General features: G+C 39.0%; 3 protein-coding genes and 2 long non-coding RNA genes across 10 annotated transcripts; 2 read left to right on the top strand and 3 right to left on the bottom strand.

Annotated features, from left to right (window-relative positions):
• Positions 1–59,477: 59,477 nt before the first annotated feature.
• On the top strand, positions 59,478–187,880 carry apbb1 (amyloid beta (A4) precursor protein-binding, family B, member 1 (Fe65)). Of its 3 annotated transcripts, none has more exons than XM_082157389.1 (14): positions 59,479–59,816; positions 78,252–79,128; positions 88,983–89,173; positions 89,266–89,322; positions 89,405–89,481; positions 89,818–89,878; positions 89,961–90,107; positions 134,244–134,371; positions 170,274–170,388; positions 176,366–176,438; positions 176,591–176,671; positions 179,827–179,939; positions 183,378–183,554; positions 185,666–187,880. In XM_082157389.1, exons 2-14 carry the CDS (start codon positions 78,261–78,263, stop codon positions 185,825–185,827), a joined length of 2,250 nt encoding a protein of 749 aa, XP_082013515.1. In that variant the 5' UTR covers positions 59,479–59,816; positions 78,252–78,260; the 3' UTR covers positions 185,828–187,880. The 3 variants fall into 3 exon arrangements, with proteins under 3 accessions (XP_082013516.1, XP_082013515.1, XP_082013517.1); XM_082157391.1 differs by having other exon boundaries at positions 59,482–59,816; positions 78,252–79,029; XM_082157390.1 differs by lacking the exon at positions 89,266–89,322 and having other exon boundaries at positions 59,478–59,816.
• Positions 83,749–86,336, bottom strand: LOC309488965. The gene is made up of 2 exons (XR_014202311.1): positions 86,237–86,336; positions 83,749–84,984 (listed from the first exon to the last, which is right to left on the bottom strand). It is a non-coding gene; the product is annotated as an uncharacterized lncRNA (long non-coding RNA).
• Positions 90,116–99,662, bottom strand: LOC309488945 (E3 SUMO-protein ligase ZBED1-like). 2 transcript variants are annotated; one of them, XM_082157393.1, is made up of 3 exons: positions 93,238–99,662; positions 92,893–93,103; positions 90,116–92,784 (listed from the first exon to the last, which is right to left on the bottom strand). In XM_082157393.1, the coding sequence occupies exons 2-3, from the start codon at positions 93,031–93,033 to the stop codon at positions 91,081–91,083; spliced, it is 1,845 nt and encodes a 614-aa protein (XP_082013519.1). In that variant the 5' UTR covers positions 93,034–93,103; positions 93,238–99,662; the 3' UTR covers positions 90,116–91,080. The 2 variants fall into 2 exon arrangements, with proteins under 2 accessions (XP_082013519.1, XP_082013518.1); XM_082157392.1 differs by having other exon boundaries at positions 92,893–99,662.
• A 20,863-nt stretch (positions 187,881–208,743) lies between the features above and the next one.
• On the top strand, positions 208,744–212,969 carry LOC309489731 (zinc finger MYM-type protein 1-like). The gene is made up of 2 exons (XM_082158589.1): positions 208,744–209,112; positions 210,828–212,969. Exons 1-2 carry the CDS (start codon positions 208,992–208,994, stop codon positions 211,898–211,900), a joined length of 1,194 nt encoding a protein of 397 aa, XP_082014715.1. The 5' UTR covers positions 208,744–208,991; the 3' UTR covers positions 211,901–212,969.
• A 602-nt stretch (positions 212,970–213,571) lies between these two features.
• On the bottom strand, positions 213,572–216,324 carry LOC309488901. Of its 3 annotated transcripts, XR_014202289.1 has the most exons (7): positions 216,215–216,324; positions 215,800–215,836; positions 215,548–215,618; positions 215,221–215,276; positions 214,903–214,979; positions 214,364–214,474; positions 213,572–213,801 (listed from the first exon to the last, which is right to left on the bottom strand). It is a non-coding gene; the product is annotated as an uncharacterized lncRNA (long non-coding RNA). The 3 variants fall into 3 exon arrangements; XR_014202290.1 differs by lacking the exon at positions 216,215–216,324 and having other exon boundaries at positions 215,800–216,208; XR_014202291.1 differs by lacking the exon at positions 216,215–216,324 and having other exon boundaries at positions 214,903–214,943; positions 215,800–216,208.
• Positions 216,325–255,500: the final 39,176 nt, after the last annotated feature.

The raw sequence follows: 255,500 nt of genomic DNA, 5'->3' as shown, positions 1-255,500 counted from the left end.
CAGAAGGAGTCCATAAGTTTATAATAGTAAAAAACCATTTCGAGGACTCTTTGGCCAAAAATGTGTTCAATTGGTCAAATATTGACTACTACATGCCTGATTTAACATCACGAGAAGTCAGTATGTATGTATAGTAAGTTAAGTTTCATGGTCTCTTGGCAGAAATATGTTTAGTAAGTCAAAGATTTACTTTTTTCTATGGGTGATGTAACATCAGAAGGAGTCTATAAGTTTATATACCAGTTTGCATACCCTTTGACCAGAAATAAGTTCAATAGCTCAAGAAATGTGGCTTATGAAGCATCAGAACGAGTCTATGAGTTAGTTCTGGTGTGCAAGTTATGAGTTAGTTTAAGTGCTTAATGTTATTCTTCAGTGCACAACGTTAGATCATTTGTGCAATGCAATGCAACGCAACAACACACGTTATCTCTTTAATGAACGACAGTTCTGGTGTGCAATGCAATGCAAAAAGTGCATAACCTATATGTTATTCTTCAGTGCACAACGTTAGATCGTTAGTGCAATGCAATGCAAAGCAATGCAGTGCAATGCAATGCAATGCAATGCAATGCAATGCAATGCAATGCAATGCAATGCAATGCAATGCAATGCAACAACACACGTTATGTCTTTAATCAACATGGGAATGATTTAGTTCTGGTGTGCAATGCAATGCAAAGCAAAAAGTGCATAACCTAAGTCATAACGTTGTGCACTGAAGAATAACATATGCACTTTTTTTGCATTGCATTGCATTGCACACAGAAGTCATTCCCATGGTCATTAATAGATAACGTGTGTTGTTGCATTGCATTGCATTGCATTACATTGCATTTGCATTTGCATTTGCATTTGCATTTGCATTTGCATTTGCATTTGCATTTGCATTGGCATTTGCATTTGCATTTGCATTTGTTCATGCAATGCAATGCAACAACACACGTTATTTAATGACCATGGGAATGACTTCTGTGTGCAATGCAATGCAATGCAAACAGTGCCTAACCTATATGTTATTCTTCAGTGCACAACGTTAGATCATTAGTGCAATGCAATGCAAATGCAAATGCAAATGCAAATGCAAATGCAATGCAATGCAATGCAACAACACACTATTTAATGACCATGGGAATGACTTCTGTGCAGGGCCGGAGTGGGGCCACTTTTCAGCCCGGGAGTTTCAGGCCCTCTCTTTTTCCATGGTGGAATTCCAAATTAGCACTTTTTCCAAATTGGATAAATGAAGCAACAGTTCTTACTATTGTGTAGTTTTTTATTAATAACATGGTTCAACAAATAATGTAAAGGTTAAATAATAATTCACTTAAGCTGAGAAGTTAACAAAAAATGTTCCACTATTCCACATGGGTAGGTTGATAAATTAACAAAAGCAGAAAGAAAGAAAGAAAGAAAGAAAGAAAGAAAGAAAGAAAGAAAGAAAGAAAGAAAGAAAGAAAGAAAGAAAGAAAGAAAGAAAGAAAGAAAGCATTTGAAATGTATCCCACTCTTCAAAGAGGCATATTGAACTAATGTTAACAGATTTATTTGTATTTAAAAATATTCAAAAATAATGCTTTTTTAATCAAAAAACGTGATACCTAATGACATTTGAGGTTATTAAAACAGTAAGTCCCGCCCATCGACTGCCAAAAATAAAAGTGTTCGAGCGAGCAAAAGCAGGAGATCAAGCGCGAGAGCGTGGGGAATGATCATGCGCGCGCGAGGGCAGAGGAGATGTCATACGCGCGCGCGTGGGTTTGAATGAGCTCGCGAGTTCCCGCTTCCTCGCGTGTAGATCTGTTATCCTCTCGCGAATGTCATTTACTGCGCGCGCCAGCATCAGTTGTGCGCTCCGTTTATTTTGTCATTGATTTGCCGCCATAGGGCCGGCCCAGCTATCGGTAGGCACCGGCGGTGCCGCGGTAGCCTACCTGAGAAAACGTTTTAGAAAACACGGGCGATGGACCCAACCAACTCTATGGAGGGGAGGAGAGAACTCCCTCTCATGGTACAACCCATGCAGAGGCTGCGCGCTGCGGTGTCAGAATGCGGAAAGTGTGTAGCCTAATGTAACTAACGTGACAAATATAAAAAAATTAAAAATCCTCGACCGGCCCAAAAGTGAAGCGGCCCACCGGGAATTCTCCCGATTCTCCCGATTACCCACCCCGGGCCTGCTTCTGTGTGCAATGCAATGCAATGCGAAAAGTGCATATGTTATTCTTCAGTGCACAACGTTAGATCGTTAGTGCAATGCAATGCAATGCAATGCAATGCAATGCAACAACACACCGTATGTCTTTAATCAACATGGGATCCTTAGTTAGTTCTGGTGTGCAATGCAATGCAATGTGAAAAGTGCCTAACCTATATGTTATTCTTCAGTGCACAACGTTAGATCATTAGTGCAATGCAATGCAATGCAAATGCAAATGCAATGCAATGCAAATACAATGCAATGCAATGCAATGCAACAACACACGTTATCTATTTAATGACCATGGGAATGACTTCTGTGTGCAATGCAATGCAATGCGACAAGTGCATATGTTATTCTTCAGTGCACAACGTTAGATCGTTAGTGCAATGCAATGCAATGCAATGCAATGCAATGCAATGCAACAACACACCGTATGTCTTTAATCAACATGGGATCCTTAGTTAGTTCTGGTGTGCAATGCAATGCAATGTGAAAAGTGGATATGTTATTCTTCATTTCACAACGTTATCTTTAGTGCAATGCAATGCAGTGCAAAGGAAAGCAATGCAATGCAATGCAATGCAATGCAATGCAACAACACACCGTATGTCTTTAATGCAATGCAACAACACACCGTATGTCTTTAATCAACATGGGAATGAGTTAGTTCTGGTGTGCAATGCAATGCAATGTGAAAAGTGGATATGTTATTCTTCATTTCACAACGTTATCGTTAGTGCAATGCAATGCAGCGAAAAGTGCATATGTTATTCTTCAGTGCACAACGTTAGATCGTTAGTGCAATGCAATGCAATGCAATGCAATGCAATGCAACAACACACGTTATGTCTTTTATCAAAATGGGAACGAGTTAGTTGTGGTGAGTTTCAATGCAATGTGAAAAGTGGATATGTTATTCTTCATTTCACAACGTTAGATCGTTAGTGCAATGCAATGCAATGCAATGCAACAACACACCGTATGTCTTTAATCATGTGTGCAATGCAATTCAATGTGAAAAGTGGATATGTTATTCTTCATTTCACAACGTTATCGTTAGTGCAATGCAATGCAATGCAGTGCAATGCATAGCAATGCATAGCAATGCAATGCAATGCAATGCAACAACACACCGTATGTCTTTAATCAACATGGGAATGAGTTAGTTCTGGTGTGCAATGCAATGTAAAAAGTGCATCATTTATATGTTATACGTTAGATCGTTAGTGCAATGCAATGCAAACGCAACAACACACCTTTATCTCTTTATTGAACATAGGCATGATTTAGTTCGGGTCTGCAATGCAAAAATTGCATAACCTATATGTTATTCTTCAGTGCACAACGTTAGTGCATGCAATGCAATGCAGATCAAAGCAATGCAATGCAATACAATGCAATGCAATGCGGTGCAATGCAACAACACACGTTATCTCTTTAATGAACATGAGAATGACTTAGTTCTGGTGTGCAATGCAATGCAAGAGGTGCACGTTATATGCACGTGCAAGAGGCACGTTAGATCGTGTGTGCAATGCAATGCAATGTGAAAAGTGGATATGTTATTCTTCATTTCACAACGTTATCGTTAGTGCAATGCAATGCAGCGAAAAGTGCATATGTTATTCTTCAGTGCACAACGTTAGATCGTTAGTGCAATGCAATGCAATGCAATGCAATGCAAAGGCTATGTTTCTTTAATGATGCTCAACGTTGGATCATTTGTGCAAAGCACATAATGTTATAACAATGAGCTATACATAGGTACGCTTTTGACCTACTGAACATATTTCTGGCCAAAGAGTCCTTAAAGATGTTATTTCATCCTGACAAAAGTCCATTTTTGACATACTGAATTTTTTTCTGGCCAAGGAGTACTCGAAACTTGACCTTTCTATATATACTAGTGGACTCTTTCTTATGTTACGTCAGCCATACAGAAGTCCATATTTGAACCAAGAAATATTATTTATGGCCATACAGTTCTCGATCTTGACCAACATGAACACTCATAGACTACTTCTAATGCTACATAAGCCATATAGACATCCATATCTGACCATTTGAACTTATTTCTGGTCAAATGGTCCTCAAAAGTTTTTAAACTATAGAAAGTTATAGACTCTTTCTGATGATATATCAGCTATTCAGATTGAGGTCCCATTTTGACCTACTGAACATATTTCTTGCCAAAGACTCCTAAAAGATTAACGCTATACATTCAGACTGATATCTTCGGATGTTATATCATCCTGACAAAAGTCCATATTTGACCTACCGAATTTTTTTTTGGCCAAGGAGTGAGTACTCGAAACTTGACCTTTCCATATATGCTCATTGACTCTTTCTGATGTTACGTCAGCCATACAGAAGTCCATATTTGACCCAAGGAACATATTTTTGGCCAAAGAGTTCTCGATCTTGGACTTTCTATAGATACTCATAGACTCCTTCTAATGCTACTTAAGCCATATAGATATCCATATCTGACCTTTTGAACTTATTTCTGGTCAAAGGGTCATCAAAAGTTTTTAAACTATAGACTCTTTCTGATGATAAATCAGCTATTCAGAGGTCCCCTTTTGACCCACTGAACATATTTCTGGCCAAAGAGTCCTAAATGATTAACACTATACATTCAGATTGATATATTCGGATTTTATATCATCCTGACATTTTTGTCCATTTTTGACATACTGATTTTTATTCTGGCAAGGAGTACTCGAAACTTGACCTTTCCATATATACTCGTTGACTCTTTCTTTTGTTACGTCAGCCATACAGAAGTCCATATTTGACCCAAGGAACATATTTTTGGCCAAAGAGTCCTCGATCTTGGGCTTTCTATACATACTCCTCTATGGCTTATAAGCCATAGAGATGTCCATATCTGACCTTTTGAACTTATTTCTGGTCAAAGTGTCCTCAATATTTTTCTAACTATATAAAGTTATAGATGACTTCTGATGATAAATCAGCTATACAGAGGTCCCCTTTTGACCTTCTGAACATATTTCTGGCCAAAGAGTTCTTGAACATTGTCTTGCTATACTACAGATTGACTTCTTGTGATGTTATATTAACCATCCAGTAGTCAATTTTTGACCTACTGAAAATATTTCTGGCCAGAGTCCGTGAACATTAACTCACTATACAATATAGACTGACTTCTTGTAATGTTAAACCAGGCCGGCAGTAGTCCATATTTGACCGATTGAAAAAAATTTGACCAAAGAGTTCTCAAAAGGATTTTGTCTATCACTGTAGACTCCTTCTGATGTTAAATCAGTCATACAGAAGTCCATATTTGACCTACCGAAAATATCACTGGCCAAAGAGTCCTTAAACATTAACACTATACATTCTGATTGATGTCTTCGGATGTTATATCATCATGACAAAAGTCCATATTTGACATACTGAAATTTTTTTCTGGTCAAAGAGTCTAAACTTGACCTTTCTATATATACTCGTTGACTCTTTCTGATTCTTCATAAGCTATATAGATGTCCATATCTGGTGAATTGAAAATATTTTTGGCCAAAAAGGTCCTCACAAGTTAACTTACTAAATACTCATAGACTTCTTCTGATGATACATCACTTTAACAGGTGCCCATATGTGACCCTCTGAATACATTTTAGGCCAAAGAATCATTGAACACTAACTCTATACATATTGACTCAAGAGTCGAAATTTGACCTCTTTTGGTATAATTTAGCATCACATGGAGTCTATAATTTTACATAGTTTAAAAACTTTTGAGGAACCTTTGACCAGAAATAATAATAGAATTATTAAGATAATAATAGTAATAATAATAATAATAGAATCAGAAGGAGACTATGAGTATGTATAGAAAGTTCAAGATTGGCCACAAATATGTCCCTTGGGTCAATTATGGACTTCTTTATGGCTGATCAGATGGAGTAAACGAGTATTTATAGAAAGAAAGAGCATAAGGAGTCAATGAGAATGTATAGAAAGTTCAAGATCAAGGATTCTTTTACTAGAAATATATTGACTATTGTCTGCTTGATGAAACATCGGAAGGAGTCAATGAGCATGTATAGAAAGTTCAAGTTCACAGACTCGTTGGCCAGAAATGTGTTCAATAGTCAATATCTACAATTGTCTGGCCGATGTACTATCTGAAAGAGTCTATAAGTATGAATAGAAAGTTCAAGATCGAGGACTCTTCGGTCAGAAATATGTTCATTATGTCAAATCAGAACTACTGCATGGCTGATGAAACACCAGAAAGAGTCTATGAGTATGTTTAAAAGGTTCAAGATCGAGGACTCTTTTGCCAGAAATATGTTTAGTGGGTCAAATATGGCTTGCTGTCTGGCTGATGAAACATCAGAAGTCAACGATTATGAATAGAAAGTTCAAGTTCAAAGACTCTTCAGGTAGAAATATGTTCAGGGGGTCAATTATCTATATGGAGTCACTGAGAATCTATAGAAAGTTCAAGACAGAGGACTCTTTTACTAGAAATATGTTCACAGGACTATTGTCTGCTTGTGATATCAGAAGTAAATTATTATGTATAGAAAGTTCAAGTTCATAGACTTGTAAAAATGTTCAGTAGGTCAGTTGTGGACAATTATTTGGCTGATAAAACATCAGAAGGAGTATGTTTAGAAAGAATAAGATCAAGGTCTCTTTGGCCAGAAATATGTTCATTTGGTCAAATTTTGAAATACTATATTGCTCTTGTAAAATCAGGAGTCATTGAGTATGTATTGAAAAATCATAGACTCTTTGGTCAGAAATAGGTTTAATAGGTCATATTGATACAATACAGTTTTGCTATTGTAACATCACAAGGAGTCAATTAATATGTATAGAGAAATCAAGATTATAACCCCATCTCTCAGAAATGAGTTTAGTAGTCAATTATGGATAATTTTTTGGCTGAAGTACTATCTGAAAGCATCTATGAGTATGTATAGAAAGATCAAGGACGCTTCCAGACAGAAATATGTTCAATGGTCAAATATGCATAATAGCCTGGCTGATGAAAAATCAGAAGGAGATAGTAATTATGTATAGATAATTAAAGTTCTAGGTCTCTTTGGCCAGATATATGTTCAATGGTCAAATTTGGACTAACAATATGGTTGATTTAACATCAAAAGTAGTCGATGAGAATGTATATAAACATACCCTTTGACGACTCTTTGGCCAGAAATATGTTCCCTTGGTCAAATATGGACTACTGTATGGTGGATGTAAATTCAAAAATAGTCTAGGAGAAGGAACAGTAAGTTAAACTTTGATGATTCTTTTGCCAGAAATATGTTCAGTAGGTCAATAATGGACTTCTGTCTCAATGATGAAACATCAGAACAAGCCTATGATTATGTATAGAACGATCAAGTTCGAGGACACTTTGGTTATAGAAATATTCAATAGGTCAAATTTGAACTATACTGTACGGCTGATGAAACATCAGAAGGATTGTAAGAGCAATTAGTCTAGAAATTTAAAGTTCAAGGTCTCATGTCTAGAAATATGTTCAAAATATAAAATGTGAACTACTATTCAAATACATTGGATAGCAGATAGGATAGAAGATACATAAATTAACCAGTCTACAAGTATGTTTAGAAAGTTCAAGATCGAGGACTCTATGGTCAGAAATATATTCAATGTGTCAAGTATGGACATCTCTTTCAGGCTGATGAAACATCGGAAGCTGTCAATGAGCATGTACAGAAAGGTCAAGATCAGGGACTCTTTGACCAGAAATATGTTCAGTAGGTCAAATATGGACTTTTGTATGGCTAATGTATTATTAAGAGAAGTCAATAAGCAGAGAAAGTTAATGTTCAAAGACTCTTTGGTCAAAAATGTGTTCAGTAGTTCAAATAGGAACCTCTGAATGGCTGAATTAACATAATAAGAAACCATTTGAGGACCCTTTGACCAGAAATAAGTTCAATAGGTCAAATAAGGGATTATATATGTTGCTTATGAACCATTAGAAGGAGTCTAGGAGTGAGAATGCAAAGTTCAAGATTGAGGACTCTTTTTCAGAAATATGGTCCTTGGGTCACATATATGACTACTTCATGGCTGACGTAACATCAGAAGGAGTCAACAAGTATGTATAGAAAGTTCAAGTTTGAGTACTCTTTGGCCCGAATTAGGTTAGTAGTTAAAAAAGGGACCTCTGTATGGCTGATTTAACATCCGTATTAGTCTATAAGATTATATAGCTTAAGTATTATATATTATATAAGATTATATATATTTAAAACATTTTAAGTACCCATTGACCAGAAATAAGTTTAACAGGTCAGATATGGACTTCTAAATGGCTTATGAAGCATCAGAAGATGTCTAGAGTATGTATACAAAGTTCAAAATCGAGAACTGTTTTTTTTTTTTTTTTTCAGTAGTTGAAATATGGACTTCTATATGGCTGATTTAACATCAGAAGGAGTCTATAAGTTTATAATAGTAAAAAAACATTTCGAGGACTCTTTGGCCAAAAATGTGTTCAATCGGTCAGATATCGACTACTCCATGCCTGATTTAACATCACGAGAAGTCAGTATGTAAGTTGTTTCATGGTCTCTTGGCAGAAATACACTGTAAAAAATGTGGCTGCGATTAGTTATAACAACTTAAAATTTGTTGAGATAACTTAAATATCCAACTTAACTAAAGTTAACTAAACTTAATATTTTAAGTCAAGCATGAACACATACTTTTTAAAGTTGAAACAATGTTGGATTTTAAGTTGTGATAAATAATCGCAGCAATTTTTTTTTACAGTGTATGTTTAGTAGGTCAAAGATTTACTTTTTTTTTATGGGTGATGTAACATCAGAAGGAGTCTAAGTTTATATAGTTTAAAAACCTTTGAGGACCCTTTGACCAGAAATAAGTTCAATAGGTCAGAAATGGACTTCTAAATGGCTTATGAAGCATCAGAAGGAGTCTATGAGTTAGTTCTGGTGTGCAAGTTATGAGTTAGTTCAAAGTGCTTATGTTATTCTTCAATGCACAACGTTAGATCGTTAGTGCAATGCAATGCAATGCAACAACACACGTTATCTCTTTATTAAACATGGGAATGATTTATATGGAAGAAAAATAATGTCAAATGTTTTTGAAATAAAAAGCCTGTTGAATTGCACTACTTGAAAAAAAATAGGCATTACATTAACCATGCTTGCATTTTAATGCATTGTATTTTTAGGGCTTGCCTTTTTATGGGCTGAAATTCAACATGGTTGAATATTTAAGCTATTTCAATTAAAAACATTTCAAACACATTTTCATTATTAAAAAATTCAATAATCCATATTCACCTTTAATATTTCACTTCCAAAATATTCAAACTGTTTAGAAATACAACCTATAATATTCAACAGGCATTTTTCGGTCCATTTTATTTCGCTTTGCAAATTCGCTTCCACAAATTCAGTGGTTCAAATTCGACAGTAAATTCAACATAGACATCCAGGAACTGCAGGAAAAGCAGTAGATTGCCGAGCACACTCTCCATCTGCTGTTAGTCTACCTCACCAGCAGGTGGTGCAAAAGCGCGTGTTGTTGACGAAGACCAGTAACAGTTAGAAGAACAAGCCATTCATTCATAAAATGAAAATGATTATCTGTGTCAGTATATATGCGGAAAAGATGATAAAGACACAAAAGGTGTGTTTATGTTTCATTCAATAACTTCATTGTTACTTTCCCTGTGTAGCCTACATGTCATCAGCTTTCTCTACAATGAACAGGATTACAATCGGTTTCCCTCAATACCTCAAGTTACATATTTCAAGGGTGCTGAGTCCAAAAAAACTGGTTCCCAAGTGAAATTTTGAGTTTTTGACCTTCTAATTTGCATATCAAAATGGCCGCCAAATTGCCTATCTTGCTCAGTCGTTGGACCATTTTCCCCTATTTTTTTTGTAAGTAGGCAATCAAGATGAGGAAATTAAGTTTCTAGATCGATAGTCAAGGGTCAGAGCAAAGATATAATGGAGGCTCACTGCCTTTTTTATGTATATATATGCAAAATACCAACTTTTAAGGTGAAATTAAGCATTATTTGTGTCATTTTTTAAGGCCGACATACATATTCAATCAATATCACTCTTAAATGTTCCCAGTGTATATATGATATGTGATGTATTCCATATTACATAATAACTAAGAAAAACACCATTGCAAGTTGTCTGATATTTTATTTTTTTTATGCAAATTAAGCATTTGTTCTCTAAATTCTAAGACGGGAAAAACCCAGGTGAATAGGGAAAAATATTCAAAAAGAGACCACCATGAAACTTCCCAAGTTGAATATTTAGATCAGGACATAGCATGGTCAGTCCCATCTCTGAGGACCCTTTGCCTGAGGTGAATGTAACAGCAAAGAGGATCATAACAGTTTCATACGCTTTGGTAAATTTCCTGTTTTTTTTATTTTTTTTAGACAAACAATGTCAATATTCCTTAGTTATTGATTGAACTTCTTACCCTATTTATCCAAAATGATACTTTTTCAACCATAGTGGGTCAAAATTTAGGGCCATATGATTTCCGCGATCACGGAATCGCGGACGGAATTGCGGAGGCGGAATCTAGTTTTAACATGGAATTTCGCAGAATTGTACATATTTGTAATGGAGTACCGGTACTCACTAACGTTTATAGGCTCGGCTGCTCTCAGACGCACGCTTCCATGTCTCTGAATGGCAACTGCAGCAGCCTACTAGTGAGCCCTGCGTGACGTCACGCCCAATGAGGGCGCGCCCTCCATGCGCCTCAGCCCACCAGAATGGGTGTGGCTAGCGTGTATAAAAGAGGCTGAAAGGCTGAAATTCTGGTTTTCATAGACTGAAGCGAATAAGCTCATGGCGCGACACGGCAGGTTACGCAATACTCGTTCCCTCTTCTAGAGAGAACTGAGGCCACGTTAGGTAACCGAGTACGTTCTCTTACGAGAGGTTCTCTCGTATTGCGTAAGTTGCTTACGCTACGGGAACCCCTTGTCAATGCCGTGCGCGCCGAGCATCCACTGCATGAGTCCCAGTGGAGCCCGGGGAACACAACATGCGGGAACAGGCGGCCAGCAACGCGGGCCAGCACATGTCATAAGCACTTCATAGGAATACAGAGCGGCTCTGCCGGTCTATGTATAAGCATGGAGAATGTGGCCAGCAGCGCGGGCCGGCACAGTACATAAGCACATCATAGGGAGAATATAGAGCGGCTTCACCTGGTCTATGTATAGAGAGTATAACCCCTAGCGCAGCTGAGTGGAGAATAGGCGGCCAGCAACACAGGCCAGCACCAGTGCACAAGCGCGTGATGGGGAAAATACAGAGTGGCTCCACCGGTCTGTATATAGAGAATCTCATTCCTTAGTGCAGCTCACCAGAAAAGCTAGTAGTACACGAAAGTAGTCTGCACATGAACGACTGGGCAGAACATACATATCACTTAAACTGATATCAGTTTAGCCTGCAAGGCGGGAACTTCCAGGTTATAAAATCTCACGAATGTAGAGGGGGAGGCCCAGCCTGCCACCATACAAATGTTGTGAATAGAAATCCCGCTGGACCAAGCCCACGATGAGGCTATGCCTCTAGTGGAATGGGCTCTGATGCCCAAAGGGCACTGCAGGTGTTTGGACGCATAAGCTGCTGCAATAGCGTCCACTATCCATCTGGACAGGCTCTGTTTCGAGGTGGCGAGACCCCTGGTGCACCCACCAAACGAAACAAAGAGCTGGAGCTGCTCAGATTGCCTAAAGGCGGCGGAGCGTGTGATGTAAACTCTCAGCGCCCTGACGGGGCATAAGAGGTTATCACTGTCCTCACTATCGGATGCTGGCAGTGCTGACAGGGAGATGATCTGCGCCCTAAAGGGAGTGCCAATCGCTTTGGGGACGTACCCGTGTCTCGGTTTGAGGATGACTTTGGAGTCATTTGGTCCGAATTCGAGACATGCGGGGCTAACAGACAGTGCATGTAGATCCCCCACGCGTTTTACTGACGACAGACCTGTCAGAAAACGGTTTTGAGCGAAAGGTATTTCAGATCCACAGATTCTAGCGGTTCAAAGGGAAACGCTTTCAGGGCCTCTAGGACCAGAGAAAGATCCCAAATAGGAACTGAGGGGGACCGCGGGGGGTTCACCATCCTGGCTCCTCTAAGGAAGCGAATGATAAGCTCGCTCCTTCCTATTGCGCGAACGCTGCAATAGCCGCCACATACACTTTGAGCGTGGAGGGGGACCCGCACTTTTTCAACAGCTCTTGTAGGAAGGAGAGCACCCATGAAACCCCACGTGTGTGTGGATCCAGGCTCTTAGTAGCGCACCATTCGGAGAACACTGACCATTTAGACGCATAGAGCCTTCACGTGGAAGGAGCTCTAGACTGCGTGATCGTGTTTACGACCCCTTCTGGCAAATCAACGGGTATCCGTTAATTATCCAGGCATGCATGCTTGATAGAGAAGATCTTTCCTCACTGGGATCGGCCATGGGGCTGAGTGCGACAGCCTAACTAGCTCTGGGTACCAGATTTGGTTCTCCCATCACGGGGCTATGAGGAGCACTGAGTGGCCCGTTTCCCTGATCCTCTTGATTACCTGTGGTAACAGCGAGATCGGAGGGAAAGCATACAGCGGGCGGCTGGGCCAGGTTTGGGCCAGCACGTCCTCGCTCTTTGAGAAAAACGTTGGGCAGTGAGCGTTGTCTTTTGACCCAAAAAGGTTGACTTCCGCCCTGCCAAACAGGTGCCACAGTAGCTGGACTGTCTGGGGGTGCAGGAACCATTCTCCCGGGGGAATGTTGTCTCTGGACAGTCTGTCTGGACCGACATTCAGGTGGCCTGGCACGTGCACGGCTCCCAGATTCCTGGATCTGACACCACCCTGTCGGTTCACGTAGGACACCATGGACATGTTGTCTGAGCGGACTAGCACATGGTGGTCCTGTATATGTGGGAGGAAGCGCTTGAGCGCGTTCTCGATCACTATTATCTCCAAACAGTTTATGTGGAGGCATTTCTCCTGGTCTGACCACAGACCAAAGACCGGTTTGCCCTCGAAAAGAGCGCCCCAACCTAAGTTGGATGCTTCCGTCGAGATAATTTTTCGGTGCGAGACGGCTCCCATTGTCACTCCCCGCTGCAGTCGAATGCCGCCGGACGCCCAGGCTCGGTGAGGCACTCGAGCATTCAACCAGCGTTGTAGTGGGCGCACACGCAGTAGACCCAGCTTAAGCACTGCTGCAGCTGATGCCATACAACCCAGCATCCTCTGAAATGTTTTTAGAGGTGCGGCGCTGCCCAACTGGAAAGACGCGGCCAGGCGTCGGATAGTGTCGACAGCCGGGCCGTCATTGCCACAGAGTCCAGTTCCAAACCCAGAAAAGAGGTTGACTGACTGGGCAGTAATGAGCTTTTGGTCCAGTTGACCGTGAGACCCAGGCTTTCCAGGTGGCTGAGAAGCACTGTTCTGTGAGAGATAAGTTCTTCCTCTGACTGTGCTAGAATCAGCCAATCGTCCAAATAGTTCAAAATCCGCATGCCCTGACCTCTCAGGGGAGCGAAAGCCGTGTCCATGCACTTCGTGAATGTACAGGGTGCTAAAGACAGGCCGAACGGCAGAACGGTGTACTGATATACCTGACCGTTGAAGGCGAATCTCAAGAATGGCCTGTGACAGGGTATTATCTGAATCTGAAAGTAAGCGTCTTTCAGATCGAGGGGAAATAAACCAGTCCCTCGGGCGAATCTGCGCGAGGATCTGTCTGGTTGTGAGCATTTTGAACGGTCTTTTCATAAGAGCTTTGTTCAAATATCTCAGATCTAAAATCGTTCTGAGAGCTCCGTCCTTCTTGGGCACGAGGAAGTAACCGCTGTAAAAGCCTGACTCACTCAGAGAAGGGTGTACCGGTTCTATGGCCCCTTTGCACAGAAGTTTCGCTATTCCTGCACAAAGTAGGTGTGCTACTTCCCCATTCACTCTCGTCTCGGTTCGCGTTCGAAAGCGCGGGGGACGGCGAGCGAACTGCAATGAATAGCCCTCTCTTACTGTGCTCAGCACCCATTCTGACGCACCTGGAATAGCTTCCCACACTTTCGCATGTACGGCTAGGGGCAGAATGGCCTCCGGGCTCCGATTGCCGCATTCTGCGGGCTCGAGAACCTGATTCGGAGGCGCGGGCGCAGTGTGTGCACTCTCGGTGCTTGAATACGGCGGCTCGCAGACAGCGATGGTTGGCTGTTTTACGCACGATGTCCCGGAGGAAGTTACAAGGTGTTTTTTTCCCCTATTCACCTGGGTTTTTCCCCGTCTTAGAATTTAGAGGACAAATGCTTAATTTGCATAAAAAAAATAAATCTCAGACAACTTGCAATGGTGTTTTTCATAGTTATTATGTAATATGGAATACATCACATATCATATATACACTGGGAACATTTAAGAGTGATATTGATTGAATATGTATGTCGGCCTTAAAAAATGACACAAATAATGCTTAATTTCACCTTAAAAGTTGGTATTTTGCATATATATATACATAAAAAAGGCAGTGAGCCTCCATTATATCTTTGCTCTGACCCTTGACTATCGATCTAGAAACTTAATTTCCTCATCTTGATTGCCTACTTACAAAAAAAAATAGGGGAAAATGGTCCAACGACTGAGCAAGATAGGCAATTTGGCGGCCATTTTGATATGCAAATTAGAAGGTCAAAAACTCACAATTTCGCTTGGGAACCAGTTTTTTTGGACTCAGCACCCTTGAAATATGTAAAGTAGGCCGGTTCCCGACTTGTACCCATAAATGCTCCTCACTTTCACTTTTTGGGTACATCCCATCTAGACTATTATTGGAGATGTAGGCTGTAGGCTACAGGCAAGAAGATGGACTCAGAATATGAACTTAACGCGCAAAGTTTCATGCAGAGCGTTTTGTGATATACTGGCATAAAATCAACACTTGATCAGTTAATACTAACACTTTATTTTATCCTCTCTCTCTCTCTCTCTCTCTCTCTCTCTCTCTCTCTCTCTCTCTCTATATATATATATATATATATATATATATATATATATATATATAGTATGGTAGGCTATAGTATATAGTAAGCTATGCCTACGTTTATTGCATTAGTTTAAAATAAGAAGGGTCATAGCACTTGCATATTGTTGTCCTCCTATTGTTAGTTGAACTGTAAATCGCTTTGGATAAAAGCGTCTGCTAAATGACTAAATGTAGCCTAATAAATGTAAAATTGGCTTGACATTGGACATTCGCACATTTAGGGACCGTCTCCAAAGTTGCATCCAACATTATACACGTTTCTAACTTCAATAGCAAACTTTAATTTATTTGAATAAAAAATCCAAAGGGTGCGCATTATGCCTGACACTACATGAAACACTTTACAGTTGGTTTTATGACTGTAAGTCGTTCTATTCAAATGCTGTCGAAGTTAGAAACGTGTATACCAAAGTCGTATACACTTTAGAGACGGTCCCTAAATGTGCTAATGTCCAACGTCAAGCCAACTTTTTGCCAGTCTATCACTGGGAAACGCTCAGCATTAAGCTTTGCGCGTTAGTCTGAGTCCGGAGCTGGACTTGCGTTTGGTTTTTAATATCACTGTATTAGTTATATTAGCTACGTTAAGAGTTTTGTATGTCCAGCAGGGGAATCCTTAAGTATTGAGGGAAACCCTAATAGCCTATGCAGCACATTGCCACAATATAAAGTTAAGGCAACTAAAAAACCAAGAGAAATATGTCAACCTCAAAAATGTAACATTGGATCTGTACATCCGCATCGGGGAATAACATTATAATCTCGTTCACGGTAGAGAAAGATGCATGTAGGCTACACAGGAAAAGTAACCGTGAAGACACTGAATTTAACATAAAACCGCCTTCATAATAATCACAAATACACTTACATTGCTGTAAATGAGTTTTATGAATGAATGGCTTGCTCTAACTGTTGCTGGTCTTCGTCAACAACACACGCAGGGGGTGCTACCTCAAAAGCACCCACTGCTGGTGAGGTAGACTAACAGCAGATGGAGAGTATGCTCGGCAATCTACTGCTTTTCCTGCAGTTCCTGGACGTCTATGTTGAATTTACTGTCGAATTTGAACCACTGATTTTGTGGAAGCGAATTTGCAAAGCGAAATAAAATGGACCGAAAAATGTCTGTTGAATATTATAGGTTGTATTTTTAAACAGTTTGAATATTTTGGAAGTGAAATATTAAAGGTGAATATGGATTATTGAATTTTTTAATAATTAAAAGGTGTTTGAAATGTATCACTGGTGATCCCGGATTATTGTTGTTCAAAATTCATTTCTCGTCAAAACATCACACTCTTACTTGATCTGGACAAACTCAGCATTATAAGACTCCAGCTTCGATATTTGACCACTGTTTATGATTAAACTGGTTTGCAGTGACATTCATTTCTTAATTTATGCCAGGAGTGCAAAATAATTAATCTGTAACGATCGTTATTTTGAATAGAAATAATCACTCACACAACATTCATTCTCGTTTTCTCCGGTTTATTTGTGCTCAAATACATGCAATATACAGCATCTAGGGATGGCTGACGCGAAACAGTCGTTCCGAAGCTTTGCGAGATCCCGAAGCGCAGATGTTTCGAAACACTGATCCGAAACGTGATTCAAAACACCCATGTCACGTGACTATGGCCAAACGAAGCCTCGAAGTGTTTCACAAAAGGTGTGTTCGACATCGGCTGCGGCTGGATGTAACCGATCGGCGAGAGTAGCCGCGTGCAGGCGGGGAGGAGCTGCAAACGGAGACGTGAAGTCGGACACTTTCTGGTTCCCGTAGTGACCGCTCACGTGGTGTTTGCATACTTTACCACAGCTGCAGTGAAATAAATGCAATATTTGCCAAATAATACACAGATGTTTCATTTCATGAGACATGTTCATTCAATACTTTATGTACTGCTTCATACAGCGTCTGTTTGAACAAGAATAAAGTTCAACATAAGCAACTATCAATGAAGTGGAGTCTACGTTTTTTAAGCAGTTTTAATTTGATAAACATGACACAATATAACATGACAACGACATGAAAAGAGTGTTCACTGTTATAATAAACTGATTTGAGAGCATTAGAGGAACTAAAGGTGTTCGAATAAACACGAAACACACGTGATCGTTGTCATGCGGTGAATCCGGCCAATCGTGGAACAGCTGTGTCGTCATCAGCCCTCCTGCAGCCCAGTGCAGCCGCTCTTGAGAAGCTGCGCTGGCTGAGTTCTCCGGCTACTCTCGAAACGCTCTCGCGGTACTTTGATGCCATACGTCACAGTCACGTGGCGTCGGCGCTGTATCAAGTCGGACAAAATTTCTAACCGGCATGCACTGCTTCAAGTCAGCCGCCGATCGTTCTGAGCAGAGCTGCATGAAGTCGAACAAGCCCTAAGTGTTTCATCAGGTGTGGTCCGCCGAATCAGCGTTTGATTGACACGGTCGGAAACAGACCACACAATCGCGCATCTGTATAAAAGTGAAATCAACGCATATTGACCTCGTGGGTTTTTGTGAGAGGAGTTTGATTTTGAGATAGCGGATTTTTGGTGATATAGTGACATAGTGCGATCTGATTAGTTATAGGCTATTTAGGCTTACATTTAAATTTACACAACACATTGACTGATAGGCTAGAGACAGACAGAGTATATATGAAGAGTTCAGATGCAAAAGCCTCTAAATGCCATCTGAAATTTTCTTATAGAATGATCATTTTTATCAAGCTTGTATATTTAAATTCAATAATTTCCCTTAAATGGCAATGAAGATTACCTATTAATTGTATTATAAGTGAAATTACTGAACTTAAATACACAAGCTTGATAAAAATGATCATTATATAAGAAAATTTCAGATGGCATTTAGAGGCTTTTGCATCTGAACTCTTCATATATAGTGACACATTAATAGATGCATAGATATAAATATATATACACAGCTAGATTAATAGATAGACACATATAGATAGATTATATACATATATAAATACATGGATAGATTATAGATACATATATAGATACATAGATAGATTATATCTAGATACATAGATTGATTATAGATATATATCTAGATACATAGATTAATATAGATAGATACATAGATAGATAGATTTGGATAGATAGATAGATAAAATGGAGGCTCCCCAGAAGAGATGCCGAACATCTGTGGTGTGGGAGCATTTCCGTTTAGAAACCCTAAATAAAGTGAGATGTGTGTATTGTGATCGGCAGCTGGCCTACTGCAACAATACATCATCCATGATGCGCCATTTGAGGAGAATTTGAAATTTGCGTATTTGCCCAGAACTCATGATCCACTAACTTACTGGAAAGAGAGAGCAGTAATCTTTCCTCATTTTCTATGTCCTAGCTAAAAAATATCTTTGCATGCCAGCAACAAGTGTCCCTTGTGAGAGGATTTTTTCAAAGGCTGGAGACATTTTCTGTAAAAAAAGAAGTAGGCTAAGTCCTTCCACAGCAGAGAAATTAATATTTTTTAATAAAAATCTCTAAAAAAGTGAGACATTGTGGCTTGAATTCTTTTATTAATATTCATTTTGCAGGACCAAAATAACATTATGCACAGTGAGGAGCCTATAGGAGGATCTTTGTTGACATCTTTGTACGCATGCGCGAGTGGTTGTGTGGCAACAAAACAAACAGTATTGCGGGCAGTAAAGACGCGACGAGCACTTTCAAGAGAGTTAGCGGGCGAAATCCACAATATATAAGCACTTTAACATCTGAAGACCGGAGGAGGTTTGGAGAGAAGCTCAAAATTTGTATTGGTGACAAAATCGAAGTTATTCAAAGCCCATATGAGATCTGGGATGACAAAAAACGTTGGTCCGACTTGCCCGTGTCTTGGCCACCAATCTGCTGGGGAGACATTTATTCTTATTTAATAGAAACCCCTGGACCCTTCACTCATGAAAGATTAAAGGCTTTCAAAAGTCTGGAGGCCTATGATTATTTTGTTTTTTCAAAAAGTTGGGCCGATCTTTTCTGCCAAACAGAAAGCAGTGATCGTGCTAAAAGCAGAGGTTAGAACAGCCTTTTCTTTTGCTTTTAAGTTTTGCGATCCAGAATAGCCCATTTTGATGTGAGGAACATAGTCTGGGTGCTGTGGATCGCGGTTTGGGACACCTGAATCAGAACGCGAAAACATATGACTCGGTTGATTTGACTCAGTTTTATTATTTTTTTTATTCAATCTTCTATAAATACATAGTCACTAAGACTTAGGCCTACCATGAACAAAATGAGCCTCACAAACTCGATCAGTAACGTTAGCTGCAGGAATCCAGGCTTTCTTCGGAGCGTCCAGGTTCAATCGCCTAATTGCACGCAACCATTTCTTTCGTTTTTCGCGATCCTTTTCGGAGGGAATTCGAAAAAACTTTTTATCAGGCCCCCAACGAGCCGTACAATCGACCACACAGCAAGAGTGAACCATCCTCTTCTCTAAATCCTCCTCCAAACGTGCAAAACAATCAAATTAGAGGTATCTAGCGGTGTTTCCTGCCACACGATTCCCATGATGCAACGCGACAAACATAAACAATGACGTCACAAAAGATCCGCCCAGGAGGATCTTTGTTGACATCTTTGTACGCATGCGCGAGTGGTTGTGTGGCAACAAAACAAACAGTATTGCGGGCAGTAACGCGACGAGCACTTTCAAGAGAGTTAGCGGGCGAAATCCACAATATATAAGCACTTTAACATCTGAAGACCGGAGGAGGTTTGGAGAGAAGCTCAAAATTTGTATTGGTGACAAAATCGAAGTTATTCAAAGCCCATATGAGATCTGGGATGACAAAAAACGTTGGTCCGACTTGCCCGTGTCTTGGCCACCAATCTGCTGGGGAGACATTTATTCTTATTTAATAGAAACCCCTGGACCCTTCACTCATGAAAGATTAAAGGCTTTCAAAAGTCTGGAGGCCTATGATTATTTTGTTTTTTCAAAAAGTTGGGCCGATCTTTTCTGCCAAACAGAAAGCAGTGATCGTGCTAAAAGCAGAGGTTAGAACAGCCTTTTCTTTTGCTTTTAAGTTTTGCGATCCAGAATAGCCCATTTTGATGTGAGGAACATAGTCTGGGTGCTGTGGATCGCGGTTTGGGACACCTGAATCAGAACGCGAAAACATATGACTCGGTTGATTTGACTCAGTTTTATTATTTTTTTTATTCAATCTTCTATAAATACATAGTCACTAAGACTTAGGCCTACCATGAACAAAATGAGCCTCACAAACTCGATCAGTAACGTTAGCTGCAGGAATCCAGGCTTTCTTCGGAGCGTCCAGGTTCAATCGCCTAATTGCACGCAACCATTTCTTTCGTTTTTCGCGATCCTTTTCGGAGGGAATTCGAAAAAACTTTTTATCAGGCCCCCAACGAGCCGTACAATCGACCACACAGCAAGAGTGAACCATCCTCTTCTCTAAATCCTCCTCCAAACGTGCAAAACAATCAAATTAGAGGTATCTAGCGGTGTTTCCTGCCACACGATTCCCATGATGCAACGCGACAAACATAAACAATGACGTCACAAAAGATCCGCCTATAGCCTGAGGGCGCTATATGCACAATAATACTCCATATATGGAACATGAAGAAGAGCCATAATCATGTGACCTTCAAGGACGTCACTGATAGCAGCTACACACAAAGCTAACACAGAGATCGCTGTAATATGCAGATATAGACGTTTTGAAGACAATAAACATGATTGCAAATGATATTTGATATTTGAGTGTTCTTCAAGCAATGCCAGGTATTTTTATAATAATAGATTATATTTATAATGTAATGCTAATCGATATAGACTTTATCATCGTGCATACTATAAATAATATATTTTCTTTCTGATTTTATTTTTATCTGAAGCCAAATTAGATCACAGAAGATTATTTAAAACACTCGACTTGAGTTATAAAATAAGTTTGAAGCACAAACATAGTTTTAATCTCATAAATGGTCGTGTATTGATGGTGTGCTAAGCTAACATGCTAGCTAGCTCAGGTGCACCTGTCACCTAGAAGTTATTCTTTTATGGGTTTTTTTTCTAAATAGTAATGCTTTTCTGAAATGTTTTAGTGCATTTGATACAGTTTCAAATGTAAGTGAGAACTTTGATAAAATAAATTAGGGATTGAAACCCTATGAATAGCCTGTGAATAGCCAGTCGTTAGTAACTATAATGCAGACAAAAGATATGCATATTTAGAGCCATAACTGTAATGTTATCTATTCACATGTGATGATTTGCATACTGAATGTTGATTGGTTTTTAGCTCTCTGTATGTGGGGCAGTTGATATCCAGTAAAGACTGAAGCTAGACGCAAATGTGTGTGCTCTTGATTATTTCTTGGTAAGACACTATTTTGAGTGACTGCACAAGAACGATACATGGTGTCAGAAGTTATTTTACTGTGGCATGATGGATTCGTCGGGGGTTCCTACGCCGAAAATGGATTGGGACTCCGTAAACTTGCCGGATGCATGGCGGAGATTTCGTCAGCATGTTCAGCTCATGTTCGCCGGGCCGCTGCGCGACAAGGCAGAGGAGACTATGTGTAGCTATCTGCTCCTTTGGGTAGGTGAAAAGGGGCGAGATGTTTATAATACATGGACATTATCAGCCGATGAATCCAAAAAACTGCAGTCTTATTATGATAAGTTTGAAGAGTGTCATGCCAAAAGCAAACCCGATTTTTGCGAGGTACAAGTTTCATGAAAAAATACAAGGAGAGCACGAGACATTCGAACACTTCGTTACAGAGCTTAAACTTCTTGTGAAAGACTGTGGATATACGAACAGTGACGAAATGGTACGGGACCGTATTGTTTTTGCAACTAACTCCCCAAAAGTCAGAGAAAAACTGCTAAATCAAAGTGCAGATTTAACACTTGAAAAAGCGATTGATATAGCACGGTCGCACGAGGTTGCGCAAGACCAGCTCAGGATGATAAACTCACGTGCAACCGCAGCACAGAGCCGTGCAGCACACGCGGTGATAAGCAAAAAGTCAACAGCAGAAAGACAGAAACACGGAGCAACCGCGAAGGAAACGGACAGAGTTACCGACAAAAACAGGTCATGTGGCAGATGTGCACTGCAACACAACCAGAGGGACGCGTGCCCTGCAAAAGGCCGTCGGTGCAAAATATGCAATAAACTCAACCACTTTGCCAAAGTATGTAAATCAAAACAACCTGTTACACATAGAGCTGTACACACAGTGGGAAATACAGACATCTTAGAGGAGGATGAGTTGTTCATTGATGCAATTAATAAAGAGCATGAAAGCACAGAATGTGAACAGGCTTTTGCAGAACTGGAATTAGGATATCAAGCAAGCAAAGTTAGCTTCAAATTGGATACTGGGGCCCAGGTGAACATTATTCCAGCCGGTAGATTTGAAAAGCTTTTCAGCACAACAGAACTGAAGTCCACAATGCGCCGTCTTACAGGCTATGGCGGAGAGTCACTGGATGTAAAAGGAACACGTCAGCTTAACTGTAGATACAAAGACACAGAAGCTGTGCTGGAATTTTACATTGTGAGTACACATGCACCTCCCGTGCTTGGTTTGAGAGCATGCCTGGACCTGGGGTTGATAAAGCTTGTCTTTTCAGTTGATGCAGATACAAGCAAGCCCTGTGATATCATGCAAGAGTTCCAGGATGTTTTTCACGGGATCGGTGAGTTTCCAGGAGAATGTACTATACACATAGATCCTACAGCTGTCCCTGTCGTGTATCCGCCCAGGAGGATTCCGTTCATGCTACGCAGTCGACTCAAGGAGGAGCTAGACAGCATGGAAAAATCAGGCGTTATTGTTAAAGTGACGGAACCCACAGACTGGGTTAATGCCCTGGTGGTCGTTGAAAAGCCCCGCACTGGAAAACTCAGGGTATGTTTAGACCCCAGAGACTTGAATAAAGCGATCAAAAGGCCACATTACCCCCTGCCGACACTGGACGACATAACCCCGAAACTCGCTGGAGCACAATTCTTCAGTGTGCTTGATGCAAAATCTGGGTATTGGGCAATCAAGCTGTCAGAGTCATCGTCAAAATTGACAACATTCAATACTGTTGTGGGAAGGTACCGATTTCTACGTCTACCTTTTGGATTGATCTCTGCTCAAGACGAGTTTCAGAGAAAGATAGATGAGACTTATGAAGGGCTCGACGGAGTTGCAGCCATTGTAGACGACATACTCGTCTTTGGGAAAACAAAAGAGGAACATGATGCAAACTTGCGCGCTGTGCTAATGAGGACCCGTGAAAAAGGAGTACGCCTCAACCCAGACAAGAGTGTGATATGTGTCCCTGAGGTCAGTTATTTCGGGCACAAGTTAACACAAGAAGGCATTAAACCTGACCCAGAAAAAATCAGTGCGATAAGAGACATGAGCCCTCCAAAAAATAAGTCAGAACTGGAGACCATTTTAGGTATGGTCAACTATTTGTCCAGATTTGCGCCAAATCTGTCTGAAATAAATGCACCCATGAGGCAGCTCCTGAAACAGAGTAGTCAGTTTGTGTGGGACGCTACTCAGATGAAAGCATTTGAGAAGATGAAAGAGCTGATCACACGAGAGCCTGGCCCTGTCCTGTCTTACTATGACCCTGGAAAAGAGCTCCACTTGCAGGTCGATGCGTCAAAAAGTGGCCTAGGCGCCGTACTGCTTCAGGACCAAAAGCCAATTGCATATGCTTCAAAATCCCTCACACCAACAGAAGAAAACTATGCACAGATCGAAAAGGAGTTGTACACTGTGGTGTTTGGATGCAAACGTTTTCACGCATATGTCTATGGCAGAAAGGTTATTGTCGAGTCTGATCATAAACCTTTAGAACCCATCCTGAGAAAGCCTCTTGCAGCTGCGCCTCCGCGCCTCCAGAGAATGATCTTGCAACTACAGAGGTACGATATTGAAATTGTGCACCGTCCAGGAAAAGACATTCCAATAGCGGACACACTGTCCAGAAAGTCCATCTCGTACCAACTCGAGTCACTGAATGAGGATATGGATGCACAAATTCACACAGTTGTAGATAGTCTACCTGTAAGCGACAGGAAGCTAACGAGCATCCGAAAAGCAACGGAGCAAGATCCACAGCTTTCTTCCCTGAGAAGTGTCATAAAATCTGGATGGCCTGATGTGAGGAAGAAGTGCCCCTACAGCCTTGCTGAGTACTGGAATCACAGGGATGAGATCTCAGAGATCGATGGGCTTCTGTTTAAGGGTGAGAAAATCATCATTCCACATGAGCTTAGGGCAGAAATGTTAGAGCGCATACACACTGGACACATGGGAATTGAGAGGAGTAAGCAAAGGGCCAGAGATATTTTATTTTGGCCAGGCATGAACAAGCAAATTGAAGAAATGGTGGAAAGATGCACCACATGCTTAGAGCGTCGCAAATCTAATCCAAAAGAACCCATGATATCTCACCAGATACCAGAACGTCCCTGGCAGGTCGTTGCAACAGACTTGTTCATGTGGAACGGAGATGACTATATAATAGCCGTAGATTACTACAGCAGATTCTTCGAGCTGGAGAGACTCCACTCGACCACATCATCAACAGTCATCCGTAAGCTGAAGGCCATCTTCGCCAGGCACGGTGTACCTGAAAAAATTATTTCAGATAATGGCCCACAGTTCAGCTCGCACGACTTCAAAAACTTTGCAATTCACTGGGACTTTGCGCACGTAACATCTAGCCCACACTATCCGCAAAGCAATGGTCTCGCCGAAAAGACCGTACAAACAGCAAAGGCCATGCTGAGCAAAGCACAGGCTGAGAAGAAGGACCCTTACCTCAGTTTACTTGAACACAGGAACACCCCTGTTGATGGGTTTAAGTCTCCCTCACAGTTGCTGATGAGTAGACGTCTTCGCTCCATCCTCCCCACGTCAGAAAAACAGCTACAGCCTCAGGTCGTGGATCAAAAACTGGTGAATGCGAAAAGAAAGCTAAAGCAAGCAACACAGAGGCAGTACTATGATCGCACAGCACAGCCACTGTCAGCATTGGCACAAGGGGATAATGTTCGATTTCAACAAACCAATGGTCGATGGATGCCCGCCACTGTTTTGCAACCTGCGGACGCACACCGTTCATACATTATCCGTACTCATGATGATCAAGTGTTGCGCCGTAATCGTCGACACTTAATGGAAACCAAGGAAATGGCGTCAGAAATAAATGAGCCAGCACCTGAGAGCATGCACATTCCTGCACCTGCGGATACAGGAGGATTGAAAGAAAACAATGGTAGCATGCAGCAACAAGCAGCAACCCCTCAGTTTACACGCTCTGGTCGCATGGTGAAACCTAGAGACATTCTTGACTTGTAACCTCTGACATTTGGTAAAATATAATAAAACAAATGTGGCAGTAGCATGGATGCTACACACAAGAGAGTATTTCTGAATGCAAGTTCTGCATTTCATTGGTTATGAAACATTAGTTAATTTGTTCTATAAATGCAATGTTAAGTATTGTCCTGATGGGAACCGATATGTTCAAGGGAAGTTTAATTTTGCCATATTAGACTTATATGGTAACATAGTACTTCATAAAGAGGGGGATGTAATGTTATCTATTCACATGTGATGATTTGCATACTGAATGTTGATTGGTTGTTAGCTCTCTGTATGAGGGGCAGTTGATATCCAGTAAAGACTGAAGCTAGACGCAAATGTGTGTGCTCTTGATTATTTCTTGGTAAGACACTATTTTGAGTGACTGCACAAGAACGATACAATAACCAGGCTGGAGAGGTGTGTGAATGTGTACTGGGGAGACTGAGACTGAATGGGGCTCGTTTGCACCACAAAACAATAGAGACAATAGACTGAATAGATGACTTAGATGATGACTAAACATCAGTAGCATTTTTAGAGTCTAATCAAAATAAAGTCATTTGACATGATCTTGAAAAACATTTAACTAAATACAGAGTTTTAGACTTATCATTTTCAGATTTTAAATATAACATGGTCACACATATGGCTTTAGCTGCAGTGCATTTCTAGATTGCTACAGTGCCCACTTCAATTTTATTTTCATGAAGATGTTTCATAAAAATAAATTTCTAATAACTTTACAAAACTTTGAAGCTATTTAAAAAAAATATTTTCATTATGACAATAATTAATTCTACATTTACAATAAACTACCAGGTGTCAGCTTTCAAATGAGATCATACTTGTGCTTTTAGTGCAAAGGGTTCATGAACTGTATCTGTTTCAGTTTGGGTATGTCATTTCTGGGGATTTTTCAAAAGTGGCGTTGCAGCTTAACAGGTTAATGTATTTTCATCATGTTGAAAAAGTTTGGTGGGAATAAAATAAACCACTTAAGAGGAGTGGGTAAAAATTCAGAGGCTGATTTTGCAAAGAAATCCACATTCAAACCAAAATATCTGACTTCCTGTTGCTTGGAGCTAATGACTTTAAATTAGAAAGTTGTCCGGCTCGATGAGACCAATATACGTACTGATTTTTGTAACTCTTTGTAAAACTAACCCCCCCCCCCCCCCCCCACACACACTTTTGTCAAAAGCATTTTGAAAGTGACACACTTCCTGCTGCCAGTTGGTGGCGCTATAACTCACAATAGTTTCATACAAGTGATCGGCCTCTTACCACAAATACACTGCTAAAGTTTCATCAAGATCAGTTAATGTATGCAGAAGTTATAACACTTCGTTTTTATCTTTTCTCGCCATAAATTTGTTTCCTCGTTCAACGGTTTGTTCGAGATATTAAAAATCCGTCCGCAATTTAGCATCCTCAATGTCTTTACTTCATGCTGACCGCGTTTGGTGGCAATTGAAAGAATTGCCTAGGAGGAGTATTTCACATTCCACAGCAAGCGTTCTCCAAACAACCCATAATAGCCGACTTCCTGTTGGGCTGGCGTAAAACTTGACCGAGGGAAAGTTGTTCGGCCCGATGAGATCTATACGTGTGCCGAGTTTCATATTAATTCATGCAAGCATGTTTGATCTATGGACCAAGTTTTCAGACCCCGTTCAAGGGTGAAAAATCCCCCCCACCCCTCACACACACAGAGACAGAGAGAGAGAGAGAAAAGTCTCCAGAAAAATCCAGATTCAAACCAAAATATCTGACTTCCTGTTGGTCGGAGCTAATGACAGAAAATTAGAAAGTTGTCCGGCTTGATGAGAACAATATACATACCAAGTTTTGTTGCTATAGATGAATCTAACCCCCCACTTTGGTCAAAAGGTGGCGCTACTGAGCCCCTCACCACGCCCGTTTCTAAAACTTTGCACATGTCTACTGGCTAATAAATGTGATGTGTCTGTCGAGTTTCATCCAATTTCAAGCATGCTAAGAGTCTCAAAAGCATCAAAAAAGAATATTAAAGTTCGATGCGTTGCCATGGCAACAGTATCTAAGATATCAATAATCCTTTCACAGGTCTACATCTGCCGTGTGTCTACATTATACACATAAAGTTTGAAGCAAATCGGGTAAAAATAAGAGAGTGATTTCAAAGCATTTTGAAAGTGACAAACTTCCTGCTGCCAGTTGGTGGCGCTATAACTTTGACTCACAATAGTCACATCCATGTGATCGGCCTCTTACAACGAACACACTGCTGAAGTTTCATCAAGATCAGTTAATGTATGCTGAAGTTATAATACACTTCCTGTGTCCCATTATTCGCCACAAATTTGTTTCCTCGCCACGGCCAAACCGTTCAAGATATCAAAAATCCGTTCGCAAGAATTCATCCTCAATGTCTTGACTTCATTCACACCGAGTTTGGTGGCGATCGGATGAATTCCCTAGGAGGAGTATTTCACATTCCATTGTATGCGTTTTCCAAACAATGTATAATAACCGACTTAATAATAAATAATAATCCTACCGAAAATTCGCCCTTTCAGGGCTTGGGCCCTAATAATGTGGGCTAACACTTGAGAAACACACTGATTGCTTAAAGCGTGTGTGAAATATCTGAATCAAAGGAATCAATCTCTCTCCAAAAACAGCATTACGCCCGTTTCACACATACTCCGTGTGCAGTGCGTATGCGGTGCGTATTTTTTTCCGTACCCATGTTAACAGGTTAGAGCTTTCACACTGCACGCGGTTGCAGTCCGTCGATCCGTTCCAGTTGCGGTGCGTATACAGCAGTGCAGAGATCGTTTCCGCACCGAGTCTATTTTTGCTGTGCTGCAAACGCTGAATTAAAGTGACAGCGCATGTTTCGTGGTCAAAATGAATACAGATTGACCTGAAAATGTTGTAATTTCACCATAAATGCGATTAATTAAATAAAATGTAGTACAACTCACCATAAATGTATTTAAATATAGGCTACTACGTTTTTGGTAAAGCAAGGAAAGCTACTATTTACCTCAACAAGGCGACATAATGAACAACACTTGTCACATTCGTGGAGGTGGAAAAACAAGTTGTGACATGCAAGATTTATTGTATTAATTTAAATGAAAAAGAAAAGGCATGAGAATCGGCTGTTTTGTCAATTTTAAGTTGCGATTTAATATAAGTACATGGTTAAATATTTGACCACTTGCTTGAGCAACTTAAGTAGAAGTAATGCATTGAATATGCTGACGTTGTTTAAATTGTGTTTAAACGTGCATACGTCTATTAAAGAGTGTATATGTGTACAAATATAACCGCAATGCTGAGACGTTAAGACCGCGGGTAAATCAAGGGAAAATACAATTTACTTCAACAAGGCATAATGAACACACTCGTCTCATTCGTGGAGGTGGAAAAACAAGTTCTTTGTGACATGCAAGGTTTATTGTATAAAGATTTAAATGATGCAAAAGAAAGGGTATGAGTCTGCTGTTTTTGTCAATTTTAAGTTTTAATTTAAAATGTAGGCTATGCGATTTTAATATTTGTACATGGTAAAATATTTTACCACTTGCTTGAGCAACTTAATATATAATTAGAAATAACGCATTTAATAATATGTTGTTTAAATTGTGTTTAAACGTGAATACGTTTATTAAAGAGTGTATGTGTACAAAGAGAATTGCAATGCTGACAAAAAACTTTTTTTAAAAATAAAAGTTGCTGATAACTTCTGGATTTGAAATACAAATAGTGAGTATGTATTTGTGTTATAGCCTGCAGCAGCGGATCAGTTACGCACTGCAAACGCAGCATATGTGAAAGCACTATTGCATGTGCTGCTCCTGCACTGCATACGCACTGCAACACGCACCGCATACGCACTGCACACGGAGTATGTGTGAAACGGGCGTTAGTCTGCACATCAGTGCCTCTGTTACTAGCTCTAAAATCATGTTTTAACAGAGGCTTGGGATGAGATGCATTAGAAAGTAGTCCTACACACACCGTTTTAAGGACAAAACATCTGACAAATGTCTTGAAATAAAACATCTGAACAATGTTTTGGGGTGTGGTAACCGATTCCTTACTTATATTTTGTGTTGGTTATGTATGTACATCCAGCCGGTTGTTATCTCAGAATAAACCCTGACAGGGTGATCAGGATCAGGTCTTCATCAGCCTGAAGGGGGTTTATTCTGAGATAACATTATCCCGCTTATTATACTTGCCACATAACATTTACATTTACATTTACATTTAGTCATTTAGCAGACGCCTTTATCCAAAGCGACTTACAAATTAGGACTAAATTCAGCGAGTCATCATAAAGAGGCAAAAGCAACAACAACGCAAGAAGTGCTCAAAATACGAAGTTCAGGTATTATTCAGAGTAGCATAAGCCTGATAAGTGATGTTTCAAAGGGAAAGGAAACATTTTTTTTTTTTTTTTTTTTTTCTATAAGGTTAAGTGCTCACGGAAGAGATTGGTTTTCAGCTGTCTTTTGAATGTTGTCAGGGATTCTGCATTCCGGATGAGGGTGGGGTAAGTAACATGAGTACATAAGTAAATAATTAGACACATTTAACACATAGACACAAATAATTAGAAGTATTGATCTGAGTTGGGTCTTTAAACGCATAGCTTCCTCGGAGAGAGCAGTTTCAGCGGCAAGTTCAAACTAGATGGACATTTAAGAGATACGGTATAGTCATACCACTTATTTCACAGCATTTCACAACATAATGTACGTCACTGCACCTAATTATGGAGATAAGAGATATTGATTTCAGAATAAACTGGTTTAAAATCGTACCGGTTTGTCTCTTATAATCCAAAAGTGTACAAAACAATAATCTGCGTTTGTATGAAACAAGAGAGAGCGAGTCCATGATACCGGATGGCATAATTAAATAACTGTACACAAAATATTGATTTGACTGAGTTTTAATATTTTATTAGCTCCCCAAATGCAAAAAATAGTGCGTACTGCTCTTAATGAACATTTCTGTTGTTTAAACGCAGCTTTTAATTGTATATTTACTGAAATCAATGTTTACCAAGATATTTGTGAGATTCTGCAGTGTTCCTCAAGCCGTGTTGTGTTGAGTGTGGCAGGAGCCGTCGCAGCCGCTGACGCAGCTGACCTGGTGAAGGATCTGCAGTCCTACAGCGACGTGTGTGAGGCGTTGTCCACCGTCCAGCTGGCCCTGGGCTTCCTCGCCATGACCGGCGCCGACCCGCACATGCAGTTGAGCTCCTATCTCAAAGAGGTGCTGCAGATGACGGACCACATGGGCTCGCACATCTACAAGGTGGGTCATAAGCACAGTATTTACCCATAACTTCATTTAGCCCCTGGTTCCTTCGCTCGAAACACACTGAGTACCAGCTGATCTTGGCTTTACCTACTGTGTGTGTGTGTGTGTGTGTGTGTGTGCAGGCATTGGGCAGGTGCAGTCTGAAACACTGTGTGCCGCTGTGGCAGATGCTCAGCTCTCTGAAATCTGAGACCATGCTTCGTCTGAAGAGGGTGAGACACTCAACACACTAAACCGTGTTCTGCCGTATTCAGTGTGTGTGTGTGAAAATGACTGTGTTCATCTGCACTTGGACCCGTTTGTGGGAATCAGCAAAGAGTACAAGCGTCCCCTGCAGGAGGAACACAAGACTCTGCTCACGAGCTTCTTCACCAAGTCCAGCGCCGACGCCTTCCTGCTGGAGATGCACGAGTTCCTGGTCCTGGTCCTGAAGAACCCCAAAGCCACGGACACCTTCAAGCCCTACTGGGGGTGAGCCGTCATGATGGTTGAATAGTAGCTCTGCGCCAACTTTTAGACCAATTTCTGCTTTTCTTCTGATGTACTTGAGTTTTTTGGAGGGGGTTCAGTTTTGCCTCAGGTCATAATTTACATATAATTCCTAAATTACAGGTGTATAGATGCATATAAATGTCAAAACTTGAGAGATCTGAGCGAATCTTTCAAGTGTTCTGAAAAAGTGGAGATTTTTTCCACTTCATGATCAAGTGTAATCTGTCTGAACTCCTGTAAACCTGTCATAACTCAGTGATCTGTGTGTGTCTGCAGCCTGAAAGACACGGTTGTGTCCTACATGGAGCGTAAAGACCTGGACGTTCCTCCCGAGGTGGACGAGTTCTTCCCTGAAGAGATCCTGCTCGCGCAATACACCGACACGTGGAAGTTCTCGGTCCACGTCAGACAAGAACGAAACCAAAGATGAAGAGCTTCTGTTGTCTTGCCCAATCACTTGTATCAGGGAAAGATTCGCTGTCATTTACAAATGCCATAACTCATTACAGACTGTGCCTTTTATGCACCTGAGGTTCTGTGTTCTGCGGTATATTTACTCGTTCATAAACGGCTCTGTCATATGATGGTTCATAAACTGTCATATTATGGTCCGGACTGGCAAAGCAATCGTTGATCTTTTGGTTTTGATTGTAATAAGTTGTGATGCACTTGCTTCAAATCTTTTCAAAGTTCAAAACAATCATGAATCCATTGCTAAACCTGTGCTGTGACTTTTTTTTTTTTTTTTTTTTTCGGGAAGTTGCTAACAATTGTATTACCATTCCTTCTGTGTTTGTTTACTTGAGAATACGTATAGACTGGTAAGGATGTAAACTGGTTTGAAATATAAACTGCACACCATGAGCCCAGAACCGGACGCTCTTCTGTCCTTACCAACCTCATGTTTTTTTGCACTTTATCTTGTTCTCTGCTAAAAACTATGTTTCTGTGTACCAACACATATGCTGGAACTATGCTATGTGCAAAACTATGTGTTTGTTTGTCTTTTTCTATGATAAACATGGGTTTGAATAAAGTTGTTATATAGTATTTGGGTCAGATCATCGTCACATGTTCTGCTGTCTCGTCCTGATGGTTTAATATTAAAAGCTGCATGTCTGAAGATCATGGTTTCTTCTCTTCTGTTACCCTACCTTTCTTGTAATGTCCTCAAACCCATTGCCATTGTTTTTAGCATCTTCTCCTCATTTATGTTGAATTATAATCTCCATCCATCTATTCTCCAAACCTCACTTGTCATTTGTAGGGTTGTGGGGATTCTGGAAACTCTCCTTATAAGTGTAGAAACACTTTGGATGGTTGGCTGTTTATTTGAGCCTTTCTATATATTCATATTTTTTTATGTTTCCTGAGGTAGACTTATGATGTTAGTAAGGTTTTTACATCAAAAACTCTCATAATTTAGAAATGCAGTATTCCCAGATTTTAGCCCAGTGATACCAAGAAACTCAGCCGTGGATCCATCGACAGGCACACATTCATATAATTCACACATCTTAGGTGCGAGGGTAAAGACGTTCTGGCTCAGCTGGGCCTCGAACCAGAACCTTCTCGCTGTGAGGCGACAGTGTTTTCCACTGAGCCACTGTCCAGGTTAACCTGTTTAATATCAGATATAAGAGACTGATACTTGTTCAAAGCAAAACCCCCAGTGTTAAATCACTCTCTGATTATATATTTACAGACTTTGGAAAACTGTGCCTTTTCTGCACCTGAGGTTCAGTGTTCTGTAGTATATTAACTCGTTCATAAACAGCTCTGTGTATGGTCATATGATGGTTCATATACAGCTCTTATGATGGATCATATACAGCTCTGTGTACTGTCATATGGTTCATATACAGCTCTTATGATGGTTCATATACAGCTCTGTGTACTGTCATATGATGGTTCATATACAGCTCTTATGATGGTTCATAAACAGCTCTGTGTACTGTCATATGATGGTTCATATACAGCTCTGTGTACTGTCATATGATGGTTCATATACAGCTCTTATGATGGTTCATAAACAGCTCTGTGTACTGTCATATGATGGTTCATATACAGCTCTGTGTACTGTCATATGATGGTTCATATACAGCTCTTATGATGGTTCATAAACAGCTCTGTGTACTGTCATATGATGGTTCATATACAGCTCTGTGTACTGTCATATGATGGTTCATAAACAGCTCTTATGATGGTTAATATACAGCTCTGTGTACGGTCATATGATGGTTCATATACAGCTCTTATGATGGTTCATATATAGTTCTGTGTACTGTAATATGATGGTTCATAAACAGCTCTGTGTACTGTCATATGATGGTTCATAAACAGCTCTGTGAATTGTCATATGATGGTTCATATATAGTTCTGTGAACTGTCATATGATGGTTCATATACAGCTCTTATGATGGTTCATATACAGCTCTGTGTACTGTCATATGATGGTTCATAAACAGCTCTTATGATGGTTAATATACAGCTCTGTGTACTGTCATATGATGGTTCATATACAGCTCTTATGATGGTTCATAAACAGCTCTGTGTACTGTCATATGATGGTTCATATACAGCTCTTATGATGGTTCATATACAGCTCTGTGTACTGTCATATGATGGTTCATATACAGCTCTGTGTACTGTCATATGATGGTTCATATACAGCTCTGTGTACTGTCATATGATGGTTCATATATAGTTCTGTGTACTGTAATATGATGGTTCATAAACAGCTCTGTGTACTGTCATATGATGGTTCATATACAGCTCTTATGATGGTTCATATACAGCTCTGTGCACTGTCATATGATGGTTCATATACAGCTCTGTGTACTGTCATATGATGGTTCATATACAGCTCTGTGTACTGTCATATGATGGTTCATATATAGTTCTGTGTACTGTAATATGATGGTTCATAAACAGCTCTGTGTACTGTCATATGATGGTTCATAAACAGCTCTGTGTACTGTCATATGATGGTTCATATACAGCTCTTATGATGGTTCATATACAGCTCTGTGTACTGTCATATGATGGTTCATATACAGCTCTGTGTACTGTCATATGATGGTTCATATACAGCTCTTATGATGGTTCATATACAGCTCTGTGTACTGTCATATGATGGTTCATATACAGCTCTGTGTACTGTCATATGATGGTTCATATACAGCTCTTATGATGGTTCATAAACAGCTCTGTGTACTGTCATATGATGGTTCATAAACAGCTCTGTGAACTGTCATATGATGGTTCATATACAGCTCTTATGATGGTTCATATACAGCTCTGTGTACTGTCATATGATGGTTCATATACAGCTCTGTGTACTGTCATATGATGGTTCATATACAGCTCTGTGTACTGTCATATGATGGTTCATATATAGTTCTGTGTACTGTAATATGATGGTTCATAAAGAGCTCTGTGTACTGTCATATGATGGTTCATATACAGCTCTGTGAACTGTCATATGATGGTTCATATACAGCTCTGTGTACTGTCATATGATGGTTCATATATAGTTCTGTGTACTGTAATATGATGGTTCATAAACAGCTCTGTGTACTGTCATATGATGGTTCATATACAGCTCTTATGATGGTTCATATACAGCTCTGTGTACTGTCATATGATGGTTCATATACAGCTCTGTGTACTGTCATATGATGGTTCATATATAGTTCTGTGTACTGTAATATGATGGTTCATAAACAGCTCTGTGTACTGTCATATGATGGTTCATAAACAGCTCTGTGTACTGTCATATGATGGTTCATATACAGCTCTTATGATGGTTCATATACAGCTCTGTGTACTGTCATATGATGGTTCATATACAGCTCTGTGTACTGTCATATGATGGTTCATATACAGCTCTTATGATGGTTCATAAACAGCTCTGTGTACTGTCATATGATGGTTCATAAACAGCTCTGTGAACTGTCATATGATGGTTCATATACAGCTCTTATGATGGTTCATATACAGCTCTGTGTACTGTCATATGATGGTTCATATACAGCTCTGTGTACTGTCATATGATGGTTCATATACAGCTCTTATGATGGTTCATAAACAGCTCTGTGTACTGTCATATGATGGTTCATAAACAGCTCTTATGATGGTTCATAAACAGCTCTGTGTACTGTCATATGATGGTTCATATACAGCTCTTATGATGGTTCATAAACAGCTCTGTGTACTGTCATATGATGGTTCATATACAGCTCTTATGATGGTTCATAAACAGCTCTGTGTACTGTCATATGATGGTTCATAAACAGCTCTTATGATGGTTCATAAACAGCTCTGTGTACTGTCATATGATGGTTCATATACAGCTCTTATGATGGTTCATAAACAGCTCTGTGTACTGTCATATGATGGTTCATATACAGCTCTTATGATGGTTCATAAACAGCTCTGTGTACTGTCATATGATGGTTCATAAACAGCTCTTATGATGGTTCATAAACAGCTCTGTGTACTGTCATATGATGGTTCATATACAGCTCTGTGTACTGTCATATGATGGTTCATAAACAGCTCTTATGATGGTTCATATACAGCTCTGTGTACTGTCATATGATGGTTCATATACAGCTCTGTGTACTGTCATATGATGGTTCATATACAGCTCTGTGTACGGTCATATGATGGTTCATATACAGCTCTTATGATGGTTCATAAACAGCTCTGTGTACTGTCATATGATGGTTCATATACAGCTCTGTGTACTGTCATATGATGGTTCATATACAGCTCTTATGATGGTTCATATACAGCTCTGTGTACTGTCATATGATGGTTCATATACAGCTCTTATGATGGTTCATAAACAGCTCTGTGTACTGTCATATGATGGTTCATAAACAGCTCTTATGATGGTTAATATACAGCTCTGTGTACGGTCATATGATGGTTCATATACAGCTCTTATGATGGTTCATATACAGCTCTGTGTACTGTCATATGATGGTTCATAAACAGCTCTTATGATGGTTAATATACAGCTCTGTGTACGGTCATATGATGGTTCATATACAGCTCTTATGATGGTTCATATACAGCTCTGTGTACTGTCATATGATGGTTCATAAACAGCTCTTATGATGGTTAATATACAGCTCTGTGTACGGTCATATGATGGTTCATAAACAGCTCTTATGATGGTTCATATACAGCTCTGTGTACTGTCATATGATGGTTCATATACAGCTCTGTGTACTGTCATATGATGGTTCATAAACAGTTCTGTGTACGGTCATATGATGGTTCATATATAAGGGGGTGGTAGTGGCGCAATGGATAAGACACATGCCTTTGGTGTGAGAGACCCGGGTTCGAATCCACTGTGAGACACCAATGTGTCCCTGAGCAAGACACTTAACCCCTAGTTGCTCCAGAGGCGTGCGACCTCTGACATATATAGCAATTGTAAGTCGCTTTGTATAAAAGCGTCAGCTAAATGAATAAATGTAAAATGTATATACAGCTCTTATGATGGTTCATATACAGCTCTGTGTACTGTCATATGATGGTTCATATACAGCTCTGTGTACTGTCATATGATGGTTCATATACAGCTCTGTGTACTGTCATATGATGGTTCATAAACAGCTCTGTGTACTGTTCATTGAATTGCATTGCATTGCACTAACGATCTAACGTTGTGCACTGAAGAATAACATATAGGTTATGCACTTTCTGCATTGCATTGCACACCAGAACTAACTCATTCCCATGTTGATTAAAGACATAACGTGTGTTATTGCATTGCACTGCATTGCACTAACGATCTAACGTTGTGCACTGAAGAATAACAATATGCACTGCATTGCACACCAGAAATATAACTCATTTCCATGTTCATTAAAGAGATAACCTGTGTTGTTGCATTGCATTGCACAAACGATCTAACGTTGTGCACTGAAGAATAACATATAGGTTATGCACTTTTTGCATTGCATTGCACACCAGAACTAAATCTATTGAAGAAAAATTATGTCAAATGTTTTTGAAATAAAAAGCCTGTTGAATTGCACTACTTGAAAAAAAATAGGCATTACTAATGCAAGCCCTAAAAATACAATGCATTAATGCAAGCATGTAACCATGCTTGCATTAATGCATTGTATTTTTAGGGCTTGCATTAGTATGGGCTGAAATTCAACATGGTTGAATATTTAAGCTGTGAATATTTCAATTAACCCCTTCCTCAACACCCCCAAGTTTGGCGAGTGATGCATACATGACATACCCAAAATAAAAAGGTTGCTGCTCACAAGTCATTCTGAATAGACACATAACCAACATATATTTAGAAAGCCAACCCTTGAGAGTTTACAGTTCAAGACTCAAAATTAACCAGACTGTTATTAATATTGAGATATATAAGCTCAAACATTAAAACAAAAACAACAAATATTAAGACAATATTTATAAAATGTATAAAAATATTATGTGAATTTAGGATAGCAACTTATAACCACAACTAAAGTGTAGCCACAATTGTGGTCATGCTTCATTTCAATTTTGAGGATGATATCTCTAAAATTATGCATTTTATGAAGCCTATTGTGAGACCATGTCAGGAGAAAGCTCCTGCAGCAGGCGCATTAGCACAACAGGTAGCCTCGAGCTACATGACACAATTTAATTTATTAATATTATACTTTTATTTAAAGCTCAATTTAAAACACCATCGCGTATTTGTATCATATTCCGGTCGCGGTTTACAATGCTTTCAAGTCATAAAAAGATTTTGAAATATGTTATATTTAGCATTTTATATGAAGCTATGCGCTATGCTTACCTATATAGACCTTTATTCTTTATGCATATAAAAATACCCCAAATCGCACAAAAATCACCCACAAAACACAAATACTTAATTCGTGCATTTATTAACTTCTTGTTTCAGGTGTAGAGATGTTACTTTCGCTTTGTTATCACGGATGTCCAGAATCAGGAAGTGTACACATGACGCGTCATGCAGAAGAGGTCACGTTGAATCACGTGGATGATTGACAGCTGCACAAGCAAATCAAATTTGTTTGAGGTCACATCTGACGCAAATCAGGAAGAGGAGATACACACCTAGCTCCGTTAGCTGTTTGAGCTCTTCAGATGGCATAATTCAGTGGAAAATTAATAGAAATGGTTATTCTGTATGACAAAATGTTTTACTAGCATGTGATAATTAATAATTATTTCTCCAAATATGCGCACTATTGGACTAAGAGCCCTGGTGGATGCTGTTAGTGGTGGGCAGATCGAGGCTTCGTGAAGCAATGAAACAGTTGAAGCAAATGGTCCATATTGTTTCGAGGCTTCGAATCAATCAGACACCCGTCTCAACGGTGACACCTAGTGGTCACTTGCAGGTGTTGATCTGAAACAACCTTGACGAGCCATTAAACAAATTTGTTGTTTTTTTATTATTGTATTTTTCTAATATGTGAAGCTTGTAACCTATAGGCGGATCTTTTGTGACGTCATTGTTTATGTTTGTCGCGTTGCATCATGGGAATCGTGTGGCAGGAAACACCGCTAGATACCTCTAATTTGATTGTTTTGCACGTTTGGAGGAGGATTTAGAGAAGAGGATGGTTCACTCTTGCTGTGTGGTCGATTGTACGGCTCGTTGGGGGCCTGATAAAAAGTTTTTTCGAATTCCCTCCGAAAAGGATCGCGAAAAACGAAAGAAATGGTTGCGTGCAATTAGGCGATTGAACCTGGACGCTCCGAAGAAAGCCTGGATTCCTGCAGCTAACGTTACTGATCGAGTTTGTGAGGCTCATTTTGTTCATGGTAGGCCTAAGTCTTAGTGACTATGTATTTATAGAAGATTGAATAAAAAAAATAATAAAACTGAGTCAAATCAACCGAGTCATATGTTTTCGCGTTCTGATTCAGGTGTCCCAAACCGCGATCCACAGCACCCAGACTATGTTCCTCACATCAAAATGGGCTATTCTGGATCGCAAAACTTAAAAGCAAAAGAAAAGGCTGTTCTAACCTCTGCTTTTAGCACGATCACTGCTTTCTGTTTGGCAGAAAAGATCGGCCCAACTTTTTGAAAAAACAAAATAATCATAGGCCTCCAGACTTTTGAAAGCCTTTAATCTTTCATGAGTGAAGGGTCCAGGGGTTTCTGAAGTTCTTATTAAATAAGAATAAATGTCTCCCCAGCAGATTGGTGGCCAAGACACGGGCAAGTCGGACCAACGTTTTTTGTCATCCCAGATCTCATATGGGCTTTGAATAACTTCGATTTTGTCACCAATACAAATTTTGAGCTTCTCTCCAAACCTCCTCCGGTCTTCAGATGTTAAAGTGCTTATATATTGTGGATTTCGCCCGCTAACTCTCTTGAAAGTGCTCGTCGCGTTACTGCCCGCAATACTGTTTGTTTTGTTGCCACACAACCACTCGCGCATGCGTACAAAGATGTCAACAAAGATCCTCCTATTGGTATAAATTGAAAACACAGCACATCTCAGTAAGAAGCGCTCATTATGATTACATCGACGCATTTGGGTATAAATTCAATAAATATTATTCCTGTCTATAGAAATATGATGTGAATCTATGAGAATATATCAATATTTCTCCAAGTCTGCACATTTTTGAGCTAAAAGCCCTGAGGGACGTTGTTTTGTGAATCGCTGTCATGACAACAGCACGGAGTTTTTTTTTCCTGAATGGACCAGCTGATTCATAATTCATATTAAAGGTATCAACGCAATTTTTTCATTTCATAACTCCTGACACAAATTAAGACATAACTGTCACTATAAGTTTCTCAGAATACAATAGTTGTCAAATACTGAAACTTGAGTCTTATATCTTTTTAATGATGTATAGTTTGTCAAGGTAAAACATTTAATCTGATAGTAACTTTGAACTAAATAAATAAAAAAACGCTTCAGTGCGCCGACGCACTGGTGAAGCTTAACAGGTTTTAAAGATGCTAAATTGTGAACGGATAATAAATATCTCAAACAGTTTTGCTATGGCGAGGGATTAAAGTAATGTCAAAAAAGGAAACACTAAAAGCCTAATTTCTTCTACATTTACATTTATGCATTTGGCAGACGCTTTTATCCAAAGCGACTTACATTGCGTTACCCTATACATTTCATACATAGGTACGTGCAATCCCCTGGGATCGAACCCACAACCTTGCGTTGTTAACGCAATGCTCTTACCACTGAGCTACAAAATTCTTCTAAAAATTTAATCATACACCATTTATTTCTATATAAAATTAGACAAATATCACAACTAAACCCATTTTATTCTTATTTTTAAAAGAATTTTATTCAAAAAAAATTTCTAAGTTTAAAAACAATAATAGTAAAAAACAAATCAAGTCATACATAGGGCAATACTGCCCTCGTGTGTTCAAAATCAGGTAGGCCTATTGTATCTATATAAAAATATACTAGGTATGTGACAGTGAGAATATTTTACCACCGGTTAATCAACGTGTGACACCGCTACTGGGGGCTTTTGAATCGCTAACTTAAAAAGAAAGTAAAATATGTTTGTCCGCACGGACATTGATAATGGTGCAGAGCAGAGCAAGCGTTTTCAATGAACTCCTATGGAAGTAGGAATAAACAAAAAAACGTTCACTCTGTTCTGCTCGTTCCTCACCGTGGACGCGCACCGTTATGAATGCCTGTGAAGCCGTGAGCATTTTAGTTTCATTTTCGGGGGTGGGATTGCTTGAATGTTTTTTTTTACAAAAGCACAATGTTGTATTTTATTGCGAGTGTACACAAATATAAGTAAACACATTGCAGTTTAAATTATGTCCTGTATGAACAAAATGACGGAGTAGCCTATGTTTTGATGTTTCCACTGTTCGATCGCGCCCGCGCCACACACACAACAAGGTTATAATCGTTAACGAAAATGAACGAAAAAACGAAAACTAGGTGCGAAAAAACATTGTCGTTAACTGAAATAAAAATAAAAACGAGGCATTACAAAAAAAACGATAACTAACTAAAACTGTAATGTGTGTTTGGCAAAACTAACTAAAATAAAATAAAATTATAGAGTAAATGTCCTTAGTTTTCGTCTTTGTCAAGGTCTTTAATTTTTTAACGCTATTTAAAACACGCAGCGTATTCCCTGCTCTCCCTCCGTCTCTCTGTCACTCATGCGTCTCTCACATGCGCGCGCGCACGCACGCACGCACGCACACACACACACACACACACACACACAGCCCCTCCCCTCCGTGCACACCGCGTCTCCATGAGAACGAGTGTTCGTTCGACGTTGAAAGCAAGTTCGCGAAAGGTTGGTATCTCTATCTCGTGAACACCTTTACACAATCACACATTAAAAAGTGGTATAAAAATATTTTAAATTCTGAATATAATTTTGTCAGTGTGTTAATGTCGACCCGAGAAGCGATTGCGCCCTCTTTAGAAAGTTTTAGAAAGTCGCAAGTTTGAGGTAAAATGCACTTTTTGATTGTGGTTGTCGATGTCAAAACACTAATAGGCTATAAGCTGTGATTCAAATATTAAATAATGTTTGCTGCTTCAATCCAGATTAGTAGGCTATTGACTGTATAGGGTAAATTTAGTATAGGGTGTGAAAATTGGACAGCTGTGGTATTTGTATAGGGTGTAAATTCTGTATAGAAGATGTGTAGATTTTTGGAACGGCGTGTGGTTTTTGTAAGAGGTAAAGGAATTTCAATGAGGTGTGAATTTTTTTCTAAAATTGTATGACGTTTTTGTTGAGTTATTATTACACAATATTTTTTCTGAACTTTTTGAATCTTGCCCCTGACAAATAACCCAAATTACCAAAAAAAAAGACTAAAACTAATAAAAACTAAACTAAAACTAAGCATTTTCAAAAAAATAAAAAATAAACTAAACTAGCAAACCCACTTTAAAAACTAATAAAAAATAAACTGAATTTGAAAACAAAAAGTCAAAACGAAATAAAAATAAAAACTAATGAAAAATGCAAAACTATAATAACCCTGACACACACACACACACACACACACACACACACACACACACACACACACACACACACACACACACACACACACACACACATAGTTCGAATTACAGGGGGTACTGGGGGGTACTATACTGGTACCCCCCCAAAGGGACAAAAAATTATTCTGAGTGTTTTCAAACAGTGATGTAATGAAACATTGACAATTTAAGCTTGAAGGGAGTAAAGCCTCTGTTTAGGCTATTAAGGAAATGTAATTTTGCCAAAAGAAGAACTTTTATTTTAAATAAATGTTCATTTTAAATCACCCTACTTCAGTGTGATATGTTGCCATATTATCATGCTTAACACTAAGAATTTGAATAATTGTAATGTGATGATCAGATGCAGATATCTAAATATAGGCAGTTTGCGGGTGGATTATTTATTTTTAATAGTGGATTCGGGTGACTCAAAGTGCACCGGATTAATGAATTTATCTTTAAAATGTACAAAATTTTCTTCCGGAGGGGCATGCCCCCGGACCCCCCTAGAGATACCAAGCTCCACCAACAAAAAAATGTGGGAAACACATTAGGCTATATGATGATCTACAAAAAAATACACATTTAATTATCTTATTATTAAAATACATTATTATGATTTACCACCTCCGCCTCATTTTGAGCCAGGAAGAACCCTGAAATAGGCAATAGGCTTCTTGTAAAGGTATTACTTTTACTAGTAATTAGAATGGTGTTTCAGTGCACTTAACTTCTAACTTTTGGGAGTTGATCAAAACAGTTCTCTTTTGGATATATAATAACAATGAGATATTCTGTAGCCTACTGATCATCAGTTTGTCGCATGTTTAGACCTTGTATGTGTGTTGCACAACACATGTTGCACTTGGCGATCACGGTGGGGATTGATATGGTAGTGGACCATGATGGTCATAGAAGAAGTGAAGGAGCAGTTCCCCCCAATTATGGTGGGGTAATTCGCACTCTGCACACACACACACACACACACGCACGCACGCACGCACGCACGCACGCACGCACGCACGCACGCACGCACGCACGCACACACACACACACACACACACACACACACACACACACACACACACACACACTGTGCATTCTAGCATTGCAATCTTGACATCGCAGCCGGTTCATTATAGCCGTAATAAAATATAATAATAAAATAGTCAACCTATTTGCAGCAAATTATAGTAGATTTCAGATCAATATATTTGTTTTCCTTACAATTTTAATTAACACTAACTTTATTCTCATCTCAATTATAAATAATTTATTTATGTATAAAATAATACTACCGACTGAATATATAGTATTTCCAAAAGAGGGCAGTATTGGATTATTTTTAAACAGGGTTGGATGAATCCTTGAGAACAGTGTTTTACTATAAAGAAAAGCAGAGCGAAGTGAAGCAGAGCGAGCGTTTTCAATTAATTCCTATGGAAGTAGGAATGAACTAAAGAACTAAAAAAGAATCACTCTGTTCTGCTCGCTCCTCGCTGTTGCGCGCTCCTCGCCGTGGACATTGTTATGAATGCCCGTGGGCAGCAATATACCCTTGTTGCTTCATTATTAACACTCCCTGTGATATATTATCCCCGCATCAGTTTTGGCACTCTGCCAGCTAGATGCATGAGTGTTTCAACCAGGTCCTGTACCCGGACTGCGGGGGCTTTAGCTCTTTGTTGTGTTAATCTGCTACGGCGTGTGAAACATTTTTCAGTCAACTCTGCATATATCGATATTAAATGAAAATAAATGCCTTAAGTCTTGTGTTTTTTTATATATATATTTTTAATATTTTATTTATATTTAGAATTTTTTACAAAACACACACACACACAAAAAAAGAAAACAACGAAATAAACAACAAAAACCCTCTCTCCACAAGGCAAGATATTAAATAATCATAAAAATATAAATAAACAGTAATAAACATAGATTTACATCTAGTCTGTGGTCATGTCAAGTTGGGTCAGGATGTTCAAAAAAGGATTCCAAATCAGTTCAAAGTCATCTAGTTTTCCTCGGATAGAATGTAGAATTTTTTGTAGAGTTCATTAGCCCAGTGTTTTTGGCTGGGGGGGGATGACACTCTTCCAATCCTTCAGGATACACTTCTTGGCAGCCGTTGCTGCTAGTAACACAAAATGCTTCATATTTGAGTTCACCTTCAGTAAGGTTACATCCCCCAGTAACCAAATCCTAGGGTCGGCGTCCAGAGCCTGTCCACAAACCCGAGAGGTTACTGCGATGATGTGAGTCCAGTATGGCTTCAAACGGGTACAACTCCATCGCATGTGCACAAGAGTTCCGACAGAGATGGTGGATCTTTGACATTGATCAGAGATGTCATTTCCTAATTTACTTAACCTATATGGCGTAAAATATGTTCTATGGTAAATATTGAATTGAATTTATCTGTGTTTAGAGGACACCAATTTTGTTTGTGCCAATTCCAATAATCTGTTCCAATTCTCCTCTGTGTAAGTACACCCAAGATCAGACTCCCACCTTGTTTTGTTTGTATATCTGGCATAAGCTGGTAAGTTGTCATTTATGGTTTTATACACTGTAGATATTAAACCTTTAATTCTATTGCATTTGGAGTTGAAAATGCATTTTTCAAGTAAAGATTCCTCGGGTCTGTGTGGAAAATTATCTTTAGTTTGACTCTTGATCCAGCTTCTGATTTGTAAATATTTGAAAAAGTTACGTTTATCTATATCATAACCCACTAAACATCAGACGTCTATTGGACAGGCAGATCATGTCTATATTGCGTCAGTCGGTCCAAGACCAATTTTTGACCTTTATGCAACGTGCAATCTAGGTCTGCTATTTGGACATCTAACCATAACCCCACCTGGACGTCAATATAATGTTCAATATTTGAACGCCGGAATAGGTAATTTTCTGGATGTTATGTGGACGTCTAAGACAGGTGGAGGAAATTGACATGATCTAGGTTTGCAAAGTTACCTCCAAATGAGGTCTTTTCTACGTCATGTTTGGAAGTCAGATTTTGGTTTCCTGAAGGTGCAGACTGTGACGCCATGTGGACGTCTAAGACAGGTGCAGGAAATTGACATGATCTAGGTTTGCAAAGTTACCTCCAAATGAGGTCATTTCTACGTCATATTTGGAAGTCAGATTTTGGTTCCCTGAAAGTGCAGACTGTGACGCCATGTGGACGTCTAAGACAGGTGAAGGAAATTGACATGAACAATGAATGTAGGGAAATGTTTGATTGACTGAGGCATTAATCATTGACATGCTTAGCTTCGTGAATGCAAACCCTCATGTTTAAAAGGTTGAGGAACACGTCAGTACCATCCCTTTTCGACTTCTCCATCAGTTGCTTGGCACTTTGCACTGCTCTTTCAGCCAAGCCATTGCACTGTGGGAACTCAGGACTGCTGGTTACATGCTTGAAGTCCCACTGTGTAGCAAAATCTCTGAATTTCTGGCTAGTGTACTGTCTGGCATTATCTGAGATGAGAAGATGTGGGGAGCCATGCACAGAAAAGTGTCTTTTCAGTTTTCTGAGGACTGTTGTAGAAGTGATGTCCTTGAGAAGGTTAATCTCATACCAGCCAGAGTATTGAGTCTACAAGCACCTGAAAATGCTTGCCATCCCATTCGAAGATGTCAGTTGCTACTGTAGACCATGGTAGGTCCGGAACTGGGTGTGACTGTAGTGGTTCTCTCTGCTGATGGGGCTTCTGACTGTTGCAAACAGAGCATGAGAGTACTGCTCTGTCAATGTCACTGCTCATAGTGGGCCAGAACACTATGTCCCGGGCTCTGCGTTTGGTGGACTCCGCTCCTGGATGTCCTCTGTGCACGATGTCTGTGTACGCTTTCTGCAGTGACTGGGGAACGACAAGTCTGTGACCTTTCATGACGACGCCCTCCTCGATGGTGAGCTCATCTCTGAATGGGAAAAAAGAACTGATGGATGGTGGAGCGTTGTGCTGTTTGACGGGCCATCCGTGTTTGATGACAGATGAGAGGGTTTGCAGTAGTTCGTCTTCTGCTGCGTGCCTCTTTAGTTCATCTAAGCGGCTGGATGAGACTCGGATGACTGACATGACCTCAAAGTCGTTCAGCTCGTTTACATGTTGAAGTGTGGACACTCTAGGTGCGCGTGACAGGGTATCGGCCAGGTACATGTGTTTACCTTTTTTGTAGACCAGGTCGATGTTGTATTTTTGGAGCTGCAGCATCATGCGTTGCAGTCGTGCAGGCGCTGAGAAGATGGGCTTTCTGATGATGGTGATCAGAGGTTGATGGTCGGTCTCTATGGTGACAGGCTTCCCGTAGATATAGTCATTGAAACGCGAACACGCAAACAGAACTGCCAGGAGTTCTTTCTCGATTTGGGCATAGCGTGTTTCGGTCTCAGTCATTGTCCTTGATGCGTAGGCTATTGGTCTGCCCCCTTGTAAACATGCTGCTCCCAGTCCGTGTTGGGAAGCGTCACACGTGAGTGGGACTGGTTGGTCAACATCGTAGTATGACAGGACAGGCGGACTGGAGATGCATCTTCTCAATGTGTCGTATGCCTCTTGGTGTTGCTTCAACCAGCACCACGCTGTGTCTTTGCGTGTCAGCCAGGGTGGGAATTATGTAATTTTAGGGGCAAGGCCATTTGGCCTCCACCTTTTCTTTTTTTTTAGGGGCACCAAGGCCATATGACAGGGCACAAAGGCCATTGAGTACAATTCGATGGTTTTCCCATTCAGATTGATACCATAACATCCTAATTTGGAATAAGACATGGATTATGACTTTTTTAATAAAAAAAAACATTTTTTAATGAGAGAGAGAGAGAGAGAGAGAGAGAGAGAGAGAGAGAGAGAGAGAGAGAGAGAGCACCATTACATCCAGAAGGTATACACCCTCACACAACAATAGAAACACCACAAATGCCAATAAAAGCATTCAGAAACAACACAAATGCCAATAAAAGCATTCAAAATATTCATTCAGTCCTCTATATCATGTGAGTGTGAGAGAGAGAACCATTTCATCCAGAAGGTATACACCCTCACAACAATAGAAACAACATAAATGCCAATAAAAGCATTCAAAATATTCATTCAGTTAATTATGATTATCAAGGTTTACATTCAATATAGGCTATAAACAAATTGTGTGTAAACATGTTATAATTTGCCTATACATACATACATATACTATACATATATATAACATATTGTAAGAATATGACTAATAGTAAAGACTAGTACTAATAAATAAACATTAGGCCTATGCTAAAGTTATTAAATAGCAGTCCCAAACTAGTTTTTGTTAAGACAATTTTGGTATGAGCCACTACAGTCATTAAAAAATATAAAAAATAACACAAAGAAAAAATAGTGGCATTTTGGGGTTAATATGGAAAGGACAGTTACCATGGTGAATACACAATATTAACAATAACTGTTAATGAAACATGGAAACTGCTCCTGGTGAATAGAATAGAATGAAAATCATACCTGCATTACTTTTATTTCGTGTAATTTACAACGTAACGGCGTTGCATGCTCGTAGTTTCTTTTGCACTTGATCAGTGAGGCGATACAGCGCGCGCGCCGTCGCATTTGCGCTGCAATTGAAGAGTGTGCGCTACGAGTACAGGATAACGGCTGACAGGACAAGAAAGTCCGTTTTTCTGAGGTGAAAAACTTTATCTCAGAGTACACTTATGTCACTGCCTGGGTTTGTGCTGGGTTTTCTGAAGTAGTCATGATTCGCCTCTCATAACATAACATGCTCTAAACACGCACGCAGAGTGGAAAAGGAGGCGCGGGGAGCAAGGATCACAGCGCAAATTTGAACTATATCGATATGCGATATGGTCTAATTCCATATCGCATTTAAAAAATATATCGATATATTTTTTATATCGATATATCGCCCAGCCCTACACTGCACCTGCGCGAATCCACGAACTAATTGAAGTTCAGAGACTACTTGGGTGGCTCGCTGTAATTCAAAGCAAGCCCACTATGCCGCACTGGCGCTTTATACATGGAACTTGGACAGGGCCAGGGCACACAGGCCACTGTGGCCGTACGATGATTTTTGTTTCACGGGGCATGAAGGCCAAAGTGTAGGGCAACGGCGGCCATGGCCGCGTGGCCGCGGTATAATTCCCACCCTGGTGTCAGCTGATTGAGAGGGGCAGTTAACTCACTCAGGTTTGGTACGAACTTTCCCAGGTAATTTACCATGCCTAAAAATCGTTGTAGAGCTGTCACATCTCCGGAAAAAGGCATTTCAGTGATTGCAGTGGTCTTGTCGGGATCTACTTTCAGGCCTTCGCTGGTGAACACATGACCGACATAAGTTACCTCTGTCAGCCGGAGCTTGCACTTGAGGGGGTTGAGTCTCAGATTGACTTGGCGCGCACGGTCAAGCACTCTCTTTAGGTTTGCATCGTGCTCCGCTTCTGTGCGGACTCCGACGATTATGTCGTCGACGATGATGGCACGGGTACCCCGCGAATATCTGTTCCATTGCGCGCTGGAATACTTCGCTGGCTGAGTTTATTCCGAACGGCATTCTTAGGAATCTGTAGCGTCCAAAAGGTGTGCTAAATGTGGTCAACAGAGATGACTTACTGTCCAGGGATATCTGCCAAAATGAACTTTTGGCGTCTAGAACTGAAAACAGTGTTGCATTGGCCATCTGTGATGCAACCTCTTCAACAGTGCGCATCGGATGATGAGGGCGCTTTAAGGCTGTGTTTAGATCTTTGGGGTCAATGCAGATCCTTATGTCCTTTGTTTGCTTCTTGTTTGTTGCTACCATGGATGACACCCATTCAGTTGGCTCTGACACTGGAGTGATGACACCCAGGTCTGCCATTCTCTCTAGCTCCGCTATCACTCTGTCCTGCATAGCTACAGGGATGCGGCGTGTTGGGCGGACGACGGGCTGCACGTCAGGGTCTATTTTCATAGAATATGTCACCGGTAGCTTGCCAAGTTCATCCTTGAATAGATCTGCATACTCTATGAAGATCTTGTGTGGCAGGTTGATATCTGTGTTGTAAAGACATTAGCTCAAAGGGGAAATATTAATAATAATCCATAATTACTAATTATGATTAATTATTAATATTTGGGTCAGTTAATTAGATTAACTTTGAGGTAAGCCAATTAATATTACAATCAATTAATCAGTTCCAACGAACTCTTCGATTATTCGTTTATTCTAAGAAAAGTGTATCTTTCATGGTCATTGAAAGATAATTATTCCTTAGCATGTACAGCAATTAGAGCATACTGTAACAAGATCAAAATCGTAAAAGGGACTTTGTATGCAGACAGAGGATCAGAAATCAAATTCATAATTGTGCAAAAGTTTTATTAAATAAATCACAAACATAACTGAACTAAACAAACAAACATACATACATACTTTCATTCATTCATCCATACATACATGTATAGGTAAAGTGGTGAGTGTTATGGAACCGGAAGCAGGCAATAGAATTCTGGAGCAAGATCTATTTTAGTATGGAAAGAACCTTTTAGTATGGAAAACCATCAGAACCTGATTATTTTCAGAACACCTCATTAAATTGATATACTGTACTTGCATGGTCAGTTCTTGAAGTGGTTGAAGATTGAATTCGTCGTGGGGACCTTGAGTGTCAAGTCATGGTGCAAGTTGCTATCGTTTCTTCTCCGTTGGGTGAAGAAGATAGGATGAACTGGTATTGTAGTTGTTCTCACAGCATTATTTTTCTTAGATTATCATCAGTTATGCCACATCCGTCTGTCACGGATGAGCTCGTCTTGCAGTGTTCCGAAGTTACAGCTCTTTGCTTTTATCCTTAGATCTGTGACATGTGATTTGAATAGCTCACCTTGGGTTTGGAACCGTGTATTGAACTTGTGTCTCTCCACTATAATGTTTATTCGGGGACTGCAGATCGCCCGGAATTTCCTCTTCAAACATTCGGGGTTCTCTTTTGATTCAGCCGGAGTGATGATGGGTCCCGGTGCGTCGTCAACGTCTGGTCCCTCTCACCGCGGGCGCGTAGACGAACGACCTCTCCCTTTCAATCCTACAAGATTGAGGAGAATGTATAGGCTTGTGTGCGGGCCGGCTTGTCAAAGTGTGCCGCCGCGATAAAAATGTCATATTCCTGTTCGAACACTCGCCAATTCTCCGCGATGTTCTCATCAAAGGCGAGGGGGTCCGGTCTGTGAAATCCGTCCGACATGACGCTAGGGATGGCTGACGTGAAACAGTCGTTCCGAAGCTTTGCGAGATCCCGAAGCGCAGATGTTTCGAAACACTGATCCGAAGCGTGATTCAAAACACCTATGTCACGTGACTATGGCCAAACGAAGCCTCGAAGTGTTTCACTAAGTGTTTCATCAGGTGTGGTCCGCCGAATCAGCGTTTAATTGACACGGTCGGGAACAGACCACACAATCACACATCTGTATAAAAGTGAAATCAACGCATATTGACCTCGTGGGTTTTTGTGAGAGCTGGAGTTTGATTTTGAGATTTTTGGTGATATAGTGACATAGTGCGATTTGATTAGTTATAGGCTATTTAGGCTTACATTTAAATTTACACAACACATTGACTGATAGGCTAGAGACAGACAGAGTATACATATAGTGACACATTAGACATTAATAGATAGATACAGGGCCTGAAATTAACACCCGACCACGCGCCAAATGCGGGTGAATTTTGCAATTGGCGGGTAAAACTGTCAATCTACCTGCCACATTGGCGGGTAGCCAATGAGAATTGAGTGATTCATTAGTTGTTGGGTTTTTTTGCGTCTGTTTTTTAATTTATTTATTTTTTAAGTCCGCGACGTAAAATACGATGTTTTGGATGTGCGAGTAACAGTATTAAACTGTTGGTGAGATGGGATGAGATGAGATAAAGCAAAGCTGACGTTGGTTATGGTACAATGACAGTTACACAGATGTGTGTGCGTGTGTATGTTGAGTTGGGAACCAGTGAGAAAATGTCCGGTACCCGGTAACTTTACCAGTAATATTAATATTAATTTAGTTCTGCTTAACGGTTCAACTGACTTTGATTAATATGCGCGAGTGAGAGAGCGCAAAACAGCGCTCGACGTGTTGTTTGAAGACGAGTGCGCGCGCGCGGCCGGGGCTCTCTCTGCTCGTTATCGCCCTGTCAGGCGCAGCAGTCACTTACCGATCAAATAAGGCTTTGGCGGGACAAAAATCGAGACGGCTTTGGCGGGACAAAAATCGAGACGGCTTTGGCGGGACAAAAATCGAGACGGCTTTGGCGGGACAAAAATCGAGACGGCTTTGGCGGGACAAAAATCTTCGGCCGCCCCAAAAATTTAAATGCAGGAAAACTCCTGACAATGCTCGTAAGCGTTTGCTGCGCTGTTTCTTACCTTGATTTACGTTGACTTTACTAGTTCCAGCTTCACCGTCACCGCTTTTTTTTTTTTTTTATATATTTGTTTAGAAAACCTATATTTTCTTCTTCTCTTTTCTTTCCTCTTCTGAGCACCGGACTTGTGCTGACCGGACATTTTGAGCGTACTGAACTTCAAATTAAATGACAACATCAAATTTTGATCAGTGGCCAAACCATTTTTGTCTTGGGTGCGGGGGGCCCCAGTTCTGGTGGGGGTGGGGACATGTCAAAAAGTGGTAGGGACATGTCAAGGAGACCAGACCTCATGAAGATGCAGCAGCAGTGGAGGAAGAGGAGTGCATCTGCTCCTTTTTTGTGGACTCAGATTAGCAGCAGTCAGTAAGAATATGTCATATGACTATGTCTGTGACACAACAAATCAATGAATAAAAAGATGCAGCACCTAAATGTGTATTCTTACAAGTTAAAGAACAATGTTTGTGTGATTTCTATTTTTCACCTTTATGAGGCAAAAAAAAAAAAAAAAAAAAAAAACTGGCGAGTAAAAAGTTACTGTGGCAGGTGGATTTTTAAATCCACCTGCCACAGTGGCTGGTGGTCAAAAAAGTTAACTTCAGGCCCTGGATAGATACATATATAGATATATTAGATACATATATAAATACATAGATAGATTATAGATAGATACATATATACATAGATAGATTATATCTAGATACATATCTACATATCTAGACACATAGATAGATTCATATATATAGATACATAGATAGATAGATAAAATGGATCGAGGCTCCCCAGAAGAGATGCCGTATGGCTACATCTGTGGTGAGGGAGCATTTCCGTTTAGAAATCCCAAATAAAGGGAGATGTGTGTATTGTGATCGGCAGCTAGCCTACTGCAACAATACATCATCCATGATGTGCCATTTGAGGAGAATTTGAAATTTGCCCAGAACTCATGATCCACTAACTTACTGGAAAGAGAGAGCAGTAATCTTTCCTCATTTGTATGTCCTAGCTAAAAAATATCTTTGCATGCCAGCAACAAGTGTCCCTTGTGAGAGGATTTTTTCAAAGACTGGAGAAATTATCTGTAAAGAAAGAAGTAGGCTAAGTCCTTCCACAGCAGAGAAATTAATATTTTTGAATAAAAATCTCTAAAAAAGTGAGACATTGTGGCTTGATTTCTTTTATTAATATTCATTTTCCAGGACCAAAATAACATTATGCACAGTGAGGATCCTATAGGTTACAAGCTTCACATATTAGAAAAATACAATAATAAAACAATTTTTTTTTAATGGCTCCTCAAGGTTGTTTCAGATCAACACCTGCAAGTGACCACTAGGTGTCACCGTTGAGACGGGTGTCGGATTGATTCGAAGCCTCGAAACAATATGGCCCATTTGGTTCAACTGTTTCATTGCTTCACGAAGCCTCGATCTGCCCACCACTACATGACGCACTGTATGTCCGTTGGCAGGATAGCCGGTAGCAACGTTAGAAGCTGGTTACTGTCCTTATTCGACCGGCAAGTAGTCGTGCGCTCCGTGATGAATGAACTGCACGATCAAAAGTGTCCGTGTTCACTTCTGACACCATGTAGAAAGACCATGCAGAGGGAATACTTTATAAACCGAACTCCGTTTATTAGCCTCCTCGTACAGCTCTCTGTAACAGGTAGCCTAGCATGGTATCGACCACCAGCCGGTTTTGCACAGGCGCAGTATGGTAACAAGTACGGTGGCTACAGAGGCACATTAAACTGCAAGCGAGCATTGGGTGAATGCTCTACAAGAATAATCGGTTAAACAAAAAAACTAAACAAACAAAAAAAACTGTACGAATGCGGATTAGAACCCAAAACCTCTGACACGCTTGACTTAAGATAAAGTTCAGCTGCCAGTGTTGTGGTGGACATGGAAGTCTAGTATTTTAATGCCAACTGCAAATCTTGCATTTCAAGTATTAAGTATATCAAGTATATTTATATGAGGCTATACTGTGTGTGTTAAATATTTCTGCTCAGTGTCAGATATTTCTCTGTTTTAAAGTAAAAGTCATAATATGAGAAGACAAAATTTTGATTGTTTTAGGCTACATCAGTAGCCTATTAAACGGCGCAATTTTTCATTTAATCAGAAATCAGAAAATCTTTAAAGATTTAAGGTAATATTGTGTCCAGTTTGGACACACACACACACACACACACACACACACACACACACACACACACACACACACACACACACACACACACACACACACACACACACACACACACACACACACACACACACACACACACACACACACACAGACAGGTATTATTTTTTTTATAAAGTGTGTGTGCTTTCGTTTTCTTAAGTACCGGTTCAAGAACCGTTTAAGCACCGGAACCGTTTAAAAAATACCGAGTAGGTACTGGTATCGGATAAAACCCACCCAATACCCAATCCTAATTATTTCAAATAAATAGATTGAGATTCACAAACAAATGTAAAGAGATTCACAAACATTTATCAAATTCACAAATAAATAAAGATCCACAAATAAATGTAAAGAGTTTCACAAAAAAATTATAAAACTCACAAATAAATAAAATGAGATTTGCAAAATAAAATAAATAATTTTACAAATGTGTTTTATGTCACAAACACAACTCTGCCAGGCATTTATTTGTGATCCGCTTTCTGTGCATTTGTAAATCGTTTCCTGTGCATTTGTAAATCCCCTCACGCATTTGTGGATTTTGAAACACTTCTAGCGTCGACGTGCAGAAAAATCCACAAATAAGTGGACTCCACCCACCGTTTACTCAAGCCAATCAGATAACGGCCACACTGAGCTGACCAATCGTAGCACGTTCTCGCTACAACCAATCACGCTAGACTTCACACTCCGGGCGGAAGTCTAAAACACCCTGTTTCCAAAAGATTATTGGGGGTTCTTTACATTTCCATCAGGATAAACTCAGGATTACACACAAATTATGATCATCATAGATCCCGAGCATCATAACACCCTCTCTGCACTGGACGCAAGCGGCACGACAGTGCGTCAAAAGCAAATAGCCCATTATCTTCCCTGCTGCCGTAGCAGTTTCAAATAATGTAAAACTAACATGTTTGCAATGTTAACACATTTTTCACATGACGTGTTTTCTTATCTGCAGATATAAAGTGCCTACATAATCTTCCTTATTGACTATAGTGCTGGTTATGAAAATGTATAATCCGTGATACTGTCTACACTGGACACGATGATGATTCACTGACAGTAAACGGATGCCCATTCTACTTCCGAAGTAGGCGAATGATTTGCACATTCGCTCTGTTTGTATAGACACTAGACAGGCTTGCACGGGGTAGAAGCGATGCAAGAAATGGCTAAACAGATGATTTTGTCTTTTAAAGCACAATCGTGGTGACAAATAGCGATAGGACATAAATATTATGTTGAATACCAAATATGAGCCCAAATGACCATCAGTAATGATGTAACAGTACGAGCAACAGCGTGTTCTATCTTGAATAACATGACGCTTCCATAACGCGTCGTTCCCATAACAGAGATGTAAGCGCTGTTTCTCTGGCATTTTCAAAAGCTCATAAAAATGTGTCTTGAGTGACTTGATACACAGTCTTGGTCTAACTCTAACGAAATCCAAACTATAAACCTATTTTACTGTAGCAATTTTATGGGCCTTAGCCTTACACTTTCTATCTGAGCTATGAACAAGCAAAGTTATTTCAGGGCAAGACGCCCCTGATTGTAAAACCAAACTTGATTGGTGTTAGCGAGAACGTGCTACGATTGGTCAGCACAATGTGTCCGTTATCTGATTGGCTTGAGTAAATGGTGGGTGGAGTCCACTTATTTGTGGATTTTTCTGCACGTCGACGCTAGAAGTGTTTCAAAATCCACAAATGCGTGAGGGGATTTACAAATGCACAGGAAACGATTTACAAATTTTTATTATGCTGATTTTAGGTTGCCTTTATAAAAACTGGCCAGGGACAACAGATGAAAATTAGCCTGTTGAGCTAACTCTGGCTCATTTACAGTTATTTTACTGTTAATCAATGAGCACTGTCCCTGTAAAATAAACAAATAAATGAAAATGAAATTAAAATGTGTGCAGCGATTTACAAATGCACAGAAAGCAGTTCACAAATAAATGTCAGACAAAGTCGTGTTTGTGACATAAAACACATTTGTAAATATATATATTTTATTTGCAAATCTCATTTTATTTATTTGTGAGTTTTATAATTTTTTGTGAAACTCTTTACATTTATTTGTGGATCTTAATCTATTTATTTGTGAATTTGATCATTTTTTGTGAATCTCTTTACATTTGTTTGTGAATCTCAATCTATTTATTTGGAATAATGCAACAATCCTACCCCCATAAGCTTGACCTGTTGGTGTTTTTGTAAGGTTTATAAATTTTTCAACATTATGAATTTCATCTCATGGTTTAGCAAGTTTGGTAGCCTGTTAGCCATCTCGAGTAGCGGTTAAACTAACATTACATTTAAACTTACCTTCATGTGTAAGATGTGTATGTGTCAAGCAGGGCACGGCTGAGAGCTGTGGGAAATGAGCGAGTGATGATGAGTGTCTCGCCGGAGGAGTGACGACAGTGAAGGATGAGAGAGGACCAGGCCTGGACTTGGACTTTTGTGTTTTGTTTATGTGGCAGTCGTCCGTTTTGATGTTTGTTAATCTTATGATTAAAGTGTGTGAAATGCCTCCTCCTTCCCTGAACATTTAACTGTGTTACAATGTAGTTTTCATAGAAGAATTTATTACCCTTCTCAAGTTTATCTTTGTTTGATAATGATTTTTGACAAGGGAGATTGCGAAGCGATGTAGTAAACCTTTGTTTGTTCATTGCTGCTGCCGAGCGGAAATTCCTTTACGCTACTAATCCCATTAGGATGTGACGACATGCGGATAAATGTGAAAAGGCCTATTCCTGCATTATAATATTGAGTATAGTTTTTAAAGTAATGTTTGTCTGTTCTTTTATTTGTCTTTGACACTTTAACTAATTTATTCATTCGTTTCTTTGCCCAAAATGATGAAAGTTTGTAAGTAATCGTGCTTAACGCTAGGTTAATTTGCCTAGCTCGAGGTGTTTTGCTTCATCCAGGAACAAACTTTTGTTTTTGTTTTTTAGAATAAATAATAATTTCTTTTTTTATATATTTTTTTAAATATTTTTTTGTAGAAATAGTAGACAATTTACCAAAGTAATTAATTAATTGACTTGTAGCAAACAATTTGCGACCACTTACAATTTTCTTACCCTAGGTTTATAGTTTTTCAGTTTTGAAACGACTGAAGACACTTTGCAATACATGAGTAATTTCTATAAAAACTGCTATAATTGTTAATAGATAATGTGAATTACAAATATTGGGTATGTTTGAGTAAAATCCAACTAATGCTGTTTATTGACTTGCATGTTATCCTCATTAACAAACTTTATACTTGGAATTATCCAACCAAAATGTCCATTATCTCTTTCTTGTGCCAGCCCAAATGCATGTGACTCTTTTTTTCTGAAAAATATGCCTATTTTTAGTTTTGTTTTTTTGGACTCTCAATGTGACGGTAGCCATGGACTTGCATTATAATGATTATATGAATCACCAAGGACCACGGTTTCAGTAAAAAATCTTGTTTACATTTCTACTGAAGAAAAAAGACAGCTACATCATAGATAGCCTGAGGGTGAATAAAAATTCACAGCAAATTTTCATTTTGCGTGAACTATCCCTTTAACACTAAGCTGTTATAAACACTTTCCATGATCTGTTTGATATTATTTACATTTACATTACATTTAGTCATTTAGCAGACACTTTTATCCAAAGCGACTTACAAATTAGGACTAAAATAAGCAAGTTATTGTGAAGAGGCAAAAACAATGCAAGAAGTGCTCAAAATTCAAAGTGCAGGCATTGCTCAGAGTAGCATAAGCCAGACAAGGGAGGATTAAGGGAAAAGGAAAGGATTTATTTTTTTTTTTTTTTTAAGAGGTTGAGTGCTCACGGAAGAGATGGGTTTTCAGCTGTCTTTTGAATGTTGTCAGGGATTCTGCGTTCCGAATGAGGGTAGGGAGAGCATTCCACCAGCAAGGAACCATGAATGAGAATGTTCTGGAAAGTGATTTTGTGGCTCTCGCTCTGTGATGGAACCACGAGACGTCGCTCGTTGACCGATCGTAGGCTTCTGGTAGGGATGTAGACTCGTAGAAGTGAGTGAAAGTAGTAGGGAGCTGAGCATGTGATAGATCTGTAAGCAAGTGTCAATGCCTTGAACTTGATGCGAGCGGCGAAAGGTTAGCCAGTGCAGAGAGATGAACAGAGGAGTGACGTGGGCCCTCTTGGGCTCGTTGAAGACAAGACGAGCTGCAGCGTTCTGAATCATCTGTAGAGGTTTAGTTGCACATGATGGAAGTCCAGACAGAAGAGCATTGCAGTAGTCAAGCCTAGAGATGACCAGGGCCTGGACGAGAAGTTGTGTTGCATGCTCGGTTAGGAAAGGCCTGATCTTCCTGATGTTGTGCAGTGCAAACCTGCATGATCGAGCTGTCTTTGAAATGTGATCTGTGAAGAATGATTGTCTCTGCACGTCTTATAATACGTTTATTATGGTTCTATTTTAAGAATATATTAATTGTTTTTATGTGGCTCATTTTAGGGCATAACCACTAAACTGTTATAAAGCATTAGCCATACGTTTTCTATAAAAAAATTTCTTATTTCTTTTTTTATAAATATATTAGTGGCTCAGTTTGGGGCGTAAAGTGTTCAGTGCAGTACAAAGTACTTTGCAAAGAGGCAGTTTGTATGTTAATAGAATGGATCTTTTAAAGTTTCAGTAAATTAAATTACATTAGAAACTTTGTTATTTTTGTTTTGCAAATTATTTCTCAAAACTACATTTTTGGAATGAGGAAAATACTGTCAGTATATAAACTGGATGAATGTTAATAAATATTTCTAAAGCAAGTGGAACTCCTTTTGAACTCAATTTGAATCAGAAATCCTCCCATGAAAGCCTTTCTTTTTGCAGTTTTAATTTCTTGCAACTTCCCTTTCCTTCTGATGCTCTACATTGTATCTTGAGTTATTAATCTTTAGAAAATTGCCACTGTGCATCAGACCACCATATACATCTTTTAATTCTTTCTTTCCATTGTCATTAAAGAAATCTATATTGCTGCAAAAAAAAAAAAAAATCCTTCTAATATTTTATTATATTTTACTTCAACACTTCCTTCCAAATTTATATTATTGACTTTTTCTTCACACAACATATAAAATCACATTTTGCACACCAATTAACGTATTATTATTTTATTTTATTTATTTGACACAAGTTATGTTATAGACCATAGACCGTAGAATAGTCATAGACAGTATAGAGAATAGTATTATTATGAGAACCCGAAACAGCAAACAGGACTTGCCGTCATCTTGGAAGTGACGTCAAATTACGCGCCTCGCTGTGGTCGGGGTTGATCGATCTGTCCCGAGTTAATAAAAAAAAAAAAAAAAAAAAAAAAAAAAAAAATTCTGTCCCGAGTTCGCATGTTGGATGTCCGAATTCTAGCGCCGTTCCAGACGTTATTCCCAAGTAGGATATGGGAAACATCCAGATTCCCAGTTGTCTGCAGTATTAGCTGCATCGCTCTACCTACGTCATCGTCACGTCTCGGGTGTTGCGTGGGCTAGCGTTAGCTTTAGCTTTAGCAGCGTTAGCTGTATAACGGTGATGGCGGAGAGTGAGGATTTCTGAAACATCAACGGAGATCGACGTTCATGAGAGGCGTTTATTAATAGTGAGGTGAGTGAATGTTATCTTATGTACAATGAGTGTGTTGTGTTGATCGCTTATGGTGTGAATGATGAATGTGTGAATGCGATTGAGTGAACGACAGATAAACACATCAGCAGGAGAGACAGACAGATCATATCCACGATGCTCTTAGTCCTGCGGTAATCTTTATGTATGTATGTATGTATGTATGTATATATATATATATATATATATATATATATATGTATATATGTATATGTATATATGTATATATATATATATGTATATATATATATATATGTATATATATATATATATGTATATATATATATATATGTATATATATATATATATGTATATATATATATATATGTATATATATATATATGTATGTATGTATGTATGTATGTATGTATGTATGTGTATATTCATGACATCTGCCTCTGAACGAACACACACACACACACACACACACACACACATATAAATATGATATGTGTGTCAGGCTTTGATATTGTCATCATGCCGTTTGATCAAATATGCATGAAATGTATGATCTTTAAAAGTGCATTTTATATATATTTCTATCATTTTTACTATTATAAGAGCATTTTTCTAATCTTATTAAATGTATGCATCATCTTTTGTCAATTTCTTAAATTAAAATAGAAAATTTGTTTTCAAATGTGAATTTTAACAATAAATTCAGTTCGAACAATAAGACAATCAATCAGACTGTTACCAATCAAATGAAACCAGCATCAATAAATCCATCTTTACACTGCAGAAGAGGCACAGAAGCGCCACCTGAAGTGGTATTTACACTCTTCATTAAATCGTTCTAAACGCAGATTCATTCAAGAATCACCATTGCTTGGAGATGTGCAACAGTTCTTGTGTGACTTTGTTTAAAACTATTGTTACAAAATAGAGCAAAAACAGACAGCACTGTGGCTAAAATATTAAGTCACCTTATATCAACTTGTTCATTGGACAAATTTGCAATCATGCCAATGATTGACAAGACGATAGCGGAAGATTTGGTATTAAAGCGAAATGTAAAAGCACCTGCGAGTTTATCATTGCACTAGGGATGTCATGATACCAAAAATCTAGTACCGATACCACCAAAAGTACACAATACTCAATACCAAAGTCAATACCATGGTAATAAAAAAGCAACAAAACAATAATATTTAAACATAACCTCATAAAAACACAATGTATTTGTGTTTTTATGATGTGGTGTTGGTCAATAATAAAACAAGAATGAATAAACACATTAGAAGCAGTAGCATAAATAATTACAATAGAATAAAGATACAAATTAAACAACGCAGTATATTTTTTCAGGTAATTCTAACAGTAGTATTCAAGTAAAAATACCACAGAAATTGAATAATCAAATAGAAAACAACCATATAGATTAATCCTCATTAAATTAGACCTACCTGAAAAAATATACAGCATTGTTTAATTTGTATCTTAATAATACAGTAGCTGGTTTTAAAGGCCCCCTGAAATAATTTAGCTTTTAGTATGAATATGTTAGGCTGAAGGTTTTGAATAAGCTGGTGTGTTCCAAACCAATGACAAAATTCACATTTAGATTCACATTCAAAACTTACTGTCCCTCATTTCCGCTAAAATGGATCACGGATATTTATCAGTTAGTGTTTCCGGTGGCTGGAATTTTGTCAGTCAAAAGTAGTCGATCTCCGAATGCAATGTAATGAACTGAGCTTTCCATCTTTACTCTCCTCATGTTACGTTGCATTCGGAGATCGACTACTTTTGACTGACAAAATTCCAGCCACCGGAAACACTAACTGATAGAGTCGTACAATACCTTTCTTTTTAGTAAACTTTGTATACACAAACCCTGTTCTCAATGCTGGAGTTCATGTATAGAGCCCCTGGTGATACTTCCAGCACAGTTTCATGTTGTGTCGAGCCTTCTTAGTGTTTTAAAAACAGCGATTTTGATGCTATCATTGCAGTGCCCCTAGCGATCCCATTCAAAAGGCATTTTGACCGAAAATGAAAATATGGTCAATCTTAAAAGTGGTGTTTCCATTCTAATTATGCTTTACACGAACGTTTGACTCGGGTAGATTAACAAAAATAGCATAGGTTGCAGTTTGGCGAGAGTTACCCTTTAAGAATAATTCAAGAAGAATCATTGCCGCCTCCGCAGTGCTGCTAATTCGAAACGGTGCTTGTTTTTTATAATTTTTTTTGCCATTTTTGGTGCCATTTTTGCCCCAAGCCTCCATTAATTTCCGACCTTGCTTACAGGGATGGAAATTAGCACCCGCCACCAGCCAAATGCGGGTGATTTTGTGTTGTGGCGGGTAAACTCGCTTCACCTACCGGCCACCGTGGCGGGTAAATAAAAATATACTGTTTCACACAGACGGCGGACACTTTTAGAGGACATAAGTGTACGCTGAAATAAAGTCTTTCACCTCAGAAAAACGGACTTTCTTGTCCTGTCACGTCAGCCGTTATCCTGTGCTCGGAGCGCACACTCTTCAATTGCACGCGCAAATGCGGCGGCGCGCGCTGTGTATCGCCTCACTGCATATAAAGTGCACAAGAAACTACGAGCATGCAACGCCGTTACGTTGTAAATTACACAAAATAAAAGTAATGCAGGTATGATTTTCATTCTGTTCACCAGGAGCAGTTTCCATGGTTCATTAACAGTTATTGTTAATATTGTGTATTCACCATGGCAACTGTCGTTTCCATATTAACCCCAAAAATGCCACTTTATTTTTCTTTGTGTTATTTTTTATATTTTTAAATGACTCTAGTGGCTCATACCAACATTGTATTAACAAAAACTAGTTTGGGACTGCTATTTAATAGCTTTAGCATAGGCCTAATGTTTATTTATTAGTACTAGTCTTTACTATTAGTCATATTCTTACAATTTATGTTAAGTAAAGGGGGACAGTACTTGTGTGTGTGGAAATAGCCGGTTTCAATAAAACTACTTGTGACATGTCATATTTGGCTTTGACTTTGACTGAACATTTGCTCTCACTTTGCGGAAAAAATATCGGGATATATATCGTATATCGATATTCAGCCTAAATAATCGGGATATGACTTTTGGTCCATATCGCCCAGCCCTAGTTTCATTGTTGGGACTAAAAACCTAAAACTGGAAGCCATAAAAGACCACGAATCATTCAAATGCCACATCCAGGTAAAAAAGAGAAATATATATAAGAGAGAAAGAGAAAATGTCAGTATTTCATTGAGACTTGAGATTAAATAAACTGCTTAAGTATTGTAGATCTTGTAGTATTAATTTTCACATGCAGTTACACATTGTCGGTTAAAAACAAGAAAGTGGCTGGTAAAAACATTGAGTGGCTGGTAGATTTTGAAATCCACCAGCCACAGTGGCCGGTGGACAAAAAAGTTAATTTCCATCCCTGCTTGCTTATGATAATCCAAATGTAGTATTTCCAGTTAATTTGGCTGCACAGAAACATCAGCAGCATGAGACGGTCTGGTAGTTGAATAGAAATGTTTGTAGTGTAGAGCCCTGAGGTCACAATGCAAAACGGACATGCAAAGTGTTTAAAAGTGAACAAATTAAATAGTGATCGACCGATATTGATTTTTTATAACCGATACCGATACCGATTATTTGCATGTTTATGTGCCGATTACCGATATGCAGAACCGATATTTATTCACTGTTATACTTCTGTTTTTGACACAATTATTACAACACAAATGAACTGAACAAACAATTTTATTTATAACAATCACTCCCTCCTTGCATACATAAAAAACTTTATATTTATACACAAATAAATAGAGGGGTCTGAGTCCAAAAAATAAAGTGCATTGTTACTAAGTGTCTTTGTTTAAAAATAAAAGCTTTGATGAGGTAAAAAATAAAGCACAAAAATTATTCTAACATATATTCAAAGATAGTTGAGTGATGTATCTTTAAGTGGTTCCACATGTTGGAGGTATTTTTTGTATTGTATTTTGTATTGAAATGTAATTCATTTTAAACAGTTTTAGAAGGTTTATATGTGCCATTTAATAGGTTTAAAGAGTGAGGAATAATTCACTGGGTAATATTAATTCACTGAATAATATTAGCTGGAATATAACATTATCAGGAAAGTAACAAACAAAACAGCATATTTGCATTTTCCAACTAGTATGTTATTAATTATTAATAATGTTTTTGTCGGTCTAGATCATGAAATCCTTTCTGACAAAGTGCTGTTTATCTAGGCCTATGCGTTTACACAGAACTATATAACTTACTCAACCGCGATCGCGCGTGGAGATAATAAATAATTAATTTCCACAGAGCGGTATTTATTTAGATTTGTATTAGCGAAATAATGGTTATGCAGTAAATGATAATATAATTTAGGTTGTTTAAACGAGATAATCTTGTCAAAAGTTTCATGCAGTAGCCGTGCTTGAGCATTCCTGGTCATCAACCCAGTGAGTGCGCAGCAATATGAACAAACTTTTTTTTTTCGAGACTATATAAACAGCACTTTGTCAGTTGACATTTCATGATCTATTCTAGATTGAATCTAGATCATGAAATGCCAACTGACAAAGTGCTGTTTATCTATGCATTTATTTTACACAGAACTCAACCGCGATCGCGCGTGGAGATAATAAATAATTAATTTCCACAAAGCGGTATATTTAGATGTGTAACGTTATTAGCGAAATAATTGCTATGTAGTAAATAATATAATCTAGGATGTTTAAACAAGATAATCTTGTCAAAAGTTTCATTCAGTGGCCGTGAGCATCCTGATCATCAACCCAGTGAGTGCTCAGCAATATGAACGAACTTTTTTCTCGAGACTAATGGTGAGCAAATACAACTGATAGAGAATTAAATTCAGTGCTTTTATTTTCAACATGCACTCATTCATGTCTGTTTTATTTAATTCATGTAAAGTTACGTCTTTATTGGGGCAGGACATGACGGATTACGCTACGTGACTCCATGAGTTCGTCTCAATTTTTTAGAACCAAGCTGCATAAATAAACTAGGCTATATCAGGCATTCATGTCTCAAATCTCATTTCTGCATGTCTGTTATGTTAAATAAAGTTGAAAAATTAAAGCAAAGCAAGCAGAACATATGTTTTACCTGTGCACAGAGTTGTTGTTGACTGATCTCCTCAGACGCGGGCTGCAATGGCGGAATTCTCAAAACGGCCACAAGATGGCGCCGTTTATCGGCGAATCCGATATTACAAAACCGATACCCGATTATGGGAAAATGCTTAAATATCGGTAAAAATATCGGTAAACCGATACATCGGTCGATCACTAAAATTAAAGGCTGTGGTTGTGGGTTGTGGGATAAATACTCCAGCTTCGATATTTGACCAATGGGTTGCAGTGATATTAATTTCTTAATTTAATGTCAGGAGTGCAAAATAATCAAACTGTATAAACACGAAAATAATTTCTCTCTCGTTTTCTCCGGTTTATTTGTGTTCACATACATGCACTACACAGCGTCCGTTAGGGCTTTTAGTCCAACGGTGCGCATATTTGGAGAAATATTGATTTATTCTCACGTTTGCAAAATATTTTGTCATACATAATTCCATTTCTATTTATTTCTCGCTGAATTATGCGATCTGAAAGGGTTAGTTCACCCAAAAATGAAAATTCTGTCAGTAATTACTCAGTGGCGGTTCTAGACCATTTCAACTGGGGGGGCCAAGCTGGGGCCAGTTGTACTGTTAGAGGGGCCAGTTACATTTAGACCTTATTGTTGTCATATCATTTTCTGCACTGTACTATAGGCATTAACAGGCAAAATACCATGTTAACAATCATTCAACAATGTATTTGCATTTCCATTATTTAGATTTGCATTACATATTCAGAATCAGTCACATTAACTGTATTCTACGATTTTTGTGTTTTTTTGCAAAAAGATCAGCAAATTCATCTAGATTTAAGGCCTTTGCCCTCCTTGACTCAATACTTAGAACACCTAAATTGCTTAATCTGTCATCTGACATTGTGGACCTGAGATAGGTTTTCACCAGCTTTAGTGCATACAGTATAATATACAATTAAATTATGCTTATTTTAAATGTATTGTGCAGGCTAGGTATAAAAAATATGGGAAAAACCATGATAATATGAAACGCTTCAAAACAGAGCGCACAAAGCGCGTATGCGCATCGCGGGTGCAGAATGATGTGCTCAAAGCAACATGGAGTCACAGTGTTCAGCGCTGCACAAGTGCGCATTTAAAAGTTCACGGCACAAAGCAAAGAAATGTCGCGCGCACAAATCCTAGTGTAAGTTAGCCTATATCTGTCCAACAGTTTATTGATAATTTGTTTCTTCACATAGTGAAGTTTAAAATTCCAGTTATTGTGCGTTTGATGCCGATTCATAGTCCTTGAGGTGTGAACAGGCACACGGTAGCGAGTCGTTTTAAAACAGCAACAAACATAAAATACAAATACACAAAATAAAGTCATTTTATGCAAATCCACAGCCTTTTATCTACAGATCAAGCATTATAATGTGAATATATCATATTGGAGAGAGTTTTACCGTGCATCCTGCTGTAACCGGACGAGGCGCGCGCGCTGTTTGAATACTGAATGGAGAATGATTGACAGATGAGGGAAAACGAGTTTCCATAAACTTTAATTTAATGATGTAAATAGACTTCTGTCCCTCACATTAAGCTATGGAATGGCTTCAGATGACTTTGTGAAATTATAATCAGACCCTCTCAGACCCAAGTCACCCAAACTGACGTGAAAAAGAGGCGCAGAAAAGCGCGCTGTTTACATCCCTGTTTAAGTAAAAATACTCAGCACCATGAGTTTGTTGATCATAATTTGATCCTTTTTCAAACTGCCACAAACTAACAAACGGCCAGGTTAAGATTAGCTGATCTAACGTTACACTTCTGTAATGCATTTAATACAAAATACAACATATTAACAACTTTACTCACCTCTATATTTCCTTCTTTGCTTTAACTATAATATTCACGCAAAACGTCCACCAACTTTTGAATAGAAAAAAACCTGCAGATCCAATTTAAGCAGTCCCTCTAGGGTTACATTTGTGTTCCGTGTTGCCACTGTCTAATAACGGATCATGTGAAAAACAACGATAGCAAAAAACAGTTTTGTAAAAATTATTTCACACTCGACATTTAGGGGGGCCACAAGGGGGTCCAAGCTTGTTGTCACAGGGGCACTGGCCCCCCCTGGCCCCCCTCTAGAACCGCCACTGTAATTACTCTCCCTCATGTTGTTCAACCCCGTAAGACTCTCATTCATCTTCAGAACACACATTAAGATATTTTTGATTAAATCTGAGAGCTGTCTCACTCCTCCATAGGCTTCACTGTTATTGAAACTTGCCGGCCCAGAAAGTTAGTAAAGACAATGTTTAAAATAGTCCAAGTGACTACAGTGGCTCAACCATAAGGTTATCAAGCGACGAGAATACTTTTTGTGCGCAAAACTAAAATTACGACTTTATTCAACTCTTCATTTTCTTCTCTGTGGGCCTCTGACGTGAGTTCATGTAGTGTAACAGCGCATCACACGCATCACACACATGACCAGCCGGCCAATAGTGAGCCTACGTTCTGACGTACAACCCAGAAGCGCTGCGCTGTTACACTACGTCAACTCACTCAGAGGCCCATTTTATTTTAATGTGCTTTTTAAAATGCTTTAAAATATAAATGTAACAAAGTTCAAAACGTAGGGATGAAGGGGGAACCAGTGAACGGTAAACAGAAGTCTTAAAATAAATAAAACGAAAGTAAACGGCACACTCTAAAAAACACTGGGTTAAAAACAACCCAATCTGGGCTGTTTTCGAACCGAAGGGCTGGGTAAATTAGCCTGACTACGTCAGACTTCGTACTTCCGCTCAATTTCATTTCGCTTCTGTACTCAGTCTGAGACAGCGTCATAGCTTTCCGTTTTCCTCCGGCCTGAAAACAGCCGGCCAATCAACGAACAGAGGGCGGGCTGAGAGCCGTGACGTAGACGCTGATTGTACCGTGGATGCGTAGATTTACTTCACATAATCTGCAAAAGTCGTTCACAGCCATGTTCACTCCGGTATTTCGCTCGATGGTTTTGTTTTCGCATCATACATGTGTTTACAGTGGAAGTTAGATGCGGCTGAGCCTGCGCATAACACACGCCATAACCAAACGTTGTGTGATTGGCTTACGGGTAACCAATGATTTTAAACTTCAGACAAGCAAATAATGTTTACGGATTCACTTGAATCTTCTAAACTAAACCTCCACACTAAAACTCCACACAACCACTGGTTTGTTTGATAATTTGCTTGATATTTTACGGTATAGAATATTTAATATACTTTTGAATTAGGGATGTCAACGATTAATCGACGATCGATTAATTGTCGATAATACATTTAATCGATACTACTTATCGATCATCGATTAAGCAGGTCTTCATGCGTGTGCGCGCTGCTCAACCGCGAAACATGTAAAGCGAGCGCCCCGGAGTTATGTTTGGGACCATTTTACACCTTCATCATGACTATAAGTTTGCGTGTGCATTCGCAGCCTTTTGTTTTGTGCAAATGTAAGTTGTAATACTGTTTATTTTGTGTATGCCTATCCATATCTGATTTATCTCATATTGGATGCATTTGGTTAAGAATGAACTCTGTAGTAAAGCGTCAGCTTCAGCGCGCGCAGCTCAAACGGCAGTGCACGACTAATAATGACTATTGGGACTGTAATATTACATAACATTATAAAGAGAACAATATTGTAATAAAGCATTGTGAATTATTTGGGTTTAGTTGCCGTGTCGCGTTGCTCCAGGAAGAGCGCGTCCACAGGGTTTCCGCGGGGTTGTAAAAGGTAGTAAAAGGTAGTAAATTAAATTATGCCAAATTAAGGCCAGTAAAAAGTAGTAAAAAGTAGTAAACGTCATCTGACGAGGTAGTAAATTTTCCAGTTAGATTTTCCGTTTGGCGAGTAAATCTCAAAAGGCTATCCGCCACACTGGCGGGTGAATGTTCATCATACCAAAATAGTAATAAAAAAATATTACAATTGCCTTTTGTAATGTTATGATGCCTGGAAATTAGTTAAAATCTCCTGCGAATCTAGAGCGAGCGAGCGAGCAAAAGCGCGCATGCAAACCGTAGCGAGCGCACGGCAGAGAGGAAGAGACCTTGTGTGTGTGTGTGTGTGTGTGTGTGTGTGTCTCTCTCTCTCTCTCTCTCTCTCTCTCTCTCTCTCTCTCTCTCTCTCTCATGCAGTGGTGACGCGTTCATATAAACGGCACCTAAACGCTGTAAAAAAATATATTATGACATTTTAATTGTTTATTAATAAACAAGTGTTTCTGTGTCAGCTGCAAAGATGAAGTTGACACTGACCCGCGATCTTCGCAGTAGTGAACGCGCCGGAGAAAAATGCATTTCTTACGGATTAGCCTATAGCCTACTTTTATTTAGTTTTGAATGGTTCTGTTTAAAAGTAGAAATTTCAAGCTTTCTGTAGATAATAGATATAGGATATTTCTAATTTGTTTAGGTCTGTGAGGCGAGTAGCCTAGGCTACCTATACGCTGAGTTTCGGTTCATGTCTGAACGTGTTGTGATTATACAAAATAATGAAACATGGATTAAAATTAAGATAAAATTAATACAAAACGAAATTCGTTTCAAAGAGAGGCTTTGTGTTTTCTGTTTGATGTCTTAAGTTTTAAGTTTTAAAAGCATCCTTAATGGAGAACGAACGGTTAGGCTACATAACATGTTTTTTTCCTCAAATGCAAACACGAAATAAAAGACAAAATACTTTTTAACAAGACAATTTTTGGGGAAAAAATATGTATTTATAGCTTTTGAAAAAAAATCTGGATGGATTAATAGCGTTTTGGAAAAAAATCTGGATGGATTTATAGCGTTTTGGAAAAAAATCTGGATGGATTTATAGCGTTTTGAAAAAAATCTGGATGGATTAATAGCGTTTTGAAAAAATAAATCTGGATGGATTAATAGCGTTTTGGAAAAAAATCTGGATGGATTTATAGCGTTTTGGAAAAAAATATGGATGGATTTATAGCGTTTTGAAAAAATAAATCTGGATGGATTAATAGCGTTTTGGAAAAAAATCTGGATGGATTTATAGCGTTTTGGAAAAAAATATGGATGGATTTATAGCATTTTGGAAAAAAATATGGATGGATTTATAGCGTTTTGAAAAAAATCTGGATGGATTAATAGCGTTTTGAAAAAAAATATGGATTGATTTATAGCGTTTTGGAAAAAAATATGGATGGATTTATAGCGTTTTGGGAAAAAATATGGATGGATTTATAGCGTTTTATAGCCAGGTTGTAAAAATACAGTATTGTGTCAATATGTCACCTCTAGTGTGTGGCCCGGCCCTTTGTTTATTTTTCTGTATTTGGCCCTCACTAAAAAAAGTTGTGAGTTGGACAGTGCTCGGCTTGTGTCTAGTGTTGAAGTTATTTGTTTATTAATGAAATACTGTTATTATAGTGTACAATTGCACTTTATTATTACACATTGTGTAGCTGTTCATTCTAAAGGTCCAGTCTGTCTTCTAATTTTTATGTAATTGTTACTCTTTGACATATTGAGTAAATCCTATGGACCAAGGCCTGTTGTGATATCTTGATTAATCCAAGTCCTATGGTAGAGTTCCCTCTTACTTGAATGTAGCTCACTCACTTGCCCTAACACACATGCACACTCACATACACCTACAGAACCTCTCCTGACTTTCTCTTTCTCGCTCTCTCTGGTTCTCTATCTTTCCCTCCCAGTGTTGAAATTAAGTTATAATTGCCTCATTAAATTGTGATTAAATATGTTATTAATTCATTTTGGAAAGATATTTCATGTCTTTACTTGTCACTTTACTTAACACTTAACACTGCTACAGTTGAAGTTTGAAGCCGTGTTGGTAGTAAAAATATTGTGATGGTAGTAAAATAGGTAGTAAAAAGGTAGTAAATTCAATTTAAGAATCTCTGTATAAACCCTGGTCCACAACATGAGTAGTTCTGAATGAATGGCACATAACTTAGTTCAAGTTCACTTGTGCATGAATTTGCGTCATTTTGTGCAGATATAATTTGTAATATTATGTTTATTTTGAATATATCTGATTAATCTCATATAGGATGCGTTTCTTTTAGATAAATAACGTGCTAGCAAAGTGCTCCAGTTTAACGGTAGCAGATTCATTCAGCGCGTCCACAACAGTCACACATTCTAAGCGCATATGAGGCGGCGTTGGTGACACGTTGTATTAGTAGTTATATTTGATTATTAAATAATTAATTTAATTATCAATCACATCGAAACATTTTACAATCCTACAAGCCCTTTATTTATATTAAAACCATTCTCATTGATTTGGTGAGGAACATAGCGTTTTGAGCAGCATTTGCAGACCCTGTCATGCTGTTGGCCATAGCCACTGCAGACGCATATCGCCGTATTAAGGCTAACGATTAATCGATTAATTGATCGTTAATTTAAAGGACGATCGATCATGGGAATTTGTGAAAATTGACATCCCTATTTTGAATACATTTTGCCAACATTTTAGCTCATTTATCAAATATTGTAAGTAATAATGAACATTTATAAGTAGCCTAATTCAAGTGTAATGGCCCAGTCTCTGTTGTCCCGTTTCCACTGTAAAGGTGCTGGATCTCGTGCCGGAGCCCATGTCAAACTTCAGACCGCAGCCTTGCTTTTCACTCGTAGCCCAAATATTATTTATGTACGTAGGGGTGTTTGTGTTTATTTGACATAAAAGGTGATGCATACCTAATAAGTTTAGAAAAACTGTCCATATATAGGTAAAAATGACCCTGGAAATCAATTTAAAGGAGAAGTTCACTTTTAAAAAAACTTTTGCTGATTATTTACTCACCCCCATGTCATCCAAGATGTCCATGTCTTTCTTTCTTCAGTCGAAAAGAAATTAAGGTTTTTGATGAAAACATTCCAGGATTTTTTCACATATTATGGATTCCATTGGGACCCAAACGGTTCAAGGTCCAAATGACAGTTTCATTGCAGCTTCAAAGGGCTTTAAACGATACCAGACGATGAATAAGGGTCTTATCTAGCGAAACGATCGGTCATTTCAAAAATAAAATAAAAAGTTTACGTTTTATAAGCACAAATGTTCGCCTTGCTCTGTTCTGTGATGCGCGTTCGTGACGTCAAGTAATACGCAATTACGTTGAAAAGGTCACGCTTGAAAAATTGAAGAAAATGTTCTTTTTGGCTTTTTAATATTAAAACACTCAGGATGCGCACACGAAATGGGCATTTTAAACGATAAACTGACACAAATACATTTGAAAATGTTTATATGGTCCTCCTTCCGCACATTTGTAAACACATCAAACTTGACCTTTTCAACGTAATTGCGTATTACGTGACGTCACGAACGCGCATCACAGAACAGAGCAAGGCGAACATTTGTGCTTATAAAACTTAAACTTTTTTATTTATTTTTGAAATGACCGATCGTTTCGCTAGATAAGACCCTTATTCATCGTCTGGTATCGTTTAAAGCCCTTTGAAGCGGCAATGAAACTGTCATTTGGACCTTGAACCGTTTGGGTCCCAATGGAATCCATAATATGTGGAAAAATCCTGGAATGTTTTCATCAAAAACCTTAATTTCTTTTCGACTGAAGAAAGAAAGACATGGACATCTTGGATGACATGGGGGTGAGTAAATTATCAGCAAAAGTTTTTTCAAAAGTGAACTTCTCCTTTAATGTGGCAAATATTGCCCCTTCATAAAAATGTTCATTTCTGTCACTGCTGTGAACTGACCACTGCGTAGAATATGAAAAATAGGAATATATTCGTGAGTCAGCTGTCAACAACAGGCCTAAACCAGCCATGGCACCAGTACAGAAACACCATCAGTAAAATATCTAATTATTATCAACAAAACTTAAGAGATAGATTTTTGTCAACATTGCACACCCCTAATGTACGGTATTAATTTAGATTTCTTCAGGTCTTAAAAAGCCTTAAATTTGACTTTAAAAAGTGTGCAACCCTGGTACAGTTCTGAGAACATATTTTAACATCCTATGTATAAATACTGTATATTCTTTTTGAATAAAATCATCAAATGTGACCCTGGACCACAAAACCAGTCACATGGGGCAATTTTTTTTTACATTTTTGATTTATACATCATCTGAAAGCTGAATAAATAAACTTTCCAATGTACAGTTTGTTAGGATAGAACAATATTTGGCCGAGATGCAACTACTTGAACATCTGGAGTCTGAGTGTGCAAAAAAATTTAAACATTGAGAAAATCTCCTTTTAAAGTTTTCATTTTATGTTGGCGATTGTGCTGCATTCACTCTCACAAATACATGATACATGTTTTATATATTTACGGAAGGACATTACCAAAAAATCTTCATGGAACATGATCTTTACTTAATATCCTAATTAGGGATGGGCATTCGATAAAATTTTCTTAGTCGATCGTCGGGAGAATTAACGATCGACTATCGATTAATCATTAATATTTATGTTGGTGATTGTGCTGCATTCACTCTCACAAATACATGATACATGTTTTATATATTTACGGAAGGACATTACCAAAAAATCTTCATGGAACATGATCTTTACTTAATATCCTAATTAGGGATGGGCATTCGATTAAATTTTCTTAGTCGATCGTCGGGAGAATTAACGATCGACTATCGATTAATCATTAATATTTTTATATTGAAATTCATTATTTCTTTAACTTTTTATAAATTAAAAATGCAATGAAAATACAAAAATACAGTTTGTTTGTCCTCGATGAGATCTTTATTACAAGAAGATCAACTTGTGGCAGTGAAACTGGACGTTCGGTAGACTTGAAGATTCCTGCGGTGCTCTAAACCACTGGAACCTGCAGCTGCGACGAGCCGGCGTTCTTAAACAGAGACCCATGGCCACTTCATCCGTTTTCTGTGATCAGATAGCTATCCGGTCTTGAAAAGACCAAATCTAAATGTCCTCCGAAACGCATTCGAGACGGATTTAAATCCAATCGCTCAAACTACTTCAGGAGGAGATCTGAGACGCATTCCAGACGAAACTGGACAAGATGCATCTGGTTGTTGAAACCACATATGTAAATTTGACTTATCCCAAAAATGATAAGAAATAAACGTGTGAGAGCGTGTTATAGGCTATATGTCATGTTATATCCAGATATGACGACGCTACTTCAACACGCATCACCACAGATGAGCATCTATTCATCAAGCCAACGTGCAAACTATCGCAAATCAAAGTCATTCATCAACACACAATCATCTTCATTAAAAGTAAAGAACCGAAATGATCTTACCAGGGCTGTTGCCGCAATATCTTGTTGCGGTCTTTGATTTAGAAATTTTCGCTGATGATCAATAAAATGCAGCTCATATCAGTTGCTTTCGATGACGTGCAACAATTTAAATATGCATATAGCGCGGGAATTCAAGATCGGATTTATATCCGTTTTGCAAAAACACATTTATGTGACCAGGTGTAAATGGAATCGTTTTGATAAATCAGATAGCTATCCGATCTGAGAAAACGCATGAAGTTCCCATAGAACTTCTGCACCAGTCTACTGATTTCTGTTGAGAAAGATAAGCATGTTGACATGATCTGGGATCAGACGCGACCGCAACCTGGTGACAGCCGAAAACACCCGCTCTGATACCCCTTTTCCACCAACAAGAACCGGGTGCTGGTTCAGAGCTAGAGCTATTGCCAGTTCGGAGTTGGTTCGACTGACGAGCTTACTAAGAACCGGTTTGCGTTTCCACCGGCCAGAGAGCCACAACAGAGCTATATCTTACGTCACTGCATACGTATCATGTTGCCCAGCAACGCTAGTCCGGCAGCGCCAAACACAAACACACCAGACTTGTTCGAGATGCATCGGCTTCTCGCAGAACGATCAGCACATGAAATCAAAGCACTGCGAAAGCGATCAAAAAGCACAAGGAGTCGTATGATCTCCAAACACTCCCGCAGCTCTGATCGGTCCACGCTGCTCCGATGCATCTCGAACAAGGCATCAACAATAATAGACGTTGCGTTACTATGGATGCTCATGGGTTTGCGAAAATAAATCGGCATCCAAACACGGCGAATCCAACGCGTTCGTGCAGCTCGCCGTAACTTACATAGACGGATATTATAATCGAGCTGCTATTAGCTCGACTAGCTGCTATTTAAAAATGGCGGTCACAAGTTTCTCTTCAGTCTTGTTGGCCACGGTAACCCCGCCCCCAGCCTCTGACGCAAGCGGTTCTTTCTTGGCTCCGTTCTAGACCCTGCAATGATTTGGTGCTACTTAAGAACCAGTTTTTCTGGTTCGGAGCTGGTGCTTTGGCGGTGGAAAAACAAAGAACCGATTTGAAACTAGGCTCTGGCTCCGAACCAGCACCAGCTCTGCCTTGGTGGAAAAGGGGTATGAGGGGACTGACGTTGCCGGGATGCACAGGTACCTCCGCGCTAAAATTAATTCCATTGCTTCAAGACTCACACGCAACGCAACGCAACCTGCATTAGTTTAATCGATAACAAATAAACGTGATCAACGAAATTCTTAGCGATCAATTATCGATCGTCGATTAATCATGCCCATCCCTAATCCTAATGATTTTGGGGCATTTTGGCTAGGGATGTCCCGATACCACTTTTTCACTTCCGATACGATACCGATGTCGCAGCTTTGGCTATTTGCCGATACCGATATCAATCCGATATTTTTATTTTATTCTTGAACTAATACTACTAATAATAAAATATATGGAAGCACTTTGCTCAATTAGCCACATAAAAACATCTCACTCAAATGAAGAACAAATACTTCTCCAGTATATAGTCCACAACAGCAGCTGATAATGAAAGACTGCCACACTTTATTCAAAAGACCTTGAGATATGTTTGGTAACCTGAATGAATTTAAAATTAATTTGCCATATTTCAGATCAATTTATTTGTTTCCTTAAAATTTTAATTAACTTTAACTTTATTCTCATCTGAATTATAAATAATTTATTTCTGTATAAAATAATACTACTTTTAAAAACACATTTGATTTTCTTTTTTAATCAATGTAGAATGTGTAAATTAAAAAATTAACAGATTAGTCTGTTTTAGGACAATAAATGAAAACCAATGCAATATGATGAATGTCCAAAAGATTAGATCATTTTTGCTTTTAAACAGCGTGTGTGTGTGTGTGTGTGTGTGTGTGATTTTGGTTGGGTGACAGTTACAGTTTGACAAGAGTTTACAGTTTGACAAAAGCACAATGTTGTGTTTTACACAAATATAAGTAGGCTAAACACTTTTTGCAGTTTTAATGATGTCCTGTATGAAAATGACGGAGTATGTTTTTCGATCGCGCCCGTGCCTCTCTCTCTCTGACACACACACACACACACACACACACACACACACACACACACACACACACACACACACACACACACACACACACACACACACACACACACACACACACATATACACACACACACACACACACACACACACACACATTCAAGCATTGCAATCTTGACATCGTTCATTTTGCTGCATTCACACCAAACGCGAATAGAGCGTCAAATTCGCGTCTAGTTCGACGATTGAACAGTTTGAATCCATTCGCGCGTACCCCTAATGTACGGTAAAGCGAATAGGACGCGCCGCGCGTATAATGATAAAGCGAGCATAAGCATTTGAAGCGATATAGACGCGCGTTCAGAGCTAAGGCGGGGCTACAGATTAGGTGTCCGTCCCTAAAGATCCTGCATATCTATGCTCGTATCTAACAGCATCGTTAGTTCCGTATTACATTAAATAATGTGCACGCGAGTTTTAGTTATTTTTATACCGTGTATTCTCTGTGTAAATCCATGCACCGAACATACGTTCAGTACGAATACATGTACTGTTCCACCCCTAATAGGTATCGTATCGGATCATTTTTTTCTCCCCTCCGATATCCGATCTAGCGTTTTGGGCCAGTATCGGCACGATACCGATGCCGTGGATCGGATCGGGACATCCCTAATTTTGGCAAAAGAAAAATCGATCATTTTGCATACAGTGTATTGTTGGCTACTGCCACAAATATACCTGTGCGACTTGTGACTGGTTTTGTGATCCAGGGTCACAATTGTTATGCAAGGCATCAGGGATTTCCATCATGCGAAAAGACCGACGCTAATGAAGGTGACTCACATCGCGCCCCTGTATGTTGCTTTGCATAAAATTAAACAATATGCAGAACAATATATAACTTTTATAGATCAAATAAAATGTACACAAACCTGTATTTTACCAAAGACATGCAACAATTTGACGGAGCTGCACTGCTCTCTTCTGAAGAGGGCACAAAAAGCCTGCGATAAATAACTCGCCCACTGGGTTGTTACGTCTGATCCAGGATCTGGGTTACACAAAAACCACCCAAACACTGACAAAATAACCCAAAAAAACCTACCCAAAAGCTCAACCCAGGATTTGGGTAGAAAAAATAACCCAAGATTTTTCAATTTGTTTATTATTGAAAATAAAAGTCATTTATCTGTGCGCGTCAGAAATCAATAGGCACAGTAGGACAAATCGCCAAAACTATTTCTAAATGTCAAATAATGTTCATTGTCTATATTATTTTATATAGATTCTATATAATATTAATATAATATATATAATAATTGTAATTATTTTATTTACACCTTTTATGTCTTTCAAGAAACAAAGAAACTAGACAGTATATGGAAATCGGATAAATTCAGGAGAGATGTCACGCCTGTAACATTTGATTTTTTTCCCATTGATTTTTGGAAACAAAAATTTAAATAAAATGGATATTTACATTCACTTAAGGCATAAACGGCTGTGTTTACGTGAGCGCTCGCCAATCTCTGCATTTTTTTATTTTTGCGTGTTTTACCGTTAAAGTGCGCACATGTGGCAAAATAATCGTTTACCTCGATTATCTTGTTTTCTTAATCGTTGGAAGTAAAAAATCAATAAAAATAAAATGTAATCGCACAGCCCTACACTGTCTTTTATTGTGCTTTTATAAAAGCTTTTTGTCCTTTTAGTAACAAACATTGTTAACACACAGTATCGGATTTGGATTGATTCCATCTGAGCGATACCCAATCCAACAAAAAGGTTTTTTGTCAGTGCTGAGACAGATAAAAAATTGTAAATAGTAAAATTGAAATGTAAAATGATTAACTCCAATTTTAGTGCCCAGGATTTAGCATGTTTTTCACAGTGAGTTTGTGTGTGAAATGTTCATGTCTTTGATGGCGTTACAGTAAAGGTGTTTGTGTGTTGTTGTTTCAGCTCTGTGTCATGTCTGTGAAGAACCCCTCTGACCTGCTCAATGAAAACACGTACATCCCACCTTCACTGACCCTTGACCTCTGCTTATCTTATGAAAGAAAGTTGGGCCTGAAAGATACTCCAGGTTCAACCTCTTTCTCTCCAAAGAGTCGACATAACTACACCAGCACAACCTCCATCCAGCTCCTCAAAGGCATTATGGGAGGACTAGAGAACGATGATGCGTCCCTCCAGCACCAGGAAGATGAATGGAGCAGAAATCAGGAAAATGAACATAGTCTTCCAGTCTCTGAGAGCAACACCAAGTGGATGAAGGAAGATCAGAACCAAATATGCAAGTTAGCAGAGCAGCAGCAGCAAGACCAGAATCTCAACCTGGTTGAAAACAAGAACGAATCTACAGATAGAAACCCAAACCAGAACTCACAGCGGCGAAATGAAGAGAAGAACAAGACCCTGAAAGCGCTGTGCTCTGACCTGCAAGACTGGGCAGCTGATGAACCTCTTCTCATTTACTCTTCTGCCGCTATGATGGAAAACAATCAGGAAAACCAACAGCAGACGAGAGACAAGGAAGCTGAAAGAGAGGAAGAGGAAAGCTTGAATCCCGGTGTATGCGTGAACACAGACCCTGAGCTGCAGAAGAGAGCCGGCGAGGGTGGCGGCAGAAACGCTGGTCTGCTGTTGGGTCGGACCGGCGTGACCAGTGACGAGGACTCCAGCTGCATGTCTCTGTCCCAGGGCAGCACTGCGAGCAGCACCCCCGACGGAGAGCCAGGTACAGCACACACACCAGCAGATGATCCCAGAGAAACACCCTACACCATAGTGGGATCCAGCTCCGCTGATCAGACATCCTCTCAAACCACATCCAGAGGTAGTTCCAGACATTTAACATTTGTAGTGAATACAATCTGACACATTATCTGACACATCCCAATAACACTGGGTTTAAAATATTTGCCAGTAATGAGGGGCTTTAAAATGACATATTTGGAAAGCTTCAAACTACTGTTCGCATTTGTGTATTACGCACATTCAAATCGACCCAACCCTTAATTCCTCTGGTTGTGCTATTGGATGAAGCAAAATAATATATCAAATTTTGTTTTGTATTTTAACTAAAAATGAAAATAAAAATGAAGAAATAAAGTGTAGTCAGCTTAAAGGAACACTCCATCCATTTGCATTAAGCTTTGCATTGTTAGAAACCCAGTCATACTATGGAATGGTCGTGCAACACTCTCTCATTTTCCCCTGAGACGGGAGAAATCCGTATTTACCTCTTAAAGGGATACTCCACCGAAAAATGAAAATTCTGTCATTATATACTCACCCTCATGTTGTTTCAAACCTGTATGAATTTCTTTCTTCTGCTGAACAGAAAGGAAGAAATCTAGAAGAATGTGAGTAACCAGACAGTTTTAGATACCATTGACTTCCATAGTAGGAAAAAATATATACTATGGAAGTCAATGGTATCTAAAACTGTCTGGTTACTGACATTCTTCTAGATATCTTCCTTTCTGTTCAGCAAAAGAAAGAAATTCATACAGGTTTGAAACAACATGAGGGTGAGTATATAATGACAGAATTTTCATTTTTCGGTGGAGTACCCCTTTAACACTTCCTCCCACAATGACGCAAAAATCGTCATTTTGCGTCATTGTCCGAGGAAGTTTAAAGGGGGGGATTTCTGTTGAGACTACAAGCACTAGTTTCCACCCTTTCAAACCCGCCCATAGGGGGTTGGACCTAATGCGCTAACAGACCTATCACAGATCAGTGCCAGTGCGTTTGATTTCCAATGCCATCCTCTTTTTCCCGGACATGTCCAGCCGTCGAGAAAGTCCAAAATGTCCGGGATTCGGCTTTTGCTTTCTGCGGTCGCCATTCATTGTTTACATGCACACCTTTTGTTTCAATCTAGCTGAATTCATTTCGATTGGTGAATCTGAATGTAGTGTTTACATGAACGCTAAACAAGTGATCGGTTGATGTGCGTTTTAACATTGCTAAGAAAATTCCCGCTCCTCCGTGAGAGATACGAGACCGGTGCGTCTCAGTAATCACGCCACCGGCCTCGTGCCGTTCTCCCGCGCCGTTCTCCCTTAGTCTCGTCCTGCTCACCACAGTAAACATGATGAATGACGACTGTAGAACGCAAAAGCCGAATCCCGGACATTTTGGGCGATCTCGAAATCCAGGGCAAACTCATCACGGAGACTCGCTAGTAGCTTAGCTTTGTTGTTGTCAACTGCCCTCTCTTACCGGTAGGCGTGGCTTGGGAGTGGCCTCCTAGGGCAGCGAAGCAAGTGCATTCTGGGAGTTGTTGTCTTTCATCCACATAAGCCCAAAATAAATTTTCAGGCTTTTCTTAGTCTAGAAAGCTCCAAATTCAAAAATAATTTAACATTTCTTCTACATAAATGACCTATTTTAAATACACATTCATCTTTCCAGAGGTAAAGTGTCCCTTTAAACTATGTGTTGTTCACTAAAACACCAAACAGATTTTTGGGAATCAAGCGTTTGGTTGGTCAGATAACGGTCTTGGATTAGATTGATACTTTGATCCAGATCACTCATATCCTGCTGAGGTTTGCACTGTTGTTGCTATGCTATGCTGCCCGTGACTTACAGTGATTTTAATGATGGCGATAAAGAATATCTAGCTCTCAACTATAGGGTTGGGTACCAAAACCTGGTACCGATATGAAACCGGTATGTAACCGGACCGAATCACCATGCAGGTTTCGGTGCCACATGCCTCAGCTGTCGGTTGAAATATTTGCCCCCTGGTTCTCCGAAACGAATGCAAGCATCATCACCGCATGTGATCGCTAGTTAACCCTTTGAAGCGTATTGATCGTTCACACCAGTGTGATTAGAACGTTCAGATCGAGTGATCATCAGCTTCTAAATTCAAATCTGCGTTTGCGCGTTACCTCAGCGCTGTTATATAGCCTATCACAAGTATTCTGGGTTTTCAACCACATAAGGTTTATTTTAGGTTTCAGACATTCAAATACACATAATTATTAGCAAAACAACATTTATAGTTTGTAAAATACACACTGATGGCTATGGAAGCGGCAATAACAATCCTTTCAATCATAAATTGATGACGTGTTTATGGTAACTATATAATTTACTCTGTTCTTCTCACACTTCACTGGCCACTTACTTTCATGTATTTCTGGAGAAGTGGATGAATTGACGTGTTGTAAATCTGACAGATACAATTCTCTGAACTGTGGTGCCGGTGCGTACTATGGCACCCATTGTGCTTTATAGATCAACTAACATGAATCATGATCATTATAAAGGTTTCTTAAATGACAAACCACATTTACTTACATGTTTTAAGAATAAAAATATCAGCCAAAGACTGACTGACAAGTAACGCAACCAATCACAGTTCGTTTTGGTCCGCGTCATGTTTAGTGTGAAAATGTGAAGTCTACGTCCCTACAATAACAGACCGGCGTACATCTAATAAATGAATCATTAAAGAACGTTGTGCAAGTTTACTGCAACAATAGAGCCGCGAACTTCACATACTTTTGAAAATCTAGCCTTCAGCTGACCCTAATGATGTAAACTCATTGTCTCAGTTGTAAACATGACGGCGTTCTTCTTACATGAGGGGTTTCGCGTCAAGGCCTTTAAGGTGACGCGTTCTAAAATAATGCTCACCTTGTGCAGGACATGCAGTAAGTCAGGAGAGGTGTTGTATTTTGCCAGAGAAGGCAAAAAACGTGAAAAGAATTGCAGAAATGTAAAGCTGGTTTGTAGCATACCAAGAGTACAGACTACTTTGCTGTTATTAGGGGCCAAGCCCCGAAGGGGATAGCCCCTATTGTATCTGTTAGTTAGGGGCCAAGCATCGAAGGTGCGTAGGCACCTATTGTATCTGTCCCGTTCCTATTAGGGGCCAAGCACCGAAGGCGCGTAGGCACCTATTGTATCTGTTCCCGTTCCTATTATTATTATTCTTCCTTCTTCCGACTGGGTGTCTATGGCAGCCCATAGAACCGATTGCGGGAAAGTTATAATGGTTTGACATTCTGATAGACGACAGTCCCAACATTAAATACACCAATTTTGGTGTGTCTAAGTCATTCCCTCTAGCGCCACCACCTGTCCAAAGTTTCACTCATATTTTGCTAATAACTTTTGAACCGTAAGGCCAATCCACAAAATTCTTTTTCCCTCTGATTCCTGAGCTCATGACGATTCGATTGCACCCTATGGCCGCCATTTTGAATTTTCCAAAAATGCTACTTTTTCGAACTCCTCCTAGGCCGTTGCTCCGATTTTCACGAAAATTGAACCAGATCATCTCCAGACCATGCCGACAAAAAGTAATGGAATTTTAATATCATTCAGCATCGTTTTGAGGCTCTTTTTAAAAAAGTATCGGTTTAGGCACCGGTACCATTTTAAAAGTATCGATTCGGCACTGGTATCGAAAAAACAAAAAAAAAACGATACCCAACCCTACTCAACTGTTTGTTATAGGAACTGTTGCTATCAGTTAACCCTCTGGGGTCTAAGGTGTTTTTGGGGTCCTTGAGATGTTCTGACATGCCCTGACATTTGTGCTTTTTTCAGTTCCTTATATAGGCATGAAAACTCCTCACCTTTCGGCGAAATTCGCCGTTTTAAAACCAAAATGGGTCACCTACGTGATTTGTGCAGATCCGATGAGAAAATATTTATGGGATGGGAGGGGGGGTCGTGGCCAGCATTTACCCGCTATATCTCTATAGTTACCATAAACTTAGCAGCTTTAAAAAAACAATCATCATTCCTAATGCCGAAACCTGACAGCCAATCCGAGTCAGAGTAGGGCAGAATTGTTTTCAAAGTCTTTAACACCGAGAGTCTGATGACACACTGCCGAACAAAGAACCGCACGTCGGAAAGCAAGCCTGAGGTAAGTTAGCTTACAATGTTAACTGTCCTGTCAGATACAGACAGCGATGTTGCCAATGTCATTATTTTTAATTTTGACATAGAAGAGGGCGGGATAATATCGCGAGCGGGCGCGGGCGCCGTGAGCGCTGAGCGAGCAGGAACAAGTAACAGTTAGTGAGTTGTCGTCGAAAAAGATGGATAACGCAAAAAAGCTGTCGGGGGCTAAAAATAGAAAAAGAAAGAGGGGAAAGGAGATGGCATGTCAACTGATGCGACAGCAGCTAAATAAGTGGATAGTGAAGGGCTACAGGTAGGATTTTGTTTTGTGTGACGTCCAGGCATGTAGGCTAATGCCATCGGGACTACCGGGAGATTCCCGGTGGGCCGACGTGCTTTTTGGGCCGATACATCTCATACTTTTTTGTTTCGTTTTTTGTCTTAACGGCCCATAAAACTCGTACATCGGCGGCCCATTCGTTTTGTTTTGCTTAATTGGCGGCGCTGGGTTAGTGCGTAATTAGTGTGTAATGCATTGGTCAATAAAAAGTCAGCGTCAGTTTTTTTCTGACACCCCATGAAACACGTAGATCAGCGGCCCATTTGGTTCTTTTCTTGATTGACACTGGGCTAGCCCAATCACACCTTTAATGTGAAGTATAGAAATATACTCTTTCAAGTATAGAAATTAGTACAAAACTAATTATGAAAGTTTCCTTTATTTTTCAGTGCATTTGTTTTACAATGGCTATTACTATCATGGGATTAATATTATAACTATTATTATGTAGGCCTAGTAGTAATGTAGACAGACTGTAACTAAAATAATTTTTCTTTGTTTAATTTTCACCAGATTGATGAATTTAACATTAAAAAGCACTCTCTCTCTCTATATATATATATATATAAGTTGATTGGATTGGATTTTTTGCTGCCGCATCCTTCTCACCTTTTTTACCCCTGACCTGTTTTCATGCCTGCTTATAAACATATTAATGGCAAAGGTATAATTACACTCTATTTAGCACAAACAGGGCTACCATAATATGTGAGCAACATGTATGTACATGTTTGTATTTTTGAGAAAATAATGTTTATGCATGGTTATTGAAAAAACTAAAAATGAAAATTTCTGAAATAAGGCCACAAAACACATACTAAATATGTGTCCACAAGACTTCTGAATAATGCATTTTGTCGCCTAGAGTTTTTTCTTCAAAATGATGTGAAAATCATCCTGCCTAACCATTCACATAAAACAATACATTGATTTAAAGTTTGTAAGACACTTTTTGTTTGGAAAGGCAATATGCGGATGGGCGTGATTCACACCTGAGGAGACAATGGGCCCGCATAATGAGGCTGCATACTTAATTAACCTTTCATTCAGGTGTCACTGAGCCACGAGAAAGAATGCAAGGACAGTATATATATATATATATATATACACACTCACCTAAAGGATTATTAGGAACACCATACTAATACTGTGTTTGCTAATGCACCATGCACCATACTAATACCCTTTCGCCTTCAGAACTGCCTTAATTCTACGTGGCATTGATTCTACAAGGTGCTGAAAGCATTCTTTAGAAATGTTGGCCCATATTGATAGGATAGCATCTTGCAGTTGATGGAGATTTGTGGGATGCACATCCAGGGCACGAAGCTCCCGTTCCACCACATCCCAAAGATGCTCTATTGGGTTGAGATCTGGTGACTGTGTGGGCCATTTTAGTACAGTGAACTCATTGTCATGTTCAAGAAACCAATTTGAAATGATTCAAGCTTTGTGACATGGTGCATTATCCTGCTGGAAGTAGCCATCAGAGGATGGGTACATGGTGGTAGGGGTGTGCGATATGACGATTTTTGATCGTGGACGATTAAAATGTCTCCACGATCTGCTTTTGAAGAAATATTGTAGAATTGTTCATTATATCTGTTCTGGCGCCTCTGTCCCAACATACTGAACAACGCGACGTATATTCACATAAAATGTTAACGCAGCGGAACGGGACACTGCAATTCACAAAAGTTCACAATTTTCATGTGCTTTAATGCCTTGTCGGTTAAACATTTAATTTGCGTGCTGATGCTCTGTTCTAACGTGTGCGTTTCTCAGCGCGTACATGTGAAGCTCACATGCACTAAAAGCCTGTCTACCAGCGCCTGGATACTGGACTATCTTTCGAGTCTTATTGTGCTTATACCGTTAAATATACACAAGGTTTACAGAAACAAAGTCGGTTATGTCTAAAGTGAAAGCAAACGTGAGAGGAAATCTGCTTGTCAAATGCGTGTATATTAGACGCGTCGCGTGCAGCTCTTAAAGAGACAGTAGTAATAGTAAACACGCTGCCGCTTGTCCTTAAAGGGATAATTCACCCAAAAATTCATCATTCTCATCATTTACGCACTCTAATGTTGTTCCAAACCTGTATTAATTTCCTTCTAATATTTTCTAATATTAATATTTTGAAGAATGTGGCTATCCAAACAGTAGCTGGTCCCCATTGACTTCCATAGGAGAAAAATATACTATGGTAGTCACTGGGGTACATCAACTGTTTGGTTACCCACATCATTCCAAATAACTTTTATTTTCAACAGAAGAAAGAAACTCATTCGAGTTTAACTTTAATAGTAGCTTTAATAAGTATCAATGTATAATTTATACAGTGAAGTCTGTTTTGTTTTATCTTCATAAATTTGTTCATTTAATTACTTTCTTCAATGCTACTGTTAAATACACCTACTGTAGCTGAAAACGTAAAGCACTGTTTAGCCTATTTAATTAGTATATTAAGTTGTGTATGTGTAATGTGTATCTGTGATCTTAATATTTAATAACAAAGAAAATGACAAATATTTTTATCTTCGCCCCTGTCTGCCATATTTTTATTTTGTTACCTAAGGCTTTGTTTTTAAAATATGGACATTAGATTGGCTGTAATGCTAAGTCACAAAATAGTTAAACCAACATAAAAAGAATCGTGATAAAATCGTGAATCGTGATTTTCCTGAAAAAAATTGTGATATGATATTTTTGCCATATCGCCCACTCCTACATGGTGGTCATAAAGGGATGGACATGGTCAGAAACAATACTCAGGTAGGCCGTGGCATTTAAACGATGCCCAATTGGCACTAAGGGGCCTAAAGTGTGCCAAGAAAACATCCCCCACACCATTACACCACCACCACCAGCCTGCACAGTGGTAACAAGGCATGATGGATCCATGTTCTCATTCTGTTTACGCCAAATTCTGACTCTACCATCTGAATGTCTCAACAGAAATCGAGACTCATCAGACCAGGCAACATTTTTCCAGTCTTCAACTGTCCAATTTTGGTGAGCTCGTGCAAATTGTAGCTTCTTTTTCCTATTTATAGTGGAGATGAGTGGTACCCGGTGGGGTCTTCTGCTGTTGTAGCCCATCCACCTCAAGGTTGTGTGTGTTGTGGCTTCACAAATGCTTTGCTGCATACCTCGGTTGTAGCGAGTGGTTATTTCAGTCAAAGTTGCTCTTCTATCAGCTTGAATCAGTCGGCCCATTCTCCTCTGACCTCTAGCATCAACAAGGAATTTTCGCCCACAGGACTGCCGCATACTGGATGTTTTTCCCTTTTCACACCATTCTTTGTAAACCCTAGAAATGGTTGTGCGTGAAAATCCCAGTAACTGAGCAGATTGTGAAATACTTAGACCGGCCCGTCTGGCACCAACAACCATGCCACGCTCAAAATTGCTTAAATCACCTTTTTTTCCCATTCTGACATTCAGTTTGGAGTTCAGGAGATTGTCTTTACCAGGACCACACCCCTTAATGCATTGAAGCAACTGCCATGTGATTGGTTGATTAGATAATTGCATTAATGAGAAATTGATCAGGTGTTCCTAATAATCCTTTAGGTGAGTGTGTGTGTATATATATATATATATATATATATATAATTGGTTCACAGTTGTTGTTGTTTTTTTCACAAATTGTGCTTGCAAATTGTATAATATCCAAGGTAAACATTTCTAGTAATTGTACAGTTAATTGTTCTCATACTGTATTTTCAGATTTGGAATATATTCTCTACCCAAATGTGTCACTAATAAAGCATAATAAAATTATTTAAAGAGAAGGCTTATATTGACCTTTTAAGATTTTGTTTACATCTATCCTTGTATATATATGTATGTGTGTGTGTGTGTGTATATATATTTATTTATTTATTTATTTATTAAAAAGGTTATACAATTACAACAACATTTAAAATTGTAACAATATTTCCAGTGTAATCTTTGTAAAAACTAAAGTATACATTTTATCATACGTAATTCAATTCATATGAGCAGAAATTGGCAACATTATAAGCTTATTTGATGTGGCAGTATTTTACAGTAAAAACTTTATAATCTATCTGATTTTGTAGTCGTCAAAATCAATTATCTATCTATCCGTAATTTTTACTCATCTCAGTATAGCAGTAGAGTTTGGTAAAAGCTGTGCATTCATTCACACACAAAAACGCGATTCATTTTTAAACGGTATTTTTGCCAGCTGTAGTAGCTACACAACAGCGCGCATCTGTGCGTTCATTCATTCACACACAGAAACGCGATTCATATTTAAACAGTCTTTTTGCGTGTACAGACACTTGCGATTAGAACAAAGCAAATAGAACTGACCTATTCCTCAGCCGGATCCATTTGCTCCTCGAAATGAAACTTCCAGAACTTCTGAGGTAAATTTTCCAGGATTATTATCAAGATAGTATTATTCCTCACAGCGTCGTTAAGTACATGAGTCTGAAAGTGAACTCGCTGTGTGTGTTATCCAGCTGATGTGGGCGTTTCACAGGTCTGTATGGGATCGCCTCACATTTGCGTTTGAATAGCGCGCGCTCTCCGTGGGCGGAGTCACATTACATTTAATGAGCTGAGATGAGAACGACTGACATCTCTCTCTTTTCATACATATTACATAAACTGTGAATATTTGTTTTTTTATAAAAATTACTTCATTTAAAAGAAGAGAAGTCAAGCATCATGCCTGTGTGTCTGTATGCCTGTTTGACTGAGTATTCGCTGAGTTACAGTTCATTTTCGGACGCGTTTCAGAATGGACTACACTGACAGAGAGAAAGCAGAACTCGCATCATGTTTATTTTTCTTTGTTTGGCGAAAAGCACAACACTTTGTTTTTATTGTGAGTATACACAAAAATAATACACACTTAACAGGATTGAGTGATGTAAAACACAAGTATGTAAGATCAAAATCAACAGAGTATTTTTCGTCTCTGAAAAACTGATAAGGAAAAAAACGAGCCTATCGTGCCGGCGCGAGAACCGACCTCAGGGGGTTAAGTTTCATTCAGTGTTTTCCCCTTTTACCTGATAGTGCCGGCGCGACAACCGACCTCAGGGGGTTAAGTTTCATTCAGTGTTTTCCCCTTTTACCTGATAACCAATAATATCTTGGCGAACATATTAAATACTCAAGATTTCACGGATTATAGGATAACAATGGACTAAAATAACAATGAGCATTCTGCTCAAAACATCATATCTACTACAGCAGGCTCATGTTGTGTAACAGCTGTGCCTCTGTATAGGAAAAGATACTTCTAATGAACTGTTTAGTCCATAACGACCATACTGTTTTTGGTTTGTAAGCTATTGAGAACCATTGAAATCCATATTTGCAAGGCATTTTACTGCCAGGTGTAAACGGCCATCCGCCTCACCTGACAACTTTTGATCAGATCACTTGAAATGTTAATACCAGGTGTAAGAAACGTTTCTTTGTTGTAGAGTCCTATTGGGATGGCAGTGCGTTTGAGACGGACACGGACCTGCCCGCTGGCTGGATGCGAGTGCAGGACACCTCAGGCACCTACTACTGGCACATTCCCACAGGCACCACACAGTGGGAGCCGCCCGGGCCCCTGGAGGAGAGACCCGCCAGCGCCTCGCCTGCGCTCACACCCGCTGACGGGCCACAGGTGCACACAGTTATTAATATCACATCAGTATGAGGACTGTTGTAACCCATGTGAATGCTTATGTCTTTAAACATGAACACATTTGTAATTAGATTACATGGAACGGTGTTTCACAACCAAACACATTCAGTGTTGAAGAACTCTGGCAGGTAGGTTCATAATGGTGTTACAGACGTACAAACACCTTATTCAGTTTTTTTAAGTCCATATAATGCTGTTTTTATCGCTCAGAAGGAGGATATAGCTTCTGATGAAAGTCTGAAGGAGTTTGAGGGAGCGACTCTACGCTACGCCTCCATCAATCTCAGGTACAAGATCAATCAAACATCACACTGAGCATGACACAGTATCACAGCACAAAAACATTTATATGGCGTTGCGTTTATGCATTTCTTAGACGCTTATCTAAAGCCACTCACGTTAAGACTACTGAAGGGGTGCCCAATCCTGTTCCTGGAGAAAGTTCAGCTTCAACCCCTGATCAAACGCAGCTGAACCAGCAGATTCATATCTTCAGGAACACTTGATATACAGAGAAGTTTGCAGGAGCAGGGCTGGTCCTGAACTCAGCAGGATTGGGCTCTAGTGTTTGAGCTACTGGAGTATTGACCCATCTCTGTGTGTCATCATCTTGTTGTGTGCAGTTTTTCTCAGTCTGAGGAGGAAGAGGAACAGTCTTATGTCAGCAGTACCGAGGGGGCGAAGGTAAACACACTGATGACTGACCACATACACATCATCTAGATGTTGGTGTTCTTCATGCTTGTGTGTGTGTGTGTGTTTGCAGTGTTTTGCGGTGCGATCTCTGGGCTGGGTGGAGATATCAGAGGAGGAAATGGCTCCTGGCAGGAGTAGTGTTGCCGTTAATAACTGCATCCGACAGCTGTCCTACCAGAAACACAATCTCGACGACACGGCTGGCATCTGGGGCGAGGTGGGTGCATATGTCTGGAAATTGTTAAAACTTGAATGGATGAATGATTAAAACAGACATTGGCTATGTTTGGTAGAACTTAGACATGTGTAGGGCTGTCCCCGACCATGAATTTTCATAGTCGAATCAGAATTTTCGAATCTTTCTATAGTCGACCGATAGTCGAATCATCTATGTGTGTGTGTGAATGGGTTGGGAGGGGCACGACACTATAGTCAGCAGGAGGGTAAAACTATTTTTATTTTATTTTACACACTGCACACAGCAACAACTTTTAATAAAGCGACCAAAACTGCCTGCCAACTGACATACGAACTTATTTAGGTTTAAATAAAAAGGGTAATGTGGTGGATAAACATTTGTAAACGTTTTCTCATAATATTCTAAAGCCGCGATCGAAATACAGAACATCAGACAAATAATAAAAGAACATTTTGATAAATAAACCTAAAAAAAAAAACTCTCTAGGATTTGCATTTCACATTTTGCGAAATGAAATGAAATCGGCAAAATTGCCTGTGCCAGCATGCTTTCAGTGCAGCGCAACATCGACACAAAAAAAAGCATTAATTTAAAGAATTTAATTAGAACAGATTATACATTTCTAATAAAAAAAATAAATAAAAAAAAAAACGAAATAAAGTCAGAATCAAGTCACAGGGAGCATAACAAATGTGTGCAAAATGCCAAAGTGCAGGGGAACATAAAAAAAAAAAAAAAAAAAAAAAAAACACAAACCACAGTTAAATTAGGTAACCCTGAGTGATCAATAAATAAAATAAAACGAAATAAATTATTAGAACAACGAAAGTTAAGTCAGAATTGTGAACGCTCTCTTTTTAACTGCCGAAACAACAATAAACGCAATCTGGCAGTTTTTTAGCTAAACATGTTCACAGCCAATTAAAATTAGAAAACGGCTGAAATGTTTGAAAACAATTGTACCCTACCCGATCGAAAAAAATCCAGTCTTTCACTCTGCTTGTGTGCGTTTGAGTCTTTTCAAATTGTGTGCGAGGAAAACCAACTTGTCAACGTTGGCCGGCAGCAGTGCGCTCCTGGTTTTACTGATAATAAATCCAGCCTTGGAGAAAATTCTTTCTGATGGTGTGGAAGTAGATGGGATGCTGTGGAATCTCTTTGCGGCCATGGACAGCTTTGGGTATCTCTCCTCGTTCTTTTGCCACCATTCCAGTGGTCCTGTACTGCTTTTTGTAGTGTCCTTTAAATAAGCCTTCATCTCACTGTCCCCTGGCTGTTGCTCCTCTTCATCACTGGACAACAGCATCGACATCACTTGGTCTTTCTCTTTTTCTTGTCTTGAAGGGCCTGCAGTATCACACTCCTCCACCAATTCACTGTCATCACCTACCTCCTGTACAGGCCTGGCAGCTAAACTCTCAGCCAGATTTTCCACCACAGTATATGCCTCATTCCTTTGCTCATCATCAGTGAAAAAAGAAAGCTTCTTAAAACGTGGGTCAAGAATTGCAGCCTTGATATAAATACTGCTCTCCAAAAGACGGCCTTTAAGCTCCCATCGTCTGTCAATCTCCTCGGTCAGGGTAATCTTGAGGGTCTTGGTAACAGCGCTGTCGTCTTCATGTACCACCAAGTGTCGTTTCTTAATGTTCATAAGCATCGGAACAGTGGCAGACAGAGATGTGTTCATATCTTGTGACAAAAGCTCTGTCAGTTTGATCATTGGCTTGAGAACATTGACTATGTCCTCTGCCATTCTCCACTGGGATGTTGTGAGCTCTAGATCGCGGTCGGACCGTTTGCTGACAGTTGAATCCGTCAGCACAGCTGAAACTGCACCCCTTTGTTCTAACAGGCGATCGAGCATAAGATAGACAGAATTCCATCGAGTGGCAACATCTTGTACAAGTTTATGCTCTGCAACATTCAGTTCTCTTTGTTTTTCTGCAAGTGCTGTGGTGGCCTTTGCGCTTTTTTTGAAGTGTGAAACAAGGCGCCTTGCAGCAGCAACAGTGCGACACACGGGGTCTTTCTTTAATGCGCTGTTAATGCACAATTGCAGTGTATGCCCCGCACAACGGACTCCCTGTACAGTTCCCCACGATGGGTCTTGGGCCAGTTGATTGGTGCATGCAACCATATTCGTTGCATTGTCATGGACAACAGAAACGATCTTAGTACCTGGAATGTCCCAATCAGAAATGACTTCTTTCAGTGTTTGTGAAATATGTTCTGCTGTATGACTTTCCTCCATTTTTTTTGTTGCTAACACAAAATTTTCCAGTCGCCAGGCTTCAGTAATAAAGTGGGCTGTAACTGTAAGATATGCCTCCATTTGCAGCGAGGTCCAAATATCTGTGGTGAGGCTGACTGCTTTGCAATTGTTTATTAACATGTAAACCTCCGCGCGTATGGACGCGTATTTTGCATCCACCGCATGCATAACCGTCTCTCTTTTGGGAACTGTGTATCCTGGCTCAAGTGTGCGCATTAATTCTTTAAAACCGTCACCATCCACAACATTCACTGGCCTCATGTCGAGCGCAATAAACTCTGCAATTTTGTCCGTGATTTCTCTTTTCCTTTTCTCGGACAATGGTGGCCTCAAATCTAGCTTTCTTTGAGTTAATTTTGGCGCAGCTCCGGTACTGCTACTAGATGAACTGCCGTCGTCAGTCTGATACTGTGGGTGGATCTAAAAAAATTACGAACATATTTTAAGTCCCAACGTATGATATTACTATTCGTAAATTAAAAGCGCCATTATGAAAGAGTGAACCGTCTTTATTAGTAAGAAACTTACCCGTTTTAAGTGGAAAGCCATATTTGTTGTTGATGAGTGGTACGACATGAGCTGTTGGCACAACTTGCATTTTACTTTTTTTGGATCATCTTTTACCATTTCAAAGTGCATCCACACTTTAGATTTTCTTAATCCAGACATTAAGTAGCCTAATCCCTGCCGTCAAGATGGTCCTCGTCTCGTCATGGATCAGGGAAAGTGAAACTTAAATCTGTCACAGGGCAGGGGTGGTTGGATTTATTCACAAACACGTTAAAAATATTTATTGAACGCTTTTTTCTTTTCACTTTTGTTTTTACTGCATTATCATAATTAAAGGCTGTATATAACTTAATATATCCGTACAAAACCAGTAGTTCTGTGTGCAATTAGACATTGAGCACCCCCATATTGCCAAAATGGTATGATGCTCGTTTCACCCGCGAAGATTCGACTGTGAGATCGGTGGTCGAATCAGGCTCCGCATATCGATGCATCGAATCTTCGACTATTCGGGGACAGCCCTAGACATGTGACTATCAAATTTTCATATCACAGTAATTGCTGAAGCTTTTGTCGTGTATTATATCAGTATTGAATTAAGTTACAAAACTTAAGTGTTGTCTTCCTACGTTTATTAACGTTTTGTTCTTTGGGATGGGACAGTATGAAAATTTCATATCACGATTATAGTGACCAAAATTACTGTGATTATCAATATTATCATGGTTTTGTTAAAACGAGATGAAAGTGTTCAAAAAGAACTGATGCACACACTGAAGACAGTTCAATATTTCAAAATCAACAAATAAAACGAGCAGCTCTACGCACTTTAAGCAAGATTATATTCTGTGGCACTTCCTTCCTTATGATGACCGTCATCAATAGCAACGCATTATAACACCGCACACATCCATGTATCGCAACGGACGCGCTCTCTCGTTTCATTCAAATACAACTTGCCGACTTGCGTCTCCGTTTTTGGACGATTGTTTTGTACGCTGTATATGGATTTATAAACAGGTAAGATTCAAAACATTGAATCTCAATTCCATATGTCCCCGTAATTATGTGGTAAAAAAAATCTGTGTAATAAGTGTACAATGATATACATTATTACCCCTTAAATGTCACTCTTAAAGGAACACTCCACCGTTTTTTGAAATAGGGCTTATTCACATTTTTTCATACATTTAGATAGGTGGCCAAATGCATTTTTGTCTCAGTGCATGCATTGTTTTAGTTTGACAGGGTCGGCGCTAGCTTAGCTTAGCACAATGAATGGAATCCTTTGTTGCCAGCTAGCATGTCCTGAGTAAAAGTGATAAAAAAAAATTAAAAAACCCCACGTAATTACTTCTTGTGGCCTGCGTATTCACAACGGGTACAAATAGCAATGCAGATTAACACTAGGTGATTTCCTAGGCAGATATTGACTTGGGACTATATTATGGGGAAGCACAGGCGAAGCACAGCAACTTAGGCGAAGCACTGCTACTTGGGCGCAGAGATCACGCAACACATGAAATCCCACGACTTCCGTCAACATACCGGTGTGCATTGCAACGAGTCAAAACACAGAAGAAGAAGAACAACACGCGTGACCTGCACCGAGTGTCTTCGCTTTTGGATTGTTTATTTTGAGAAGTTACGGTTATTGCAAAGATGGTAATTACCTGCGAAGCAAAAGTTGTGAGAACAAGCAAAGGACATACACGAATGTAATGTTTCACAGAATTCCATCGAATGTGGAACTGAGAAATAAATGGCTAGCTGCTCTGGAGATCTGTACTTCAACGCCTCTCTACAAAATCAAACAGTATCGTGTTTGCGAAGAGCATTTTGCACCGGAGGACTAAGTTACATTGAAAAAATGGAATATGGGCCCAGAAAGACGGTACTACGTCTGAAACATACGGCTGTCCCATCATCTAACGTTATTTTCAAAGCACAGGCAGAACAAAGTGCACATGTAAGTTGTCTTTTATTACTCTTCCTTATGTTAATCTGTGTCTTTATTCGGTTGTAAAATAGATGCTGAGAAGCTGTAACTTATATAGACTACGGTTCAAATAACGTTAGCCTTCTCTAGTATAACCTCATGTTGAATTCAACCTGTTTAGCATGAACAACCAAACTAAAATAAAAATCGCTGTTATCGTTACCTGTAAAATGAAATGACTGAGGGCTGAGTTAGCTATATTTCTCTCACCGAGTTAGCCTGGTTCTTTTGACTCAGGAGTTTTAGTATAACTACTAGAGAGGAGAAGGCTACAAGCAGTTTACTATACATGTGTCATGTTTAAAATAATCACTTACTCTGTGGACAGCTGTCCATTTGGTCCATTCGGCGTGGGGCGTTTTTTCCAGTTCACTTTATCACACCGGGAAAAAAAAAACCGAGTACTGCAGGATGGATCAGCGCCGTGAAATCCTTGGTAGTTGTGACACAGGCTGTTGAGTGATCGCAACCTCCTCCTGTCGTTCTATTTCCACTCATTTTCTGTAAACTCTTGTACATATAGGTATGGTTCTGGCTCACACAAAATCAGCCATGTTCATCGCCATTCATGTACTGTAGGGAAAATAGCCAGGCAGCTACTATTCACACCGGTATGTTGACAGAAGTCGTGGGATTTCATGTGTTGCGTGATATCTCTGCGCCCAAGTAGCAGTGCTTCGCCTAAGTAGCTGTGCTTCGCCTGTGCTTCCCCATAATATAGTCCCAAGTCAATATCTGCCTAGGAAATCACCTAGTGTTAATCTGCATTGCTATTTGTACTCGTTGTGAATACGCAGGCCACAAGAAGTAATTACGTGTTTTTTTTATATTTTTTTTAACACTTTTACTCAGGACATGCTAGCTGGCAACAAAGGATTCCATTCATTGTGCTAAGCTAAGCTAGCGCCGACCCTGTCAAACTAAAACAATGCATGCACTGAGACAAAAATGCATTTGCCCACCTATCTAAATGTATGAAAGAATGTGAATAAGCCCTATTTAAAAAAACGGTGGAGTGTTCCTTTAATAGTCTTGTTTGAACTTGTTCGTTCGTCTTTGTCTCAAAGCCACTTGCTGCAAACTTTTCTCCGGAAGCTTCACGTTTATTTAAAGTGAGTGAGATCAAATATTTCAACTCAAAACAACATTTTGTGCCCAATTATTTCCCAGACGTAGTTTTGGTATTGAGGTCAAAGTTAACTTGCCTTGCGTTCGCTATAAACAGTGGGTGATGGTCACACAAGACGACTCGGCAGATCTGAAGTGTTTCCCCCCTATTGTAGTGACCATCCTCTATTAAGTTTCACTCAGGACTTTTGTAAAAGCCAAAATATGACCACAGCTCAGATTTGGTCCTCTTAAAAGGCTGAAAAATATCCAGAGCACGGTCACTGCCTTCCGCCATTCCTTCTCCAATAAAAACAACAACAACATTGCGCGCTGCGCCTGCGCCAGACTGTTGCTGGCTGGACAGGATTTACAGAGAGTTATTAAAATCGCGATAATCAAGCACGGTTTTAATGATAATTAAATTTTGAACGATAATACTAACCGTCAGTACATTTGATCTAAGCCGGATTCACACTATGTGATTTTGGCCGTCTGTGACAAATTTTGCAAATCCTAAAAGATTCCTCTGATCATAGGCTAAAATCTGAAGTCTTTGATCGTTAGTTTGACGTGTTCACCGACAGCCGATTAATGACCGTTGTGATAACATTTTACCTCAGATGAAATTCTGGCAGTGTCAGAAGATTTGACTCTGTCCAGCAGTGTGACTTCTCCCACAACGACCATCAGATTGTCTTTGTTTTTCAAGAAAAGCCATGACCAATTTAAATTAACATTAGAGATTTCTTTGTAGTAGGGCTGGGCGATATGTAATTATTATTATTTTTTATCGATAATCGCCTTAAAAATATTGCGATATCAGATTATATCGTCTACCCAAGCCCCGCCCCCAACATGCACCGCTGGAGACATCACTGCCGACATACACCGCTAACACAAGTCATGTTGAGTTTGGCTGCAGTTTATCTAATGATAGCCTGCGATTCAGCTAGTTTAATTTAATGATTGAAACGTTAAAGTTTTTACTTTGGTCAGTTTGAGCTTAAACGAGCATAAAACATTAGCTTTGCTGTTGTGTTAGTGTTGCTAATAATTTCCATACTGTTCTTATCACATCTGTGTTTGAAACGAATTTCATTTTGCGAGGAGAAATGTTAAATACAACTGAACAGAACACAATTTGGTGATTGTAAGAATGGTGAATGCATGTTGATGTTATAGCAAGGTGTCTTGCCTATTTGTTTTTCATAAGGTCCGATGTTTCTCTTTCTTTTTTTGGGCGATATCACCTGATTTAATAAGTTTAATTTCCTTATTATAATGTGTAGCGCTGTTTCAAACTTATGTTCAACTATAATATATTTGTTATTTGTCTAAAATTAGGAATTAAAAACGAATTGTTTCATTCTGCATGAGCAAAAACATTTAGGTTTTTTTCCTCCTTTTTGGTTTTAGAGTTCCAAGGTCACCTTAAGTCAAGTCAAGTCAAGTTTATTTGTATAGCGCTTTTCACAATACAGATTGGATCAAAGCAGCTTCACAGTATTAAATTAAAATAATACAACAAAGTTTGTTTCAAGAGGAATTTATTGATTGATCAAATTAAATTAAATATCCCCAAAATATCCCCAACTGAGCAAGCCAAAGGCAACAGTGGCAAGGAACCGAAAAACTCCATCAAGTGACCTAATGGTGTCCTAAAACTCCATCAGGTGCCTTAATGGAGAGAAAAAAACCTTGGGAGAACCCAGGCTCAGTCGGGGGCCAGTTCTCCTCTGGCATTGGATAGAGGCCGGATTGTAGTTTGAACTGTAGGATTATATGAATGCCTGGCTGAAGAGATGCGACTTTAATCTAGTTTTAAACTGGGAGAGCGAGTCTGAGCAACGAACAGTATCAGGAAGACTATTCCAGAGTTTTGGAGCCAAATATGAAAATGCTCTCCCTCCTTTGGTGGTTCTGGATATCCTAGGTATGACCAAAAGCCTTGAATTTAGTGATCTTAAAGAGCGCGATGGATTATAGGGCGATAGAATATCCGTTAAATAGACTGGAGCTAAGCCGTTTAGGGCTTTATAAGTCAGTAGCAATACCTTGTAATTAATACGGAACTTTATAGGTAACCAATGCAGTGATGATAAAATCGGTGTTATATGATCATGTTTTCTTGATCTCGTAAGAACTATAGCGGCGGCATTTTGGACTAACTGTAGCTTGTTTATAGAGCATCACAGTCCCGCCCACAGCCCGAGAGCGCTTCGGTGCCGGAAGTAAATTTCCCATTCATTTCTCCCATTGACGTTTTCGAAAATCCGTATCTAAAGAGTTTTAGAGCATGTCTGAGGATAACCAGCTACGGCTGAACTCATAGGCATACAACATATCATTTCGAGTGAAAAAACGGCGAGAAAATCCAAAAAAAGTCAAAGGTACAAGACTGTGTACATATTTTCATTTCCGAGCGAAGGAACTACTCATCCCATAAACCACCGCGCCTCACTGAAGTCGACTGAAGCCACAACCGCGAAAGAGCCTTTAGAGCGACTTTAAAATCTGACGACAGCCACGCGAACTTTTTCTTGTGCCGTTTATAGCAGTTCTTTCAGTAGTAATTGTGTAAATAGACTGGAAAGCATGGCTGGTGGTCCGCGGCTCACGGGTGCAGATCTGGCAGTCCGCGCGGCGTTCTGCTCATCAGTTTCAGCGGCCCACGGGCAGGTTGCTGACAAATGCCTCAACAATTTCCCACTTGTGATCCATGCTCATTTTATTCATGAAGTTATAGTTCATCCTTAATTTTAATAACATTTAATGTATTTTCTTAATAACAACAAGTGAAAATTAAAAAGTGAAGGTCAGCAAACCAGAAAGTGCATCATATTCAGTTTATTAACTTGCCATAAATTATTACACAAATGTTCAGTAAATGCATGAAGAGCTCTCTATGGCTCTGGGTATGCCTAAGCTAAATATTGTTTTGACAGTGGCATCATAAAATGCTTGATATGACTCATACCATATATGAAGACTCCTCGGTTCAAATGTCACATCAGTGATACAGTGCAAAAAAACGCAACAGTTTTTTTTTTTTTTTCTATTTATCTTGAGTCTTCACGAACTTTCGCGGGGTTTACACGAGCTCCACCAATCAGATGCATCACTGTGGGATTGTTTAGGATTGTGGGTAATGAAGTACTTCTCCAAGACATCGCGAATAAAAGGCATTTATCTCAAAACAAGGTTAGTGCCCCATGAACTTTTGGCGGTTATATGAGCATATACAATCGCTTAGTACAGCCGTAGCTGGTTTTAAGTCTACCATGTATGGTTACGTTTTTATGGCTTATACCCCAACTGTCAATGGAGAAATTGTATTGAATTTTTACTTCCGGCACCGGCTGTGGGCGGGACTGTGATGCTCTATTGAGGATGCAGGACAACCAGCTAATAAAGCATTACAGTAATCCAGTCTCGAGGTCATGAATGCATGAACTAACTTTTCTGCATCAGAAACTGATAGCATATTACGTAGCTTAGCAATGTTTTTAAGGTGGAAAAATGCTGTTTTTGTAACATATGAAATATGATTTTCAAAAGACAGGTTGCAATCGAGTATAACACCCAGGTCTTTTACTGTAGAGGATAAAGTAACAGGACATCCTATGATGTTAAAGTTGTATTGTGCGAGGTTTTGTGGGCGTTTTTTTGAACCGATAAGTATTACCTCTGTCTTGTCTGGATTTAATAAAAGAAAATTACGCGTCATCCAATCTTTTATATCTTTAACCTGTTAAGCTGCAACGCCACTTTTGAAAAAACCCCAGAAATGACATACCCAAACTGAAACAGATACAGTTCATGAACCCTTTGCACTAAAAGCACAAGTATGATCTCATTTGAAAGCTGACACCTGGTAGTTTATTGTAAATGTAGAATTAATTATTGTCATAATGAAAAAAACATTTTTTAAATAGCTTCAAAGTTTTGTAAAGTTATTAGAAATTTATTTTTATTAAACATATTCATGAAAATAAAATTGAAGTGGGCCCTGGAGCAATCTAGAAATGCACTGCAGCTAAAGCCATATGTGTGACCATGTTATATTTAAAATCTGAAAATGATAAGTCTAAAACTCTGTATTTGGTTAAATGTTTTTCAAGATCATGTCAAATTACTTTATTTTGATTAGACTCTAAAAATGCTACTGATGTTTAGTCATCATCTAAATCATCTATTCAGTCTATTGTCTCTATTGTTTTGTGGTGCAAACGAGCCCCATTCAGTCTCAGTCTCCCCAGTACACATTCACACACCTCCAGCCTGGTTATGGATCTAAATATGCATATCTTTTGTCTGCATTATACACTGCTCAAAAAAATAAAGGGAACACTTTTTAATCAGAGAATATCATCAAGTCAGTTAAACTCCTGGGATATTGATCTGGTCAGTTAAGTAACAGAGGGGGTTGGTAATCAGTTTCAGCTGCTTTAGTGTTAATGACATTAACAGCAGGTCCACTAGATGGGCAACAGTGAGACAACCCCCAAAACAGGAATGGTTTTACAGGTGGAGGCCACTGAAATTTTTTTCCCTACTCATCTTTTCGGACTGTTTTTCACCAGTTTTGCATTTGGCTAGGGTCAGTGTCACTACTGGTAGCATGAGGCGATACCTGGACCCTACAGAGGTTGCGCAGGCAGTCCAGCTCCTTCAGGATGGCTCATCAATACGTGCCATTGCCAGAAGGTTTGCTGTGTCTCCCAGCACAGTCTCAAGAGCATGGAGGAGATTCCAGGAAGACAGACAGCTACTCTAGGAGAGCTGGACAGGGCCGTAGAAGGTCCTTAACCCATCAGCAGGACCGGTATCTGCTCCTTTGTGCGAGGAGGAACATGATGAGCACTGCCAGAGCCCTACAAAATGACCTCCAGCAGGCCACTGGTGTGAATGTCTCTGACCAAGCAATCAGAAACAGACTTCATGAGGGTGGCCTGAGGCCCCGACGTCCTCTAGTGGGCCCCGTGCTCACTGCCCAGCACCAGGGAGCTCGATTGGCATTTCCCATTGAACACCAGAATTGGCAGGTCCGCCACTGGTGCCCTGTGGTTTTCACAAATGAGAGCAGGTTCACCCTGAGCACGTGACAGACAGGAAAGGGTCTGGAGAAGCCGTGGAGAATGTTATGCTGCCTGTAACATCGTTCAGCATGACCGGTTTGGTGGTGGGTCAGTGATGGTCTGGGGAGGCATATCCATGGAGGGATGTATAGACCTCTGCAGGCTAGACAATGGCACCCTGACTGCCATTAGGTATCGGGATGAAATCCTTGGATCCATTGTCAGACCCTATGCTGGTGCAGTGGGTCCTGGGTTCCTCCTGGTGCACAACAATGCCCAGCCTCATGTGGCGAGAGCATGCAGGCAGTTCCTGGAGGATGAAGGAATGACACCATTGAAGGGCCACCACGCTCACCTGACCTACATCCAATAGAACACCTCTGGGACATTGTGTTTCGGTCCATCTGACATCACCTGGTTGCACCTCAGACTGTCCAGGAGCTCAGTGATGCGCTGGTCCAGATCTGGGAGGAAATACCCCAGGACACCATCCGTCGTCTCATTAGGAGTATGCCCCGACGTTGTCAGGCATGCATACAAGCACGTGGGGGCCATACAAACTACTGAGTACCATTTTGAGTTGCTGCAATGAAATTTCAGCAAAATTGACAAGCCTGCTACATCATTTTTTCACTTAGATTTCCGGGGTGTCTTTGAATTCAATCCTCTGTAGGTTGATCATTTTCATTTCCATCAAACGATGTGGCATCCTTTCGTTCATAACACATTACCCAGTCCATATTAGTATAGATATCCAGCATGACATTTTTCCCCATTGAGATCTGATGTGTTTTCAAAGTGTTCCTTTAATTTTTTTGAGCAGTGTAGTTACTAACGACTGGCTATTCACAGGCTATTCATAGGGTTTCAATCCCTAATTTATTTTATCAAAGTTCTCACTTATATTTGAAACTGTATCAAATGCACTAAAACATTTCAGAAAAGCATTACTATTTAGAAAAAAACCCCATAAAAGAATAACTTCTAGGTGACAGGTGCACCTGAGCTAGCTAGCATGTTAGCTTAGCACACCATCAATACACGACCATTTATGAGATTAAAACTATGTTTGTGCTTCAAACTTATTTCATAACTCAAGTCGATTGTTTTAAATAATCTTCTGTGATCTAATTTGGCTTCAGATAAAAAAAAATCAGAAAGAAAATATATTATTTATAGTATGCACGATGATAAAGTCTATATCGATTAGCATAACATTATAAATATAATCTATTATTATAAAAATACCTGGCATTGCTTGAAGAACACTCAAATATCAAATATCATTTGCAATGATGTTTATTGTCTTCAAAACGTCTATATCTGCATATTACAGCGATCTCTGTGTTAGCTTTGTGTGTAGCTGCTATCAGTGACGTCCTTGAAGGTCACATGATTATGTCTCTTCTTCATGTTCCATATATGGAGTATTTTTGTGCATATAGCGCCCTCAGGCTATAGGTATGAATTGAAAACACAGCACATCTCAGTAAGAAGCGCTCATAATGATTACATCGACGCATTTGGGTATAAATTCAATAAATATTATTCCTGTCTATAGAAATATGATGTGAATCTATGAGAATATATCAATATTTCTCCAAGTCTGCACATTTTTTAGCTAAAAGCCCTGAGGGACGTTGTTTTGTGAATCGCTGTCATGACAACAGCACGGAGTTTTTTTTTCTGAATGGACCAGCTGACGCTCATAAATCATATTAAAGGTATCAACGCATTTTTCCATTTCATAACTCCTGACACAAAATAAGACATAACTGTCACTATAAGTTTCTCAGAATACAATAGTTGTCAAATACTGAAACTTGAGTCTTATATCTTTTTAATGATGTATAGTTTGTCAAGGTAAAACATTTAATCTGATAGTAACTTTGAACTAAATAAATAAAAAAACGCTTCAGTGCGCCGACGCACTGGTGAGGGTTAACAGGTTAACACACTCTGTCAATTTGGAAAATGTAGCGTTTTCATCCGGCCGTGATGAAATATATATTTGAGTGTCATCAGCATAACAATGGAAACTAATTCCATGTTTCCTTATAATATTTCCAAGTGGCATCATATATATTGAAAATAACAGAGGGCCTAATACAGATCCCTGCGGCACTCCATAGTTTACTGGAGTTATGATCGATTTTTCTCCATTTAAATAGACAAAATGGTAGCGGTCAGATAGGTATGATTTGAACCAGCTTAGTGCTTGTCCTTGAACACCAGTATAATTTTGTAGTCGATCTAAGAGTATTGTGTGATCTATAGTATCGAACGCAGCACTAAGATCAAGTAAAACTAGTATTGAGATACAGCCTTGGTCAGAAGCTAAAAGTAAATCATTTGTGATTTTAACGAGCGCAGTTTCAGTGCTATGATGCGGTCTGAATCCAGACTGAAACTTTTCATAGATATCATTTTGTTGCAAGAAAGATCCCAGTTGAGCGGACACCACTTTTTCTAATATTTTAGACATAAATGGAAGATTTGAAATGGGTCTATAATTTGCTAGATTATTATGATCTAATTGTGGTTTCTTAATGAGAGGTTTTATAACTGCCAGTTTAAATGTTCTTGGAACATGACCTAAAGATAAAGACGAGTTAATAATATTGAGGAGAGGCTCTTCCACTACAGGTAACACTTCTTTCAGTAGTTTAGTTGGTATAGGATCTAATAAACATGTTGTTGTTTTAGATGAAGTGATAAGTTTATTTAACTCTTTTTGTTCTATAGTTGTAAAGCACTGTAATTGTTCTTTCGGGGTGATAATTGAAGCGGAATTATAAGGCGCGATTGAAGATTGAACGTTTATAATTGTGGTTCTGATGCTTTCTATTTTCTCAGTGAAGAAGTTCATGAAATCATTACTACTGAACTGTAACGGGATATTTTGTTCGGGTGACGTCTGTTTATTTGTTAGTCTAGCCACGGTGTTAAATAGAAACCTTGGATTGTTTTGGTTGTTTTCTATTAGTTTGCGGAGGTGCTCAGCCCTGGCAGCTTTTAGGGCCTTTTTATAACGCGACATACTGTCTTTCCACGCGATTCTAAAGACCTCTAAATTAGTTTGTTTCCATTTACGCTCTAAAATACGGGTTTCTCTCTTTAAAACATGCGTAGTATTGTTATACCATGGTGCTTTATTTTTCTCTCTGACCTTTTTTAATTTAATAGGTGCAACCACATCCAATGTTCTAGAGAGAATGGTGCTCATAGTGCTAGTTAGTTCTTCTAGTTCATCTGTTTGTTTGGGTTCAGGCAGCAGCTGAGACAGATTAGATAAGCAATTTGAGAAATTATCTATGGTGGATGGGAGGATTGTTCTGCCTTAAGCCGCTTACCAAATAAAAATGACTGCTTTACTATTTATTTTGAAACAGAATTCATTAAATGATATTAATTTTTTTTATCTAAAGCAAAGTAACGCTCCAAATATAGCCTACTGTAACGGAGCTGCCAACATTGTAAACTCCGAACCCGTGCATGAGATATTCAAAGCCACACAATTTCTTCATCCGTTTGCAATTTAACGAAATTTTAATTTTAATGTTTCAAAAAGCATGTTTGTGCTTTTTGATTAAGCCTATTTATTATGTGCAACATTTAAATTAATATTCAGAAACGGGTAAAGTTACTTCTACCATTTGTTTTTCTGATGATCTTTTATTAGCCTGCAAACCAAAATAAAAAAGGCCTAGGCTACTTGATTATAATATTTTTTTCAATTGGATATATCTCTGCTATTCTGAATTAACAGGATAGTTAAATTTTTTCGTCTGCAGAACAAATATGTATAAAAACGAATAGCATACGAATAAAAAAAAAAATCATATAAAGATCAAGAAATCCAGAAAAAATGTTAAACAAAATTACGAAAGTAAGGATAAATGATGTTTGACGGGGAACGCATCTCAAGGTCGCATACACACACTCATGTTGGAGAGGTCAGCACTGAACAACAGGCAAATCAAATATTAAGCTAATTAGTTACAAAAGTTCAGTGAGTGATTTTCTTTTGTTCTGTGATCAACATTAATGGTGCAGTGAGTATAGGCTGTCAGTGCACTGATTCAGTAGACATAGGCCTATACTGCTTTTCTTTCTCAATCGTTCAAGACAAAACCGACTGTTTACGGGGATATTTGAACTTCAAAAAAGGTGTGTACCTACGTCTTTCCGTGGTTGAAACAACAATTCTTCTGATGTTTATTCATGTTTATTTGATGCTATAAATTAACTGGAAGGATAATTGTGTATGTGTCCGTGCACTATATGAGAGGCGACTCTTTGTGAGTGCGCAGCACAGAAAACAGCGCATGCAGACGTGTCCTCATGCGCTTAAAGAATGCTATCAAGAAGAAGAGATTTTCTATTCCTAATCCTAAAATCCTAATCCGATTACCGTTTTCACGATAAACCACGATAAAATGTCCTAACGGTTAGTATTATCATTTAAAATTTAATTATCATTGAAACCATGTTTGAGTATCATGATTTTGAAAACTTGCTGTAAATCCCGTCAGTCTGACACAGGTGCGCTCATGGATAGTGATAAAATGTTCAAAACCGCGCAAAACCATGATAAAATGTTCATACCGTTTCTTCTCTAATCAAGACAATAAACGACAATGAATGCAAACTGAGGGAGGTTTAAATACACAGGGTAATGATAAATTAAACAAGACGCAAGTGAATAACCTAGTCAGTAACCAAGAGTCTTAAATAATGTCATGACAGCAACATTCAATTACAAAATTGTCAGTTATTGATATTGATTTCATGGTGACTTTGACATTTTCAAATGTGCGTAGCTTGCATTAGGGTAAGTGTACCCATTAAGCCCACCAAAATCTAAGTCAAGGTTTTTTCAAAGATATTGACGTAGTTTATAAGAAAAATCATTTGTTAAAGTGCAAGTTTTATCTCTCTCATTTGAAAATGTATTAATTAGTTGATGTACATTTTAGAATATAAAAATAAGATAATTTAGGAATAAAGTCAGAAGTCTGGCTTGGGCTTAATTGGTACTTTGGCACCATTTAAGCCCGCATGTGTTCCAAATAAGCCCACATCATCTTTGATTCACAAAATCTAAAAATGAATTGATTTTAAAGTAGTAAAAAAATCAATATATTAATTCAGTGACAGGGGAGTATTAAAAAAAATCCTTTTGCTAATGTTTGATTAGAGCCCTGGATGGAATGGGTAGGTGTTAATGGCCGGTGGTCTGGCTTGACTGGAGTTGTAGCTGGAGTCAAGCTGGAGGTTAGACCGGGTGTATCTCGGGAGCCAAGCCGAGTTGGAGCTCCATACTCTGGGCTTAGGGGGGGCCTCCTAGTGGGCCCCCCACACCGGGAGTCTGGAGCCTTAAGTCGGCTTGGCTCCCAAATTATGCCCGGTTATACATAAAGGACTTTAGGACAAAACAAGCTCTATCTCATTTGAATGAATGTGTGTATTTTGTAGGGGTGGTTAATCTGTCTGATTTCCCGATTCGATTCGATTACGATTATTGAAGTCCCGATTCGATTACAGTCGATTTTCGATTATTAACGATTCTCGATTAGCGATTATTGATTTTCCATTTCACAACAGTAAACGAAAATACACTACAAAGTGATTGCAGTATTAAAAAAAGTCAGCTGCTGAGTTACTTAACTCTTTTATTGAGTAACAACAACTCAAAGCACTTTCTGTGTCGTGTAGTTATAACTTCTGAATTATTTGTATGTAGTTTATGTTCTGTAGAACACAGAAATGAATACATCACATTGTGTTGTGACTCATCAAGTTGAACTAAACAATAACAAATAAATGAAAGGCTTATTTCCTTTAGGAAGTAGATCAGAACCAACATACTGTAGAAATTGGACAATTTTCTTCTAGAAAGACAAGGTGTTCAGGTGGAGGAAGACTGCAGGTTGCAGTCGAAACATGTCAAGGTATAGAAAAAGTTTTTTCTCCACCTGAACACCTTGTCTTTCTAGAAGAAAATTGTCCAATTTAATCATTAAGAAGAAAAAATGAACATTTTTGAACAACTTACTGTAGCTTCAGCTTATATACTGTACTGTAGAACACAGTGACAAAATGCAACACACTAACTTGTGAGTAATCAAGTTGTACTAAACATTCATAGCTCTGGAATGACCAGATTCTTATGGAGGAAGACCAGCTGGTCCACATGTTGTGGCGTGAGTGTGCTCCGTTGTGCTGACACGATGTCTCCCGCAGTGGAGAACACTCTCTCTGCAGCAACGCTCGTACCTGGGATACATAAATATCGTTTGGCCAGCTTAGCTAGGAGAGGATACACATGATGGTTGGTGCTCCACCACTCAAGGGGGTCATCGGTGAGAGGAAGTGAAGGGGCCTCCAGATACATGCAAACCTCTTCCTCAGCCCTGGTGTGTGCCGACTTGGGCTCTGCTGTGGTGACAGCAACATTAAATGTTTGGTAAACGTTCTGAACTGCATCATCCTCCTCACCGTCATCATGCCCCTCAGCCATGTCATCACCTTCCCCCTCAGGGACTTCAGCCTCTTGCCTCATCACCTAACATAGGGAAGCAGTGAAATAAGACACAAAGCATACAAAGCACACAACTGATACAAAGCATTCTATTAATCAGATCATTAATTAATCATTCTCTAAAAAAAGTAGAATTATTAATATCAAAAGAGAGAATACCTCGAGGGATGATGCAGCCTCTGTAGTCACTCTGCTGTATGTCTCCACTTTTTCATCCTCTGAAAGGAATGGGAGAGCTTTAAAGCGAGGATCCAGGCAAGATGCTGTATGGAGTGTGTGCCTCTCTTTTGTAGATGTGTATCTCTTCCTCAAATCTTCCCGGATGGCATGCTTGATTTCCCGGGTCATCGGATCATCCTCTGGTGCAGGGGTGAAGTCGGCCAGGAGCTGTGTGTGTAGTGGGGCGATGATTGAGAGAGTAGGCATGCTTTCCTCAGACATTGTGGTGGTGGCCAATTTCATGGGCTTGAGGGTCTTCACAAGGTGTTCAGCGCCGGACACGTCTCCCTCACTCAGTGTGCAGATGTCATGCGCACCTTTCCTCACCTGTAAGGATGATGGGAATTGAGAACAGGAAAAGTTAAAATAAAGGAATTAACACTGTATGCTATAAGAGTTCTCCATTCACGCCAACACAACGACTCAGTCATTTAGACTAAGTCTCAAACACATGCACCAGTGCCTCCTCACAGGGGCGCAACTACCCAATGTCAGAGGGGTATGCAGCAACAATTTTGGCGCCCCCCCCCCCCCAAAAAAAACAACAAAAAAAAACAAAGAAATAAATAACTGTGCCGTGTAATGAGTGAGGAACGAGTGATAGTTAACAGATGAAATAAGTACAAAATTGTAATTTATGAATAAAATTGAACTATACTTCACAGTGATGAATCCACTGCTGAGTGGACCTCTGTCCCTCTAGGGGGGTTAGGGGGGCATGGCCCCCCGTAAGAAAATGTTGTGCTTTTTAATGTTGAATTCATCAATCTGGTGCACTTTGAGAGTTCAAAATTAAAAGATCCAACCCATATTCAGTGTGCAAATTAAACAAAGAAAAATTCAAACCTTTTTTAGTAGGCTAACAGTGTCTGTCTACATTTACACTACTACATAATAATAGTTATAATATTAATCCCATGATAGTAATAGCCATATATTGTAAAACAAATGCACTGAAAAATAAAGGAAACTTTCATAATTAGTTGTACTAATTTCTATACTTCACATTAAAGATGTGATTGGGCCAGCCCAGTGTCAATCAAGAAAAGAACCAATGGGCCGCTGATCCACGTGTTTAATGAAAAATGTAAAAAAATAAAAATAACGCTGACTTTTTTTGTTGTTGACCAATGCATTACAACGGCACTAACCCAGCGCCACCAATTAAGCAAAACAAAACGAATGGGCCGTCGATGTACGAGTTTTATAGCCTATTAGATGTATCGGCCCAAAAAGCACGTCGGCCCACCGGGAATCTCCTAGCCTACATGCGTGGACGTCACACTTTAAATCCTACCTGTTGCCTTTGACCATCCACTTATTTAGCTGCTGGCACATCAATTGACATGCCATCTCCTTTTCCCTCTTTCTTTTTCTATTTTTAGTCCCGACAGCTTTTTTGCTTTATCCATCTTTTTCGACTTGTACCTGCTCGCTCAGCGCTCACGGAGCCACCGCGTGCTCGCGATATTATCCCCCTATGTCAAAATTCTATGATGTAATCTTATGAATATCCTACTCTAGCCTGTTAGTCCTCTAAAAAGTTATATAACATTAACAACAAATGCAGAAATTATTTAGAAACGCACAACAGCATCTATGTATAGAATAATACAAAAAAAAAAATACCATCGCTTTGGCGCCCCCCTGGTGCTGCGCCCCTATGCGCTGCATATAGCGCATACCCACTTTTTGCGCCACTGCCTCCTCAAGGCTGTCGTGTCAAATTGACAAACAAAACTAAAGACATTTTCTGTTTTTTTTTTTTTTTTTTTTTTGTTGGTTTTGTGTGTACACTATCTTTTTATAATAATTTTATTCTAAAGTCTAGTTTTTTATTTTATTTCAATTAACTAAAATATTTTTCACACCTTGGCTTGCTACTAGGTCTGATTAAATCTTAAATCCCATACAATCCCAGATGGCAGGCTGCTGTTCAAGGAACCGATCAACCATGTCAAAGCCACTATTCCACCTTGTTGGAGCATCTGTCTTCAGTTTGTGTTTAGGCAGTTCTGGTAAAATTAAAAAAGAAGAAAAGCTAATTACTAGTAGCCTATATAAGGAATGATATTTTTAAATAGCCTACTGGTAATTTAGAAACTAATAAAAAGCTTGCTTTGAATGCAACCGTTAAAATAGATTCACTTCTATTACAAAGGTAAAAATTTTATTTTTAAAATTAATTTTAAGCCTTTTGCTTACCGAGTAGGGCCTGCTTTTGTTCCAGCACATGACTGGCTGTGGTGCTGCGGTGGAAGAAGGTGGTGATCCGTCTGACTCGACCCAACAGTCGGGCTACAGCAGGCAACTTCAGCGCTCGTTGGCAGGCGAGGTTTAGGGTGTGAGCGTAACAACGGATATGTAGAAAGTTGCCAAGCTCTGCAGCCACGTTCATATTTGAAGCGTTGTCGGTGACGAGAACCAGGTCGTGTGTCTCTATCCCCCACTCGTCCGCCACAGCTTTGAGAAACTCGCACATATTAGCGCCCGTGTGGCTATCATCCATAGCTCTCGTCTGAAGCACGTATGAAATTAGCTTCCACTCACTGTTGACATGATGAGCTGTAACGGTCACTTATGATACGGTGGCTCTGGAGGTCCAGGCATCGCAAGTTATTGCTACCCTGGGAGCAGACTTGAGGGACACTTGCACTAAAAACTTTGTCTCCTTGTAAAGAATAGGAATCGACTTGTGTGTAAAAAAGCTCCGGGATGGTATCACATACCTTGGCTCCATACTGTGGACCATGTAGCGGAAGCCTTGGTTTTCAACCACACTGTATGGCCTCATATCTTTAGCTATAAAATAAGATATCGACGTTGTGATTTTCTTAGCTCTCTCCGAGCCCGGGGCCAATTTTGTCATATCGTGGAGAGTGCGCTGATTCGGTGGGATGACGGGCTTCAGGTGGTCGTCTTTAACCCACCCTGCCTCCTTTGGATGAAAGCGGGAAATGTGGGCCCTCAAGTTGCTCGTATTGCCGCAGTACTTCAGTTTAGTGTGGCAATGTCGACAGACATGCGGCATGCGTTCTATCAACATGTTTAGAGCTCCTGCCATGAAAACCAAAATGAATCCACACGCTTGCTTTGAGCCCAGATGGAGCTGGGTGGATCGGTTGGTTGCTCGTTCCTGGTTCTTCCATTTTACACACCTGCTCTCACTCGCTCTGGCTGCCGTTACACCCGCTTGCTAACTGGAACTGGGCGCGTTCAACTTCCGGTATAAAATTTTTTACAAAATAAAATAATGCAAATTATTTATTTTTTTATACAAATCAAAAATAGATTTTTGAAAACTGAATAATCGATTCATACTCGTCCATAACATACTCGCGATTAATCAATAATCAAATTTTTTCACCACCCCTTTTGTAGGCCTATCTAAATATATTTGTAAATTAAGGTAGTAAGTGAGGTAAGGGTAAAAGGTTAGTAAGGTAAAAGCACACAAAGAAATGTTATCATTAAACACTTTCAGAAAATGTATCAAAGTTCGCAATTAGAGGGATTCCTTATTGAAACACATAAGGTGGGCTTAAATGGTTCCACAGTGAGTAATGGTGAAAAAAGACAGTGTTTTCCTTTACAAATGTAAGATATGTTTACAAATACATGCATGGAGCTTAAATATACTGTGGACTAAGGCCACATCCACACAAAGCCAGAGCTTTCCCTATCCGATTTTTTTTTTCCCCGTTCAAAAATAAAATTCCGTAAACACGGCGTCGTCTCAAGAAATATCTGCGTACACACGAAACCACTGAAACTGACTCAAAACGATGTAGTATACATGCCAGACCAGTATGTGGCGCTGTAATTCTGCCACAGACATACACTAAAAACGGAGAAGAAGACTTGGAGCTCGCGCATAAACCTTGCGCGCTGTATACAACAATAATATTAGGCACAGTAGCTTCTTTTTTTCTTTTTTAATCAAGAACTTTGTTGAACAATATGAAAAAACATAAATGTAGTTGCTGTGACTTAACGGTGTCTGACTAGTTGACACTTGGTGTGATGACATCATCGTTTCACAAAATATACGGATTGGCCGTACACACGAAAACGCAAGGGCGGCGTTTTCAGATTTATCCACCTTGGGACCCGGTTTAAAAAAATAGCGGTTTCAGTCTCCGAAAACGCCGGATCCGTGTGGACGAAACACCAATACGATAAAAAATGTATACGTATACAGCGAAACGCGTCTCCGTGTGGACGGGCCCTAAGTATCAGTAATTTTCATTGTGCCCACATTGAGAAATGTTACGTTTTTTTCATTCAAGGTTAGCTTGTGCTGGCTAAAGTTCGCATGCGTTTTATGGCACTGTAACCATTTAAGCCCATCTTAAAAAAAGTTCATTTATGAAAATAATTAATTCTCTACAAAACAATTTATGTATTTATTTGTAAATTAATGTAAAATGAATCGCAAAACATTTATTGTTAGCAGTTCACATGCTTAATTCTTAGGCAGTCTATCTTTCAGTAAGGCTAATGGTTTGACCTAGAGATTAGGTTTGAACACAAGCTAATAAAACTCATCTTTCCATTTAAAGGAAAATTATATAAAATGATAAAGTACTATTTGTTTCATACACAAAAAACAATACATGTATCTCTTATTTGACATAATATCAATGTAGTTACCCAAATAAATGGCTGAAAATAGCAGAAATGTGTTGATTTCTGAAGGGTCCCGAAACACCAGTTTTGGGGTGACTGTATGAGTCCCCTGAGACAGCACATGGGTGGGGCTAACTCAACATTGCCAAATGTGATTGGTATGCAATAAAAAATGCCAGGGAAGTAACAAATCCCTGGATTGTTTAAAATAATGAGCAGCATAATTTTTTTTTCTCTTTTTTTAATTTGTCTTCAGAGTTGAAAGTGGGTTTAAAGGGTGCATGGGCTTTCACCCATAAATGAAAATTAGCCCATGATTTAGGGGCCGTTCACATATCGCGTGTTTTGCTCGTGCAAATTCGTTATTTCAAATGTAGGTACACGACAAGCGCGTTCATAATAGAATGATGTCTATTATCGATGAAGGATTCTATTATGTAAACGCGAATATGTCGCTCGGTTTTCCAGGCATGCATACGCGGCGAGATGAAGACATCTCAATTTTTCAGAATGCAGACGCCAACCTGTACGCATTTTGCGTAGCGGATACGCATTTTGACTTCAAAGTACGCTGGTACGATTTGTCACTCTAAACTACGCAAAAACCTGGTGACGCCTCTGTGCACGCGCAGTCCTCAAATCAAGCAACAGCAGAAGAAGAGTTCGACCAATCATAGCGCTGGGTTCATTCCCCAAATAGCAAGCGGGGATGATTGACAGATGCGTAAGGCCTATCATTAAAAAGAGACTGAAAATCGACAGCAATAAAGATTCCCACTCGACCCCCCTTCCACTCCCGCGGCCCGTCGTCTGACTGATTTAAGAGGACAGTCCAGTAGTCTCGGTACCTCTGACTCCTGAAGGGAAACGGCTGGGGTGGATATGGAAAGCTGAAATATTGTATTGAGTTAACTTAATCTTATGGATTCGATGATCAGACGGATCGCATGGATTATCTTAAAATACTCCGTTATTCATGATCACTCAGAAAAGAGACATCATTCAGCCATGCAAATTATAAAATGCTCAAGTTATGCTGAGCAATAAATCTTAATACATTTGAAATCGCTATAGCTTAGTGATTATGAAACAGGGCTCTAGAGTGCGACCAATTTGGTCGCACATGCGACCAAATTTTGTAAGGGTGCGACTAAAATTTTACCTAGGTCGCACCTGTGCACCTAATGTCCTCGCATCCACTGCCTCTCCACGAACTAAGCGTTTGTTCTCCTTTGACGGAACTCACACTCTTCTCTCACGCGGTGCCACAGCTCGCACAACACTACAGCCCTGCTTAACCCTCTGGGGTCTGAGGGGTTTTTGGGGTCCTTGAGATGTTCTGACATGCCCTGACATTTGTGCTTTTTTCAGTTGCTTATAAACATATTAATGGCAAAGGTATAATTACACTCTATTTAGCACAAACAGGGCTACCATAATATGTGAGCAACATGCATGTACATGTTTGTATTTTTGAGAGAATAATGTTTATGCATGGTTATTGAAAAAACTAAAAACTAAAGTTTCTGAAATAAGGCCACAAAACACATACTAAATACGTGTCAATAAGACTTTTGACTAATTGATGACTTTGCCTAGAGTTTTTTCTTCAAAATGATGTGAAAATCATCCTGCCCTTATCATTCACATAACACAATACATTGATTTAAATCTTGTAAAACACTTTTTGTTTGTAAAGGTAATATGCGCAAGGGGCGTCAACCATTCAACAGCATCATGCATATGTAGTGGTTCACACCTCAGGAGACAATGGGGCCCGCATACTTAATGAGCCATTCATTCAGATGTGTCACCTATAGCCACAAGAAAGAATGCAAGAGCAATATATATACAGTATATATATATATATATATATATATATATATATATATATATATATATATATATATTTCTACCAAATTGGTTCACAGTTGGAAGCAAATTTTGCTTGCAAATTGTATAATATCCAAGGAAAACATGTCTATTAATTGTGCAGTTAATTCTCATACTGTATTTTCAGTTCTCTTACGAGAGGTTCTCTCGTATTGCGTAAGTTTAGCTTACGCTACGGGTAAAGTCATCTTTTCTCGAGATATGAAGCAAAAAATTATCCTTAATTTTTATATCTTGTCAACGCAGTGCGGCAGCAAGCAGACCTAGAGCAGGCAATCTAGCGTGCTCATAGGCTGCTCTGCGGCAACTGCAGCAGCCTATCACTGAGCCCTTGGCGTGACGTCACGCCCAATGAGCGCGAGCAGCGCGCCTACGCGTCACGGCCCGAGGCGGGGCGTGGCAGAGGGTATAAATATGGGCTGAGAGGCTGCTTTCACTGATTTTTGTCTTCAGCGAAGCTCTAGGCATCGCTGATCTCTGAGGAAGCCGCCGTTGAAACCAGCGCCTTGCAAGCCGAGGATTCTGCCTGAGGAAGCCGGCCGCCTTCGCCGCCTTCAGCTATCCCTGCCTGCTTCGCTATCCGGCGAATATATCCTTTATTTGCTCTATGTGTGTGTGTTGTGTGCTCGCCCCGCGACACACTTTGCATCTAAAAGAGCGCGAGGCGTTGTTTCAAATGCCTCGCTCATCCTGTGGCTCGTGCAGAGCCACGCTCAGCGACGGAGACCGCCTTGTGATTGCGCTCTCTGCCTGGCCTTCTACCCGGGCGGCTGCGTACAGCGAGCCGGGTATGACAGCTGAGCGCTCGCCGGAGCCCCTCCCGCGAGCCTCGCTCTCTCCTTCTCCCCCGCCCTTCACCGACGCGCAGCGGCCGGCCATTGCCCGCACTGCCGTCGCCTCAGGGGACGAAGCAGATGACGTCAGACCCCTCTGTCAAGCCGCGCAAACGGCGCCGCTCACAAGGGATGTCAGAAACGGACGGTCTCGGGCTATAGCTTCCTTTACGTTACAAGAAAGCTACCCCCCCGTCACTGGCTAAAGGAGAGTAGAGTGTTAGCGGACTAACCTCCATTCCTGACATATTTCTCAGTCCCCTCCTAAGCTCAGGCGACTGGAAATACATATATTGCAGTAACGAGCCTGTTTTTATGCACGCACGCCTGCAAACTAACGCTACGCAAAACATGACGGCGCTCGCCCTTCCTGCGCTCTCCCCCTCTGTTCGAGCCGCGCAAACGCGCCGCTCACAAGGGATGTCAGAAGTAGGCGGTCACGGGCTGGCTTCCTTTACGTTATAAGAAAGCTACCCCGCGTCTCGGTCGTGCGCGTCACCTACCGGGCACCTCCATTTCTCAGTCCCCTCCTAAGCTACAGGCGACTAGAAATATCTATGTTGCAGTAAACGAGCCTGTTTTCATACACGCACGTCTGCAAACTAACGATGTCACAGCACATGATGACATCTTCCCGCTCTCTCTCCCTTTGTCCGAGCCGCGCAACCGCGCCGTTCTCAAGGGATATCAGAGCGGACGTCACGAGCACCGGCGAAAAGAGGAAGTCCCACCCAGGTCGGACTAAACTCCGTTCCTGACATATTTCTCAGTCCCCTCTAAAGTTCAGGCGGCTGGAAATACTAATACTGCAGTAAACGAGCCTGTTTAATACACGCGCGCCTGCAAACAAACGCCGAAACGAAACACGACGCTCTGTCATATGCTCGCGCTAACTAAGAGCTTATGTGTGCCCCTGTGGCTCAGTGGCAGAACACTAGGCTCCCGCGCGGGAGACCCGAGTTCGAATCCGACTCTGGCGGCAGATAAATATATTTTTTTCTGCTGGCTTCTCCGAGCTCGCGGCAGCTTTCTTACATACAGAAAGTGAACCCGCATCTCGCACCCTCCCGCTCACAGGATGGTGCTTGAGTATTTATGAGCGTCTAAACATATGAGCCATCAAAGCATTCGCTCTATCAGTTTCCTATAACGCCAATGGTGTTATAAGTGTAGAATATGTGCCCACTCCCACGTGCTCACTGCTACACACAAACACGGTCTCCCCGGTAACGCTCACAGAGCGCACTCTCATAGCGGGCATGCGCCGCTCGAGTGCTAAGCGTAGAGAATGTGCCCACAATTCTGTGCCCACACCTACCCACTGCCCGCTCTGTTACACAGTTACCCCGGGTTGCAGATCCTCCAAAGCTCACAAACATTCCGGCTCTGGCCGAAGGTGTCATAAGTGTAGAAAATGTGCTCACCACTACACACAAACACTATCCCCATGGTAACACGCTCAGAGCGCACTCTCATAAAGCGGACACACGCTCGAGTACCAAGTGTAGTAAATGTGCCCACAACCCTGTGCTCACAACTACCCGCTGCTTGCTCTGCCACTCAGTTACCTCGGGTTACAAAGCTCCCAAACACTGGCCGTGTTATAAGTGTAAACTCTGCGCCCGCTCACGAGCACGCGCACCCACTTTCAGACATGACAACCCCCACGCCGCTCTCGCGCCAGGGGTGTTTAGCAGCAAAACGCGCTCCATCCGTAGCGATCGAGCCATCATATGCTGTACAGCCAGTCAGCACTGTTTTCCAGCCCCCGTGTTCGAGCACTGGCGGCGCGTCGCCGCCCCATCCTCTCTGATACAGGTTCCCCATCCCGCTCAGCCCGGCGATCTGAACCCAGAGACCATTCGACCCCTAGCTATGCGTGCAAAAGCATGGGAAGCTATTCAGGGCGCGTCAGAATGGGTGCTGAATACTATATAACACGGCTATTCGCTTCAATTCGCTCGTCGCCCCCCGCGCTTTCTAGCGCAGACGGAGACAAAAGTGACTTTAGAAGCAGCGCACCTGCTTCAAGCACAAATAGCGAAGCTGCTGCGCAAAGGGGCTATAGAACAGGTTTATCCTTCTCTGAGCGAGTCGGGCTTTACAGCCGTTACTTCCTCGTACCCAAGAAGGACGGAGCGCTGAGACCTATTTTAGATCTGAGACATTTGAACAAAGCTCTCATGAGACGGCCGTTCAAAATGATCACAACCAGACAAATCCTCGCGCAAATTCGCCCGGGAGACTGGTTCATCTCTCTCGATCTAAAGGACGCATATTTTCAGATTCAGATAATACCCCGTCACAGGCCATTCTTGAGATTCGCCTTTGACGGTCGGGTATATCAGTACACCGTCCTGCCGTTCGGTCTATCTTTAGCACCCCGTACATTTACGAAGTGCATGGACGCGGCTCTCTCTCCCCTGAGGAGACAAGGAATGCGGATACTGAATTATCTGGACGACTGGCTAGTCCTCGCGCAGTCAGAGGCAGAACTTTTGTCTCACAGAACAGCGCTTCTCAGCCATCTGGAATGCTTGGGTCTCTCGGTCAACTGGACCAAGAGCTCATTACTGCCCCGCCAGTCGACTTCCTTCTCGGAATAGAACTGGACTCGGTGGCTATGACGGCCAGATTGTCAGAGCAGCGCGCGCGCCGCATTCGACATCTCGCCGCGTCTTTCCAGACGGGCAGTCAGGTTCCGCTGAGGACATTCCAGCGAGTCCTGGGGCATATGGCCTCAGCTGCAGCAGTGCTCCAGCTGGGCTTACTGCGCATGCGCCCGCTTCAACGCTGGCTGAAAGCGCGAGTGCCTCACCGAGCCTGGACGGCCGGCCGCTTACGAGTCAGAGTGGATCATGGCTGTGTTTCAGCCCTGCAGCCCTGGCTAGCAGCCGAATGGTATCGCACGGGAGTGACGATGGGAGTTGTCTCGCACCGGAAAGTTGTCTCGACAGATGCGTCCAACCTAGGTTGGGGAGCGCTATTAGAGGGCAGACCGGTCTATGGCCCTTGGTCAGACCAGGAGAGTCACCTTCATATAAACTGTCTAGAGATGCTGGCGGTCGAGAAAGCGCTCAAGCACTTCCTCCCATACCTACAGGGCCACCATGTACTAGTCCGCACGGACAACATGTCAGTGGTAGCCTATGTGAACCGTCAGGGCGGTGTCAGATCCAAAACACTCTGCGCCCTGGCGGAACGCCTCCTTGTGTGGGCTCAGCACTCACTGCGCTCGCTGAGAGCCGCGCATGTGCCGGGTCTCCTGAACGAGGGTCCAGACAGACTGTCCAGGGACAATGTTCCCCTGGGGGAGTGGTCTTTGCATCCCCAAACAGTCCAGTCACTGTGGCGCCGTTTCGGCAGAGCGGAAGTCGACCTCTTTGCGTCAAAAGACAACGCGCACTGCCCACGGTTCTTTTCCAAGAGCGAGGACGCGCTGGCCCAAACCTGGCCCAGCGGCCCGCTTTACGCTTTTCCCCCTGTCTCTCTGCTGCCACAAGTCATCGGGAGAATCAGGGAAGCGCGCCACACGGTGCTCCTCATAGCCCCGTATTGGGAGAATCAAACGTGGTTCCCAGATCTAATACGGCTGGCGGACACACCCCCCTGGCCGATACCGGTGAGAAGAGACCTTCTCTCTCAAGCCCGCGGCTCGATCTGGCATCCTCATCCAGAGCGCTGTCTCTGCATGTATGGATAGTCAACGGATACCCGTTGACTTGCCAATAGGGGTTGTGAACACGATCACACAGTCTAGAGCTCCCTCTACGAGACGGCTCTACACATCTAAATGGTCTGTGTTTAATAAATGGTGCACCGCCCAAGGGCTGGATCCACAAACATGTGAGGTGTCGCGTGTGCTTTGTTTCCTCCAAGAGCTGTTGGACATGGGCAGGTCCCCCTCCACGCTCAAAGTATATGTTGCGGCCATATCAGCTTTTTCCGACTCGGCGCTGGGCCGCGCATTAGGGAGGAATGAGTTCATTATCCGCTTCCTTAGAGGAGCTAGGAGGATGAACCCCCCGCGACCCCCCTCGGTTCCTATTTGGGATCTTTCCCTGGTCTTAGAGGCCATGAAAACGCATCCCTTTGAACCCATGGAAACTGTGGATATGAAATACCTCACGCTCAAAACCGTTTTTCTGATAGCCCTGTCTTCAGTCAAACGTGTGGGTGACCTGCATGCGTTATCAGTTAACGCGACATGTCTCGAGTTCGTTCCTAATGACTCTAAAGTCATTCTCAAACCGAGACACGGTTATGTCCCCAAAGTGTTGGGCACACCCTTCAGAGCACAGGTCATTTCTCTCTCAGCTTTGCCGGCTACCGGCAGCGAAGTTGACAGTAATCTCCTTTGCCCTGTCAGAGCGCTGAGAAATTACATTACGCGCTCCGCCGCCATGAGGCGCTCGGAGCAGCTTTTCGTTTCGTTTGGTGGGCGCACCAAGGGTCTCGCCGCCTCGAAACACACTCTGTCCAGATGGATAGTGGACGCTATTGCAGCTGCTTATGCGTCTAAAGACCTGCAATGCCCTTTGGGCATCAGAGCCCACTCTACTAGAGGCATGGCCTCGTCATGGGCTTGGACTAGCGGAATTTCTATTCATGACATTTGTACGGCGGCGGGCTGGGCCTCCCCGTCTACATTTGTTAGATTTTACAATCTAGAAGTTCCCGCCCTGCAGGCTAAACTTTTATCAGTCTAAATCTCGCGTAGGCCGGCCCACTTCTGTGCGCGGGCTACTGCTGTTTGATTTAGCCCTCCTGGTTGAGCTGTACAATATAAGGGTTGGTTAGTCAGACCGGCCGCGCCGTTCTGTTCCCCCTACTATGTGCTTATGTACTTGCGCTAGCCATATCATTGGCCGCCTGGCTCACACTCTCGTGTTCCCCGGGCTTCCCTGGGACTCATTCAGTGGATGCCGGGCGCGCACGGCGTTGACAAGGGAGTTCCCGTAGCGTAAGCTAAACTTACGCAATACGAGAGAACCTCTCGTAAGAGAACGTACTCGGTTACCTAACGTAACCTCTGTTCTCTCTAGAGAGGGAACGAGTATTGCGTAACCCGCCGTGCTCGCGCCACGAGCTCACTCGCTTCTGCGACAAAAACCAGTGAAAGCAGCCTCTCAGCCCATATTTATACCCTCTGCCACGCCCCGCCTCGGGCCGTGACGCGTAGGCGCGCTGCTCGCGCTCATTGGGCGTGACGTCACGCCAAGGGCTCAGTGATAGGCTGCTGCAGTTGCCGCAGAGCAGCCTATGAGCACGCTAGATTGCCTGCTCTAGGTCTGCTTGCTGCCGCACTGCGTTGACAAGATATAAAAATTAAGGATAATTTTTTGCTTCATATCTCGAGAAAAGATGACTTTACCCGTAGCGTAAGCTAAACTTACGCAATACTCGTTCCCTCTCTAGAGAGAACAGAGGTTACGTTAGGTAACCGAGTACGTTTTGGAATATGTATCCTCTCCCCAAATTTGTCAATAATAAAACACAATAAAAATTATTTAAAGAAAATGCTTATATTTACCTTTTAAAATTTGTTTACATCTACCTTGTAAATATATATATTTTTATTAAAAAGGTTACAACTACAACAACAATTGAAGTGTAATCTTTCTTTGTAAAAACTAAAGTATACATTTTATCATACATATTTCAAACTTCGAATATAGCCTACATTGACAAAACATACTATATTTAACATATTAGCAAAAATTGACAAACAATAGCTTATTTGAGGTGGCAGATATTTTACAGTAAAAATGTGTAATCTATCCAAAACTAATCAACGAAATGTTGTCTTTCATTTGTCTGTAAAATAGGTCTTTCGTTTTTATTATAAGGAATATAAATGTTAATTTGCAGTTTAATACGTTGCTTATACAAATACATTTTATTTCAACATATTTCAATCGATTTTACTCAGTATAGCAAAATAGTTTGCTAAAAGCAGATCATTCATTCACACAGAAACGCAATTCAAATTTAAACCGTCTTTTTGCGAGTTGTGGTAAACAGCGCATCTCTGCCGTTCATTCATTCACACAGAAACGCGATTTACTTGAGAATGAAAAAAAAAAACTTACTACATTATTCCATCCGTTGCTCCTCGAAATACCAGCACTTCTGAGGTAAGTTTTCCATTATTATTATTCCTCACAGCGCTGCGAGACAGTGTAGACAAGTGCAATGATCTGAATAAACTTGATGTGTTTTCTCGAGCTGATACGTGGGCGTTCACAGTTTGTATGGGATCGTCTCAGTCATTTGCGTTTGAATAGCGCGCGCTCTCCGTGGGCGGAGTCACATTACATCTGAATTAGCTGTAATTAGGTCGACTGGAATCGCTCTCTTTTAATACAGATTTCACAAGATGAGAATATTTGTTTTTTATATAAATTACTTCATTTAAAAGAAGAGAATTCAAGCTTCATGCCTGTGTGTCTGTATGCCTGTTTGACTGAGTATTCGCTGAGTTATTGTTCATTTTCGGACGCGTTTCAGAATGGACTTCACTGGCAGAGAGAAGGCAGAACTCGCTTCGTGTTTATTTTTCTTTATTTGGCAAAAAGCACAACACTTTGTTTTTATTGTGAGTATACACAAAAATAATACACATTTAACAGAATCGATTGATGTATGAAACTCCTATGGAAAATCAAAGTCAACAGAGTATTTATGAGTTTCTTTTACATTGTTAAAAAAAAAGCGAGCTGGTATCGCCGGCGATACCGTAGACCTCAGGGGGTTAATGAGTGACGACGGAGGACAGAATTAAACATTCAAACGTAGCCTGGTTACACTTAAGGTCTGTGATATTAGTCTGATTTTATTTTAGATTTCGGCTTCCAAATATTATAGAAAATAATATATTGAGGTAAAACCATTAAAAACTATAGCCGCATTCTGTCTTGCGCAACTTCTTCCCTTCGCAGCATTGCGCTGTCATTTCTCCCTAAAACTCAAACTTACCGACAGAATCAGCACGATCGGTGATTGTTGTAAAATGCAGTCTAGCTACTGTTGCGGAACACGTTAAATAATTAAAAGAGCAATTAAAGGCACAAAAATCTGCGCAAGAGATGCTGTTCGCAAGGCGGCGCGCGCTCCGAAACAGACCGAGACAAGCAAATTATACTTTGGGTTTCATGTGCGCGTCTAAACGATAAAATATACAAAAGTATGTCAAAATGACCGGCTTGGAGATTCAGTAAAAACAGTTTATGTCTTAAATGGATGTAGTTCTGGAATAGTTGGGAGAATATGGTGCATCAGTAGCCTATTAGATCTGCACTCGGTCTTAAAGGGGCCGCAGTCTAGTAAACATGCTGATTGCGCCATTACTGCGAATCAAACAACAAGAGAAAAATCACTCATAGCTCTTGAAAGAATAACTTCAGCTTTAATAAGCATTAATCTATTTATGATAAATGATGTAGTGTTATTTTACATGTGATTACTTTATTAGATTTCTTTTTAGACCATACCTGATCAGTAATGTTAGTTGACCTTCCTGAAATTAAAGCACTGTGTAGGCCTATATAATGTGTATCTTTGTTTAATTGTTTATCTTTTGTTTATCTATTTTTTATCTTTGTTTAATATATATATATTAAACAAACAGAACCGATAAGAATACAGTTAAAGTACCGGATCGATAAGCAGTATCGGTAAGAGTAGGAATACCGTTAAAACCCTACTCCCCGGTCAATGCTCCGACAAAAGCCCAGACATGGAGCTACTTCAGCCACCAGTCTCCCCAGTCCCTGGTAAGATGCCAAGCCCTGGTCCTTCGTTGGAGATGACATCCGACTCAGGGACAGAGGTAGAGTCTACCGCGCCTGAGCTTAGAGACTCAAAATAGTTCGTTTGGCAGCTCAGTGAAGCACTTTAAACTTTTTTTTTTCTTTTTTTTTACGATTTTTTTTTTTATATACAATATAATTGTGCTAAAAATAAAAAATAAAATTGTGTGCACCCAAATTTTGTGCTGGTGCACCTAAATAAAAAAGTTAGGCGCACCAGTGCAACCAAGGCAAAAAGTTAGTCTGGAGCCCTGTGAAAGTGATGTGACTCGACTGATAAGCGCGATTCTGGAGAAACAACGTTTATTTATTCATTCTCAGTGTTGAGAAACGTAGCCTGCATGTGTTGCATTATTGTGATAATAATAATTGTTACATATTTAATTTGTATGAAAACTAGCGCGTTAGTTACTTATGGATTAAAAAGTACCGTTGTCTCAGTGCTGAGAGCTCTCTCTCACAAACGGACGTGTGCACACAGAGAGAGAAGATAATTGTAAAATGAAAATTGACGGACTAAGTTTAAATTTTGTTCTTGCTTGTTTTCTTGAGTCAAAATGTCAGAAAGCATTTTGTATTATCCATCCGTGTTTTTAAAATTTGTTAAATGACGGACGTTTTACTGTTAACACAGCCCTCATTATATGTCGGATTCGTCCAACTTATATTTGATATTCTTTTTAGAATAAGTGATTCGTTTTGCTATTATTGGACTCCTGTCTATTCATTGTCAACTGTTTTCTATAAATATGTTTATACTGGCTAACATTTATTCAGCTAATGCGTGTCCTGTTTAAAATGTGCAATGTTCAAATGCAAAGACAGCACGTCACAAATAGAATTTGTGGAACTCAATATGTGAACGGCCCCTTACTCACCCTCAAGCCATCCTAGGTGTATATGACATCTTTTTTATTGTATTCGTCTGTATCTTTTTTCAGACGAATACAATCAGAGTTATATAAAAAAATATCCTGGCTCTTCCTAGCTTTATAATGATAAAAGTGCATCTATCCATCATAAAGCTGCATCTATCCATGATAAAAGTGCATCCATCCATGATAAAAGTGTCCACAGGCTCTGGGGGGTTAATAAAGGCCTTCTGAAGCGATGTGTTCGTATAAAAAAAATATCCATGGTTAACCCTCTGGGGTCTGAGGTGTTTTCTGGCCCTGGAGATGTTCTGACAGTATTCAGCTGTATTTAGCACAAACTCTGCTACAATAATATGTCAGCAGCATGTATGTTAAAGTTTGTAGTTTTGAGATAATGACGTTTATGCGTGGTTTGTGAAAAAATAAATGAATAATTGTCACTGAAATAAGGTCATAAAACCCAAACTGATTATTTCTTCACAAGACTTTTGAAAATTGTATGATGTAGCCTAGAATATTTGCTTCAAAACTATGTGAAAATCATCCTGCACACTCATTCAGATAAAACAATATATCGATTTTAAATTTGTAAGACATGTTTTGTGTAAGAAAGCTTTATGCAAGGGGACGTGAACACATCATGAATATGAATGTATTTCACACCTGAGAAAGACAAAGACCCTCCCCTAATGGCCCTATCAGGAGCTAATGAGGAGATTTAAAAAAGAATGGCTTTTTGATTGTTTGGATTTATTTACAACACAACATAATCCAAAGATACACAACAAGGGACAAAAAAGCACATTATTTAACACACTGATCTAAAGACAGAGACTTGAACAGTCACACACCTTTGTGCCATTCATGAAACATAGTCAGAGGCGGATCTACGGGGTGGCAAAGGGTGGCAGCTGCCACCCCTGGGATACAGTCTTGCCACCCCATTTATAAATCAGACAATATTTTTTAAGTATATTTTATGTTCATAGCCTACACGTTGAAGGCCAAGGAGACCCGCACCAAACTCCTCTCAAATAGAAATCGCCGATTTAGAATCCCCTCCCCCTCACAATGGTTTCACCCATCACCACCACAGCAGCGACCCCCGCGAAATTTCACCAGTGGCAGCAGGGCAGCCTGGGCAGGCAGCACAATGCATCTGTCTGCAGTACACGCAGTGTCTTGCAACCCGACTGGAGAGACTGAGTTGCCCCAGAGCCTCTGAAGGTGAAGTGAGTTTCCCCAGGTGTAGTTTAAACACACGTTTAACTTAGTTACATTTGTAATGAATGTATTGTGTGCTAAAGACGATTCAGCATCTGCAAAAACAGCGAGTCTATCAGGTTAGCCAAATCAGCGGGCAAATCGCTCCCTCGTGATTTGTAAGAGCACTCTTCCCTTTAATTAGCCTAATTTTGATTTTAGTAAAGACAAGAACAGCTTACTAAAAAAAAAAATATATATAAGATATTGTTTGTATCCATAACGTTTACTGATGGTCGCCGTTACGACGACGTACGTTACGTTACAACACAAAATACAGTGCCAGTTAGGAGATCGATCATTTTATTAGCTAAGCAGTCCTATTAAATCCAATTCCTCACAGATATCACAGCAATGAAACCAGGTTACAACTGGGGAAGTAACAAATACAATAGGATTAAGAATGGGCGTTAATAGTTGGTAGAGTTTGGTCTTAAAGAGGCAGCAGTCTAATAATCCTGCTGACGATTGCTCCATTTAATGTGAATCAAATAACAAAAGGCAAAGAGAAAATCAGTCGCAGCTCTTGAATGATATAAGCTTTAATCTATCTATGATAAACTATGCAGTGTTATTTTAAATCTGACTTTATTGGATATCTTTTTAGCCCATATTACTCCTGAACAGTAATGTCAGTAGACATTACTGAAATTAAAGCACTGGATATATAATTTGTATATTTGTTTAATTGTATACTTTTTTTTTTTTTTTGACCATGTGTTTGTACTTTGTTTTTGGGGTCCTATGTCTTCTGAATATAAAACACAAAAGCCTGCACCCTTCTGCATAACGTATGTTTTATTTGTTTTGTTAAAGCATTTCTTTTTCTTTTGCTATAGATATTTATTTTACATTTCAAAATATAAAGCAATATTAATTGTGTTCTAAATAATTTTTTTCCCTTTTTTTTTAATATAACAAAAAGAACCGATAAGAATACCGTTAAAGTACCGGATCGATAAGGAGTAGGCCTATTGGTAAGAGTAGTAATACCGAATGATACCCATCCCTATTGGCAGCAACGAATTAAAAGTTATGGCCAATTTAACTGTGATTAAATTCAGTATATATACGTCTGCCATATGTTGCCACCCCTCAAAAATTCCTGCCCCCCTCTCGCCACCCCATAAATATTTTTCTAGATCCGCCCCTGAACATAGTACCTGTCATTTCCAAGGTGTTTGATTTTTCACTTTACCATGTTCATGTACAGAGACTCATGTGAATGTTGAAGTCAGCAGGACTCATCAGTGGGGCATCTGGTCCCTGTAAAAAAACAACAAAAAACAGCTGTGAACATGCTGATATCAAGAGAAACTATAGGGCTGCACGATTTGGAGAATACATTTTAGATTTTTCTGGTTAAAATTGTGATTTAAAATGTACAAAATACACACACACATATATAAATAATGAACACCAGGTTTGTTGTGCCTTGTAGGCATATACGTGCAGTGCTGCATAAAATAATATTAACAATAGGCTATAGCAGGCGGCCTATACATCGTTAAAAAGGAACATATCAGTAACACTACACTAGAGAAAAATATATTGATTATCATATTATCAACAAAAAGTTGTTACTTCAAATGTTTCCAATCGTTATGATGTTATGAAATGAGATTGGAGTAAAAACATGAAGCCTAAAGCCCCGTTCACACTGCCAGCGACACGCAGCGAAAAAGCGACATGATCCCATTAATTTCAATGGAGCGCTGGCGACTTCCGGCGACACGAGAGACAGTGACCGTTGGCGACAGAATGTGGGCGTGTCAAGCGACACGAGACGCGCGACAAAAGTTCAGAAATTTCAACTTCGCGAGCGACAACCAATAGGAAAGAAGACTTTCAGAGGAGCTCAGCTCACGTCACCGTCTTGAGTGCAGGCAAGACAGATGAGTTCGAGGGCGATTTCACTGTTTTATATGATTTGACTGTAACCACATACATGGATATAATAAAATGATGATGGAAAAGAAACTGTCGACAGTCTCAGTGAGTTTAATTCACACATTTAGCACTGCTGCAGTTCATTTTACAGTTTCCCCTGCATTATGTTGACTATTAGGGACAAGAAAATTGATTATTTGTCAAATTCAAATGACGTTTTAGTAATTTATGACAGTATGAGTTCATCTGTTGATTGATCGATCGTTAATCTAGTAGGCTAAATTATTTAATCCACTGAACACTGCTGTGGTAATATAAAAACACTCTCCCAACAGCATATTGTTTCTTTTGAGCCTAAATCCTAGTCAAATTAAAACGATATAGTTGTATATATCACTTGTGATGGTATTTTGTATAGATATGGCCAGACGTGCAGTCGACCAGTCACATTAGAGCGACAGCACTATGAACGCCCACAAGCGACTTCACAGTACAGAGACTAGCGACATACAGCGACAAAGTCGCTGGCGGTGTGAACGGGGCTTAAAGCACATTACTGTAGTCTCTGATTCTTTGTTTTGAGGTAATGAGGGCGTTTGCAGGCCCGCGTGGACTATTTGCATGTCAATCGCTCGTGGGTGTGGTCACATTAGAGTTGATGAGCTCGGACTGGAGAAACTGTACATGTCGATGCTTTCATACGGATTACTTAAACAGAGAACATTTGGTTTTGATATAATTTACATCATTTAAAAATGGAGACTTCAAGCTTTGTAATGTAATGGGAGATTTTTGATTTTCATTACTTACTTTGATTTTCATTAACATACACTAGATTGACTACTATGTGTGTTGCTGACTATGTGATATAATGATTGATGTGAAACGCCTGCGAAGCAGGAGAAAGAGGGGGAGAGCTTTTGAAGGCTGAAGCCCTGACCCCTAAGGTCAAAGGGCTGTCCAATTTAGGACTTGCAGGCTGTAAGTTAAGCTAAACTAAAGTTCAGTATAATAGGCTCACTGGTGGTCTTATCCATCTCTGGAGTTTAAAGAACCTTGGAAGATAACAATAACAGAGTATAAAGACTGGCCTGCCCCTCCCTCCTGGTCGCACTTGTTTCACAGACTGTACTGTCTACCTCTGTGTGGCAATTGGGCCTCTTGCAAGATGTTTTTTAAGACCTTTTAATGATCATTTGATTCCAGACTGTCTCTTATACCAAAGATGATTGTTTAGTGAATTAAACTGCCACAACAGTTGGTGTCAGATGTTGTGATTCCATGGCAGTTTCTTCTGGCCCTGAGTAAAGCGGATTGACGACTGATCATCCTGAAGCACCAGGCTTTAGTCTTACCTCGCAGAATTGAGAGAGAAGAGCCAACTGCTATCAGGGCCAGGAGGAACTCCACTGGAATCAGAAAGAACCCAGGTGGCAACAGAAAATCTTGGGTAAGAGACAGCAAATTTATTCCAGACTGTCTCTTACGCCAAAGATGATTGTTTAGTGAATTAAACTGCCACAACAGTAAAGACCTATGTTTCATGTCACAGTGACAAGCATTCGCTGAGTTACAGATCATTTTCTGTCGCGTTTCAGAATGATCTTCACATTGAGAGAGACGGGAGAACGCGCATCATGTTTATTTTCTTTACTTTACGAAAAACACAACATTTTGTTTTTATTATTAGTGTATACAAATAAAAGAAGACATTTAACAGTTTTGAATGATGTATAACACTTGCCTGTATGACAAAAATCATCTGAGTTATTTGAGTCTCTTTTGCACTGATAAGAAAAAAAGCTAGAGCCGACCACAGGGGGTTAAAACTTTATAAAGTAAAATATCTAGCTTCTGGCCAAACGAACATATGGATTTGACTTAAGTGTAAAGCTCAACTTATGTGAGTAATGTGACATACTGCTGATATTTACGCTACTTCTGATGTCACAAGTTGCGCAAGTTGTGCTTTAGACGCTAGTAGACTGCGTTTGGCCGGAAGCTAAAATTTTACTAGAAATTTACACAAACACTTCACTTTGCTTCAGAAGGCCTTTATTAACCCCCCAGAGCCGTGTGGAGTTCGTTTATGATGGACAGATGCACTTTTATGGACTTCGAAACAGAAACGACCAATCACTGTCATTAAAAAGCTTGAAGCGTCAGGGTGTTTATTAATATAACTCTGATTGTATTATTTTAAACATTTTTCCCCCCACCACCCTCATAGGGATATAACAACAACATAAAAAAATGTAAAAAATAAAATTATAATAATAAAAAATAAAATAAAATAAAGTTTATATATATATATATATATATATATATATATATATATATATATATATATATATATATACATACACACATACACACATACACACATACATACATACATACATACATACATACACATACACATAAAATAAAAGTAAATGAATAAATAAATAAATAATTAAACAGCGTGAATACAGAACTTGATCTACAAGGTCATATCATTTTCCAATACCTAACAGTAAAGGGCACCACAATTCATTAAAAAGATGTCCACGGTTATATTTCTCCAAAGTCAGTTTTTCTAATGGCAGAAATGAAGACAATTGGTCAAAAAAAGTCTTAAGAGATGGAGGGAAACATTCTTCCAGTACAAAAGTATGCATTTTTTTTGCAAAATAAGATATCAATTAAATAACCTGCATTTTTTCTGATCTAACTAAATTATCAATATCATTTAACAAATATAGACTGTTACTCAAGTCAAAATGCTTATCCAAAACTGACTGAGTAAAAGAGTGAATTGATCTCCAATAGCCTTTTAAAAGACTGCAGTCCCAAAACATGTGTAAAAATGTTCCATCCATATTTTTACATCTCTGACAAACAGCTGGAATATCATTTGATATTTTATGCATTTTTAAAGGTGTTAAGTAGGTTTTGTGGATAAACTTAAAATTAGTCTCCTTAATCTTAATACTTGTGAATGGGAAATGAATTCTATTACAAATATTTACCCATACATCATCTTCAAAAGTTCTACTTAGATCTCTTTCCCATATTGTTTTTAAAGGTCGGAAAGAAGATTGAGATTCTTTTGTCAAAATATGATAACATTTAGAAATCATTCCTTTTATTGTGTCTACGAAAAAAAAAAAAAGTCCTCCAGTTCTGACAAAAAAAGCCGTATTTTTTCCCCCTTAATCAGAGAGTTAGTGACACTACGGATTTGTAGATATTAAAAAAATTGTTTATTAGAGATATCATATTCTGCTCTTAAGTCAATAAATGATTTTACTTGCATTTTTTCACTCAAAAGATCTTTAAAATATAATATACCAGAATTTAACCATTGACATATATTGCCTGAAGTAATTAAGGTGTTAAGATCTGGATTTAAAAAGATTGGAGAATATATAGAAGTACAAGAGACAATACCAATTTTCTTTCTACAATCTTTCCAAGTTTGAAGAGTGTTATGTACAGTGAAATGGTTATTCATATTTTTTATCTTTTCATAATGTTTTATAAATAACAAAGAGACAAGGGGCAGTGGTTCAAATGGATTTGATTCCATCTGGACCCACATGGATTCATGTCTTTCTTTAGACCAAGAAATCAGATTCCTAATTTGGGCTGCCCAAAAATAGTATTGAAGGTTAGGTACACCTAAACCTCCCAAAGGTTCAGGCTTCATCAAAGTCAGCATACTAATCCGAGGCTTTTTATTACTCCAGATGAATCTTGAAAGATGGCTATTAATTGAGTTAAAAAAGTCTACTGGTAAGAAACATGGAAGCATTTGAAAAAAAAAAAGAAATCTTGGGAGGATATTCATTTTGATAAGGTTTATCCTACCCAATAGTGATAACGGTAAGGAGATCCATTTCGATAAATCCAATTTCACCTTATCTACCAGGGGAATATAATTTTCTTTAACTAAATTATCCAAATCTGGAGTAATAAATATACCCAGATATTTGAAGCCTTTTGGTGTTAGGTTAAACCCACTAGCAGAAAATAGTTCTTTGGTTGGTGTTGTGTATAAAAAAAAGTGCATTGGACTTATAAAAATGTATCTTATATCCTGAATAGCTACCGAATTCTTTAAAGGGTAACTAAACCCTAAACCAACTTTTTTTAGTTAATGATCTGTAAGAATGGGGCTTTATTAGTGCTGTTCATTGATTCGAGTAACTTTTTTGACATTTGGGTATAAAGTGTTTTAATTCTACAATATATGGTGTAAAAACGTCTGAGTGCTGCCCTCTTCAGGTTGAACGGTGGCTACTGCAGTTGAATTTTCCTATTGGATGTTAGCGGTACTACGTGACGTAAGCGGTACTACGTGACGTAAGCAGGTTCCAGCTCACCACGCCCCTGGTACGAGCTCACCACGCCCTTGGTATGATGAGCTAGCGTAGATTTATCTGTATTTAGTACAGTGGTCAGGAGGGTACGTAGGTGTAGTGTTGCTGGTTGCAACAGCACTGCTGAACTGCATAGCTTTCCAGCAGACTTGGAAATTAGGCGCCAGTGTTTGCATGCACTTGGCCTGGAAGACCGTGAGTGTGAAACCTGCATTTTACGCGGAATTGCTTTTGAAACGCAATAGAGGTGGAAATGGGCTTCTCCACACAGCTCACGCTGAAAAGCGACGCAGTGTCAAACGCTGCTACTCCTGCATGGACTCCACCACCGCAGCGGCGTCTTGATGTGAGTGATCATATATATTTTAATCACAATTTATGGTTAGGCTAAAGTTAATCCTCTGGGGTCGACAAACGCGTCGGCGCATTTTGCTGGATTTTTTCACATAGCGGCAAAATATGAAAATGCCTACAGAGAGCGCGCGCTATTGACATCAACTCGATAAAACTTATCAGATGCATGTACTTTACATCGTCTTGCGACCCTGTGAGTCACTCTCCATTTTAGAGAGTCTGACAGCAGGTTTCAGGTGCACGCCCTCCAGCTCACGGTTCGTCCCCTCTATCTCCGCTGGGGTCTGCCCACTTTTCTAGCATTTTTCAAATATTGCCAGTGGGTGGAGTCAGGCTCTGACCAGGGGTTTAGTTACCCTTTAACTGTATTCAGGAGGTGGGGGACAGAGTTATCAGGATCAGTAATATACAAAAGAATGTCATCGGCATATAAAGATATTTTATGTTCAACAGACACAGTCTTAAAACCTTGAATTTTTATGTTATCTCTAATAAGTGAAGCCAATGGTTCAATCACCATGGCAAAAAGTAAAGGTGACAGAGGGCACCCCTGCCTCGTTCCTCTAGCTAAAGCAAATGATTTAGAACAGTAACCATTAGTTATAACTGCCGCTTTCGGGCTGTTGTAAATACTCCTTATCCAGTCAATAAAGTTATTTCCCACTTTAAATTTCTTCAGGACAGCAAATAGAAAATCCCATTCTACCCTATCAAAAGCCTTCTCTGCATCTAAAGATAAGAGCAGAGAAGGCTTCTGGTAGTTGTTAATCTCATTTATTACATTCAGGGTTCTCCTTATATTATCTGCTGCATATCTCCCTTTTATAAAACCTGACTGGTCTGGTTTTATTAATTTAGGTAAGATTAACTCCAGCCTTCTAGCTAGGAGTTTCGTAATGATCTTATAATCATGATCTAACAAACTTATAGGCCTATAAGAAGAGCATTGTAGAGGATCTCTGCCACTTTTAAGTAAAACACTTATATGAGCCAAATTCATTGATTGAGGAAGTATTTTTTCCTTACAAAAATGATTCACCATTGGCATAAAAATAGACCGAATATCTTGCCAAAACTCTTTATAAAAGTCTACTGAAAAACCGTCTGGCCCTGGGCTTTTATTTAACGGCATGGAATATATTGTAGACAGCACTTCCGCTTCTGTAAATGGTGAGTTTAAGATCAATTGGTCTGATGCTGAGACTTCAGGTAGATTAATTGTGCTAAGATAATCCTCCAGTTTTTCCTGTGAGTACCCCATTTCAGAATTATAAAGGTTATTATAAAAATTAAAAAAAGTTTGATTGATTTCTCCAGGATGGTAAGTTATTTTTTTATCTCTGGAGTATATAGCTTTTATAATTTTCTCGGCTTGCTCTTTCTTTATTTGATAAGCTAATAATTTACCTGGTTTGTTCCCAAACTCGTAATCTCTTTGTCTAATATAATTCATTTTTTGTATGGTCTCTTCAGATATTATAGAGTTCAGATTTCCTTTAGCAATAATTAATTGTTTCCAGTTGTCCTCAGTAGGAGCTTCTTTATGAAGGTTTTCCCTTTGCACAACCTCTTTCTCTATCTCTTTTCTTTTATTTAATTTTTTACGATTTTTAAATGAGACATACGAGATAAGGAGGCCTCTTAGGGTAGCTTTTGCTGCTTCCAAAACAGTATTAGGCTCTACCGAAGCATCGTTATTTTCTTTTATATAATTTGAAATCCATACCCGTATGTTTGATTTTAAATCATTATCTTTAAGAAGAAAAGAATCAAACCTCCATCGTTTAAAGGTAAACCTTTTCTGAGCGCATTTGACCTTCAAATGAATTCTTGCATGGTCTGAAAGGACAATTGGATTTATACTACACTTAGATATCATATACATACAATTAGAGGGAACAAAAAAATAGTCTAATCGAGAGTAGGAATTATGCACATTTGAAAAAAAAGTATAATCTCTGACATTAGGATGTAAATCCCACCAAACATCAATTAGACCACTTTCTGCACATAATCCGAGGAGGGTCTTCGTGGATCTAGGATTGGAAATCTTAGTTTGATTGGATTTGTCTCTTGTACCTAAAGTTAAACATTGAAATCCCCTCCCATAATTCCCAAACCTTTACAATTCTCATTAAATAATAATATCATATCGGAAAAAAAAGACGGCTCATCTACATTAGGAGCATATATATTTAGCAAGGTAATTGTCTGATTGTATTCGTCAGAAAGAAGAAAGTCTTATACACCTAGGACGACTGGAGAGTGAGTAAATCATGGGGTAATTTTCATTTTTGGTTGAACTATCCCTTTAATTGCCACATCCCTGACAATTATTTGCAGTTTTTTACAATGCAATCAAAGACTAGAAATGAAAGAGAAATGGTAAGTTGAGTACACTGCACTCTGTGTTATAGTATATCACGCTGTGTGCTCTGTCTGTGTACTGCATATGGAGTAGGGCATCCAGGATTTGATATATTGTATATTTTGTGTGCTGTATGTAGGGGAAGGAAATGCTGCTGGTGCTGGAGAACGAGACACTGAATCTGATTGAGCCTCATGGACGAACACTGCTCCATTCTCAGCCAATCGTCAGCATCCGTGTGTGGGGAGTGGGACGCGATGATGGCAGGTGAGTCTGGAAGCAACTTCTGTAACAGCAATGCTCTAACTGATGCTTAATTTTTGTAATTAAGATGATGCTGAATTACTTTGTAATTGTGTTTTCATTTTGTCTGTCCTGCTGCATCCCGGATCCCAGGGAGAGGTAGTGTGTTGCTGTATATTATATTGTATTGTATTGTATTGTATTGTATTGTTTGCTTAGTGTGCTAGCTATTACAGTATCAAGCACAATGCGTCCAAAATTTTTATTTCTGTCATTTTTCTCACCCACATATCGATTAAATTTTCATCTGTGCAACACAACAGGACAATTCTGGAACAATTTTTATGCCGCTCTTTTACAGTTCAAACATTGATGCCACAGCTGTTAAGCTTATAAAAACAAAAAGTGTATGTAAAAGTGTTATGCCCTGTCAGGGGTTTTCAAAGTGTGGGTCATGCTAAGTCACTTGGCTGCAACTAAATGTTTCAGTGAATGACACACACACACAGTTTAGTCTAGGGCTGCACAATGTACCAACATTAAATGAGAATCGAGATATTGCTTAGTGATTTTCGAATTGCAAAAGGCTGCATTTTAATTATATAAATATCAGCTCGTCAGTGCAGTGCGGCTGATCGGTAGTAAATGCTGCTCCATCAGAACACCAGAGGGCGTCTCACACACACACACTCACACTCACACTCTCTCTCTCTCTCTCACACTCTCACTCACTCACTCACTCACTCACTCACTCACTCACTCACTCACTCACTCACTCACTCACTCTCACACACACACACACACACACACACACACACACACACACACACACACACACACACACACACACACACACACACACCCCACATATCCCTCTGAACACCAGAGGGTGTCTCACACACACACACCCCTCTAAACACCAGAGGGCGTCACACACACACACACACACACACACACACACCACATATCCCTCTAAACAGGGTGGCCGTACGAACGGGAGTGTTGATAAGCCACCGATCACCCACGATCTCTGCGTGCGTTTCGGTAATTTGCTTGCGAGGCTTGGCCTTGGCAGGGCAGCGTGTGTCACTGATCATAGGCTGCAACCCGCAGATTCCTTCAGTGTTGTCTCTGAGGAAGGGTTTGCTAGGGTGCAGAGATAGTGAATGTCTTTGGTCAGAGTACACATGTGCAGGTTTGGGGCCAGGTAAAGCTATGTGTTGCTGTCATGATAGGCCACCACGTCTGGAGTGTGTATCTTGATGTGGGTGTTACCTTTCCAAAACCCGACATTGACAATGTCTTTGAGTCTGTAGATTTTGTTTGATTCGATGATGGGTAGGTTCAGGAGCAAGGCCACCTTCGGGGTTGACGTGTAGTGGGATGTCGCTACCCAGAGAGTAGGCGAGGTGGGTTTGAAAAGGGTCAGTTGGTGTGGTAGTGGCGGGGGCCAGCACAGTTTGCACGAGGCTCAAGGGTAGCAGGTAAGGTGGAATCCTACCCATGGCCAAGCTGTCAGTGGAGGAGCTCACCTTCTGCAGCAAGTCTGTCATCAGGGCTGTGACCAGCTGAGTCTGGGCAAAATCATTTTGGAAGACTGAAAACAGCTGCTTCATGGATTTGTAGCAACAATGACATCTGCTTTTCACATTAAGTGAATCATGTGATGTCGAACACATCTTCTTTGTCCAAACAGCACTGGTTAATAATTCCCCACGGAATAATTCACCAGCGCCGGGGTGTCTGTCGCCCCCCCAGTTCAGCGTGGACTCCCTGTGACTTTTACAACCTCACAGACTCGTGACATTCCAGAACACACACACATACACACACACACACACACACACACCAACATCCTTTTGTGTTTAACTTAAAATGTGTGTAACTCAGACTTGTATCTGAACTTCCTGTATGTATGTGTGATTAATGTTGTTTTGATCATATAGTTATGATCTTCGAGTGTTTGGATCTGAAATGTATTTTTGAAGGATGTTCTCCCAGTAGAATCGCATTCCGTAACCCGAGCTCATTGGCAGGTCATAAAATTTGACCACAGAGCTATCCAGCCCTATGCATGAGATAACAGGGTCGCAACATTCCAACACACACACATACAAACACACTCTGGACTGTGAAACAGAAACCCCCTACAGAAAAGGACTTTTACCCATAAAGTCACTCTTAAAGGTACTAAATATATAAATTTGTGTGTTAAGAGGTGTGTGTAAACCATAGGAAAGCATATGTCCTATTTGTGACATTAATAGAACTGCTATTGCCTATACAAATGCATAATAATGTATCTTTGCATGGCTACAACGCCTAGATTCTATTTTTGATATCTCTGTAATCCTCTCCAGCTAACGGAGTTGAATTCCGATAGCAGAATTCAGTGATGCGCATTGTTTTATAAGTTCATATGTCTGGAGAAAATCCTCTCCAGTTAAAGTCAATCATGACTCATTCGAGTGGGCGTGTCTAACCGGACAAAGGAATCTTCCCGCTCGAAAAATCTCGACAGCTGATTCGTCCTACACGAAGGAGGGGACGGCACCTGGGACACTGATAAAAGTCCAAAACCTTCTCTCTTCTCGCTCTCATTCCTCTCTCTCAACTCATCCAACTTCTCTTGATCCTCTCCCCGGCGCAGCGCTTCTCCAAGGAACATCAAGGGGTGGTGGTGGCGCAATGGATAAGACACATGCCTTTGGTGTGAGAGACCCGGGTTCGAATCCACTGTGAGACACCAATGTGTCCCTGAGCAAGACACTTAACCCCTAGTTGCTCCAGAGGCGTGCGACCTCTGACATATATAGCAATTGTAAGTCGCTTTGGATAAAAAGTGTCAGCTAAATGAATAAATGTAAATGTAAAATGTAAACATCTGAAGGAGGCCCTGGCCTTCTCCATCGAACGAACCCATGTTCGAGTCGTAGCTGCCGGTCTTTGCAACTAAGATTTCCAGCCTCTCCCATCCCGGGAGACGAATCTGAACTTTCTCGGTAACATCACATTCAGTGAGCCTTTCAAGCTTCCCGCGACACCGGAAGACGCAGCAGAAACAGGACACCATCCTCGCTTCTTGCATCAGCTTCAGCCTGACCAGAAAGAGCACTCGCAAGTATATTGATTCCTATAAAAGCTGTTCCAGGTGTCTAGGTCTTAGGTCTGTGGACTAAGTTACCCTCTATCTTCCCTCTATATTTTTCTTTCTTTCATTTCATTTTCATTCTGATCACGCTATGTTTATGTTTTTGTTCGGTTAAATGTTTATGTGTTGTTTGCATTTTTACGTACGTTTATGTTTGTAGTTTATATAATCTCTAGTGTGTGCCATTTTATTAATAAACCCATGTATACTTTTAATTGTCTCTGTGTTTGAAAACCCACCTTATAAAGTCAATGAAATTTCAAGATCTAAGCAACAAGCTCGATATTGACTACCTTGAGTAGTTTTAATTCATAAACTCAGAAAGTTTGATATTCGCGGCCAGAAGATAAAACTTTCTTGGAGTTTGAAAAGAGATACCCCCTTCTTAACTGTAATGATCAGACAGTACAGAACAAGGTAATCTCGATAATTGATAAAATAAATGTACATGCGACTTATGAATTATGACCATGAGTCATAAATATTAATATTTCCAAAATTCCCTATATTCTTGAGCTAATTCACATTTACCCCGAGTCGTTATTGTTACAGATTTAACCGTTTGGTTCAGCAGGACACTGTAGCCCCTTTCACACAGAGATTCCGGAAAATACACGGATAAAGTGACCCGGGATTTGACCCGGGTTCGTTTGATTTTGGTTCATTCACACTGCCAGTGATGTTCCGGAATCAGAGAGTGCGTTCACACACAACCCGTAAAAATGCCGTCAAGACACGTGACATCGATGTGACTTGTAATCTCAGCAGCGTCTTAAGTTTGCTTATGAGCTGCGATCTCTCTCTCGAGAAACCACGCTTGTGCATTTTTTTCTCTGATTCGATCATAAAATTGCGCATTACGTACCGTTTCACAGCTGGCTAACGATCCCGCGCTTCAGCGTCATCACTACGACACGGCATTATTACGGCTTTTGTTCACACAGCGCGCGTTCCGGGACTGAACACGGCAATGTTACTAGGTCCCGACCCGGCATCGATCCCGGCTTAAATCCCGGGTCGTGTTTGCGTTCACACAGAAGGCGCTCTGGCAATTTGCCGGCAATTTCCCGGGTTCAAAGCGCTTTGTGAAAGGGGCTTGTGAGTATTGAGAGCCACCACAGTCCCCTTCAATGATTTGCAGATGGTCTGCAGGGATGCACTCTGTGTTGTGAGTTGCTTTCTCAGCTGTGGAATTTATTGTTGTGATTGGTCATAGTGTTATCCAATTGCGTGCAGTGAGATTTTCAAATGCATGCTTGGTGCCGCCCCTCGAGCTGGGCGATTTTCATTAGTCGACGCCAGACCATTAATCTTTTAGATTTAGGTCTGGATTTCCAGGCTAGGCTATATCTGGGCCGGGTGCTATTTCTGGGATGTCGGCTGACTTCCCACGTTGCTCCACCCTTTGGGTTGTTGGATGGACGTGGCCTGTCCCAGAATCTTTCAGAGGGCCCACTCTGGTGCTTAGGACGAGCACCATCACGGTTGTGCTTAGGGCTGGGCGATATGGCCAAAGAAAATTATCACAATAATTATTTTATATCAGTCGATATCGAAAATGATCACGATAAATGTCAAATCGTTATTTCTTTCAAGTTTAAAGGCAGATTTTTGCTCCTAAGTGAAAGTTGTAGAAACCAGAGCGTTAAAGCTGGGGGAGTTGTGATGTTGTGACGTGTTCTTGTTGGAGATGGGGTGTGCCACCCATGGGATTCCTTTTCCTAATGAAGGCGGATGTGGCATGCAAACATTCTTTTCAGCAAACAAGGCATTTTTTGACATATTCATCAGCTCTAAGAATGTTGTTTCAGGAGTCTACACTTTGTGCGATGTCCATGATGTAGTACGACAATCTTGATCATGTTGATGGATGACTGGAGGTTCCGTATGTGAGTCTCTGCGTTGTGTAGTTTTTTCTTTTTCTTTTGTGATAGTTGGCTCGGCAGTGGGTCTAGTGGTTTTCTAGAGGTGGTGGCTTCATACACAGGTGAGAAGGTTGGTGCATATATGGGTCTCGGAACAGCCATCAAGTGGTATCTGCACAGAGGAAGAAAGAAAACAAAAGACGACAGAGCAATATTTGTTCAAACACTAGGGTTGTATCCTTTTCCGAGTCTGCTATTGTTCCTTCTTTCCCTATTTCTTCATTCCTGCGACACCTAAAGAACAGTGAGGTAAGGATGGACTAGTGGATGGGGAAAGCCTATGAGGGAGTCTTCACCGCAGGGTTGGCGCCCGAAACCTGTTGCATTCGGTTCTTCCCTGGGCTCCTCACTGGTCTGTATGTCCTTTTTTTACTCTTGCCTTGATATCAGAGTCTCTTTCCCAAGTAGCTAACCTCTCCGAGTTGTTTTGCAGGGTTCTATTGGACCATGTCCAGGCAATGCCTTTCTATGTTCTGACAAAAGACCATCAAACCATGTACGAACTAATGGACCATTACCATCTAGCACCTTTTCTGGAGTGTCAGCTATCCCACTGTATGCTGCAGCTGACTGACAAAATCTTTCAGTGTACTCACACACAGTTTCATCCTTCTTCTGTACACAAATAGTGATCTTTGACCAGTCTATGTTTGGTCCAACAATGTTCTTTAACACTCTCAGAACTCCCTCACACAATTCATCTTTTCTGGCATGTTGTAAATCAGAATTGTTTACAGCACTTTCAAAATCATTGAATTCTGATCTGTGATATTAGCTGGGTGACTTAAGCTAGAGACATCATAGAGCCGCATCTTTCTGGACAACTCTCTCCTAAACTCAGAAAAATGTAAATGCACTGATGGCAAACTCTCAGCAAGTTTCTCTGTCGTATTGACTGCTTGTAACTGCAGTATGGGGGTTGCAGATGGAACTGTATCAACCCCTTTTCCCCTACTCTGATCCTTTTGACTTGCTCCGCACACTTCAACTGCATTCACATCTTTATTCATCAATCCAGCATTGACATTGTCCTCTATTCTATAGAGAGATTGTAAGTCAGGATAAGTTTCATCTGACTGTTGGTCACATTTGGTTGAGGCCTTGCTATGGCCCACCTTTTTCGTGAGACAGGACACTTGAGTATGCAATTGTTTGTTCTGTTCTTTTAACTTACCAATACTTTGTCAAATCCAATCTGACTGACTCAGTCACTATGGAGTCCATGTGCTCTCCTAACAATGGTAAATGGACTGTTTTAATATAGCACTTTCAACATGGCCACCAAAGCGCTTTACATATTGCCTCACATTCACCCATTCATTCACACACCGACGGCGGTGTCAGCCATGCAAGGCGCCATCCAGCTCGTCGGGAGCAGCTGGGGTTAGGTGGCTTGCTCAAGGACACCTCGACACTTGGTCAGGTGGAACTGGGGATGGAACCACCAACCTTCTGGTTTGTAGACAACCTACATGAACCACTGAGCCACTGCCGCCACCTTGACTACAGACGCCTACAATGACTTGAACTCACTGTCTGCCCATAAAGGGGTAGCTAGTCCACCTTTCTCAGTTGTTGGAACCAGCCTAGCATTCCTTCTAACCATTTTGTGATGTTTTCCTGACACAGTACTTCCCTGACAAAACAGAGGATAAACCAATAACTTCTCTGACAAAGCAAAGGATAGCTAGTTATGAATACTCATAAATTATTCAACCTTCCCTGGCAAGCAGAGGAGAACCAAATTTGCTAACACACTTTTAACGGTTGTTAAACTTTCCTGATTAAACAGAGGATGAAGCTTCTCAAGCAAAGTAGAGGATAAACTACTGTTAACACATTGTAACTGCTGTTAAACTTCCCTGGTTGAACAGAGGATTAATCTTCTATGACTGCACAGAGGATATATCACCTTCCCTGGTAAATCAGAGGATAAATCTTGCCTAACTTTACAGAGGATAAACCTTCTCTAGCAACGTAGAGGATAACTATTCCATTAAACAACCTTCCCTGATTAGACAGGATAAAACAACTTCCCTGACTATACAGAGGATGAAACACTTCTCTGGTAAAGCAGAGGCTAAACCACCTTCTCTGGCAAAGCAGAGGATAAACTACTGTTAACACACTGTAGCTGTTATTAACCTTCCCTGGTTGAACAAAGGATAAATCACCTTCCCTGGTAAAGAAGAGGATAAATCTTCCCTAACTTTACAGAGGATAAACCTTCTCTAGCAACGTAGAGGATAAACTAGTCTGTTAACCCTCTGGGGTCTGAGGTGTTTTAGGGGTCCTTGAGATGTTTTGACATGCCCTGACATTTGTGCTTTTTTCAGTTGCTTATAAACATATCAATGGCAAAGATGTAATTACACTCTATTTAGCACAAACAGGGCTACCATAATATGTGAGCAACATGTACATGTTTGTATTTTTGAGAGAATAATGTTTGTTATTGAAAAAACAAAAAATTTAAGTTTCTGAAATAAGGCCACAAAACACATACTAAATATGTGTCCACAAGACTTTTGAATAATGGATGTTGTTGCCTAGAATTTTTGCTTCAAAATTATCTGAAAATCATCCTGCCTAATCATTCACTTAAAACAATACATTGATTTAAACTTTGTAAGACACTTTTTGTTTGGAAAGGCAATATGTGTGGGGGAGTGAACGATCATAAATAATGATGTGATTCACACCTGAGAAGACAATGACCCAATGAGCCAAAATGAGCCTTTCATTCAGGTGTATCACTGAGCCACAAGAAAGAATGCAAGGACAAAATAAATGTATGTATGTATGTATGTATATATATATATATATATATATATGTATGTATTCATTTATTTTGTCCTTGCATTCTTCCTTGTGGCTCAGTGATACTCCTGAAAGTCATCAACTCTGAAGCACTCAAATTGTGCTTGCAAATTGTGTAATATCTAAGGTAAACATTTCTAGTAATTGAGCAGTTAATTGTCATACTATATTTTCAGAAAGTTTTGGAATATATTCTCTCCCCAAATGTATCACTAATAAAACACAATAAAAATTAAAGCTGCAAGCAGCGATGAAAGGGCCCTCGCACCCGTGCCATCATCACTCGTTGGCTTTAGGAAGACAGAGCATGGTTGGGCAATGTGCATTTAAGGAGGTATACAGTATATAGTAGTTGCTAGCATGTTTAGTATGTTTTTAGCATGCTTAGTACACAATAGGTATGTAGTTAGTACTGCATTACTGTGTTAACCAGTTCAGTTTCTGTTGGCAGTAGGTGGGGTTATATATCTGAATATTGCTTTGTAGATGTGTTCAGTGCAGGACTTTTATGAAGTATGTGAAGTTTGGGGCATATTGGATATTGTATGTTTGAGTTACAACAACTTCCTTTAGCATTTCTAACATGCTTTAGAACTTAGCTATGTGTTGCTAGCATGTTTTAACATGTTTCTAGAATGTTGTTAGCATGTTTAGCACTTGCCGGCACTTTATTATATGTTATTAGGAATCCACAACAGTGTTTAACATGTCAATTCCTGTTGCCAGCAGGTGGCGCTTTGACTGTAACTGAATATGAGCATTGTCATGTGTTCAAGACAGAACGCTTATCAAAAGTGTGAAGTTTGGCGCAGATTGGACATTGCCTTCTTGAGTAACAACAACATCCTGTTTCATTATATTAGCATGCTTTAGCACTTAGCTTAGTATTGCTAGCATGTTTTAACATGTTTCTAGCATGTTTAGAAGTCAATGGTATTTTTAACATGTTGCTAGAACGGCATTAACGTGTTAAACATGACACTTCCTGTTACCAGTAGGTGGCGCTATTACTATAACTGAATATTCTCATGTAGATGTGTTCAGGCCATGACTCTTATCAAACGTGTGAAGTTTGGGGCAGACTGGACATTCCGTGCCTGTGTTACAGCAAATTCCTATTTAATTGCAGTATTAGCATGCTTTAGCACTAAGCTAAGTGTTTGCTAGCATGTTTTAACATGTTTCTAGTATGTTGTTAGCATGTTTAGCACATGCTGGAACTTTTTTATATGTTATTAGGAGTCCACAACAGTGTTTAACATGTCACTTCCTGTTGCCAGCAGGTGGCACTATGACTGTATCTGAATATGAGCATGGTCATGTGTTCAGGACAGAACGCTTATCAAAAGTGTGAAGTTTGGCGCAGATTGGACATTGCCTTCTTGAGTAACAACAACATCCTGTTTCATTGAATTAACATGCTTTAGCAGTTAGCTAAGTTTTGCTAGCATGTTTTAACATGTTTCTAGCATGTTTAGAAGTCAATGGCATTTTTAACATGTTGCTAGAACGGCATCAACGTGTTAAACATGACACTTCCTGTTACCAGTAGGTGGCGCTATTACTATAACTGAATATTCTCATGTAGATGTGTTCAGGCCATGACTCTTATCAAACGTGTGACGTTTGGGGCAGATTGGACATTCCGTGCCTGAGTTACAGCAAATTCCTATTTAATTGCAGTAATAGCATGCTTTAGCAGTTAGCTAAGTGTTTGCTAGCATGTTTTAGCATGTGTCTAGTATGTTGTTAGCATGCTTAGCACTTGCTGGCACTTTTTTATATGTTATCAGGAGTTCACAACAGTGTTTAACATGTCACTTCCTGTTGCCAGCAGGTGGCGCTATGACTGTAACTGAATATGAGCATGGTCATGTGTTCAGGACAGAATGCTTATCAAACGTGTGAAGTTTGGGGCAGATTGGACATTCCATGCCTGAGTTTCAGCAACTTCCTGTTTCATGGCGAAACGTCGAAATTTGTCAGGCCGCCGAGGATCCGCCCTTCGAAGAAAACTCAAGATTTTCGCAATTTAACGTCGCAAAGGCCTTAAAGGGATACTTCACCTCTGGAAAGATGAATGTGTATTTAAAATAGGTCATTTATGTAGAAGAAATGTGAAATTATTTTTGAATTTGGAGCTTTCTAGACTGAGAAAAGCCAGAAAATGTATTTTTGGCTTATGTGGATGAAAGACAACAACTCCCAGAATGCACTTGCTTCGCTGCCCTAGGAGGCCACTCCCAAGCCGCGCCTACCAGTTAGAGAGCGCAGTTGAAAACAACAAGGCTACTAGTGAGACTCTGACGCATATGAATCACTCATCCGTCCATAAGGCTAGCTACCACCGGAGCTTGAAATTCATTTCACACAAAATGTCTAACGTTAGTTAGTTGGCGAACTCATTAATGAATTACTCCTCATTTGTATTTCTTTCGAAGTGGTGAATTATTGCATGGTTACGTTACCGGGATGTTCAGTCAGATGCGGTGCGAAACTAGGATGGTTCACAACACAAACGTCCGTGTCCTCGTCTGATTCAGAGATTTCGTCCAGGAGAAATTGGCATCGTTTAAATGCTTTGCAGCAGACGGACTCTATCTCTGTGTTCGTAGCGGTTCGTAGTTGCATAGTGAGATCACCGGCGCCACCAGTCCGCCCCCAGCTCGAGCCAGTCTGGGCTTCTCGTCCGCGACAGGCAGGTCTTCTGCCTCGGCTGCTCTTCGCTATGCGGCTTGTAAAGGTAGCCACAAACACCTGATTCGAGCATCAGACTTCCGAAATCCTCTTCTTCTACATCATATTGAGTAACGTTACCCTCCGCTATTGTCATATCTTCACAGCTTGCTCCACAGTGCCTGTTAGCTTAGCTTCCAAACAAGATGGAGGATATTGCTTTTAGTTTCAGAAAGTGAAGTCCCACCCACTGATCTGTAATAGGCCTGTAGCGTGAGCGGGTCCCGCCCCCTGGAATAATGAGGAGCTAGTGTTTGTAGTCTCTACACTTTTCAATGAAATGTGACTTCCTGCTTATTATGACGCAAAATGATGATTTTTACGTCATAATAAGCAGGAAGTAAAACACTTAAATCCTTATTTCTCCCATCTCAGGGAAAAATTAATGAAAAATCCACGTTTATTATAATATATGACTGGGTTTCTAACAATACAAAGCTTAATGCAAATGGGTGAAGTGTCCCTTTAAGATTACACTCACCAAATTTGAAGATGATCAGATTAAAACTGTAGGAGGAGTTCGTTAAAGTACGAGGCATGAAAATGGCAAAAACTGCACAAAAATCTGGGAGGAAGTTGAAAGTTGAAGTTGACTTCCTGTTGTGTTTAGGGCTACGCTCCAAGAGACTTTTTTGTAGGTATTAGGTCCTTAAATGTATGTACCGAATTTCGTAAACGTACGTGGAACATAGCGGGAGGCGCACTCCGTTGAACTTTTATAGGTGGCGCTATCGAGCCATTTTGCCCCGCCCAATTCTGAAACCTATATCAGATGTAAATTTTCGCCAGTTCTGACGCGTGTGCAAAGTTTCGTGAGTTTTCGAGCATGTTTAGGCCCTCAAAAATGCGATTAAATGCGGAGAATAATAATAATAATAATAAATATAGCTGCGAGCAGCGATTGCGGGCCCAAGCCGGTGGCACCGCCACCCTGGTGCCTTTAGTTACACTAAAGGCACCGGGGTGGCGGTGTCACCGGCTTGGGCCCTCCATCGCTGCTCGCAGCTATATTTTTATATATATATATATATATATATTAGGGCTGTCCCCGACTATGGATTTTCATAGTCGAATCAGAATCGTCATGTCTTGCCTATAGTCGACTAATAGTCGAATCATGTGTATGGGGGTGGAGCTGGGGGCGGGGCTTTAACGTTTCAAAGCCGCGATGTACAGAAAATCACACAAAGATATAGAAGAAAATGTATAAAAACATTTTTGATCAATAAAACTAAGAAATAACATAAATAACTCCAGAAAGGCCACACTGCTTGATTCTGATTTATTTCGTTTTGTATTTTTATTTATTAGAAAGGTATATTCTGTTCTAATTTAATTTATTTAAATTAAATTATTTAAATAAATAAATAAAATTAATTTAATTAATTAAATTTAAATAGCCAAATTAAATCGGCTAAATTACCTGTGCGAGCAGGCCAGCCTACAGCACAACATCGATGCACCGAAAAAATAAACAATTAATTTACTAAATTAAATTAGAACAGAATATACCTTTCTAATAAATAAAAATACAAAACGAAATAAATCAGAATCAAGTCACAGGATGAGGAGCAAATGTGTGCAAAATGCCTAAAGTGCAGGGGAACATATATTCAAAACACAAGCCACAAATAGTTAGATTAGATAACCCTGACAGATTAATAAATAAAATAAAAATAAAGAAATTATTAAAATAACGATAGTAGCCAGAATTTTCAACTTTGTCTTTTTAACTGCAGAAACAACAATAAATGCTAAACTGGAGAGGCAGTCTTTTTAGCTAAAAATGTTCACAGCATCCAAAAATAAAATTAGAACCGGTTGAAAAGTTTTGAAATCACTTGTAAGTACCTGATCGAGAGAACAAATCCAGTCTTTCACTCTGTCTGTGTCCGTTGGAGTCTTTTCAAATTGTGCGCGCGGATAAAATACATTCTAACGTGAAACCCAGTCTATGCGTGAAACATGTTAACGTTGGCCGGCAGAAGTGCGATCATGGTTTTCCTGATGCTAAATCCAGCCTTGGAGAATATCCTTTCTAATCGTGTACATCCACACTTTAGATTTTCTTTTCCCAGACATTGTTAAAGATTTAAATCCTTGCCGCGAAGACGCTCCTCTGTCGGTCACGGATCGAAAGTGAAACTTAAATCTGTCACGGGGTGTTTGGATTTATTCACGCACGTTAAAACATATTTATTAAAAGCTTCTTTCTTTGCACATTTTTATATAGGCCTACAGCATTATCATAATAGGCTGAATATTAACGTATTTACATAAAAGCTAGTTCTATGTGAAATCAGACATCAAGCGCCCTCATATAGCCAAAGTGGCATGATCCTCGTTTCATAACACCTCTGCGAAGATTCGACCGTGAGATCGGTAGTCGAATCAGGCTCCTCCTATCGAAGCATCGAATCTTCGACTATTCGGGGTCACCCCTAATATATATATATATATATATATATATATATATATATATATATATATATATATATATATATATACAGTGCCCTCCACAATTATTGAACCCCCTGGTAAATATGATCAAAATGGGCTGTAAAAAATAAATCTGCATCGATTATCCTTGTGATCTTTCATTCAAAAAATGTGCAAAATTCTAACCTTTCATTGAAGTAAAAGAATTGAAAGTGGGGGGAAAATCACATTATGAAATAAATGTTTTTCTCCAAAACACGTTGGCCACAATTATTGAAACCCTTTTATTAAATACTTTTTGCAATCTCCTTTTGCCAAGATAACAGCTCTGAGTCTTCTCCTATAATGCCTGATGAGTTTGGAGAATAACTGACAAGAGATCAGAGACCATTCCTCCACACAGAATCTCTCCAGATCCTTCAGATTCCCAGATCCATGTTGGTGCTTCTTCTCTTCAGTTCAGCCCACTCATCAGGTCAGGGGACTGAGACGGTCATGGCAGAAGCTTCATTTTGTGCTCCACAACAAATTTTTGTTTTGATTTTGATGTTTGTTTTGGATCGTTGTCCTGATGGAAGATCCAACCACGGCCCATTATAAGATTTCTAGCAGAAGGCGTCAGGTTTTGATTTTTTATCTGTTGATATTTGATAGAATCCACAATGCCATGTATCTGAACAAGAAGTCCAGGACCTCCAGCAGAAAACTATGCCCACAACATTAAAGATCCAATGGTATATTAAATTGTACACATGGGGTACTTTTTATCCTTGTGTTCACCAAACCCATCTAGTGTGTTTGCTGCCAAAAAGCTCTGTTTTAGTCTCATCTGACCACAGAACCCTGTGTTGTTTGAAGATCCAGTCGTGTCTGACAATTAAATTTGCTGGAATTTGTTTTTGGATGAGCGAGGAGGTTTTTTTTTTAAACCCTCCCAAACAACATGTGGGGATGTAGGGGTTGTTTGATAATTTTTTTTTTAGGCTTTCTGACCCTAAGACTCAACTAATCTCTGCAATTCTCCATCTGTGATCCTTGGAGAGTCTTTGGCCACTCAAACTTTCATACTCGCCGTGCATTAAGACAGTATAGACACACGTCCTTTTCCTGGCAGATTCATAACATCTTTAGTTGGTTATAACTTCTTAATTATTGCCCTGATGGTCAAAATGGGGATTTTCAATTCTTTAGCTATTGTCTTACAGCCACTTTCTAGTTTGTGATGCTCAACAATCTTTTGCTACGCATCAGAACTGTATTCTGTGGTTTTACTCATTGTGATGGATGATTAAGGGGATTTGGCCTTTGTGTTTCCTCATATTTAAACTCCTGTGAAACACGAAGTCATAGCTGGACAGTTTCATGTTCCTAGTCACCCTGGTGTACTAAAAAAGGTAAATATTAATGGGAATATACTTCAGAGATATTTTACTCGTAAAAAATTCTAGGGGTTTCAATAATTGTGGCCAACATGTTTTGGAGAAAAACATTTATTTCATAATGTGATTTCCCCCCACTTTCAATTCTTTTACTTCAATGAAAGGTTAGAATTTTGCACATTTTTTGAATGAAAGATCACAAGGATAATCGATGCAGATTTATTTTTTACAGCCAATTTTGATCATATTTACCAGGGGGTTCAATAATTGTGGAGGGCACTGTATATACACATATACATATATATACATACATATATATATATATATATATATATATATATATATATATATATATATATATATATATATATATATATATAATAAAGACGGGAAATTTTACTTGTCTTACCTTATTCTGATTTTATGATACACTCAAAATATTCCACAACAAATCCTTTAAATTTAATGTAAAAATAAAAACGAAAGTAAGTGTTGGGCTCACGTAACCCTTTCATTAGAATCAAAACATTTCAACAGTTGTGATGTATTTGGATGCTAAACTATTCTTTATTATAGGCTTTGTACTTCACTCGTGTTCCAATATCGACGAAAAAAATCATCCTCTTCACACGCGCAAAAATGTGCTTGGAAAAATCACAGTGGAGCAGTGCTTACTGTGAATCTACGAATTGTACTACTGACTATTTAAACAGAGCAGTGTGTATATGTTAGGTTTACTATTTTATTATATTTTATTAAGGCTATAATGAACAGGCTGCGATGTCAAGTTTGCAATGCTGGAATGTGTGTGTGATTTAACAGTAGACACATAAAAACATAATTGGCACATAATTTTGTTCATGGACATCATTCAAACTGCAGAGTGTTTACTTATATTTATATACACTCGCAATAAAACACAACATTGTGCTTTTGTAAAATAAATCCAAGCAATCCACCCCCCGAAATGGCGTTCATTTTAAAATTAAACTAAAAGCTCTTGGCTAAACAGGCATTCATAACTGTGAGCGCCCACGGCGAAGAACGAGCAGAGCAGAGTGAACGTTTTTTAGTTAATTCCTACTTCCATAGGAATTCATTGAAAATGCTCGCTCTACTCAGCACCATTATTAAAGTCTGTGCAGACATCTGTATTTTACTTTAAGTTAGCGATTTAAAAGCCCCCAGCGGTGTCACACGTCGATTAACCGACATCCCTAATATATTTATATATATATACAATAGGCCTACCTGAAAGAGAATTTGGCTTGCCCGACCAGAGTAGCCTGATTTGAACGTCAATGACAAAAAATAACTTGGGAATCACTAAAACGAGAGATTATTCTAATTTTATTACATTCATTTTAAGTTGCAATCAACAGTTGATAATAAATGTATTACTGATCAATGGTAACAAGGTTGCGCTGCTGAGGCTCGTGCAGCTTCTCCAGGAGGAACGTAAACAAATGAGCGCAGCACACAAAAAAGAAACCCAGTTAACAACATACTGACTATAAAAATTACAAATATGGAGTTTTTATATATTTTATAACCTATGATAGAGTTAAGCAACCTCACTTGACGAGTAGGCTACTGTTTCCTGAATACAATCACGATTGAAACTGTGACATTGATTTCATACAACAGGTTAATAAACAGTTATAATTAAGTCACTTACATTTTAGATGCAATATTGACTGTTTTTGTTTCAGTAGCGAAAATAGTTAAACAAAGATCACAGCAGAACCGTCGCGCATCTCACGGCAACTTGTTTTCTCATTACTGAATGATTCAGCATTTTGAACGAATCGGTTGACTCAAAGATTCAATGATCAATCCATAAACATCTGTCTCAATCATGAATGACTCAGTCATTTGAACGAATCGTTTGAACGAATGAATCAATGACTCGCTCATTAAGACGATCGCCTGGCGACACCTAATGGCGGTTTAGTGTTATGTTTAAAAGTATCATTCTTTCCAACGTGCACCATTATCAATGTCCGTGCGGACGTCCGAATTTTACTTTCACTTTTATATTAGCGATTTAAAAGCACCCGCTCGTGTCACACGTCGATTAACCGTTGGGAAAATATCCTCACAGTCATATACCTAATACATTTATATTTAAATACAATATAGGCCTACCTAGTAAAAAGTTGTATATACTATATTTATATCCTTTTGGACACAAGAGGGCAGTATAGCCCTATATTTGCTTTTTTTGTTGAACCAAATAGCACTAAATAGCCTGTTTTTAACTTTTTTTATACTTCTTGAATTGCAAAAACAGAATAAAATGGGTTTAGTTCTAATATTTGTATAATTTTATATAAAAATAAACGGTGTATAATTACATTTGTAGAAGATATGAGATGTTTTCTGATTCCTTTTTGGACATTACTTTAATCCCTCGCCATAGCAAAACCGTTTGAGATATTTATTATCCGTTCACAATTTAGCATATTTAATGTATTTTCATCATGTTGAAAAAGTTTGGTGGGAATAAAATAAATAGTTTAAGAGGAGTGGCTAAAAATTCAGAGGCTGATTTTGCAAAGAAATCCACATTCAGACCAAAATATCTGACTTCCTGATGGCCGGAGCTAATGAATGTAAATTAGAAAGTTGTCCGGCTTGATGAGTACAATATACAAACTATTTTTTTTTTACTGTAGTTAAAACGAACCCGCCCACTTTTGTCAAAAGCATGTTGAAAGTGACACACTTCCTGCTGCCAGTTGGTGGCGCTATAACTTTGACTCACAATAGTTACATCCATCTGATCGGCCTCTTACCACGAACACACTGCTGAAGTTTCATCAAGATCAGTTAATGTATGCAGAAGTTATTCCACTTCGTGTTTCTCTTTTCTCGCCATAAATTCGTTTCCTCGCCACGGCCAAACCGTTCGAAATATCAAAAATCCGTCCGCAATTTAGAATCCTTAATGTCTTGACTTCATGCACACCGAGTTTGGTGGGGATTGGATGAATTCTCTAGGAGGAGTACTTCGCATTCCACAGCAAGCGTTTTCCAAACAACCCATAATAGCCGACTTCCTGTTGGGCTGGCGTAAAACTTAGAGCACGAAAGTTGTTCGGCCCGATGATATCTATATGTGTACCGAGTTTCAAATTAATTCATGCAAGCGTGTTTGATCTATGGACCAAGTTTTGGGACCCCGTTCAAGGGGGCGCTGTTGAGCCCCCCTGCCACGCCCGGGTACCAGCTTCAACCCGTCCCTGATGGCAGGGGCTTCCGACTTGTATGTAAAGTTTCAAGAGTTTTTGAGCACGTTAAGGACCCCAAAAGCCCCTGAAACCTTGATTAACAATATAAAAGCAATAGTCAAATCCCCCCTCCCCTCACACACACAGAGACACAGAGAGAGGGAGAGAAAATTCTTCAGAAAATCCACATTCAAACCAAAATATCTCTCTTCCTGTTGGTCGGAGATCGTTAATGTAAATTAGAAAGTTGTCCGTCTTGATGAGAACAATACACATACCAAGTTTTGTTGCTGTTGATAAAACTAACCCCCCCACTTATGACTAAAGGTGGCGCTACCGAGCCCCTCACCACGCCCGTTTCTGAAACTTTGCACATGTCTACGTGCTAATAAATGTGATGTGTCTGTCGAGTTTCATCCAATTTCAAGTATGTTAAGAGTCTCAAAAGCATCAAAAAAGAATATTAAAGTTTGAAGCGTTGCCATGGCAACAGTATTAAAGATATCAAAAATCCTTTCACAGGTCTACATCTGCCGTGTGTTTACATTATACACATAAACTTTGAAGCAAATCGGGTAAAAATAAGAGGGTGATTTCAAAGCATTTTGAAAGGGACACACTTCCTGCTGCCAGTTGGTGGCGCTATAACTTTGACTCACAATAGTCACATCCATGTGATCGGCCTCTTACAACGAACACACTGCTGAAGTTTAATCAAGATCAGTTAATGTATGCTGAAGTTATAATACACTTCCTGTGTCCCTTATTCGCCATCAATTCGTGTCCTCGCCACGGCCAAACCGTTCAAGATATCAAAAATCCGTCCGCAATTTAGCATCTTCAATGTCTTGTCTTCATGCACACCGAGTTTGGAGGCGATTGGATGAATTCTCTAGAAGGAGTACATTAAATTCCACAGCATGCGTTTCCAAACAACCCATAATAGCCGACTTCCTGTTGGGCTGGCGTAAAAAGTAAAAGTACGAAAGTTGTTCGGCCCGATGAGATCTATATATGTACCGAGTTTCATATTATTACATGCAAGCGTGTCTGATTTATGGACCAAGTTTTCGGACCCTGTTCAAGGGGGCGCTGTTGAGCCCCCCTGCCACGCCCGGGTACCAGCTTCAGCCCGGCCCTGATGGCCGCGGGTTCTGACCCGTGTGCAAAGTTTCAAGAGTTTTAGAGCACGTTAAGGGTCTCAAAAGTGCCCGAAAGGTTGACAGAAAAATAAGAATAAGAATAAATATAGCTGCGAGCAGCGATTACGGGCCCAAGCCGGTGGCACCGCAACCCCGGTGCCTTTAGTTACCTAAAGGCACCGGGGTGGCGGTACCGCCGGCTTTGGCCCTCCATCGCTGGAGCTCGGCTTTGGCCCTCCATCGCTTTGGCGCTCCATCGCTATATATATATATATATATGTATGTATTTATATATGTGTATATATATATATATATATATATATATATATATATATATATATATATTATACAAACATATATATATATATATATATATATATATATATATATATATATACACATATATAAATACATATATATATATATATGTATTTATATATGTGTATATATATATATATATATATATATATATATTATACAAACATATATATATATATATATACACATATATAAATACATACATATATATATATATATATATATATATATATATATATATATATATATGTGTATATATATATATATATATATATATATATTATACAAACATATATATATATATATGTATTTATATATGTGTATATATATATATATATTATACAAACATATATATATATATATATATATATGTATTTATATATGTGTATATATATATATATACACCGTTCAAAAGTTTGGGGTCAGGAAGATTTTTAATGTTTTTAGGAGAAGTCTCTTCTGCTCACCAAGGCTGCATTTATTTGATTAAAAATACAAACAAAAACAGTAATATTGTGAAATATTATTCCAATTTACAACAGCTGTTTTCTATTTTAAAATATTTTACACTGTAATTAATTTATGTGATCAAAGCTGAGTTTTCAGCATCATTACTCCCGTCTTCAGTGTCACATGATCCTTCAGAAACCATTCTAATATGATGATTGATGGTCAATAAATATTATTTATTATTTTCAATGTTGAAAACAGTTGTGTACAGATTTTTTTTCAAAATGCGTTGATGAATGTAAAGTTCAAAAGAACAGCATTTATTTCAAATATAATTTTTTTTACATTATAAATGTCTGTACTGTAACTTTTAATCAGTTTAACTCATTCTCGATGAATAAAAATATTGATTTATTTTATTTCTTTTCCCCAAAAATAAAATTAAAATTATTACTGACCCCAAACTTCTGAACGGTAGTGTTTAATGTTACAAAAGCTTTAGATTTCAGATAAATGCTGTTCTTTTGAACTTTCTATTCATCAAAGACTGTACACAACTGTTTTCGACATTTAAAATAATAATGAATGTTTCTTGAGCATCAATCATCATATTAGAATAATTTCTGAAGGATCATGTGACAGTGACGACTGGAGTAATGATGCTGAAAACTCAGCTTTGATCACAGGAATAAATAACAGTCTAAAATATATTAAAATAGAAAGCAGCTGTTTTAAATTGGAATAATATTTTACAATATTACTGTTTTTGTTTGTATTTTTAATCAAATAAATGCAGCCTTGGTGAGCAGAAGAAACTTCGCTTAAAAATCTTACTGACGCCAAATTTTTGAACAGTAGTGTATATATATTATATAAAAATGTAAGGGATAAGACACAGATAATTTTACTTGCCTGACCTGATTAGAACAATGAAAAAAACTTAAATGAAAAAATAACTTGGGAATCAATAAAACGGGGGCGCGATTGAACTAGTGTTGCACGGTGTACCGATACTTCAAAAGTATCGCGATACTCGGAAATTAAAAACGTCACGATACCTAAATTGTTCAGTATCGATACTTAAAAAAAAAAAAAAAAAAAAAAAAAAAAAAAACGCCTCCCTATGGAGGTCTGTGTTTTTTTCCTGACGCACGCAGCAAAGAACCTGCCGCTGTCAGTGTCATGTGACAAAACCATGGACAAAACACTACAGCGAGATGGCTGCATGTGCGAGCACAAGTGGTCCACGACTCGTAGAAAAAGATGACGCGAGGAGTGACATATGGTACGTTGCCTTGCTCTGTTGCACGGTGCACCGATACTTCAAAAGTAAATCGGAAATTAAAAACGTCACGATTCCTTAATTTATTAGTATCGATACTTCTAAGAATGACTGCGTTCCAGATTTGTAAGGCCGGCAACACACTGGCTGCGTGTCGTGTACGTTTTTATTTCGGCTCCCATGTTAACTGCCTGCGTGACACACGCGTCTGGGCGCAGCTCGAGACGCGCGGAAAACGCGTGCATGCTACAAATAGAACCGACGCCTATTTTTCACGCGACACGCAAGCGTGTTGGAAGCGTTTCCAGGCAAAATAGAATAGGAAAAGATGTTTCTATGTCATTTTGACACGAATACATATTAATAAATGACATTTTGATGTTTGAACGTTTTGACATAAATACAATAAATGTCATTAAAAAAAAATATTATCGATTTTCAAATATTGCACCTCTCAATACAGAACGAATTATTCTGTAGCCTATTTTGCCGTCAACACTGCCGACGTTGTCTTTGCTGCTATATATTTATGTTTAACATGAAGTATAGGCCTTCCACACATCTCTCTCTCCCCACATGTCAAATATATCACCAATGAGGCTTATCATATGTTACCAATATTAAACATTGTTTAATATAAACGCTGTTCATATTTTTATTCAAAGTTCAAGATAAAGATAAAGCTTTATGTTTCTTATGATAAATGAGATAATGCTGCTAAATTTATATATTTTTTTACCTTGAATGTCATTGCTCTAATTTATTTTTTATATTTTTGTATTTCATATTTTGTTCAAATGTTTAATATATCTGCTGTTAATATGTTAATTTATTAGTGTGTTATATGATTAGAATGTTGTCCCGGTTTTAAAATAAAGCACAGCAATGATATTTTCAGGAAAAGTATCGAAAAAGTATCGAAATCGCAATACTTGACTTGGTATCGGTATCGAAACAATAATTTTGGTATCGTGACAACACTAGATTGAACAGTGGACACATAAAAACATACTCTGTCATTTTGTTCAGAACATCATTCAAACTGCAAAGTGTTAACTTATATTTTTGTACAGTAGCAATAAAACACAACATTGTGCTTTTTTTAAATACATTCAAGCAATCCGCCCCGAAAATGAAACTAAAATGCTCACGGCTGCACAGGCATTCATAATGGTGCGCGTCCTCAGCGAGGAACGAGCAGAACAGAGTCAACGTTTTTTAGGTCATTCCTCCTTCCATAGGAATTTATTGAAAACGCTCGCTCTGCTCCGCACCATTATCAATGTCCGTGCGGACGAACATATTTTACTTTCGTTTTTAAGTTAGCGATTAAAAAGCCCCCAGCGGTGTCACACGTCAGTTAACCAGTGGTAAAATATTCTCACCGTCACATACCTATGCCTACCTGATTTTGAACACAAGAGGGCAGTATAGCACTATGTTTGACTTTATTTATTTATTGTTTAGACTAAACAACCATTCTGGCAGTTTTTAAACTTAAACATTCTTAAATTGAAAAAAAAGAATAAAATGAGTTAAGTTCTGATATTTGTATACTTTTATATAGTAATAAATGGTGTATAATTACATTTTTAGAATATATGAGCCTTTGAGTGTTTCCTTTTTAGACAATACTTTAATCCCTCGCCATAGCAAAACCGTTTGAGATATTTATTATCCGTTCACAATTTAGCATCATTAATATATTTTTATCATGTTGAAAAAGTTTGGTGGGAATAAAATAAACAATTCAGAGGCTGATTTAGCAAAAAAATCCACATTCAGACCAAAATATCTGACTTCCTGATGGTCAGAGCTAATGACTTTAAATTAGAAAGTTGTCCGGCTCGATGAGACCAATATACGTACTGATTTTTGTAATTGTGGGTAAAACTAACCCCCCCACTTTTGTCAAAAACATTTTGAAAGTGACACACTTCCTGCTGCCAGTTGGTGGCGCTATAACTTTGACTCACAATAGTTACATCCATCTGATCGGCCTCTTACCACGAACACACTGCTGAAGTTTCATCAAGATCAGTTAATGCATGCAGAAGTTATTCCACTTCGTGTTTCTCTTTTCTCGCCATAAATTCGATTCCTCGCCACGGCCAAACCGTTCGAGATATCAAAAATCCGTCCGCAATTTAGCATCCTCAAAGTCTTGACTACATGCACACCGAGTTTGGAGGGGACACGGTGAATTTTCTAGGAGGAGTATTTCACATTCCACAGCAAGCGTTTTCCAAACAACCCATAATAGCCGACTTCCTGTTGGGCTGGCGTAAAACTTGACCAGGGGAAAGTTGTTCGGCACAATGAGATCTATATGTGTACCGAGTTTCATATTAATTCATGCAAGCGTGTTTGATATATGGACCAAGTTTTAGAACCCCGTTCAAGGGGGCGCTGTTGAGCCCCCCAGCCACGCCCGGGTACCAGCTTCAGCCCGTCCCTGATGGCAGGGGGTTCTGACTTGTGTGCAAAGTTTCAAGAGTTTTTGAGCACGTTAAGGACCCCAAAAGCCCCTGAAACCTTGATTAACAATATAAAAGCAATAGTCAAATCCCCCCCTCCCCTCACACACACAGAGACACAGAGAGAGGGAGAGAAAATTCTTCAGAAAATCCACATTCAAACCAAAATATCTCTCTTCCTGTTGGTCGGAGGTAGTTAATGTCAATTAGAAAGTTGTCCGTCTTGATGAGAACAATACACATACCAAGTTTTGTTGCTGTTGATAAGACTAACCCCCCCATGTATGACTAAAGGTGGCGCTACTGAGCCCCTCACCACGCCCGTTTCTGAAACTTTGCACATGTCTACTGGCTAATAAATGTGATGTGTCTGTCGAGTTTCATCCAATTTCAAGTATGTTAAGAGTCTCAAAAGCATCAAAAAAGAATATTAAAGTTTGAAGCGTTGCCATGGCAACAGTATTAAAGATATCAAAAATCCTTTCATAGGTCTACATCTGCCGTGTGTTTACATTATACACATAAAGTTTGAAGAAAATCGGGTAAAAATAAGAGGGTGATTTCAAAGCATTTTGAAAGGGACACACTTCCTGCTGCCAGTTGGTGGCGCTATAACTTTGACTCACAATAGTCACATCCATGTGATCGGCCTCTTACAACGAACACACTGCTGAAGTTTAATCAAGATCAGTTAATGTATGCAGAAGTTATAACACACTTCCTGTTTCCATTATTCGCCATCAATTCGTGTCCTCGCCACGGCCAAACCGTTCGAGATATCAAAAATCTGTCCGCAATTTATCATCCTCAATGTCTTGACTTCATGCTGACTGAGTTTGGAGGCGAATGGATGAATTCCCTAGGAGGAGTACATTAAATTCCACAGCATGCGTTTCCAAACAACCCATAATAGCCGACTTCCTGTTGGGCTGGCGTAAAAAGTAAAAGTATGAAAGTTGTTCGGCCCGATGAGATCTATATGTGTACCGAGTTTCATATTATTACATGCAAGCGTGTCTGATTTATGGACCAAGTTTTCGGACCCCGTTCAAGGGGGCGCTGTCGAGCCCCCCTGCCACGCCCGGGTACCAGCTTCAGCCCGGCCCTGATGGCCGCGGGTTCTGACCCGTGTGCAAAGTTTCAAGAGTTTTCGAGCACGTTTAAGGCCCCAAAAGCCCCTGAAACCTTGAAAAACAGGAATTTTAAACAAATCTCACTCAAAAGACAAATCCCCCCACCCCTCACACACACAGAGACGCAGAGGCAGAGAGAGAGAGGGAGAGAATTCTCCCAAAAATCACATTCAAACCAAAATATCTCACTTCCTGTTGGTCACAGCTTATGACTATAAATTAGAAAGTTGTCCGGCTTGATGAGAACAATATACATAACGATTTTTGTGACTCTACTTAAAACTAAGCCCCCACTTATGACTAAAGGTGGCGCTACTGAGCCCCTCACCACGCCCGTTTCTGAAACTTTGCACATGTCTACGGGCTAATAAATGTGATGTGTCTGTCGAGTTTCATCCAATTTCAAGTATGTTAAGAGTCTCAAAAGCATCAAAAAAGAATATTAAAGTTTGAAGCGTTGCCATGGCAACAGTATTAAAGATATCAAAAATCCTTTCACAGGTCTACATCTGCTGTGTGTTTACATTATACACATAAACTTTGAAACAAATCGGGTAAAAATAAGAGGGTGATTTCAAAGCATTTTGAAAGGGACACACTTCCTGCTGCCAGTTGGTGGCGCTATAACTTTGACTCACAATAGTCACATCCATGTGATCGGCCTCTTACAACGAACACACTGCTGAAGTTTAATCAAGATCAGTTAATGTATGCAGAAGTTATAACACACTTCCTGTTTCCATTATTCGCCATCAATTCGTGTCCTCGCCACGGCCAAACCGTTCGAGATATAAAAAATCTGTCCGCAATTTAGCATCCTCAATGTCTTGACTTCATGCTGACTGAGTTTGGAGGCGAATGGATGAATTCCCTAGGAGGAGTACATTAAATTCCACAGCATGCGTTTCCAAACAACCCATAATAGCCGACTTCCTGTTGGGCTGGCGTAAAAAGTAAAAGTACGAAAGTTGTTCGGCCCGATGAGATCTATATGTGTACCAAGTTTCATATTATTACATGCAAGCGTGTCTGAATTATGGACCAAGTTTTCGGACCCCGTTCAAGGGGGCGCTGTCGAGCCCCCCTGCCACACCCGGGTACCAGCTTCAGCCCGGCCCTGATGGCCGCGGGTTCTGACCCGTGTGCAAAGTTTCAAGAGTTTTCGAGCACGTTAAGGGTCTCAAAAGTGCCCGAAAGGTTGACAGAAAAATAAGAATAAGAAGAATAATAATAATAAAATATAGCTGCGAGCAGCGATTGCGGGCCCAAGCCGGTGGCACCGCCACCCTGGTGCCTTTAGTTACACTAAAGGCACCGCGGTGGCGGTGTCACCGGCTTGGGCCCTCCATCGCTACTCGCAGCTATATTTATATATATATATATATATATATATATATATATAAAAATGTAACAAAATATATATATATATATATATATATATATATATATATATATATATCAGACAAGTAATATTCTCTGTCTTGTCACAAAAAAAAAAATATATATATATATATGTAATGAAGATGAAGTTGAAATATGGTGAAATATGTTCACAATCCCCTATGATGTCTTTATGTCCTATGTATGTATTCTGAGTGGCAGTTTCTAGATGATGAGGTTATGATCCGTGATAGCATTGGAAATAATTAGCCAAAATGTAGGCCTACAGTATGAGCCCTTTAACGTGTTAAAGTGATATAAAGCCATAGAATAGCTTTAATATTTTTTTTGTGACTGGGTATGTTTAGGCATAAAATAATATAAAAATATATATATAAAAAATCGAACTTATTTAAAAAACACTGTGTGAGAGAGAGAGAAAATTCTCCAAAAAACCCACTTCAAACCAAAATATCTGACTCCCTGTTGGTCGGAGATAATGACTGTAAATTAGAAAGTTGTCCGGCTCGATGAGACCAATATACGTACTGATTTTTGTAACTGTGGGTAAAACTAACCCCCCCACTTTTGTCAAAAGCATTTAGAAAGTGACACACTTCCTGCTGCCAGTTGGTGGCGCTACAACTTTGACTCACAATAGTTACATCCATCTGATCGGCCTCTTACCACAAACACACTGCTGAAGTTTCATCAAGATCAGTTAATGTATGCAGAAGTTATAACACTTCGTTTTTCTCTTTTCTCGCCATAAATTCGTTTCCTCGCCACGGCCAAACCGTTTGAGATATCAAAAATCCGTCCGCAATTTAGCATCCTCAATGTCTTGACTTCATGCTGCCCGAGTTTCGAGGCGACTGAATTAATTCTCTAGGAGGAGTGTTTCAAATTCCACAGCAAGCGTTTTCCAAACAACCCATAATAGCCGACTTCCTGTTGGGCGGAGCTAATAACTTAGAGTGCGGAAGTTGTTCGGCCCGAAGAGATCTATATGTGTACCGAGTTTCATATTAATTCATGCAAGCGTGTTTGATATATGAACCAAGTTTTCAGACCGTGTTCAAGGGGGCGCTGTTGAGCCCCCCTGCCACGCCCGGGTACCAGCTTCAGCCCGGCCCTGATGACCGTGGGTTCTGACCTGTGTGAAAAGTTTCAAGAGTTTTTGAGCACGTTAAGGGCCCCAAAAGCCCCTGAAACCTTGAAAAACAAAGATTAAGTGGAATAGACAACCCCCCCCCCCCCCCCACACACACACACAGACACACAGAGAGAGAGAGAAAATTCTCCAGAAAGTCCACATTCAAACCAAAATATCTGACTTCCTGCTGGTCTGAGCTAATGACTGTAAATTAGAAAGTTGTCCGGCTTGATGAGAACAATATACGTACCAAGTTTTGTGATTTTAGGAAAAACTAAGCCCCCATTTTTGACTAAAGGTGGCGCTACTGAGCCATTCCACCACGCTCGTTTCTGAAACTTTGCACATGTCTACTGGATAATAAATGTGATGTGTCTGTCGAGTTTCATGCATTTTCAAGCATGTGAATAGTCTCAAAAGCATCCGAAAAGAATCTTAAAGTTTGATTCGTTGCCACGGCAACAGTATCTAAGATATCAATAATCCTTTCACAGGTCTACATCTGCCGTGTGTCTACATTATACACATAAAGTTTTAAGCAAATCGGGTAAAAATAAGAGGATGATTTCAAAGCATTTTGAAAGTGACACACTTCCTGTTGCCAGTTGGTGGCGCTATAACTTTGACTCACAATAGTCACATCCATGTGATCGGCCTCTTACAACGAACACACTGCTGAAGTTTCATCAAGATCAGTTAATGTATGCAGAAGTTATAAAGCACTTCCTGTTTCTCTTTTCTCGCCATAAATTCGTTTCCTCGCCACGGCCAAACCGTTCGAGATATCAAAAATCCGTCCGCAATTTAGCATCCTCAATGTCTTGACTTTATGCTGACCGAGTTTGGAGGCGAATGGATGAATTTCCTAGGAGGAGTATTTTAAATTCCAGAGCGTACGTTTTTCAAACAACGCATAATAGCTGACTTCCTGTTGGGCTGGCGTAAAACTTAAAGCACGAATATTGTTTGGCCCGATAAGATCTATATGTGTACCGAGTTTCATACTAATTCATGCAAGCGTGTTTGATATATGGACCAAGTTTTCGGACGCCGTTCAAGGGGGCGCTGTCGAGCCCCCCTGCCACGCCCGGGTACCAGCTTCAGCCCGGCCCTGATGGCCGCGGGTTCTGACTCGTGTGCAAAGTTTCAAGAGTTTTTGAGCATGTTAAGGGCCCCAAAAGTGCCTGAATAGTCGTAAGAAAAATAATAATAATAATCCTACCGGAAACAATAGGGCCTTCGCCCTTTCAGGGCTTGGGCCCTAATAATCCTACCGAAAACAATAGGGCCTTCGCCCTTTCAGGGCTTGGGCCCTAATAATAAATAATTCTACCGAAAACAATAGGGCCTTCGCCCTTTCAGGGCTTGGGCCCTAATAATAAATAATCCTACCGAAAACAATAGGGCCTTCGCCCTTTCAGGGCTTGGGCCCTAATAAACAGAGCAATTCCAAGAGGGTCCTCACACCATCGGTGCTCGGGCCCTAATAATTTAAAGAGAAGGCTTATATTGACCTTTTAAGATTTTGTTTACATCTACCTTGTAAGTAATTCTTTTGCTATTTTATTAAAAAGTTTACAATTGCAACAACAATTATAATTTTAACAATATTTCAAGTGTAATCTTTCTTTGTAAAAACTAAAGTATACATTTTATCATACATATTTCAAAGTTAAGGATTCATTATAGCCAAGAATATAGCCTATATTGGAACAAACACTATAATAACATCTTAGTTGATAACTTTTATTTTTGAAAAAACATCATAAATATCTATATATATATCTATATATATCTATATATATATATATCTATATATATATATATATATATATATCTATCTATGTCTATATATATATATATATATATATATTAGTGGTGGGCCGTTATCGGCGTTAACGTGCTGCGTTAACGCGAGACAAAAAAAATATCGCCGTTAATCTATTCTCCAAGTTGGGTTGGGAGATGGCTCTATACTACACAAGCTATGATGACGCAATCTACCCGCGGCCGCGAGGTAAACCCGGCTGCAACGCATATTCATCGTCATCTTAAGTAAACACGGCTGAAAGTGAAAGCTGGTGAAAAAGATCGGTGCAACATCCATTATTTGGACTTGGTTCGGGTTTAAGCCGTCAGACGAGCAGCAGCAAACTATATACAGAGTGTGTGGGGTAACAGTTCGGTAAGTTAACACACGACTAGCAGCTAATCCGTTCTACCACCTCAAATTCAAAACGAAACATGATATCACTGAATACCAAAGACGCGCGCGCGCCAGTATCGTGCGCACAGACAGCACGCCAGAATACAGTTATCTTTCGTGCTTGAACTTACAATAACACACACAATTATGCCAAAATGTCCGTTTTGTCGAGTATCTTCATAACATAAGAGCTGTCTTATGATGAACGTCAAGAGTTGTGAAAGAATGAGGCGCGTGCGAGAGCCGCGTCTCCGTCAGCTGGTCTTAAAGAGACAGCAGCCAATAAAGCTTTCTGTCAGTAAAGTTAATCAAAGAACAAAAAGAACAGAGAAAATGACTCACTGCTGTTGACTAAAGTTTTTTTGTTTTTTTTTTGCTATAATAAGGATTAGTCTATATTTAATTTATAATTTATGCAGTGCAGTTTGACAATTTCGGTATATGTCCTAGGTCTACCTGTTTGACAGGCACAGGTAAATATGACATTTATTTTTAACTCTTGTATTATTGAGACAAATAACAATATTGAATTTATTTTAATTTGAAAACACAGTGCATTTAGTTGTTGTTTCTAGTTTGAGTTGAGAAATGGGCTACAAATTTCAGCATTATCACTAATCTGTGTGTGCATTTTACTTGAGAAATAAGCAAGTTAACTCATGAAACCATTTGTTTACTATATCGCAATCGCATATCGCAATATTGACCTCAATAATCACAATATGACATTTTCCCCAAATCGTGCAGCCATACTTTTCAGAAAAATGTATTTCGTATCATTGTCTTGTGAACTAGTCATTCAGCTTTTGATCAATAGTGATTGGCATGTTAAATCCCACACCTGGTGTGTGTTCCTTTGGAGGGTGTGGTTGTCAGGTAGGGGAGGGGGCCCATGAGCTTCAGTGCCCAGGGGCCCCTGGGGGTACTAATCCAGCCTTGCTTAGTGGTGTAGCACATCATCTCGATTTTAAGAATCGTTGTTGTGTTTCTTTTTAACTGAAAAGACATCAGTTAGACAATATTCTAATTTTAAATTTGGGGTTTCATAAGCTCCAAGCCATAATAAACATTAGACCTACTTAAGTCTCTGCAGCTAGTGTACTTACATTTTATTTATCTGCAAAATGATGTTGTGTACTTACAGTTTTGCACAATATATGTTCTCAAAACTACATACACCCTTTAAAAACAAAAACATTTAGCAGTTGTTTAGCATGGGTCTGTGTATTCTGTTCTGAAATGGTTTTATTATAATATACTGTAAATCGTTATCGCAAGAGGCTGCAATGTATATCACAATATAGATTTTAGGCCATATCGCCCATCCCTAATTGATAGCCTATAGTAGTTGATAATAACATAGGCCTACCTAATGTTGCCTACGGACGGTAACAGTACAGTAGTAACCTTTTACAGTCTATGAGTAGAACAGCTTTCTCAAGCAGTTTATGATGCATTTTGGAAACAGGAGATGAGCCCCTGGTCTAATGCGCCACCTGGCTTGAGAAACCCGTTCTCAAAGACTTACTTTTATAGTCATTATTTGGGTAGCACACATATTCTGAATGCCTTCGGCAGAATTCAAATGAGCCATTTTAATCTAGATTAATCTAGATTAATTTCAAAATTAATCTAGATTAATCTAGATTAAAAAAATTAATCTATGCCCACCTCTAATATATATATATATATATATATATATATATATATATATATATATATATATATATATATATATATATATATATATTTAACAGTAAAAACTTTATAATCTATCCAAAACTAGTCAACGAAATGTTGTCTTTCATATTTCGTCTGTAACATAGGCCTATCGTTTTTATGATATATTAGGGCATATCAATATTAATTTTCAGTTTAATACGTTGCTTATACAAAGACATTTTGTTTCAACATATTTCAGTCGATTTTCACTCATCTCAGTATAGCAATATAGTTTGGTAAAGCTGTTCATTCACACACAAAAACGCGATTCATAATTAAACAGTCTTTTTGCAAGCTGTAGTTGCTACACAACAGCGCGTTCATTCATTCACACACAGAAACGCGATTCATATTTAAACAGTTTTTTTGCGGTTTAAAGACACTATTCCATATTGCGATTAGAACAAAGCAAATATATCAGCTGGATCCGTTGCTCATCGAAATTAAACTAACAGCACTTCTGAGGTAACTTTTCCAGGATTATTATTTAGATAGTATTATTCCTCACAGCGTCGTAAAGTACATGAGTCTGAAACTCGCGGTGTGTTTTATCGAGCTGATGTGGGCGTTGACACGTTTGCATGGATCGCCTCAGATCATTTGTGTTTGAATAGCGCGCGCTCTACGTGGGCGTGGTCACATTAACACTTAATGAGCTGTAATGAGATCGACTGACATCTCTCTCTTTTCATACAGATTAAATAAACTGAGAATATAAATTATTTAATTTAAAAGAAGAGAATTCAAGCTTCATGCCTGTGTCTGAATGCCTGTTTGCAGGGTTCCTGCGGGGTCTTAAAGGGTTAGTTCACCCAAAAATGAAAATGATGTCATTAATGACTCACCCTCATGTCGTTCCAAGCCCGTAAGACCTCCGTTCATCTTTGCAACACAGTTTAAGATATTTTAGATTTAGTTTGAGAGCTTTCTGTCTCTCTATTGAAAATGTATGTACGGTATACTGTCCATGTCCAGAAAGGTAATAACGACATCATCAAAGTAGTCCATGTGACATCAGTGGGTTAGTTAGAATTTTTTGAAGCATCGAAAATACATTTTGGTCCAAAAATAACAAAAACTATGACTTTATTCAGCATTGTTTTCTCTTCCGGGAAACTCAGGAGTCACGTATATTTCAAATGTGCTAAATAACAACATGAACATATTAATACATTTTCTTCTTCAGCACCTTAAGACAATGTTCACAATTAATGTTAGCAGTAGTATTATTATTTTTCCAGAAGAAAAGTAAGTTTAATATAGATTTACTTTCCTCAAAATCTGAATGTCCTGCACCACCGGTAGCCATGTTGGATTTAGGTCAGGCTGACTAATTTATCACAGAAAACTTGAAGCAAATCATGTGACCAGCATACTCAAGACAGACCAGGCTGTGATAAATGATAAAAGGATTTGATGAAAAAATCTTTCTTATGCCCCAAAAAAGACACTTTTTTCAAAGTTCTACTTTTTGTAACTCGTGGTTCACGTTGCCTGTTTTAGGCTTAATTTAAATTTTAGTTCAAATTGTGTTGAAACCAAATTCAAATAAGTGTATACAGTCAGAGAGACAGAAAAATTGAGACACCCCTCGCTGCAGCCTGTAGCACGATGACGTAGCTGGTGGTGTGGTTTGGCGACGTCATAGACGCATGCGCAGTACCGATCTCTGGGTTATGATGCACATGCGCTGGTCTTAAGTGACATGTATGCTCAATATTGTATTGAAATGATGTTCTAACCTGTGTAGTAGTAGTACTGATAAATAGTAATAAGTAATTATTGATGAATAAGTAATTATTTACATAAATGTGATGCTTAAGTTATCCTAGTTTCTCTCTATATACATTTTACAACATTTTAAATCATATGATTTTAAACCTAAATTTGATGGATTAATAGCATGTCATCACCACACGTGTATATATATATTTTTTTTATTTTTTATTTTTTTTATGCACGTATATAGAACATTTTAAAATTCAGCCATTTTATTTTATTCAGGTCATATTTGCTGTTGAGTGGAAGCAAAAATGAGTCAAGTAATTGTCTCTGTAATTGTACAATACAATAAGATCTGTAAACAACTTAAAATGCCAGTACACATTCAAGGGAAAATGAAAAAATAATAACATAACAATAAATTAAACTATGAAAACATATGACTACATTTAAACAAAGGATACATATAAACAGAATAACGAAAGTAAATAAAGAAAGAAAGAGCAGATCACAGAATGGCAAAATATCACAAACGGTTAACCTTTGAGAGCCAGCGAAGAATCAAATCACCTTAAAGCAGGGGCAGACAATCTTAAACGCATTTAAATAATACTTGCATGGATCTTTGGTGCTAAGCAAGAATGCGTGCGTGTGTGTGTGTGTGTGTGATGATCCTCGCTGGGTCCTGAGTTTGAAGTGTTCTCTCGGTTCTTCCTGTTTGCGGGAAGTTCAAACGGTTTACTTGTAAGCAAAGTTGCCGGAAATTCAGGCTAAGTCCATTTCACTCGGAGATAGAAATGAATGAGCCTGAGACTAAAACAAGGCAAGAAGCCGGAGATAAGACTAAGACAAAAAGCTAAGAAACAGACGTAAGACACAAAACAAAATTCGGAGAGAGATGATGAGCCACCGTCATCGTCCTGTAAGGAAAGCTTAGTCCACACCTTTTTTGGGTGAACTGACCAATAGTACTCAGAAAACTTTTAGCGGGAGAGAGTTACTTTGTCTCCTTCTGACAGCCTAATTTGCATGGTTTATGATGGTGTCAGATATCGTAATTTCTACTCCAAAGGATGATAAACATAGTATAATACATTTTATTGTAACAGAGTCTTTACAGTTTATGCTTCATTCTTCTTCCTCCAGACATACCGCTGATCCAGAGGGCCGAAAATTTATAATTTTGTTTCATCGCTCCACAGAACAGAATCCCAAAACTTCTGTGCCTTATTTAAATGATTTTGAACAAATTGTTGCCGACTTTTCTTGTGCTTTTGGGTCAGTAGTGGTGTAGTCTTGGAGTTCTGGCATGGCAACCATCTATGTTTAGTACATGCCTAATGCTGCGTTCACACCAAATGCGAATAGCGCGTCAAAGTCGCGTCTATCGCGTCAAATTCGCGTCTATCGCGTCTAGTTGGACGCTTGAACATTTTGAATCCAAAGCGAATAGGACGCGTGTATAAAGCAAGCGTTTGAAGCGCGTCCGAGGCAAAATCCGCTTCTTGTGGGAGGGGCAAGTGCTAGGCGGTTGTCTGTTTGCAAGATGGCTGATGTTGATCGAGCATTCGTCGAGAGAGTCACCGCTCGTATTTGCTCTGGAGAGCAGAACAGCGGCCTGGGGTCATCGTCGCCATACTTGGGTCCACCAGACCCTCCGGGTACCGGGTAACTGGGTACCAGTTTGGTGAGTTTCACCACTTGCTCCTGGATGACGGCCGCTTTCAGCGGTACTTCCTCCTGTCCCGCGCCCAGTTTAATGACCTGTTGTCCCACATCGGAGCAAGGATCACCCGCGCCCTCACCCACCTAATCTGTAATTTATTTTTGTTTTAATGATAAATGGAGCCAGCCTCCAAAAGTAATTAACCTGTCCTGTGAAAGTTTTTTTCTTTTTCTTTTCTTTTCTTTTCTTTTCTTTTCTTTTCTTTTCTTTTCTTTTCGTGACAGCAGTAAGCAGGCTCCTTATCGTGGCGCGAACAGACGCCAAAGTTCAGATTTTTCAACTCGGGCGTCAGACGCGAATTCGCATCAAACGTGTGAATGCACAAAAAGCACCAAATAAAATCACTCGGGCGTATCGCACCAGCCGTTCAATTCGTGTGAACGAGGTGAATTCGCGTCCGCCGCGCTGAACGCCTCATTCGCGCCGCAGGACCTCCAGACGCGCGTAAACGCGTCTTTACATTGACTTAACATGGAAATCACTCGCGCCAGATGCTCTATTCACATTTGGTGTGAACGTAGCTTTACTGTGCAGCTGACACCTCAGTGCCTGTTGCCACTAAGTCTTGCTGCTGGTCTTTTGCAGTCACTGTTCCTTTAACTTTGAACTTGCAAACTTTGCTATCTTTTTGTATCCTGTTCCTTGTTTGTGAAGGGTGATGAAATCTTCTATTAACTTTTTTGACCATTCTTTTGACTTTTTTTATATTTTTTTTTTAATTCTTTTGCATGTATTTCAAACATGCAGTCAGATGTGACACTCAACAAACCTAGCCAGTTCAGATATTTCATGTGTTCTAGCTCAAAGCACATCTGGTGCAACTAATGAAGCCCTTGATTAGTTGCATCAGGTGTGCTTGAGAAAACTTTTTTTTTTTGCAGATTTGTGCTGTTGTGAGGGACTCTATTCAAGGGGTTGAATCATTTTGAAACTGCAGAAGTCATTAAAAGTTGCATTTTCAGTTGAATTTGGGGAAACCACTTGACACATTTGTCGTGTTGAGCTATTTCAATTACTTTTGTTTGATTTGTTCATTGCAAACAAATGAAAGTCTGTCAATTTTGCCTATAAACCTGATTTGCAGTGAGTGGCTACCTCATAGTAGTTGGTACAGCGTTACCCTTGTGTCAGCCACTGACGCAGCTTTGAAGTAAACCTATGAAAGGGAACGTTTTTTTGGTTGGTAAATAATCGTGGTTTCCTGTGTAGGGAATACGATGCTGCGTAGCCAGCCATGCTCAGTCTCTGATTGATTTCTTTACTAGGAAATCTATCTATGAAAGCATGACCACATTCTTAAAAGGCATCATTAAAGCAACACCTTAGTAGAGAAGGCTGGTACCGTTGGGCGTGATTCTATGCTTCAGACAGCCGTCAAACCAGAGCGTGTTCCCATAGTGTTAGCTACTGATGCAGCGTCTCATTCCTACATTTATTACTGTGCACACAAGTTAATGGTTGCGTGGATGAGTTGAAATGATTATGAATACATGCAGCTGTTTAGTTTTGTTTCTTGTCTCTTATTGCAGGGACTTTGCATATGTGGCTCGAGACAAGTTGACTCATGTGCTCAAGTGTCATGTATTTCGGTGTGACACCCCTGCAAAAAACATCGCCACAAGCATGCATGACATCTGCTCTAAGGTAAGGACATCTGAACTGCTGGCTGAAAATATTCATGTTCTTGTTCTTGTTTAAACATTGAAGACGTTGTGTGCTGTAATAATTGGAGTGGTTACTCAGAAAACTTCTTGAGAGTGAGGTGACTAATAGTATGCGATGTAGATGATAACCTAACTTTTGTTGGGTACGAGGATAAAGGTTATAAAAGTTTAATAAAAGATGTGAATACATGTATTCCCTTGCATGTATTGAGAGTCTTGAGTAAATAGATCCAGTAAGTGCCACTCAAGCATCATAAACACATTTTGCTCAAACCGCCACTGAATCTGAGGGTTGATTTTTAAGATTGATATTTTTTGTACATAGAAGTATGTTCCATCACTGTTTGAGTATATTCTTGTACAGCAGGTAGTGTTTTTTTTCTGTGCTCTAGAACATTTTGAACTCTTTAAAAATGTATTATGGTTATGTTGTAGTTACAAAAAAGTTATGAAAGACCTAAACTTGGTCATTGCTCAGTGAGGGATTGACTACAAGCTTACAAAAATTACTTTAAACTTAAATACCCAATACCCATGTGAATTAAAAATAACTCTTTATAGAAAACAGGTGATCACCTTAATTAGACACATCAGGTTTTCAAAATAATCTTTGTTACTTTGAATTTCCTTCCCGTGTAAAACGAGGCATTCCAACTCTTCCCCCAGGAAGGATAGGTGTGGCAATTGCGCCCAGTTTGCCTTTACACACAAATGCAATTATTTTAGTCATCCGCACACTGGTCGCAATATTCTGATATGCAGTACTATTACCTGTTCTTCTACTCATGTGATTTATCTTATTCGGTGGCCTTGTGGTCTTGCATATGTTGATAAAACTTCTGGACCATTGCATACTCGCATTAGCGAACATAGTAGTAATATTAGGACCGGAGATATGCGTATTAGTATAGCGTCTCATTTTATAGCTGTGATCTTTGTTTGGAACTATTTTCGCTGCTGAAACAGAACAAAAATAGTCATGCGTCTAAAATGCAAGTGACTTAATTTGAACGGTTTGTTTATTGAACTGATATGAAATCAGTGTCTCTTTTTCAATCGTGATTTGTGACTCTGGTCGTGTGATGTTTCTTAACTGTAAAATATATTTAAAATCTTATAATATTTTCCAAATGTGAGAGACCACAAACATGAGGACAAAAAATCCTAGATTTAACAGTGTTGCTTCTGTAGTGTGTGGCGTGCTGCAATGTAGCGGACACACACCGCACACAAACAGATTTTCAACCAATGTCCCAACTGTGAACACAGGAAACCTCGCAAAATCTCTCGAGACTTCAGAATAAACATGGCGGACAAAGAAATTGCTATGATAGTATTTGGAATGCTTTTGACAGAACATTCACGGAAAAAAAGCCAGAATATTTTTTGGTGTGGCCCCAGCATAAGGTGATCACCTGCTTTCTATAAAGAGTTGTTTTTATTCCACATGGGTATTGTACCTGATGGTCGAAATGTTGTGCGATTACTTGGATCTGCTATTTTCAGTAAACAGACTTCACACTGCTTTTTTCCATTATTGTACATGTAAGAAATACTACAGAAATTGAATAATCAATAGTCTTTGCTTTATGAATTAAATATACATTGATTCTTATTAAAGATACAAAAGTTATTTAGTTGGGCATGAGAGTGATTTCTCTTTGTTGTTTAAGATTAATGACACACACAGCCGCAGGTTTATTAGGCAGATGTCACTTTAAGACCGAATACACAGACCAAATCGATTGACACAGATCTGGTTTTCGCTCAACTGATACGCTCATTTTAGACAAAACCGACTTCATGAGAATACTCCACATGATGGGGATTTTGACGTGTGTATTTGACCATTCAAGCGCAATAATGCTGTCTGAGAGAAATGACTTTGTGTGTGTCAGTCAGTGCGCATTAACCCTCTTGGGTCTGGGCTGTTTTTGGGGCCCTTGAGATGTTCTGACATGCCCTGACATTTGTGCTTTTTTCAGTTGCATATAAACATATTAATGGCAAAGGTGTAAATTCACTCTATATAGCACAAACAGGGCTACCAAAATATGTGAGCCACGTGTATGTACATGTTTTCATTTTTGAGAGAATAATGTTTATGCATGGTTATTGAAAAAACTAAAAACTAACATTTCTGAAATAAGGCCACAAAACACATAGTAAATATGTGTCAATAAGACTTTTGACTAATGGATGTCCTCGCCTAGAGTTTTTTCTTCAAAATTATGTGAAAATAGTCTTGCTTTATCGTTCACATAAAACCATACATTGATTTAAATTGATGTAAAACAGGTTTTGCTTGGAAAGCCAATATGCGAGGGGGCGTGAACGAGGAGTGGTTTACACCTTAGAATACAATGTCCCACCCACTCTGCATAATGATGAGCCATTCACTCAGGTGTGAAACTGACTGAGCCACAATGCAAGGACAAAAGATATATTTAGAAGAAGACTTATATTGACCATTTAAGATTTTGCTTACATCTATCTTGTAAATATGTTTTGCTATTTTATTAAAAAGGTTACAATTACAACAATAATTACAATTTCAACAATATTTCAAGTGTACTCTTTCTTTGTAAAAAAAAAAAGATTATAGGCCTACATTTTATCTATGTATTCATTAGTTTGAATATAGTCAACATTGGAACAGCTAACATCTTAGTTGATGACTTTATTTTTGACAAAAATAGATTGCTAAACAAAAGCTTATTTGACGTGGCAGTATATTCTACAGTAAAAACTGTACCCAAATCTAGTCAACAAGATGTTGTCTTTCATATTTCGCCTGACTGTAACGTTGTTTTCATGAAATATTAGGGCATATTGTTAATTTGCAGTTTAATACGTTGCTTATACAAATAGCCTACATTTTATTTAAACAAATTTCAGTCGATTTTTACTCATCTCAGTATAGCAATACAGTTTGCTAAAACATCATCATTCATTCACACACGCAATTTAAATTTAACTTCTGGCAAAGATGAAGTTGACGATAGGCTATTGACTCGCGATCTTCGCAGTAGGCTAGTGAACTCACCGGAGAAATGCACATTTATTAGGCTACATAGTTTTTTGTTTTGGATGGTTTTGTTTAGAACCAGCTTTCTGTAAATATATTTCACATTTTTTAGACGTGAGGCGAGTAGGCTACGGTCTGGTTAATGATGATCTCCAGTTCAAGCACCTTATGTTGTGATTGCTAGCCTATATTTACTTTAAATCCAGGAAATTTGTTAATGAAAAAATTATTAAAATTAAGATACAATTGATACAAAAAACGAAATTCGTTTTAAAGAAAGGATTTGTAGTTTCTGTTTTGAGGTCTCTGTGAAAGTTTGAAAGTCTTTTAGTGCGCTTTCAGAGCGCTCGCGTCCATAAGGGAGAACTGTCACGTAATATTGTTTTTTCCTCATAAATGCGAACACGAAAAATAAAAGACAAAAGACTTTTAAGTAAAACTTACTCCAAAATTGTGTCCTCGGCGGAATTCGCTCTTCAAAATGCTGCCGTTCGTAGTCTGAGTTACAATCTTCCTCTGAGGAAACAACCCGGTATCATGCATTCTTCCTCGCTGTCCAGAATCATCTGAAGGGCGTCTTTACTGGAGAAGCGTGCCATACTCAAAACGCGATGAACTATCAGTAAGTCTGATGAAGAAACTGTGTTTTTATGGCATTGATCGGGGGGCGTATGCGATGCATACTAGATCACCTAAACTATTTACCATTTGAATAGCGCCGGGGGCGGGGCGGCCTCAACTCATTATAGAGATAATGAGGCAGAAGGAAAAACGGTACCTCTCCTTGCTTTCAAACGGATTACATGAGTTGAAAACATTTGTTTTTTATATAAATTACTTCATTTAAAAGAAGAGATTTCAAGCTTCATAAAGACATATCTCACGTGTCTGTGTGAGAAGTATTCGGTGAGTTACAGTTCATTTTCGGACGCGTTTCAGAATGGACTACACTGACAGAGAGAAGGCAGAACTCGCTTCGTGTTTATTTTTCTTTATTTGGCGAAAAGCTCAACACTTTGTTTTTATTATGAGTATACACTAAAATAATACACATTTAACAGAATCGATTGATGTACGAAACTCCTATGAAAAATCAAAGACAACAGAGTATTTATGAGTTTCTTTTACACTGATAAAAAAAAAACGAGCTGGTATCGCCGGCGATACCGTCGACCTCAGGGGGTTAAGATCTTTTTTCATGACATGTTGCACATAACTTTTTTTAACATCATATACACGATATAGCAATTTCAGCCTTTAATACCCTCTATACACAAGTGTCACTACTTCTGTTTGCATTTGTAGCTGTGTTAGAGCTTAGATTCTCTGCCCGAGCCCGAGCCCGGACTCGACCCGACCCGACCCGCGGGCCGGGCCGGGCCGATATTTCCCGCCACTGTCCTCGGGCCGGGTCGGGTCGGGCCCTTGATAAAGCACGTCACGTGTCATGCGCAGCGTCTCGTCCACTCGCACTCGCAGTCTCGCACGCGTGACGCATCACACCTGCTGTGCGCGCTGTAGCCTACTATTCTGTAGCTTAAGTGCTTGAAGAAGCAAAGAAAAAAATTAAAACAGGAGAATTAACTTTGTGCAAGTTTGGAGGAAAATCGGAGGTATGGAAACATTTTAAACTAGTCGTGGGGAGTGACAACATATGTGTTGGCTTTGTCTCGTGCATTAAATGCGGCACGCTGCTCGCCTATGACAGCAAACAGCAACAAAAAAAACTAAACAAAAAAATGGGGACTTCGACGATGAACAGACACATGAAGTGTGTCTTGCCATGACAGAAATTATGATAGTAGTCAGCCTCAGCCCTCGATGTCCTCTTTTGTTACTTTTCTGATCCATTCAATTAGGCCTATTTCTGAATAAACAAACAACGCAGTTTACGTGCTTCTTCCTTGTCGCATTATTCATTAAGATTATAATTAATAAATGCACGCACAATTATGAATGTGATAAATGTTACAGATAGGGCCTATGTTTTACTATGCACAAACAAATGCCTTTCAACGTGCAAAATTCAGAATTAAATGAATGTGCTGCAATTTGTTCAAAAAGAGAGTCTGTAGTAACCTACGTGTTTTAGCCATTGAATGAGCACATTTAGTTTCAAGTTTGTTAAGTTTTGTTTTGAAGAAAGCTTTTCTTTAAAGTGAATTTCGTTTAGTATAAATTGTATTTTAATTTTAATACATCTTTCATCAACCAGATTTAATGCCTAGATTTAATACATAAAAAGCAATTTACCAGACATCACGACATGGAGTCGCGGGCGCGCCGCGGTCACTTACACCATTTGAAACTCGCGCTTTCACCGAATTTACAAATGCACATCTTGCTTGTTGCTCACACACATATTATGTTGAAATAACAATATGTTGAAGTAACATTATTAATAATAATTAATCTTTAATAATATTTGATTGAATGCTGAATGTTGTGCTTGTCCAATTTAATAAAATTAAAACTTTAATTGTGATAATTAAAATAATTTAATATTTAATATTGAGTGGCCAATTTTTGCTCATTTATTAGTAGTATTTATATAATATAGGCTATATAACTGCGCAGCTCCCTCCTGTAGCCTGAATGATCTAGCACAGCAGCACCTGCGTTAAAAAAAATCCTAGTGCCGCCCCTGGTTATAACGGCCCACATATTAAAAATGGTCGGGTTTAAATCGGGCTCGGGCTCATAATTACAGTGAACGTGTCGGGCCGGGCCGGGCTCGGACACAACGGGCTCGGGTAGGGTCGGGCTTGATTTGTTGGGCCCGATCTAAGCTCTAAGCTGTGTGGCTTACGCTTTGAGATCAATTTGGAGATCGAGACCGCAACGCGCAAGCATCACACTCGTGACTAGTAATGCAGTAATATCCATGTGCTCTTTGTTAATAGTTTGATGTGTTTATCTTTTTCTCCAGATCATGGCCCAGAGGAAGTCTTCCGGCAGACTAAACACTGATCCCTCCAGACTTAGGGACATCCCTTTCCAGGGTAACATATGACAGATATGCTGAATTTAGCTTTTGTTTTGTGGAGGATCTTTTTAATTTATTTTTTAATGTTTACATCACCTCTTTAAACGAGTATTGTAATGGGTAATGGAATTATACTGTTATGACTGATTCTGATCTTTTCTCCTCTAGAGTTCCCAGCTCCCAAGAATGAGCTGGCCCAACACTTCCAGGTTTGGTATTTGGGTCGTGTGCCGGTGACAAAGCCAGTTGGTAGGATGTCATCTGTTATTATATACAAAATGCACGCTTTACCTGTTTTTTTCTGCACCAAAACTGATTCCTGTCACATGTTTTTATGTGGCTATGTCATCAGAGCTGTCACGGTGAAGGAAAATACCCTTGCAGTAATTTTGAGTGGCTCAATAGCGTGATATGTGGTATTATCCCCATTTATTCATTGGTTTATTTATATTTATTTATTGCTATGTAAGTAAGTGTTATGCTGTGGTCAGCATGCACAAAAACGAGGACATATTCAGTAACCCATGTAACCGAAACTTAACAGTGATGAAACAGGAAGTGAAGTTAACAGAAGAGAATGTCAAAATAAGGGTACGCACAACAGAACATAAACCTGACAAAAAGCTTGTTAGACTATTGTTATATGTATAACAGTTAGATCGAATCTCCCTTGAGGAGAGGCTTTCAGCTGATATTTCTCCAGCACTGCTCTTGTTCAAACACGTTCAAAAACGCTGATACATTCAGAGATCGATGTAATGAAACAAGGTGTTCATTATTTTAACTTTGAGCTCCACTTTTCAAGGCTCAGGTGATAAGCAATGTGTCGCATGGGTAACGCTGATACTTCACTTCATAGAGATCAATGGCATTGATTGCATTGACCAGCGCTGACACCGTTCATGGGAAATACCCTTAAACTACAAATATTTCGCTTTCCTTGGACGTGGCAGTCTTTTCACGAATATACAATGTGACCTGAAGGACAGGTAATCGCACGCGCTTAGTCGATTTCTCTCTCATTCACTGTGTTTAGGCTTGTTAAAGCAGCACTCAGTAGCTTCGGGACTTCTTCGCTGTATTCTCGCTTTTTGCTCGCAGGTTTCTCTCTAGAGCTCCCCCCACAGCTTCGGAATAGATATTTGACAACACTGTTGTAAAGACTCGTTGTTGATTCTCAGACACCAGAGGCTATAGATCAACGACATCAAAGCAGATGGTACGTTCTTTAAAACGTCTTCTTCATTCGGGTTCGGACAGCGTGAGGGAGCGCAATAATGACCGCATTTTAGCAGATTTATTTTGGCCGTAAAGCAATTGTTTACATCGCGAGACCTGATATCACGCGAGACTTCCTGACGCAGCGGCCGGCGGCCCGCCGGCTCAAAGTTGCAAGTGCGTATTTTCCGCTCACGGGCACCAGGGGGGTGCGAAACGACCACCATTCAACCTGAAATAAGTAATATAACCATTCCAATGACTCCGAAGCTGTTCAGTTAAGGTAAAAAAAGTTACTTAGTTCATCTTTAAGTGCAAATCCATGGAGCCTCTGTACAAATCACCATGGTAAATCATTATGAACTTATTTAACATTCAATACACATGCATGAAGTGGCATAGGAAACCCTGATGAAGGCTCATTGGCCACAGCTCTTCGGTGTGCGGTTATCTGTAAACTGATTTTAATTACCTTAGCCAGTGGTTCTCAAAGTGTGGGGGGCGCAAGGATACTGCAGGGGGGGCGCGGGAGATCAGCAGAAAAAAAAACAGCTGTTGCAACGGCGTTCAAGTGCATGAACAGGGTCCCCGCGGATCCTTAAAAAGTCTTAAAAGGTCTTAAATTAGATTTTTTTTTATTTAAGGCCATAAAAAGTCGTAATTTTTTTTTTTTAAATTAAAATGTCTTATTTTTACTTATGAAAGGTCTTAAATTATAGATGACACTTTGACTTCTAAATGCTTTCGAAATTAAAACTATCTAATTAGCGTAGGCCTACGTATTATTTTTTTAATTCTATCTTTGTGGATTTGCTTGTTCACGTGACAATTCGCGTCAATTACGGCAGTATATTAGCCTACATCTGTCTCCTGCACGCGAGAGGAGAGAAGAAAACGAGTAAATGTCAGTTCAGTTGAAAGTTCATTCTTTATGTGCTTAGGAGTGTGCGATATTGTCTATGAACTATGATGATATTGTAATCATTGTTTAACTATGTACGAGCCACTGCGAGTGCGAGCTGACATTGCGTTTGTCTCTCATGCTTGCTTTCACTGCGTGATGTGTCAGTGCAGTTATAGATGTCTGTTTTAGTTTCATATTTAAAGTATCCTTTAATTAAAACGTTAAAATTATAAATCATTTCATATTTAAATATTGAATAGCTTTATTTATGCAACTGTAAATGAAGTGTAAATATAGTAGGCTAATGCCAGTTTTGATGCCGCTTCTGTGTCACCTCTGCACTGCAAGGATGGAATTTAATTTAATGATTTATTTTGACATTGGTACTGTGTTATTCTAATACAATTTAATTTGAATGTTATAATTTGACATAAAAGGTGATGCATACCTCTAAATACGTTTAGAAACAATGTCCATATATAGGTGAAAATGCCCCTGGAAATCAGTTTAAGGTGGCAAATATTGCCCCTTAATAAAAATGTTAATTTCGGTCACTACTGTGAACTGACCACTGCATAGAATATAAAAAAATATGGATATCCTCATGGGTCTGCTGTCAACAACAGGCCTAAACCAGCCAGGGTACCAGTACAAAAACACAATCAGTAAAATATCATCTAATTATTATCAACAAAACTTTGAAAATATCTAGACATATTTTATGTTATATATTTATATATTACATTATATATTTAATATTTAAATGTTTTTTTTATATTTAAATTAAAAGTTAAGTTCTGTATTATTATTCTCTCTTACTGTTATGTGAAATAATGACATTACAAAGTGAAACTATTGCAGGTGTTTTTCATTGTACGAAGGTTTTTTGTTATTTATTTTTGTAATCTTTCCGTTTTTTTCTGGGCGGCAGATTTTTTTAAGGTTTAAAAGAGACGATTTTTTTTTGAGAAGCCCTGGCCTAAGCCATGATTAAATAAAAGCTTTTTAATATATATTTACTTAAATTCTCGAGTGCCTTGGCTTGATACGTTTTTAAGAATGGCAGAGCCTTATGAAAAAGAAAACGCGAATATCGTGGTTGCTTGCATTCTTCTGCGGTTGGCTTGTCAGTATCGCGGTATTTCAGTATTGTGGTTATTGCGACAGCCCTACGTGTCATCACCTCTGAGCACTCAAAATAACATCTACTTATTGTCATGTTCAAATCAAATGTAGCTGCCTGAAATCTAAGTGGAGTTGTGTTGGTATGTGTCTCCTGAAGGCATGGAGGTTATTAATGTAGCGCTGGAGACGGCCCTCAACAAAGACAAGGAGGATTGGACAGCGGTGAACGTGAACGTGGCGTCCGCTACACTCACCATTATAACTTCTGAGGTAAAGTTTGTGTCTGTTGACAATCTTCCAGTACTTCAGTATCATACAGTTTTGGTCAGAATTATTGGCACCTCTGGTAAATATGATCAAAGATGATTGTAAAAGTAAATCTGCATTGTTTATCCTTTTGATTTTTCATTCACAGAAGTCGCAAAAATCAAACCTTTCTAAGTAAAAGAATTGAAACTGGGGAAAAATCACATTATGAAATACATGCTTTATGAAATTAATGCTTTTCTCGAAAACACATTGGCCACAAATATTGGCACCCTTTTATTAAATACTTTTTGCAACCTCCTTTTGCAAAGATAACAGCTCTGAGTTTTCTCCTATAATGCCCAGTGAGTTTGGAGAACACATGACAAGAGATCAGAGACCATTCCTCCACACATAATCTCTCCAGATCCTTCATTCCTCCACATATAATCTCTCCAGATCCTTCATTCCTCCTCACAGAATCTCTCCAGATCCTTCATTCCTCCACACATAATCTCTCCAGATCCTTCATTCCTCCACACATAATCTCTCCAGATCCTTCATTCCTCCTCACAGAATCTCTCCAGATCCTTCATTCCTCCACACATAATCTCTCCAGATCCTTCATTCCTCCACACATAATCTCTCCAGATCCTTCATTCCTCCTCACAGAATCTCTCCAGATCCTTCATTCCTCCACACATAATCTCTCCAGATCCTTCATTCCTCCACACATAATCTCTCCAGATCCTTCATTCCTCCTCACAGAATCTCTCCAGATCCTTCATTCCTCCTCACAAAATCTCTCCAGATCCTTCATTCCTCCTCACAGAATCTCTCCAGATCCTTCATTCCTCCTCACAGAATCTCTCCAGATCATTCATTCCTCCTCACAGAATCTCTCCAGATCATTCATTCCTCCTCACAGAATCTCTCCAGATCATTCATTCCTCCTCACAAAATCTCTCCAGATCCTTCATTCTAATCTCTCCAGATCCTTCATTCCTCCTCACAGAATCTCTCCAGATCCTTCATTCCTCCACACATAATCTCTCCAGATCCTTCATTCCTCCTCACAGAATCTCTCCAGATCCTTCATTCCTCCACACATAATCTCTCCAGATCATTCATTCCTCCTCACAAAATCTCTCCAGATCCTTCATTCCTCCACACATAATCTCTCTAGATCATTCATTCCTCCACATATAATCTCTCCAGATCCTTCATTCCTCCACACATAATCTCTCCAGATCCTTCATTCCTCCACATATAATCTCTCCAGATCCTTCATTCCTCCTCACAGAATCTCTCCAGATCCTTCATTCCTCCACACATAATCTCTCCAGATCCTTCATTCCTCCACACATAATCTCTCCAGATCCTTCATTCCTCCTCACAGAATCTCTCCAGATCCTTCATTCCTCCACACATAATCTCTCCAGATCCTTCATTCCTCCACACATAATCTCTCCAGATCCTTCATTCCTCCTCACAGAATCTCTCCAGATCCTTCATTCCTCCACACATAATCTCTCCAGATCCTTCATTCCTCCACACATAATCTCTCCAGATCCTTCATTCCTCCTCACAGAATCTCTCCAGATCCTTCATTCCTCCTCACAAAATCTCTCCAGATCCTTCATTCCTCCTCACAGAATCTCTCCAGATCCTTCATTCCTCCTCACAGAATCTCTCCAGATCATTCATTCCTCCTCACAGAATCTCTCCAGATCATTCATTCCTCCTCACAGAATCTCTCCAGATCATTCATTCCTCCTCACAGAATCTCTCCAGATCATTCATTCCTCCTCACAAAATCTCTCCAGATCCTTCATTCTAATCTCTCCAGATCCTTCATTCCTCCTCACAGAATCTCTCCAGATCCTTCATTCCTCCACACATAATCTCTCCAGATCCTTCATTCCTCCTCACAGAATCTCTCCAGATCCTTCATTCCTCCACACATAATCTCTCCAGATCATTCATTCCTCCTCACAAAATCTCTCCAGATCCTTCATTCCTCCACACATAATCTCTCTAGATCATTCATTCCTCCACACATAATCTCTCCAGATCCTTCATTCCTCCACACATAATCTCTCTAGATCCTTCATTCTAATCTCTCCAGATCATTCATTCCTCCTCACAGAATCTCTCCAGATCCTTCATTCCTCCACATATAATCTCTCCAGATCCTTCATTCCTCCACACAGAATGTCTTAGATTCCCAGCTGGTGCTGCTACTTTTCAGTTCAGCCCACTCTTTCTATAGAGTTCAGGTTAGGAACATGGCAGAAGCTTTATTTTGTGCTCAGTGACACATTTTTGTGTTGATTTTGGATTGTTGTCCTGATCCAACCACGGCCCATTATACGATTTCTAGCTGAGGCCGTCAGGTTTAGATTTTTTTTTATCTGTTGGTATTTGCTAGAATCCATGATACCATGTATCTGAACAAGATGTCCAGGACCTCCAGCAACAAAAATAGACCCACAACATGAAAGATCCAACCGTAGTGTATTTAACCGTAGGCATGTGGTACTTTTTATCCCTGTCTTCACCAAACCCATCTGGTGAATTTGCCGCCAAAAAGCTCTTTTTTGTTTTTGTTTCATCTGACCATAGAATCCAGTCCCTTTTAAAGTTCCAGTTTTCTTGAAACCCTCTCAAACAACATGTGGTGATGTAGGGGTTGTATGAATAAAAATTAAAAAAAGTTTAGGCTTTCTGACCCCAAGACTTCACTAATTCTCAATCTGTGATCCTTGGATCCTCAAACTCTTGCATTAGGACGATATAAACGCACGTCCTCTTCCGGGCAGATTCATAACATCTTTAGTTGATTGGAACTTCTTAATTATTGCCCTTGATGGTGGAAATGAGGATTTTCAATGCCTTAGCTATTTTCTTACAGCCACTTTCTATTTTGTGGAGAATCAGAATTAGTTTTATGATTAAGGGAATTTTAATTTTGTGCATTTTTTCTTTGTTTCCATATTTATACTCCTGTGAAACAAAAAGTCATAGCTAGACAATTTCATGTTCCTAGTCACCCTGGTGTGCTAAAGAATGTAAATATTAATGGGAATATGCTTCAGAGATATTTTTTTACTCATAAAACATTTCTAGGGGTGCCAATAATTGTGGCTGATGTGTTTTGGAGAAAAACATTTATTTCATAATGTGATTTCCTCCCCACTTCTAATTCTTTTACTTCAATGAAAGGTTACTGTAGATTTTTGTGATAAAAAATAAAAATAATAAAAAAATCCATTGAAAGATCCAAAGGATAAACAATGCATAATTATTTTTTACAGCCATCTTTAATCATATTTACCAGGAGTGCCAATAATTCTGACTACAACTGTACTGTGACGGTCACAAATACGTAATGCTGTATTATAACAATCTGCTTAATGAGTCACTTCACTGATATTACACCTCTCAATGTCACCAACACAGTCCGAGGAAGTTCTTTCCGAGTGTCGTGTGCGTTTCCTGTCGTTCATGGGAGTCGGGAAGGATGTGCACACGTTTGCATTCATCATGGCAGAGGGACCTGGAGACTTCATCTGTCACATGTTCTGGTGTGAGCCTAACGCAGCCAGTCTAAGTGAGGCCGTACAGGCTGCCTGCATGGTAAGCCTATGTCTAGTTAATCATCTACAGCACAAATTCAACACAGAATTTGATCAAAATCAAGAGAGTACATGTAAATACAGATAGTTCATGGTGTAGCACACAGTGCAGGGCTTCAGGCTGCGACTAAAACGGTCCAAAAATATTCATTTGCAAGCGATATTTTTGCTAAGATATTTACAAGTTATGATTAAAATTTGTGTGCCTTTTTACCTGCATGTTCTGTGATGCTCCATAACAGAGTCATAAATTAGTCCAAATGATTTTTGAACCCAAAATTTAAGTTGTTAATCCCTCCATTGCAGCTCTCATAATTTAATTCATATGTGATTTTTCACTAAACCTGTGGTGTTTGGAATCACTGGAATTACACACTTCAGTTTTAACAGTATAAATTAGATCATTTTGACCAAAAGTATTGGCATAATTTATTGACACTTTTTTTTGTGTGTGTGTGCAAAGTTTGCTGCTTCAGTATTTGTAGATTATTTGTAGCAGTATACTGGAAAATAATAAGAATTTCATAAGTTTTAAAGGATTTTATTTGCTAAAACGTTCAGTGTATGCACAGAGTCAATATTTAAAGTGTTAACCCTTCTGCCAATCCTGATCGATGGTGATCCATTTTCTGCATTATTAATAGTGCTATTAGTTCTTCTGATCACAGGTCCTCTGTTTAAATGTAATGATATCTGAGCCACTTCATTATCACTCTCGCCTTGTGACGTGTCCCATCGTGGTGGAAAATGCACGGATCATCACCAGATTGCTTCAGGATCATTGGAGCAGTTGCAGTTTTGATACCATTCTTGCATAGTTTTTGGACAGAATTGTGGGAGAGCCACTTCCTTGGAGGAAAAGCAATCCCACACATGGATGGTCTCTGGATGCTCCACTAATGACACGACACAGGACTCATGGTAGCTGTGGCGAGCAGGACGAGGCTGATGAGCAGCCCCTCACGGACGACTGCTGTCACATAACAAAACACAACATAAATCCAGGCCTGTCCTCTCTCGTCCTTCACCGTCGTCGCTCCTCCTTTCTGCTTCCGCTCCTCCGTGAGAGATACGAGACCGGTGCGTCGTGCAGGAGTCGCTCATCAGCATCCACGCCATTCTCCGACGGCACTCTGCCTGGTCTGGCTCGCCACTGTATGTATTCTCTGGACAAACGATTTTGTCCCAAACAGTCGGAATGAGAAAATATCCAATCCTTGTACTTCCTGCAGGCCATTTAATGCATAGTGATGACGACTGCACACCTTTCTGTGGAGGGCACTGCGAAGACAATGATTGGAAGTACTTCTTCCCTCCTTTTATATCAATCAGTTTGCTCTTCTAATCGATTCAGAATGATCGAGTGATCGACTCATGTGCTGGTAATATGATTAGTGAAATGATGTTAGATGGTAGTGTAAGCGAATACCTTATTCTGAACGGCATGGAAAATGAAGAATGCCGTCTACGGAGCCCTAGCATAGTTAGGTTTACTGCGGTCGTCGGTTACATTACATTACTTGCCCCCACTGTTATAAACTGAAAGCATCTGCTCTGCACATGCGTGATCGCGAATTCGAACATGAAAGTGAAAAGTGAGCACACATTCAAAAGCTATTTCAATACCCCGTATGTTTATAACGGCTCCCTGATGCCCGCACATTATATGCATCATAAATACCCAACTATATAATTGCAAGAGAACACAAAAGCATTGAAATATAGTTTTTTTTCCATCACCATGTCCTTTAAGGGTCTCCGTAGAATGCGCTGGGTATTGGTGTTCACCTTCATCTAGCTGGTCTTTTATGTCGGGGCCAAAACATGGTGAAATTTGCATTTTTGTGATAAAGTTCCCTCTTTTTTTTTCTTTTCTTTTTTGCCAATGAAGCATTTTGAAATTATTTAATGCATCTGATCACTCTGCACAATAATCTACAAATAATGTGAATCAACACCACAAATACTGAAGTGGCAAACACAACATTTATGTCACTGCCAATACTTTTGGCCACAGCTGTACAGAGTGTGTATAATCTAATAACTAGTTTAAGTTGACATAGGTTGCTGTTCTTCTAAAATGTTCTAAACGATATCTTCCATGATTTCCAGCTGAGGTATCAGAAGTGTTTGGACGCTCGGCCTCCCAGCAGTGGCTCTTGTCTGCCTGGTCCTCCTGCTGATTCTGTGGCCCGCCGGGTCGGCTCCAGCGTGAAGAAGGGTGTGCAGAGTCTGCTGGGTAGCTTCAAAAGATCTGGGTCTCAGACACCCTGAGAGGAGGAACAGTCCCTCAGTGCTCACTGCACATTCTTCCTTGTGTGTTTCCTTGTGTTTTATGGGCCTAAAAGTAGAGGGTTGTTCATGTCACTTCATGTCCTCCTGCAGTTAGTGCGCAATATGAGCGAGAGGCACACAAGTTACATTCATAGATATTACATTATCACACACTACATTTTCATTTGCTTTTTCCACGTTTGTTTACGTCAGCGGATGTACTGTAAAAGTGATTTAGCAGCACGGGGTATGAATGTGACTTACCAAGATTGGATTTTCAATGTAGTGGATGTTATGTGGACTACTCAACCTAAAGACACTAAACATTACGCATGCTATCACAAAACACTAAAATGAGCTTATACACTATGCAATGTGCGTATTTATTATTTGTTGTTCTTCCTGTGGCTCTGTGTTGTGAAACATCTTGTGCTAGCTTTGACTGCTTTTCCTTTTTTTTTTTTTTTTTTTTTTTTTTTTTTCTCCTAAAGAATTGATTCTTTCCCACCCTCAACACTGGGACAGAACCACGACTGAATCAATAGCAAACCCAGACCTCGTCGTTCACCCTTAAAATGGCAATTTTTGACGTTCTAAAGGCCTTTCTTTCTTCTGTGGAAAACAAGATTTTTTTTTTATGTCAGTGTTGAAACAACATTTGACGTCAGTGACTTTCACTTTATGGGGAAAAAGGTGCAGTTTCACATTTTATTTGACTTGCCTCGCTGACTGCAAGTTACAAAGCCTTTTAATTTCCATAATTTCTTTGCTGATATATAATTTAATTGCGTTCATTTGTTACAAAAATCTATTACACACTACTTTACATTTACCCACTCTGTTGGTTTGTGAATTTGACTACTTTATTATGTGTAATGAAATAGCATTAACATATCCTAGTCTTCCAAAGTGGATTTGCTCATTAGAAAGCCTGCTTTTTTTTATTATCTTGTAGTTTTATGTCATTTTTGTTGTGTTGGATGGCTTCATCTGGATCACATGATCAAAACTGCTCAGTCCAAACATAAGCGTAGTGTGTTTGACAGAGTGTGAGACATACACTGCTTCTCTAGAGGTGCTCTCTGCATTTGTCCCGGTCCAGTTGCTACCGTCACTGAAATTGTTCCTTCTCACATTTTCAGAAAAGTGTATATTTAAAGTCTGATTATCTGCACAATTTACATGTTGTGTATTGGAAACAATCTTTGGAAATATATCTTAAATGCTTTGCAACCATAGTGGTCCTGCTAAATATAAACATTATTTCTTTCAGATACACATTTGTAACATATTGCAATGTCTTAAACTTTTAAGAATGTGTAAGAATTCATTAATATCATGTTAATTGTAGTTCATGTACATACTGACTTTAATACACTAATAGTGCCAGACAGCTCCGTTTTTCATCTGTTTTCAGGCTCATTTTCATGTCCAGTTACACCTGTTGTTAAAGATAAATGTTTGAATGCACTTTTGAGTGTTCAATCTGATTTGTGTATCTGAATGCTTCATCTTGGCCCTTTTTACTCTAACATTTTGTGTGTAAGTCTAGATGATGTAATCTTGATGCTTAAAATGCGCTGCTTTTGTTAACGCTCTTGAAAAGACTTTATTGTAGAATAAGCGTACATTCTCAGCATATATTCTGCATTACATTGAGAACTGGTAACAAAGAAAATGTCATTCTTTCCACTTAAATCTCATGAAGGGTAGTTTGAGTGCCAAAGCACAGCTATAAAATCACAAGCTGTTTCTTATAAAACAAGGAAATGTTACTTTATGCATAAATCTTCACTGATTGGTAACATGGTAGAAATGCCTCAAGTACATTTTGCTTTTCAAATCAAGGCAAGTTTTAGCTGTGATACGCAGAAAATTGAAGGATCAGTCCTGTAAACGCTTGCGTAGACACTTGTGTAGAATCCTGTAAACACTAATGTAGAATGTTTTAACCATTACATTTTTAGGGAGAGTTGACAACTGATTTCTTAATGTAAATGTAATGTTATATAGATACATATGTGACTGGATGAAATAAAAAACTGAAAATACATTTAACGCTTATCTGCACAATTTAATTAAAATACTAAGGCAGTTGTTAAAGCCAGGGGTGTAAAGCACTTAGGATTTTTGAGGAGGGGGAGGGAGGGAGGAATGATTGTTTAATGTGAAAAAAACTAACCCCAAATAAAATAACTATTATTATTTATAATAAAACTTTACTTTTGCTTTCACTGTATTAATTACTGCAATGTCATTGTGTCCTATTATACTTTTGAATTATCGAAGCGATAGATTATAGAAACATATATAGAAAGGCATTTACTGTTGCTATTCCAAAATATTAATATTAGGCCTATGAGTCCTGCATCGGTTCAGTCTTCCACGTATTTTGTAGCTTTTAGAAACAAACTGTTGCTGTTCACTCTGTACATGCTACCCCCTTAGGAGATATCATTAGGAAGCATGGCATTAGTTTTCCCTGTTATGCTGATGATACTCAGCTCTATATTTCTTTGTGCCTCGACGAAACTTACCAGTTCACAAAATTAACGGAATGCATAGCTGATATAAAAAATTGGATGACTAGTAATTTCCAACTACTAAATTCTGAAAAAACAGATTCTAATTATTGGACAAAAAACTTCCTCACGTAATAATCTAGAATACTGTCTAACACTTGATGGCTGCTCTGTCAAGTCTTCGTCGTTTGTTAGGAACCTGTGTGTGCTCTTTGATACCAACCTTTCATTTGAAAGTCACGTGTCTAGTATCTGTAAAAACGCATTCTTCCATCGTAAAAATATATCTAAATTACGTCATATGCTCTCATTGACAAATGCGGAACAATTAGTTCATGCGTTCATAAAATCAAGGCTATGAGACCAGAGGTCATAGATCCTCTTCTTAATATCATTAATTCATCTTTGTCATTGTCATTATAGAATTGCATTAACATGGTTTAAATCATACTTATCTGACCGTTATCAGTTTGTAGCAGTAAATGAAGAGATGTCTTATCGATCTCAAGTTCAGTATGGCGTACCACAAGGCTCAGTACTAGGACCGTTGCTGTTCACTCTGTACATGCTACCCTTAGGAGATATCATTAGGAAGCATGGCATTAGTTTTCACTGTTATGCGTTCATGACCTCAAGGCTAGATTATTGTAATGCTATTATGGGTGGTTGCCCTGCACGCTTAATAAACAAACAAGCTGGTCCAAAACGCAGCAGCTCGAGTTCTTACCAGAACCAGGAAGTAATAATAATAATAATAAACTTTATTTTTATATAGCGCCTTTAAAAAGCATCTCAAAGCGCTTCACAAAGCATACACCTACAATAGAACAAACAATGCATTAATAAAATAAAACAATGAAATGTATAATAAATAACAATAATATAGCAATTATAAACAGTTATATAAAAGCTACCCTAAACAAATAAGTTTTCAGGGAAGATTTAAAAACACTAAGAGATTCAGCTTGCCTAATCTCCAAAGGCAGGGAATTCCAAAGTTTTGGAGCATTCGCCGAAAAGGCCCTATCACCCATGGATTTAAGTCTAGTATTCGGGACAATTAAAAGGCCAGCTTCCGAGGAGCGAAGATCACGTACTGGTGTGTAAGGGTTTAAAAGTTCAGTGATAGAGGTGTCAGTCCATGCAAGGCCTTATAAGTAAGCATTCAAATTTTAAAATCAACACGGAATCTGATAGGCAACCAGTGTAAGGATTCCAGTACCGGAGTAATGTGATCCCCTGTTCTGTTACCAGATAGAATTCGAGCGGCTGCATTCTGTACCAACTGCAGTTTGTTAAGGGTAGCTTTTGAGACCCCGGCCAGCAAGGCATTACAGTAATCAATTCTAGAGAATACAAAGATGTTAATTAGCTTTTCAGTCACAGGAAGTGACAACATTGGACGCAATTTGGCTATATTTTTTAGATGAAAAAATGATGTCTTGACGGTGCTCTGGACATGAGGAACAAATGTTAGATTACTATCAAATATTACTCCCAAATTTTTTAATTTTGTTTGAAAATGAAGTGTAGAACCTTCTACACTTAAAGCTGGAGACCCAGCCTTACGTAGCTGGTGAGGCGAACCAACGAGCATTACTTCCGTCTTGTCACTGTTCAGACATAGAAAATTACTAGACATCCATTTTTTTATCTCAGAAATACATACAGAAAGATAGGACACAGCCACATCAACGTCAGGTTTTGAATGTATATAAACCTGTGTGTCATCTGCATAAAAGTGAAAACTGAGACCAAGTGATCTCAAAAGTTGACCCAGGGGATAAAGGTATATGTTAAAAAGTATAGGGCCCAAGATAGAACCTTGAGGAACACCAGATTGCACTACACCAATAACAGACCTACAACCACCCATAGCGACAAACTGCTTTCTATCAGAAAAATAGGACCTAAACCAGCTTAGTGCAGTATCAGAAACACCAAAAACAGATTCTAACCGAGCGAGTAAAACATTATGATCAACAGCAGTGTTGTGTGTAACGCGTTACAAAGTAACGCGTTACAGTAACGTAACTACTTTTTTGGGTAAAAAGTAGTGTAACGCGTTACTACAAAAAATTTGGTAACGAAACGTAGTTCCTTTTTCAATTCGGCGCAACGTTACTTTTCCCATGGATGTATTTGACAGCGACACTGCCTCAGCTGCGCGCTTGAGAGAAGAGAACTGTTGAGAACTGAAGAAAACGATTTAGTTTCATATTTATGTTTAAATTAAATTAAATAAAAAAATTGCGCAATATATCGGGAGACAAATGGAGTGTGGAGACATGATTTTGACCACTTTATTAAGTTTGTTTTTGTAGAAAACCTGTATTTAAAGTGAATTTCGTTTTGTATTAATTGTATCTTAATTTTAATCAATGTTTTATCAACCAGTTGGCTGAATTAAATAAGAAGTAAATTAAAGAAAACTATTTAGTTTCATATTTATGTTTAAATAAAATAAATAAATAAATAACTTAATCTATGTTGATTAAATGAAAAGTGAAAAGCGTGAGTAAGATCATAATTTTGTGCAATATATCGGGAGATAAATGGAGTGGGCAGACATGATTTAGACCACTTTATTAAGTTTGTTTTTGTAGAAAGACTTTCTTTAAAACGAATTTCGTTTTGTATTAATTGTATCTTAATTTTAATCAATGTTTTACCAACCAATTAATTGCCTGATTTTAATAAATAAGTAAATATGGCATGCAAAATAATCATGACGGCACCAGCGCGTGAACTGGAGCTCCTCTCCATACTGTAAATTAACCGAAACTCATAAGCTACTTGTCTCACAGACCTGAGAAATATATAGAAAGCTTGAATATGTGTACTTTTAAACAACAAAAAAAAAATTTCTCTCAAAATCTCTTTTTTTTCTCCTACTCCCTTGATAGAGTGAGTCGTATGTCTGAAAACTAAGCTTATGTCTTCTATATCATTTTGTCCTATGTTATCAAGACGCGATTCGCACCGGTGTTAGAGAGCAGGGAAGCTTTATTGGCTGTTGCCGAAATTTAAAGTTCGGTGGATAGGGGAAGCGGAGCGGAGAGAAGTGGCGCGAGCACGCGGCTCATCGCGGAGTGTCGCACTCTACCCCATGATGCAGAGCCGGCTGAGAATAAAAGTTGCCGCACACAGCAGCGCCAATGAGAAGGACTTTTTTTCTTTTGAAATTGATACTATTTTTTATAATAAAGAGCACAAAATAATTACCTGTTAGCCTATGTTATATGCTCCATTGTATAACTTTATGTCTACATATTTAGGAACAGATATTGGGTTCTGCCCAAAGTCAAGCAACATAAAAGTAACGTAAAAGTAACGAGTAACGTAAAAAGTTACTTTCCAAACGGGGTAACTAAGTAAAGTAACGGATTACTTTTTTTAAAAGTAACGAGTAACGAGCAAACACTACTTTTTAAAAGTAACTTCCCCAACACTGATCAACAGTGTCGAAAGCGGCACTAAGATCAAGAAGAATTAAAATAGAGAGACAGCCAGAATCCGAAGCAATTAACAAGTCATTAGTGACCCTAACTAATGCGGTTTCAGTGCTGTGGAGTCTCCGGAATCCTGATTGGAGGGGCTCATAAAGATTATTTGTAGCTAGATGGGAGTGCAATTGAGTAGCAACAATTCGCTCTAAAATTTTGGCGAGAAAGGGAAGATTCGAAATTGGCCGAAAATTATTTTAGATTATCAATGTTTGTGTCTTTTTTTTTTGGTACAGGAGTCAGAGCAGCAGTTTTAAAAAGTGCCGGCACCACACCAGTGCACAGAGAATCATTCATAATATTCAGTACAACAGGACATAAGGTAGCAAAACATGATTGGAACAGACAAGTTGGTACAGGATCAATTATGGAAGTGGCAGCTTTCATTTTTGAAACCTCATTACAAAGTGATTGAAAGTCCAATGTTGAAAAATTTGTGAGAAGGGTACTGGAAAATTCAGTAGTGATCTTGTGAGGAAGAGATGAAGGCAGAGCAGAGATAATACATTTACGGAGGTTATCAATCTTGGAGCTGAAAAAATCAAGGAACTTATTACAGAGATGAGTCGAAGCTGGAGCAGTTGAATAACTGTTACATTTGAGTAGTTTGTTAATAGAATTAAACAACTGTCTTGGGTTATTCTGATTGTTGTCAATTATCTGTGCAAAATAAGCAGACTTGGCCGATGAAATTTGGAGCTTATATTCAAGTAAATGTTCCTTCCAGGCCTGGTGAAAGACAGTCAGACCAGACAAACGCCACCTGCGCTCCATTGAACGACAGGATGCCTTCATAGCACGCAGATTCTCATTATACCAGGGAGAGGAACGACCAAAGGAAACCAGTCGTGATTTCAAAGGAGCAAATAAGTCCAGTCCAGATGAGAGAACATAATTTAACATGAGAACTTTGTCCTCCAGTGCATCAGATGACGAAAACACGCTCAAGGAGGAACCAATAAAGTCAGAGAAATCAGAGGGTTCAATCGATCTCCATTTACGATAGTTAAGAATGCGAGAAGAGATGGTGTTTATGTCAGGCAATTCCATATTAAAGACAATAGACAGATGATCAGATAGCCCTAAGTCAGAGGTGTACAACTGTGAGACAAATGAGCCGTTTGAAATCACCAAGTCAAGAATATGGCCTTTATTGTGTGTAGGACAGTCCACGAGCTGGTTCAAATCAAAGCACTCCAATAACGATAAAAACTCTTTTGTTGTTGTAGAATCTTTTTTGTCCATATGGATGTTAAAGTCCCCCAAAATTAAAGTTCTCTCAAATTTGAGGCATAGCAAGGACAACATATCTGCAAATTCAGATAAAAAGTCTTTATTGTTCTTAGGAGGCCTGTAGACTGTAGCTATGGCAGTGGAAGTGGGGGCAGATACACTCAAAACAAGACATTCAAATGAGTTAAACTGTGGAACAGCCACAAGACTCATGTTGATTTGGTTATTATGTAGTACAATAATACCCCCACCTCTGCCAGAGGAACGCGGGAGATCAAATAAACCATATCCAGCAGGAGTAAGTTCATTAAAAAGAAAACCATCGGACTCTTTGTGCCAAGTTTCTGTTAAACACACAAGATCCAGTTTCCGATCTGTAATAATGTCAGATAGTATCATAGCCTTGTTGTTAACAGATCGTGCATTGAAGAGCGCCGAATTCAACAGACGGGGAGCCGATTGAGCTAGAGAAGCCACCTCGCGCTTAAGAAACGACAGGTTGTTGAAATTAACCCCCCTAGGCCTACACAACAGCGTTTGAGATTTGCGGAGAAATGCAGGATAAATAACAGTGGATGTAACAGATGATAAGGAAAAACTACGCCTTGAAGAGCGATGTATATAGCGCGTCGGTCTCAGTATTCCAACATGACTGCAGAGCGCGCGTGTGTCATCCACCAGATAAAAGTTAGCCTTAAGGTTCGACAGTTGGCGAGCAGTGTACCTTAGGGCCATGTTGGGGAAGTCCACACCAGCCGGGACCTCACAGTTGTGCAAATCCTGGGAGGGACAGCAGAAGAGGCGATTCCAGCGAGGAACAGTCAACGATAAAAGCAGTAATCCAAAGAGTGAAGCGTGATTCCACATCATAAAAGTCGTAATCCAACGGGTGAATCGTAATACCTCCTCAAGATTAAATAGGCTTTCTTCGTATACTCCAAAACTCTTAGTAAATGCTCATCAATAACAATAAAATAATAAAAACAAACAAACGGGAGAAAGGAGCGGCAGCCAAGACGCGCCAGCGTACCCTCTCAACCGGAAATCACCGGTTACCGGACATGGAAGTATGACCATATTAGCCCGGTTCTGTCAACACTGCATTGGCTCCTTATTAAACATTGTAAGTAGGCCTAATCAGCAATATTAAAAAATTTAAACGAAGCACTAAATGGTTTAGCTCCGCAGTACTTGAGCGAGCTCTTAACGCATTATAGTCCTTCACGTCTATTGCGATCTCAAAATTCCGGCCAGTTGATAATACCTAGAATATCAAAATCGACTGCTGGCGGTAGATCCCATCTCTTTGACCTAGCATACACATTACACATTATAAACTTCTATAATTCAATGTTAGGCTGCATAGATTAGGTGAGCCGGAACCGGGAACACTCCCCACAAATCCTGATCCCATATTTTATAGGATTTAAAAGGGTTGTCAAGTCGATAGTCTGCTGACTATAACTTACTTTACAAGTACTTATCTACTTACTATCATCAGGGTAGTATCTGTAGAGTGTCTATTAAATGTTTGTAGCAATCATCACACTGTATGTAACAGGTAAACTGCTATTAAACATTCTGTCAGTAAAGTGTTACCAATGTGTTATTAATTTAGGTTGTAGATGTTCAACAGCATATTTGTAGACATGCAACAAATCCTCAACACGTTCTCAATAGTACTTTAAGTAGTCAGCATGTAGCTATTAACCAATGTATCAACAGACTTTCAGTTAACATGCAGTTTTCTATAAGTAGCAACAAAAGATAATTTCAAATTAACCTTAAGTATAAATGTGGTTAGTTACACTTGATCTTTTGCTTTCGCAAGGATTTTCAGAAGTGCTCTACTAACTGTTTGTTGCATATAAATTACCTTTCTGTAAACTGTCATTTTACTTTGAGGTAAAGTCATATATTCAAATCTGTTGCCACACTTGGCCCATCAAAATGAAGTGAAAATCTAAGAAATGCTGTTGAATGACTCTTACAGGCCAGCATCACAGGTTAAAGTTGTTATGAATGCTCCGAGACACGAAGATTGATCCAAATGCAGCTTTATTAAATAAGGGTAATCCAGTAAACAGGCAGGCAGCAATAAACAGAGTCCAATAAACAATCCAGATAGGGGCAGGCAGAACAGAGTCAGAAACGATAAACAGTCCAGGGTCGAAAACAAACACGGGAAAAACACTCAGAAATGCAGACTTACAGTACAACAAGACTTCGCAATGAGTGAATGTGAAAACAAGGTATTTATGGTATGAGTGAAACAAGGTGATGAGAAACAGGTGAAAGATGAGGAGTCCGGACAGTGCGTTATGGGAAATGTAGTGTTTGAAGGAGTGATCACAGTCTAGTGCGGAGTGGCCTCTGGTGGCTCTCGAAGGCACTCCAGCTGGTGACCGTTACAAAAGTCAGTTGATTTTCAGCAGACAGTCAATAGATAGTAAGTACCGACACTGGTGAGTATTTGGTTTAAGATTAAGAAAATAATAGTACCACAGTAAAAGTGCATTTCTGCCAAATGGGAAATAAATACCAGAGTCATTAGTTTGTCAAGCCAACTGCTTTTAATGAAATGCCGTAAAAAAAAAAGTTTTTAAAACAACAACAACAAAACTGCTGTGGACAACATGAAATGAAACATTTCCATTGTTATATGTGTGTGCATCTGTGAGAAAGTCCAAAGCTATGAAAAAAAAACAAAAAAACATGAACTTTTTGTATTACCAAGTTAACATAAAACCTTTTTAGGGTTATAAACATGAATTTAAGCAACAACAAAAAAAAAAAGAAAGAAAAACATTTAGTCAGTGATAGAACTGACTGATATCATGCAAAAGCCTTCCGAGAATCCCCTGTCTGTGTCTCCTGCCTAATCAATAAGTCCATTCTATATATATATTAGATGTTTTTTGAGAGCCTTCTCTGACCGGTTTGCACGTAACCTCCACACTTCCCTTTTGAAGTTTGCCCATGCCCTTTCAATGTTTTGTGTATGTACCCCTGTCAATGGATTGACAAAATTAATGCTATGGTTCACTGTGTGGTGTTGGTATCCTCTCTCTGAAAGTGTTGAGTATGCACGCCACTCATCACTATGAATGATGCTGCCTCTTTTCACATGCTTCTCTATTATTGGTAAAAGGGTCGTTTTGTCCCTTTTGTCCACCAACCGCAACACTGGTTTTCGGGAAGACAAAATCTCAACCATTCCGAATACCCAGCTTTTCCTTCTCCATGCAGCTCCATAACGCCCTCTGGCATACTGAAAAAAGAATGAAAGAAATTAATGTCAGACACTCCTGTTTTCTAAAAGTCGAAAGCACTAGCCTCAAAATAACTATTTTCAGGTCAGATTAGGCCTACTACTAATCCAAAATGTAATTTACAGTATCTTACGTTTAACGCTTTAGATTACAGCCCAGAAAGTACTACGTAATTAAGACAAATTTACAGTGTAATTTTTGGTAATAATAGTGTACCTATAAAGTACGTACATGTAAGTATAAGGGAACAATATGTAAAGTTTGGGGAATAAAGGGGTAACAACATGGAGAATAAAAAAATTATTATACTGTAAGTATTATGGAACTAAGGGGTACTTTTTCTACTATTATATTATATTTAGGAGCAATTTAGCGAGAACATACACTGCATACTTTTTTGTAATAATAGTGTACCAATACATAAAGGCTTTTTAAAAATTACAGGGTACATATCTGTGCATTTATACTTTTTATTATTTTTTATAAAAAGTGCAGATGTAAAAGTGCAGATGTTTTAGATTGGGCTTACACGTTTCAAGGGAAGTAAAACTAAAACTATTGCATTTTTTTTTTTTTTTTTATACTGGGGAAATACTCTTGTTCCATGTAGTTACAGGGTAAGTGGTGCTTGTTACCCTCTTGTTCCATGTACAGTAGTTACAGGCTAAGTACAATACAAATACATACACAGTCTAATATCACTGATTCAGAAACCTTTGTTTGAAAAACAACAAGACTGATGGCATCTGACTTCCGGCGTGCTCACGTCACGTCAAGCGTGAACTCAACTCTCATGCACACGCATATTTATTACAGTATGTGCTGTTAGATAATCCAACTTTTAGGAACACATGAGCTTGCATTATATGTATTCCCAGAGATAATTCATTTTTCTAAAAACCTTAATTTGTGTTAATCTGAAGAAGGAAAGTCGAATACATCTCGGATGGCATGAGGGTAAAATATGAATAAATGGTGGGGATGTATTTCTGGGTGTACTGCATTTTAAACAAATAAGAAGTGTTGTGAATCTGTTTTGAATTAAGTTGTTTTTCAAATAAAGGTTTCCCAGTCAGTGATATTAGACTGTGTGTATGTATTTTTATTGTACTTACCCTGTAACTTAATGGAACAAGAGGGTAACAAGCACCACTTTAATTTAAAGCCCACAATGTCACACATGTAACAAGAGTATTTCCCCAGTATTTAAAAAGAAATTGTAATAGTTTTAGTTTTACTTGCCTTGAAACGTGTAAGCCCAATCTAAAACATCTGCACTTTTGCTAGCATAAAAAATAAATAAAATAAAAACTATAATTGCACAGATATGTACTCTGTAATTTTTAAAATGTATTGGTACACTATTATTACAAAAAGTTATGCAGTGTATGTTCTTGCTAAATTTCTCCCAAACATGTGTTGTTGTATCATAATAGTAGAATAAGTACCCCTTAAAATACTTACAGTATAAATAATTATTGTGGTTGTGACCACTTTATTACATATTGTTCCCTTATTCTTACATGTAAGTACTAGGGATGCACCGATTGGGAAATTCTGGGCCGATACCGATACCGATACCGATGTTTAACATAACAACTTGGCCGATGGCCGATGTTTTTTCTTTTTGTTATTTATTCCTTCTTTTGTGCCACGGAAACATACAAGTCTTTCAGCTCTTGATCACACTATCCTAGAATGAGCACAAATTCAATCAGACCAATTTATGAAACAAAAACAACCTTTAATGTCACTTTCTGGTTGACAACCTTATTTATGACAAGTTCTTTTCTGAAAAATAAAATAACATTCAAAAACCTTTGACTGCTAACTAATCAATGAAAAGATTGTTTCAGTACATTGCCCAACAAAATTATTTGAGTGGTTTTAGCCTGATAAACAAAAACTTACTCAATGAGATTATTTTCATGGCCCAAAAAAAAACATTTCTCTGATAAATAAAAAAAAATACATAAAAAAAAACAAGTGAAATAAATAATGTTATTAAAATAAATAAATTATGTTATTCATAAATACAAACATAAATAGGGCTATCTTTCACCTTGTGTATTTCTCATACAGAATAAAACATTACAGTGTTTCAGAACTCACAGGCTGGAACATGGGGCATCTTATAAAACAAAAACAGTACCTCCACTTCTGATCATTAATGACACATAAGTCACCTGCTGTATCTCTGGCCTACTTCTTAATAAGATGCATGTTTTTCTTTACAAAGATAAGCATCTCTGCCTTGTCACAGCAAAGCCTATTTCTCTTTTCATCCAAGACATGAGACACAGAGCTGAATAACTGCTCACTCTCGGTGCTGGTGCATGGCGCACTAAGGTATTTGCGTGCCATTTGTGCGAGTTCTGGAAAACGCAGGTGGTTATTTCTCCAATAGCAGAGTGCGCTCTCACCTCTGGGAATAGTGGTCTCTGCCAGGAAAATACCCAGTTGTTGGGATACAGAGGTACTTGTCCTCTCTGGTCCATTTTCTTCCAGAATCTCCTCAAACACATCATGCAGGGAGGGCCCTGCTCTGTCGGATCGTTGCCTCTTGCGCTCTGTGTGATGTGCGCGCTCTACATCGGAAGAGTGCCTCAAGTATTTCTCGAGCGCGTTGTTTAACATCCTCATCAAAGTAACGATCCTTGTATCTGGGATCCAAATAGGTGGCAATGCAGAACATGGGATCGTACTGGATTTGATCGAAGCGTCTATTTACAGCCTCTAATAATGAGGTCTTTGTTGTTTTAACGCCGTGGTCTGTGTCAGCCTGCTTACTCAGAAGACGTCTCAGGGCTGTCACAGAGGGGATGACATCTGCAGCTGATGCTTCTGATGAGCTAACTTCTCTCGTCAGTTGTTCAAATGGGGAGAGGAGTGTTATAAAGTTTTCAATTAATTGCCACTGGTGCGCACTGAGAGTGGCTGGGAGGTCGTAGTCTGCGGCATATGTAGCAAGTGCGCGCTTTTGTTCCAACAAGCTCTCCATCATATAAAATGTACTATTCCAGCGAGTGGAAATATCTTGCTGTAGCCTTTTTGGTTTCATTCCCAACTGGATCTGCACAGCCTGGAGACGTGAATAGGCGAGGGGTGAGTGTTTAAAGTGGCCGACGATTTTTCGGCAAATAGCCACAACATCCGTGAGGCTGCGCTGGCTAAAAACATCGTCATGAATTGCCAGTTGCAGTGTGTGCGCCATGCAGCCAAAACTAGCCAGACCACTGTCAATCATAGCTTTCGTCATATTCCTAGCATTATCTCTCACGACAGCATGCACTCTGGTTTTGTCGATTTTCCACGTCTGGAACATTTTCTCAAATGCCTCCGAGATGGCAGATGCTGAGTGGGTACCTGCGAACTCCTGGGAGTGCAACACTGCCTTCACCAGGTTGAAGTCCTTATCAATCCACTGTGCCGTGAGGCTAAGCATGCTCACAGGGCTTACATCTGAACTCCATATATCTGTGGTGAAACTGATTGCAGCGATGTCGCAAGCCAGTAGCTCATGAATGTGCGTGGCCACAATGTTGTGGATTTCAGGGAGACAGACCTCGGCAAAGTGACGCCGGCTCGGCAGCGTGTAGCGTGGCTCCATAAACTTCATCAGACTCCGAAAACCCACGTCCTCCACTACAGAGAAAGGCTGGTCATCTAAAGCGATGAACTCCATCACCTTGTTTGTTATTTGTTTCGCTTTGGCGCTGTCTGGAAGCAGCTGTTTGGATTTCTCAAACGCCGTGTCAATTGAAGTCTGAATCTTACCGGGGGTTTGCGCTTTCTTGGCGGCTTCATTTTTCCGTTTTTGGTCAGCTTGCAGGTAATCGCCGTACACCGCCTCGTGCCTGCTTCTCAAATGTCCAATGAGATTTGTTGTGTTAAATGACTTTCTAACAGCCCCCCCTCTTGAAATTTCAATGGAACACGTATTGCAAACTGCAAAACGCTGATCTTTCTCTGAAACTGTAAAATATTGCCACACGACCGCCATCTTCTTCGTTTAACCCTCTGAGGTCGGCAAACACGCCCCCGCGTTTTGCTGGATTTTCTTCACATTGTAGCACAATAAACTTAAATTACTCCGTCATTTATGGTTATACAGAAAAAAGAAATATAAAAAAAGAATCTGTGATATTTCTACTTTTGTATGTGTCCACTTACAATCAAATCAAAACATTGTGCTTTTGTAAAATAAAGAAAATAAACAGGGTGTGCGTTCTGCCTCTCCGTCGCGGTGAACTTTTTTTTCTTGAGCATGTCTATAAACTGAAACAAAACTCAGCGAATACTTGTCACACATTTATGAGCCATATACCTTTATACACATTTAAGTGTGTACTTTTAAATGATCGGATTCAAACTGAAAACAAATATTCTCTGTTTAAGTAATTTGTATAAAACCAACAGGATGTCCAGTATCTCAAACGCTTGCTAATTACTTTTAATTTGACCACGCCCACTCGCGCAAAAGTGATTCACATGCAAATCGTCCACATGGAACGCGAACGCCCTCGTTACCTCAAACACAAAACACCAAAACACTTCACAAGTCTCTGCTTTTCGTCGAGTTTGGAAGACACGTCTGAGCTTACATTGGATTTACCCCCAGAAGAAGAAGAACGCGATTTGAAGACAAGAAAGATGTAAGGTAAGAAATTCTTACTTATTAGTTTATGGTATTGTTGCATAAACTTCACATTGCAGTTGAACTGTTGCTAGATATATGGTGAATATTATACTATTTAGACCCGTGTTTACTGTTAAATACTGTTTGTGGATATCTGCTCAAACATAGATATGTATAACCATAATGTTTAATATTTTGGAGCGCGATGGCGTTTGAATGTATCATATTTTGGAGCGCGATCGCGTTTGAATGTATCATATTTTGGAGCGCGATGGCGTTTGAATGTATCATATTTTGGAGCGCGATCGCGTTTGAATGTATCATATTTTGGAGCGCGATGGCGTTTGAATGTAACATTAGGCTTTGTTTTTACTATTGTCTCATTTCATATCATCATAACGAATGGAAACATTTGAAGTAACATAAGATAATCAATATATTTTTCTCTAGCATTGTTACTGAAATCTTTTGGAAGATTTATAGGCTGCCAGAGGTTATTGTTATAATTATTTTATGCAGTACTGCACATAGCGTATGCCTACAAGGCACAACAAACATGGTGTTCATTATATTATATATTGTTGGAAACCTTTGTGTGTGTGTGTATTCTGTGAATTTTAAAAAGCAATTTTACCCAGAAAAATCTAAAATGTATTCCCAAAATCGTGCAGGCCTAGTTTGTCTTGATACCAGTATGTTCACTTTTTTTCTTTTCTTTCAGGGACCAGATGCAACTGAGTCCTGCTGACTTCAACATTCACATGAGTCTCTGTACATGAACATGGTAAAGTGAAAATCAAACACCTTGGAAATGAAAGGTATGTTTTTAGGAATGGCACAAAGGTCTCTGTCTTTGGATCATTGTTTTCAATGTGCTCTTTTGTCATTTGTTGTGTATTTTTGGATTATGTTGTGTTGTAAATAAATCCAAACAATCTAAAAGCCATTCTTTTTTAAATCTCCTCATTCTTTGTGCAAGGTTGCTCTGAATGACAGGGCCTGATCGCTCCTAATAGGGCAGTTAGGGGAGTGTCTTTGTCTTTCTCAGGTGTTGAAGGCTTACATATTCATGAGATGATCACGCCTCTTCGCATATGGCTTTCTCACACAAAACACGTCTTAGAAATTTTAAATCAAAAATATTGTCTTATCTGAATGAGCAGTCAGGGTGATTTTCACATAGTTTTGGAGCAAATATTCTAGGCTACGTGATCAAAAGTCAAGTGAAGAAATAATCAGTATGGGTTTAATGGCCTTATTTCAGTGACAATTTTTTTGGGTATTTTCACAAACCACGCATAAATGTCATTATCTCAAAACTACAAACTTTTACATACATGCTGCTGATATATTATTGTAGCAGAGTTTATGCTAAATACAGTGTAATAAGACTTTAGCCATGACAATGTCACAAGTAACAGAAATAAGCACAAATGTCAGAGCATGTCAGAACACCTCCAGGGCCAGAAAACAGCTCAGACCTCAGAGGGTTAATCTAAGTTAATGAGGAGAGTGCGCGGGTGCCCTCTTCCGTCTCGGTATCTCCCCCCGCCCAAATAAAAAGAGGGGAAAAAAAGTTTCTCCTGAGCACAGCGTTCATGACACATAAACATCGGCAAATGTCATTTTTATTTCCCGATGGCCGATGGCAGTTAACGAGGCAAATATCGCCCGTTACCGATGTTCAGCCGATGCATCGGTGCATCCCTAGTAAGTACTTATAGGTACGCTATAATTACCGAAAGTTAAACTGTAAATTTGTTTTAATTACACAGTACTTTGCGCGCTGTAATCTAAAGTGTAACCAAACAATGTAACAATATTTTGTCTTGTCTACACTGTAAAAAAATAATAATTTTACAGAAAATAACAGATTTTTTTGATGATCATTTTCTTTCATTTAAAAAAAAAAAAATTCAGCTGTTATTTTAGGTATTGTGACATTAATGACAAATTCCAGTAATTCACATTTTTGTATACAGAAAATGTACTTGTTTTTCTGTTTTCTTAAATTACATAAAAATGTATGTAAAATTTTAAATATAATCTGTAATTAAACAGTAACAAAACAAAATAGTTAAATGATAAAACGGTCGAATGACTGACAGCCCCCTCAAAAAACCTGTAACATTAAAGTAAAACATCCTAAATTAAATAAACTGAAAAACACTGTTATTTTACAGGTATTTCCTGAATTACCTTGATCATATCTTCATCGTAAAAAAAATGGTCAAATGACTGGCAGCTATGGCTGCCAAACAAAAACCTTAAAATTAAAGTAAAATATTCTAATTTAAATAAACAGAAAAAAAAACCCAGTTATTTCACAGGTATTTCCTGCATTATTATGATCAAATACTTTCATTGTAAAAAAAATCATAAAAACATGGTCAAATAACTGTCAGCTCCGACTGCCAAACAAAAACCATAAAATTAAAGTAAAATATGCTAATTTAAATAAAGTGCAAAAAACTTTAACAGACATTTGATGTCACCATGATGGTGATCAGTGTCTGCTTTAGTTGGGCTCATGACCCTTGAATTTTTTACTTTAGTTTTTCACTGCCGTTTTAACTCATTTGTTATGGTAATGAATGCAGGTGAAAATCTCATCAGATGATGTTGATCACTTATTGATGATGTTATAATCATCATGTGGTGATCTGATTCACTGATATAAGTTTGAGTCAAATCTCTGAATATTAGCTGAGGTTACATAATATATAGAGAGACTTTAGTTTTATACAAAGTGTATGATTAATGTCATAATTTTTCACATGACCCTTGTAATATTGTGGCATCAGTATTATAACAATCTGATATTCTGAAATTAAAAAAATATATACAGTATATTATAGAGAAAATGTTGTGAGTTTTGTTTTTAGGAGTATAGAGACATCAAGAATCAGCATATGTATCTCAACAATGGTGACAATCAACAAAGCCTTTTTGTGACTTTAGTAGTTTGTATTGTGACTAGTTCAGAGTTTATCAGAATTTTTTTTTCATTGTCACCATTGCTGCAATTCATACACTGATTCTTGATGTCTGAGTGAGTCTATATAATCCTGTCAAAACATTTTCTGTATAATGACTTCATAAACTTCATCTATCTGAGTATCACAGCACTGCAGGGTTTTCTGCACCAGTATTGGCATGCAAAATTAACAACTATTATTTAACGACTTAATCAGATATTAGACTTCAGGTTGTATCAGTAAATCAGGCCTTTACATGATGACTATCATCACTGAAAGTGACCAACATCATCTGATCTGAGTTTCTCTTGGATTCATTGCCATAACAAATATGTAAATATGTATATATATGTACAAACTTTATTATTTTCAATAAAACATCAACTTCTAAACCTCTGTTAATTCTCAATAAGAATGTTAGTATGAAAGAAATAAAGTCTGGATTGTAATAAGTGAAGATGCTGAGATCTTGAGAGATCTGTTAGTGTTTAATGTTGTGGGGTTTAAAGTGTTTCTGTATGGTCTGTTTTGTGGGTCACCGTTGTGTTGAAGAGCTTCAGTTCAGGATGAGCAGAGAAACACTGAGGTTAGTCTCTATGTGTTGCTTTATTTAACAGACAGTAACTGTGTAGTTTCTGATGCAGTGACGTATAGTCACAATAAATCATGCATGTAGTTCACTGCAAGAGATTCACTTTTTACAGTGAATGTTTGTTTTTTTGGGTAAAAATTCAGGAAACATATGTGAAAAACTGTTTCTGTTAAAAAGTTTCATGAAGATTTCTGTAAAAGTCTTTTGCACTTATTTAAATTAGGATATTTTACATTCATTTTACAGTTTTTGTATTGCAGCCATTGCTAACAGTCATTTGACAGTGATTGCTGACTTTTTTGTCTTTTTTTTAATTGTAATAATTCAGGAAATAGCTGTAAAATAACAGTGTTTTTCTGTAAAACATTTAAGGAAAGTTTCTGTAAAAGTTTTTTGCACTTTATTTAAATTAAGATATTTTACTTTATTTTTACAGTTTTTGTTTGGCATTGCCCAAAATGGCATTAGGTTTTAATACGATTTTATTTTTTACAGTGTAGCCTACACTTCCACATGTGAAGAGAATAAATGTTTTTTTAGGTCAAGGCTTACTTTTCGTCTGTGGCGAAACTTGCTTTCGTCAATGTGTACACATATATTGAGCCCACTAACTTTTTGTCCTCTTTTTTTCCTGAGCCTCCGCATACTTCTCACACATACACTTCGCAATTTCATGGACATCTTGGACAGTCGCACTACTATTTGAGATGTTATCTAGCATCATATCCACCTGTCGCATATGGAGACCCTGTGAAAATCTAAACATAATGCCATGCAATATTATTGTAAAAGGACAGAATCAAAAATGTAATGTGCAGACTGTTATGGATGAAAAGGCACTAGAGATCACAGACAATATAAACTTACCTGTGTATATACTTCATCCAACTAAAAAGGCTTGCATGGGAATGGGAAAAATGGACTTGGTCCTAATGCTTTTTCTGTTTCGTCCACATGACTTCTTGCACTGCCTGCAATTGAGAAGTATTCATCATATAAAAAAAACATTCTTAAGCACGGTAGCATTTTTTATTTTTATTTGGTTTTAAGCCAGTTATTTTTTTTAATCTTTTGCTGTAGTGTGTCAGTGGGAAATATCAGTTTACATCTCCTAACATTAATTTTGTCATTAATTTAAATAATCATATTCATAAGGAGATTTCTGTATGCACAAGGAGTCTGACAACAGCCGGTATGATCTGATCTCACCATCATCGAGTCCGTCTGTGATTACATGAAGAAACAGAAAAAACTGAGACAAACTAAATCCAGAAGAACTGTGGGAACGTCTCTAAGACATTTTAAGAAATCTTCCAAAAAATATATAATAAATATATATATGTGTGTGTGTGTGTGATATCAAGATAATCTCATTTAATTTATTTTGACTTAAAGGTCCCATGACATGCTACTTTTTGTAGGCTTTAATATAGTCCTTAGTGGTCCTTAGTACTGTATCTGAAATCTCTTTCCAAAAATTCAGCCTCGGTGCAGAATTATAGCCAGTCCCAGAATGAGCTTCCTTCAGACGGGCCGTTTCGGTGTCTGTAGCTTTAAATACTAATGAGGAGGAGAAAGGCGGCGCAAGGTGGAAGGGTGGGTGTGGCCTTGACCATCTTGCGACAACGGTACCATGCATGTTTGTTTATGTTGGATATATTGCAATGGCACGAAGACACGCAGTCGTTCAAGCATTTCAGTTTGACCCAGAATCTGATCCAGATGGAGAAGCAACGGATGAAGGAGTTGCAACTCAGCGGCTCCAGCAGGACGTTTCCGAATGGTTAGTTTAAAATATTATGTCTGGATACGGTACTTTATTCGGATGGTTTACAGTTATCATCATGCAGCTAACGTGAACCTATTGTTGCCTTTTCATGAGAGATCTGTAACGTCTGCAATTTATCTTATTACAATTACATCAAGCTCTGCGATCTTGAAATGCGGATATCGCGCGCGCCATATAACCAACAGGAAAACGGTTATCCAAATAACAAAGAAATGTACAACACTCGCGTTACAGTATGTGTAACTTGATGCTGTCTACCTTTACATTAGCGTTAGTAACTGCATAGCTAATGTGACAGCCACATTCTACGTGTAAGAAGCTAGGTAACCATAAACAGTAAAGCAACACACTTATATATAATTTGTTAACTTACTTGTCCGACGTTCAGCAAGCCCAGCTCTGTATTGACCATTCGATGTTCATTTGTACATCCAATTATTGAGCAATTATTATGCTTCGCTCGCTCAAAAGCCATGATATCTCTCGTGGACAAACTAAAATCGCGCGCGCGTTCTACTTCCTAGCTCATTTTCTCATGGGCGAGAAATATTCTCTGGGCGGGCAAAGCAGAGAAAGGGGAGGTAACATTTCTCCTTATGACGTCATAAGGAGGAGATTCAAGATCAGCCCGGTTGAGCTTCCATTTTCTCAAAGGCAGAGAAAGATAGCAAAAGCTCGATTTACACCGATTCAAATTTTTTGAAACTTGGGGACCATATACAGGCTAGGGGAACTCATATTAATGTTAAAAAACCTCAGAAAGTGGAAATTTCATGTCATGGGACCTTTAAGTTTGAGAAGCCCTGTGGTGCTCGATAACTACCTTGTCATTGTCACCATTATGTTCTGTTAGTGTCATCATCATGGACTTTTAGTTTAAATGACCAATGATGGGGACTTCAGTATAAATTAACCAGAAACATTATCCCACCTTTTCTGGAATTGTCATATTGTTAAATTCTGGAACTATGTCTGTCAATTTGTATGTAGAAAAATAAAAGTATTTTAATCTTTCCCTTAGGGGTGAATGGAGGTAATGCACAAAAGGTAATATTATAAAAAGTAGATTATACATGTCAAATATAAAATAACCAGTGAATGTCAATTTATTATGAATTTGAGTATCATTACTGAAAGTTAAAGGTCACCCATTTTTCCTGAATCCCACCGGCCCACTTTATCTAACACACTCAACCAAAGTGGGCCAGCAATATTTTAACAACTAACAAGAAAACTAACACATTTAAAAAAAAAATTAAAAAAAAGTATTTGCATTTTATTAGATGATTTCTGGTAGTTACGGACTATAAGAGGGTGAAACTTTGTAAAAGTAGCAAAGAAAAAAGATTAGCTAAAGTGTAATGCAGTATATAATTTGTACAGCATATAATTTTGTGCATTAATGCTTATGTGAACGGAAACTTAATTTTTTCCCGTTATTATCTTCAATAAACACATATTTCTCAGCTGGTTTACATGCCTGATATTTCCATAAATAAGTAGGCTACATAATCAGATACTTACCAGATGTAACCATCTTTACAAGAAGAGGTCACCATTTTCATGCGTTTTTTGCATCACCTGCATTTCATTCTACCATGGAGTAATATTTTTCTTTGCATCCACTTTATTAATTTCAGACGTGACTTTTTCGATTCACTCACATAAACTTTCTCAATGAGTGCTCTTTCTCAATCAAAGTGCTCATCTATACAGTTTGGATTAAATGTCCATCTATTCTTTTTACTTATTTTACCTTCTAAGTTGTATTTCTTCCCTCCTACCCGAACTTCATAACCTGAATTGTAACAAATTCAGATGTGTTAAAAATATAATTTGAGCTCTGATGGCGCAATTTCGAACCAATGTTTCGAACAGACAAATACGGAAATGGGCGGGACTTCCCAGCTAACAATTTTACGTTCTGGGAACGTTAGTTTTTGGTTCCCAGAACGTTCCCGGAATGTTCCCAAGAACGTTCCTTATTGGTTAGCCAGGAAAGTTTTCTTTACGTTAATAGAACGTTCCCTATAGGTTAGGGGAACGTTCTCGGAACGTTCCCGGAAGGTTCTCGGAACGTTCCCGAAAGGTTCTCCTAACGTCTACACATCCTGATATGCCTGTACACAAATTATAGGTCTACAAACAACATATTCTACATTGTTTATTGTTCAAACAATTAAAAATCCTATGAATATATTATTACAATAAATTGAATTTACAGAAACTATCATTAATAAGTAAATCAATCAGTTTGTATTAAATAAATAAATCAGCACACAATCCATGTTTTTGTTGATTCATTGTTTAATTATCAACCTAAAATAAGTCATCAAAAACAGCGTTAGCAAAATGTATTCAGGAACAGTAATTTCAGGGCCGGCGCTCCGCACACGCACATCACGCACTGCGCGTAGGGCACCAAGTGCTTGGGGGGGGCACCAAAAAATCTGGGTCGTGAAAATATCATCACAATATAGGCTACTAGTATAAATAACAAATAAAATATTTTTAAAGTATGTTACAAAAGCAATACAAAAGTTAATTAAAAATTAGTCGAGAAAAAGGTGAATCTCTGTGCCAGTCTCCCTCTGGTGGCCCCCCTTCCCCACCTCCCAGTGGTCTGTTCGATTATGCCTCAATCAATGTCAAATTTGGCCGACACCGACCTCAGACATGGCCTCGAAAAGGCACCAAGAGTCGGGGGCGGAAAAAAGAAGAGACAGCGGGATGATGCTCGCGCGTCACTTGCAGGTAAGACAATGTTTTAAATAAAAATGTTAGTTTTGTGCGTCAGTGCGTGTAGTAGTATGCATGTCCAGGGGCTAGTAGTGCAAAAGATCCGGGGCTTTAGTCCTGCATATTGAGTCTTTTATTTTAACGGGGTCCGGGGGTTTCTCCCCCGGGAAATTTTGAAACTTGGGCTTTTAAAGATGCAGTTTGTTTGAGAAGGAAAGGAAGGCCAATCGTTGGGGTCCTCATTGTCATATTTGAATGACAAATAAAGCTAATTTCCCCCCTAGGTAGGCTATACGTATGTTACAGATGTGTGTGCATATAGCTATTAGTGCAGAACGTTCCCTATTGTAATTTCTTCGCTTCAATATAATGTCTATCTGCCTCTTGGTAAGGTGAACTTTAGAAAAACCCTGCAACTGAACGTGATGTGATTTTGCCAAATTAGACCGCTTAGATACATAGACAGTATAAGAAATGGACAGAGTCATCTCATTGGAACTCAATTGAGGCAAGTGAAGCCCATTTTCAGCGATTTTTTAGGACTTCCGTTCCTGACGCGCAGACTCAAACTGAGCTTGACGACGTAGATGTGACGTGAGCAACCCGTCTGTCTTCTAGTGGCTGTGGCATGAGAAATCTGAATCATTCCCTTCCGAATCTTGCAGAGACGGAGATCGTGAGTAGGAGGTGTCCACGAGCTAGGAGCAGGAGAAACTTTTGCTAGGTATTCTGATTAATTATTTTGTCATTTTGCCTCCACGTCTCCCCGATTGCCCGCGAGCTTCTCCTCCCGTCAATACGGTAATCTCTCTACTGTGCGACAGAGAGTCGTGTGGTTATGACGCAATCGTTAGCCTACTTTTACAAAAACTGTTTTTACGGGGCCGTAACGTAAGCTACAAGGTAATGGAGCATTTTATACATTGTCGTGTTTCTTTAGAAATAAAAAATGGACAAATGGAGTCTTCAAACGCCTCAGATGTAAAGTTATTCGCTGTCAAAGTGACGCCAAAATGAATGGGAGTCAATGGGATGCTAACAGCAGGTGAAGTTCTGCTACAAGATGGTGGCACGCGGCCGGCTTCAACTTCCGGTCGACTTCCTTCCCGCTTGCTTAGATAAAGTTTTTTCGTTGTTGTTCTATGCGGTCATTTTCAAGAGGTTTGGCCAAGGGCGACATCTGTTGGTGAAACTGCAATTAGAAAAAAAAAAAAAAAACACAATCTCAGTGTTTGTATATTTTCATATTCACAGAGTTCTCAAATTATTAGGGCTGGGAAATCCAAAATAAAAGTTTGTGTCTACATGATATATGTGTGTGTACTGTGTATAATTATTTTGTATATAGAAATTATATATACAAAATAATTATACAAAATTATATATACAAAATAATTATACAAATTATATAAATTATATATACAAAATAATTATACACACACACAGTACACGCACATATATCATGTCGACACAAACTTTTATTTCGGATGTGATTAATCGGCGATTAATCTTTTCCCAGCCCTACAAATTATGTACAGAATTATTATATTGTGCCTCATCAGACCTCTTTTAAAGGTAAAATAGAGTTTTGAATTTTAAATGTTCCAGTGACACATAGGCCTATATAAAAGACTAATGTGTGCAATATTTTTGTATGATGGTTGATGGTTCAATCAAAAATGCATTTCACTAGAATCCCTGAATATTTTGTCTTGTATTTCTGAATGCAGGGTCAATGCTAAAATACATGCAAGGAGCAACTCAAGGCCAGGAGGAAGAACCATCAAGCAGCAGTTGTAGCCAACAACAGCAGCCACCAACCAGCTCAGACTCTGCAACAGCACCTAGCCCAGGTACAGATACAAGTCAGCACACAACTGCATCCGCTTCTCAAGGCAGAGTGAGTCCTGTCAGTGAGGGGCCATCTGAGGGGCCAAGTGATAATCCAGAGCCATATGTGCCCCCTCCAACTGATCCTGCTCTATGGTCAGCTCACATTTTAGATGCTGATCGTGTGGAAATTGTGCGGAGAGGGCCTTTTAAAGTCAGCTCTGATTTTAATTTCCCTAAGGGACCGGATGGAAGAGCATTTCATACTAGCCTCCAGTTCAAAGTTCTCCCTAATGGAGAAAAGGTGCACAGGAGCTGGGTAGTGTACTCTCCACAGAACAATGCTGTGTTCTGCTTTGCATGCAAGCTTTTTAGCACAAAAGATATAAAGCTGACTGCAGAGGGCCACAGTGATTGGTCTAACATCAACCCCAGTTTGAGGGTTCATGAGTGTAGCCAAGATCACACACAGTGCATGCTCAAGTGGAGAGAACTGGACACACGGCTAAAGAAGGGCATGGCAATAGATCAGCAGGAGTTGAAACTACTGGAGGCAGAAAGGAAAAGGTGGCGAGAGATTCTCAAACGCTTGCTCTCAATCAGTCTCTCACTGGCCTCAAGAAATGTGTCTTTTAGAGGCTCTTCTGACCGTCTTTATGAGCCAGACAATGGCAACTTCTTGAAGGAAGTTGAGCTTATGGCAACATATGACCCTGTAATGGAAAATCATTTGGCCAGAATAAAAGATGACAGTTCCCACACACATTACCTCAGCCATGAGATACAAAACAAACTAATTCAGATCATCTCTTCAGAGACACTACGCACCATTGTGAGACAAATCCATTTGGCCAAATATTTCTCTATCATTCTTGACTGTACTCCAGATGTGAGTCACAGGGAACAGATGTCAGTCATAGTGCGCATTGTCTGTTTCCAACTGCAACCAGACATTAAAGAATACTTTCTATGATATATTGATGTGGAGCAAACTACTGGCCTTAACCTGTCCAATGTTGTCCTTGAGAAATTGAAGGAGCTTGGCATTCCTTTTGAAAATTGTCGAGGACAGGCCTATGACAATGGAGCCAACATGAGAGGGAAGAAGCAAGGTGTTCAGGCTAGACTGCTACAGTTGAACCCAAGAGCATTGTTTGTCCCTTGTGGAGCTCACACTATGAATCTTGTCATAGCTGATGCTGCCAAGTCCTCACAAGATGCCACTGGCTACTTTGGGTATTTGCAGAAGCTGTTCAATTTCTTCTCCGGTGCCACCCAGCGATGGTCCATTTTAACAAAACATGTTAAACTCACTCTGAAATCTTGGAGTGACGTTAGATGGGAGAGTAGGCTTCAGAGTGTAACAGCTGTCCGAAATCAAACAAAGGAAGTGAGAGATGCTCTCCTTGAGGCAAGGGAGGCTGTTAATGATCCAGTGGCAAAAGTGGAGGCTCAAGCTCTTGCTGAGGAAGTAGCCTCATTTCGTTTTGTGATTTGCTCTGTTGTGTGGTGTGAACTACTTACCATTACAAACCAGGTGAACAAGCTTCTGCAATCCAGTTCCATGCAGCTTGATATTGCTGTCAGGCTCATTGACAGTACCAAAATCAACCTCTCCAAGTACAGACAATCTGGGTTTGATGAGGCTGTGTCAACTGCCAAGGAACTCTGTGAGGCCCTGAATATAGAAACAGAGCTCAAGGAGAAAAGGCTCAGGAGCACAAAAAGGCACTTTGCATACGAAGCTGCTGATGAGCCCCTCAATGATGCCCTTAAAAAGCTTGAAGTCACATTTTTCAATTGTGTTGTGGACTCTGCTTTAATGTCACTACAGGAGAGGTTTGAGACCATGAATCAAGTCAAAGAAAAATATGGAGTGCTGCTTGACTTCAGCAAAGTGAACGGAATGTCCAAGGAGGACTTGAAGAGACACTGCAATGAAGTACACAAGACAATGACGGATAAGGGACTGGCTGACATTGATGGACCTGAGATGATGCAGGAAATCATCAACCTTCCTCAGCTTTCACCACAGACATCTGCCTGGGGGGGGGGGGGGCATATTGAAGCGTTTGTGCTTAGGGCACCCAAATGGCTAGCGCCGGCCCTGACTCCGCTCAAAACATTTAAACTCCCAAAACCATCTGCAAATTTAACAAGAAAATAAAAAGACAACGCGTTACATGTACACACAATCCCATGCCAAAATTCAAGCCCTGTAATGGCATTAATATTCATCCAGAGCAAATGAAAAGAGTGAGATGGGATTATGTGTCACAAGCTGTAGGAGATATGAGAGCACGAGCACTGCTGGTATCGTGTATTTATTCAGATATTTCAGCATCAATGTGTATAGAAAAATGTATATATTTGAAAACACTACATTGCATTTATTTATATTGCACTATTTATTATTTCAGACTACAAATCAAAAAAGGAATGTTTTATATAGGGGTAAGGATACCCATTAAGCCTATGTACCCTTTAAGCCCACTTTCAACTCTGAAGTCAAATAAAAAACAGAGAAAATAATATTCAAGTCTAGTGAACTCTGACCTGCGAATTCGCTCTACATATAACGTATAAGTCTCACCTCCAATGAAGAATTTGAAAACCTGTAACTGCTGTGTTGTTTATGAGAGAGAAAGAGAAAAAAAGTTTGAAACTACTATACATTTTTTTATTTTTATCTCTGTGACTTTACACCTACAAATTCCACTGTCACAGGTGCTCAGTTTTGCTATAATGATGCCCTCACAGAACATGGTAATAATCAGCCATCCATGCAAAAGCAAAGGTCGGTGTAGTTTACAGGAACATCTGTCCAGGCCAACATCTGATGCCTTGATGCCTTCCGCTGGGATCCCAGAAAACCTGAAATAAAAAAAAGATATATATTACAGTTCAAAATCTATCATACATACATCTCATCTGGTATCACAAATTATCATTCCAAGTTCACTTTAAGATATGCTCAATATTAGGGCTGCACAATATTGAAAAATGTAGAGTTTATTTAGAGATATCAGCCGTATGGTTTAGTGCATGCGCGGCTCCAGGTTTGTATCTCGTAAATTACCCCACTAATAATGCCCAGAATGGTACCAAACTTCTACAGTAGTACAAATAGGTTCTGTACTCATTAAACCAGGCATTGGAAAGTTTGTAAGTACATCAGGAGTTTATTTAAATAACACTTGCCTGATGGCGAATGCCACTGCTGACGTGAATGTTGATGTCACTTTATGAGTACAGAACCCATTTGTACTTCTGTACTACTCATTTTCCCCGACATAGAGCAGATCGGCACACAACAAAAACTGCTGTTCGGATGTTCCCTTTTCTGATATTTTAGCATTCGTGACATTTTAATTAAAACAGAAATAAGAATTTTAGTGTAATAAGCGAAAATGAACAGTAAACCGAGATCACCTACCGCTGCAGATGTGTACAGAAGTGAAAAGCGGAAATGCTTAGACCTCTTTCCGGTTCGACCGCTGGGCGCTCCGCATAACTCCTATTGGGGGGATTTTGTAGAGGAGTGAACCTGCATAGAAAATTACAATAGATAACAAGCATAGATAAATACAATAGAAGAAAAATACAGTTGAAATAAGCAGTGCATTATGTTTTTCAGTTAAATCTGAAAACATCAGGTACAGAAATTCACTGTAAAAATAAAATAACTATAAATTAATTAAATGTATCTTTGCTAAAGCTACAAGTCATTTTCTCTTTTGATGTTTGATCACCATTGGCGACACAAACAGCTGCGGGTACGTTAGGCTACTGTCCCTTTAAGACGAATGCGCAGACCTAATATAAATGACACGCATCTGTTTTCTTTCTGTTTAAAACACACAAGACTGTTTACGAGGAAACTCGCCAAGATGGGCATTTTGACTTCATTTTGCGTGCACGTGTCCGTTTAAGCTCAAAAGAAAGGGAAAGAGAACTGAATTCGGCTAAACTCACCTTCTTCATCTACTGACTATGGATGGCATCAAGGTCTTGTCCTGAAGAATCACAGGGCCAAACAATAGGGATTATATCTGGTAACAATAGTAAAGACATAACTTTAAGAACTCTAATTATATATTTACCCCCTGATATTGCATTGGGGATATCAATTTAAACATTTTTAAAGGCTAAGAGTATGAGCCACAGCTGCCCAAGATATCTGTGAAAAATAACTGACTAAAGTTGTCGACCCCCTGAACCACATTCAGCATTTAAAAGTACAAAGAATTTCAGTATTGATCAATAAAAAAAAACATACAAATACATAAATACCTTTGAGTTGGACAGTATGGTGTCAGTCTCATTGGCCAACATAATTCAAAACAGACCTAAAGAAATAAAATAAAATATACTAATGATCAGGATATCATGTTATCATAATAGTTAAATGAATTATTATTATAACTATGACCATTATAATGTATTAGTCGCCTATTATTTAGCTGATTATTTAGCCTACAGGCTTCTCAAGGACAATCTCACTGAAAAACCCTGGGGTTAATGATTTTAAAATGTGAGACTTATTTCAAAAGCATAAATCTTACAGACCCCAAACCTTTGAACAGTAGTGCACTGTATGTTTGAGGTGGTTTTGCTTACTAGTCATATGGTTCATAGCCGTGGAGATTGTCTTGGACAGGGGGTGCAGCAGGCCATCACAGCATGAGGATCTAGGAACATAACAAGCTATTTGTCACAAAGCCAACAATATTACATGGGATTGGTTTAATAAAAGGAACCAAGCTAGAACAGAGGTGAAATGCAGAAAAGATAAATATATAAAAATCTTAAGATAATATATTGTGAAATAAATGCATATGGAATTATTATCATGATTAAACAATAACTCACCCCTTGTTGTAGAGGATTTTTTTTCTCTCTCGCTATTCTGAAATCACATTTTAGCAATATTGGTAAGTGACGTCACTGATTAAGTTAACAATACAGTGCATTCTTTTAGGTTAAATAAATTAGCTTACTTCCAATCACCCATTGACAAATTACCAGCAAAACTATAAAAAACTGTTATCTACACTAAATATGTGTTTAAAAACCCAAACTTTCATAATTAAGACCTTAACTTAACATAACTTAGGCCTAACGTTCTCTTCTGAAACCGGTTAGCTTAGATGCTAACGGACTTTTTCAAAGACACAAAACCATTTCTTTAAAGTAAATATTCAACAGAAGCGTGTCAATTACACGTAAGAAATGTGTCAGGGACGTTTGTGTGTATTATTTGTGAGATTTTGTTGACTAAACTTACCTGAAAGCAGTGAAACCAACAGTGACAGACGGGAGTTTTGTTGTTTGTCAGTTGTTGATGACGTTTCTGGTTTCCATCTGCTCTCGCGCAGCACACGTGCGCGCTCCAGTGTTTGATTACGCGCTCCAGTGTTTGATTACGCGCTCCAGTGTTTGATTACGCGCATGCGCATTAAAACACTTCAAAGTCACGCAGCATTTAAATAAACATATAGAATTAAAATGTATAACATAATTTAAAATATCATAAATAAAAAGTTATTGCGAATAGATTTGAACGTTGTTGGTTATCTTATAACCTTAGGGGACCGTACTGACGACGTTGTCAGTTGGTAATCTGCCTGTTAAGTGATATTAAAATAATAACCTGCAGAGAACGTTCCCAGAACGTTCTCTTTAGGTTATAAAAATAAAACCTAAAAATAACCTGCAAGGAAACGTTCTGTGAAGGTTCTCTTTAGGTTATAAAAATAAAACCTAAAAATAACCTGGAGGAAACGTTCTGGGAAAGTTCTCTTTAGGTTATTAAATAACAACCTGCAGGGAACCTTCCCAGAACGTTCTCTTTAGGTTATAAAATTAAACCTAAAAATAACCTGCAGGGAACGTTCTGGGAAGGTTCTCTTTAGGTTATAAAAATAAAACCTAAAAATAACCTGCAGGGAACGTTCTGTGAAGGTTCTCTTTAGGTTATTAAATAACAACCTGCAGGGAACAGTCCCAATGGTCTTTCTTTTCATAATATTTAATTATTATTAAATTGTAATAAGGTTTATTTGTGTTATTATTTAGTATTTTTTCCTGTCCCGACTCCACCTACGGCGATGTCACAAGGTAACTGATACATTTCTCAGCGCTGTCGTCACACAAGATAATACACATTACTCAAACACTTTTGATTTAATCATGTTTTAAAGATTACTGGGGCAGATTTTCATTTGTATGTCAGATAAATGAAAATAAAATTGTGTGTGTTTATAAATGATTATACATTTTAGTGTTATATAAAACAGACTTGAATAGATTATTCGACTCTCTTTGCAGCCAAACGCCCTCTTGAGGAACACTACTTAAAATGTGCTTAAAAGTTTTACCGCCCAATGGATCTTCCTTAACGGCAGAAAAGCCATTTTTGAACTGAACTCCCGCACGATGTGATCGAACGCTGTAACGCTCCAGACGTCTTAACAACTGTGGAAAAAGGTATTTTATTTAGTTTTTGACTTACAATGTCATTTGACTTAAAGTTCTGTTTCAAGTAGTGTAAAGTGATCGGCTTTATTTGTTTTTTTTTGTGTTTTTTTTTTTGCATACAAGTATATCAGAAATATAACAATGACAAAGTGTTAAAAATAAACTTTGTCATTTAGTCATTAGTCAGGAAGACTGGGGCCTGTTGCATAAACTGCTTAGAATAGTATTAAAAGTTAGTCATCTATTTTTTTTAAAGACTTGTTATAACTATTTTAAGTCAATGCATAAAAATTTGGGTCAAATCTAAGACCAAAGTAAGAACCCGTGGCTAACTGCTAGTTGGTCAGACTAGTTCTTACCATAAAGACTGTTTATGCAATGGCCTGGTCTTACCCTGAACATTGGTACATTGATTGGATGCATGCTACTGTATGTGACATGATTTATTAATGTATTTATTTTTTGATTATTAGATGTCACATTACAACACCCGTAAAAAACGCATCGTAGAAAGTCTAGAGGATGAATGTGAAGGTAAGTCATTTGTAAAACAGTAATCATTTAGCAAATAGCAGTTCTTACACTTGCTACACCGGTTTCTTTAGTTTTATTTGTGCCCTTCAATGTATAGGAAATCTGCTTTCTCTTAATATATTTATATGCTCCGTTATTTCTGTATAGTGCTGTTAACTCTGTAAGCTATATAAATGTGTTATCACTGTGTTTTTGTTGTTGTTTTAGCTCCAGTGAATACAATTAAACCAATAAAGCAAGAAATACTGATGTGGCAGAACAAGGTGGAAGTAATACAGAATAAAGTGAATGAGTTGGAAGCCCTGAACAGTGAGCTTCGGCAGAAAGTAGTGGAGCTTTCAGCACAGCAAAGTAACGGCTCAACATTCATTGTATAATCTTTACATTAAAGCGTTGCTGCGTTCCAGTCCACTTTTAGACACGCACTTGCGAACTTCCCTAAGCACTTCCCCTCGGGGGGAATCCCCGCCGCCATATTTAAGTGCGTTCCACTTCGTGAAGTGGACGAGGGAAGTTTAGATGGAGAGACCCTCGTTCCCTCGATTTTGACCGAGGGAGCGAGTCTGCTTCAAATGTACACTTCAGACACCTATATGTCCCACAATGCAACACGATTGTGACGTTACCGTATATCTCGTCTAATCACCACCACACAGTCAACTCTATGATATATTAATTAGGGCCAAAGCCCTGAAAGGGCGAAGGCCCTATTGTTTCCGGTAGGATTATTTATTATTAGGGCCCAAGCCCTGAAAGGGGCCCAAGCCCTGAAAGGGCGAAGCCCTGAAAGGGCGAAGGCCCTATTGTTTTCGGAAGGATTATTAGGGCCCAAGCCCTGAAAGGGCGAAGGCCCTATTGTTTTCGGTAGGATTATTTATTAGGGCCCAAGCCCTGAAAGGGCGAAGGCCCTATTGTTTTCGGAAGGATTATTAGGGCCCAAGCCCTGAAAGGGCGAAGGCCCTATTGTTTTCGTTAGGATTATTAGGGCCCAAGCCCTGAAAGGGCGAAGGCCCTATTGTTTTCGATAGGATTATTAGGGCCCAAGCCCTGAAAGGGCGAAGGCCCTATTGTTTCCGGTAGGATTATTTATTATTATTATTATTATTAGGGTCCAAGCCCTGAAAGGGCGAAGGCCCTATTGTTTTCGGTAGGATTATTTATTATTATTAGGGCCCAAGCCCTGAAAGGGCGAAGGCCCTATTGTTTCCGGTAGGATTATTTATTATTATTATTATTATTAGGGTCCAAGCCCTGAAAGGGCGAAGGCCCTATTGTTTCCGGTAGGATTATTATTATTAGGGCCCAAGCCCTGAAAGGGCGAAGGCCCTATTGTTTCCGGTAGGATTATTAGGGCCCAAGCCCTGAAAGGGCGAAGGCCCTATTGTTTTCGGTAGGATTATTTATTAGGGCCCAAGCCCTGAAAGGGCGAAGGCCCTATTGTTTCCGGTAGGATTATTTATTATTATTAGGGCCCAAGCCCTGAAAGGGCGAAGGCCCTATTGTTTCCGGTAGGATTATTTATTAGGGCCCAAGCCCTGAAAGGGCGAAGGCCCTATTGTTTCCGGTAGGATTATTTATTATTAGGGCCCAAGCCCTGAAAGGGCGAAGGCCCTATTGTTTTCGTTAGGATTATTATTATTAGGGCCCAAGCCCTGAAAGGGTGAAGGCCCTATTGTTTTCGGTAGGATTATTTATTATTAGGGCCTAAGCCCTGAAAGGGCGAAGGCCCTATTGTTTTCGGTAGGATTATTTATTAGGGCCCAAGCCCTGAAAGGGCGAAGGCCCTATTGTTTCCGGTAGGATTATTTATTATTATTAGGGCCCAAGCCCTGAAAGGGCGAAGGCCCTATTGTTTTCGGTAGAATTATTTATTATTATTAGGGCCCAAGCCCTGAAAGGGCGAAGGCCCTATTGTTTCCGGTAGGATTATTTATTATTAGGGCCCAAGCCCTGAAAGGGCGAAGGCCCTATTGTTTTCGGTAGAATTATTAGGGCCCAAGCCCTGAAAGGGCGAAGGCCCTATTGTTTTCGGTAGGATTATTTATTAGGGCCCAAGCCCTGAAAGGGCGAAGACCCTATTGTTTTCGGTAGAATTATTTATTATTAGGGCCCAAGCCCTGAAAGGGCGAAGGCCCTATTGTTTCCGGTAGGATTATTTATTATTATTATTATTATTATTATTATTTTTCTGTCAACCTTTCGGGCATTTTTGGGGCCTTTAACATGCTCGAAAACTCTTGAAATTTTGCACACAGGTCAGAACCTGCGGCCATCAGGGCCGGGCTGAAGCTGGTACCCGGGCGTGGCAGGGGGGCTCAACAGCGCCCCCTTGAACGGGGTCCGAAAGTTTGGTCCATAAATCAGACACGCTTGCATGTAATAATATGAAACTCAATACACATATAGATCTCATCGGGCCAAACAACTTTCGTACTTTTACTTTTTACGCCAGCCCAACAGGAAGTCGGCTATTATGGGTTGTTTGGAAACGCATGCTGTGGAATTTAATGTACTCCTCCTAGGGAATTCATCCATTCGCCTCCAAACTCAGTCAGCATGAAGTCAAGACATTGAGGATGCTAAATTGCGAACAGATTTTTGATATCTCGAACGGTTTGGCCGTGGCGAGGACACGAATTGATGGCGAATAATGGAAACAGGAAGTGTGTTATAACTTCTGCATACATTAACTGATCTTGATTAAACTTCAGCAGTGTGTTCGTTGTAAGAGGCCGATCACATAGATGTGACTATTGTGAGTCAAAGTTATAGCGCCACCAACTGGCAGCAGGAAGTGTGTCCCTTTCAAAATGCTTTGAAATCACCCTCTTATTTTTACCCGATTTGCTTCAAAGTTTATGTGTATAATGTAAACACACGGCAGATGTAGACCTGTGAAAGGATTTTTTATATCTTTAATACTGTTGCCATGGCAACGCTTCAAACTTTAATATTCTTTTTTGATGCTTTTGAGACTCTTAACATACTTGAAATTGGATGAAACTCGACAGACACATCACATTTATTAGCCCGTAGACATGTGCAAAGTTTCAGAAACGGGCGTGGTGAGGGGCTCAGTAGCGCCACCTTTAGTCATAAGTGGGGGGGTTAGTTTTATCAACAACAACAAAACTTGGTATGTGTATTGTTCTCATCAAGACGGACAACTTTCTAATTTACATTAACGATCTCCGACCAACAGGAAGAGAGATATTTTGGTTTGAATGTGGATTTTCTGAAGAATTTTCTCTCCCTCTCTCTGTGTCTCTGTGTGTGTGAGGGGAGGGGGGATTTGACTATTGCTTTTATATTGTTAATCAAGGTTTCAGGGGCTTTTGGGGTCCTTAACGTGCTCAAAAACTCTTGAAACTTTACATACAAGTCGGAACCCCCTGCCATCAGGGACGGGTTGAAGCTGGTACCCGGGCGTGGCAGGGGGGCTCAACAGCGCCCCCTTGAACGGGGTCACAAAACTTGGTCCATAGATCAAACACGCTTGCATGAATTAATTTGAAACTCAGTACACATATAGATATCATCGGGCCGAACAACTTTCGTGCTCTAAGTTTTACGCCAGCCCAACAGGAAGTCGGCTATTATGGGTTGTTTGGAAAACGCTTGCTGTGGAATGCGAAGTACTCCTCCTAGAGAATTCATCCAATCCCCACCAACCTCGGTGTGCATGAAGTCAAGACATTGAGGATTCTAAATTGCGGACGGATTTTTGATATCTCGAACGGTTTGGCCGTGGCGAGGAAACGAATTTATGGCGAGAAAAGAGAAACACGAAGTGGAATAACTTCTGCATACATTAACTGATCTTGATGAAACTTCAGCAGTGTGTCCGTGGTAAGAGGCCGATCAGATGGATGTAACTATTGTGAGTCAAAGTTATAGCGCCACCAACTGGCAGCAGGAAGTGTGTCACTTTCAACATGCTTTTGACAAAAGTGGGGGGGTTAGTTTTAACTACAGTAAAAAAAAAATAGTTTGTATATTGTACTCATCAAGCCGGACAACTTTCTAATTTACATTCATTAGCTCCGGCCATCAGGAAGTCAGATATTTTGGTCTGAATGTGGATTTTTTTGCTAAATCAGCCTCTGAATTTTTAGCCACTCCTCTTAAACTATTTATTTTATTCCCACCAAACTTTTTCAACATGATGAAAATACATTAAATATGCTAAATTGTGAACGGATAATAAATATCTCAAACGGTTTTGCTATGGCGAGGGATTAATGTCCAAAAAGGAAACACTAAAAAGCCTCAAATCTTCTAAAAATGTAATTATATACCATTTATTTCTATATAAAAGTATACAAATATTACAACTAAACCCATTTTTTTCTGTTTTTAAAAAGAATTTTATTCTAATTTTATTCTAAAATTAAAAACAGTAAAGTAAAAAAAAAAAAAAAAAGTCATGCATAGGGCTATTCTGCCCTCTTGTGTCCAAAAGGACATCAAAATAGTATATACAACTTTTTACTAGGTAGGCCAATATTGTATTTAAAAATACATTTATTAGGTATGTGTCTGAGGATATTTTCCCACCGGTTAATCGACGTGTGACACGAGCGGGTGCTTTTAAATGGTTTTGATATGGCGAGGGATTAAAGTAATGTCAAAAAAGGAATCAGAAAACATCTCATATCTTCTACAAATGTAATTATACACCGTTTATTTTTATATAAAATTATACAAATATTAGAACTAAACCCATTTTATTCTGTTTTTGCAATTCAAGAAGTATAAAAAAGTTAAAAACAGGCTATTTAGTGCTATTTGGTTCAACAAAAAAAGCAAATATAGGGCTATACTGCCCTCTTGTGTCCAAAAGGATATAAATATAGTATATTAAACTTTTTACTAGGTAGGCCTATATTGTATTTAAATATAAATGTATTAGGTATATGACTGTGAGGATATTTTCCCAACGGTTAATCGACGTGTGACACGAGCGGGTGCTTTTAAATCGCTAATATAAAAGTGAAAGTAAAAAACGGACGTCCGCACGGACATTGATAATGTTGCACACACAAATCACACACACGTTGGAAAGAATGATACTTTTAAACATAACACTAAACCGCCATTAAGTGTCGCCAGGCGACCGTCTTAATGAGTGAGTCATTGATTCATTCGTTCAAACGATTCGTTTGAATGACTGAGTCATTCATGATTAAGACATATGTTTATGGATTGATCATTCAATCTTTGAGTCAACCGATTCGTTCAAAATGCTGAAACATTCAGAAATGAGAAAACACATTGCTGAGAGATGCGCGTGATGATTCTGCTGTGATCTTTTTGTTTAACTATTTTCGCTGCTGAAACAGAACAAAAACAGTCAATATTGCATCTAAAATGTAAGTGACTTGATTGTAACTGTTTTTTAACCTGTTGTATGAAATCAATGTCACAGTTTCAATCGTGATTGTATTCAGGAAACAGCCTTCTCGTCAAGTGAGGTTGCTTAACTGTTATAAAATATATCAAAACTCCATATTTATAATTTTTATAGTCAGTAAGTTGTTAACTGAGTTTGTTTTTTGTGTGCTGATCTCATTTGTTTACATTTCTTCTGGAGAAGCTGCATGAGCCTCAGCAGCGCAACCTTGTTACCATTGATCAACTGATTACTGGTAATCCATTTATTAACAACTGTTGATTGCAACTTAAAATGAATGTAATAAAATTAGAATAATCTCTCGTTTTAGTGATTCCCAAGTTATTTTTTTGTCATTGACGTTCTAATCAGGCTACTCTGGTCGGGCAAGTAAAATTCTCTTTCAGATTGGCCTATTGTATTTATATATAAATATATTAGGGATGTGACTGTGAGAAAATTTTCCCACCGGTTAATCGATGTGTGACACCGCTGGGGGCTTTTGAATCGGTAACTTAAAAACGAAAGTAAAATATGTTCGTCCGCACGGACATTGATAATGGTGCAGAGCGAGCGCATTGCAATCTTGATATCGCAGTCTGTTCATTATAGCCTTTATAAAATATAATAATAAAATAGTCAACCTAACATATAAAAATTACACTGCTCTGAATAGTATGAATTGTACTGACTATTTAAACACAGTAATCACCGCTAAACTGTGATGTTTCCAAGCACATATTTGCGCATGTGAAGAGGATAATTTTTCCCTTCAATAGTGGAACGTGAGTGAAGTACAAAGCCTATAATAAACAAATGTTTAGCATCCAAAAAATGTTATATATATATATATATATATATATATATATATAAACACACTTAAAAAAAAAAAAATATATATATATATATATATATATATTTTGTTTTTGTTTTTTTTGTTTTATATATATATATATATATATATATATATATATATATATATATATATATATATATATATATATATATATATATATATAAATATAGCTGCGAGCAGCGATGGAGGGCCCAAGCCGGTGAAACCGCCACCCCGGTGCCTTTAGTGTAACTAAAGGCACCAGGGTGGCGGTGCCACCGGCTTGGGCCCGCAATCGCTGCTCGCAGCTATATTTATATATATATATTTATTCTTATTCTTATTTTTCTGTCAACCTTTCGGGCACTTTTGAGACCCTTAACGTGCTCGAAAACTCTTGAAACTTTGCACACGGGTCAGAACCCGCGGCCATCAGGGCCGGGCTGAAGCTGGTACCCGGGCGTGGCAGGGGGGCTCGACAGCGCCCCCTTGAACGGGGTCCGAAAACTTGGTCCATAAATCAGACACGCTTGCATGTAATAATATGAAACTCGGTACACATATAGATCTCATCGGGCCGAACAACTTTCGTACTTTTACTTTTTACGCCAGCCCAACAGGAAGTCGGCTATTATGGGTTGTTTGGAAACGCATGCTGTGGAATTTAATGTACTCCTCCTAGGGAATTCATCCATTCGCCTCCAAACTCAGTCAGCATGAAGTCAAGACATTGAGGATGCTAAATTGCGGACAGATTTTTGATATCTCGAACGGTTTGGCCGTGGCGAGGACACGAATTGATGGCGAATAATGGAAACAGGAAGTGTGTTATAACTTCTGCATACATGAACTGATCTTGATTAAACTTCAGCAGTGTGTTCGTTGTAAGAGGCCGATCACATGGATGTGACTATTGTGAGTCAAAGTTATAGCACCACCAACTGGCAGCAGGAAGTGTGTCCCTTTCAAAATGCTTTGAAATCACCCTCTTATTTTTACCCAATTTGCTTCAAAGTTTATGTGTATAATGTAAACACACGGCAGATGTAGACCTGTGAAAGGATTTTTGATATCTTTAATACTGTTGCCATGGCAACGCTTCAAACTTTAATATTCTTTTTTGATGCTTTTGAGACTCTTAACATACTTGAAATTGGATGAAACTCGACAGACACATCACATTTATTAGCCCGTAGACATGTGCAAAGTTTCAGAAACGGGCGTGGTGAGGGGCTCAGTAGCGCCACCTTTAGTCATAAGTGGGGGGGTTAGTTTTATCAACAACAACAAAACTTGGTATGTGTATTGTTCTCATCAAGACGGACAACTTTCTAATTTACATTAACGATCTCCGACCAACAGGAAGAGAGATATTTTGGTTTGAATGTGGATTTTCTGAAGAATTTTCTCTCCCTCTCTCTGTGTCTCTGTGTGTGTGAGGGGAGGGGGGATTTGACTATTGCTTTTATATTGTTAATCAAGGTTTCAGGGGCTTTTGGGGTCCTTAACGTGCTCAAAAACTCTTGAAACTTTACATACAAGTCGGAACCCCGCTTGCATGAATTAATTTGAAACTCAGTACACATATAGATATCATCGGGCCGAACAACTTTCGTGCTCTAAGTTTTACGCCAGCCCAACAGGAAGTCGGCTATTATGGGTTGTTTGGAAAATGCTTGCTGTGGAATGCGAAGTACTCCTCCTAGAGAATTCATCCAATCCCCACCAAACTCGGTGTGCATGAAGTCAAGACATTGAGGATTCTAAATTGCGGACGGATTTTTGATATCTCGAACGGTTTGGCCGTGGCGAGAAAACGAATTTATGGCGAGAAAAGAGAAACACGAAGTGGAATAACTTCTGCATACATTAACTGATCTTGATGAAACTTCAGCAGTGTGTTCGTGGTAAAAGGCCGATCAGATGGATGTAACTATTATGAGTCAAAGTTATAGCGCCACCAACTGGCAGCAGGAAGTGTGTCCCTTTCAACATGCTTTTGACAAAAGTGGGCGGGTTAGTTTTAACTACAGTAAAAAAAAAATAGTTTGTATATTGTACTCATCAAGCCGGACAACTTTCTAATTTACATTCATTAGCTCCGGCCATCAGGAAGTCAGATATTTTGGTCTGAATGTGGATTTTTTTTGCAAAATCAGCATCTGAATTTTTAGCCACTCCTCTTAAACTATTTATTTTATTCCCACCAAACTTTTTCAACATGATGAAAATACATTAAAGATGCTAAATTGTGAACAGATATTGAATATCTCAAACGGTTTTGATATGGCGAGGGATTAAAGTAATGTCAAAAAAGGAATCAGAAAACATCTCATATCTTCTACAAATGTAATTATACACCGTTTATTTTTTATATAAAATTATACAAATATTAGAACTAAACCCATTTTATTCTGTTTTTGCAATTCAAGAAGTATAAAAAAAGTTAAAAACAGGCTATTTAGTGCTATTTGGTTCAACAAAAAAGCAAACATAGGGCTATACTGCCCTCTTGTGTCCAAAAGAATATAGTATATAAAACTTTTTACTAGGTAGGCCTATATTGTATTTAAATATAAATGTATTAGGTATATGACTGTGAGGATATTTTCCCAACGGTTAATCGATGTGTGACACGAGCGGGTGCTTTTAAATCGCTAATATAAAAGTGAAAGTAAAAAACGGACGTCTGCACGGACATTGATAATGGTGCACACACGTTGGAAAGAATGATACTTTTAAACATAACACTAAACCGCCATTAGGTGTCGCCAGGCGACCGTCTTAATGAGCGAGTCATTGATTCATTCATTCAAACGATTCGTTCGAATGACTGAGTCATTCATGATTGAGACAGATGTTTATGGATTGATCATTGAATCTTTGAGTCAACCGATTCGTTCAAAATGCTGAATCATTCAGAAATGAGAAAACACATTGCTGAGAGATGCGCGTGATGATTCTGCTGTGATCTTTTTGTTTAACTATTTTCGCTGCTGAAACAGAACAAAAACAGTCAATATTGCATCTAAAATGTAAGTGACTTGATTGTAACTGTTTTTTAACCTGTTGTATGAAATCAATGTCACAGTTTCAATCGTGATTGTATTCAGGAAACAGTAGCCTACTCGTCAAGTGAGGTTGCTTAACTCTAACATAGGTTATAAAATATATAAAAACTCCATATTTGTCATTTTTATAGTCAGTATGTTGTTAACTGGGTTTCTTTTTTGTGTGCTGCGCTCATTTGTTAACGTTTCTCCTGGAGAAGCTGCACGAGCCTCAGCAGCGCAACCTTGTTACCATTGATCAGTAATACATTTATTATCAACTGTTGATTGCAACTTAAAATGAATGTAATAAAATTAGAATAATCTCTCGTTTTTTTGTGATTCCCAAGTTATTTTTTGTCATTGACGTTCTAATCAGGCTACTCTGGTCGGGCAAGCTAAATTCTCTTTCAGGTAGGCCTATTGTATATATATAAATATATTAGGGATGTCGGTTAATCGACGTGTGACACCGCTGGGGGCTTTTAAATCGCTAACTTAAAGTAAAATACAGATGTCTGCACAGACTTGAATAATGGTGCTGAGTAGAGCAAGCATTTTCAATGAATTCCTATGGAAGTAGGAATTAACTAAAAAACGTTCACTCTGTTCTGCTCGTTCCTCGCCGTGGGCGCTCACAGTTATGAATGCCTGTTTAGCCAAGAGCTTTTAGTTTAATTTTAAAATGAACGCCATTTCGGGGGGTGGATTGCTTGAATTTATTTTACAAAAGCACCATGTTGTGTTTTATTGCGAGTGTACATAAATATAAGTAAACACTTTGCAGTTTGAAATGATATCCTGTATGAACAAAATTATGTGCCAATTATGTTTTTATGTGTCTACTGTTAAATCACACACACATTCGAGCATTGCAAACTTGACATCGCAGCCTGTTCATTATAGCCTTAATAAAATATAATAAAATAGTAAACCTAACATATACACACTGCTCTGTTTAAATAGTCAGTAGTACAATTCGTACATTAACAGTAAGCACTGCTCCACTGTGATTTTTCCAAGCACATTTTTGCGCGTGTGAAGAGGATGATTTTTTCCGTCGATATTGGAAACCGAGTGAAGTACAAAGCCTATAATAAAGAATAGTTTAGCATCCAAATACATCACAACTGTTGAAACGTTTTGATTCTAATGATAGGGTTACGTGAGCCCAACACTTACTTTCGTTTTTATTTTTACATTAAATTTAAAGGATTTGTTGTGGAATATTTTGAGTGTATCATAAAATCAGAATAAGGTAAGACAAGTAAAATTTCCCATCTTTATTATATATATATATATATATATATATATATATATATATGTATATGTATATACATATATATGTATATATATATATATATATATATATATGTGTGTGTGTGTATATATATATATATATATATATATATTATATATATATATATATATATATATATATATATATATATATATATATATATATATTTCTTCTTATTCTTATTTTTCTGTCAACCTTTCGGGCACTTTTGAGACCCTTAACGTGCTCGAAAACTCTTGAAACTTTGCACACGGGTCAGAACCCGCGGCCATCAGGGCCGGGCTGAAGCTGGTACCCGGGCGTGGCAGGGGGGCTCGACAGCGCCCCCTTGAACGGGGTCCGAAAACTTGGTCCATACATCAGACACGCTTGCATGTAATAATATGAAACTCGGTACACATATAGATCTCATCGGGCCGAACAACTTTCGTACTTTTACTTTTTACGCCAGCCCAACAGGAAGTCGGCTATTATGGGTTGTTTGGAAACGCATGCTGTGGAATTTAATGTACTCCTCCTACGGAATTCATCCATTCGCCTCCAAACTCAGTCAGCATGAAGTCAAGACATTGAGGATGCTAAATTGCGGACAGATTTTTGATATCTTGAACGGTTTGGCCGTGGCGAGGACACGAATTGATGGCGAATAATGGAAACAGGAAGTGTGTTATAACTTCTGCATACATTAACTGATCTTGATTAAACTTCAGCAGTATGTTCATTGTAAGAGGCCGATCACATGGATGTGACTATTGTGAGTCAAAGTTATAGCGCCACCAACTGGCAGCAGGAAGTGTGTCCCTTTCAAAATGCTTTGAAATCACCCTCTTATTTTTACCCGATTTGCTTCAAAGTTTATGTGTATAATGTAAACACACGGCAGATGTAGACCTGTGAAAGGATTTTTGATATCTTTAATACTGTTGCCATGGCAACGCTTCAAACTTTAATATTATTTTTTGATGCTTTTGAGACTCTTAACATACTTGAAATTGGATGAAACTCGACAGACACATCACATTTATTAGCCCGTAGACATGTGCAAAGTTTCAGAAACGGGCGTGGTGAGGGGCTCAGTAGCGCCACCTTTAGTCATAAGTGGGGGGGTTAGTTTTATCAACAACAACAAAACTTGGTATGTGTATTGTTCTCATCAAGACGGACAACTTTCTAATTTACATTAACGATCTCCGACCAACAGGAAGAGAGATATTTTGGTTTGAATGTGGATTTTCTGAAGAATTTTCTCTCCCTCTCTCTGTGTCTCTGTGTGTGTGAGGGGAGGGGGGATTTGACTATTGCTTTTATATTGTTAATCAAGGTTTCAGGGGCTTTTGGGGTCCTTAACGTGCTCAAAAACTCTTGAAACTTTACATACAAGTCGGAACCCCCTGCCATCAGGGACGGGTTGAAGCTGGTACCCGGGCGTGGCAGGGGGGCTCAACAGCGCCCCCTTGAACGGGTTCCCAAAACTGGGTCCATAGATCAAACACGCTTGCATGAATTAATTTGAAACTCAGTACACATATAGATATCATCGGGCCGAACAACTTTCGTGCTCTAAGTTTTACGCCAGCCCAACAGGAAGTCGGCTATTATGGGTTGTTTGGAAAACGCTTGCTGTGGAATGCGAAGTACTCCTCCTAGAGAATTCATCCAATCCCCACCAAACTCGGTGTGCATGAAGTCAAGACATTGAGGATTCTAAATTGCGGACCGATTTTTGATATCTCGAACGGTTTGGCCGTGGCGAGGAAACGAATTTATGGCTAGAAAAGAGAAACACGAAGTGGAATAACTTCTGCATACATTAACTGATCTTGATGAAACTTCAGCAGTGTGTCCGTGGCAAGAGGCCGATCAGATGGATGTAACTATTGTGAGTCAAAGTTATAGCGCCACCAACTGGCAGCAGGAAGTGTGTCACTTTCAACATGCTTTTGACAAAAGTGGGCGGGTTAGTTTTAACTACAGTAAAAAAAAAATAGTTTGTATATTGTACTCATCAAGCCGGACAACTTTCTAATTTACATTCATTAGCTCCGGCCATCAGGAAGTCAGATATTTTGGTCTGAATGTGGATTTTTTTTGCAAAATCAGCCTCTGAATTTTTAGCCACTCCTCTTAAACTATTTATTTTATTCCCACCAAACTTTTTCAACATGATACAAATATATTAATGATGCTAAATTGTAAACGGATATTGAATATCTCAAACGGTTTTGCTATGGCGAGGGATTAAATTAATGTCAAAAAGGAAGCAGGAAACATCTCATAACTTCTTAAAATGTAATTATACACCATTTATTTTTATATAAAATTATACAAATATTAGAACTAAACCCATTTTATTCTGTTTTTGCTATTCAAGGAGTATGAAAAAGTTAAAAACAGGCTATTTAGTGCTATTTGGTTCAACAAGAAAGCAAACATAGGGCTATACTGCCCTCTTGTGTCCAAAAGGAAATCAAAATAGTATATAAAACGTTTTACTAGGTAGGCCTATTGTATTTAAATATAAATGTATTAGGTATATGACTGTGAGGATATTTTCCCATCGGTTAATCGACGTGTGACACGAGCGGGTGCTTTTAAATCGCTAATATAAAAGTGAAAGTAAAATTCGGACGTCCGCACGGACATTGATAATGGTGCACACACGTTGGAAAGAATGATACTTTTAAACATAACACTAATCCGCCATTAGGTGTCGCCAGGCGACCGTCTTAATGAGCGAGTCATTGATTCATTCGTTCAAACGATTCGTTCGAATGACTGAGTCATTCATGATTGAGACAGATGTTTATGGATTGATCATTGAATCTTTGAGTCAACCGATTCGTTCAAAATGCTGAATCATTCAGTAATGAGAAAACAAGTTGCCGTGAGATGCGCGACGGTTCTGCTGTGATCTTTGTTTAACTATTTTTGCTACTGAAACAGAACAAAAACAGTCAATATTGCATCTAAAATGTAAGTGACTTAATTATAACTGTTTATTAACCTGTTGTATGAAATCAATGTCACAGTTTCAATCGTGATTGTATTCAGGAAACGGTAGCCTACTCGTCAAGTGAGGTTGCTTAACTCTATCATAGGTTATAAAATATATAAAAACTCCATATTTGTAATTTTTATAGTCAGTATGTTGTTAACTGGGTTTCTTTTTTGTGTGCTGCGCTCATTTGTTTACGTTTCTCCTGGAGAAGCTGCACGAGCCTCAGCAGCGCAACCTTGTTACCATTGATCAGTAATACATTTATTATCAACTGTTGATTGCAACTTAAAATGAATGTAATAAAATTAGAATAATCTCTCGTTTTTTTGTGATTCCCAAGTTATTTTTTGTCATTGACGTTCTAATCAGGCTACTCTGGTCGGGCTAAATTCTCTTTCAGGTAGGCCTATTGTATATATATAAATATATTAGGGATGTCGGTTAATCGACGTGTGACACCGCTGGGGGCTTTTAAATCGCTAACTTAAAGTAAAATACAGATGTCTGCAAAGACTTTAATAATGGTGCTGAGTAGAGCGAGCATTTTCAATGAATTCCTATGGGAGTAGAAATTAACTAAAAAACGTTCGCTCTGTTCTACTCGTTCCTCGCCGTGGGCGCTCACAGTTATGAATGCCTGTTTAGCCAAGAGCTTTTAGTTTAATTTTAAAATGAATGCCATTTCGGGGGGTGGATTGCTTGAATTTATTTTACAAAAGCACAATGTTGTGTTTTATTGCGAGTGTATATAAATATAAGTAAACACTTTGCAGTTTGAATGATGTCCTGTATGAACAAAATGATGTGCCAATTATGTTTTTATGTGTCTACTGTTAAATCACACACACATTCCAGCATTGCAAACTTGACATCGCAGCCTGTTCATTATAGCCTTAATAAAATATAATAAAATAGTAAACCTAACATATACACACTGCTCTGTTTAAATAGTCAGTAGTACAGTTCGTACATTCACAGTAAGCACTGCTCCACTGTGATTTTTCCAAGCACATTTTTGCTCGTGTGAAGAGGATGATTTTTTCCGTCGATATTGGAACACGAGTGAAGTACAAAGCCTATTATAAAGAATAGTTTAGCATCCAAATACATCACAACTGTTGAAACGTTTTGATTCTAATGAAAGGGTTACGTGAGCCCAACACTTACTTTCATTTTTATTTTTACATTAAATTTAAAGGATTTGTTGTGGAATATTTTGAGTGTATCATAAAATCAGAATAAGGTAAGACAAGTAAAATTTACCGTCTTTATTATATATATATATATGTATGTATGTATGTGTATATATATATATATATATATATATATATATATATATATATATATATGTAAATATAGCTGCGAGCAGCGATGGAGGGCCCAAGCCGGTGGACTAAAGGCACCAGGGTGGCGGTGCCACCGGCTTGGGCCCGCAATCGCTGCTCGCAGCTATATTTATTATTATTTTTCTTACGACTATTCAGGCACTTTTGGGGCCCTTAACATGCTCAAAAACTCTTGAAACTTTGCACACGGGTCAGAACCCGCGGCCATCAGGGCCGGGCTGAAGCTGGTACCCGGGCGTGGCAGGGGGGCTCGACAGCGCCCCCTGGAACGGGGTCCGAAAACTTGGTCCATAAATCAAACACGCTTGCATGTAATAATATGAAACTCGGTACACATAAAGATCTCATCGGGCCGAACAATTTTCGTGCTCTAAGTTTTACGCAAGCCCAACAGGAAGTCGGCTATTATGGGTTGTTTGAAAAACGTACGCTCTGGAATTGAAACACTCCTCCTAGAGAATTCATCCGATCCCCACCAAACTCGGTGTGCATGAAGTCAAGACATTGAGGACGCTAAATTGCGGACAGATTTTTGATATCTCGAACGGTTTGGCCGTGGCGAGGAAACTAATTTATGGTGAATAATGCAAACAGGAGGTGTGTTATAACTTCTGCACACATTATCTGATCTTGATGAAACTTCAGCAGTGTGTTCGTGGTAAGAGGCCGATCAGATGGATGTAACTATTGTGAGTCAAAGTTATAGCGCCACCAACTGGCAGCAGGAAGTGTGTCCCTTTCAAAATGCTTTGAAATCACCCTCTTATTTTTACCCGATTTGCTTCAAAGTTTATGTGTATAATGTAAACACACGGCAGATGTAGACCTGTGAAAGGATTTTTGATATCTTTAATACTGTTGCCATGGCAACGCTTCAAACTTTAATATTCTTTTTTGATGCTTTTGAGACTCTTTACATACTTGAAATTGGATGAAACTCGACAGACACATCACATTTATTAGCACGTAGACATGTGCAAAGTTTCAGAAACGGGCGTGGTGAGGGGCTCAGTAGCGCCACCTTTAGTCATAAGTGGGGGGGTTAGTTTAATCAACAGCAACAAAACTTGGTATGTGTATTGTTCTCATCAAGACGGACAACTTTCTAATTTACATTAACGATCTCCGACCAACAGGAAGAGAGATATTTTGGTTTGAATGTGGATTTTCTGAAGAATTTTCTCTCCCTCTCTCTGTGTCTCTGTGTGTGTGAGGGGAGGGGGATTTGACTATTGCTTTTATATTGTTAATCAAGGTTTCAGGGGCTTTTGGGGTCCTTAACGTGCTCAAAAACTCTTGAAACTTTACATACAAGTCGGAACCCCCTGCCATCAGGGACGGGTTGAAGCTGGTACCCGGGCGTGGCAGGGGGGCTCAACAGCGCCCCCTTGAACGGGGTCCCAAAACTTGGTCCATAGATCAAACACGCTTGCATGAATTAATATGAAACTCGGTACACATATAGATATCATCGGGCCGAACAACTTTCCCCCGGTCAAGTTTTACGCCAGCCCAACAGGAAGTCGGCTATTATGGGTTGTTTGGAAAACGCTTGCTGTGGAATGCGAAGTACTCCTCCTAGAGAATTCATCCAATCCCCACCAAACTCGGTGTGCATGAAGTCAAGACATTGAGAATTCTAAATTGCGGACGGATTTTTGATATCTCGAACGGTTTGGCCGTGGCGAGGAAACGAATTTATGGCGAGAAAAGAGAAAAACGAAGTGGAATAACTTCTGCATACATTAACTGATCTTGATGAAACTTCAGCAGTGTGTTCGTGGTAAGAGGCCGATCAGATGGATGTAACTATTGTGAGTCAAAGTTATAGCGCCACCAACTGGCAGCAGGAAGTGTGTCACTTTCAACATGCTTTTGACAAAAGTGGGCGGGTTAGTTTTAACTACAGTAAAAAAAAAAAAGTTTGTATATTGTACTCATCAAGCCGGACAACTTTCTAATTTCCATTCATTAGCTCCGGCCATCAGGAAGTCAGATATTTTGGTCTGAATGTGGATTTTTTTGCAAAATCAGCCTCTGAATTTTTAGCCACTCCTCTTAAACTATTTATTTTATTCCCACCAAACTTTTTCAACATGATGAAAATACATTAAAGATTCTAATTTGTGAACGGATATTGAATATCTCAAACGGTTTTGATATGACGAGGGATTAAAGTAATGTCAAAAAAGGAATCAGAAAACATCTCATATCTTCTACAAATGTAATTATACACCATTTATTTTTATATAAAATTATACAAATATTAGAACTAAACCCATTTTATTCTGTTTTTGCAATTCAAGAAGTATAAAAAAAGTTAAAACAGGCTATTTAGTGCTATTTGGTTCAACAAAAAAGCAAATATAGGGCTATACTGCCCTCTTGTGTCCAAAAGGATATAAATATAGTATATAAAACTTTTTACTAGGTAGGCCTATATTGTATTTAAATATAAATGTATTAGGTATTTAACTGTGAGGATATTTTCCCAACGGTTAATCGACATGTGACACGAGCGGGTGCTTTTAAATCGCTAATATAAAAGTGAAAGTAAAATTCGGACGTCCGCACGGACATTGATAATGGTGCACACACGTTGGAAAGAATGATACTTTTAAATGTAACACTAAACCGCCATTACAGACTGATCTCATGAAATGGCGTATGTATGACACGCCAATTCGATTTCCATTTTTGGCGTGCTATCAACACGCATAATCGCTTTTCAGCGTGTTTATCAATGCCGTCGACTTAACGTTACATTACTTTGTCTGTATATGTAGATATGACCTACCCCAACTCCCTAAAAGTCCCTAAACCTACCCGTCACTGGGGTTAATCTTCCCACACCTAAACATACCCATTTTATGGACAATATTAAAATGATAAAACGTAATGGACAGATATGTAGGAAAATGGCATTTTTATGAACAATATGGCATTAAAAGATAGTTTGAGCCACGAATCCTACCCCTAAACCTAACCATAACCATTTCTTAAAACTACCTAGGCAACAATTATAAAGAAAAACAACAGACAGACGAGTAATATCACAATAATTTATTTATGGTTCCTATAGAACCATAATTATACTAACCTTACAACACAACATCGATTCACAAAATACACCAATTTTATTAGCTTGATGTAATCCAAACCTTCAGAATCCATTATTATTTGCAAGAAAAAGATCCAAACTCAGCCCTTTATCCAGTAATCGTCATCTTGACCGTAAACGTCAAACCCCGTGCTTGTTATGAATTCAAATTCAAAAATTGCGCCCTCAAGAAGCGACAGGTTACTATGGTTAAGGCAGTAATATCAAACGCTCATTCTCATTGGCTGTCGTCTCGCCTGCTCCGTCACAGATTGCGTCATGCACATTCACATTTGAAATGAAGTGCGCACTGCCGCGCAGCCCTCAGAGCGAACCGAACCGAAGACGTATTAACGTTTTCATGGATTTGAATTAATAACTTAAATTCTGCTCTGTCTGTTACCTCATACAAAACCACTGCCAGAGAGGACTGCGACACATCGTCACGTGAACAACTTTTGGTACCGATTTTGACATTTTCTCATTAAATAAATTATTGTGATTATACTTGTCTGTCTGTTGTTTTTCTTTACAATTGTAGCCTATAGTTTTAAGAAATGGTTATGATTAGATTTAGGGGTAGGATTAGCAAACGTCCGGGGATAATGGTACGTGTAAGATTCACGTCTGAGGCTGTTAAACTGTGACATCTACACGTTTTCCAAAGGGAACCAACATGATTATTTCACGTACATTTTGCTCCGTTTCGCTCGGACATTTAACGGCGTAGACATACACGCGGAAGATGACGGTTCGTTTCGGCGTGAACATACACGCGGATAGCTCAAAATGCGTATAGATAACACGCCACTTTTGACTTGAAAGTGGCGTGTATGTTTACGCAAAGTCATGATGTCATGTTGGCCATTAGGTGTCGCCAGGCGACCGTCTTAATGAGCGAGTCATTGATTCATTCGTTCAAACGATTCGTTCGAATGACTGAGTCATTCATGATTGAGACAGATGTTTATGGATTGATCATTGAATCTTTGAGTCAACCGATTCGTTCTAAATGCTGAATCATTCAGTAATGAGAAAACAAGTTGCTGTGAGATGCGCGACGGTTCTGCTGTGATCTTTGTTTAACTATTTTTGCTGCTGAAACAGAACAAAAACAGTCAATATTGCATCTAAAATGTAAGTGACTTAATTATAACTGTTTATTAACCTGTTGTATGAAATCAATGTCACAGTTTCAATCGTGATTGTATTCAGGAAACAGTAGCCTACTCATCAAGTGAGGTTGCTTAACTCTATCATAGGTTATAAAATATATAAAAACTCCATATTTGTAATTTTTATAGTCAGTATGTTGTTAACTGGGTTTCTTTTTTGTGTGCTGCGCTCATTTGTTTACGTTTCTCCTGGAGAAGCTGCACGAGCCTCAGCAGCGCAACCTTGTTACCATTGATCAGTAATACATTTATTATCAACTGTTGATTGCAGCTTAAAATGAATGTAATCAAATTAGAATAATCTCTCGTTTTAGTGATTCCCAAGTTATTTTTTGTCATTGATGTTCAAATCAGGCTACTCTGGTCGGGCAAGCCAAATTCTCTTTCAGGTAGGCCTATTGTATATATAAATATATTAGGGATGTCGGTTAATCGACGTGTGACACCGCTGGGGGCTTTTAAATCGCTAACTTAAAGTAAAATACAGATGTCTGCACAGACTTTAATAATGGTGCTGAGTAGAGCGAGCATTTTCAATGAATTCCTATGGAAGTAGGAATTAACTAAAAAACGTTCACTCTGTTCTGCTCGTTCCTCGCCGTGGGCGCTCACAGTTATAAATGCCTGTTTAGCTAAGAGCTTTTAGTTTAGTTTTAAAATGAACGCCATTTCGGGGGGTGGATTGCTTGAATTTATTTTACGAAAGCACAATGGTGTGTTTTATTGCGAGTGTATATAAATATAATTAAACACTTTGCAGTTTGAATGATGTCCTGTATGAACAAAATGATGTGCCAATTATGTTTTTATGTGTCTACTGTTAAATCACACGCACATTCCAGCATTGCAAACTTGACATCGCAGCCTGTTCATTATAGCCTTAATAAAATATAATAAAATAGTAAACCTAACATATACACACTGCTCTGTTTAAATAGTCAGTAGTACAATTCGTACATTCACAGTAAGCACTGCTCCACTGTGATTTTTCCAAGCACATTTTTGCGCGTGTGAAGAGGATGATTTTTTCCGTCGATATTGGAAACCGAGTGAAGTACAAAGCCGATAATAAAGAATAGTTTAGCATCCAAATACATCACAACTGTTGAAACGTTTTGATTCTAATGATAGGGTTACGTGAGCCCAACACTTACTTTTGTTTTTATTTTTACATTAAATTTAAAGGATTTGTTGTGGAATATTTTGAGTGTATCATAAAATCAGAATAAGGTAAGACAAGTAATATTTTCTGTCTTTTATATACATATATATATATTAGTGGTGGGCCGTTATCGGCGTTAACGTGCTGCGTTAACGCGAGACTCTTATCGCGCGATAAAAAAAATATCGCCGTTCATCTATTCTCCAAGTTGGGTTGGGAGATGGCTACACAAGCTATGATGACGCAATCTACCCGCGGCCGTGAGGTAAACCCAGCTGCAACGCATATTCGTCGTCATCTTAAGTAAACACGGCTGAAAGTGAAAGCTGGTGAACAAGATCGGTGCAACATCCATTATTTGGACTTGGTTCGGGTTTAAGCCGTCAGACGAGCAGCAGCAAACTATATACAGAGTGTGTGGGGTAACAGTTCGGTAAGTTAACACATGACTAATCCGTTCTACCACCTCAAATTCAAAACGAAACATGATATCACTGAATACCAGCGCGCGCGTATTATTCCCATTCCAATATTTTTTTTTATTTTTTTTTTGCCACGTTCGCTGCTACAAAAAAATAGTATAGGCTACACAAGGCTTTGCCTCGATCTTGATAATTATCCAATCAGAATTTTTAAAAAGTGTATATTACATTATATGATCTCTTATTCATGCAAATGCTTTTAAACAATTCATGTGCGACAAGACAAAAGTCTGACTGTGACACACACACACACACACACACACACACAGACACAGAAAGACGCGCGCGCGCCAGTATCGTGCGCACAGACAGCACGCCAGAATACAGTTATCTTTCGTGCTTGAACTTACAATAACACACACAATTATGCCAAAATGTCCGTTTTGTCGAGTATCTTCATAACATAAGAGCTGTCTTATGATGAACGTCAAGAGTTGTGAAAGAATGAGGCGCGTGCGAGAGCCGCGTCTCCGTCAGCTGGTCTTAAAGAGACAGCAGCCAATAAAGCTTTCTGTCAGTAAAGTTAATCAAAGAACAAAAAGAACAGAGAAAATGACTCACTGCTGTTGACTAAAGTTTTTTTTTTTTTTTTTTTGCTATAATAAGGATTAGTCTATATTTAATTTATAATGTAATTATAATGTAAATATAATTTCGGTATATGTCCTAGGTCTACCTGTTTGACAGGCACAGGTAAATATGACATTTATTTTTAACTCTTGTATTATTGAGACAAATAACAATATTGAATTTATTTTAATTTGAAAACACAGTGCATTTAGTTGTTGTTTCTAGTTTGAGTTGAGAAATGGGCTACAAATTTCAGCATTATCACTAATCTGTGTGTGCATTTTACTTGAGAAATAAGCAAGTTAACTCATGAAACCATTTGTTTACTATATCGCAATCGCATATCGCAATATTGACCTCAATAATCACAATATGACATTTTCCCCAAATCGTGCAGCCATACTTTTCAGAAAAATTTATTTCGTATCATTGTCTTGTGAACTAGTCATTCAGCTTTTGATCAATAGTGATTGGCATGTTAAATCCCACACCTGGTGTGTGTTCCTTTGGAGGGTGTGGTTGTCAGGTAGGGGAGGGGGCCCATGAGCTTCAGTGCCCAGGGGCCCCTGGGGGTACTAATCCAGCCTTGCTTAGTGGTGTAGCACATCATCTCGATTTTAAGAATCGTTGTTGTGTTTCTTTTTAACTGAAAAGACATCAGTTAGACAATATTCTAATTTTAAATTTGGGGTTTCATAAGCTCCAAGCCATAATAAACATTAGACCTACTTAAGTCTCTGCAGCTAGTGTACTTAAATTTTATTTATCTGCAAAATTATGTTGTATACTTACAGTTTTGCACAATATATGTTCTCAAAACTACATACACCCTTTAAAAAAAAATACATTTAGCAGTTGTTTAGCATGGGTCTGTGTAATCTGTTCTGAAATGGTTTTATTATAATATACTGTAAATCGTTATCGCAAGAGGCTGCATCACAATATAGATTTTAGGCCATATCGCCCATCCCTAATTGATAGCCTATAGTAGTTGATAATAACATAGGCCTACCTAATGTTGCCTACGGACGGTAACAGTACAGTAGTAACCTTTTACAGTCTATGAGTAGAACAGCTTTCTCAAGCATTTTGTGATGCATTTTGGAAACAGGAGATGAGCCCCTGGTCTAATGCGCCACCTGGCTTGAGAAACCCGTTCTCAAAGACTTACTTTTATAGTCATTATTTGGGTAGCACACATATTCTGAATGCCTTCGGCAGAATTCAAATGAGCCATTTTAATCTAGATTAATCTAGATTAATTTCAAAATTAATCTAGATTAATCTAGATTAAAAAAAATAATCTATGCCCACCTCTAATATATATATATATATATATATATATATATACACACACACACACACATATATATATCTATCTATATATATACACACACACACACACATATATATATATATATATATATATATATATATATATATATATATATATATATACACACACACACATACACACATAAATATATAAATATATATATATATATATATATATATATATATATATGTAGCCTATGTATGTATGTATGTATGTATGTATATATGAAGAGTTCAGATGCAAAAGCCTCTAAATGCCATCTGAAATTTTCTTATAGAATGATCATTTTTATCAAGCTTGTATATTTAAGTTCAGTAAATTCACTTCAATGACAATTAATAGGTAATCTTCATTGCCATTTAAGTGAAAATATAGAATTTAAATATACGAGCTTGATAAAAATGATCATTCTATAAGAAAATTTCAGATGGCATTTAGAGGCTTTTGCATCTGAACTCTTCATATATATATATATATATATATATATATATATATATATATATATATATAAATATAGCTGCGAGCAGCGATGAAGGGCCAAAGCCGGCGGCACCGCCACCCCGGTGCCTTTAGGTAACTAAAGGCACCGGGGTTGCGGTGCCACCGGCTTGGGCCCTTCATCGCTGCTCGCAGCTATATTTATTATTATTATTATTATTTTGTCAACCTTTCGGGCACTTTTGGGGCCCTTAACATGCTCAAAAACTCTTGAAACTTTGCACACGGGTCAGAACCCGCGGCCATCAGGGCCGGACTGAAGCTGGTACCCGGGCGTGGCAGGGGGGCTCGACAGCGCCCCCTGGAACAGGATCCGAACACTTGTCCATAAATCAAACACACTTGCATGTAATAATATGAAACTCGGTACACATATAGATCTCATCGGGCCGAACAACTTTCGTGCTCTAAGTTTTACGCCAGTCCAACAGGAAGTCGGCTATTATGGGTTGTTTGGAAACGCATGCTGTGGAATTTAATGTACTCCTCCTAGAGAATTCATCCATTTGCCTCCAAACTCAGTCAGCATGAAGTCAAGACATTGAGGATGCTAAATTGCGGACAGATTTTTGATATCTCGAACGGTTTGGCCGTGGCGAGGACACGAATTGATGGCGAATAATGGAAACAGGAAGTGTGTTATAACTTCTGCATACATTAACTGATCTTGATTAAACTTCAGCAGTGTGTTCGTTGTAAGAGGCCGATCACATGGATGTGACTATTGTGAGTCAAAGTTATAGCGCCACCAACTGGCAGCAGGAAGTGTGTCCCTTTCAAAATGCTTTGAAATCACCCTCTTATTTTTACCCGATTTGCTTCAAAGTTTATGTGTATAATGTAAACACACGGCAGATGTAGACCTGTGAAAGGATTATTGATATCTTAGATACTGTTGCCGTGGCAACGCATCAAACTTTAATATTCTTTTCGGATGCTTTTGAGACTCTTCACATGCTTGAAAATACATGAAACTCGACAGACACATCACATTTATTATCCAGTAGACATGTGCAAAGTTTCAGAAACGGGCGTGGTGGAATGGCTCAGTAGCGCCACCTTTAGTCAAAAATGGGGGCTTAGTTTTTCCTAGAATCACAAAACTTGGTACGTATATTGTTCTCATCAAGCCGGACAACTTTCTAATTTACAGTTATTAGCTCAGACACACAGCAAGTCAGATATTTTGGTTTTAATGTGGATTTTCTGGAGAATTTTCTCTCTCTCTCTCTGTGTCTGTGTGTGTGTGTGTGGGGTGGTGGTGGTGGTGGTGGGGGGGGGTTGTCTATTCAATTTAATCTTTGTTTTTCAAGGTTTCAGGGGCTTTTTGGGCCCTTAACATGCTCAAAAACTCTTGAAACTTTTCACACAGGTCAGAACCCACGGTCATCAGGGCCGGGCTGAAGCTGGTACCCGGGCGTGGCAGGGGGGCTCAACAGCGCCCCCTTGAACACGTTCTGAAAACTTGGTCCATATATCAAACACGCTTGCATGAATTAATATGAAACTCGGTACACATATAGATCTCATCAGGCCGAACAACTTCCGCACTCTAAGTTATTAGCTCCGCCCAACAGGAAGTCGGCTATTATGGGTTGTTTGAAAAACGCATGCCGTGGAATTTGATGTACGCATCCTAGAGAATTCATCCAATCGCCTCCAAACTCGGTCAGCATGAAGTCAAGACATTGAGGATGCTAAATTGCGGACGGATTTTTGATATCTCTAACGCTTTGGCCGTGGCGAGGAAACAAATTTTTGGCGAGAAAAGAAAAACACGAAGTGTTATAACTTCTGCACACATTAACTGATCTTGATGAAACTTCAGCAGTGTGTTCGTGGTAAGAGGCCGATCACATGGATGTGACTATTGTGAGTCAAAGTTATAGCGCCACCAACTGGCTGCAGGAAGTTTGTCACTTTAAAAATGCTTTGAAATCACTCTTATTTTTACCCGATTTGCTTCAAACTTTATGTGCATATTGTAGACAAACTGTCACGTTTGGGGTGAGTGCAAACATTTTTTATATATATATATATATATTTTTTTTTTTAAGTGACAAGACAGAGAATATTACTTATCTGATATATATATATATATATATATATATATATATATATATAAATATAGCTGCGAGCAGCGATGGAGGGCACAAGCCGGTGACACCGCTACCCCGGTGCCTTTAGTGTAACTAAAGGCACCAGGGTGGTGGTGCCACCGGCTTGGGCCCGCAATCGCTGCTCGCAGCTATATTTAGGGCCCAAGCCCTGAAAGGGCGAAGGCCCTATTGTTTTCGTTAGGATTATTATTATTATTATTGTTGTTCAAGGTTTCGGGGGCTTTTGGGGCCTTTAACATGCTCGAAAACTCATGAAACTTTGCACACAGGTCAGAACCCGCGGCCATTAGGGCCGGGCTGAAGCTGGTACCCGGGCGTGGCAGGGGTGCTCGACAGCGCCCCCTAGAATGCAATCTGAAATCTTGGACACATACAAGAACATATTTGTATGAAACTCGGTACACATATAGATCTCATCGGGCCGAACAACTTCCGCACTCTAAGTTATTAGCTCCGCCCAACAGGAAGTCAGCTATTATGGGTTGTTTGAAAAACGTATGCAATGGATTTTGAAACACTCCTCCTAGAGAATTCATCCAATCGCCTACAAACTCGGGCAGCATGAAGTCAAGACATTGAGGATTCTAAATTGCCAGCGGATTTTTGATATCTCAAACGGTTTGGCCGTGGCGAGGAAACGAATTTATGGCGAGAAAAGAGAAACAGGAAATGTGTTATAACTTCAGCATACATTAACTGATCTTAATGAAACTTCAGCAGTGTGTTCGTTGTAAGAGGCTATTCAATTTTATCTTTGTTTTTCAAGGTTTCAGGGGCTTTTTGGGCCCTTAACGTGCTCAAAAACTCTTGAAACTTTTCACACAGGTCAGAACCCACGGTCATCAGGGCCAGGCTGAAGCTGGTACCCGGGCGTGGCAGGGGGGCTCAACAGCGGCCCCTTGAACACGTTCTGAAAACTTGGTCCACATATCAAACACGCTTGCATGAATTAATATGAAACTCGGTACACATATAGATCTCTTCGGGCCGAACAACTTTCGTGCTCTAAGTTTTGCGCCAGCCCAACAGGAAGTCGGCTATTATGGGTTGTTTGGAAAACGCTTGCTGTGGAATGTGAAATACTCCTCCTAGAGAATTCGTCCAATCCCCACAAAACTCGGTCAGCATGAAGTCAAGACATTGAGGATGCTAAATTGCGGACAGATTTTTGATATCTCGAACGGTTTGGCCGTGGCGAGGAAACGAATTTATGGCGAGAAAAGAGAAACACGAAGTGTTATAACTTCTGCACACATTAACTGATCTTGATGAAACCTCAGCAGTGTGTTCGTGGTAAGAGGCCGATCAGATGGATGTAACTATTGTGAGTCAAAGTTATAGCGCCACCAACTGGTAGCAGGAAGTGTGTCACTTTCAAAATGCTTTTGACAAAAGTGGGGGGGTTAGTTTTACCCACAGTTATAAAAATCAGTACGTATATTGGTCTCATCAAGCCGGACAACTTTCTAATTTACAGTCATTAGCTCAGACCAACAGGAAGTCAGATATTTTGGTTTGAATGTGGATTTCTTTGCAAAATCAGCCTCTGAATTTTTACCCAGTCCTCTTAAGTGGTTTATTTTATTCCCACAAAACTTTTTCAACATGATGAAAATACATTAAAGATGCTAAATTGTAAACGAATAATAAATATCTCAAACGGTTTTGCTATGGCGAGGGATTAAAGTAATGTCAAAAAAGGAAACACTAAAAACCTCCTATCTTCTAAAAATGTAATTATACACCATGTATTTCTATATAAAATTATACAAATATCAGAACTAAACCCATTTTATACTTTTTTTTTTTCTATTTAATAATTGTTTAAGTTTAAAAACATCCAGAATGTTTTTTTAGTCCAAAAAATAAATTATGTAATTCATAGTGCTATACTGCCCTCTTGTGTTCAAAATCAGGTAGGCCTATTGTATCTATATGAAAATATACTAGGTTTGTGACGGTGAGAATATTTCCCCACCGGTTAATCAACGTGTGACACCGCTGGGGGCTTTTGAATCGCTAACTTAAAAACGAAAGTAAAATATGATCGTCCGCACAGACATTGATAATGGTGCGGAGCAGAGCGAGCGTTTTCAATGAATTCCTATTGAAGTAGGAATTAATATATATATATATATATATATATTGTTACATTTATATATGTATATATATATATATATATACAAACATATCTAAATATATATATATATATATATATATATATATATATATATATATGTGTGTGTATATATATAAATATAGCTGCGAGAAGCGATGGAGGGCCCAAGCCGGTGACACCGCCACCCCGGTGCCTTTAGTGTAACTAAAGGCACCAGGGTGGCGGTGCCACCGGCTTGGGCCCGCAATCGCTGCTCGCAGCTATATTTATTATTATTTTTCTTACGACTATTCAGGCACTTTTGGGGCCCTTAACATGCTCAAAAACTCTTGAAACTTTGCACACGAGTCAGAACCCGCGGCCATCAGGGCCGGGCTGAAGCTGGTACCCGGGCGTGGCAGGGGGGCTCGACATCGCCCCCTTGAACGGCGTCCGAAAACTTGGTCCATATATCAAACACGCTTGCATGAATTAGTATGAAACTCGGTACACATATAGATCTTATCGGGCCAAACAATATTCGTGCTTTAAGTTTTACGCCAGCCCAACAGGAAGTCAGCTATTATGCGTTGTTTGAAAAACGTACGCTCTGGAATTTAAAATACTCCTCCTAGGAAATTCATCCATTCGCCTCCAAACTCGGTCAGCATAAAGTCAAGACATTGAGGATGCTAAATTGCGGACGGATTTTTGATATCTCGAACGGTTTGGCCGTGGCGAGGAAACGAATTTATGGCGAGAAAAGAGAAACAGGAAGTGCTTTATAACTTCTGCATACATTAACTGATCTTGATGAAACTTCAGCAGTGTGTTCGTTGTAAGAGGCCGATCACATGGATGTGACTATTGTGAGTCAAAGTTATAGCGCCACCAACTGGCAACAGGAAGTGTGTCACTTTCAAAATGCTTTGAAATCATCCTCTTATTTTTACCCGATTTGCTTAAAACTTTATGTGTATAATGTAGACACACGGCAGATGTAGACCTGTGAAAGGATTATTGATATCTTAGATACTGTTGCCGTGGCAACGAATCAAACTTTAAGATTCTTTTCGGATGCTTTTGAGACTATTCACATGCTTGAAAATGCATGAAACTCGACAGACACATCACATTTATTATCCAGTAGACATGTGCAAAGTTTCAGAAAGAGCGTGGTGGAATGGCTCAGTAGCGCCACCTTTAGTCAAAAATGGGGGCTTAGTTTTTCCTAAAATCACAAAACTTGGTACGTATATTGTTCTCATCAAGCCGGACAACTTTCTAATTTACAGTCATTATCTCCGACCAACGGGAAGTCAGATATTTTGGTTTGAAGTGGGTTTTTTGGAGAATTTTCTCTCTCTCTCACACAGTGTTTTTTAAATAAGTTAGATTTTTTATATATATATTTTTATATTATTTTATGCCTAAACATACCCAGTCACAAAAAAAATATTTCGGGCATTTTTGTGGCCTTTAACATGCTCGAAAACTCTTGAAATTTTGCACACAGGTCAGAACCTGCGGCCATCAGGGCCGGGCTGAAGCTGGTACCCGGGCGTGGCAGGGGGGCTCAACAGCGCCCCCTTGAACGGGGTCCGAAAGTTTGGTCCATAAATCAGACACGCTTGCATGTAATAATATGAAACTCAATACACATATAGATCTCATCGGGCCAAACAACTTTCGTACTTTTACTTTTTACGCCAGCCCAACAGGAAGTCGGCTATTATGGGTTGTTTGGAAACGCATGCTGTGGAATTTAATGTACTCCTCCTAGGAAATTCATCCATTCGCCTCCAAACTCAGTCAGCATGAAGTCAAGACATTGAGGATGCTAAATTGCGGACAGATTTTTGATATCTCGAACGGTTTGGCCGTGGCGAGGACACGAATTGATGGCGAATAATGGAAACAGGAAGTTTGTTATAACTTCTGCATACATTAACTGATCTTGATTAAACTTCAGCAGTGTGTTCGTTGTAAGAGGCCGATCACATGGATGTGACTATTGTGAGTAAAAGTTATAGCGCCACCAACTGGCAGCAGGAAGTGTGTCCTTTTCAAAATGCTTTGAAATCACCCTCTTATTTTTACCCGATTTGCTTCAAAGTTTATGTGTATAATGTAAACACACGGCAGATGTAGACCTGTGAAAGGATTTTTGATATCTTTAATACTGTTGCCATGGCAACGCTTCAAACTTTAAAATTCTTTTTTGATGCTTTTGAGACTCTTAACATACTTGAAATTGGATGAAACTCGACAGACACATCACATTTATTAGCCCGTAGACATGTGCAAAGTTTCAGAAACGGGCGTGGTGAGGGGCTCAGTAGCGCCACCTTTAGTCATAAGTGGGGGGGTTAGTTTTATCAACAGCAACAAAACTTGGTATGTGTATTGTTCTCATCAAGACGGACAACTTTCTAATTTACATTAACGATCTCCGACCAACAGGAAGAGAGATATTTTGGTTTGAATGTGGATTTTCTGAAGAATTTTCTCTCCCTCTCTCTGTGTCTCTGTGTGTGTGAGGGGAGGGGGGATTTGACTATTGCTTTTATATTGTTAACCCTCTGGGGACCAAGCGGTTTTTGGGGCCCTTGAGATGTTCTGACATGCTCTGACATTTGTGCTTTTTTCAGTTATTTATAAACATGTTAATGGCAAAGGTGTAAATTCACTCTATATAGCACAAACAGGCCTACCATAATATGCGAGCAACATGTATGTAGATGTTTGTATTTTTAAGAGAATAATGTTTATGCGTGGTTATTTAAAAAAATAAAAATGAAAGTTGCTGAAATAAGACCACAAAACTCATACAAAATATGTGCCCACAAGACTTTTGACTAATGGATGTTTTCTCTTGGAGTTCTAGCTTCAAAATTATGTGAAAATAGTCTTGCTTTATCGTTCACAAAAAAAAATACATTGATTTAAATGGTGTAAAACAGGTTTTGCTTGGAAAGCCAATATGCGAGGGGGAGGAGTAGTTTACACCTTAGATTACCCAGTCCCACCCACTCTGCATAATGACTCTGCATAATTAGCCATTCATTCAGGTGTGACACTGACTGAGCCACAATGCAAGGACAAAATAGCCTATATATTTAGAAGAAGACTTATATTGACCATTTAAGATTTTGCTTACATCTATCTTGTAAATATGTTTTGCTATTTTATTAAAAAGGTTACAATTACAACAATAATTACAATTTCAGCAATATTTCTGCAAAAAAAGTAACTCAAAAAAAGTAACTTTGTAAAAAAAAAAAAAAAAGATTATAGGCCTACATTTTATCATATGTATTCATTAGTTTGAATATAGCCAACATTGGAACATCTTAGTCTATGACTTTATTTTTGACAAAATAGTATTTTATATATATGAGCAGAAAAGCTTATTTGATGTGACAGTATATTCTACAGTAAAAACTGTACCCAAATCTAGTCAACAAAATGTTGTCTTTCATATTTCGCCTGACTGTAACGCAGTAACTGTAACTGTAAAAGCAGTTTATTCTTTCACACACAGACGCGCGATTCATATTTAGGCTAAACAGTCTTTACAAATATGTACCCTTCATTCATCTCACAGAAACGCTATTCATATTATAGAAACGCGATTCATCTTTTTGTTTACATAAGCCTACAACGTTATTCCATAACGTTATTCCACATTAACACTTGAGAAAGGATAACTTAGCCTACCTCACTCCTCAGCGGGATCTGCTCCTCATATCAGCACGGAAAATTTTCTCCATAAGGTAGGCTATATTATGCCTCTTTGTTTACAGCTGATGTGGGGGCGTTTCACAGACTGAAATGGTTCTCAGAATTTGCGTTTGAATAGCACGCGCTCTCCGGGGCGTGGTCAAATTACTTTTGAATGGCTCCTAATGAGCTCGACTGGAGTCGCTCTCTTTTTATACAGATTACAGAAGCTGATAATATTTGTTTTTTATATAAATTACTTCATTTAAAAGCTGCGATCTCAAGCTTTATGCCCGTGGGTCTGTTTGCCTGTTTGACTGAATTTTCGCGGAGTTATAGATAATTTTCGAACGCGTTTCAAATGGGAGTTTACTGACAGAGAGAAGGCAGAAATAGCATCATGTTAGTTTTTCTTTATTTGTCAAAAAGCAAAACACTTTATTTGTATTGTGAGTATACAGAAAAAAAATTGAAACTGAACAGGATCGATTGATGTATTACACGAAAATGAAAGATCAAAATTAACAGAGCATTTTGTGTTTATTTTTCATTGCTAAAAAAAAAATATATTTACAAGGTAGATGTAAACAAACTATTAAAAGGTAATAAGGTAATAAGCCTTTTCTTTAAATAATTTTTATTGTGTTTTATTAGTGACAAATTTGGGGAGAGGATAAATATTCCAAAACTGAAATTACAGTATGAGAATTAACTGCACAATTACTAGACATGTTTTCCTTGGATATTATAGGCCAAATTGCAAGCACAATATGTGGAAAAATAAAAAATAATTGAGATGCTTCCAACTGTTGCTCTTGCATTCTTGTGGCTCAGTGACTCACCTGAATGAAAGGGTCATTAAGTATGCAGGCCCCATTGTCTCCTAAGGTGTGAACCACTAAATATGCATGATCGTTGACGCCCACTCCGCATATTGCCTTTCCAAACAGAAAGTGCTTTGCAAAATTCAAATCAATGTATTGTGTTATGTGAATGATAAGGGCAGGATGATTTTCACATCATTTTGAAGAAAAAACACTAGGCAATGACATCCATTAGACAAAAGTCTTATTGGCACATATTTAGTATGTGTTTTATGGCCTTATTTCAGAAACTTTAGTTTTTAGTTTTTTCAATAACCACGCATAAACATTATTCTCTCAAAAATGCAGACATGTACATTCTTGTTGCTCACATATTATGGTAGCCCTGTTTGTGCTAAATAGTGTGTAATTTTTTTTTGCCATTAATATGTTTATAAGCAACTGAAAAAAGCACAAATGTCAGGGCATGTCAGAACATCTCAAGGACCCCAAAAACACCTTAGACCCCAGAGGGTTAACGTGCTCAAAAACTCTTGAAACTTTACATACAAGTCGGAACCCCCTGCCATCAGGGACGGGTTGAAGCTGGTACCCGGGCGTGGCAGGGGGGCTCAACAGCGCCCCCTTGAACGGGGTCCCAAAACTTGGTCCATAGATCAAACACGCTTGCATGAATTAATTTGAAACTCAGTACACATATAGATATCATCGGGCCGAACAACTTTCGTGCTCTAAGTTTTACGCCAGCCCAACAGGAAGTCGGCTATTATGGGTTGTTTGGAAAACGCTTGCTGTGGAATGCGAAGTACTCCTCCTAGAGAATTCATCCAATCCCCACCAAACTCGGTGTGCATGAAGTCAAGACATTGAGGATTCTAAATTGCGGACGGATTTTTGATATCTCGAACGGTTTGGTACTCTTTCTTTGTAAAAAAAAAAAAAAAAGATTATAGGCCTACATTTTATCATATGTATTCATTAGTTTGAATATAGCCAACATTGGAACATCTTAGTCTATGACTTTATTTTTGACAAAATAGTATTTTATATATATGAGCAGAAAAGCTTATTTGATGTGACAGTATATTCTACAGTAAAAACTGTACCCAAATCTAGTCAACAAAATGTTGTCTTTCATATTTCGCCTGACTGTAACGCAGTAACTGTAACTGTAAAAGCAGTTTATTCTTTCACACACAGACGCGCGATTCATATTTAGGCTAAACAGTCTTTACAAATATGTACCCTTCATTCATCTCACAGAAACGCTATTCATATTATAGAAACGCGATTCATCTTTTTGTTTACATAAGCCTACAACGTTATTCCATAACGTTATTCCACATTAACACTTGAGAAAGGATAACTTAGCCTACCTCACTCCTCAGCGGGATCTGCTCCTCATATCAGCACGGAAAATTTTCTCCATAAGGTAGGCTATATTATGCCTCTTTGTTTACAGCTGATGTGGGGGCGTTTCACAGACTGAAATGGTTCTCAGAATTTGCGTTTGAATAGCACGCGCTCTCCGGGGCGTGGTCAAATTACTTTTGAATGGCTCCTAATGAGCTCGACTGGAGTCGCTCTCTTTTTATACAGATTACAGAAGCTGATAATATTTGTTTTTTATATAAATTACTTCATTTAAAAGCTGCGATCTCAAGCTTTATGCCCGTGGGTCTGTTTGCCTGTTTGACTGAATTTTCGCGGAGTTATAGATAATTTTCGAACGCGTTTCAAATGGGAGTTTACTGACAGAGAGAAGGCAGAAATAGCATCATGTTAGTTTTTCTTTATTTGTCAAAAAGCAAAACACTTTATTTGTATTGTGAGTATACAGAAAAAAAATTGAAACTGAACAGGATCGATTGATGTATTACACGAAAATGAAAGATCAAAATTAACAGAGCATTTTGTGTTTATTTTTCATTGCTAAAAAAAAAAACGGGCAAAACGCGCGGGCGCGTTTTTGGTCCCCAGAGGGTTAATCAAGGTTTCAGGGGCTTTTGGGGTCCTTAACCCTCTGAGGTCGACAAACGCGCCCGCGCGTTTTGCTGGATTTTTTTCAGTTCAGTTCAAAAGAAATTAATTTTGCTCTGTTGACTTTGATATTACAAGCAAGTTTCATACATCAATCAATTCTGTTAAATGTGTATTATTTTTGTGTGTACTCACAATAAAAACAAAGTGTTGTGCTTTTTGCCAAATAAAGAAAAATAAACGTGATGCGAGTTCTGCCTTCTCTCTGCCAGTGAAGTCCATTCTGAAACGCGTCCGAAAATTAACAATAACTCAGCGAATACTGAGTCAAACAGGCATACAGACACACAGGCATGAAGCTTGAATTCTCTTCTTTAAAATGAGGTAATTTATATAAAAAACAAATATTCTCATCTTGTGAAATCTGTATTAAAAGAGCGATTCCAGTCGAGCTAATTAGAGCTCATTCAAAGGTAATGTGACTCCGCCCACGGAGAGCGCGTGCTATTCAAACGCAAATTACTGAGGCAAACCTGTGAACGCCCACATATCAGCTCGAGAAAACACAAGTTTAATCATATCATTGTAGCCTACGTGTTTACACCATCTGGCAGCGCTGTGAGGAATAATAATAACGGAAAATCTACCTCAGAGTGCGGGTATTGCAGGAGAGAGGATCCGAATATGTAGTAAGTTTTTTTTTCCTTCTCAAGTGAATCGCGTTTCTGTGAATGAATGAACGGCAGCCGCAGAGATGCGCGCTGTTTATCACAGCTCGCAAAAAGACAGTTTAAATTTAAATTGCGTCTCTGTGTGAATGAATGATGATGTTTTAGCAAACTGTATTGCTATACTGAGTTGAGTAAAAATCGACAGAAATATGTTGAAATAAAATGTAGGCTATTTGTATAAGCAACGTATTAAACTGAAAATTAACATTTATATGCCCTAATATTTCATAAAAACAACGTTACAGTCAGGCGTTTCTGTTTGTGAATGAATGTTTCGGTTTTAGCAAACTGTATTGCTATACTGAGTAAAAATCGACTGAAATGTTGAAATAAAATGTATTTGTATAAGCAACGTATTAAACTGCAAATTAACATTTATATTTCTTATAATAAAAATGAAAGACCTATGTTACAGACATATGAAAGACAACATTTCGTTGATTAGTTTTGGATAGATTATACATTTTTACTGTAAAATATCTGCCAACTCAAATAAGCCAATATTTGTTTGCCAATATTTGCTCATGTTAAATATAGTATGTTTTGTCAAAAATAATCAAATAATCAATCAAATCCTTAACTTTGAAATATGTATGATAAAATGTATACTTTAGTTTTTACAAAGAAAGATTACACTTGAATTGTTGTTGTAATTGTAACCTTTTTAATAAAAAAATATATTTACAAGGTAGATGTAAACAAACTATTAAAAGGTAATAAGGTAATAAGCCTTTTCTTTAAATAATTTTTATTGTGTTTTATTAGTGACAAATTTGGGGAGAGGATAAATATTCCAAAACTGAAAATACAGTATGAGAATTAACTGCACAATTACTAGACATGTTTTCCTTGGATATTATAGGCCAAATTGCAAGCACAATATGTGGAAAAATAAAAAATAATTGAGATGCTTCCAACTGTTGCTCTTGCATTCTTGTGGCTCAGTGACTCACCTGAATGAAAGGGTCATTAAGTATGCAGGCCCCATTGTCTCCTAAGGTGTGAACCACTAAATATGCATGATCGTTGACGCCCACTCCGCATATTGCCTTTCCAAACAGAAAGTGCTTTGCAAAATTCAAATCAATGTATTGTGTTATGTGAATGATAAGGGCAGGATGATTTTCACATCATTTTGAAGAAAAAACACTAGGCAATGACATCCATTAGACAAAAGTCTTATTGGCACATATTTAGTATGTGTTTTATGGCCTTATTTCAGAAACTTTAGTTTTTAGTTTTTTCAATAACCACGCATAAACATTATTCTCTCAAAAATGCAGACATGTACATTCTTGTTGCTCACATATTATGGTAGCCCTGTTTGTGCTAAATAGTGTGTAATTTTTTTTTGCCATTAATATGTTTATAAGCAACTGAAAAAAGCACAAATGTCAGGGCATGTCAGAACATCTCAAGGACCCCAAAAACACCTTAGACCCCAGAGGGTTAACGTGCTCAAAAACTCTTGAAACTTTACATACAAGTCGGAACCCCCTGCCATCAGGGACGGGTTGAAGCTGGTACCCGGGCGTGGCAGGGGGGCTCAACAGCGCCCCCTTGAACGGGGTCCCAAAACTTGGTCCATAGATCAAACACGCTTGCATGAATTAATTTGAAACTCAGTACACATATAGATATCATCGGGCCGAACAACTTTCGTGCTCTAAGTTTTACGCCAGCCCAACAGGAAGTCGGCTATTATGGGTTGTTTGGAAAACGCTTGCTGTGGAATGCGAAGTACTCCTCCTAGAGAATTCATCCAATCCCCACCAAACTCGGTGTGCATGAAGTCAAGACATTGAGGATTCTAAATTGCGGACGGATTTTTGATATCTCGAACGGTTTGGCCGTGGCGAGGAAACGAATTTATGGTGAGAAAAGAGAAACACGAAGTGGAATAACTTCTGCATACATTAACTGATCTTGATGAAACTTCAGCAGTGTGTTCGTGGTAAGAGGCCGATCAGATGGATGTAACTATTGTGAGTCAAAGTTATAGCGCCACCAAGTGGCAGCAGGAAGTGTGTCACTTTCAACATGCTTTTGACAAAAGTGGGCGGGTTAGTTTTAACTACAGTAAAAAAAAAATTGTTTGTATATTGTACTCATCAAGCCGGACAACTTTCTAATTTACATTCATTAGCTCCGGCCATCAGGAAGTCAGATATTTTGGTCTGAATGTGGATTTTTTTTGCAAAATCAGCCTCTGAATTTTTAGCCACTCCTCTTAAACTATTTATTTTATTCACACCAAACTTTTTCAAGATGATGAAAATACATTAAATATGCTAAATTGTGAACGGATAATAAATATCTCAAACGGTTTTGATATGGCGAGGGATTAAAGTAATGTCAAAAAAGGAATCAGAAAACATCTCATATCTTCTACAAATGTAATTATACACCATTTATTTTTATATAAAATTATACAAATATTAGAACTAAACCCATTTTATTCTGTTTTTGCAATTCAAGAAGTATAAAAAAAGTTAAAAACAGGCTATTTAGTGCTATTTGGTTCAACAAAAAAGCAAACATAGGGCTGTACTGCCCTCTTGTGTCCAAAAGGATATAAATATAGTATATTAAACTTTTTACTAGGTAGGCCTATATTGTATTTAAATATAAATGTATTAGGTATATGACTGTGAGGATATTTTCCCATCGGTTAATCGACGTGTGACACAAGCGGGTGCTTTTAAATCGCTAATATAAAAGTGAAAGTAAAATTCGGACGTCCGCACGGACATTGATAATGGTGCACACACGTTGGAAAGAATGATACTTTTAAACATAACACTAAACCGCCATTAGGTGTCGCCAGGCGACCGTCTTA

Source organism: Leuciscus leuciscus (assembly GCF_965113295.1).
Source record: "Leuciscus leuciscus genome assembly, chromosome: 24".
NCBI lineage: Eukaryota > Metazoa > Chordata > Actinopteri > Cypriniformes > Leuciscidae > Leuciscus > Leuciscus leuciscus.
Note: the sequence above shows the minus strand (reverse complement) of the source record. Positions and strands in the feature narration are given on the sequence as shown.

Bases quoted from the DNA above. Each gene is read 5' to 3' on its own strand.
- apbb1 (XM_082157389.1), top strand. From the start codon at position 78,261: ATGTCTGTGAAGAACCCCTCTGACCTGCTCAATGAAAACACGTACATC. The intron at 170,389-176,365 runs GTAAGGACATCT...CTTTTTCTCCAG, and splicing joins TGCATGACATCTGCTCTAAG to ATCATGGCCCAGAGGAAGTC. The intron at 176,672-179,826 runs GTAGGATGTCAT...TGTCTCCTGAAG, and splicing joins GCCGGTGACAAAGCCAGTTG to GCATGGAGGTTATTAATGTA.
- LOC309488945 (XM_082157392.1), bottom strand. From the start codon at position 93,033: ATGTCTGGATTAAGAAAATCTAAAGTGTGGATGCACTTTGAAATGGTA. The intron at 92,785-92,892 runs GTAAGTTTCTTA...TAATTTTTTTAG, and splicing joins TGGCTTTCCACTTAAAACGG to ATCCACCCACAGTATCAGAC.
- LOC309489731 (XM_082158589.1), top strand. From the start codon at position 208,992: ATGCCTCAATCAATGTCAAATTTGGCCGACACCGACCTCAGACATGGC. The intron at 209,113-210,827 runs GTAAGACAATGT...TTCTGAATGCAG, and splicing joins TGCTCGCGCGTCACTTGCAG to GGTCAATGCTAAAATACATG.